At 39.1% G+C, this 288,358-nt stretch overlaps 10 protein-coding genes and 2 non-coding genes across 15 annotated transcripts; 6 read left to right on the top strand and 6 right to left on the bottom strand.

Moving 5' to 3' along the window:
• Positions 1 to 5,827: 5,827 nt before the first annotated feature.
• On the bottom strand, positions 5,828 to 18,567 carry LOC137943508 (putative F-box/LRR-repeat protein At5g54820). The gene is made up of 3 exons (XM_068789004.1): positions 17,632 to 18,567; positions 6,219 to 6,395; positions 5,828 to 6,133 (listed from the first exon to the last, which is right to left on the bottom strand). Exons 1-3 carry the CDS (start codon positions 18,565 to 18,567, stop codon positions 5,828 to 5,830), a joined length of 1,419 nt encoding a protein of 472 aa, XP_068645105.1.
• Positions 18,568 to 30,802: 12,235 nt separating this feature from the next.
• LOC137943507 (putative F-box/LRR-repeat protein At5g54820) lies at positions 30,803 to 31,960 on the bottom strand. Its single transcript, XM_068789003.1, has 2 exons — positions 31,010 to 31,960; positions 30,803 to 30,868 (listed from the first exon to the last, which is right to left on the bottom strand). The coding sequence occupies exons 1-2, from the start codon at positions 31,958 to 31,960 to the stop codon at positions 30,803 to 30,805; spliced, it is 1,017 nt and encodes a 338-aa protein (XP_068645104.1).
• Positions 31,961 to 52,928: 20,968 nt separating this feature from the next.
• On the top strand, positions 52,929 to 53,035 carry LOC137945107 (small nucleolar RNA R71). The gene has a single exon (XR_011110924.1). It is a non-coding gene; the product is annotated as a small nucleolar RNA R71 (small nucleolar RNA).
• A 16,346-nt stretch (positions 53,036 to 69,381) lies between these two features.
• On the top strand, positions 69,382 to 75,637 carry LOC137944187 (ABC transporter B family member 1). The gene is made up of 10 exons (XM_068789763.1): positions 69,382 to 70,198; positions 70,289 to 70,343; positions 70,410 to 70,585; positions 70,672 to 70,872; positions 70,949 to 71,208; positions 71,306 to 71,622; positions 71,790 to 72,013; positions 72,924 to 73,297; positions 73,403 to 74,108; positions 74,202 to 75,637. The coding sequence occupies exons 1-10, from the start codon at positions 69,734 to 69,736 to the stop codon at positions 75,468 to 75,470; spliced, it is 4,047 nt and encodes a 1,348-aa protein (XP_068645864.1). The 5' UTR covers positions 69,382 to 69,733; the 3' UTR covers positions 75,471 to 75,637.
• A 12,192-nt stretch (positions 75,638 to 87,829) lies between these two features.
• LOC137944125 (glycerol-3-phosphate dehydrogenase SDP6, mitochondrial) lies at positions 87,830 to 108,720 on the bottom strand. Its single transcript, XM_068789660.1, has 7 exons — positions 108,125 to 108,720; positions 95,132 to 95,605; positions 94,278 to 94,609; positions 89,666 to 89,826; positions 89,304 to 89,562; positions 88,184 to 88,485; positions 87,830 to 88,102 (listed from the first exon to the last, which is right to left on the bottom strand). Exons 1-7 carry the CDS (start codon positions 108,477 to 108,479, stop codon positions 88,090 to 88,092), a joined length of 1,896 nt encoding a protein of 631 aa, XP_068645761.1. The 5' UTR covers positions 108,480 to 108,720; the 3' UTR covers positions 87,830 to 88,089.
• A 795-nt stretch (positions 108,721 to 109,515) lies between these two features.
• Positions 109,516 to 109,633, top strand: LOC137945081 (U5 spliceosomal RNA). The gene has a single exon (XR_011110901.1). It is a non-coding gene; the product is annotated as a U5 spliceosomal RNA (small nuclear RNA).
• Positions 109,634 to 111,815: 2,182 nt separating this feature from the next.
• Positions 111,816 to 114,588, bottom strand: LOC137944679 (ferredoxin C 2, chloroplastic). Its single transcript, XM_068790393.1, has 7 exons — positions 114,464 to 114,588; positions 113,818 to 114,094; positions 113,642 to 113,705; positions 112,913 to 113,001; positions 112,437 to 112,505; positions 112,224 to 112,268; positions 111,816 to 112,096 (listed from the first exon to the last, which is right to left on the bottom strand). The coding sequence occupies exons 2-7, from the start codon at positions 114,076 to 114,078 to the stop codon at positions 112,052 to 112,054; spliced, it is 573 nt and encodes a 190-aa protein (XP_068646494.1). The 5' UTR covers positions 114,079 to 114,094; positions 114,464 to 114,588; the 3' UTR covers positions 111,816 to 112,051.
• Positions 114,589 to 122,656: 8,068 nt separating this feature from the next.
• LOC137944211 (uncharacterized protein C630.12) lies at positions 122,657 to 154,277 on the bottom strand. 3 transcript variants are annotated; one of them, XM_068789793.1, is made up of 14 exons: positions 153,920 to 154,277; positions 153,433 to 153,495; positions 152,785 to 152,963; positions 151,489 to 151,624; positions 149,812 to 149,908; positions 146,393 to 146,452; positions 146,206 to 146,306; positions 136,894 to 136,928; positions 132,153 to 132,210; positions 131,701 to 131,775; positions 123,773 to 123,803; positions 123,643 to 123,697; positions 123,229 to 123,495; positions 122,657 to 123,080 (listed from the first exon to the last, which is right to left on the bottom strand). In XM_068789793.1, exons 1-14 carry the CDS (start codon positions 154,052 to 154,054, stop codon positions 122,822 to 122,824), a joined length of 1,551 nt encoding a protein of 516 aa, XP_068645894.1. In that variant the 5' UTR covers positions 154,055 to 154,277; the 3' UTR covers positions 122,657 to 122,821. The 3 variants fall into 3 exon arrangements, with proteins under 3 accessions (XP_068645894.1, XP_068645893.1, XP_068645895.1); XM_068789792.1 differs by having other exon boundaries at positions 122,658 to 123,080; positions 123,643 to 123,803; XM_068789794.1 differs by having other exon boundaries at positions 122,658 to 123,080; positions 123,643 to 123,803; positions 152,878 to 152,963.
• A 1,549-nt stretch (positions 154,278 to 155,826) lies between these two features.
• On the top strand, positions 155,827 to 232,254 carry LOC137944182 (uncharacterized). Of its 2 annotated transcripts, none has more exons than XM_068789754.1 (26): positions 155,827 to 156,223; positions 158,950 to 159,117; positions 176,767 to 176,841; positions 177,547 to 177,625; positions 177,919 to 177,983; positions 178,092 to 178,181; positions 181,941 to 182,030; positions 182,157 to 182,243; positions 182,479 to 182,562; positions 192,998 to 193,117; positions 193,334 to 193,365; positions 197,088 to 197,220; positions 204,887 to 204,980; positions 205,767 to 206,092; positions 212,298 to 212,848; positions 212,954 to 213,017; positions 213,365 to 213,467; positions 213,560 to 213,732; positions 214,036 to 214,161; positions 214,283 to 214,353; positions 215,789 to 215,851; positions 217,895 to 217,967; positions 224,638 to 224,757; positions 224,856 to 224,933; positions 231,676 to 231,726; positions 231,905 to 232,254. In XM_068789754.1, the coding sequence occupies exons 1-26, from the start codon at positions 156,029 to 156,031 to the stop codon at positions 232,016 to 232,018; spliced, it is 3,225 nt and encodes a 1,074-aa protein (XP_068645855.1). In that variant the 5' UTR covers positions 155,827 to 156,028; the 3' UTR covers positions 232,019 to 232,254. The 2 variants fall into 2 exon arrangements, with proteins under 2 accessions (XP_068645855.1, XP_068645854.1); XM_068789753.1 differs by having other exon boundaries at positions 204,872 to 204,980.
• Positions 232,255 to 234,678: 2,424 nt separating this feature from the next.
• LOC137944115 (serine carboxypeptidase-like 51) lies at positions 234,679 to 238,234 on the bottom strand. Its single transcript, XM_068789649.1, has 13 exons — positions 238,014 to 238,234; positions 237,527 to 237,621; positions 237,338 to 237,445; positions 236,999 to 237,239; positions 236,831 to 236,874; positions 236,675 to 236,742; positions 236,467 to 236,572; positions 236,189 to 236,379; positions 236,037 to 236,106; positions 235,804 to 235,854; positions 235,662 to 235,714; positions 235,441 to 235,573; positions 234,679 to 235,235 (listed from the first exon to the last, which is right to left on the bottom strand). Exons 1-13 carry the CDS (start codon positions 238,141 to 238,143, stop codon positions 235,137 to 235,139), a joined length of 1,389 nt encoding a protein of 462 aa, XP_068645750.1. The 5' UTR covers positions 238,144 to 238,234; the 3' UTR covers positions 234,679 to 235,136.
• A 14,929-nt stretch (positions 238,235 to 253,163) lies between these two features.
• On the top strand, positions 253,164 to 256,147 carry LOC137943506 (glucomannan 4-beta-mannosyltransferase 1-like). Its single transcript, XM_068789002.1, has 9 exons — positions 253,164 to 253,340; positions 254,184 to 254,282; positions 254,362 to 254,614; positions 254,701 to 254,811; positions 254,900 to 255,036; positions 255,130 to 255,243; positions 255,433 to 255,632; positions 255,708 to 255,902; positions 255,988 to 256,147. The coding sequence occupies exons 1-9, from the start codon at positions 253,164 to 253,166 to the stop codon at positions 256,145 to 256,147; spliced, it is 1,446 nt and encodes a 481-aa protein (XP_068645103.1).
• A 6,197-nt stretch (positions 256,148 to 262,344) lies between these two features.
• LOC137944172 (U-box domain-containing protein 14-like) lies at positions 262,345 to 287,864 on the top strand. The gene is made up of 4 exons (XM_068789739.1): positions 262,345 to 263,022; positions 284,965 to 285,081; positions 285,299 to 285,712; positions 286,383 to 287,864. Exons 1-4 carry the CDS (start codon positions 262,747 to 262,749, stop codon positions 287,454 to 287,456), a joined length of 1,881 nt encoding a protein of 626 aa, XP_068645840.1. The 5' UTR covers positions 262,345 to 262,746; the 3' UTR covers positions 287,457 to 287,864.
• Positions 287,865 to 288,358: the final 494 nt, after the last annotated feature.

The raw sequence follows: 288,358 nt of genomic DNA, 5'->3' as shown, positions 1-288,358 counted from the left end.
TCTTTCAAAGTGTTGGGCTTGCTACTACTGAAATTCTGTGGTAATTCATAGTTCATTGCCAAGTGATGTGGGACACTGGTGGTGAGTGTTTTTGACGAGAAGAGAGAAAATAGATGAACAAGAGGAAGAAGAAGAAGGGAAGTAGGGAACCAAGAGTAGGGAGGGAAAAAAGAAGAGGAGTGGGGGAGAAGTTTACAATTTTATTCAATCATCCCTGATTTCTCAACATGAAGGGTTTAAATAGAGACCCAAAATCCTAGGGATATTTCAAAATTACCAAAATACCCTTGATTACAAAAATGCTCCTAAAAAATAAAATTACTTCTAAGGATAATACAAAATATAAGTAAAAAAACAACAACTAATTTATCTTAAATGCCTCACTCCCCAACTACAACGTGGTGGGTCTTGTCGTAGTTCGATGTCTTCGAGTATAGGCTCGATAAATCGATGGTACACGAGTGGTGTCCTCACCAACTCTCCTAGTTTGGGGAAATCGATCCTGTCAAATAGGACTCCTGATGACTCTGATAGTACTCCAAAAAATCAGGATCTGGTTGTTCTTATGTGTCTTTAATAATCCATCACACTAGGAAACGTTGAACCAGGCCACTCTAGGAAAAATAAAATTGTTTGTTAGCATCAGTATGTTCTTTATCTGTTGTGCTATGGTTAATGGAACATGGTCCAAAAAGGTAAGAGATGAGGAAGGAAAAGTTGTATCGGGTGATGAGGCGGAGTCAAAAGGTGATAAAAAGGGGTCATCTAAAATAGAGGGGTAGTCCCTATAAGCCATCAAGTCTTCAATGTTAAAATTGGAGCTAATGCTTGAATCTAATGGCAAATCAACAACATAAGCATTCTGACCTACCATTTTTAGCACTTTAAAAGGTCCTGCACCACGAGCTTGCATTTTTTCGAGCAAATCTTGTAGGAAATCACTCGAGCCTAATCCTAATCATGATATAGTCACCCATATTTAATTTTTTATCACGTTTATGTACATCGGCCTAAAGTTTATGTTAGGCATTACTTGTATGGATTTGTATAGTGATTTCAACATGTAGCAAGAGAGGTTAGGAGTGATTTTACTCTCTCTTATATTATGCCAGATAGGTCACTTGGAAAAGGAACAAAAAAGACCACCAACTTGAGGGGGAGTGTTGGAAAATATGGTGTACTGCCATTTTTTATGAGAAAATCCTATACACCATTGGTAGCAAGCTAGGGGTTCATAATGTTATCTCACCCCTAGTTTGAGGGGCGGGGGGGGGGGGGGGGGGGGGGTTCACATGACCAAGGAAGACCCACACGTCCAAGTGTGTTAGAAGATGGGCTCAAGCCCATAAGAAAAGGAAGGTCCACACATCCAAGAGAGGTGGAAGATGGGTTCAAGCACACAAACCAAGGAGAAGGCCACAGACGGACAAGTAATGGCATGATGGTAAATAAATAGTCATCTCATAAAAATGGCATTGATGTAATTAATTTAAGTTTTAGGGGTATTATTGAAATATTATAATCTTATTCATCTATAAATTAAGCCTCAAGGGGAGGGTTATGATACAAGTCTATAACCCTTTTCTTCCTCCTATTTTCTCCCAACATGTCGTCTCCCTTTTTCTCCCTGAACTAAATCTAAGGAGTCCAAAAAATCAACAATAAGCATGTGAATGAAGGAGATTAGGGTTTAACTCTCATGTCCCCTCCATGTCATCTATCTAAATGAACTAAAAATGCATATGACAAGAATGCCCTTGATATTGTTGGAAGATGGGCCCAAGTCCACACGACCAAGGAACGCCAATACATCCAAGAGATGTAGAAGATGGGCTCAAGGCCCATAGATCAAGGAGAAGGCCCACATGCCCATACAATGATGACATAATGGTAAATAACGAGGCATCTCATAGAAAAGGCATTAATATAATTAAGTTAAAGTTCTAGGGTTAAAACCTTAAACCCTAAATCCTAGGTTTAGGGGTATTATTATAATAATGTAGTTTGATGAATCTATAAATTGAGCTTCAAGGGAAGAATTAGGATCATCAAGTCCATAACCTCTTCTTCCTCTGGTTTTCTCCCAATGATGTCTTTCTCTTTTTCTCCATGAGTTAAATCCATGAAGTCCTCAAAATCAACATGGTATCAGAGGTTTGATTTTCAGGATTTTGATTATGTTTTTTTTTTTTTCAAGTTGCTTTCTCCTTCGTTTTTTTTTTCTGTAGTTGCTGGAATTCGTTTTGATTTTGTTAGTCATTTTTTTTCTACTGCCCATTAAACTGCGAAGCATTCTGCTTCACCATCTGTTTGACAATGAGCTGATGTCGTCGTTGGTGGAGAGCTTTCTGTTGGTTCTTTTATTGATTGAAGCCCATTGCTGTTGTTCCTTCTGCTTTGTCGAAAGTTGATTTTTTATCTCTGGCCCTTGGTTCTTTGTTACAAGTATTTGTCATGTCGTTATGTTGAGATTGTGTTTCTGCTGAGGTTCTATTTTGTCAAAGATGATGTTGCTGTTGCTGGAGACGATGGCACCAAACTCTGCTGATTCTACCGCTGCCAAAGCTGTATATTCAAAACTCTGCAACTCTATCCTTGGGTTATTCTGATCCAGTTGAGTTCATCTCATCTTATTGTTGTTTCTGTAATCTTCCCTCTATTTATTTGTGGAAGTTATTTTGATACTTAATCGTCACTCAAAAAGTGTGAAATTATCCCACGTCTGGGTTGCTGTCATCATGGCATTACTATTGAATTGCCAAGAGATTATATAAGTTACTAGTTCATTGCTGTTTCCATCCCGGGTGCTGCCATCTATCTTCATAAACTAATCTTCTGGAGTTGATTTATTTCTGGAAGGAAGATCGTATTTCCAGTAGCCTTCAATCTCGTCCAATAAATTGCCTCGTATCTCTGCTACCTTCCGAAGATATCTCTGCTGGTATTTGCATCATTTTCATCAATCCAATATATCTCTGGAAAGCCGTTAGAAAATTTATTTCAGAAACTCTATTGGGTTGATTTTTCATTCAGAAAGTTCTCAGAAACTCTCTACTAGCCACTGTTGTTGAGATCTGAATTGGTTTATTACCGAGAGGTTTCTGTTTCTGGAAGATAAAGTCTCTGCTCACTGAATTATCTATCATCTTAGTTGCTATCTCATGACAATAATGCCAATTGGGTTGCCATTTTGGGGGGATGAAGATGATGACCTTTCCTTTGCTAGCTTAGACAAAAAATTGTCTGCCATCTCTGGTTCTATCATGCTCTCTTCGGCACCTAGAGGAAGAAGAAGGCCATATTGCCTTATTACAAGTCTTGGAAGATATGGAGGACTACGATGTAACATGAAACATGAAAATAAGGATACTGAACTCAAGACTCTATAATACGATTTAATCAAAATAAGAAAGCAAAAAAAAAAAAAAAATGCATGAGACTAAGAATTAAAACAAGATAAATTTTTTTTCTAACCGTACATGGAGAAGAATGAAACCTGAAAAAGCATAATCAGAATCCTGAAAATCAATGCGCTGATACCAAATCAAGTCTATAACCTCTTCTTCCCCTGGTTTTCTCCCAATGAGTCTCTCTCCCTTTTTTCTTCATGAGCTAAATTCATAAAGTCCTGAAAATCAACATCCAGTTTCCTAAGTTAGGAAACCTCTTTTAATCAATGTCAGGACGAGCGTGTTCTGACCGAGACCCAGACCGGGCCGAGTTAACACAGAAACCCAAGTGTTGCTCGCTTATGTTCTGCCGAGTTAACTCTGACCAACTCAAACCGAGTCAACCATATCTAGGTCACCTCAGTAAGTCAACTCAGACATGGCTCACTTATTCTTTTCCTCGGTATACATGTCCAGGACAAAAGGTATACATATTTATTCCACAACTCGAATCTATTGGTCTCCTATTTGATTCGACGTGACTCGGTATTTTTTCTCTGGTTGGAGTATTATTTTGAAATATTGACAACTTATTCCTTGGTCAGCATATGATTTGGTACATATACTTGCATTGGATTATTTCATGGGTCCTTTTACAAAGTTTATTATATGTGTTGGAATATGGTCGTGTTATATTCAGTTGTAGCTATTATATCTCTTTGAATGAGACATTATTATTGAAGGAGAGGTGGCTTCAGTATCCTTTCTCATACCATCATTTATTATACCCCATAAAAAATATCAACAATTGGGACATCATGATGGAGGAACTTAATGCCCCATAAAAAAATATCCATGGTTGGGACACCATGACGGAGGAACTTAATACCCCATGAAAAATATCAACGGTTGGGACACCATGACGGAGGAACTTAATACCCCATTAAAAATATCAACGGTTGGGACACCATGATGGAGGAATTTAAAAATATCAATGGTTGGGACATCGTGATAGAGGAACTTGATACCCTGTCAAAAATATCTACTAGTGAGAGTCGGTGATCTCATTGGGACACCGTGATGGATGAACTTATTAATACATCTAAGTTAGACACACACACCCCCCCCCCCCCCCCCGAATTGGCCAGCTGGGCATCATGGAAGAGAGCACTAGCATGAGGGGGAGTGTTGGAAGATGTGGAGGACTGCCATTTTATAGAAAATATTTTATACATCATTTGTAGCAAGCTAGGAGTTCATGATGTTATCTCACCCCCAGCTTGAGGGGGAGAGTTGGAAGATGGGCCCAAGCCCACACAACCAAGGAAGACCCACAAGTCCAAGTGTGTTAGAAGATGACTCAAACCCACAAGACCAAGGAAGACCCATGCATCCAAGAGATGTAGAAGACGGGCTCAAGGCCCATAGATCAAGGGGATTGCCCACAAGCCCATACAATGATGACAGGATGGTAAATAAAGAGTCATCTCATAGAGATGGCATTGATGTAATTAGGTTGAAGTTCTAGGGTTAAAACCCTAAACCCTAAGTTTAAAGGTATTATTATAATAATATAGTTTAATTAATCTATAAATTGAGCTTCAAGGGAAGGGTTATGATCATCAAGTCCATAACCTCTTCTTCCTCTGGTTTTCTCCCAATGGTGTCTTTCTCTTTTTCGACATGATCTAAATCCATGGAGTCCTCAAAATCAACAGATAAAGAGGATGGAAATAAAGTGTAAAATAAATCTACCTTTAGTAAGACATTACAACTAGAATTTACTTTAGGTTACTTCCAACAAATGGTTAACAATATGTGCATATGATTGGTCAATATCTATGATAGAAACTTTAAAACCTTAAGTGGCATTCGGTTTGGAATATTCATTTAGAACAATAACATTCATTGTGGGAGAATAAGGACCTATAACCCAAGTTTGATTATTGGCTAATGCTTCTACCTAAGCAACCATAGCAGCAGTGATCTGTTGTAATCTGTGAAGTGAGGACAGGTTGTGCATTTTGAGGGGAAGGTCAATAAAAGGGTAACCTTTTTGAGGTGTGGTAGTGGTGGTGGTGGTGGTGGTGGTGGTGGTGGGGGTGGCGGGCAGTTGGAGGGCGGAAAGGGGTGAACTAGTGTAATTACCATTGATAATGATGATAATTAAGAACTCATACAGATAGAAAACCAAAAATGTTCTGTCTATATTGTCCGACAGAAAAACCAGTTTAGAATAAATTTCCAGAAAATTGAGAGTTAGAAGCATGTATTCTCTACATACGAAGAGCTCTATAAATCAGAAATAAATCAGTCATCTATCAAGTTAATTTGAAATTTATCCATGTCTCAGAACTAAAAATATCATCCAAAAGTTACTCCTGAAACTAGAGGCCTTCGAATAAATTCCTGCAGTTCAGATATTTATCCGAAAAATACTACTCTATCACGACTTCTACCATATTAGACTTCTTCTCGAAGCTCTGAACTTCTTGGGCGGCAGCTGCATATACGTCAGATGTTCCAACGCTGGGTTGCACATTCTTTGCTGTCCGAAGTATGACTTTATGAAGTGACCTTGCTTCTTTCAGAAAATACCTCAGCAATTCAATTTCATTCTTGCTGCCTCTGAAGTTTTCTACCTTGACAACACGCAAGTATACCTGGAAACACATAAAAGGTAGTTCCTGTAATCCCCAAAAGTTTTTCCCATCTGCGACAGGCGCGTAAGGATATTGGTAGCCCTGTTCAAGCAATCAAGAAGAGAAACATTACTGTCTTTAACTCTTTCACAAAATCTGGACTTGAGATCAGTAAGAAGTAACTCACCGTCAGAGCATGGGTTGGCTGCATTACAAGAGTAATCGTGTTCAGCCTGGGATAACTCCTCACAAGATACGCAATGCCCGGAAGCTCATTACGGTGCAAGGCGGTCTTCAAAGTCAAGTATCTGAGATTGAGGGGCCGCTTCATGAGGTGAAATGGTTGGTAGATAGGAGGTAGAACCTTTGGATGCAAGAGAAGCAATAGAAAAAGAAGAAACTCGTGAAGGTAAGTAATGGAATAAAAACTATTTAGAATGATACAATGCAGTTAGTTAAATAAACACTTCCTAACTACCCATATGTAGGAGCTATAAAGACTGTCCACTCATTGGGGGTGTGGGGATGGAACCAGCTCGAAAGTATTAGAAATAGAAACTCCCAACAAGCTTGCACAAATATGTAGAAACTCATATAGCCAGCAAAGAAAAGTAGCTACATCAACCTCCTTTTGTTATCACAACCAGACATCAACCTTCACATAATCTCACTCTACCCATGTCCGACCAACAAATAGTTGCCTATGTAGTGACATCCCTCTCCTAACCATGACAAGAAGGATATAAAGAGGACACCAACTAGAGGGTAGAGTAGTAAAGGGAGTTGGAGGTTACCCATTTGGGTCTTCCAAAAAGACCCTATGTTGGATCCCCTATTTTAGTTCATTTCTCCTTTCATAGCACACCATCTCAACACCTCCAACCAAACAAAAGATGATAGAGAAAAGAAAAAAAAATAGTAAAGAGAATGACTCTGACAATCTTAACTAAAAGGTAAACACAAGAAAAGGGTAAAAATATATGGGAAATATAGTTAGCAAAAGTTTGGAATCATCAAAAACACGATATATGATTTAAAATAGAAAAGAGTGGTTAGTGTCACTGAATATTAAAACATGAATTAGATTGTGTGGGAAACATTACAACCACCGGGAAAAAAATCAACTACATAGTCTTTGAAGAAGATGAAACCCAAATAGGATCAATTAGAGCTCAAATGGAGTCAAAACCACCCAACAAAAGTAAAATCAAGTCACTCAAGGATGTCAATAAAAAATCCACTCAAGAACAATAGTAAGAAATCGTGCACTTTTTTGGGCAACAATAGGAAAGCACCTATTTTTAGGGGCATGAAGAAGGACATCAACAAAGATGAATCCACTCTGGCCATATTTTTAGGGAATCCTCTTTATAGTTTCATATGGAATAGATAGAAGAGAATATTCAAATATTACAAACTTTAAGGAAGGATTTCTATTGACAAATGTGCTTTCAACATGATTAATTCAAAATGCATAGCAATGTGAGATCTCCATGACCATCAAACAAGGTGGAAAGTTAACCACAAGTTTAATTAGAATAGGACCACAAAATCTACCATGAAATTTGACCAAAAAATTATCCGAAAATAACACAATGAGAAGAGCTATGCTAGATGGTAGTCATAGAGGGCCTAGAAAATCCACAACAAACTGTTTTCATTGGAGAAGATACTATTTCGACAACCTAAGGGCACCATCATTAGATTTTTGTCAAACTTCATAACTATCATTGTGATTGTTGGACTATGAGAGGAACAGTTTTCATCTCACCAATTGTCTTCTTAGATGCCAAGTGGGGACTAATATCAAGGACATTGTTGTCTTTCCATACGCAGGCTTCCAATGATTCATGGATGTCATTGCATAAGTTGGCATAACTCTTAAATCAATCCATAGAAGTCGCACACGCACAAAACTCCACTCAATAGAGTTTGTGATCTTTACTTCCTTTGATATATATGGCCCACGACTTGCTAACCAAGTTGCTCTTGAGATTGAGAATGTTTAAAGTTGCAAAAGACTATTAAATCATATAACAACACCATAGAGGAGACCAAATTTTTAGATTGCTTGAGGTTGAAGGGGATTTTTTCTTCTTTCAATGACTTTTGTTTCCACTTTCAATCTCATGCCCCTTCTCAAAGCATCAACTTCCTTCAACACATCAAATTCCATCCACTTCTTTTTCATCAATAGGAATGACAAATATTTTAGCATCAATAATGCAACATCCTTGATGGGAGATTTGAGAATGAAGTCCAAGCTCTAAGGTAGACGATATAGTGTTCGTTGTTGCAATAGAAATGAAAACAGAGGACAACAAACATTGAAGAGAGTTCTTATAGGGTTATAAGCATGAGTAGTTTCATTATAAGACTGAATTGGACTTAAGTTGTGTCTCACCTCTTGGAATGTAGTCCATGGCAGAAGAACAAGGGATGGCAAAGGCCTAGGATTTGATTGAACGATTGTTATATGTAATAAAAGAGCCATGACAAATATCATGCAATGATAGAATTCCATCCAACAACAGTCACTTTTGGCATCTTTTGAGAAAAAAATCACTTCTCATTTTAGCTAGAGAGATTGGTAATTGGTCTTACAAAAAGTGAATCAACAACATAGAAAACATCTTCCATAAGATGATTGGTTTTCTCTCTACCCTTTGGTGCAACAACGACTGACAAGTAAAACAATGAAAATGAAGATGATGTGGCACCTATACATCATGATGACAGCTGAGTTAAAAAATGGTGATAATCTTTCAAGTCATGTTGAATATGGAAACACATTTAGAAGATGTCGATTGGAAGAGAGGGAAGAAAAATTTCTCAAATTGGAAGTTGCTTCTCATTGTAATTTAGGTTGAGAAAATTAGAACCAAGAAATCTTTTGGAGTATTATATATGAAGGGAGGAAAAAACTAACAATTGAAAGAAAAACAAGGGAAAATCAAGAAATGGAGAGAGAGAAGCAAAAACTCAAGATATCACAATTCAAAAAAGGAATGAATGACAACTCCTATGTAACTGGGTCACCTCATAGACCGTAGATGATAACCTACTATAGTACCATGTCACAAAACCTAATAGGTACAAGAGTTTGAGGTTCACAAATCTCACTCACCTATTTATAAGTTAATCAGTAATAAAAATAATAATGATACCCATTTTCCTTTAAATCAATCTTCAAAAATAATTTAAATCTTGTTATCATGTTAATCATTTTATCAAGTTTGGGAAATGAGAATCTATTGTTGACAATAATTCTTTAATGGCCTGCCTATCAACACATATGTATCGACTTCCATCTTTCTTGGGAGTAAGAAGAGCAGCTACTACACAAGGACAAAGACTTTCCCTAGTTAAAGCCTTTGTGTAATAATCCATCTACCATTCTTTAACTTAGCATGATTCGTTGGAAGTGGAATATTGGGTAAGGATGATCAATACACAAGTTCAATGGCTTGTTATATGTTTCACATGGATGGCAACCCTTTAAGAAGGTCCTCTAGGGTCACATCAAAGTATCATGAGCATTTGGCTCACCTTTTCATGCATAAAATTTGTTACCATCATTTTAAGGCTCATAGAGCTTAATATGCTTGGTTTTGCAGTTTTTCAATCAAAATTCAAGGCCTCTAGATGTTTTCTTAGGTACTCAAGTTCTTCGAGCAACAAAAATATGTTTCTTCATCAAACTCAATACATGAAAGACATCTTACATAGAGCAGGTAAGGAATCATGCACACTTGTAACAACTATTGCAACAAACACAAAAAATGATTTTCAGAGTCCACCTTACTCTAACCCCCCTCACTATCAAAGTCTTATAGATAGCACTACAATATTTAACTCTTACAAGACCTAGAGTATCCTATCCATAAATCTCATAGTTCAATAAAGCACTCCCCAACTGATTTTCACTTCACGTTAGTAAATATTGTTGGAAGATGGGCCCAAGCCCACACGACTAAGAAAGGCCCATATATCCAAGTGTGTTAGAAAATGGGCCCAAACCCATAAGACCAAGGAAGACCCACATATCCAAGCGTGTTGAAAGATGGGCCCAAGCCCATAAGATATGGGACCCACCATGATCACGTGAGGTGGCATTATGAGTCTTACACAAGAAGAAATCTTACAGAGCCACAATTATTATGGAAGGAGGTCTCATAGAAGAGTTTCAGTTTAAAGGTGTTTTAGTCATGTTAGTCTTCTATTTATATTGGGTTATATAATTATGCCAGGACTTATCTTTAAGTGTTAGATTTTGGGTGTAATTGGGACGAAAGGTAGTTTAATTGTAATTGGACTCTACTACCTTCCTCTATTATAAATAGAAGTTCATGTACTCTGATTACAAAAGTCAATAAAGTATTTCACTTTTCCATAAATTCAACAAAAATAATTCTTCGATATCTTAAATGAACCCTTGACTAAGGCTTAGTCTTCTTCCAACCCTCACCTCTAGACATCCATGTTTTTTTTTCAATGCAGATTGGGGTGGTTGCCTACTGACCAGGAGATCAACCACTGGATATCCTATTTTTCTAGGACCTAACCCCATATCTTTGTTGCCCCAAAAACAACCCCCCATCTCCCGATAAACTACTAAAGTCAAATATAGAGCAATGACTTCTACTTGGGCAGAAATCACGTGGATCTAGTTCCTTCCTAAGGATTTACATATCTACTCAACCAAACCTTCATTGCTTTTATGTGATAATTTAAGTGCTACATTTGTCTCATAACACTGTTTTTTCGCATTCGTAGTAAATATATTGGCATAAAGTATCATTTTGTTTGTGAATAAGATGGGCTGCCTTCAAATTTGAAAAATTTCTAGTATCAATCGGCTTGTAGACTTTTTTATAAACCTCTCTCTTCCAACCAGATTCATCTTCTCAAAACCAAGCTAAATGTTCAGTCAACTTCCCAATTCAGCTTGAAGAAGAATGTTACAACACCTAAAGCTACACAAGGGAACATCAACATAAAAATCACACCAATATACAAGATGAGAAGACCACCTCACTCTTACAACGGATGACATGTCAACCTCTCCCATGCAAAGCTGACGTCCACATCTCCCATGCATGGATCTAGAGCCAACTCAAGCATCTTCTAGAAAGATTTCTCCTAAAAATACTCAAATGAGGGCCCCACTATAAACTTTCTAAGCTATTCAAGATTCTCCTACAAATCATGCTCACTAATCCAAATCAATCAAGGAAAATTATCCTCTCAAAACACTCAATCAAAGGGAGAGAATCAAGGCCAAATCAATAACTCATGAGGAGAGGATCAAGATCCAAAAAACATGGAAGAAGTGAAGGAACAACCCATTGATTTGTACCAAAATGTAAAGCCACCAAGATAACACCATGGCTACCAATATGTATAATTGTTTCTTAGCTTTTTTAGGTTTTTGAAAAACCTATATAAACCCTTGTAAACTCTTCAAATTCATTAATTCAATAAAATTGAGTTCTTGCTTGCTTCTCTCTTTGTGCTTATCTCTTAGTATTTTGCAACTTCTTCTTCTTGTCCATTGAAGCTTGTCTTCAACTCTTCCAAGGTGGCTTGATTTTTTTTCACTCATGAGATCCAAGAATTCAGCTTTGTCGTATTAGTTTTTGCTAAGTTCCTTAAATTGTTGTAGAAAGAACTTATTCTACCAGCTATGGGAGATATGGCCACACCATCGATTAGTGCTAGAAAAATCAATGGCAAGCCAGAATGGGCCATGACTAATCAAGCCTCTGCTAGAGATACAAAGGATGACAAGTCTTCCCAACCGACAGACAAAAAGATCCTTACCGATGATGAGTATGACTTATTAAAAAAATGAAAAAATTGATGGTTTCTCCTCAATTTCCTCCTCCACTGTTGATGCCACCACCACTTCAGGTATGCTCTCTGCCACTACCTCCTCTTCATCCTGAATAATTGACTCAGGGGCCTCTGAGCATCTCACAGGTAACAAAGGTCTACTCCACTCTGTCGGTCCTTGTCTTTTCAACAAATTTGTTATCATAGCTGATGGATCTCAAACTAAAGTTCTCGGCAAAAGATCCACCTCTGTTATGCCATCACTTTTGCTCACAAATATCATTTTTGTTCCTACCTTTCCCTTGGATCTTTTATCTGTTAATCAGCTTACTAAACATTTCAATTGCTGCATCACCTTTTCACCCATTTCATGTATGTTTCAGGGTCTTACAATGAAGCAACTGATTGGAGGAGACCGTGAACAAGGGGGGGATCTACTACTTGGACGTGCCTCAAATAAATTTTGTCTCAACCAAACACACCGAGGTGAGTCTCTATCACAATCGATTGAGACATCCATCCACACAATCTCTTCATCTTTTCTTTCTTATATTAGAAAATATGTCCAATTTAAGTTTTGAAGTGTGTCAACTGAGCAAACACCAGAAGACCACATACTCTCCTTAGTCTGAACTTAAAGGTATTGCACCCTTTTCTTTGATTCACATAGATGTATGGGGACCTTTGAGCATCTAAAATATTACCCAAGTTAAGTAATTAATTACCTTTGTAGATGATTTTACTTGTACCACATGGACATTTCTTTTTAAAGAGAAATCTGAAATTTCATCAATCTTTAAGTTCTTTCATGCTATGTTGGTCACTCAATTTGGTAAAAAAATAAAACCACTTTGTTCCAATAATGCCAAAGAATATCTCGTTAGTGACCTTGACTCCTTTTGTCAAGAAAATGACATTATCCATCAGACATTTTGTATCTACACCCCTCAACAAAATGGTGAGTAGAACGGAAGAACCACCGTCTACTAGAGGTAGCTTGTGGCATATTATATACCATAAAAGTACCATACTTCTACTGGCCATATGCCATACTTACTGTGTGCTTTCTTATAAATAAGTTACCCTCATCCATTTTTTGTCATAAATCCCCATATTCATTGTTGTTTTCACATGATGATCCTTTTTCGCTTCCATTAAAAGTCTTCGGTGTACATGTTTTCTTGTGTTACCTCACCACAACGAAGTAAACTTGATCCAAAATTTGGCAAGTGTATCTTCTTAGGATACTCTCACACGCAGAAGGGTTATGTTTGCTACAATCCTACTCTCCAAAGGTTAGGTGTATCTAGGGATGTGATATTTTTGAAACTCTTCATACTACTCTAAAAAATACCCCTCAAAGTTTGTCCTATGTACCATCTTCTCCTTGACCGTTTGTGCCCCGTGCTACAAAAACTATTCAACCCCATGATGCATTGGCCGACACCACACTTACGGAGTTTATGGATCCCATCGAGGCAAGTCCATCTCCTCCTATTACATTTGGACCTCAATATGATACTTATTAAGTTTTGGAGCTCAATTAATACCTTACGCCTTAAGCGGATCGCTGTGTCTTGGAAAGGTCCACAATATATTGATTGTTGTTTCATTAAGGCTGGTTTGGAGATTTTACTCTTGTATTGCAGTTGCCCTAGTTTTTTATTTAGATTTGGGGGCGCCACTATCAGGGTTTATCATTGAAGAGGATCATCAGTTGCGGCTAAGAGAGGTTAGAGAAAAACACGAGTGTGTACAATTTCTCTTGTAAACTATTTCATCTTAAGAGTGGATTACTATAGTGGCAGAAGATAAGACATAATCTCACTTTGACGCGAACCTTTAGAAATTTTGTGTTCTTTGTGCTTGTTTTTTTCTTATTTTGCGATTATTATTGCTCTCGTTAGTTTTGAATTAGGGAGTCTAATTCCTAACAATACTCGGCCTATCGCTTAAGGAAAGAACCTAGAACTTGCAGTAGGCCCTCTAATTCTCACCCTATATCTAACTTTGTGTCTCACCATTGTTTATCTTCTTCATTTTTTCAATTTATTGCATCTATCTCCTCTATCTCTGTCCCACACTCATATCTAGAGGTTCTAAGACATCCAGGGTGGAAGGCGGCAATGGAAGAAGAAATGCATGCACTATATGAAAATCAGACATGGGCTCTAGTTCCTCTTCATTCAGCCAAGAAATCCGTCAGTTATAAGTGGATATATATAAGTTTAAACATAATCTGGATGGGTCCGTTGCTCACTTGAAGGAACACCTTGTTGCCAAAGGTTATACTCAATGATATGGGATCGATTATGAAGAAACTTTTCTTTGATGGCCAAATTGAATTTGGTACATATCCTATTATCCCTTGCTGCAAATTCTTCCTAGCTGGCTTATCAGCTTGATGTGAAGAATGTTTTCCTCAATGGGAATATCAAAGAAGAAATCTATATGCAGAAACCACCTAGATTTGTGGTTGAGGGGGAGTCGGTAAGTCAATTGAAGACATCTCTCTATGGCCTGAAAATGTATCCTCACGCATGGTTGATAGCATTGATACTGGTTGGATTTCACTGATGTGTCATAGATCACTCTATGTTTCTTAAAGACACTCTTAAAGGGAAAGTACTTCTTGTAGTATATGTTGATGTTTATTGTCCTAACCGGCAGTGATTTCGAGGGCATTTAGAAAACCAAAGAAAATATATGTGAAGAGTTCAAGACAAAAGATCTTGGACTACTTAAATACTTTTTGGGTATTGATGTGTTACTGTCCAAGCATGGAACTATACAATCTCATATGAAGTATATCCCTTATCTATTGGAGGAGACATGCATGATGGGGTGTAGACTAGTAGAAACCCCCATGGATTCAAATAAAAATTATCTACAGGGACTAGAGAAGATGTGGATATTAAGAAATACCAAGGACTTATGGGAAAACTTATTTATCTCAGTGTAACAAGGCCGGATATCTTGTAGAAATAAGTGTGGTAAGTCAATATATGCACAAACCACAAATTACTCATTTGCAAGCATTCAAAAGAATATTGCGACACTTGAAAGGAGCTCTTGGAAAGGGCTTCTATATAAGAACCACAATCATTTCAAAATAGAAGGGTTCTTGGATGGAGACTGGGTCGGATCCCAGATGACACAAAATCTACTTCAGGGTACTATACAGTGGTTGATGGAAACTTGGTTACATGGAGAAGCAAGAATCAGAATGTAGTTACTAGGTCCAGTGCAAAAACAGAATACAGGGCCATGGCACACACAATCAATGAGCTTCTATGGATAAGGTTCTTTCTCACGGAACTGAGATTCTATAAAGGAGCTTCTATGTATCTATATTGTGATAATCAAGCGACAATTCATATCACCTCAAATACGGTCTTCTATAAAATAACAAAACATATTATGGTGGACTGCTACTTTATACGAGAAAAATTCTAAGCCGGCATATTATCCCTCTAGCATATCTACTCACAAGGACAAGTTGTAGACATCCTTACAAAGTCAATCACTCACAAAATCATGTCCACCATATGCGGCAAACTAGGCATTTATGATGTTTTCTCACCCCCAACTTGAGGGTAAGTGTTAGAAGATGGGCCCAAGCCAACACGATCATGGAGAAGGCCCACACGTCCAAGAGGGGTGGCATGATTGTAAATATTATGCTGACACAAGAGGGTAATTAGTCAAGTGAACATGTCTACTTATGTCGTTTCTCATGTAAACCTTGTAGCCCTACAAGCATTGTAGGCATTGTAAATTCCTCTTGAAAACTATAAATAGAGGCCCTTGGCTAGAAGTAGAGCATCAAGTTCTCTCCTCTTCTCACAATTCGTGGAAGACTATCTCTCTTAGCCTGTAGGCTTTCTTTCTCTTTTTTCACTTTTCTCTTCTCTACCTTAGTTCTCTCTTTACTCTCCTCTTTTCTTTTCTTCTCTTTTCCTTCTCTTCTCCCTCTCTTATTTTGCTCGAGGTTCTAAGCATAGGGTCCCAAATTCAACATTATGTAAGACTTCTGATTTCTCTTAATTCAAATTCTAATTGGCCTCTTCATCAACTCGATGTAAAAAATAACTTACTTAATGGTGATCTCCATGAAACAATTCTACATGTTTCAACCACCCAGTTATATGGTTGAGGGGGAGAAGGTGTGTAGACTTGAACAAATCACTTTATGGCCTTAAACAATCTCCTCGAGAATGGTTTGATAAATTTAATAAAGTGGTTTGCTGATTTGTCTTTAAGAGGTATGAAATGGAACATTTTATGATTGTTAGACATACTAACAATGGTGTTATGCTTTTGGCAATTTATGTGGATGATATCATTCTCACTAGGAGTGATCAAAGGCTCCCATTCACTAGGTAGAGAAAACTAGTCCAAGGTTTTACAAAATAATGATCTCGGGTTCTTGAAATATTTTCATGGAATTGAGGTGCTACAATCTCAACATGAAATTGTTTTATCTCAAAAAATGTGTTAGACTTACTTGAAGAAACAAGAATAGTTTTAGGATATTAAGATGTTCTTGGGTCATGTTGGAAAACCTATAAAACTAGGTTTATAGTTCACCCAACATGGAATTGATACTCACGAATAGTTTTTGCCATTGGTTCTAAGGACATGGTTTTGTGGTAATCTTAGCAACGATTGGGCATGTGGGAGTAAAGATAAAGATAAAAAAAAAGTATGGAAGGGTCTTAAATAATTCCCTAAGGGAAACTATGATACCAAAACTTATATAAAATAATAAAAACTTCAAGCTCTAGAGTTCTAATAGGGGCTGAAAGTAGGTTACAAGAAGGGTTTAAAAACAAATAAATGGACATGGGGTATTAGTCGTATGCTAATACCTTAGATAATTTATTTTAAACAATGAAAATATATTCAAATTACCCAAACATGCATGAAAAGCACTAGAGAAAGGACAAAATACTTTAGGGACGCAAGATTTTAACAAATTTGGGGGGCGGGGGGGGGGGGGGGGGGGTACATACGGGTGAAATTCCAAGTTGGGCTTAAATTGGACAATCCAAACGTAAAAAAAAAAAAATAAATAAACTTTTGATGAAAGAAAGAAAAAAACTTTTTTCCTCTGGTACTTCCGGATTTTGCTCATCTCACTTCTTCTCTTCGTTCATCTCACTCTCTCCTCCCCATCTACTCTATTTTGTTTCTATTTCAATCATAACCGAATGCTCTCACCATTGCTTATCATGTTGCTTGAGGAGACTACATTAGAAACCACTCTTAAGCTTGTTCTTCAAGAGAGTCTAGTCATGTCGCTTGAGGTTGAAGACAAGCAGATTCCTATCACTTCCAAAAAGGTCATTAAGGGTGTTGTTGTGCGGTGTCTATGTCTCTGAGGAAAATTCACTAGTAACATTTCAGATGGCGAGTTTCTTGGAAATGTACAACTATGAAACCATTATCTAAGTTAGTTAGCCTATTCTTAACAACTTGAAGTGTTTAAAAATACTAACAAATACCTCAATATATACATGCACTTGATTGTAACAGCTTCGACACATCAAAAAGCCTTAAAACTAAACCTAGGGTGTGATTCCTACTAAAAAACGAGAGTTTGAAGGCTAAAACTAAACCCTATTTTTGTACTAGCTGACAACAGAACATTGCTTTGTCACAGGTAACTGGAAACAGTAGGCTCATTTCTTCACCCCTCATTGATGCCCTAGCTGACGAAGCATACAGTGAGAAAAAAACTAGAAGCAGTAAACTGAATATACCTGTATAGTGTAGGTGCATAGTGTCAGCGCTCTCGCAGAATTCATGTTCATCAACATTTGAGACATATGATGGGCCACTGGTTGGAATTCATCCTCCAGTGTGAAGTCAAACTCAGCATCAAGCAACGCGGACAGACATTCCAAATTCATGATAGTCATCGATCCACAGAATTTGAACGACCGGAGAGTCGGCAAACTGATAGATAACGCATTGTCGAGAATGAAACAGTTTTCAAATGAGAGGCTACTGAGACCATTATTCTGAGCATAAAACTTGGTGGGCTGGAGACAAGTGCACTTCTCCATTGTAAAAGCATCAAGAGCCTTGCAGTTTTCGAACAAAATGTCAAGAAATTCCTGGGTTATCTGGATCAAGGAGATAGAAAGGCTTCTGAGGGAAGTGAAGTCTTTAAACGACCTCGGACGAAATACGGCTGCTGTCAACTTGAGTGACCGGATGTGTTTGTCTTGATAGATAAAAGGTGGCAGTTCGTAAGCAGCAACATCTCCAAGTTTACTCCCATCGAAGAAGCTTAGATCAAGGTCACGCACTTTTTTATCGACGGCAAACTTGATCCATTCATTGACGTCGTCGCGGTATTTAGTGAGACAATCGCTCATGCAAATCCGCAGGCTTTCGATCTCGTTGTTCGGATAGGAGGCCAGGAATTTCCTGCCAAACTCCACGAATCTCTTCTGTCCAGTAGACTTAATTCCTGATGCTAACCAGCCCATGTTAGCTTCAAGAAAATCCTGACGAGTTCGATTCTGGGTGAAGTAATTCTCGTCCAGGTCGATTCTGAAGATGGAAGTCCATAAGTAGTGCCATCTCTTCGATAGAATGGATGTCCTCACAGCGAGATCGAGAGGTAGGAAGCCTAAAATGAGATGTAAAGCCGAATCAGGTAGGCTGCTGAGACGATCAATGTCGGCCATTGTTGCAGAAAGCTCGAAAATGCGATGGAAGAGATATAAAACCCAATAGATGGCTTTTAAGGACGAAAACGGTTGAAATAACTTCATAGCAGGCTATGACTTGTCTTTCCATTCTGAGAGATTTATTTATTTATTGCAAAATCCAATAACGCCCACTCAGTCAAGTCGTTTGAGAAGCCGAGACGAGGAGTTGCATGCCTTGACACCACGATACAGAAGGAAAGAAGTCATTCTCTATCAAATTTGGAGCTTTCCTTATACACTTTTTGCCATAAAAAAGTTAAAGGAGATAAAGCACTTATTGACATTTATTTAATATGGGATAATTTTTAAAATGAAAATTCGTATTGTCTTAATTCCTCTTCTTCTTATTCACATCTTACTTGTAATATTCATCTTGTTCTCATCTTTTTGTCCCCCTTGGATATTTTGGTTACATAAAATTTAACTAAATTTGATAACCAAAATATGTGGAATTCCTCATTGTCAGTTACCTCTTTCTTGTACTTATTCTACTTCTCTCCCTTAAGCTACAAATTTTCTTGTTCTGTTCCACTAGAGCCAGCTTGTACAACCTGTTGTTAAAAAAAAAAAAAAAGTTCTAGCCCAATGATAACACTACAAACACCAGTCGGAAATGACCTCTCAAATTTAAAGGTGGTTTCACCCATTTTAGGGCAATGAAGACAGATTATTCACTTTTTAAGCATAGATGAAAAAGACCACTTAGGTATACCACTTGGGTGAAAAGAAGAAAGGAATTGAATTCAACTAGATATTAGGCGTAACTCCTGATCTTTGAAGGTAGTTAGTCTATAGGCATTATACCGAAGTGATTTGAAGAACCAATTTGAAGGAAGTACTTGGAGGAATTAAGGGTGTAAAAAAATGATAGTAGCTCGTATACTTCAACAAAAAGGAGGTGCACAATGTAACACTTCATATTGACCTAGAGTTGAGTCTCATCCTTATTTTGATGATAAAAAAACTTAATAGTGCTAAAAATTACAAATTTAGCATTACAGATGGTTTTCCTTCAAGAGACAAAAATTGAGATCTTTGGACAATAACTAGCATAAGCATCTCAAGACCTCAAGCTTTATCGATGTGTCAAGACATCTTGAAGAAACAGCCACAAGTGAAGAAATGAATAAAGCAAGTTTAGAGTCCTAGTCATATAGAATATCTCAATAACTCTAACTATGTAAGAGGGCTGCTCCAAATCTTCAATATTTAGGTACACATGAATCTTTTGCAGCTTTATGGCATATTGCATTCACAACATATTTTATTGATGCATATCAAAGTTTTAAACATGTTTGAATCACTCAAGATAGGTTTTATCAAGCATTAAAGCCTAGATTAGGAAGTTGGTTTTGGCATAATCATTCATTACCTGTTTTTAAATATAAAGCATGATTGATCAATCAAGGTGATGATCGATCAGACAGAACTTGGCCAAAGTGAGCCTTTACATTGATCGATCAAGCCTTTACATTGCTCGATCGTTGAGTTGTCAGTTTTTTTAAATGGCCAAATAATGTCTAGTTTAGCTTGAAAAAGTTATAATTACCTCAACAAACATAACTTAGAGCCTTTATTTGCAAATCTATTGCATTCAAAGCCATTCTAACTTGAAATCAATATCAAAACCACTTTTGAGAGAGAAAGATCTAGAAAACTTGCAAAAAGCAACATGTCTCAAAATTTCTCTTTCCATCACATTACATCAAGCTCCAAATACATGCTCATTCGTGCTTCAAAGTAGGAGGCTAGGAATTTCCAAAGGAAAAAGGCTCTCTCCACCAAACTCGAAGGTTGTAATTTTTTCTTCTTTTGTAAGTTTATCTTATATTTCAGAGGATGATCTATAACCTCTAATTCTAGATAGAAAACTTTGCTAGAGCTAGAACCTAGCTAACAAATCTCATGAGAAATTTTTTTAATCCTATATTTGAGTATACATGTGGCTTAAAAGAAAGTTGAAATCTCTTTTGTGTAAATTCCAACTAATAGAGAAAATCAATGGAATTTCCCAAGCAAGGGTTCTTGGGTGGTGAATACTAGGGGAATATCAATAACAAAACATCCTTGTGCTATCTCGTGGTTTCTATACTTTTACAAATCATATTTACTTCTATATTGGCTCATGAAAAACTAACTTCTCCCCCCTTGAGAAGCTACCTGGAGCAACACTTCATACTTCCAAATAAGAAGAAGGCACTTTTAGACCAATAAATGACTAAAATATGATTAGGTTTGACACAAAAGGGATATACAAAATACTCCTCTATGAACTTTTGTGATTGTGGAAACTTTAAAAAACTCAAATAAGGAAAGTATTTAGATAAAATGTAATAATAGAAACTTTCTAAACCTAGAATTCTCATTTAAAATAATTAATTTTTAATACAACTTGACCAATTTGGAAATAAAATCTAGGAGGGAAATTTAGGAAAAATATATTTAGAATTTAGAATTAGGAAGTAAGACTTTCTAATCTAGAAATTTCAAACTTTGTTGAAAAATCAAACTAAACCGATGTAGGGAAATACTTCTATTAAGGAAACATGTAATGTAAGATCAAACAAAGGAAACTCTTAAGGAAAGAAAGATACTCAAGTTATTATGTACATGAGTAGTGTTTTAAAACAAATAGGAACTTGCCAAACCAATAATAACGACTCAAAAAGAGAAGGGAAAAAATTAGCAAGAAAATTGGATTTCTACGTGCCACATGCTACCAACATGACCTTGAGTTCTTATAACATTAATTCTCTATCTAGAAACATCACATTAATAAAAGCATTTACTATGTTAGAAAATAGAATCATAGAGATTTATTTTGAGATGCATTTCTCTATATAAATTCTTTTTCTAGATGGTACAAAACTTCTAAAAAATAGTGTTTTGTTGCTCCTTGAATCCTTCATGCAACATGTTGTTGTTTCATATGACAATTCCTCTCTGTAAAAAACTTGAACCGGAAAAAATCTTTTTGATTTGGAAACCAACCAAACTCAAAGATCATCTTGTAAATATAAATTTACAATATAAAAACTAGAAAAATGGGTTATGATAATGCAAAATTCAAATTAAAAAATTGTTGGGTAAGAAGGACTAAAGGAAAAGAATAAAGAAAATTTTATTTGTCTCTTTTCGTAATTTTTTTCATGCTCTCTATCTTCCCTTTCTTCTCCATATTATTTTGCTTCTCCATTTCCATGTTAGGGTCATGCATGATTTCTTGCCATGTTGAATTTTAAAGAGCAAACATGGAAGGTAGAAGAGAAGAGAGGAGAAGAAAAGTGAGAGAGAAAAAAAAGGACAAAGAGAGGTATGTGTATATTAATTTGAGATAGTTATGAGAAAAATGTCTTCTCTTAATTCATCTCCTTTTATAATCGAATACAACTTGAATCCAAATAAAAATAAAATTTTTCGAAGTCCCCAATTACACCCAAGAATATCTCACTAAATCTAATCACAATAGGTTGTAATAAGGAAAGTTAAATTAAACGATTAAAAGAAAACCTTTCTCTTTTATTACAATTTTTTCCTTCGAGTTTGCTTTTCTTCTGAGACTTGTCTTGCATGAGATTCACCTTAGACCCCATAAAGTTTGTGAAATATTCTTTGTATGAGACTCCTCTAAACCTCCTTGATATGGCTTCTACAACACCTCAAGCTAGTGCTTTAGTTTGCAAATAATCTTGGTTAGGAAATTCTGATCTTGTATGGCTTGAAAACAAAATTTGGATTGCAAGTGAAATTGTAATTGCCTTGATTCATCTTCTTCTTGTTCACATATTACTTGTAATATCCATCTTGTTCTCCCCCTTACTTGGATATTATGGCCACATAAAATTTGACTAAATTTGATTACCACAATATATGGAATTCTTCATTGTTGGATTACACTTTCTTGTAATTCTTCTTCTACTTCTACTTTTCTAGCTAGGGATCTCTTTGTTCATTGCCAAGAAACCCAGCTTGTACATAATATTGGTGAGAGAAAAATCTCTCCTAGCCCCATGATCAAACTCCAAACAGCAGTTTGAAATGTCTTCTCCAATTTAAAGGCAATCTGGTCCATTTTATGGCAATGAAAAGATTCTACTCATTTTTAAGGATAGCTCAAAAATACCACTTGGGTGGAAAGAATTAAAGAATTCAATTAAACTGGATGTTGTTGCAATTCCAAATCTTTGAAGGTTGTGGGTCTATAGTGTTGATTTTTAGGGATAACACATAAACATGAGATCTCAAGGGAAGGAGAGAAGAGATGAACTCTAGCTCTTGGGAGAGAGGGGAGAAGAACCAAGGGAGAGGAGGAGTAAAAGAGAGGAGTATGGATGAATTTGAGTCAAAACAAAAAGGTTTGAATGTTCTACCCCATACTTTGAGGCTGTTTTATAGTTGTGTGAATGTGTTTACAATGACTACAATGCCCTTAGGGCTACATGCATCAAAAGAAAAAAAACATAAGAGGACATGCACTTGCTTTTACAATTCTATGTCATCTCTATGAAAGTTATCCTTATTTACCAGTCATGCCACACCTACACATATGGGTGTCTTTTAACACTCCTCCTCAAACTAGTGTTTGTAACTTTACTTGCAAATAATCTTGGTCAAAAAAATTTTTGCTTGAAAAAGAAATTTGTATTGCCTTGCTTTGATTCATCTTCTTCTTGTTCACATCTTTCTTGCAGTCTTCATCTTGTTCTGATCTTGTCTCCCCTTACTTGGATATTCAAGTCACATAAAATTTGCTTACCACAACATGTGGAATTCTTCTTCATTGTTACTTACCTCTTTCTTATATTTCTTCTTCTACTTGTCCCCCTCAAGCTTGAGATATCTTTGTTCTTTACCAAGAGACCCAACTAGCACAACATAGTGGTGAGAAAAGAAAAATCACTCCTAGCCATACAACAAAGCTCCATGACCAGTCAAAATGGTCATAGTCTGAAACATACTCCACTCGACTTCAATGGAGGAAAAATAACTCAACTATAGGGCACAACAAAGAGACTACTCACTTTTTAAGGGTAGCTCAAACACAAACCACATCTATTAAGTTGTGGAGCCTAATCTACGTCTTACACTGAGTCGGTACGCGGATCCACAATATATTGACTATTGTTTAATTAAAGACAATTTGGGGATTTCACTCTTGTATTGAGTTTGCCCTAGTTTTCTCTTTATAATTGGTGGGGTCTATTAGGGTTTAGGGTTTTATTATCATTGTGAAGAATCATCTGTTGTGACTCGAAAGAGGTTAGAGAAAAATACTTGTAAGTGTGTGTGATTTCTCTTGTAAACTATTCATCTTCATAATGGATTACTTCAGCGGTGGAAAATAAGACGTAGTCTCACTTTGAGGCGAACCTGTATAAATCCTGTTATAATTTTGTGCTTGTTTTTTCTTCCTCTGTGATTGTTATTATTGGTCTCATTAGTTTGGAATTAGGGCATCTAATTCCTAACAACCTCTTGGGTAAAACATAAAAGACTTGACTCAAACTGGATGTTAGGCACACTCCTATACTTTTTTGGTAGTGGGTCTATAGGCATTGCTTTGAAGAGATTTTAACAAAAATAAATTGAAGAAAATACTTTGAGGAATTAAGGGTGTGAATAAAAATATAGCAACTCTCATACTTCAAAAGGAGGGAGGTACACAATGCAGCTCTTTGTACTTCCATGTAAGAACGAGGCACTTTTAGACCAATAGATGGATAAAAAGTGACCAGGTTTGACACAAGAGGGAGAAAAAAAATAATTCATCTATAAATATGATGATTAAGGAAACTTAAAAAACCCAATAAGAAAGTTTTGAGATGGAATATAATTACGGATACTTTCTAAAAATAGACTCTTCATAGAAGGCAATTACTATTTAACACAACTTGACCAATTTTGAAACAAAATATTCCAGAGATAATTTCTGAAATAAGGGGGATTTAGAACACTATTATTTGGAATCTAGAATAGGAAACAAGACTTTCTAATTCAAAATTTTCAGATTTTGTCAAAAAGGAATCTAAACTCATAATGGGAAAGACTTCTTTTAAGGAAACTAAATTGTAAGGAAGGAAAGATATTCAAGTAGGTAAATTTTTTACTAGATTTCTAAAACAAATAAGAAACTCAACCAACATTAGAAATTCAAAAGGTGAAGCAAATATTTTGGCTTAATTTCATATCTTCGCATGCAGTAGGATACCAGCATGACCTTTAATTCTTTCAATATGGATATCTTTCTCTAGAAAGATCAGATTGAGAAATAGTATATTGAGATAGAAATTAGACTCACATAGGTTTCTATTGGGATAAACTTTCTACTGCTACATGAAACTTTTCTATTGCTTGACCTTTTGTTATTTCAGATGTCAATTTCTCTTTCTAGAAAAAATCTGATTTCAATGATTCTTTTTGAGATGAAAACTAGACTCAAATATCTTTACAGTGGTATATAATCCTCCTTCTTTTAATAAAGAAAATATAAGTTACAAAAATGGCTGAAAGAATACACTTTGGTAATCATTTGGTTGATCAATAGTATGGAAGAATATGTGGCAAATGATGTGGTTCATCTTGAAATCACCAAGTCATATGAGATACTTGTCCCAAAATTTATTTTCACACTAATAGTTTGTAAAGATTTTATGATGTACTTTAGACTATGTATATCATGAAGCATTCAAACAACTTGAAAGAGTATTTTGCACGAGGATTCTTGCAAGAGTGGAAGTTAGCTCAGTCATATTCCAAAGACATTTTTATTCAAGAGAGGCAACATGAAGAACTAATTGGAGCTATTTGTCTTACCAACCTGGAGGCTTATCTTTATGTTGTCAAAATAAAGATTGTGAGTTCTATTGCAAATTCCACCTTTTGATGATATATGTGCCAACATGCTCTGAATTCTCCTTCGGTCATATGAACCAAAAAAAGACATTGTAGAGTCTTCTAGCTATGATTTCTCAAAGTAGACGACATTTCACTCCAGGGATAGGTCAAGGAAAAAATTATGGCAGAGGAAGAGGTAGAGGTCAAAGTTTTGGAGAAGTCACCAGAGATACATCTATTCCTTGGATTTGTTCCTATTGTGGATTGAACAATCATTTGGTCAAGTGGTGTTGGAAGCTGAATGGAAAGCCGAGTCACATGAATCAACCATTTTTTTAATCGAAAACAAAGAAGTTGGCTCATCATCCCAACCAACCACCAAAAATCTCACAAAAGAGGATTATGATGTGCTTCAAAAGATTTTGTAGTTGTTGGTCTCAATCTCAAATCCTCCTCCTACCACTATTGCTACTACAGGTATGTCATTTTCTTTTTCATGTTCCAATATTGCATTTTAGATTATTGATTTAGGTGCCTCTAAACATCTTATTGAAAAACTAGGTCATTCATCCACCTTATCTCTTTCTCCTACCGATTGGTTTATTTCAATTGTTGATGGCTCTCATACCAAGGTTCAAGAACATGGTTTTTCATCATCATCCCCATCCTTGCCCTTGTCTAATATTTTGTTTGTTCTTACATTTCCTTTGAGTCTTAGGTCTAACTATCAAATCACAAAACTTAATTGTTTTATCACCTTTTGTCTTTCTTGTTGTATTCTTAATGACAACCAAACAAGTAGGAGGTGATTAGTGACTTTACTTTGGATAATGACATCATTTCAACAATGACCACTACACCTCCATATACGATTCCACAAGTTGTTCAATGACACAATTGTTTCTGAATTCCCTCTTTGAGCAAATTATTTTCTTGTTTTCTTTCATTGATTTTTTTCTTCAAAATTAACATGTGATCCATGTAAGTTAGGCAAACACCATAGGTTAGTTCTAGTCAATTTTATTTGGTACATATAGATGTTTGGGGATCTGTTCTCGCTTCTAATATAACTTAATCAAATTATTTTGTTATCTTTGTGGTTGATTGTACTTGTGTAACTTGAAGTGATTCATTTAGATAATGCCAAATAATATATATTATCTCATTTACACTCTTTTAACAACAACATAGGGATCATCCACCAAACATCATGCACATAACACATCAACAAAATGGTGTGGCTAAAAGAAAAATAGACACCTCCTAGAAGTTACTTGAGCCCTACTATTTTGAATGTTCCACAGTTTTACTGGTCATGTGCTTTTTTTAACTGCTTGCTATCATATTAATCGTATGGCTTCTAGTATTCTTGGCTAGAAACACCTTTTTTCACCACTTCTACCTAACGAACAAAACTTTCAACTTCCTACTAAAGTATTTGGTTGTTTTTTTTTTTGTTCATAATCTTTTACCTAATAGAAATAAACTTGAATGCAAATACTTTAAGTGTATTTTTTGGGACACTTCAAGTAGTGTGCTTTAATCCTTCCTTTCAAAAAACCTTTGTTTCTATTGATATCACCTTCTTTGATGAACAACCCTTTTACTCCAAAGGTCCCTCTCCATTAGGTTTTGAAGTTTATATAGGTATGCCCAGACTGGTTGAACCGTTGGATGAGCCCATTCAATAGCGACATGATCAGCCAATATACCAGTCAGTATAAGATCCTTCCTCTCCATTGGCCAACCAATCACCTTCCCCATCGACTGATTCAAAGGTTAGTGACTTACCTTCTTCTCTTACTATATTTTAGCCACCTTTTGATACTCGTCCTATAACTATCTGTAAAGAACCGCATGCTTGTGCTCCTCAAAGAGCTTGTACATCTCATCCTATTTCTCATGTTACATCTACTCACCAGATCTCCTCGAATTATTGCTCTTTTCTTTCTTACTTGTCCTCTATGTTTGTTCCCAAGTATCATATTAAGGCTCTTAAAAATCCAGGATGGAAAGCTATCAAGGACAAAATGGTTGCCGTATATAGTAATCATACATGGGATTTGATTTCATTACCATTTAGAAAAAATTGTGGGTTGTTAAAGCTTGGCTGGTTGCTAATGGGTTTACACAAACATATGATAGTGATTATGAAGAAATATTTTCTCCAATTGCCAAACTCAATTATGAAAGACTTTTGGTTTCTCTTACTACAAATTCTAATTGGTCTCTTCATCAACTCGGTGTAAAAAATTACTTCCTTAATGGTGATCTCCATGAAAAAATTCTACTTACTTCAACCACCTAGTTTAGTGGTTGAAGGGGAGAAGGTGCTTGACTTGAACAAATCACTTTATGGGCTCATAAAATCTCCTCGAGAATGGTTTGACAAATTTAATAAAGTGGTTTGTGGATTTGTCTTTAAGAGGTGTGAAATGGAACATTTTGTGTTTGTTAGACATACTAACAATGGTGTTATGCTTTTGGCAATTTATGTAGGTGATATCATTTTCACTGGGAGTGATCAAAGGGGCCCATATACTCGGTAAAGAAAACTTGTCCATAGGTTTTCAAAATAAAGATCTCGTGTTCTTGAAATATTTTATTGGAATTGAAGTGTTACAATCTCAACATGGAATTGTTTTATCTTAACAAGTGTATGTGTTGGACTTACTTGAATAAACAAGAATGCATGGTTGTAGGCGTCCTATGGACCCAAATATTAAATTGTGTGCAGAATTTGGAAATGAGATTGGAGTAGGCATGTTTCAAACGATAGTTGGTAATCCTTTTTTTTTTTTTACTATTACTATACCAAATATTTCTTTTGTTGTAAGTGTTATCAGCCAGTTTATGCATAAGCCTCAACTTTCTCATTGAAAAGCTATTGAAAAGATATTGAGGTATTTGAGGAAGTTTTTGTTCAATGGTTAGTGGCAACCTAGTGACTTAGTGCAGTAAGAAACAAGTTGTTGTAGCTCGATCTAGGGTAGAGGTCAAATACAGGGCTACGACTTTAATCCTTACTTACAGAGTTTGGCCTTCTAGTGGAGACCTCCATGAAACTTCATAGTGATAATCAAACAACCATTCATATTGCTACAAATCCAGTATCTCATGAAAGGACAAAACATATTGAGATTTATTGTCATTTTATTGTGAAAAAACCTAAGACTAAAGTTATTAGTATGCACTGCATTTCTACCAAGAATCAGCTGGCAAACATCTTCACCAAAGCAGTTGTAGTAGGTAAACTTCAATATTCAATGATATCTTTGCACCACAAGCTTAAGGGGAAGTGTTAAGAGAATATGATGCAAGGTGGCAAGTCTATGTTTATTTTTTTTGCTCTTTCACAACTCAAGGAGCACTCTTGTAATTTTACTAAGGCTTATTAATATAAATTAAAGTGAGAGGAGATACTCTTATAAAAACCCTAAGGAGGTAGCTTTCTCTCCAATCCCTCTTCTCTCTATCTCCCTCTCAACTCGACTACACTCCTTCCCCTTTTTTTCTCTTATTCTTCTTCTCCTTCTCTCTTCCTCTCTTACCACTAACCTCTATAATTAATTAAGCTCTAGAACCTAACAAAACCAAACACCTCAAGTTGATTGGAATCTGTTGTTTAGTTGACTTAAGCCTTTTTGTTAGAATGTGGTATGGTTTAGGTTCCAAACCTAATTTTTCAATGCCATTTTTGGGGATAACATATTTGAAACTACCTATATCAAAGATGTTTTTATCACCACAATGTTTGTGTGGACATATTCCCCTCCAATCATCTTCAATCTTGGTTTGAGTGACCAAATTCTCCACAACATTCATGAGAATCATTTCATCTCTTGGCTCAACTCCATCCTTATTAGTCACTACTTTGGGCTCATGAACAATATATCCATGCCCTCCCCTACTATAATCTACTTGTTTGGTGTTTCCCTCATAACGCTTAGCTGTAAATCTCTGTCCTTTCTTGTCTTTACTTGTGGTTGGGCTTGATTTCTATTTTTAAAATTGTTAACAATGGAGTGGTAATTACTAGAGAACTCTCCATCTTAATTAGGAAGTAGAAATTTTGGTGGTAGGTTTTGTAGCATGATTTTCCAACTCAAGGGCTATTTTGATACTCACAGAGTCCACAATATTTGGGATCATTTCATATCTAATTTTAAACATTAAACCTTTTTTTTAGAGGAGCGTGGCGCGATTCGAACTCGCGACCTGACGCACCTGATGTAAAGAGAATACCACTAGACCAAACGGCCTTAGGTAAAAAACATTAAACCTATGGAAAATTGAAAATGTATCAACTTAGGGTCTTTTTGAATTTTACAATAGAATATCAGTTCATCAAATTTCCTCATATACTTAAAAACCATCATGTTATTTTGTTAGCTTTAACTTTCTTAGTAATATCATTCCTCCATTCATTCTAGTTGGAACCACATTGAGGTCCATGAATTTCCAACTTATCTTTGAAGTTCCTACAATGGAGGGTATGGATGTTGACCTAGTCCTTTAGGGAAATTTCTTGAGTTGGATCCTTTGTAACCTATGTAACAACTACACCAATATAACATTACTCAGTGGTATTTGGGCGTCAATTTTCTAGATCGTTTTGCCCCTATCCGATATAATGGGATGGTTTGCAGCCTCTAGGATCTTAAGATATTTTTGGGTCTTGTTGGAAAACCTATCAAACTAGGTTTACAGTTCAGCCAACTTGGGATTGATAGTCACTAAAAGTTTTTGCTATATATTCTAAGGACGTGGTTTTGTGGTAATCTAAGCAACAAGAGGGGATGTGAGAGTAAAGATAAAAATAAATAAAAACTAAAAATAAAAAAAAAGTATGGAAATTATTCCCCAAGCGAGACTCATATACCAAAACTTTATATAAGACGACAAAAACTTCAAACTCTAGAGTTCTAATATGACTGAAATCAGGTTCCAAGAGGAGTTCACAAACAAATAAATGGACATGGAGTATTAGTTGTATGCTAATACCGTAGATAATTTAGTTTAAAAAATAAAAATATATTTAAATTGGCCCAAACATGCATGAAAAGTACTAGAGAAAGGACAAAATACCTTAGGGATGCAAGATTTTAACAAATTTGGGGAGGAAAAGAAACTAAGTTTCAACTTGGATTAAAATAGGTCAGGGAAACATACAGGTGAAAAAACCAATATGACTATGTAGAAGCTAATGGCAATCATTGAGATTGAATAGGGAAGTGCAGAAATTGTAAAAAAAAAAAAAAAGTGTTAATATTTAAAAGACAATATCAAAATTGAAAAAGGATGACTAAAGTTTGGAAATAAGATTATAAGATGATAAGCTCATAGGTCCAAGTGTTTGTCCTTGACATGCTTGACCCTAGTAAGCTTGAGCCTTTCTAGGGTCATTTACAACTATGAAACCATTATCTAGAAATACTGGTTTCTGCAAAGACACTCATAGGTCCAAGTGTTTGTCCTTGACATGCAGTAAAAGCTCAAGCTTGGAGTATTGATACCCCTCATTGATGCCCTAGCTGATGATGCATACAGTGAGAAAAAACCAGAAGCAGTAAACTGAATATACCTGTATAGTGTACGTGCATAGTGTCAGCGCATTCGCAGAATCCAGGGTCATCAACATTTCACCCATATGATGGGCCACATGTTGGAATTCATCCTCCAGTGTGAAGTCAAGTTCAGCATCAACCAACTTGAACAGATATTCGAAATTCAAGAAAGTCATCGATCCATAGAATTTGAAAGACCGGCGAAGCGGCAAACTGATAGATAATTCATTGTCGACAATCAAACAGTCTTCAAATGATAGGCTACTGAGACGATTATTCTGAGCAGGAAACTTGGTGGACTGGAGACAAGTGCACTTCTCCATTGTAAAAGCATCAAGGGCCTTGCAGTTTTCGAACAAAATGTTAAGTAATTCCTGGGTTATCTTGATCCAGGAGACAGAAAGGCTTCTGAGGGAAGTGAAGTCTGTAAACGACCTCGGACGAAATACGGTTGCAATCAACTTGAGTGACCGGATGTGTTTGTGTTGATAGATAAAAGGTGGCAGTTCGTAAGCAGCAATATCTTGGTATCGCATATCTCCAAGTTTACTCCCATCGAAGAAGGTTAGATCAAGGTCACGCACTTTTTTATCGACGGCAAACTTGATCCATTCATTGACGTCGTTGCGGTATTTAGTGAGACAATCGCTCATGCAAATCCGCAGGCTTTCGATCTCGTTGTTCGGATAGGAGGCCAGGAATTTCCTGCCAAACTCCACGAATCTCTTCTGCCCGGTAGATTTGATTCCTGATGCTAACCACGCCATGTTAGCTTCAACAAAATCCTGACGAGTTCGATTCTGGGTGAAGTAATTCTCGTCCAGGTCGATTCTGAAGATGGAAGTCCATAAGTGGAGCCATCTCTTCGATAGAATGGATGTCCTCACAGCGACATCGAGAGGTAAACAGCATAAGATGAGATGTAAGATCTCATCGGGAAAGCTACTGAGACGATCAATGTCGGCCATTGTTACAGAAAGCTCGAAAATTCGAGGGCGGAGAGATAAAACCCTATAGATTATCACGCAAACGGTTGAAATAACTTCCTCGCATACTATGACTTGTCTGAGAAATTTATTTCTTTATTGTAAAATCCAATAACGCCCTCTCAGACAAGTCGTTTGAGAAGCCGAGACGAGGAGTTGCATGCCTTGACACCAGGATTAAAAAGACACGCTTGAAAGTAAGACCTATAACAATAGAAATAATAGAAACATAGTATAAACTGAAAAAAAATTGTTGGATCCGAATCTTTTTACTGATTTTAGGAGATGAGATACAACAAATAAAGTTACATGATTTCAAGTGATGCGAGGTATTATCTTTGAGGAGTCCTTCGATCTGATATCCATGTACAAAGTTAATTAGTCTTACTTAATCAGATGGATGCACTAGAATTCCCTTGGTTGACTAGCCTCAATTTTACTAGTCTACACTTAGTACTTGATGAGAAGATTTGATCTTGCATTGTGTGTGAAAAATCCAAGAATAGTGATGAAATACTGACAAAGTTGATTGTTTGTTGCTATTTTTACTCCAAAAATTTGAAGAACTTTAGGCTAACTTAAAATTTAAGGCATTAGGAAGGTACTAGAGTTTCTCCTTTCTAACAAGCAGAGTTCCACTATACCAAATTTAAGAGATATCCTCCAACAATTTTTTCTCTTCCCAAAAGTTTTTCTCCCCACGAGAGCATGACACCTCACCTCATCTATTTTAAATGGTGTCACTTCTTTTCTTTAGGTGGAGTTTTCCTATTATGTAATGTGTTGTTAAATGTGTCACCTCCTTCATTTAGGTGGCATTCTCTTACGACTCTATATGTCACCATGTACCACCTCGTTAGCTATGGTACTGCTTAGGGGGGATTCTCATATAATATAATTTTGACTGTAGCCCTGTAACATCCACATTATCATAACCTTTGATTAAGCCACCTCTTTTGTTTGACAAAATCTTTATGCTTCTATCTTCAGGACTTTTTTACCTTGACCAATGGTGAATTGGCGACCAAGTTCCTTCAATCTTATCGATTTCCAGAAAGGAAACATGGAAGATATAAGATAAGAGAGGGCAAGAAGAAGAGAGAGAAAAACAGAAGACAAAGAGAAGCATGTGTATATTAATTTGAGAGAATTATGAAAGAGATGTTTCATTTCTTACATCATGTCCTTTTATAGTGGAATACAACTTGAATCCTACCAAAGCTAAATTTTTCCAAAGGCTCCTATTACACCCAAGAATGTCTCACTAAATCTAATCACAATAAATTGTACTAAGGGAACTAAAATTAAGAGACTAAGACGTAATATTCCTCTTTTATTCCAGCGTTTTCATTTGACCTTCTCTTGTGAGACTAGTCTAGCATCAGATTCACCATTGACTCCATGAAGCTTGTGAGATATGCTTTGTATGAGACTTATCTTAGATTCCTTGATATGGCTTCTACAACACTCCCTTCAAGGTTGAGTTTGTAGCTTCATCTTGCAAACAATCTTAGTTAAAAATTTCTAGTCTCATATGACCTAAAAAGAAGCTCAAAATTGAAAAAGAAATGCGTATTGTCTTAATTCATCTTCTTCTTATTCACGTCTTACTTGTAATATTCATCTTGTTCTCATCTTATTCATTCCCCCCCTTTACTTGGATATTCTGGTTACCTAAAATTTGACTAAATTTGATTACCAAAATACGTGAAATTCTTCATCGTCAGTGACCACTTTCTTGTACTAATTATACTTCTCTCCCTCAAGGTAGGGATCTTTTTGTTCTTTGCCAAGAGAGCCAGCATGCACAAAATACTGTTTAGAGAAAAAATTAGTCCTAACCCAATGATAAAACTACAAACACCAGTCTGAAATGACCTCTCAAATTTAAAGGTGATTTGGCCCGTTTTAGGGCAATGGAAAAATAGTACTCACTTTTTTAGCATAGCCGAAAAATACCGCTTAGGTATACCACTTGGGTGAAAAGAAGAAATAAATTGAATTAAGTTGGATGTGGGAGCAACTCCTAATATTTGAAGGTAGTGGGTCTACTGAAGTGATTTGAAGAAACAAATTGAAGGAAATACTTGGAGAAATTAAGGATGTGAGTAAAATGATGGCAGCTCGTATACTTCGAACAGAAGGAGGTGCACAATGTAATACTTCATATTGACCTAGAGTTGAGTCTCATCCCAATTTTGATGATAACAAAATTTAATAGCGCTAACAATTAAAAATTTAGCATTTCATATGCTTTTCCTTTAAGAATCACAAAATTCAAGATCTTTGGAAAAGAACCAGCATAGGTATCTCAAGACCTCAAGCTTTATCGATGTGTCAAGTCATCTTGAATAAGTAACCATAAGTTAAGAAATGAATAATGGACGTTTAGAGTCCTAGTTGTATGGAATATCTCAAAAACTCTAACTATGTAAGAGGCCAGCTCCAAATATTCAATATTGAGGTACAAATGAATATTTATGAGTTTTATGGCATATTGCATCCACAACATGTTTTATCGATGCATATCAAAATTTTAGGCATGCTTTAAATCCTAGATTAGAAAACTAGCTTTGGCATGATCGATCATGACCTGCCAATGATCGATCATCTAGAACGCAATCTAGTTGTAAATATAAAGCATGATCAATCAATCAAGGTGATTGATCGATCAGACAGAACTTGGCCAAAATGAGCCTTTACATTGATCAATCATGCCTTTATATTACTCGATCATTGAGTAGTCAGTTTTTTTAAATGGCTAAATAATGTCTAATTTAGCTTGTAAAAGTTATAAATACCCCATCAAACATACCTTAGAGCATTTATGTACAAATCTGCTGCATTCAAAGCCATCTAAGTTGAAATCAAATTCAAAATCACTCTTGAGAGAAAAAAGAGCTAAAAAACTTACAAAAACCCACGTCTCTCAAAATTTCTCCTTGCATCACATTACATCAAACTCCAAATACATGTTCATTCCTGCTTTAAAGTTGGACGCTTGGAAATTCCAAAGAAGAAGGCTATCTCTCCACCAAACTCGAAGGGTGTAAACACTTTTTCTTTTGTAAGTTTCTTTTATTTTAAAGGTTGATCCAGAACCTCTAATTCTAGATAGAAAAGTTTGTTGGAGCTAGAATCTAACTGACAAATCTCATGAGAGATTGTAATCGTGTATTTGAGTATACATGTGGCTTAAAAGAGAGTTGAAATCTCTTCATGTAAATTCTAGTTAATAGAACTAATCACTGAAATTTTCCAAACAAGGATTCTTGGGCGATGAATATCACTAAGGGAATAACAATAACAAAACATCATTGTGTTATCTTGAAGTTTCTATATCTTTATATTTGATATTTACTTCTAAATTGGGTCACTAACTTCTTTGCACCAATGATGGATCATCTAGAACGCAACCTGGTTGTAAATATAAAGCATGATCAATCAATCAAGGTGATTGATTGATCAAACAGAACTTGGCCAAAATGAGCCTTTACATTGCTCGATCATTGAGTTGTCAGTTTTTTAAATGGCCAAATAATGTCTGATTTAGTTTGGAAAAGTCATAAATACCCCCATCAAACGTACCTTAAAGCATTTATTTGCAAACCTACTGCATTCAAAGTCATTCTAACTTGAAATCAATTTCAAAACCACTTTTGAGAGAAAAAGAGATAGAAAACTTGCAAAATCTCACATCTCTCAAAATTTCTCCTTGCATCACATTACATCCAACTCCAAATACATCCTCATTCGTGCTTTAAAGTTGGAGGCTCGGAAATTCTAAAGGAGAAGACTATCTCTCCACCAAACTCAAAGGGTGTAAACGCTTTTTCTTTTGTAAGTTTCTTTTATCTCAAAGGTTGATTTAGAACCTCTAATTTTAGATAGAAAAGTTTGCTAGAGCTAGAATCTAACTGACCAATGTCATGAGAGATTGTTGTAATCATATAATTGAGTATACATGTGGCTTAAAAGAGAGCTAAAATCTCTTTATGTAAATTCCAGCTAACAGATCTAATCATTGGAATTTCCAAAACAAGGGTTCTTGGGCGGTGAATATCACTAGGGGAACGATAACAAAATATCCTTGTGTTTTCTTGTTGTTTCTGTATCTTTACATTTCATTTTTACTTCTAAATTGGCTTAGTAAGTTCTCTGCACGCCCCCCTCCCTCCCTTTGAGAAGCTACCTGGACCAACACTTCATACTTCCAAATAAGACGAAGGTGATTTTAGACCAATAAATGGATAAGGGAAATTTAGGAGATAAAATCTAGGATAAGGGAAATATACGGGAAATATATTTAAAATTTAGAATTATGAATTAAGACTTTCTAATATGGAAATTTTAAACCGTGTTGAAAAAGCAAACTAAACCAATGAAGGGAAATACTTCTATTAAGGAAACATGCGATGTAAGATCAAACAAAGGAAACTCTTAAGGAAAGAATGATACTCAGGTTAGTCAGTACTAGATTAGAGTTTTAAAAAAAATAGGAACTTGGTCAAACCAATAATAATAACCCAAAAAAATAAAAAATAAATTGGCTTAAAATTCCGATTTCTGCGTGCAACATGTTAATAACATAACCTTTGGTTCTTATAATATTAATTTCTCTATATGGAAATATCAGATTGATAAACATTTGACCTTGTTAGAAAAATTAATCAGAAAGATTTCTTTTGAGATGCAATTATCTATATAAAATAGTTTTCTAGATGGTATAAAAGTTCTAAAAAATAATGTTTTTCGTTGGTCCTTGAATCCTTCCTGCAACTTGTTGCCGCTTCAGATGACAACTCCTCTATGTAAAAAACTTCAACAAGAAAAATTATTTTTGAGTTGGAAGCCAAACTCAAATATCTTCTTGTAAATATATAATTTACAAAATAAAAACTAGAAACATGGATTATGATAATGCAAAATCCAAATAAAAAAATGTTGGGTAAGAAGAAAGACTAACGGGAAAGGATAAAAAAAACTTCTCTTTTTCTTTTTTTCCTTAGTTTTTTCTTGCTCTCCTTCTTCCTTTTCTTCTCCATATTATTTTGTTTCTCCTTTTCCATGTCAGGGTCATGCATGAATTGTTACCATGTTGATTTTTAAAGAGGAAGCATGGAAGGAAGAAGAGAAGAGAGGTGAAGAAAAATGAAAGAGAAAAAATAGGACAAAGACAGGTATGTGTATATTAATTTGATATAATTAAGAGAAATATGTCTTCTCTTAAATCATGTCCTTTTATAATTGAATACAACTTGAATTCTAATAAAAATAAAATTTTCCAAAGTTCTCAATTACGCCCAAGAATATCTCACTAAATCTACTCATAATAAGTTGTAATAAGGAAACTTAAATTAATAGATTAAGAGAAAATCTTTCTCTATTATTACAGCCTTTTCATTCGAGGTTGCTTCTCTTGTGAGACTTGTCTTGCATTAGTTTCACCTTAGACTCCATAAAGATTGTGATATATGCTTTGTATGAGACTCATCTTAAACTCCTCGATATGGCTTCTACAACACTACTTCTCAAGCTAGAGTTTGTCACTTTAGCTTGCAAATAATCTTGGTTAGGAAATTCTGATCTTGTGTTGCTTGAAAACAAAATTTGTATTGCAAGTGAAATTTTGATTGTCTTGGTTCATCTTCTTCTTGTTCTCATCTTACTTGTAATATCCATCTTGTTCTCCCCCTTGGATATCTTGGCCACATAAAATTTGATTAAATTTGATTATCAAAATACGTGAAATTCTTCATTCCATGTTTACTCCTTTTTGTACTTCTTCTACTTTTACCTCTCTAGTTAGGGATCTCTTTGTTCTTTGCCAAGAAACCCAACTTATACAAAAATTGGTGAGAGAAAAATCTCTCCTAGTCCCATGATAAAATTCCAAACACCGGTCTGAAATGACATCTCTAATTTAAAGGCAAACTAGTCCACTTTATGGCAATGAAAAGAGTCTACTCACTTTCTAAGGATATGTCAAAAATACCGCTACGATATACCACTTTGGTGAAAATAATAAAAGAATTTAATTAAACTAGATTGTGGTCTATAGGCATTTTTTTGGAGTGATTTTAGAAAAACCAAAGTGAAAGAAGTACTTGGAGGAAATAATGGTGTGAATAAAAATATAGAAGCTTTCATGGTTGAAACAAAATGAGGTGCACAATGAGCACTTCATGCTTCCAAATAAGGAGTTTTTAGACCAAAATATGACCAAGTTTGACTCAAAAGGGAGATTAAAAAAATTCCTATATGAACATGTGTGATTGAGGAAACTTAAGGAAAAAAAAATCCAATATAGAAAGTCTTAAGATAGAAACATAATAATAGAAACTTTATAAAACCAAAATTCTCATATAAGATAATTACTTTTCAACACAACTTGACCAATTTGGAAAAAAATATTCAAGAAATAAATTCTAGGATAAGCGAGCTTTAGGATAAATAAATTTGTAATTTACAATTATGAAGTAAGACTTCCCAATCTAGAGATTTCAAACTATGTCAAAAAAGAAAATTAAACTGATGTAGGGAAATACTCTCTTAAGGACACATATAATGTGAGATTAAATAAAGGAAACTCTCAAGGAAGGAAAGATACTCAAGTTGGTAAATACTTGAGTAATTTTTTATTTAAATGAGACTTGGTTAAACCAATAATAGCAACTATAAGAGAAGGAAAAAAATCTGCTTAATATTTTCGCATGCAACAGGCTACAAGTATGACCTTTGATTCTTCTAATATTAATTTATCTCTCTAGAAACATTTGATTAAGAAAAGGTTTGTTGTGTTAGAAAATAGATGCACAGAACTTTCCTTAGAGATATAATTTTCTATATAAATTATTTTTCAAGATGGGACGAAACTTCTCAAAAAATAAAGTTTTATGTTGCTCCTCGAATCCTTCCTGCTAACTGACCTTTGTTGCTTTAGATGACCATTTCTCTTTGTAGAAAACTTTGATTGGAAAAAAAAAATTGAGTTTGAAATATATAATTTACAATATGAAATTTGTGTGATGGCAAACTCCAAAAACAAAAATAGATGTTGGGTAAGAAGAAAGACTAAAGGAAAGGATAAAGAAAACTTATATTTTTATCTTTTACTTATGTTTCTTTTTCTTCTTCTTTTATTTCTTCTCCAACTTCTTTTCCTTCTCCTTTTCCATGTCAGGATCATGCATGTTTTGAAACCATTTTAATTTTCAGAGAGGAAGCAAGGAAGATAGAAGATTTTGAAAGACATAGACAAACTTAAGTGTCATTATTGTAAATATCTTAAGTTTTGTGTCTCTTCTTCACTCTCTCTAGGGTGAAGGGTATAGTTGTAATTTATGTATTATTGACATCTATAAATAAAGGCTAAGGGGGAGGGTTCGGATATCTTCCATAACCCTTATTATCCCCTCTTCTCTCTTCAATGTAACCATCTCTCTCACTCTCTCTTTCTCTCTCATCTTTCCTTACCTCTCTCTTCCTTCACTTCACGTCACTTCTTCTCTTATCCTTCATCCTACTTCTCTCTTACAATCTAAGTTGAAGATCTTAATAGTATGGAATCCTGAAATCAACATGGTGTCAGAGCAATAATTTCAGGATTCCAATTTCTTTTTACTCAAATCATGATTCATGAAGGAACTATTTGCCATGGAAGAGTTGAATGACAAAGATAATTTTTTTCTCTTCTTCTTAGATCTGAAGTAGTTGATACCTCGTGTTTTCCTTCAATATTATAACTATTTTATGCTGCTAATCTGCTGGTATGATTGATACTTTGCTCGGTATACTTGTTGGTATCTTAAATTGCTTTGCTAGCTCGTAACCCAAATCCGTTTGCTGCCATAATCCTGGTTCATAACCCTTGCTGGTATCCTAGAATTTTTTAATAATCTGCTGGATACGTTGATAACAACAACAGAGTATGCTTGGGAAAATCATGTTCTATATCTTGGCATTTGCCTGGGATGCAAATTTCAGAGATCGGGTTTGCTAGATCTAGTGTTGCATGCATTTTAGTTCCTGGTGGTTTCTCCCAAGATCATATACTTAGCTGAATTTTTTTTCCTCTTTAAGTTTCTGGATAGAATCTCTGAAAACCATCACTACTACTTTGTTGCAAGAGACCTTGCTTCAATACCTTGGAGAAACTGATCCGTTTGTGTTTCTTTGATCAGTCAAAGCTTAAGGCTCATGAAGATACATGAAAACCATTTCAGTCTCAAAGACCATTTAACTAAATGAAAGTTGAAGATTGGTACAATGATGTCTGTTTCACATTGAGAGAAACACATGTTGTCTATCTCTGTTGATCCTTACTCTGCTATTGTCTTCAACATAGCTCACTCAAGCTCCCTGCAGTTTTCGCTTTGCATTCATCATGGTGATCATGGCTCTGTATTTTGAGCAAGAGGACTGATTACAAACCTGATCAAAGGAAGCTCGCATGTAGCTTGGTATTTGGCCCAGTTGACATATCGAACCTCTCATGTAGCTAGATATTCGGCCGGCTATTTTACTGGAAGTTTCCAAGAAAATGATGGGCATATCACATGTAGCTTGGTACTCGTCCGGTTGGCATATACAGCATCATACAACTACCAATATCCCATCATAATTTTGTCACTCCAGCACCATACAACAAGGATTTTTTTTATAGAAGATTTCAGTTGTTTTTACGAAGAAAATTTGCTTCGTTTGCGTCTAATTTCTTTTGGGAAGATTTTTTTTACTTCCTTCAATCAAGGATCTTGTTGTTTTCATTGTTGTATATACTAGTGCCGTTGTTGTTTCTCTGTGGGGAGGATTGCCTTCAATATACCAGAAAAAATTAATTCTTGTATACGGATGTTTTTTCGGATTGGTACCTTCATTGGTTGGCATCTTCATTCAGAAGTATTCCTGGTTGGCATCTTCATTCGAAAGTTTATCATGGTTGACATCTTCATTCGAAAGTTTATCATGGTTGACATTTTCATTGATTGGCAAAAGATTTCAATCTCGCAACTATCTCCTGAGCCATTATTCTATTATTTCTAAAAGATCTCAGCTATCTTCCTTAAGTCTCGCATATTGAATCAGCATAACTCTATAATTTGGATGTCTTCAGATGTTAGTTTATTTGGTTTCCATCCGAAGTTTGAAACCAATTCAGAAGTTGTCTCAAGACTTACATGGATCTCATTATCCTCTACTCGTCGAAAACTAGAGAAATTTGACACGTAGTCACAAGATCCAACTGCAAAAATATCCTTGCTCTGAAAAAAGAGTCACTCTGCTTAGATTGACTCGGTATCACGACTCAACCTGACTCGGCCATCTCAACTTTGTCTCTTGACTTGGCATGATTTGGTCTTTTGACTCGACTTAACTCAGGATCTTAACTCGACTTTACTCACACACTATTGAAGTTATTATCTGCATTGAGTCTAATTATTTGTGTTGATGAAGAAAATCCTCGGCTTAACTACCTTGGATTATTACTCATTGCGATGACTCTTAAGAACACCAGAGGCCAGAAGACTGTTGCTGCCACTGAGATTGCATTACTTCAGAAGATCAAGAATTTGCCATCTCCAAAGAGATTTCTCCTATTGCTACTACTTCTATAACAAGTATAGTTTCAGGTACTTATGCATCTTGGATCATTGACTCCGGGGCCTCTAAGCACTTGACAAGTAATGGTACCCTCCTGAATTCCATATCTCCTTGTTTACATGGCAAGTTTGTTTCAATAGTGGATGGATCCCATACCAAGGTACTTGGGGTGGGGTCCACATCAAAAGTCTTACCTCTTTTTAAGTCTTTTTGTGCCATGGTGTCTATAGTTCAAAACTAACTTAAAGATTCTTCGGTCTAATGATGCCAAGGAACATCTGTCTAAAAACTTCCAAAGTCTTTTCTAGGACGAAGGCATCATTCACCAAACCTCTTGTGTTTACACACCACAACAAAATGGTGTGGCTGAAAGAAAAAATAGACACCTTCTTGTGGTTGCATGTGCTCTACTCCATCATATGTATGTGTGTCATTTCTACTGTCCCCATGCCCTTCTCACAACTTGTTATCTTATTAACAAGTTACCTTCTTCAATGTTTGGTAACTAGACACCATATTCTTATCTTTTTCCTAGTGATAAGTTGTTCTCTCTTCCTTTGAGAGTTTTTTTGTTGTACCTATTTTTTCATGATACTTCCCCACATACTACTAAATTGGATCCTAGGGCAATTAAATGTATCTATTTGGGGTACTCTTGTACTAAAAAATGATATGTTTGTTACAATTCGTTTCATTAAAAATGGTTTATATCTAGTGATGTCACATCTTTGTGAACCAACCTTTTTATCCATCCATCGGTGCCCCCACCTGGTTTTTCTGCAGCCAATGAGTTTCCTAAACCTAATGTGACAATTGATGACTCCGCAACTCATGGCTGTATTGGCGAACACTGCATTTGTGGAGTCTCCAGATTCCTCTAAGGTAAGCTCTCCTTCTGCTCCCCCTATTTTTGGTCCTTCATTTGATACCTGGCTCATTGCTCTTCAAAAAGAATCTAGGTCGTGCACCAACCTTCTACATCTAACCCCATTCCTCATTTTTTATCCACTCATTGATTATCACCAACTTGTTGTCAGTTTTTTGCCTCTATTTATTTTGTTTCTATTGCTCAATCATATCAGGAGGCCCTACAGAATCCAGGATATAAAGCAACCATAGATGAAAAAATGACAACTCTTTACGAGAATCAAATGTGGCACCTTGTTTCCCTACCATCTGACAAAAAGGCAGTGGGCTTTAAATGGATCTCCACTGTAAAAAAACATCCAAATGGCATAGTGGCCCACCTTAAAGCCCGCCATATGGCTAAAGGTTATACCCAATGTTATGGGATTGATTATGAGGAAAATATTTTCTCCAATCGCAAAGCTCAACTCTATGCGTTTCTTAGTATCTCTAGCTGTTAATTCTTGATGGCTTGTCTTTCCCTTCCTCAATGTCAATATTGAGGAAATTTATATGCAACAACCACCTGGATATGTGGTTGAAGGGGAGTTGGTGTGCCGCCTTAAAAAATCATTATATAGTTTAACGCAATCTTTGTGGGCCAGGCTTGTGAACTGTGGACCATTCTATATTTTTCAAGCATATTGAGAAAGGAGTCATACTACTTATTATATACGTGGATGATATCATTTTGATGGGTAGTGATACCAATAGCGTCAGTAAAGGAAAAAATAAGATATGCAATGAATTCAAGATGAAATACTTGGGACTTTCTTAAGTATTTTCTCGGTATTGAGGTTCTTTAGCCCAAGCATAGTATTATCTTATCATAGGGGAAAAATATTCTTGACTGGCTTTAAGAAAAAGGAATGATGCGATATCGCCCTGCTGACACCCCTATGGACACAAATACAAAACTTTATACTGACTCGGGAGAAGAAGTTGAGTACCAGAGGGTAGTTGGCAAGCTTATCTATCTCACTATGACTACACCAAATATTTCTTTTTTAGTCAATGTGGTCAGTTAGTATTTGCAAAAACCTCAAATGCCTTATGGTCAAGCATTAGAGAGGATTCTTAGGTACTTGAAAAAGGCATCAGGACAATGGATCTTATATAAGATTCATGGTCATCTACCACTTGTTAGGAATTAAACGCCGTAATTCCAAACTAATGAGAGCAATAATAATAATAATAATAATAATAATAATAGAATAAAAGAAAAGCAAGCACAAAAAAATACAACAAGATTTATACAGGTTTGCCTCAAGGTGATATTACGTCCTGTCTTCTGTCACAACAATAATCTACTATAAAGATGAAACAGGAGAAATCGCACACACTTACAGGTATTTTTCTCTAACCTATCTCAGGCCCCAACAAATGATTCTCCACAATGATGATAAGACCCTAACAATGGTTCCCCAAAATATAAAGAGAAAATTAGGGTAACCAGATTACAAGTGTAAAATCCCCAAACTACCCTTAATGAAACAACAATCAATATATCGTGGATTTGGCAGGGGCACCGCCCCCGGGAGGGGGGGTTCCTTTTAGGAATTATACATCCTAATTCCTAACTAACAAGAGAAATAATAATAATCGCAAAAGAAAAGAAAAGCAAGCACGAGAACAAACAAGAAGATTTATAAAGGTTGGCCTCAAGGTAAGACTACGTCTTGTCTTCAACCACTGTAGTAATCTACTATGAATACGAAATAGTTTACAAGAGAAATCACAAATACTTACAGGTGTTTTCTTCTAACCTCTCCTCGGGGTACAATTCAAGATTCTCTTCAACGATAATGATAAAACCCTAACAACAGCGCCCCCAAATATAAAAAAAAAATTAGGGCATCCGGTTTACAAGTGTGAAATCCTCAAACTACCCTTAATGAAACAACTGTCAATATATCGTGGATCTAGCAGGGGATCCACCCCCACTCCCCCAGGAAGAAGGCTCCCCCCCCCCCCCCCCCCCCCTCCCCCCACTTCCAACCCCCACGGTGACCTTACAGCAAAGGTCGACCCGCGTATCGACTCAATGTAAGGCGTTAATTAGGCTCCACAACTTAAAAATCTCCCACTTGGAGACTAATCTATCATCAATTTCTCCTCTACAATAACAACAACTTCTCAATCCTCAAAGATAAGTCCAACTAAAGTTGCACACAACTTCATTTTTTCGATCGTAATAGTCTTCATCAACATATCAGCCGGATTCTGACTCCCTTGAATCCTCTCAAGTGCCAAGACTCTGTCCTCCAAAGCCAATCTAATGAAGTGATAACTCACCTGTATGTGCTTTGTTCTGGTATGATAAATAGGATTTTTTGCTAAATGAATAGCACTTGGATAGTCACAATACAACACATTTTTCCCATACTTGAGACCTAATTCTTCCCAAAAAGACTGCAGTCATACCATCTCTTTGTTGGATTCGGTCACAACAACATATTCTGCCTCAGTAGTGGAAAAAGAAATTGTCTTCTACAACTATGTGAAATTTAATTATGTCGGCTTTTATACCTCACAAGCGTACGAATCGTTCATGTAATCTAGTAGGAAGCGAGGGTCATATCCACAGGGAGGACTGAATTTTGTGTATTCTTCAGTCAACTAGCCTAACCAAATATGATGAATTAATTTGAACTAAACACTGATTATATCCTTAATTATCAAGCAATGATCTAATTAACTACTTGCACAACAAGAAATATCAACTCTGGATTTTACCGTGATTTGTGCCTCTCAAGTGCCACGTAACCACGAATCCGGATTCTCAATCCTTGCGTCCAGCCCCTCTTGGGCGCCTAGAGTTAAAGAAGAGATCGGAATATAATACCAGAATCCAACTTAAATTATAATCCTGCCCTAACTAGCTAATTACTCAAAAAAAATGGAAAACAAATATTCGATAAATATTAATTCTCAAATCAAATTTAATAAACATTCAAACCTAAGTTCAAACTATAGGAAACTAATTAAATTAAAAAATGACGGATTACTCCCCATCTTCTTCCTCTCGCTCAGGCAGCAATTTCTATAAATTAAAGGCTTCAGGTTGCAGGAGCGAGCGGCCGGAAGTGGAGGCGACGCCGGCGAAGAGGAATCAAAATCGGCGTCGAAGGAGGTGGTGCGACGGAAGACGAGATGGAAGCGAAATCCTCTAACTGGCTCTGTCGAGTCTCGGTCGAAGTCGAACTAGGCTCGGGAAGTGGTAAAAAATGTGTAATCGACGCCGGAGGATGGTCGGAATGCGGAATCGGCGCCGGAGGAGCCCTCTCGAGTCACCTCTCAGCCTGGCGAGCAGAAAATGGCAGTGTCGAACTCTCGCAACGGAAACTCTCTCGAGTTCTCTTCGGGTCTGTTCTCTGTTGGCAGACGGCGATGGACAACGATGGAGCAAGGCGAACGACGGCTGGAAGAGAAATCCTCTCGGGTCTCTCTTCTTTCGGTCGGTCGTTGCCTCACTTTCTCACCCCGGAGCTCCTCTTTCTATTGATTGATTTTGCCCTAAACATTTCTTTCTTTCACTAATGGCATTTTTGTTAATATCTCCTTGGCCACCAAAATTCTCCTGAAATTCCATAATTGAATCCATCAAAATCATTTTAGGAAGAAATAAATACTAAAATCAATGAAATATAATTCAAGAGAGAAAAATATGCAATATAAGTAGTGATTAATGCCAAATTCAATAAATGCATGTTTCATTTAAAAACCGATAAATAACCACCTATAACACAATTATAAGGGTTATTCTATTACAATTAACCTAATTTGCATGTCAGAATCTGGCATCTATCACACCCCCAACCCTAAATTATTGCTAGTCCCTAGCAAAACAACAACTGAACCAAAATTAAGCCTAGGAAAATAAAGTGCCACTTTCGTAGGGAACACGATTGCATTTAGCGTATGCAACAAGCCGTTAAAACCCTACTTTATCGTAGTAGACGAGTTGTGTCTCGTGAGGGTTTGCATGGAATTTACCCACAAAATTCATCTAAATCAACAATATAAAAAGAAAATAGAAGAAAATCTACTCCTCATTAGCATATGACTAACACTTTGTATCATAAAATGTCTAAAAATAATTTGAAACCCTGCTCAATTTGAAAACCTGTGTAAAATATAAAACATTATCAATCCAAATACACTCACGGGGGTACTCCACCTGAACCAATGTGACCCATAAACAATTACTTCAACAGAAAAAAGAGGCAAATAACAATAAAATCCTGGTCATATCACAATTAAGAGAAAATAGTAGAGTAAGCCTGTTGTCTAACAATCTCACAAATGAAGTATACATATTTCAATCTTGACCTGCAACTTCTTTCAACTTACAATTCATCATCAAAGTTAAGGAAACTCATTGCTTCCATATTTAAACCCATTTTCGCTATTACCAGCATAATAATTGTTTTTCACTGAATATTTTTGGTATTACTACCATTTTGTATTCGTCCTCACTGTACATGCACTTATTTAAGTAACCGATTGTTCCAGTGCATGTCCCTGGGTTTGCCCAGGCTGTTTCTGAGGTTATCTGTCTTTTGCAACCAAGAGCATTTCCGTTTGGATTCATACATTACAACAAAGAATTTCACTGAGATATTAAAAGGAATAAGATCAAATAGGCATACAAGACTATTCATACTAACATAGATCAACACTAGATTTACATGTTCTCTTTTGCAACTAAGTTCCAAGACTAATGCAATAGTAAGTTATCCCACTGAATTCTCATGGATCACAACAAATGATATCAGATTTCTAATATGCATATTCTACACAGTTTTCCACATACTAAGAACCACATTTGAGCAACTTATTTTAACTCTACTAAAGTTAACCAAATACTAAGAGGAGTAATTTGAAAACAACAAAAAAAAAAAAAAATCAAAAGAAAATCATTGCTAAGACTCGAAAGAGTCGTTCCGCCCCCCCCCCCCCCCCCAACCGAACCTAAATCTGACGTTGTCCTCAATGGGGAAAAGTTAAAACAAACAAACCAACTAACAATCACTAAAATATTTGATTATACTCCAGTTGACTCACAGCTTAGCTGGTTATACTCCAATAGAGTAAGGGTTAAGCTCCCTCAGGGCTCCTAAATCCATAGGTAGGACCATATGTGTTTGGTCATCAACAATAATACCGAAGAGTCAATAAAGACCCCCAGGAATGATACATAGTCTTCCTCGAAGAAGGTTTACTCGTATCAGCCATACCCGTAGGTAATCATCCGTAGATGAAACCGCTATCCCACATCACACTTTGAAGAATCTCCATGTGACTGGCCATTGAAGGCAGTAGGAATCACGCACTGAACACAAGTCCTTGAGTTACTCAACATAAGGTTTTCATTCAATACTTCAATATCGAACTAGTCAATCCCAGAACGGTTGTTTGAGTACAGACCTCTCAAACTAGGGACTAAAAGTCTGGTCATCGACTACAAGAACCATTTACGCTCTCAGCCGGCAAGAGAGTACCCCGAGTCCATGACGGGGCCGGCATCGCGGGGGGACCTCCAATCAATCAAGACCAGAGTACACCAAAGGTTATCCCAATAAGAATGAATAAACCAAAAATAAAAATTGTAATGTACAAAGGGATAGAAACCTGGGGATTGCCCATATTGTGCAAAGTTTATAGTAATAAGCAAGACTCTGACACAGTCAAGATGAATGGACAGGTTCCTCCAAGAAAATCGCCATCACCTCCTCCGGTGTGGGGACATTCTCAAGATATGGTTTGAGCCTCTGACCGTTAACTTTGAAGACCGACTTGTCTCCGTGATTGCGGATATCAATAGCGCCATGAGGAAACACCTGTGTAACCTCAAATGGACCTGACCACCTGGATCTCAGCTTCCCTGGAAACAAATGCAATCGTGAGTTTTAAAGTAAAACATTCTACCCAACAGTAAAGGACTTGCGAAAAATAGATTTATCATGTAAAAGCTTTGTTCGCTCCATATATAGTTTGGCATTCTCATAAGCATCATGACGAACCTCCTCCAACTAATTCAATTGCAATTTCCTCTCCTCACCCGCTTGAGCCAAATCAAAATTCAAAGCCTTAATGGCCCAATAAGCTCTATGCTCAAGCTCAACAGGTAGATGATTTGCTTTGCAGAACACTAAGCGAAATGAAGACATCCCAATAGGAGTCTTATAAGCGGTTCGATAGGCCCATAAAACATCGTCCAATCGTGTGGACCAATCTTTCCTATCAAAGTGAACCGACTTCTCCAAAATCCGTTTGATCTCCCTATTAGAGATTTCCACTTGCCCACAAGTTTGCGGGTGGTACGGAGTGGACACCCGATGAGTGATGGAGTATTTATTCAACAAGGTCTCAAATGCTCTGTTACAAAAATGAGATCCCCCATCACTGATGATCGCTCTTGGGGTAGCAAACCTATTAAAGATGTTTTCTTTTAAAAACTTTACCACCACTTTGTGATCATTTGCCTTACATGCAATAGCTCCAATCCATCTAGAGACATATTCAATAGCAACAAGGATGTATTGATAGCCGAACGAGACAGGAAAAGGACCCATGAAATCAATACTCCACACATCAAACAATTCAACAATAAGAATGGGGTTAAGAGGCATCATGTTCTTCTAAGACAAACAACCAGTCCGTTGGCATCTATCACACACATGAGAAAACTCATGGGCATCTCTAAATAATGAAGGCCAATAGAAACCACATTGCAAGACTTTAGCCACGGTCTTTCTAGCACCAAAATGCCCACCACATGCATGAGAATGACAAAATTCAAGAATGTTGGCAAAGTCTTGCTTAGGTACACAACGTCTAATGACTTGGTTAGGACACACCTTGAACAAATAAGGGTCATCCCAAAAAATATGTTTGACTTGGGAAAAGAATTTCAACCAATCTTGTTTACTCCAATAATCAGGAATCTTACGAGTTACAAGATAGTTGATTGTGTCAGCAAACCAAGGCAACTGAGATACTTGGAGAAGTTGTTCATCAGGGAAGGAATCATTTAAAGGAAGGGATCCTTTCTGAGGTGCTACACAGATCCTAGATAAATGATCAGCAACAACATTCTCACAACCTTTCTTATCTCGAATCTCAAGGTCAAATTCTTGCAATTGCAAGATCCATCTAATCAAGCGAGGTTTAGTGTCCTTGATAGATAATAAGTACTTCAAAGCAGAATGATCAGTGAACACTATAACCTTTAACCCTAACAGATATGATCTGAATTTTTTCAAGGAAAACACAATAGCTAGCAACTCCTTCTCAATTGTAGTGTAATTCAATTGAGCATCATGAAGAATGCGGCAAGCATACTTAATGACATAGGGAATTTTATCCGCCTTTTGCCCCAAAACAGCCCCCAATGCAAAATCAAAGGCATCACACATCAACTCAAAAGGCAAAGAAGTAGGGGGTTGGACAATGGGTGCAGTGGACAAACATTTCTTCTGTGTCTCAAAAGCATGAATATAGGCATCATCAAAGGCAAAAGCAACATCTTGAGCAAGCAAATTCGTCAAAGGACGAGAAATTTTGCTAAAGTCCGTAATGAAGCGCCTATAGAACCCAGCATGGCCAAGGAAAGAACGCACCCCCTTCACAGAAGTAGGTGGTGGTAGATTGGCAATTAGGTCAACCTTGGCTTTGTCCACTTCTATACCCCGCTCAGACACTACATGTCCTAATTCCTTCTTTTACCATGAAGTGGCATTTCTCCCAATTCAAGACTAAATTGGACTTAATGCAACAGGACAATACGAGTGAAAGATTGTGCAGACATGTCTCAAAGTTAAAGCCAAACACAGAAAAGTCATCCATAAAGACCACTAAAAAGTCACCAATCATGTCAGAAAAGATACTCATCATGCACCGTTGGAAAGTGGCGGACGCATTGTATAAACCAAAAGGCATGTGTCTGTAAGCAAAGGTGCCAAACGGACACGTGAATGTGGTCTTTTCCTGGTCTTCTGGAGCAATGGGAATTTGATTGTAACCGGAGTATCCATCTAAGAAGAAATAAAAACTATGGCTGGCCAATCGCTCTAGCATCTGATCAATGAAAGGTAGTGGGAAGTGATCCTTCCTAGTGGCGAAATTAAGTTTTTTATAGTCAATGCAGACACGCCACTTGATGGTAGTTCTTTTGGGAATCGATTCACCACTCTCATTTTTCATTATCATTATCCCCCCTTTCTTAGGGACAACTTAAATTGGACTCACCCAGGTGCTATCAAAAATAGGGTAAATGATGCCTGACACAAGCAACCTGATGACTTCTTCTCACACAACCTCCTGCATATGGGAATTTAACCTATGTTCCATCTCACGTGAGGCTTTAGTCCCCTCCTCCAAATGAATATGATGCATGCATATGGAGGGGTTGATCCCTTTTAAGGCATCAAGAGTCCACCCCAATGCCTCTCTGTGTGCTTGTAACACTTCAGTCAATTGTTCCTCTGCTCAGTACTCAAATCAAAGACAATAATGACTGGCAATGAGTTCATGGGCCCCAAGAACGCATACTTCAACGTGGGTGGAAATGGCTTAAGATCTAGCTTGGAAGTTTCAAGAGGTTTGTCCAAGTCAAAATGAAGATCATGTGGATGATCAGTTGTGACAACCTCATAAGCTTCCTCCAACGAGAGGTACAGAACTAAGTAAAGAGTCAACCTCTCATAAATATGTTTCCTCATCAAAGTAGTCCATGTCTAAAGATGTTATGTAAGACAAGAATGTTTCAAGTATGGATTCGTCATCAAGCATAACAGTCTCCATCTTAAATGCAGGACTCAGATCATCAGACTCAAGTGGATGGTGCCCGGCATTAAACACATTCAACGAGACCTTAAATTTTCCAAAAGACAACTCCAAATCACCACTTTTACAATGAATGACAGCATTAGATGTGGCTAAGAAGGGACATCCTAGGATGACAGGAATTTGGTTGGTCACATTGACTACTGGTTCTGTATCAAGAACAATGAAATCAACCGGGAACATAAATTTGTCAACTTTTATCAAAACATCTTCAAATATTCCTCGTGGTATCTTGACAGAACGGTCAGCTAGTTGAAGTGTGATGGGGGTAGGCTTCAATTCCCCCAAACCTAATTGCTGGTACACAAAGAAAGGAAGCAAATTCACAATTGCCCCTGAGTCAAGAAGAGCTCTCTGGATGGTATGTTCACTAATGACACATGAAATTGTGGGGCATCCAGGATCTTTAACTTTAGGAGGAGTGTTGTGCTTCATAATTTAGCTTAAATTCTCAGTAAGAAAGACCTTTTTGTTAACATGTTGTTTTCTCTTCTGTGTACAAAGGTCTTTCAAAAATCGGGCATAGGCAGGGACTTGCCTAATAGCATCAAGAAGTGGAATGTTAATGTGAACCTTACTAAATAGTTCCAACGTTTCATGCATGCTATCTCATTTCCTAGGTGGGCCCGATAACCTCTACAGATAAGGAGCTGGTGGGACTTGGTTAGGGATCTGCCTGGCTGTTGGTGGAAAACTTGGAGGTTCATCACTCAATGATGTGTCCCCATTGTCATCCTTTGACTCCTTAGACTTAGTGGTCCATGCCCCATTGTTCAACTCATGACCACTCCTAAGGGTGGTTATGGCTTTGGCTTGTTCGTGGTGGGGATTGGAACTCGACCCACTCTCATGTGTGCTTTTGGGGTTAAGAATGGTTTGACTCGGGAATCTATTTTGTGCCTATTCACTCATGTGGCTGGCCAAATGACTCACTTGCATTTCAAGTTTAGCAGTGGAGGGTTGTGTATTCTGCATGAATAGTTGAAGTGTATCATCAAGTGAAGGTTTTTGTGGAAACAATGGTTGTTGAGTGAAGTGTTGGTGCGGAGCTTGGGGTTGAGTAAACCCTGGAGGACCCCCAACCTGTGGGCCCTTGGACCATGAGAAATTTGGGTGCCTAGCCCAACCCGGATTTTATGTTTCCGAAAAAGGATCGTTCTGATTTGGTCTATGAAAATTTTGTACTGCATTCAAGTCCTCAATGAACTCCGGGTAGGATGAACTAGATGGACACATTTGTGTGGGATGAGATCAACTAGAGCATATGGCACAGACAGTAGAAGGGTTAGGAGCAGGTGAACTCTTGGACACCATAAGGGCATAAATTTTTCTAATCAACCCCTCAATCTTGGCCATGAGCATGGGTGTTTCACTAACCTCGTAGAGACCCCCTCTTTTGGCTTTGTGGGATCTCCTATCAACATTAAATGACGAACCCCATTGTTGAGATTGATCACTCAACGTTTCAAAGAAGTCCTACGCCTCACTAGCACTCTTACCCATCAAACTCCCACCACTCGTTGCAACTACCATGGATCTAACCTGGGGGGTAAGACCTTGATAAAAGTATTGCACTACAGGCCATTTCTCAAACCCATGATGCGGACACCTAAGGATCAAATCCTTCCATTTCTCCCAAGCCTCATAAAAGTGCTCACCCTCCTGCTGCATAAAGTTGGAGATTTCTCTCTTGAGAGCTATAGTTCTCTGAATGGGAAAGTACTTACACAAAAATTTCGTGACTAATGTGTCCCATGAAGTAATGTTGCCCACCTCTAAGGAATTAAGCCAAGACTTGGCCTTATCCTTAAGTGAAAATGGAAAAAGTCTTAACCAGATAGAGTCATCTAAGAAATTCTGGAATTTGAAAATCGCACAGATATCTAAGAATTCCTTGATGTGGTAATAAGGGTCCTCCTTCTCCAACCCATAGAATGTAGGGAAGAGTTGGATCACACCCGGTTTCAACTCATAATTGGCAGCAGTAGTGGGTGGCAATATAATGCAAGAAGGTGATGTGAAGTTGGATGGGATAGAATAATCCCTCAGGGCTCTACGGTCACCTGCTGGAGGTAACTGTAATGGTTCACCCTGATTGGCCATGGTAGCTCCTAACTTGACTTCTGCTGTTTTCCTACAAATATGTTCTACCTCTTCAACAAAGAGAGCTAATGGTTCACCTAAGGAGCGGCGCCCGTGCATAAAGACACAAAAAGAAACACAACTAACTATCAAATTATGCTAACAAACTAACTACTGAAAATACGAACTAACTAGAAGAAATAAAAATAACTCCATACAAAATCATCAAGATAAAAAAAAAACATAAAATTATGAAAGCAGAAAAATAAATCTAACCTAAGACCATGGAGAACAAAGAAATACACTTAATACGTGCCTCCCCGGCAACGGCGCTAAAAACTTGATGTGAAATTTAATTACATCGGCTTTTATACCTCGCAAGTGTACGAATCGTTCATGTAATCTAGCGGGAAGCGAGGGTCATATCCACAGGGAGGAGTGAATTTTGTGTATTCTTCAGTCAACTAGCCTAACCAAATATGATGAATTAATCTGAACTAAAAACTGATTATATCCTAAATTATCAAGCAATGATTTAATTAACTACTTGCACAACAGGAAACGTCAACTCTGGATTTTATCGTGATTCATGCCTCTCTCAAGTGCCACATAACCACGAATTCGGATTCTCAATCATTGCATCAAGCCCATCTCGGGCGCCTAGAGTTAAAGAAAAAGATCGGATTATAATACCAGAATCCAACCTAAATTATAATCCTGCCCTAACTAGCTAATTACTCAAAAAATTCGGAAAACAAATATTCGATAAACATTAATTCTCAAATCAAATTTAATAAACATTCAAACCTTAGTTCAAACTATAGGAAACTAATTAAATTAAAAAATGATGGATTACTCCCCTTCTTCTTCCTCTCGCTCAGGCAGCAATTCCGTTCTCACGGTTGCTGCAATTTCCAGAAATTAAAGGCTTCATGTTGCAGGAGCGAACGGTCGGAAGTGGAGGTGACGCTGTCGAAGAGGAATCGAACTCGGCGCCGGAGGAGGTGGTGCGACGGAAGACGAGAAGGAAGCGAAATCCTCTGACCAGCTCTTTCGAGTCTTGGTCGGAGTCGGACTAGGCTAGAGAAGTGGTCGAAAATGCGTAATCGACGCCGGAGGATGGTTGGAATGCGGAATCGGAGTCGGAGGAGCCCTCTCGAGTCACCTCTCAGCCTGGCGAGCAGAAAATGGTAGTGTCGAACTCGCCGCGACGGAGACTCTCTCGAGCACTCCTCAGGTCTGTTCTCTGTTGCCGAATGGCGGTGGACGACGGTGGCGCGCGACGAATGATAGCTGGAAACGAAATCCTCTCAGGTCTCTCTTCTTTCGGTCGACGTCTGCCTCACTTCCCCCCCCCCCCCCCCCCTCGAGCTCCTCTTTCTATTGATCGATTTTTCCCTAAAAATCTCTCTCTTTCACTAATGGCATTTTTGTAAATATATCCTTCTCCACCAAAATTCTCCTGAAATTCCATAATTGAATCTATAAAAATCATTTCAGGAAGAAATAAACCCTAAAATCAATGAAATATAATTCAGGAGAGAAAAATGCAATATAAGCAGTGATTAATGCCAAATAAAATAAATGCATCTTTCATTTGAAAACCGATAAATAACCACCTATAACACAATTATAAGGGTTATTCTATTACAATTAACCTAGTTCTCATGTCAGAATCTGGCATCTATCACAACTTAGAGACCCAATTAACTGTTATACCACCCAATGTGTATACATATCCAGTGGTACTCTTCCTGTCATTAATGTCTCCAGCTCAACATCTACATAAACCTGTAATCCCAAGTCTAATTTTTTGAAACATAAGGGTGAGTCTACAATGCCTCTCAAATACCTGAGAGTCCACTTCATTGCTTCCCAATGTTGTTTCCCCTGATTACTCATATATGTGCTCACAACTCCCACTGCATGAACTATGTCTGGCCTAGTGCACACCATGGCATACATGAGGCTGCCAAAAGCATAAGCATAAGCATAAAGCATGTTACAATGTGGGACCCACCATGGCTCCACAAGCTGGTGGGATCCACCATGAGCTCGAGAGGTGTCAACAAAAGTCCTCATACAAAGTGGCTCTAGCTAAGAGATAAGGAACATGTGCTGGAATTAAATAGAAGATTTGAACATCAAGTGGGACCCACAAAGATACCATGAGCTAGTATCTCTATCAACAAGAGCTGGAAGATCATGTGGGACCCACAAGATAAGACCAAGAGCTGGCTCTCTAGCTTAATTCACATCCTTAAAGAAGGTGTTTGTAGTTAAGTTAAATCAGTCTCTTAAATAGATAATGTAATTTTATCATGTTAGGTTTATCTTGGAGAGTTTTAGTTGAAATGTAATTAGGAGTCCTAAAATTACTTGTACATGGACTCTATCACCTCCTCAACTATAAATAGAGGTAATTGTAAATCAGAATTCATCAAGAAAGTTTCTTATTTTTTTTAATCTTCTCTCGCGTGTGAAGTGTTCTCTCTATACTCTCTTTTATTTTCCTTCTTTTCTCTCTCTACCTGAGTGCTCTTCTCTTTTTCCGTTTTTTTTCTTTCTCTCTCCCCCTACTCAAGGTATTATTCATGGGATCCTAAACTCAACAAATCACATAGGCCATGTGGGCTCACTCTTGCTCTGTAGAAGGTGACTGCTCCTTAGATAGCATAAAGTGACTAGCCAAAGGACTACTCACTGGTTTTGCATCATTTATGTTGAATCTGCTCAGCACCTTCTTCACATATTCTTCTTGTGACAGTTTCAAGACATCACTATCCCTAGTAATTTGTATCCCAAGGATTTGTTTTGTAGTACCCAAATCCTTATTGCAAAATTTTTGGACAACTCCCATTTCAACTTACCTATTTCCTGTTTACAAGCACTTGCTATCAACATGTCATCAACATAAAGTAGTAGAATGATGTATGAGTTATCAAGCTTCTTCACATAAAAGCAATGATTTGCCTGGCACCTCAAGAAACCATTACTACTCATAAAGGTGTCAAACTTCTTATACCATTGTCTTGAAGCCTGTTTAAGACCATACAAGCTCTTTTGAAATTTGCACACCATTTTCTCCTTTCCCTGGGCCTTTGAAACCTTGTGGTTGCATCATGTAAATTTCTTCCTCAAATCACCACAAATAAAGGTTGTCTTTACATCCAACTTCTCTAAGTGCAAATCTTCATTTTCACTAGTCCAAGCATTGTTCTAATAGAAGTCAATTTCACTATTGGAGAGAAAATGTCAATGTAGTCAATGCCTTTTTTTTGTTGAAAGCCCTTTACCACTAGTCTTACCTTGTACCACTTGTTGCCTTCATGTTCGTCTTTTATTCGGTACACCCATTTGTTCTGCAAGGCCTTCTTCCCTTTGGTAACACGGTCAACTTTCATGTCTTATTGGATAACATAGAGTCTATCTCATCCCTCATGGACAACTCTCACTTGGTTGATTCATCAACTTCCATGGCTTCCTCATAACTCTCTGGTTCACCTATATCAGTCAACAAAATATAGTTTAGTGCAAGGGAGTACCTCTATGGTGGTCTGCTAGTTCTGGCAGATCTCCTGAGTTCAGTCACTGGAATGTTCTGATTTACTTATGGGTTATGTTTTCTTGGTCTTCCTAAGCAATATTCTCCATCTCAATAACTGGAAGATCTTTTAACTTAATCACTTCAAACGTCTTGGCTTCATTACCTGTGCTCTCAGACTTTGTTCTCAACTTGTCTTTATACAAGGCACCTTCATTGAAGATCATGTCCTTGCTCCTGATAACTTTACGACTTTGGTCATCCCAGAAGCGATAACCAAACTCAGTACCACTATAGCCAATAGATAAATGTCTTAGATTAATCATCAAGTTTACTTCTAATAGTATAATCAATATAAATATAAGAAACACAACCAAAACCTTTGAAGAAAGAAAAGTTTACCTCTGTGCCGCTCCATACCTCTTCTAGTATTTTGCAATTCAATGGTATTGAATAGGTACAGTGTTAATAACCTAAGACTAGAACATCTTTGGAATCCCGCATGTAATCTCATGCTCCTAGCACGTTCGTTCAAATTTTTCTTCATCCTCTCAGCCACACCATTCTGTTGAGGTTTTCTAGGAATGGTCTTCTTCATTTTGATTCCATTATTAGCATAGTACCAATTGAAATCATCATCTATGTATTTTTTTCTCCCATTATCTTATTGCAAACACCTCACCTTTAAATTTGTCTCATTCTCAACCATTGCTCTCCATCTCTTAAATGTATCAAAGACATTAGATTTCTTTTTCAGGAAATAAACTCATACCTTTCTGGTTGCATCATCAATAAATATCACACAGTAGTTACAACCACCAAGGGAATTAACAGTTGAAGGCCCCCACATATCTGCGTGAACCAACTGTAATTTTGTTGGCTTTTGCTTTTTCCACCCTTTGAAAAGCTAACCCTTTTCTACTTGCAGAAAAATACAGCCTTCACACAAACTGTTATTTACAATTTTCAACCTTGGTAGCTTCCCTTTGGAATGAAGCATTTTCATTCTCTTATCTGTCATGTGACCGAGCCTATAATGCCACAAATCAGAATCAGTAACAAAATCAGAAACTGCAACAGTGTCTCTGCAATTGGAAGTGAAGTGAAGAGTTCCAGTTTTAACTCCTCGTGCAACAACAATGGCATCCTTATTGACTTTCCAAGTAACACCATTCAAAGTCACATTATGACCCACATCATCAAGATACCCTACTGAGATCATATTATGTACCAGTTTTGGTACATGTATCACCTTGTGAATTTTCCATGCTAACCCATTTGACTTCCTCAAACTGACATTAGCAATATTGATAATATCCAATTGTTCTTCATCAGTGAGATACACCTTCTCGTGATCTCCAGCAACATAATTCTCCATGATCTGACGGTGCACAGTGGTGTGAAAAGAAGCTCCTGAATCTAACACCCAAGAGTCAATAGGGCTATCAACCGACAAGAGTAAAGCATCTTATACTTCTTTAGTCACGGCATTTGCAACATCATTTTTCTTTTCATCCTTCTTTGGTACTCTACAGTTCTTATTTATGTGACTTGACTTGCCACAATTCCAACACTCCACATTTCTTCCGAATTTAGATTTGCTTCTTCCATTCCTTGACTTCCTTCTACCATTGCCCTAGTTAGAATTCCTCTCGAAGTTCCTGCCCCTAGTATCGACACATAGGGCAGAATTAGATGTCCACGATTCTTCGAAGTCCTTTCTAAAAAGTTCCTCCGCAAAAATGGTATCCCGACCATTATTAAAAATCAACTTCCCATTGCCTACCGAGTTGCCAACCACAACTCTCATAGACTCCTGTTGGAAGACAGGGCCCAAGCCCACATGACCAAGGAAGGCCTACACATCCAAGTGTACTAGAAGATGGGCCCAAGCCCATAAGACCATGGAAGACCCATGCAACAAAGAGATGTAGAAAATGGGCTCAAGGCCCACATATCAAAGAGAAGGCCCATAGGCCCACATACATTGATGGTAGGACGGTAAATAAAGGGTCATCTCATAGAGATGGCATTGATGTAATTAAGTTATAAAGTTCCAGGGTGAAAACCCTAAACCATAAACCCTAAGTTCAGGGGTATTATTATAATATAGTAGTTTCATAAATCTATAAATAGAGCTTCAGGGGAGGGTAAGGAAGAATCAATTTCATAACCCTTCTTCTTCCTGTTTTCTCCCAATGGGTTTCTTTCCCTTTTTCTCTATGAGCTAAATTCATGGAGTCCTGAAAATCAACATGGTATCAGAGCTTTGATTTTTCAGGACTCCGACTATGGTTTCTCAGGTTCATTCGCCGTTATGTTCCTTTTTTTAGTTGATATTTGTTTTTTATGTTTAATTTCTTTTTCTTTTTCTGCTGCTATTCTCTCCGTGAACAAGTGCTAGTTCCTTAATATATTTTTTCCTTCTTGCTCATTATTATTGTTGTCTTCAGTCCTTGAAAACTTGTTTGAATTACTCTACGGCCATGGCTTCCGCCTTGGTGTAGATGCCCGCGCCTTTCCAGTACGCCACACAATTCTCTGTAACTTTTTCGGAGTACTATTAACCGGTGAGAGGCAGGATCATTGTCACTCTCATAAATTTCTCGAATGGCTCAGTAACGATGTCTCAGAAGAAGTCATCGCTGAAGTTGAGGTCGTCCGCCGTCTTCTTTTTCTTCTCCTTTGGCCATTTTCATCTGCATATTCTCTCTGCTTCTGCTTTTGGCCAAAGACTTCGGCATCGACGTACTATTAGAAGAAATGTTGGAGGATATATGAGACGCACTCCTGCACCGTCTCCTTGGCATCCTTGGATATCTTTGCGTTCGCCAGCAGCATCGTCTTCATGATCCAACTCACATTAGCGATTGGAAGGAACTTGTCCTGCTCCCTCGGCAAGAACTCTCTGTTACCGTTGCTACTATTCTGTCCCCCCGATTCGTTGTCTAAGTTTGCCATTCGAAAACATTATGGCAGAAGAGTCTCTATTGGATTTTCCAAGCCGCCTCTGCTGTAGTTGTGATCCCGTGTTGTTCGAGAGCCATTGTTGCGGGGAAGATAATATCTCTGTAAGGTCTATTCTGGAGTGAAGTTTTTTTCAGAAAGTTTTCTCTATCCGAACATCAAAAAGTTTCCTCCTGAGCCAAGCTTTGTTGCCACCGAGCTTCCCGAGCGCTAGCTATGCGTTGCTGTTTTTGGAAGCTATTGTTGTCGATGTTCGGCTTAAGTCCCGGTGATGTCTCTTATTTTGGAAAGGTTTCATTTTGATTTCGTTGTCGAGATTTCTTTACGAGATCCTCCATCCGAACGCTACTGCTATTCAGAAAGGAAAGTTTCCTTGTTTCGACCCATTCGCGGGAGGAAGAAGATGATTAAATATTTCCTATGTTAAGAAATACTATTTCACCGCCTAAGTTCGGAAAGGTTAATTGAGAGCAATCCTGACTCGCCCGAGTCAACTCAGGGTGACCGAGCTGTAGTTGTGATCCCGTGTTGTTCAGGAGCCAGTGTTGCGGGGAAGATAATATCTCTGGAACGTCTATTCTGGAGTGAAGTTTTTTTCAGAAAGTTTTCTCTATCCAAACATCGAAAAGTTTCCTCCTGAGCTGAGCTTTGTTGCCACCGAGCTTCCCGAGCGCTAGCTATGCGTTGCTGTTTTGAAGCTAGTGTTGTCGATTTTCAGCTTAAGTCCCGGTGATGTCTCTTATTTTGGAAAGGTTTCGTTTCGATTTCGTTGTCGAGATTTTTCTGCGGGATCCTCCGTCCGAATGCTATTGCTATTCAGAAAGGAAAGTTTCCTTGTTTCGAGCCATGCGCAGGAGGAAGAAGATGATTAAATATTTCCTATGTTAAGAAATATTATTTCACCGCCTAAGTTCGGAAAGGTTAATTGAGAGCAATCCTGACTCGCCCGAGTCAACTCAGGGTGACCGAGTCAAGCCAGCGCTAAGTTAACCCGGCCAACCACTCTTCTGTTCCAGACCGAGTCAAGTCGGACCAACCCGTACCTGGTCAACTCGGGTCCGGGTCAACCTGACGTTGGCCCCTTAATTTTTTGTCTTGATATGCGTGCCCAAAATTTTGGTGCGACTCAATAAAAAATTTTCCCTAGCTGGATTATTATTTTTGAAGAATTGACAGATGATTCCTTGGTCAGCATATTATTTGGTCTACAAGGATTATTTTGGGTTGTGTTAAGTAGGCCTAAGCCAAGCCCATTTAAGCTACTGCTATTGTGTCTCTTTTGATGAGACAATATTATTGAAGAAGAGGTAGCCTCATACCATTATTTATTGTCAACCCCGTCAAAAATATCAAATTATTTTTTGTTGGGAGTCCATGACGGCGGAACTTCATCCCCGTCAAAAATATCAAATTTATTTGTGGTTGGGAGTCCATGACGGAGGAACTTATTTTTATATTTATTGTCAACCTCATCAAAAATATCAAAAAAAAAAATTTGGTTGAGAATCCATGACAGAGGAACTTATTTTTATATTTATTGTCAACCCCGTAAAAAAATATCAATTTTTTTTGTGGTTGGAAGTCCATGACGGAGAAACTTCATCTCCGTCAAAAATATTAAATTTATTTATGGTTGGGAGTTCATGATGGAGGAACTTCATCCCCATCAAAAATATCAAAATTTTTGTAGTTGGAAATCCATGACGAAGAAACTTATTGTTATATTTATGTTACCACCCCCCATTAATATCATATATTACTTTACCACTTGAGAGTCACTCTTCCTGTGGAGGGACACAGAGGAGGTAGACACTTCAAAACCATTGTCTTAGCGGCTATGAGTGATTTTTCTCTCACTGATATTATACCAGATGGGCCTCATGAACGAGAGCACCAGTGTGAGGGGGAGTGTTGGAAGATGAAGGCATATTATACAAGAACAATTTTATACATCATTCGCAGCAAGCTGGGATTTCATGTTATTCTCTCATCCCCAGCTTGAGGGGGAGTGTTGGAAGACAGAACCCAAGCCCACACGACCAAGGAAGGCCTACACATCCAAGTGTATTAAAAGATGGGCCCAGGTCCATAAGACCAAGGAAGACCCATGCAACAAAGAGATATAGAAGAAGGGCTCAAGGCCCACATATCAAAGAGAAGGCCCATAGGCCCACATACATTGATGGTAGGACGGTAAATAAAGGGTCATCTCATAGAGATGGCATTGACGTAATTAAGTTAAAGTTTTCGGGTTAAAACCCTAAGTTCAGGGGTATTATTATAATATAATAGTTTCATAAATCTATAAATAGCTCTTCAGGGGAAGGGTAAGGAATTATCAATTTCATAACCCTTCTTCCTCCTGTTTTTTCCCAATGGGTTTCTTTCCCATTTTCTCCATGAGTTAAATTCATGTAGTCCTGAAAATCAACAACTCCCAAGAATTTGGCAAAGATGCCAAAAGAATTAAAGCACGAACCTCATCATCAAATTTAATATAAACGGAGGTCAATTGATTGACAATCATGCTAAACTCATTCAAATGCATTGCCTCTAGTGTATTTTCTTTCATCTTTAAATTGAAGATTTTTAATCATGAAATGTACCTTGTTATTTGCGGAAGGCTTCTCATACATGTCAGGTAGAATCGTCATCATCCCCATTGTGGTTTTCTCTGATGCCATGTTGTGAGTTACATTTTTCGATAGCGTTAACCGGACTACACCCAACACATGTCTATCAGGGATATTTCACTTATCATCTTTTATACCTCCTAGTTTCATATCTAGAAGTGGTGAGTGTAGCTTTTTACTGTATAGGTAATCTTCAATCTGCATCCTCCATAACGCAAAATCCATACCATCAAACTTGTTGATTCCAAGTGTTGATCCTTCTTCACCAGTCATTGCTCTCAATCACAAATTAAAGCTCTGATACCACTTGTTAGGAATTAGATGCCCTAATTCAAAACTAATAAGAGAAATAATAATAATCACAGAAGAAAAGAAAAGCAAGCACGGGAACAAACGACAAGATTTATACAGGTTCACCTCAAGATGAGACTACGTCCTATCTTCCGCCACTGCAGTAATCCATTATGAAGATGAAATAGTTTACAAGAGAAATTGCACACACTTACAGGTTATTTTCTCTAACCTCTCCTCGAGCCACAACTCAAGATTATCCTCAACGATGATGATCAAAACCTAACAAAGGTGCCCCAAAATATAAAGAGAAAATTAGGATAACCGGATTACAAGTGTAAAATCCCCAAACTACCCTTAATGAAATAGTAGTCAATATATCGTAGATCTGACGGGGGCTCCGCCCCCTTTCCAACCCCCATAGCAACCTTACCACAAAAGTCAAACCACGCACCCACTCAACGTAAGGCATTAATTAGGCTCCACAACTTCACATAACAAACAATATTAGTAAGAGATAGTTTATTTAAATGGATTTCTACATTTGTATTTGTTTGTCTCTCTCAATGTTCAATAAGAGATGGAGTATAAACTACTTCGCAATCTTGTCGCTTGACTTAGTTCGAAGAAGATTGAGAACAGGAGGTTACCAATGCTAGTGACCATGTCATGAACCAGTCAAGCATACAGTCTCCAAGTGTGATTCCTCTTTTATGCCTCTACTCTTCCTTTTATTTGAAAAAATGTCGTGGTCTCATCTTACAACCCCTCTTTCATTTGCTCTCCTATTACACCCATCTTAACTTTGTAATCACTTGACTTTGTGAGATTTTGATGCAATAGCTTCCATGTAACCCTTTTCTTGCATATCACCAACGTCTATTTCACATCTTCATTTTTCTTCCAAAAAAAATGTTATAGATAATCTTACAAAAGGAATTTGTGTTTGTGCAAGAGTGAGAGCTTCTTGTCTAGTCTTGGTGATTAGTACATCAAAGTATCCAAATTTCATTAATAAAGGCTTCACTTCCTTAGTGAAATATTTTCTGTCAACATCACTTTACTTTTTCATAACTCTTCTTTAAATCCTTCATAAACACAAAGTTTGAAGCAAGTGGTTCTTCTTGAACATCAATAATGTTGCACCCCACCTTTTTTTCTTCTTCTCCCCTTAACTAGGTACACATGCAAGGGGAGAAGAACACTTGGCAAGACCTTTTCTTTTTCCTATGAGAGCATGACACCTCATCTTATCTATTTGAAATAGTGCCACCTTTTCCCTTTAGGTGAAGCTTAATATCCTACAATGCTATGTGTTGTCTCTTTTGTTTGGGTGGAACTCTCTTATGATGCCACGTGTCACCAATGTGACACCTTCTTTACTTATGTGGCACTTAAGTAGTTTTCTTCTCTAATCTGATTTTGGTAGTGATCCTGCTACAATCCACTCTATCTTAACTATCGATTAAGCTATGATCTTAATAATTGAGTAGATCTTGACAGAAGCTTTGGTTTTGACAATTGACTAACTATTTGACTAAACCTCCATACTCTGATCCTTTAGAGCTTTGACTAACTTTTTTTCTCCTTCTCCCCTTGACTAGGTACACATGCAAGGGGAGAAGAACACTTGGCAAGACCTTTTCTTTTTCCTATGAGAGCATGACACCTCATCTTATCTATTTAAAATAGTGCCACCTTTTCCCTTTAGGTGGAGCTTAATATCCTACAACGCTATGTGTTGTCTCTTTTGTTTGGGTGGAACTCTCTTATGATGCTACGTGTCACCAATGTGACACCTTCTTTACTTATGTGGCACTTAAGTAGTTTTCTTCTCTAATCTGATTTTGGTAGTGATCCTGCTACAATCCATTTTATATCGTTCTAAAAATGTTAATATATTTTAAGTAGGTTGACCCAAAAATCTTTAAGTTTGGGCCTACAAGTATGACTCGATTAATAACCAACTGATCCATTGCCAGTGCCCCTAGGTTCTTGATTGTGTTACACATATGTAGCCACTTTTTATATATCCATAATGTTTTTTGTTTAAGAAATTATATCCTTCTAATATAGGATAAATTCTAAATATGCTCCTCTTAATTGGCATAATTTCAAATACAACCATCTACATGTTGTATTTATTTATATAGCCAAATTTAAGGGGAAAAAAACTATCACTCCTCTCGTCTTTCCAACCACCCCCAGCCTTGGTATGAACAAAGGAGGGGAGGGGTCACCTCCTCTTCACCCTTTTCCTATGCAAAGGAGTCCTTCCTCTGCCACACCAAAGGTAAAGCCGACCATGTGATAGCGGGGAAACTAGTAGAGGTCCTTGCTTTTGCACTTCTTAACGTTGATGGGAGCTCTATCATGTAAATAATTGAGGGGGGAGGGCCCTCTCTTTACACTACGAAAATAGGAAGAGATAAATTAGTTTGTTCTAGATATGGAGGCTAAGACGATTCTAGAATTGACATGAGAGAGGGAACCATGGCTTGTTGCTGAGTGGGTTGTCGTCGCTTTTTTGTCGTAATTGACTATGGTTGATTAGGAACATCTTCCACAGGAGCAACTACAACATCTATGAAGGATGGATTAAACACTACATTGGAAGTAGAGAAGAAAAAAACATCTTTTAAAAAATGTCACATCAACAGACACAAACATTTTCTAGTGGATAGGCAAAAACATTTGTATCCCTCCTGTGTCTAAGAGTACCCCAGAAAGACACACTTGGTTGCACATAAGGACATTTTATCTAAAGAAGAACCAAATACCTGGGCAAAACAGAGACACCGAAAAATGCAAGGAGATAAAGGAATCAAAGTAGCTAATGAAGTCCATACTTGAGGGGAATTTTGCCTCAAAAGTACTTACTGAAGAGGGCATGTTGTTTATAAGAATTCCCTTTTTATTTTACATTAAAATTAATTAAATATTTTACAACAAAAAATAGTTTTTTTGTAGTGGTATTAAATTTATTTCAAATTAAAATGTTGTATTTGAAATGCACATTCTAACTCATTTTATTTTGAAATGCAACATCAAATAATGTTGTATTTTCCAAAGACGAGCATATCATGCTAGGAGCAAGTGCTCCATGCTTTTCCGAGTACGTAATATGGCAAGCCTCCGAATGGAACAAGAAGAAAGGGGAAAAGGCAAGGAGATGCTTCCAAAATGGCCTAAACCAGAGGCTGGGAGGGGCTGGTGCGAGCACCATCTTCCCCCCTCTCTGACGCCGAGCCCCACCGCAAAGCAGATTGCAAAAGCATCTCATCCCTTTCCCCGTACTCTGCAGGTGGGCTGCCCGGAGATGCTCGACAAAATGCCCCAGCGAAGTAAACTCAGAGAGAGAGACAGAAGAAAGCGAAACCTAACAAAGGATCTCGCACATATACACATGGAAACCAACTCCACTACTGAATAATAATCCCTCATCATTATAACACAACACGAAGCTTTTTGTCACTTGCCAATACAGTCAACTCCCATCATACTCGTCTTTCCATCAACTCAATACTTTAAAACCTACCCATTTAAACCAAAAGAAAACAAAACGTTTGTAGATCTTCAATCCCTTTGGAACCCATCTCAGGTTAGCAAATAATCCCTTTTTTGTTTTTTTTGTTTTTGAAGAAATTCTACTTTAGGGGAAACGGAAGGGTTTCAAAACTGGAAGGCGGGAGAAAAAAAGCTTTCTTTAATGTCCTCAAATGATGGAAACTGCTTCCAGTCTTTCTTCCTGGAGTAGTCGAAATAAATAAACTAGGAGCAGCCTTACACTCACATGGCTTGTTATTTAGTTTAAACTGTAAATCACCAGCTAAGTAACGCATGTGCCAATGTGACTGTTATTGTGATTCGTGGATTTTATTTTCTTCTCGGAAGAGAAACGGAATGAATTTGTTTAAGGTTATTACTTCACTTTCGGTGAGAGAGGACAAGATAATTCCCTGTTCCACTGATGAGCCTTTTGATTTCATGCCGACGGATTCTTTATATTCTTTCAGTCATTAATCTCTGAAATGGACGGTTTTGTTGTGGAGATTATCGATGAATGTTGATACATATTTCAGGGAGCTCCACCCTTTTCCTACAGTTCCGAGTCTGATAACTCCGTTAAAACTCCATTTTTGGGTCTTTTTTTATTATTAAGGGGTGGAAAGTGGAGGAAGATGATGCCAGTGGCCAACCTTATGTAGTTGAGACATCAACAACTACTTCATCATAAAAAATTGTAGTCTAAACTAGTCTACTGATTTTCATCAATTTTCACCTTCTCTGATCCTTCCATTCCACTCAAACTTGATGAATACTGTGTTTCCCTCTCAATCAACAACCATGGAGTTTAACCTGCAAGCAACTGCTACACTCATATATTGGATTTCAGGTCTCGATAGATGATACCCAGTACCTAGAAGTGTACCAGATAGATACCTTGAATGCATGAAACTAATAACTTTCAACTCACTAGAGGTATCTTTAATAGGAACACTGTTGAGGTGGGTCTTCTGGTAGGTAAGCTCTGCTCAAGAGAAAGAAGAAAAAGGAAAAAAGGGAAAAACGTCAAAAGAGGACGTAATGGAGCATTCAACTGGGTGAATGGCGATGAAAAACTTGATCAGGAACTGCGATGGACCACAGAGGATAATGAAAGCTTCTTCTTCATCTCTATCAGACAGACAACAAAGGACATGTGGCTACTAGCCACTGGAAGTTGCTTTCAGTCCATGTAAAGTGAAAGTTGATTATGTATGTTCATTGTTCATTGTTCATTGTTCATTACTACTGGAGATGAAAAGAGTATATATGTGGGCTGACCTCTCTAATTGCTAATTGCATCACCCATATAAAGGTTTAAATTTAATGGTTTCGAGTGTTCTGACCACCCTCATGAGGGTTGTTCCCTTACTGTCAAGGAAACTTCTCTTACATTTCTTACAGATGAATCTGCTCCTCTCATGGCTTACCTGGCAAGCTAAATCCTAACCAGAGAAGGATTTCTGGGTCCATGCCAAACTCCTTATGATCCAGCCATGCCCCACCATATCTTTGGTCTCAAAGGAAATTAAATGTTCACATGTAGAGCCCTCATTACTTTACTGTGTATGAAGATTTGTTTATAGAAGGAGGAGGAAAAGCATCTGGAAGAGAAAGACAACGCAAGGGCATAATGAAAGTCACATGGAAGGAGGGTCTTTGAGAGTTCTTGAGTGAGAATTGAGTGTATTTTTTCTTTGATTTAATTAAGAAGGAGAAGAAAGGAGAAGAGAGAGAAAGACAAAGGAGAGATAGTATCCTATTGTTTTGAATAATGAGCCAGCTCTGAAAGTAAGTGCCATGAGAAAGAGAGAGAGAGGGAGAAAGGAGAGGGAAGGAGGATCTTTGATCTTTCCCTTTTTGACTCTTCCCAAATCCCTATTTTTTTCCCCTTTTCTTTCTGTGTTTTTAGGTGGCCTAGCTGCTTTTGCTTCCCCCAATTTTTGGCAGATTACCTGCCAAATAAACAACTATTATATCATAATCAGTGAGAAATAGTGATCAGCCTTATACTCTCTTTACAACTAATTGAATTCCTAAACAGCTAAACCTCCCTCAACCACACCTTCCTACCTTCTGAGCTAACAAAAACAATCCCTTCATTATGTGTTAGCTTCTGCTATCCATGAAAGCAAATCCAGAACTCCCATGTCCTATTCTGAACAAGTTATTACTTGTTAGTGGAAACTTGGTTGTTTCCACTACTGCAAGCATGGGAGCGATACTGCATAGAATCTGCACTGAACATCTGCTTCTTTTTCTTTGTTCTTAAAAATTCTCAGCTCAATTTTTAATGCCGTCATTACATCTTCTTCACTCTGGCAGAGAAAAGAATCACAGCCTTCTTTTCTCTTTCTGAGCGTTTTTTATGTAAGCTGACGCAAAAGGATTTTCAGTAACATTACAAGCTTTTTGTTGCGTTTAGGTGAGCTTCCGATTAACCACTCCAAAACTGTATATGGGTTTCAGCCTTCAGGGTCGTGCAGACTCGAGAGGGTCAATCAAACCCCCATTAACCACCAACCAACCATAATGCAGAAGAGTCAGAACACTTGGCACTGCCTGTCATGAAAAAGAATGCCCGTCTTTCTTTGGCAAAAAGTCTTCTTCCTCTCGATTTTACCGCTGGTTCAATTTTTTCAGGGGACAGATTGGACCAATCCCATCAGTCACCGACCAGAGCATGGACACTATAATCTACAACAAGGTCGCGTCTCCGGTATGGTGAATTCGTGACATCATCCTCTCACATCACTTACGGTGCCAAACTATGGTTAGATTTCTTGATCCTTTTTTAGGTTTAGTATGGCGTGATGATGATGACGAAGGGAGAGCAACTGTGGTAGTAGTAGTTGAAACTGAACTTCGTCTTTACCCGTTTAACTTGCAGAGGAAGAGAAGGAGTGAATGAAGTGATTAATGGGGACTGGAGAGCAGAGGCAATTTGCTTTTTCTGTCTTTCTGTTTTTTTTTTTTTCTGAATTTCTGAAATGGATCAAAACTGGTCAAAAACCCTCTCTCAAGTTTTCACACGACCTCTTGTCGGCTTAGTGCTTGTCTGCTTTTTTTTTTTGTTCCTTCTGGGCTCGGCTGTTTCTCTCTCTAAACTGTAAAATGCTCCATTTCCCCTAATGTTCGATCCTGTACTTTCCTCTTTCCACTTGATTCAAACACCCCGCGTGCAGACACTCAGCCTCAGTAAAAATCCAAAAGCCACAAAGGGTGGAAGTGTGATGGAGAAAGTAGCTGGTTGGTGTTTTTGTAAAGGTAAGGAGGACCGACGATAGGCTAGAGAGAGAAAGAGAGAGAGGAGGAGAGGGGGGGAATTTTGCAATGTCACAAGATTCTCTAGAGATAAAGACGGTGGAGCAGTGGAAATGGTCTGAAATGCAGGGGCTCGAACTCGTTTCTGAAGATTCCTCCCCCCAACAGCAGAGATTTAATCCAAATCGAACTGATACAAGTCATACCCAAGAAGGAGGAGCGTCCCAATTACCAGTTATGGATTCTTCCCCAAACAACAGCAGCAGCAACAACAACACCACATCTTCTTCTTCCTCTGCTGATGCGTCAAACGGTAAAGACGATAAGCCGGGGCCGCCGCTTCCCTCCGCCCCGATTACACATATCTTCAGATTCGCTGATAAACTAGACTATATCTTGATGGGTATTGGCTCAGCTGGAGCCATCGTCCATGGCTGCTCTCTCCCGGTCTTCCTCCGATTCTTTGCCGATCTAGTCAACTCGTTCGGTTCAAATGCTGGAAACCCAGATAAAATGATGCAGGAAGTACTCAAGGTATGACGGAATCAAACCCAAATTTTCACAGTTCTTTCTACGAGTTTCCGAAATGGAAGATTAACCCACTTACGGTTTTCTAATTCGCAGTACGCATTTTACTTTCTTGTGGTGGGTGCTGCAATCTGGGCTTCTTCATGGGCAGGTAGTTCAGAATTATTTCTATTGTGTTTCCTTTTTAATTGTTCTGAGCTCTGCAAGCAAATTGCAGAAATTTCATGTTGGATGTGGACTGGAGAGCGGCAATCCACCAAGATGAGGATCAAATACCTCGAATCTGCGCTAAACCAGGATGTCCAGTACTTCGACACCGAGGTCCGAACCTCTGATATTGTGTTCGCAATCAACGCAGATGCTGTTCTAGTCCAAGATGCCATCAGCGAGAAGGTTATCTTACTGTAGATTTCTTCGCTGGTTTTTCTTCGGCTGAAGCAAAATCCTTATCTTCTGAGCCTCTTTCCTTTTACTGACAGCTGGGCAATTTCATCCATTACATGGCAACCTTCGTCTCGGGCTTTATCGTAGGATTTACAGCGGTTTGGCAATTAGCTCTCGTCACTCTTGCCGTGGTGCCTCTCATTGCTCTAATCGGAGGAATTCACACCACTACATTGGCTAAACTCTCTTCGAGAAGCCAACAAGCTCTTTCTGAGGCCGGAAATATTGCAGAACAGGTAGGAGAAATGGCAGAGATTTGTGCGTTCCATTTGTTTTCACAGCTTCGTCTTGATTTCTTGAGGTAAATGACAGACCATAGTACAAATTCGGACAGTCCTGTCATTCGTGGGCGAAGCTCGGGCGCTTCAAGCATACTCTTCTGCCTTGCGGGTTTCTCAGAGGATCGGCTACAAGAGTGGTCTGGCTAAAGGGATTGGATTGGGAGCAACCTACTTCACAGTTTTTTGCTGCTATGCTCTTCTGCTATGGTATGGTGGATACCTGGTGAGACACCATTATACAAATGGAGGACTCGCCATTTCTACCATGTTCTCTGTCATGATCGGTGGATTGTAAGTCCGTCGTTCTAATCTTTCCAATACCCAAAATGATTTCTGTGTCTGAATTAATCTTTTTGCCATTAACACGAACTGTTTCGGTGCCGAACAGGGCTTTAGGACAGTCTGCACCAAGTATGACCGCATTCGCCAAGGCGAAAGTAGCTGCGGCAAAAATATTCCGGACAATTGATCATAAACCTGGGATTGATCGGAATGCAGAGTCGGGTTTGGAACTAGGGTCTGTTACGGGCCATCTGGAGATTAAAAATGTAGAATTCTCATATCCATCCAGGCCAGAGATCCGGATCCTTAACAATTTCTCTCTCAATGTGCCTGCCGGGAAGACCATTGCTCTGGTTGGGAGCAGTGGTTCTGGTAAGAGCACAGTCGTTTCCCTGATTGAAAGATTCTACGACCCCTTTTCAGGTAATAATTTCCAGTCCCCCCTTCGTAGAAATCCTTCAGGATTCTTGTGTTCAAAGTTTTGTTGTCCTTCTCCCTTCTGGGTCTTTGTAAATTTTCATTTTTGATTTCACAGAAATCTGAATCTTTTACAGAAAGAGTAGCCATTAAACAGATTTATGTGATCTCAGGACAAGTTCTGCTCGATGGGCACGACATAAAGACATTGAAGCTGAGATGGCTGAGGCAACAGATAGGCCTTGTGAGCCAGGAACCTGCTCTGTTTGCCACAACCATTAAAGAAAACCTGCTGTTGGGAAGGGCAGATGCAACTCAGGTTGAGGTTGAAGAAGCTGCAAGAGTGGCAAATGCTCATTCCTTCGTTGTCAAACTTCCCGAGGGTTATGATACTCAGGTATGTTTAACCACAAATTTTGCAGAAAATTTCTTCTTCACGGATCTAATCTATGGCCGGATGCTATGACCCATTTTGTCAAATCGATTAAAATTTTCCCAAACTTCCCCTTCTCTCTTCTTTCTTTTTTAATGGCGACTGATTGAAGGAAAAAGACTGGTTTGAAAATCAACAATGAGATACTACTTTAGTTGTTGGATTACTCTGGTCTTCCTCAAGGATTAGGTAGAGTCCTAGTGAGAGAAAGTGGGTTCCTTTTGTCTTGATTTGAAGGAAAAAGACCCACATTTGCTGCACATTAAACCAATTTGAAAATCGATTTCTATAACATTTCCTGGGTTGTTTGGTCAACCAACAGCAACTTACCTTTTTGGAATCACCTCAATTCTAGGCGCTCATGCACACTCTCAACCGACAACAATGTTCAGTCAAGATTGGTTTAATTAAGAGTTATGTTATAGTTGTTTTGATTATTTCTTTAAATAATCCGTTGAAGTCCGTTTCATCCCAAAAAAAAATCCTCCATGTCTGTGTTCTTGGAACAATCTAGTCCACGATTCCTTTTAAGTAATGCTAAGCAAAGTCGCCGTTTCCATTGGTGATGATGGAAGCTTTTTCAAATTCCTGTAAATTTTGTGAAACCCAGAAGCTCTTGCTTCAAAATCGTGAATCTCCCTCGAGTCCCGTAGTCACTGCGAAAGGTTTGCAATTTATCTGAGATTTCGATTTCACCTTAAAAACTAAAGAGGAAGAAATCATTCTGGTGAACAAAACGCCTAATTCCTCTCCTATAAACAGTGTCACTGTGTTAGAATCAAGAACGCCGTTGAGACTCTCGATTTGGAAATTGGAACTGGAATGCTTGATCGAGAATTGGTCTTAATGAACGACGCATTAATTTGCTGTGCAGGTAGGGGAGAGAGGGTTGCAACTGTCTGGAGGACAGAAGCAGAGGATTGCCATCGCAAGGGCGATGCTGAAGAACCCAGCAATCCTCCTCCTGGATGAGGCCACCAGTGCGCTCGACTCTGAATCTGAGAAGCTGGTGCAGGAAGCTCTGGACCGGTTCATGATTGGGAGAACGACTCTCGTCATTGCCCATCGCCTCTCCACCATCCGGAAGGCAGATCTTGTAGCCGTCCTGCAACAAGGCAGTGTATCTGAGTTAGGAACCCATGACGAGCTCCTTGCCAAAGGTGATAATGGCGTCTATGCTAAGCTCATCCGCATGCAAGAGATGGCCCATGAGGCTGCTTTAAACAATGCCCGGAAGAGCAGTGCCAGGTAAATCTACACATCCGTTTAACACGATTTCAGCGATTGATCTCTTCTTTCTTTTTTAATCAAACATTTGCAAGATCAATCGTCAATACTTGATTGCTATGTCAGGCCTTCCAGTGCCCGGAACTCAGTTAGCTCGCCGATAATCGCGCGGAACTCCTCTTACGGGCGATCACCATACTCACGCCGCCTCTCAGACTTCTCCACCTCCGATTTCAGCCTCTCGATCGACCCCAACTACCGCCTCGAGAAGCTGGCGTTCAAGGACCAAGCAAGCTCCTTCTGGCGCCTAGCCAAAATGAACTCGCCGGAGTGGTCGTACGCCCTCGTCGGTTCGGTGGGATCCATCATATGCGGCTCCATCAGCGCCTTCTTTGCCTACGTCCTCAGCGCCGTTATGAGTGTCTACTACAGCATCGACTACCATCACATGCAACGCGAAATTGCAAAGTACTGTTTTCTACTGATAGGCGTCTCCTCGGCGGCTCTGTTATTCAACACGTTACAGCACTTCTTCTGGGACGTGGTGGGAGAGAACCTCACGAAGAGGGTGAGGGAGAAGATGTTGGCGGCAGTGCTCAGGAACGAAGTCGCGTGGTTTGATCAGGAAGAGAACGAGAGTGCAAGGGTTGCAGCCAGGTTGGCCCTTGATGCTAACAATGTAAGGTCCGCTATCGGCGATCGAATCTCCGTCATAATGCAGAACTCTGCCCTCATGCTGGTGGCTTGCACTGCTGGGTTCGTTCTGCAGTGGCGTCTCGCCTTGGTCCTTATTGCAGTTTTCCCTGTTGTCGTTGCTGCAACGGTTTTGCAGGTAGGTTGAGACTCGAAAAGTCGAATTTACAGAATAGATCAGTGATTTTCCGTTAGACTACTCAAAATGAAACTCTTGTTTTTTTTTTTACAGAAAATGTTCATGCAAGGATTTTCCGGTGATCTAGAGGCTACTCACGCAAAGGCCACGCAACTCGCAGGCGAAGCAGTGGCGAATGTTCGAACAGTCGCCGCATTCAACTCGGAGGCCAAAATTGTAACCCTCTTTGCTGCGAATTTGCAAACCCCACTCCGGCGGTGCTTCTGGAAGGGTCAAATCGCCGGTAGCGGATTTGGGGTCGCGCAGTTCCTTCTCTACGCCTCCTACGCGCTGGGTCTATGGTACGCCTCCTACCTCGTGAAACACGGCATCTCCGACTTCTCAAAGACGATCCGAGTGTTCATGGTGCTTATGGTCTCCGCCAACGGCGCCGCCGAGACTCTAACCCTCGCTCCAGATTTCATCAAGGGAGGCCGCGCCATGCGCTCCGTCTTCGACCTCCTCGACCGCAAAACGGAAATCGAGCCAGACGACCCCGACGCCACCCCTGCTCCGGACCGCCTACGGGGTGAGGTCGAATTCAAGCATGTCGACTTCACCTACCCGAGCCGCCCGGACGTCCAGATCTTTCACGACCTGTGTCTCCGCGTGCGCGCCGGAAAAACCCTCGCCCTCGTAGGTCCTAGCGGATGCGGCAAGAGCTCCGTGATCGCCCTTATCCAAAGGTTCTACGAGCCCTCCTCCGGCCGGATCCTGATCGACGGGAAAGACGTAAGGAGATACAACCTGAAATCCCTACGGAAACATATAGCCTTCGTCCCACAAGAGCCCTGCCTATTCGCAGCGAGCATCCATGAAAACATAGCGTACGGCTGCGAAACGGCAACAGAGGCGGAGGTGGTGGAGGCGGCGACGCTAGCGAGCGCGCACAAGTTCATCTCGGGCCTGCCGGAAGGGTACCGGACGTTCGTGGGAGAGCGGGGGGTGCAGCTATCAGGCGGACAGCGGCAGAGGATCGCGATCGCCAGGGCGTTCATAAAGAAGGCTTCGATCTTGCTCCTGGACGAGGCGACGAGCGCGCTGGACGCGGAGTCGGAACGGTGCGTGAAGGAGGCACTGGAGAAAGCCTCATCGGGAAGGACGACGATCGTCGTGGCCCACAGGCTGTCGACGGTGAGGAACGCGCACGTGATCGCGGTGATCGAGGAAGGGAAGGTGGCGGAGCAAGGATCCCACTCCCATCTACTCAGCCATCATCCTGACGGTTGCTACGCGCGGATGATCCAATTGCAGCGGTTCTCGCACGTGCCGGTCGTGTCGGGCGCCGGCGGTTCGTCCACGACGGCGAGAGAGAGTGAGTAGTGGGGGCAAATCGGGGAGCAAAAAAACTTGTTGCTTGCCTCCCATTGTTTGGTAATACAAGATATGTAATATAGTTTTTGTATGCATTCAAGAAGAAGATAATTTTGAATTTAAATGCTGGATTGAGTCCGGTGTTTTCTTAAATTAATTACCCATTATTTGTTTAATCTTATCTTATAATTTTATATTTTTTTTTTTTTTTTTTTTTTTGAAGTGTACGGACGAATTTGAGTCATGAGCAAGCGGTTTGAATACTCTCTCGTGCATTGAGGTTGTATTTATAGTTGTGTGAACAAAAGAGGACATATACCAACCAGAGTACAAACGGAAACAATATATAACTGGAAATGAATAAGCAGGGGTGGCATCAAGCCAAATCGGTTCGCAAATCATTCGAGCTTAACTCGAGTTCAAACTTGAAATAAGACTTCTTAAGTTTAACAAGTCTTGTTAGCTCGTGAATCGACTCATTAGTATATATATTTTTGTTTTCTTATTTACCTCAAACATTAAAATGATCAATCATTCAACATCTAATATTGTTGTTTGTCTATGGAATAAACACTATTGATCGATCACTTGTCGTTCAATGGTACTAAGTTCATCAGAATATTTTTTTTTATTTTTTTAATATTTTTCTTTTTTTTGTAGTTTTAAATGGAGTTTGGAGCATAAATATAGATAATAGAATACATATTAATGATACTTTTAAGTGTTGTTATTAGCAACTTATGTGCATGATAAAAACAAATTGTGTAAGACTTTTTCCATCTAAAATAAGATACTCATATTTATAGAGAGGAAAGGGTCTCATTTAAGTTCTCATTTAGTAGCCAATGTGAAATGAAAGAAATTGATGAGAGGGACATAAAAAAGTCTACACTCTCCATCACAAGCGATGTTAAATTTCAATTTCAAAAGCGACTTATGAGCTACCCAAAGCTATCAAAAAGTGGTCCACACCTTGCGTGATCCAGACTGCAACCCCTCACGAACCCACTGAGCCATCAGTTGTCTCCTCCTGCCTCCCTTTTCTCTTCTCACAAAACCCTCCAACAATGACTTGACCTTGGGATTCATCCAGGTCCGTATTAATTATTTTTTGTGCCTCATCTTTCTAGCCTTCTTCAGTCGTTATCGAATGATTTGGACCATACCGTCTGGTTCAGCTTGGTTGGTCCTAGTGACTAGGAATCTGCGGGCAGCCAACAAGACTGAACCCAACTGGAATTGAAAAGGTAGCATCCACCATGATTTACTAGAGAGCAAACTTTGGTTTGCGTCTGTCTGATTATCTGGGTTTTTTTTCATTGAGAAAATTTGATAGTAGAAAAAAAAACACAAAATTTCATTGATTTCAATTGCAGGTACATAATTAAGCTATTAGAGGAAAGATTTCTATACCAGATACTGGAAAATTGCTTCCTCCTGATGGCCGATGGAATGGAAGATCCTTTGATTCTCTCTTTTAAGATGCTTTGTTTGATTTTGACTTGCATAAGAGCAGCAGTGGAAGTTCTTTTCTTCCTCTTTCTGATATGATCCCCCCTCTCCCATGCTCACTAAAAACTGGACTTTATACCCATGAAATGATGAAAACATTGCAATGTTATATAGACAACGTAGAGTGCTATTAAAATCACCAGCCTAGCTTGATACTTTACCACAAGTCCTTACAAAACCTGTAGCTTGCCCTGCCAAATCTACTAAGTCAAGACCTCAGGATTATTTGGGGCACCTTCAGGACATGCTTTGCTCCATCAGGAGAGCCCATTCCAGCAGCTGATTCGGTATCAAGTTGAGTATGCGGTGCAGGTCCGTCCATTAGTTTTACTCTACACAAATTCCAACGGGTGAGTCTGCTGGGGGATTAATACACAGTATCTTACATTGGAAGATCTTCCCTTTGTTGAAGTGAAAAGATAATCATTTCAATTCTCCATTTTAAAAAACGTACAAACCAAACTAAGCAACATTTCCAACAATTTAGTCTTCAAGAAAATTACAGACCATCTACAGAAACTCAAATTCCATCATTGTTATAGATATAAACAGTGAGCTTCTTAAAATCCCTATTGGTTAAAAGGAACAACACATGTCTTTATTTATGCTACAGATGACTTGCAAATTATACACCTCTGAAAGCAACTCTTGGTTTGCTAAACTGATATGGATATCCAAGAAAACCAGATACAGTTAAGACAGGTATGGTCACTCCAAGACTCAAAATCTGGATTTATTGGCTAAATAGAACTCATATCAGATACTTGAAAATCCAACACAAACGCCCAATGTGTTATGCGTTGGCCACTGCAAAACACAAAAACTTGGCTTGGCTATGGTGGGTCTGGAGGAGGTTAAGCATACATGACTTAAGTGAAAATAATGCATAAGCTGGTGCTCTTTCTCTTATGTTTATGAGTCTATAATAAATTACTGAAAACAAAAAATAGTTAAAACATGAGTTCAACGAGTATCATAAAACCATGCAATCTAACCTTTTCATATTCACGTGTTTTAACATAAAATAAATGCTGCATCTATTCATAATAAGTTATGACACAAGAAGTTTGAACAAACCAAACGGAAAAAAAAAAATGACATGTAAGATGGGCAACTATAACATAAAAATAAAAATTTACATGTAACAAAACTCTCAACTTGCTCAGCAAGTCCATTAAAAATGAACCTGGTTTTCAATAATTACTCAGTTTCCTACTGATCCTGGCCAACTCGGGTGAGTAAGAGCAATTCAAGCCCAATTTTAAAACAATGGAGATAAAAAATTTCTTCTAAGATTAATGATAAGCGTGTTCAGACCTACAAGATAAATAGGATATGCCATTTCTTTGTTTGACCAAAATGCTACATCAGCTACAATGGAAAATGTAGAAAAAAACCCATAATGGAAAGGAAATATAGCACCAGGCATTTTTATTTTTTTCAGCACATTTCACAAAAAGCCTGAAGGTTAACAGAAAATAGTTTAAGATAGAGAGCCCCTTAATATGAAAATTAGAGTATGTTAGTAAGTCTGAAGGACTCTACAGTATCTCATAAAACCATCATATAGTAGGTTGTGAATTGGCTTAGGCTTATCTAAAACTTAGTCAAGCAATTTTTTTTTTTATATTTTATTTTATGAATGTCTTTCATAGTTGAGTCAGAAAAGTCAATTTGGAAATGTAGTACAACAACAAAATTTCAAGGAAGAAAAGGGCAAGCAAGTGTATTCATATAAATCACTGTGACTCTTAAACAATACCTTCATCATATAACTGCACAATGCAAAATATAGAAACAACTTGAGAGACTTTCAAAACGCAAACAGGATTCATATTCATTACGCTTTCAAGTTCAACAAATTCCATGGTCATTGGAATCACAAAATTTCATGTTCTACATATCTGACATTTACCACGAGTAAGCTCCTCAGATGTCTCTTCAGTTCCACATTCAGCCACTAAGGCGTTCAGAAATTGGAACGACATGTCAAACAAGGCATATTAAAACAGTAGCATCATCACTGGAGCATCTATTCGTGAAATTTCTGTAAGAAGAAGCATGCATCAATTTATGCGAGTTTCTGTTAAGCAAGACAAAGATGCAAACCTTTGCCCACACCATGGTCTTCCTTTACAAAAGGAAAGTCAAAACTGCTTTATGCAATAAATTGCCATCTAGACCGATCCAATCATAGATAAATACAAACAGTTATGAAGTGCATTTCTATACGCGAATCAGAAAAATCACATTGGATACAAACTAAATACCAATAAGAAGGAATACAGGGAAAGTAACTCATGGAAAAAGCAATATCCTTGACGTCATTATTTGAATATTAATTTCGGGGCATCGATTACACAAACACCCAACACGACTGCAAAATAGGGCCATCGGGCACTTGGTGGTACAGAAGTCATTAGAAGTTCAAAAAGAAACTCAGATACCCCTAGGCTGGTATCCATTATCCATAAAATATAGACAGAACCGTAAGCATAAGAAACAAAGCAAACAGTGAGAAAAAAGGATTTAGACAAAGGAAGTGCTGACAGATACCCAACAAGATTCAGCAAAGTTCTCCCCACCGTTTCTTGTGTCGCTTCGACCGGAAATGATCATCTCTAACGGAAACATTCGAGAAGTACCGACTGAAGAGAAGCCAGAAAGCGCACAAACATTAACCAGAAAACAAAACGGAAACCACAGGAAATGAGTCAGAATAAGTGAAAATAAAAGAGTACTCTATGAGGTGGAAAAGGTTCTCACTCGCAGTGCAGACAGTTGCACTGACCCATTCCTGGGAGGCCTTCGTCCAAAGGTAATGGATTGGATTCATCAGTCTTGCGAAGCTCCGAATAAATCATGTCATCGCGTGATCCGTCATAGGTCAAGAGAAGAACAAAATTGAAACAGAACGATTCCTGAATCCAAAACCTTAAAAAAAAAAAATGAAGGAATAAATGTCAGAAAAGGATATCCTTCTGAAGGAATTTCCCACAGCGTGCGGATTTGTGCGACAGTCTTCGTTTCTTTACTCTCCGATGTGAGCATTTACCACCCACGATTGACTTATATGTCTCCACTCTGTTCAACGGTTTAACAAAAACCCTAGGTAGAAGAGAGTAAAGGACTCGCCAGCCGAAACCCGGGTCTTGATCGCGTGGAAAGCAAGGTTTCTATATAAAAAGGCGAACGGGAAGGGTTTGGATATCTTCAACAACCCTAATTCTCTTTTACTTCTCTCTTCTACTTATCTCTCGTTTTTAGGTTTTTTCTCTCACCTTCTCTTCACTCATCCTTTTTTATCTATCTTGTCTTCTTTCTCTTTTCCTTTCTTCTCTCCAACATTGTAGTTAAGTTTTTTCTCTCACCTTCTCTTCTCTCCTTTTTTATCTATTCTTTTCTTTTTTCTTTCTCCTTCTTCTCTCCGACATTCTAGTTAAAGATCTTAATAGTATTGAATCTTGAAGTCAACATGGTATCAAAACAATGATTTCAGGATTCCAGATTTTTTTTATTCGGATCATGGTTCATGAAGGAATTATTCAGCATGGAGGAGCTGCATGAGAAAGATAAGTTTTTTTTCTAGTTCTTCGATCGGAAACAATCATACCCCATACTTCCCTTCAGTCTTATAACTATTTGTTGTTGTTAATCTGAATCCTTTAATGCATTTTCCTGTTGCTCATTCATACATTGGTATGCTTGATAATTTGCTCAGTATACTTGTTAGTATCATACACTGTTATGCTAATTTCACAACCCTGAATTTGTTTGTTGCCATAATCCTAGTATATGTTGATAATGTGATGAGATAAGTAATTGAAGAGCAATAGTCATTGAGATCTTATGTTGATAATAAAGGATAAACTACAAAATTGCCATCTTCAACCATTAGCCTACCTGTTGGAGTACTCTTTGGAGCTCATCGCTTAACCTTTGCAACAATACTAGTGTTTGTATGGGCCCATTCATTCCGGTTTGAAAACAAGGATTATGCTGCCAACCATTGCCGAGTGTGAAAGCAAAAGTAACTGAAAAACATAGAGCTGACAATTTGCAAACTAAGTATTCCACATACTTTACCTTCAAGAGACATGTATTTCAAAATCTAAAACTTCAAAACGAATCAAGCCTACTCAAGAACTCAAGCATCATAGAAAGTTTACTCTTAAAGAAGCACCATTGAAGAAGAAGATAAAGTAAAGACTAGAGTTTAGGACTCATTGATATATGTCCAAACTCGGTCCATGTATAAGAAAGTTGTCCAAACTCCTTTGATTTGAGATACAATGTTAAACATGGAGCTTTAGGACACACATTGTATTCATACATATTTCAAAACATCCTATACATCTTTCAAACATATTAGACCACTTAGGATCATTCATTCCCACGTTTTTTTCAGTTAATTAAATGAACTGACACTGGAATGATCGATCAACCTCTACCAATGATTGATTATCCAGAAGCGCATAGGCCAAGAGTATAAAGCATGATCAATCATTGAGAACATGGTCATATCATATTATAAAGTATGATTGATCATCCCACTTGGACTGATCTATCAATATTATCCAAACAAGTAATTTTTACATTGAATTATCGATCATCCCACATGACTGATCGATCAATATTGTCCAAACAAGTAATTTTTACATTAAATGATCGATCACCCCACATGACTGATTGATCGGACAAAATTTTGCCAATCAGGGACATAAAGCATGATCGAACATAAGAAGTTCACCAATCAATCATACTTGTATTACACTGCCAAAGGAAATTTCGATTGATAGATTACACCCTAGTAATGATCGATCAACTTAACATGTTAAGCCCAACAGGAAGATATTGATCAATCATACCATCGATCAATAAATAACATCCTGAGAGAAAAATAGTTGTTAAACATGATTGATTGATCAATCATTTTTCAATGATTAATCATTTTTCAATGATTAATCATTCCAAACATTGACATATGCAAACAAGAAAAAAATGACTAGTTTGGCTTGGGGAAGTTATAAATACTCCACCAAACTTTACATAGAAAAAATTATGAGCATTTATTGGCAAATCTTCAAGCATTTATTCTCAAAGTCTTACAAAGTCTCAAAGTCATCTTGTAAAATCTCCTACTCTTTCCTCCACCTTTCCTTGCATTTAATTTAGACAAGCTCCCATATTCACATTATAGTGCAAAGATTGGATGATTTGATCTCTCAAGGAGAAGGTACTCTCCAAGTGAAAGGGTGTAAGTATTTTTTTTTTATTTCTCTTTTGTGAAAGGTTCATCAAGAACCTATTTTAATCTAGATAGAAATGGTCAACTAGAGCTAGAATCTAACCAATTTCCTAGGCAGATTGTATTTGTAGAAGCATGTATTTGAGCTACACTTGGCTTAAAGAGAACTGAAATCTTTTTTATATAATTCCAGCTATTAGAGCTTAAATAATGAAAATTTTCAAGCACTAGTTCTAGGATAGTGAATATCAATTGGGGAACATCATTAACAAAAATCCTTATGTCTCCCTATGGTGTGTGATTGAATTTTTACTTTGAAATTCTTTTATTGCATACTTTATATTCCACGCCTAAGTTAAATTTTTAACTTATATTCCCCATCTTGAGAAGCCACCTGGGCCAACACAAAGCTCCTTCACTCAACCAACTCCTTGAGTAGAAGAATCGGAGGCATCATCCATTTGATCAAGAGGAGTAAGTTTAGTATAGTTATGATAATAAGTCTTTCCTTGTAATAATCAAATGGTGTATCCATAATCCATCAATTCTAAATCGGTGATTCTTATAATTATTTCTTTTCAAAGTACTTTTCTATAAGTTAGTTTCATAAGGGTATTGAATCATACATCAACCACAATTTTCCACAAACAATATCTTGATTGAAAGTAAAATCTGAAGAGAATCAAATGAAGAATAACTAATAGAAAGTTGCCCCAATGCATTGTTTTATGGGACGAAGAATCCCCATTAAGATTCAAGCTTCCATTATTTTCCTCTTCTCTACTAGTTGTGGTAACAAAGTTATTACATGTAATAAGATCAACCTCTACAAAAAGAGTATACAATCAACGAAATTTGAATAATTCAGGCAAGAACCTAACCCGTCTCTAAGATGGTTTAGAGAAGTGATAGAAGTTGAAAAAAATAGTTGGAATTATCATATGGAAGAAGAATAGGACTTCAATTTTGGGAAACAAAATTGGAAAGCAATATGATAAATGAAGCAATTGCTCCCCTTCCCCTGCCATGTGTTAGGTCCCTATGGAATAAATGCAGAGACAGGTGAATAAGTGTATAATTAGGAATAATATATGATATACATTAAATATGCCTTATAGCGGAAGAAAAAAACTTGTAATTTTTTTGTTAAAATAGTGAAAGACTGTCTCATCGACCCATACAAAAGGGAAGCAAGTATTCATGCCAAAAAACAAACCAACTAAATCACCTACTAGCATTGTTTGACCAAACAAGAGATAGTAAACTCATTAGAAGCAACTATCTTGGGAACCATCCAACCTGGTGAATGCTTAGCACAATAAGCAAGGCAAACCCATTCAACTGAAAGGAAAAGAAGTCAACTATCCAACCAAAAAGAGAGAGAGAGAGAGAGAGAGAGAACTCCCTTCCAAGAGATCATTCTCATAGGTGACCAAATGGCAACCTAGAAGAGGCAAGAAGAGGAAATGAAGAAATATAGCCCTGAAAAAGAAGGTCATGCAATCAAATAGTCACCATCCAATCGAAGATGAAAGAGAAAAGCTTTTAGAAATATTTGTTCAACAATCTGTCTAGACACCTAATCTAATGATGCTTAACACCTGGGTAAGAAGAATGAAGCATCTAACAAAGATCATCTAAATTATGCATTCCAAAACAATTATAGAACGAGATTGAAGGCTTTGATGCAACAATGATAGATCTCCAAAATTTGTAAGTGACTTTTTTATGATCAATAGCTAAAAAATTTAAGTATTTTTTATATTTTTAGTTGAAATTTTTCGAGATTTGGAAAATGACAAAAAATCCCTTTTTAAGTTCAACAACTATTTTTAAACATTATGAACTCATCTATTTAAGATGATTCATCCCCAAAATTTATTACTCTCTTGACTCCAAAGGAAAAAAAAAACTCAGTTCTAAGTGCTCTCATATATTGAAATCTACTTTGGAGATTGAAATTGAGTTTCAGAAAGGTAGCCAGAATAAAACAAAAGTACGTTTTGGGCTCATATTTTGAAATCTTTATTTACTTAGCATTTTTTTTGTTAGAGTTTGTACTCTTATATTTTGAAATCATTATATTCTAGCATATTAATTTGTTAGGCCATCTAAAAAGGGCGTTTACATAAGATTAAAATTAGGGTCAGCTTTATAAAATTCCAAGTCTCAACGTGCTTCTACTATAGAATGCTTTGTTGGAATTTGGAAGAATACATTGAACTTGTGCATTATAACTTTAAGATCATTTGTCAAAGTTCAGATTATTGCTCGTTGGCTCATAACATGAAATCATTATTTGCATTGAATTGTTTCATGTGATTTTTCCCTATTTGAAAAGTCAATCCAATTTTATGAAGATTATATTTTGAAATCTAGTCATGTAAGGACTCGTTGAGTTACGATTACATTGATTAATTACTTGAAATAGGTGAAACTAATCTCATTATATTTGAAATCTTCCTATTGAGAAGTTTTTATATTGGGTTGAAATTGTAAGCAACTAACCTTGCAAGCATTGGTCAGGTGTTGGGTACACAAGACCATTCTTTATCTCAATTTGATTGAGAGAAGCCTGTGTCTAAGAATTTGTTGTTGAAAGATCCTTCGTATATCAAAGTTACTTCTTAGTTGGGTATTACATTTCTCAAAATGAAGGCCAAGAAGCCTTACTACTGCTACTGGACAAGTATTGCTAAAAATCCCTATGTGTCTAGCTTGGTATGGCTAGTGTATTGATACAAATACATGTGTCAGTCTAGGCTCGTGTAGCATAGTTGTTGACTAAAATATCTCTTTGTGGGTCTAAGTTGTGTGTCTAGTTTGTTGTTGTAAATTTATGTAAAATTGAGTTTGTGTAAGTCAGTGGTTGTAGTCAATTGAGTTGTATACAGCGCTATATATAAGTAACGTTAAAATTGGCCTTTGAAGTAATTTGTTGTAAATGCAACTTGACAACCCAAACCTAGTAGAACACCTAGAAGAGGATTTATAATCCAAGATAAGATTGTAAACCACTATTAATTCTATGTATTTATTGTGTAATTGTTCATGTGTGTATAAATCCTTTATTTTGAAATCATTTTGGTACCGAATTAATCAAATAGTGAACGCACATAAAGGTCAAATTAAAATGAGTTTGAACTTGACAACACAATTAGACAAACTTATTCACCATCACTACCCAACATATAGTTTCCTAATTAGAATAAGATTTTTTGAATTTAGTTGGTTTCTTATGTTGGAAATTGGCAATCTCAGAGTTTGATTAGAGTAGGTTCCTAGTTTGGCTAAAAGAGTCGGTTTCCTTACTTATGTTGTATAACTTTGTAAAAACAAGAGTTGGACGTTCTATAGGGGGTATCATATTCCCATTCAATGTGTGTTTTATTTTTCTCTTTTTGTCATCCCCAGTAGTCAAAAGTAAACTAGCCAAAGCTAATCAATATCTTTCTCTTGCCTTTTTCTTCCGCCACCTTCCTTAGACTAGTTACCCTCTATTGAATCTGTTGATGTAGGTGAGCCCTCTATTGAGTTTCTTGAGGTAGACATATAACTGTATTTATTATTTTACTACAAATAATTAATATAGAAATCAAGTAGTCATAACATATTATTGGAGAATGAAACTATTTATGTCAAATTTATAGCAAATTTGACATAAAAAGTTGCATTTTTAATCTGTTATGATTGCTTGATTTGCTTCATTATGTAGTATGGCCCTATCGACTCCAATGAGAATATCTCCTCACACTTAGATCAGATTGACATAAAAATTGCTCCTTATGAAACTAGACTTTGAAATCTTTCATTTAAGGTTAATATTTTTTCATGAAATATACTTCTATTGAGATAAATAATCTGATAAATTTTGGACTCCACAATCTAATCGAACTGACTATTCTTTCTTCTTTAACCAACATGCCCATTAATTTTTCCTTTCGGCCACACCGTTTTGTTGAGGGGTGTAGGCACATGATGTTTTATGGATAATGCCTTGATCCTGACAAAAAGATTGAAATTCACCAAAGATGTACTCTTTGGCTTTATCGGAGCAAAAAACTTGTTTGTTTTTACCAAGTTAAGTTTTTATCATGGCATAAAAGGGCTTAAAGAATGAAAAAATCTCTGACCTTTCTTTAAACAAAAACATACATCTCATTGAGGTCAATCCGTGACTTGCTCTATTCTATGAATGTGCCCTATTTTTACTACCGGCGTCCGATGTTGAGCTCTTCGTTGCCGACGGGAATTCTCATGTGAACTCGCATAAAATCTGTCACATCTATACCAAATTCTGCAGGCAGGTTGGGGCTGCAATTGCCGTCTCTATTCTCTGCAATTGCCGTCTCTATTCTCATCATGCTCGTCTTTATCATAGTTAACCAGCTGTCTGTGTGGAATCTCCGGCGCAGGTCTCGTTGATGATAAGACTGGATTCGGTGGTTCTTGGCATCTGTGGCGTGGAAAGCATGAAGCCTGAAACTGTGTTTGATGTGAGACTAGTCAACTTTTGTTTCTACACCTTTCATTCTAGCTAAATTCCAGTCTGCTTGGGGTCTTTTTCAGGTTGAGTGAAAAATCAAATTTTTATCACCTTATCTCTTCATTACCCAGTTTATATTTAATTAAATAAATACAAATTTATAGTTGATTAAATAGAACAAAATACCCATTTACCCGATTGAAGGTGAGAGTAATTTGGTTATGTTATATTGTTTATAGCCAACAGTGATTCTCTATGATCGGATTTACATTAGATGCCAAAAAAGGTAGAGACCCTTCTATATGATTTCGAATTCTATGGGTCTATTAGAGTCGTCCTAGTCAATTTTTACCCGATTGAAGGTGGGAGTAATTTGGTTATGTTATATTGTTTATAGCCAACATGTGTGATTCTCTATTATCGGATTCGAATCTGGTACATTAGATGCCAAAAAAGGTAGAGACCCTTCTATATGATTTCGAATTCTATGGGTCTATTAGAGTCGTCCTAGTCAATTTTTACCCGATTGAAGGTGAGAGTAATTTGGTTATGTTATATTGTTTATAGCCCACAGGTGTGATTCTCTATGATCGGATTCTAATCTTGTACATTAGATGCCAAAAAAGGTAGAGACCATTTCGCTATTTGTATACAACTCACCCAACTTCATCATATTCTTTATCTATTTCAAGTGCTCCCTCTCCTTCCCAAACAAATCCTCTCTAACCCGTCGGTCATCTTTTTTTATATCGATGTTTTTGAGTAACAAACATTATACTCTTTAGTGATTATTATCACTATTTTATTCGAAATCTTTTAAGGCTGGTTTCGACTTCTACTTTATCACCCATGTTTTAGAGTCTATGTAAGAGTTCTTGTTAGTATTAGAAGAATTAGTAAATCAAGGAAATACCAATGGAAGAGAGGATAAAAACATTCATAGTTGGAGTGATAGCGGTATTTTGAGTTTCAGTCATGTTGATCATTTATTCACAAAAATAGTTAGTAAAAACGAGAATTTGATCATGATCTTATTTTTGCTAACTATTTTTAAAAATAATAATAATCAAATTCTCATTTGTTTTTCTTTTCTAAGGGTTCCAAAAATCAGACGAGATCAAATTGAAGAAAATAAGAAAAGAGAATTATTATATAAAATATGGAAATGTTTCACAGACCTGCTCATCGCACAACGTCGAATGCTGGCTCTCCAGAAAAGAGATCATGTAGCAGGATACCATTAAACAATTGATCATCTGAGAGGTAAGAGAAATATATGTTGCTTACAAGTTGCATCACCTTCCAAGCACCAAAATCTCAGTCCATTGAAGAAAAGCCTGTGCATGCACGGGCTCCATTATTGTAGTCTTGACCTTCACACTCTATTTCACATCCCTGCGAGAAGAAGATACTTTGTGACGATTGGAGAAGAGAACTGAAAAGCATGTAACGAAAAGAAACAGAATCACCACTCACATTACTGTATGCTTCCCATCATGGAATTGAGCATTGTGGGAGGACTTAAATGTTTGCAAGAATAGTTTTGCTTGCTCCAATTCTTGTTTCTGCCGTATCCGGTCCCATTTGTGCTCAGCTGCCAATATTTGAATTACACGAGGGACAGCCCGACTGGCTGCATCGGTATCGAGAAAAGCAAGGCGAGACCTCCTTGCTATAAAATCAACCACAGATTCACAGTATTCATGGCGAGCACAGTATGCAACTTCAGCTTCCAGGAAAGGGTACCCATGCGCAAGCCTTTTCCCCAGATTTTCATTCTGCAATGATGTAAACGAAAAGAATGACATTTGGCAATACCATATGCTTGAAGCTATGATTTTTTGTTGCTTTAGGGTCTGTTTGGAACCCATAGAAAAGAAAAGAAAATGAGAATCCGACCATTATTATTCCAAAAAATAGTTAGTGAAAAAGGAGAATATAACTATTATCTTATTTTCACTAACTATTTTTGGGAATAATAATGGTCAAATTTTCATTTTTTTTTCTTTTCTAGGGGTTCCAAATGACCCTTACTGACAGGTGAATGGAAGTTTAGAAAACAAAAAGATTCTATGGCAAAAGAATTTCATCATAACATGGTTGTAGCGAGAATTTAGATAGACCAGTTACCTACCTTATAATCATATGCAAGTGCACTCACTATCAAAATGATCAAGTAGTCTTCTTTTAAAAAATTCACACTGAAAAATGAGGATAAACACTTTTTCCCTCAAGCACCTTGTTTTTATTGAATCTTCTTTTCTCATTGTTATAAAAAAAAAATAGCCCTGAATGACTGACGAAAATCATCAATACTTCCATTTAAAGAAAAATCATTAATACTTTTATCCTCTTCCCAATCACCAAGGGAATTGGGCAGCTTTTTGCAAAAATCAGAACACTGAAAACCTGCTTCAGTGCACTACTTTGAAGAGTGGAGTAACCCTTGCTGGGCTTTCACGCCCAAAACTAAGAGGCTTTTAGATTACTTTAAACAACGACCTATTTGTTTGGATTGTAATCCAAAAATATCTTATTTATGGTAAGTAGCCAATGGATTAATCCCAAAGACAACACCAAGATAAAGAGGTCAAACCTGAGCTATTGCAGCAACTCTTTCAGCCAAAGTACCATAAGCATGGGCTAAATGCCTGGCTGCAGCACTGTCCATTACACCAGGGACAACTTTCCCAGCATGAGTCTTCTTCATGCGTATATATTGCTGTGCTAACACTGTGAAGGATGCCGGATCCCATCCATCCCCACCAACAATACAGAGGTGACTTGTCACACAACCGTTTGAGGGAGTAAGTTTTCCAGACTTTATAGATGCATCAACTGCATCTTCCGCCATGCTGAAAATTGTAATAGTAAGAGAGCCTAATAATCACTGACAATTATTCTTCGAAAAATATCTCTCTGACAACAACCAAGACTAAACAAAGAGTCTATATTTACCTTCGGTAAGTGGTCCACTTCCCACCAGTAATAGTGATCAAGCCTGGGTAATCTTCACATAGAACATGGTCTCTAGAGATGCTCTCGGTATTTTTGGCTGACGGGTCTATTGCCAATGGACGGATACCACTCCAAGCAGCAAGAACATCCGAACGTCGCACCTGTATTTATCATAAGCAATTAAGCACCCACAATATAATTAAAAGATAATGAAAATAATTTGTGGTTTGGTCGTCCATTTCAAAAAACAACATTCAAAGTCTGACATGATATCAGTCACTGGATCTTTTAAAGAAACCCTGATAAAAAAAACTTTGTTTGAGAGATACACTTTCTTTCCCCTCCTTTAAATAACTGACCGAGACACAAATCTATCAAGCAACAGAAACATTTCATCATGCACAAGTACAGACCATCAGCAAGGCCAGAATCACCAGGTAGATCTGACTCAAGAAAACAGGTCAAAGCTCCTCTTCTCAAGAGCTGCGGCATAACTGGAGCAGTGTCTATGGACTGCAATAGATTCAATCTAGGTCTACTAAACCTGGTTGTGTTTATCTCTTATATCATATGTCAATTTTATATCATTACTTTACCAGAACTAGCATACATAAGATAAAAAGTAAATATTCCTGTTAAGGAAAATAGCATAAAATATGAAAGCTAACCTGTGACTCATGCAGACAAACCTGGAGATTGCATAAACTTGAGCCTTCACTTGAATAATAGTAATGTGCACCCAGAAATACCATAAACACTTCACAGAATATTCTCACAAGATTTCAACCAATTAATATCACAAGAAATAGGGTGATGCAGGCAGTAATAGGATAAGGGACAGCAACAGGAAGTAGAACCCTCTCAAAAAAACTCTCAGATCATACAGAGGGCAGGCAGTTACTTAAACCATCACCCAACACAGGAAGGCAGGCACTTAGACCATTTACCCTAGGGCAATGATCAGAAATCAGGTGAAAAAAAGGTTCCCCTTCTTGCTGCAGGTGAGAGAGAGAAAGAAAGAGAGAATGGAAGAGGAAAAGAGATTAGAGAACACTTGACCTGATTAACAAGGTTCTGATACCATGTAAAATTGAAATATTTTGAGTACTGGAGACAAGGTAAGCAAGGAAGAGAGAAGCGAGGCTGTCATTAATTTAGAAATCAGGAGATAAGGGCACTAATAGACCCCTCTATTTATTACAATTTACAACTAAAAGGAACCAAATACCCATATGTTCTAGTAACTAATAAGTCACTTTAGGTCAAGGGACTACAATGCCCCTGAATCAGCATCAACTAGGATCTCACACATATTATAAAACTGCCCTTTTACTTGCATCACTACACAATAACCAACCACATCAGATGTCTACGAGGCTTAAAATGCAAACCTTTTTCTAGGAGACCCCTTGAGATATTTCAAAACCCTGACTACTACATAATAATAAACTCATCATATTATGAAACTGCCCTAAAATCAGCATCAACTAGGATCTCACACATATTATAAAACTGCCCTTTTTTTTTAGAACAGCTACTAAGGGAATCCTCCCCTTACAACAAGAGATTGCAGGGAAGCTCTTAATTTAGCACAAAAGTGAGCAACAGAGTTTGCTGAACTAGGAACATGAAACCAATTACATGAAATGGAAGATACAATATCAGAAATCTCAAAAAAACATCCCAATGTCGCCAAGGGGGGTCTGACGGGGAGGAGCACCATCCAATCATTACTTTTGAGTTGACTTATGTTCTATCTCCCATTTCTATCCTTCGAAAGTTTGTGCACAATTTCGTACTTATCCTTGGGACACCGTGATGGAGGAGATTATTACTATGTCTATGTTATTTGTTTCAAGTTGGGATCACTGCCATTACCTCCCAGCTTGATGGGGAGTGTTGGAAGATATGAATATGTTGGAGTGTCATTGATGTAATTAGTTTACGTTTGTCTCTTCTTCACTTTTATTGGGGTGAAGGGTATAAATGTAATATTGTTACTTTTAGCATGTATAAATAGAGCTTAAGGGGGAGGGTTTGGACTAAGTCCATAACCTTATTCTTCTCTCCTCTTCTCCTCTCTTCTTTACCCAAGATGTAATTTATGGAGTCCTGAAAATCAACTTCCGGATTAGCAGCCATTGCCCGAAAGAATTTGTTGGCGAACAAGGTTTCTAGTCGCAGATGGTAGCAACGGTAAAGTCTCAGTTGGGTGATAGCTTGGTGGCGAGATCTAAATTGGATGAACCATTCGCAAGGTCCCAGAAACGAGCTCGAAGGATTGTAGTCCAAGCCAAGTTGTTGGGAGAACCATAGAAAGACGTCAGTTCCATCACAACATGGTTTACTCACTTCAGCATTGACAGCAAGGGTGAGTATCTCCTAACCATTACGAAGCAAATGGGAGGGGAGTGTGGATGGGGAAGCGAGTGTCGATTTATGGTTTTGAGCTACAATTGCAGGTGTTGATGGAAGAGAGAGGAATGCAGCAGCATTGGGAGGTGGAATGTGGGGGCTGGGGAATGAGAAAGCTTCACAGGCAATGGGCAAAACGGCGTCATCCAAAATTCGAAGTGGTGATTTTAGGAATGTAAAAAATGTGCCATGATGGTGCAACCTCGGCTTTGCACGATTTTGCATTCTATGTTGTTGCAGGTCCCGAAAGCCATGAATGTGGAAGCCAGCATCCCGATCAGAGTTCCTTCGTCATCGCAGTACCAAAGTGACAATCAATGGTAGCCACCTCGAATTGTGGGATAAACGTCGCACAGGTAGCTGTTGGCGGAAATGAAGGATCGTTTATTCCTCACAGTCATCCGGATGTAGGTGGTGGAGCGGAAAATCTCTGCTAGAAATGGTAAGGAATGTGCTGCCATATTCGATGCGAAAGTCATCAAGAGTCAAACTGGTTGAGACTGCACAATTCCTAGGCCAAGTTGATCTTTTGTGGACAGTAACCCAATTTCCGACCTCGTTGTCTTCGGTGGTTCTTGGATTGACGCACGGAACGCCATTCTGAACTTCTCTCTTCTCGCAATCTGTTGTGTGTTGCCGATTCGAAATGTGAGAGCTAGGTCCCCCTAGTCTCCAAATCTCCGCCATCTGGGTCCCTCTCTGATTCTGAGACAAGCTCCTGGTTATCAACTCCGAGCTTCTCTCTCTCGTTATCGTTGCTACTCCTCCGACACACTCTCGCTGCTTCTTCTGCTATCGTGTTTCATTCTTCACTCTATCCTTCTCCCTTGCTCTTTGTGTCAACCATTTCCATGGTGACAATCCTGGATTCCAGTTCTTCTTTGATCCTTAGGATCACTACCATCGTGATCACGGAGCTCTCGCAATCTCTCCCCTTCATTTAAAACTGCCCTTTTACTCACATCTCTCCACAATAACCAACCACATCGGATGTCTATGAGGCTTCAAATTCAAACCTTTTTCTAGGAGACCCCTTGAGATATTTCCAAACCATGAGCACTGCATCTAATAAACTCATCTAGGTCTTCCAGAAACTGACTAACAACTCCCACAGCAAATGAGATGTCTGCCATGTAAGTCAGGGTCTTCCATAAACTGACTAAAAAATCCCATAGCAAATGAGATGTTTGGGCATATAACCATGGCATAGAGTAATTACAAAGCATCGAAACTGAGTTTTGTCCTTGAACTTTGGACTTGCATCATCATGTAAATCCAAGTTCAATTCCATAGGGGTATCAATTGGCTTGACCCCTACAGCTCTGCACTTCTATACCAAGAAACTATCTCGAACTTACCCAAATCCTTAGTCTGGAACACTTCCTTGATACTGTTTTTATGTCTTCAATTCCAACAGAACCACTGCTAGAAAGGACAATCACCCACATACACTATCAAGACAACAATACCTGCCTTAAATTTTCTAACAAATACAGAATGATCAGACTGAAACCCCAAATATTTCTAAGATGGAAAAGGGTAGATGACGTAAAAGAAAATCAACTTACCGATAGAAGTAATGATAAAGCAAAATCGAGGAGCTTTCGTGTAGCCTGTGCTAACAAAGTTGCAACACGGCCCTTTTGATAATAATGATGGCCAGTATTAAATATAAGGGGTTGAGTATTCCTGTTCAGAGAAAACTCCCACCGGATAGTTTTAGAAGAGCTTACAAGTTATGAATCTGGATGCATTAGTAGAGGCAGCACATTGCACAAGTACGTACAACTGTTTTAAAGGTTACCAGCACATATCACTTAAAGGATCTCACTGAATTAAGGCATGCTACACCATCTAAAATTACCACACTATACAACTGCATCTAACTCTTTTCCATTTTCACAAGTTCAATATCAGCGAGGAACTTTTTATACCTAACCTCCCCTTCAGGATTAATCTGAGAGCTCAAATCAGTTGGGGAGATTCTAATTATTGCATATCCACGTTGGCACCAATCAGATGATAAGTCATGGTTGCCAACACAAGAACACAACAAGCAATTGGATGACTTTGTTGGTACTGCAAATACAGTACCACCCCAGCAATGAGTTGCAATTATGAATCTGCAGAGAGAATTTAATACAGCCAAGGATATCTACTCGAACAAGGTGAACAAGTAACAGTAATGATAACAAACCTTCACATTAAGATAATCGCATATGGCATCCAAAATAAATTGTATCTCGTCTTCATGAGGCTCTGGAAGCATTGTTATTGTAGTGTTGGAATCTGTAGTTCCTGCAACTGTTCTGCCTAACCAAGGGAGCATGAATACCACACGACCATCCTTAGTTTTGGGAACAATTAAACCCATTCCTTCAGGTGAATAGTAATCAGGAAGAACTATGTGTACTCCACTGCTAGGAGAAATAATAGGTTGTTTGTCTTTGTCAGCCATCTTCCTCACCGAGTCTGAAAACGGGCCTGCCGCATTCACAGTGACCTTTGCATATGTGTCAAACTCTTTGCCTGATGCACTTCAAGATAATATGAATCATAAGTGCTCAAGATGGTCTAACCATGGAGAATAGTAGGATAGTAATTGCAGTACCTAGACAAAATTTAAAAGAATAAAAATACATCAACTAGTTTGCATGCTTTGCAGCACCAGAAAAGCAAACCCAACATTTATAACCTCAGGAGCATAAAATAAATCATGGTGACAAAAAAATTTATTCCACATGCATGAATACATTCATATAGCTACTAACCTATAGCTCGTCCTATATCTTAAATATTGAATTTGAACATCTTGTCTTCATACTAAAGATGACATAAAATCAGAAACAAAATAAAGAGAGGATTATTTGAGAATGACAATAAAAATCTTTTCCACAATAACATGCAAAAGTACCTCAACAAGAATAATGTGTTCCATTTACCAAAATAGTCCTATAAAGAAGTCACTCATGTCAAGGAATTAAGTTAAAAAGGACTTCCAGACTAAGTTGTTCCCCACAGAGAGAATTATGAAAATGTGATCAGTAATACCTGTTAAATTGTCTCGAATATGAGCACCAATTACTCGTTCACCAGTGTCATCCTTAATAAAAGAAATAACTTCAGCATGGTTAAGCACTGCAGCCCCAGCTAATGCAGCTGTGCAAGCTAAACCAACATTAAGTCTGGAGTCATTCATCTGTCCATCATAATAGACCACAGTACCCTTCAAGTTTCTACCACGACCATTCCTTGCAAGAGTTGGGAAAAGTTCCACAGACTCATCCAAAGAATAATATCTGGACAGATGTAACATTCTAGGGCCAGCAACCAAATCATATAGTTTTAATCCCAACCAATAGTACACTACCTCAAACCAATCAAAGCATGGAGTCATGCATGGTAAAGCATTACATAGATGCGGTGCATTCTTAATCACTTGTTTGCGCTCCTCTAGTGCATGGAACACCAGTTTAAGTTGACCATAGTCAAGGTTGAAAACAGCTTTCTCAAGGTAGCGAACCCCTGGCAAAAACAGCAAGAACAAAGAAGGATCAGAAATTTGTAAAGTTCTCGTTCACTGTAAAGATTGCAGATATATGAAGGGTCCATGCCGGCAAGACCTGGTACTTGAAAGTTTAGTGGGAAATGAGAAAGAACCAATCAAGACAGCAGACTGTGAAACATAACAGAGAATAAACCAACAAGTTCTGGCAACTGAACTCTTTCTCAGAAAATTATACACATGGCTACAACCTTTATTCAAATACTATAAAAGGAAATAGAGTGTTGGAGTAGACTGAGCAAAAGTAACTTCGTGCGTTATCACAATTGCCTACTACTTCCCAGCAGTCCATGAATAACCACCTTAGATGTATAAAGAAGTTCGCAAAGTGACTACTCCATGACTTCTACTCGGGGTACCGAAAAAGGCAAAAATAACAAAAACATGAAAATAGAAAAGGAGGATAGATTGCATTTTGAAGGTATTGGAAAGAATTACAGAAAAAAGATTAGTCCATGCAAATCAACAGGTAAAACCTGGCCACAGGCCCACATCCCCCTAGTTCGAGTGGTCCAACACATGAAAAAATTAGGCACATAAAAGAAGTACAAAATGAACAAACACTAAATGAATTTGACAGGTTAAACCCAGTAATAGAAAGGAATCTCACTCTGCTACGAGTTGCCTGACCCATGACATAAGACTCCAAAAGCCCTTTACGATGGAAAGTGGTCATAGACTGAGTCCAAATTGTCTGGTAAAAATAAGAAGGACAAAGCCCTAGAGCTAAGGGGATCCAGCCTTGATTTGGTTCTAATTGCCTAGCCGAGTTAGCTTTATGAATATTTTTAGTAGGTTTCTACATCTGATACCATGAAAAAAGTGTTTTTCGTTTTGTCATGGTAGGGCACAATGGTAATTGGACATTGATTATGGAGGATCATTTGAAGTGAAAATCTTTAAAGCAAGCAAAACAGTGACAACTTACATAAATTCAGTTGAGGCATTAGATAGCTTGATGATAGTGTTTCTGAGAGCTGCAAACATGGATGATAGGGGTTGTCTGACAATCACTATGGACAAGAGAGCACTTTTCTAATTAGCGTGTAGAATCATTGGCTGACTCGATGATATGCAGAATACTTTGATCCCGTGGAAGAACAAAGATTACATCTCTAAGCATACCAGCACATCTGACAGATGATTTGGCAGGGTGAATTTTGTCAGAGTGATGAAGTCCATATACTACAAAGTTCTATGGGAGGAGAGACTGAACAAGAAAAGACTCAATCAAACTTCTCCAGTTACACCAAGACGAGCCGTTGTGAATGAGGCACAACAATTACAATTGACAGAGATGCATGCAAATTCCAATATGCATCAATCGCTATTCACTGCCATAGCTCTATTAGAGTATTTGTCCTTTAGGTGATTGCCATAAAAGAACACTAATTTTTTTTAGAGAAAGAAAAGAACACTAGTTAATTGCTCTCAACCAATAGTCCAACTGTAATTTTTTTACAAGAAACTAAGCTTCAAGCTATCAATCCTTCACTATTGCAAGAAATTTGGTCTAGCCATGATGCTCAATGGCTGGAACTGGAAGCTGCTTGTCATAAAGGCAGCACACTGAATGAACGTTGCCGCACTACAGCTCCCAGATAGCCAAACTAACCAGCTCATAGATGGAGTGTCCCTTGAACTGAGGTAGTTACTAAGGGACAAGTATATAGTAAGAATGCACTGACAATGGGCATGCCCTACAGATTCCTGTCTTATTAGAGTAGTTGTGTCTTGTGGGTAAGTACCCCTGCAGTTTAGGAGAGTCAAATGAGGTGTACAATCATATGAAGCAGACAGCCTCATTTACATGGGAAGCCACTTGTACTTGCAGCCATTTTCTTTATTTAGTATTGTAGAGAGAGTGTTCTAGAACTAATTTATTTTCTAATCTCTTTCCTTCACATTCTGCTGTGTGGTGTGGTAGTTAAGTGCAAGTACCCAAAGGGAAGACTGGCTTGTGTGAATCAAGTGGCCAGCCATCGTCATTTCTTGCACAAGTGCCGCATGAGAGCAATCCACTCCATGGCACACTGCTTCTTCAAATTGCTTTCTTACTACATGGGCAGACATAATCAAATTTGTTCAGTTTTAAGCAAAATTCAGAAACAGCAAATGGAAAACATTTGTAGTCTGCAACATATATGGCCCTACCAAGGGGTGCAAATAGAAGGCATTTCTGGGAGAGAAATTGGAGGACCAATGTCCCATGCATGTGGGTGATTATTTAATACAGTAAAGATTAATCACCGAAAAAAAGAATGCATCTAATACAGTTGTTGGATTCTATTTTTCTGAAAGGTTATGACGCTGATATTCCTATATGGAGTTTGGATTCTTCAGGTAAGATTACATCAGCATCCTATTATAATTTCTTCACTGCCACATCTCAGCTTTGTGGTTGGTGATTGGTTTCTCATGTTTGGTGGTTATCTGTCCTCCAAAGGTACTTTGCTTCAATTGGGTTGCAGCTCATGGGAGAATTTCGACTTGTGATGAACTAGCCAAACAAGAGCAGGTGGTTAATAGTTTATGCAAGTTCTGTCATGGAGGAATATGCTAATCATATTCTTCTTCATTGCACTTTTAGCCAGATGGGTCTGGGATGACTTTCTAGAAAAATTTGAGGTTTCCACTTGTTTTTCCCAAATGGTGGAGTTCACTTCTCAGCATTCTTCTGGGCCTTTCTTGAGGATGGTAAAAACTTTTGTCATATTTCTGTAGCTGCAGTATTGTGGAGTCTTTGGAAGGAAAGAAATTTGAGACATTCAATGGTGTGTAAGATTCTGAAGGGGGACGTAGTTGACCATGTTGTCCACTCAATTCTTTTAAGGGTTCATTCCTTTGGGGTCCCCTCATCCTATCCAAGTTCTGTCATTAAAAGGAATTGGTCCATTTTGCTAAGTTTTGCTCTTATTTTCCTCCACGTATGCTTTCCTGGGAGACCCCACCTTCTACATTTTCTCAAGTTTAATTTTGATGGGAGCTCATTTGGTAATCCTAGGCCTGCTAGTATAGGAGGGTTGGGAAGGATTCTATGGGTGTCATGAAAGCTTCTTTCCCTGGCTCAAGTGGTGTGTGCAATGCGATGGAAATAAAATTTAAGGCACATCTTGCAGGGTTACAGCTTTATGTTCAGCATTTAACATGTCCTCCTATGATTGAAGGCAACGGTTCTATAGTCATTTCTTCATGTTCAGAGGATCCCCCTCCTGCTTGGAGTTTCAACCTATGATGACATAATGCAGTTGTGTTTGGGCTTAACTGTTTCTTGGCATCATGTTTTAAGATAAGCAAATCATGTTGCTGATGGCTTAGCCAGTTGAGGTGTAATGAGAACTAGTTTATAAGTTGGAGAATCCTTCTCCGATGGGGATTGTGGGCTTTCCTCTCCCTCTCCTTGTAATCTCCTTTTTATTTAAAAAATCACCATATTCAAAAAAAAAAATGCATCTAGCTACATCACTTCTTTTTTTGTTTTGAAATGGTGAGAAGTTTATTAATCAACTGAGCAATAGAATTATAACATAGGGTACAACATAAAGTAGAATTGTATGGCTCGAAGCTGTTTCAGACCAGAGTTGCTTTAATATTCCTCTGTTTCAATTTGCAGACGACACTATTTGCTTCGGTGATGGCACGCTAGATCAAGTTCAGGTCCTCCTCGACCTATTTAGGATCACTTCAGATCAGAAGGTCAACTGGGGAAAGATGACCATCATGGGTTACCATATTGACCCTCCCCTCCTTCAGCTCATGGCAGACACTTTGGGATGCTCGATTGCGTCTACCCCTTCCCCCTAGCTTGGCCTTCCTCTTATTGACTGTAGGCCCTGGATGGGATTATGGACCCGGTCATTAAGAGGCTTGAGTGCCAACTTTCCACTTGGAAGGGTAGGAAGCTCTCCAAAGCTGGCAGACTGACTCTCCTCAACTCGTGCCTAGCAGTATACCCAATTACTTCCTCTCGTTCCTGCCTAGCCCAACCTCTATCTGTCGACTCATCGATATGATGAAGAGACGATTCCTAAGGTGTGGCACCGATAATGAGTTTCATTATCATTAAAGGGGACTCGAAGGTTGTTATTGATTGGTGTGCAAACGGAATTTGCCCTCCCTGGAGACATTGGGACATTTATTTAGAAATTTGTAACATAATTTGTAATCTAAATAGTATATGGACTCACACCCCTTAGATCTGCCAATCATTGGCAGACTGACACGCTAAACGGGGATGTTCCCTCCAACACCTTGCTGTGGAAGTTGGCCCTCCCCAGTAGGTTGTATATTTTTCTCTATTTTTATTGAATTTTCAGACATTTTCCCTCAAAAAAATGAGTTTCATTATCATCTTGTCAGCTAGGATGATGTTAATATGCCGAAATCTTTGGGTGGTCTGGGGATCAGACACACCAAGGAGATGGGATATACCTATTAAGTTGGGTCCAAGGCCCATCCCAAAATGACTAGCCACCTTAGGAAGCCTCTTTCTCAACTAATAAACTCAAGATATTTGTACTCACTAATCCATGTGGGACTATTCCGTAACACTCCCCTTCACGTGTAGACCCTCTTTTTGTGGCTCTACAAGTGGATAATTTAGGAGTAGGCAGTTTAGGTGTAGGCCCTCTTTTGTGGCTCTACAAGTAGATAGTTTAGGTGTAGGCCCTCTTTTGTGGCTCTACAAGTAAATAGTTTAGGTGCAGGCCCACATATGAGTACCTGCTTTGATACCATGTTAAGTTGGGTCCAAGGTCCATCCCAAAATGACTAGCCACCTTAGGAAGCCTCTTTCTCAACTAATAAACTCAAGATATTTGTACTCACTAATCCATGTGGGACTATTCCTTAACAATACCCTTTTGTTAAAGTGGTTCTGGAAGCTCAACTCCACCTTGGGGACTTCTTGGAAACCAATGGTGGCCTCCAAGATGCAGTGTCTTGGGGATAGATGGATTACGGATGGCAGCAGTCGTCACCTCTCCCCCATTTGGAAAGCCATGTTCCATCTGCTCTCCACATCCCGCGTTGTCATTCGCTATTTTTTTGGTGACGGTTCTAACCTATGTTTTTGGACTAACTGGTGGTCGAGTGATGGCCCTCTTGCCACATCCTACCCGTGGCTTCTTCAGCTCACCACTTGACATGATCTCTCTGTCTCTGATGCTTGGGGAAACGGCTTCTGGAATCTTCGTCTGAGACGTGGCCTCAGTGATTAGGAGGCCTTAATTGAAGAGCTTGGCAGTATTAAGATTCATCCTCAAGTGGCTAACCGAATAATCTGGCTTCCTGATGATAGCAGGTGTTTCTCGATTTCTTCGGCTTATCGTCATCTTATGGGTTGGACCAAACTCCCGCCCCTCACTCAACTTCCATTGCTGGCGTCACTTGGCTCCTCCCAAAGAGAAATTTTTTCTCTAGAGCACTTGCCACAACAAGATTCTCACTGCTGACAATCTCATTCGGTGTGGCAATACTGCTCTTGATCCCCTCTACACCTTCCATGGGCTAGAGACCGAGAGTATTAGTCCCCTCCTCCTTCACTGTGCTTTCCCCTGGTAGGTTTGGACCTCCCTGATTGACAGCATGGGCCTCAATTTTTGCATCCCTCCTGACCTGAGCACCATGTGCCGCTACCCCTTTAGGGCTCGCCTTCCCAATCTTGGCAAGCTTCATTTATTTGCTTGTATTGCTTGCATCCCCTGTGCCTCTGGAAGGAGAGGAATTCCCAGAGTTTTGATTGTGCTTTCCGTTCAACTGTTGAGGTGGTTTGTATTGCCATGGGCCTAATCTCCACCTGGATTCACACTCGGAAAGAATTTGCATGCCTCTCATGCGCTCCTATCCGCACCAACTGGAAGGTTATTGCTTAAATGTTTGTCTTTTCTACCCCCCACCAGTTACTTTAAGCTTAACTTTGATGGTAGTGCTCTTGGGAATCCGAGATTGGCTGGCTTTGGTAGGGTGATCTTTGATCTACGAGGCTCAGAAATTATCTCATATTTTGGTCCACTCGGCATTGCAGACTTAACTACGGCTGAGCTCTCGAACCTCCTTCACGGCCTCTGCATATTTCAGGATCACTTCAGTGGTTCGCTTATTGAGGAAGGAGACTCGAAAGTTATCATTGGATGGTGCTCCACCGCCTCCTTCCCTCCTTGGTGTCATTGGCAACATTTTCTAGACATCATGGATATTATCTCCTCTATTACTTGTACTTGGTCTCTCATGCACTTAGATTAGCCAATACGGCTGCTGACTCTTGTGCTAAATTGGGTCCCTCCCTTCAATTGTTAGGGAAGGCCTCACTTGATGTATTTTCTTGCTTTCTTTTGAAATAAAATCATCACCGTGTCGAAAAAAGGGTACAACATAAAAGTACAAGAAGCTCAAGGAGCTAAAGCCCAAGCAAGGGCCTGAAGGCCAAACTATATCTGGATGCACCTTCTTTGGCTAACTTATCAACTGTTGAGTTAGCTGATCTAGGAATCCCTTTCAATGCTTTCATCATTCAACTGTTATGTACCTGATCACATCAAATAGGTTCTTTAGCTTCCATGGGGCAGCTGCTGGTTTGCTCCCTAGCCACTGACTAGAGTTGAGGCCCCTTCCATTATTAGTGAATTGCCAAAGTGCAACTTGTATAACTTGATACCCGCATACAATATGCTGGCTTCGACCTCATTTGAATTCAAATTCCTGCTGTGCCTGAGTAGGCCAGCAGTCTCACCCAGTTAGAGTCTCTAATTATGCCACCCACAAGCTGGGCCAAAGTTTCTGCGGGATGACCCATCAAAATTTAGCTTTAGCCACTGTAACAGGGGCTCTAGGAGGTTGGGGGTTGTGCTGGTGTTTCTAGTTATTATGGAGTGACCAGACCTCTTTCATGAGTCTAATGCTCAAGGACTTCCTAGACTGGTGTCTAACAACTGGCCCAGTTCATTTGATTGTGGTTCTCTCCATTGGAGCACTTCCCCTCCAGTTTGAGATATCTTGAATAGAGGTTAAGGGTTTTATGAATTGATAAAGTTTAGGTGAGTAATCATGTTCTGTCCTATCCCTCCTCTCTATAGACCTGCAACCCCTATTCTAGAGATTTCATCAATTTTACCTATTTAAGTGAGTACAGGTTCAATATTTCCTCTTCTTTTTTGCCATAACCACTTGGTTGATGGTTTGTGTTGTCTTTTGAGTAGTTCCTATGCTTGATTGTAACCCCAAGAAAGGTCTTGACCTGAATATGGGTTGGGCTATACCTATGCAAACTTGCACAGTTTGTGGCCTATATGCGTAGTTGCATAAATTGTGGATTTGGCTTAGAGTTGGTGCCTAATTGATTTTGAGTGAAGGGTGCCGGTTTGATGTACTAGAGATTGCCCTAATTCAATATTCAATTTTGTGTGTGTGTCGGGCGGGGGGGGGGGCACTCGCATCTAATTAAGTTAATCTAGACGTTTCTGTGTTGCTCCTGTTGTGCCTTGTGGATTGTAATTTGTGGTGCCTTGTGTGTGGTAATTTATGGATTGTAATTTTTCTGGGTTATTCTCGATATCAAAAAGGGTATAAGTGCTTTAATCCTCTTATGAGGAACACTTATATATATATATATATATATATATATATATATATATATATATATATTGATGTCACATTTTTTTAGAATATACCCTATTTTTCATCATCAAATGTGTCCTCATTACCTTTGGGTCCTATTAATGATAATCTAGTTGTTGACAATCCAATTCTTATAGTTGTTATGGATGAATCCAGTGCAAGTACACTTCAACCTACTTCTCACCACTATCTTCACCCTTAAAGCCACTCCATGTATATCAATGCAGCCGCATACAACAACAAGAGCCTCCTTCTCAAGTTCAACCATCGGATTCTTCATCTACAGATTGTAATTTATGGATTGTAATTTTTCTGGGTTATTCTCGATATCAAAAAGGGTATAAGTGCTTTAATCCTCTTATGAGGAACACTTATATATATATATATATATATTGATGTCACATTTTTTTAGAATATACCCTATTTTTCATCATCAAATGTGTCCTCATTACCTTTGGGTCCTATTAATGATAATCTAGTTGTTGACAATCCAATTCTTATAGTTGTTATGGATGAATCCAGTGCAAGTACACTTCAACCTACTTCTCACCACTATCTTCACCCTTAAAGCCACTCCATGTATATCAATGCAGCCGCATACAACAACAAGAGCCTCCTTCTCAAGTTCAACCATCGGATTCTTCATCTACAGATTCTGAACCTTCTGATTTCGCTCTTCCCATTGCACTCTAGAAAGAAAAAAGATCATGTACTTATCACCCTATCTCTAAATATGTGTCGCTCGATTTCTTGTCTTCTTCCTATAAAACCTTTGCCCTGTCCTTGTCTACTTCTATTTTTAAACAGTGCAGGAGGTTGTAGTGTTGCCAAAGTAGAAACAAGCTATGATGTAGAAATGAAGGCCTTGATTTCTTAGGGTACACAGACACTTTATCAACCACCTAAAGGAACAGCCATTGTTGGATGTCGATGGGTCTGTACCATCAAGTATCTAGTTGATGGCAATATTGAGAGGTACAAAGCTCGATTAGTGGCAAAGAAATACACCCAAACTTATGGAATTAATGTATTCAAGACATTTTCTCATATAGCTCGTCTTACTTTTGTCTAAATTCTAGTGTCTATGGCAGTGAATAAGGGATAACCCCCTCATCAATTAGACATTAAGAATGTCTTTCTCTATCCCACACATCAATTAGATATTAAGAATGTCTTTCTCTAAGGTGATTCATAGGAAGAGATGTATATGGAGCAACCTCTTAAATATGTTACTCAGGAGGAGACAGAAAAAGTATACAAGTTGCAAAAGGCAATTTATAGTCTAAAGTAGAGCCTAGGGCTTGGCTTGAAAAGTTTAAGTATTGTTGTTTGTGACCATTCCATGTTAGTACTGAAAAGACAGTCAAGAATCGTGATTCTTATTATGTATGTCGACGATATTGTGTTTGACGAAAAGTTATTTGAAAAGAATTTGTGATGTTAAAGAGTATCTAGCACAACAATTTCAGATGAAAGATTTAGGACAGTTAAAATATTTTCTTATTATTGAGGTAGCAAAAAATAACAAGGAATTGTTCCCTCTCAGTGGAAGTATGTCCTAGACATGTTATATGAGTTGGTCTTTTGGGTGCACATCCAATGGATACCCCTATGGAAGCCATTGTTAGTCTTCACAATGATCAAGGGTCTGAGCTTAAAGATAAAATTCAGTATAGACTCTTAGTAGGTAAACCAATTTATGCCACCCTCACGAGGCTAGATATATCCTTTGCAGTGGGTGTTATAAGCCAATTTATGGAGCATCCTCGCAATGTACACTTGGAGGTGAGGTGCTCCAGGAAAAGGTTTGCTACACCTCTCATGAGAAAATTAATGTGCTAGGCTATTCTAATGCGAATTATGTGAGGTGGAAGATAGATAGGAGATCCACAATAGGTTATTGTTGCTTTATTGGAGGTAATCCGGTTAGTTGGAGTCAGAACCAAAATGAAGTGGCCAAACGCAGCGGTCAAGCCGAGTATAGAGCAATATCTCATACAATGAATGAACTCAATGTGGAACATCTTTGTACTCAACTAACAAGCTTAAGCAGCTAAAAGTTGGAGATTAAATCATGGTGTATAGAGTCCTCTGGGAGCATTTAAAACAAACAAAAGGATCCTCTTAGAATGATTGAGGAGGTTGATTTGCATTTTACAATTACAGAGCACATGCAAATCACAAGAAGGATTTGAAAATTGGCTTCAACAATGAAAGAATCTACAGGAAGCTACAAGCTTGTTTCATATGGCTTTAGGAGGGAGGACGCAACAAGATCTTTCCATACAGTTGCTTCGGTTCATAGAAGAAAAATATTGTGAATATTTTTAGAGCTAATGAAGTTCTCATGTTCACAAAAGGTCCTATAGAAATCATATTTCAAATGCCCTAATTGATTTTTTTTTTTCAAAGTTTTATGTTGACGACCTACTAGAAAGGTTGCATACACACAATCCCATTTCTCGCACTCAAGAACAGATGCAAATTAGAATGTAGAAGGAAAAAGTGGTACCCATATCATCCATGCTAATAGATAGGTGCTCAAGTCCATATGCTTTTTTTTTTTGGATTTGCAAATGGTTTTTTTTTTTGGAATTCCATAAAAAGTTAGTAGTTTTCACTATCGTTCTCTCATTGTGTTTTATGATTATGGCATTAACAAAAAGGCATTCAGCACATTGTTTATGGCCCTCATTTCAAGAAAATAGGTGCAAAGAGTTCAAGTGATTTTAGGCTCATTAGTTTGTAGTGTCTATAAGAAGATGGCTTGACTTCTACCAAGGTTAGGAAAAGTTCTTCCCTCAATTTTTAGCTTTAACCAAAGTATATTCATACAAGGTAGACAATATCTAAATTTGGCTTTTCAGCTTAAGAATTGGTGCACCCTTTCCTCAATATGGAAAGGGATGACTTGATATTTAGAAAAGGCGCTTGAGTATTAATTAAAATTGATATGGAAAAAAAAAATCCTTGATCAAGTCATGGAAAAGATGGGAGGAGAGTCATTCAGGATAACTCAAGTCAAATTGTTTGGGTTTACTTTGCCTCCTTTGGGCAGTGCAACTCTTCAAAGGTGGAACTTCATGTCCTTCTTTGTGGCCTCTAGGTGTTCAGCAGAGTTTTTCGTGCCCTTTAGTAGGGGATCCTATGGTTATCACATCATGGTTTACTTCATGAAAGACCCCATGCTGTTTCCTTCACATCTTTGATGAGGTTTTGAGATATGCATCAAGTTCTTTTGGGTTCATATTATTTGTGGCACAAATTCTATGGTTGGCTCAACAAGATGTTAATTTATATGATTTTATTGTGGGAATCATTTTTATTTAATGTTCATTGATTTTTCTTTGATTTTCTTTTTGTAATTATGGTGGGACAAGCCTCCCATAGGACTGTTTTCTTTGTTTTTTGGCCCTTTCTTTCAATAAAATTTTTATCATTTCAAAAAAAAAAAAAAAAAAAACGCCATAGAAACGTTGGGATTTGTATTAGACCTCCTAGAGAATGGAGCAATGAAAGGCTTCTTCAAAAGCACAAAACAGATTGGGCAAGGGTGTCCTCTATGTCCCATGTTGTCTAACATAGAAAGGGATGATTTGGCTGTCATTTTCAACCAAGAGCATCATTTAGGTTCATTAGAGCATATCCAAGCTCTTAGGTACCTTCCAATACGGCATTACTACAGTTTACTTATGACATATGGTGTTTAAAATAGTGGCAATTAGACCAAGTTCTTACAGTTAAGGCCCTATTATTCATTTTGAGAGTTCATTTCTAGGCATGGAGTTATCGGGTCCTAGTCATCCCTTACAGAAATCAATCTGCCAGATAGTGGTTAGTCCAATTTTGCTAAAGTTTTAGGCAAAAGAAATGCATATTTGTCTACACCATATTTGGGGTTTCTTGGGCATTTAGCTACATTTGCTACGACTGTTTGAGCCTTATGGACAGAAAGTAACAATAGAATAATTGAGAATCATACTTGTTTTATTGTAGGTGTGATTGAACATTGATCCATTACAAGCATTTTTTTTATTTTTTTTAGGCTAGCAAATATCTTTCCTTTCATCTTTTCCTAATTTGATAGCTCAGACTTGAAACATGTAATTGTCCAAGCACAAGAAGATTTTATAGACTGCCTTTATTGCAAGTGTTTGGACCTTATGAAAAGAAAGGAATGCCAACATTTCAGAATCATACCTGTCCTATTGTTGGGTGATTGAATGTTATTCAATTATACACATTATTAGCAATTATATAGAGCAGCTACCATTAAAAAATAAATTAAAAAGATTCTTTTTTTCTAGACAATGTATGTGATCCTACACATCAAAATCAACTTATCAACTTCATCACAACTAATAAAAATAACATAAATTCTATCTGGGCCCCAATTAAATCCATAACAAGTCCCAAATGAGTACAATAAATCAAGCACAACGACTAGATAGTCAACCGGTAATAAACCATTAAATATGATTCTACCAACAAATCCCACAAATATAGAAGTCGGCATCCTTCCTAGGATCAGTCTCGTAAAAATTCCCCTTCTATGACCAATAAGAATAATTGATTATTCGAGTGTAGATGCTCCTCAATTCATGCATTTTAAGGTGGTTCGTCTTAAAAAATAATGCTTGCCATCTCCAACCACTACCAATACAGAGTGCAAGTCTTTTCAGTCTAAAGTTAACATAGATGAACCCAGCTTCCTGCCGCAATACAGATTCTAAATCAAATCACAATAACAGTAGAAATTACCAAAGCGACACATGTAATAGAAATAAAAACCGAAATCATAGAAACAAGTGCGTTCTAATCCGTCAGAAAGGATTATAAAGTAGCTCGAAAGAGAAAACACATACCACCGTGAATCAATTTGGTAGACCTGGACGACGTTCCCGACGAGAAATCGTCTCTCTCAACAAGCCCAACCCGGAGACCACGCGTCACAGCATCCAGCGCCACCCCGCAACCCGTTGCTCCCCCACCAACAACAAGAACGTCGAAAGGACTGCTAATACTGCTTCCTATTAGAGCCGACTTCTGGACTTCCCTCGTTGGAACGACAGCATTTGGGTCGCTGATTTTCTGCCTTGTGCTTTCAGAATCGCCTCTGTCATTGGCAGAGACATCTGGATTTCGAAGATTGAGAGCCGCGTAAGCTCCCGACGCAGCAACCACGGCTACAACGCCCTTCAGTCGAGAAGTGGTCGCCATGGGTGACGCTCTCGTTCTCCGCCGCCGTTGAATCAAATAGCGGCGTGATGCCGTTCCCTTCCTAACCGTGAGACAGTGGAACCTTTCTCCGACAACTTCCTCAGCGAACACCGTACCAAAACGAAGGGTATAATGACCTCGAATAGAATTTATTTATGTATGTGGTAGCGTTTTTTTTACAGAAACAACACATACCATGTTCAACTTCCAACATGGAAAATTTCACGGACGCCTCATAGCCTCAGTTCACGGTTTCTGAAAAATTCGGGTTCCTTTGTCAGAGATAGCGTTGACAGGCGTGTGCAGTGAACTCCATGCCTGCTACTACCGAAACGGACCGTTTGCCACTTTACTGAATTAATAATTAATTAAAAAAGTTAAATTAAATTTATTTATTTATTTAGTTAAATATATAAAAAATACTTAATCAAAGTTTTACTTTGTATTATCTAAATTTTCACTTTTAAAATATTAATTAAATAAAATATTAAAAATAAAAAAATTATGTTAATAAAAAAGAGGGTATTTTATTATAAAAAGTATTTTTATAATTTTATTTAACTAAACTAAAATATTTTTACTTTGTTAAAAATTAATAAATAACTAAAATAAATTAAGATTATTTATATAATTAAATATATAAAGATAAAATTATTAAAAAATTACTTTAATTATATTAAAATGCATAATCAAATTGTTATTTTTATTATCTAAATTCTCACTCTTAAAATATTAATTAGATATAATATTAAAAATAAAAAATTATGTTAATAAAAAAAGGTATTTTATTATAAAAAAATTAAAATATTTAAACTATTTTTAAATTAATAAAAAAATTACATATTATCAAATTTTAATTATAACAAAAGGGAGTTCAACCAAAATTGGCTGGAGTTAAAAGGTCATTGAACCTCGGCATTTGTAAAAAGATTAATCTGGGCCTTACCTTCCTTTAGTCCCACATAGATTAACCTCGGTACCAGCTCCAGCGACAAACTTACAAATAGGAGATTTCTGTATCCAGTTGACCTCACGGAGCTGCGTGGTGAGCACATAGCGAACTATTCTTTCGCCTTTTACTAAAGAATACCGTGTGCACGCCACAAATAAGTAGCATACGCCTATTTTTGGAGGGTTTTTCTTATAGAAAGACTCTTACCAACAATAAGAAAAAATTTCAGTGATTTGGCAAATGCAAGAATATTCAAGGATGCACCCTCTCCGTTTCAAAATTTCAAGAATGAAAGTGAATTTTCTGTAGGTTAAGTGATTGGGATTCTTACCCCTTTTTGGTAATTTTGGCTCCAATAATGAAATTATTTCAAACTATTATCTGATTTTTGGGTTGTAATATTAATGAAGTAAAATAATTCTGATTGATAAAACCAATTGAGTTTGCATCCAAATTTTCTAAGGATAAAACTCAATTAGGGAGATTTTTGGGTAATTTGAATTAGGTTGCAAATTGTTATCCCAATCTTGCTCAATTTATGAAAGATTATAGAAGAATCCTATACCTTGAACCATAATCAACTCTAAAGCAAGAAATTCTTGTTATTGTTAAATGCATTGGTAAATTTCAAGACGATTTAATTAATCAATAATTCCTTTAAAGTAGGTTGTTCTGTAGCTAAACAAATTCTTAAAAAATTTATGAAATTTTTTGCATCTAAACAAATATTTGCCCGATGGTAAACAAAATTAAGCACCTTTGATTTTGTATATCAAGGGAGAAAATAACTTTCTACCTGATTTTCTCACACGTAGTCAACTTATGTCACATCTTTTCGGCAAGGGAAATTCTCTCTCTGTCTCGGGAAGAAGACGTCGAGGCATGTCAAACCCTAATAAAAAATGGATGAATAAAGGAAAACAATAAAGTTTTCGAAATATCTTCATCAACATCAACGAATGATGTGGTTATGGTTGAACCCAATTTTACAACTCTTCCAATTACAAAAAAAAAAAATTTAATCATCAATCACGAGGATATGCTCATGACTGTTGATCCTTGGAAAACATGTAATCTTTCTTTCCTATGACCAATCACAAATCGTGGTTTGATTATGAGGCAATTCTGGCTCATACTCAATCTATGACTAATCACCACACTTCGTCCAATATTAACAAAATGGACAATCTAATTTCTTAGGGTAGTTGCACAATAACCAAATTCATCTCTCCAAGTATAGAGAGGGGAGAGAAGGGGGTGCAACCCTCCCCCTTCCTAAGCATCGAAAGAAGCAGCATCCTCTCCTCTTTTAGCATGAATAAATGAAAGAAAGAAAAAAAAGGAAGAGAAGAAGAAAACTAGAGGAAGAGGAGAAAAAGCATAGAGAAGACGAAAACATGAGGAAGAAAGAAGAGGGAAGAAGCATAGGAAAAAGGGAAGGGAGAGAACCTGTTCACAGTAGAATGAATGCCTTTTTCATAAATTTTCACGTATTTAGGCATAGACTTTGGGTAAGGACTAGAGGAGTTCCAAAGCAGTGAAGGGCAAAATGGTCCTTAATTTGTAATTAGCACATTAGGATTGAGATGGAACTTGTCCCTTCTGTAGTATCCTAATTGGACGAGTCTAGTTTCCTTAATCAGCTATAAAAGAAGGATCAAAGATGAGTAAAAGTGTCTTTGCTCAAAGGGTTTCTTTTTCTCTTACTCCTGATCAAAGATGAGAGCAAAGACACAAAATCCTGCCCACCTACTCCCGATCATAGAAAAAGGAAAAAGGAAAAAGGAAAGAAAAGGAAGAAGAAACAGGACAGAAGAAGAAGAAATAAGAAATGGAGATGAAATAGAGAAAAAGAAGATAACCAACTGGGCATTTATGATCTGCGAACTCATATAAAATGGCACATCACATATCCAACTCCATGTTCAGATAGAAGTGGAGCTAGCATTTTAATCTATTTCCCTATGGTAATACGATAAACAAACAGAAATCCTCCCTACCAACACCCAGTCATGGAAAAAATTGGACTAAAAATGGGGCTCGGTATGCAACACAAGAACTAATGCTAGAACTAATGCTAGATTGCTGGAAGTTGATATTTGGCATTGCTTTCAAGTTTAAAGCAAAAAATCCTCCCTACCAACACCCAGTCATGGAAAAAATTGGACTAAAAATGGGGCTCGGTATGCAACACAAGAACTAATTCTAGATTGCTGCAAGTTGATATTTGACATTGATTTCAAGTTTAAAGCAAGATACAGCCAATAACAGAAAATATATATATGCAAGAGATGAGAACGTTGACTACAGGTATAACAGAATTTCTCCCACCCTTCCCTCTCATGGAATTGCACTAATGACTAAACCATGAAAAATGGTACATGTATCCCGCTTAAAAAGATTTTACATTCTCTTGTTTTCAGCCAGTACAAACCCCCTATCAAAATATAAAAATACATATCACATGTATCGAGCTTAAACTTATTTTACCAGCTCCAGTCACTAAGAGCACATTATGTACAACTTTCCAAGTGCTAATTCGAATAATATAAGAAAGAAAAAAACAAGGAAATGAATAAATTGCAAGCAGGTAAGTTTTTGAATATGAATTCCAGAGAACTCACTCATCACCCATTGCCAGCTCAAGTGCATAATCATCCCGTTCCTACAATTTTTTCAAAAATACAAGCAGTTACTGAGTGGAGAAAAAAAATATGCATGCCTAAAATTTTATGTATCTTTATTTTCATATTAGCCCATTCATATGGAAATACTAGGCTGTGGAGACTTACAATTGGCCCACGTGCAAAATATCGCCCAAATTGAAGCCAATAAACCTGCATAGTGGACATTTTCCGAAGAACAATAGACATAAGTGTGTTACTGAGTTCAAAGTTGGTAAAAATATGTCAAGTTCAATGGACATATAATGGGTCCAATTTCAATATCCAAAAAATTAAAAAAATAAAATATTACAAGTGAGGACCTCAAGGTTATTATGTTACCTCATCTTCATCTTGTGTTTCGACTTCAACATCAGAAGATGGGAAACCCACACAAAGGAGGGCATATCCCTGACGAGGCAAATGCAAGATAAGTCAACTGATTGATTTAACAGAAACAAAAGATGTAAAAGTCTAAGTGCCTGATGACTTTCACATGCAATGAGATCCAAATCACCCAATCCAACTGATTTTTTTAAATGTTAGCCCTATTCATGTCCAGCAGCTAGATGATTCACCCAACTTTGTAAAAGAAACTGCTTAGACCTACTTTGACATCAATGATGACAGTACGCCCAAAACTTTGTAAGGAGAAATATGATTTAGACAAAGTATACAGAAAAAGGCCTAGTTTCTACAAAGTTGACAACATGCTATCTATCTTCTCTAGCTTAAATACAATCTTTTTGTTTTTTTAATAGCCTAAGTCTTGTAAATGGTGAAAAATAATCTATCGACTATAAAAGGTAAACTCGAACCTTAGATTTTAGTTCAGCAGATATTCCCAGAGCTTCAGGCTGCCTTATTTGGCCAGATTTTACTCGGACAGCACAGCTTGTACAACAACCTAACAAGTGCAATGCTTCTGTTATAATGTGCAGTCAAATTAATTGGAAAGAATTATGCAAATGACTTAGATGATAGAAGCTGACAAAAAAGAAACTTGAGTAGAAAACTAAAAGAGGATTTTGTTTAAACCTCGCAATATTAAGAAATCTACACTTCTGAAATCTTAAAAGACTACAAATTAAACACATAAAAAGCTTCATTTCCATAAGTACAGAACCAGCTAAGACACTTATTCTATCCTGGAGAGAGACACTTTTTCACTGAAAGAAAGAAAGGGAATCAAGTTTATCTATAAAGCACGGACAGAGTTTCTCTGGAATATGCTTGCAGTATGTGGAAAGAAGATTAAAACACAAAAGTAACACTTTATGTCATTCATATTGGAGTATTAGGCATGAATATCAATGTAAGTTGCAGACAGAAAAATAACTGTTATGGTAGTAAAAAAAAGTTAATATAAGAGAATTCTGCATATAGATAACACAAATTTGTCAATTCATATGAATTGACGAACTCAACAAATCAAATATAGCTTATAGGTAACTATGAAAATACACCCTCCACCGCTACCACCCTTTTGATTGGATGTTTAATTTTTAAAGAAAGCATTAGTCGCAAAAATAAGCAGAAGGCAGTACCATGCCTGCAAGCAAATGGCAGAGTGATGTTCTGTGATTCTGCGGTATGTAAGATATATTGATCCTGTTTAAACAAGTCAAATGTTAAAATGAATATAAGCAGCAGCAGGATTATACACTTTTTTTTTATTTTTTTAAAGGAATAAGACAGACTTCGCAGGTGAAGGTTAGACTACCTCCGGAACAAGGAACTCGTGGGTGACTCCCCGCTGGCGGTCGTGAACAGTAACTTTGTGGATAGCGGTTTGTGAAGTTGAAGGAGACAACGTGGTGGTCGACCCAGATGTGGCTCGGAGCTCTGATTTTGTGGTACCGAGTTCCAACCTGTTGAAAAGAGTTTGCCGGGTGCTTTTGGGCCGCATAACATGAGGAGAAAAGATGGGTCTTGGGCAAACATAAGAGCTGAACGCGAACTTGCAGTGCATTTGGATATTCATTTCAGGTAAACGGTATCTAAAAATCGGAAAAGAGTTTCATCAACACCACTATACTCCGACTCTTAACACTATTTTCCATTCACAAAAAAAAAACACTTGAAACTAAAAAGAACCCAGAATCAGAGGCGTAAAACTAAGCAACGCTCCTTCAATCGAAAGCGCCATAGTGGGTTTCAATAGTAGTCTAAGGTTACGTCTTGGCGGTTCCGCGAGGAGAGCGACCACTCTCCTAAATCAAGCTCGGGGCAGGGTTAACCCCGAATACACCATGAGAAAAGGAAAGCCACAAAATGGAAGCACCCGCAGAGCCTCGCGAGTAACGTAGGAAAATGGCAAAATAAGAGAAAGCAACTGAATTGAGGGAGAGAAAAAGATGGAGAGTTACCGGCAATGCGAGAAGGTGACCAGAGCCGAGGCGTTGATCGGAGAATCAGAGTGGGAGGCAGAAGTTGCAACCTGAAGGAGGACTCGAGGCGGAAGGGATAAGAGTGCGTCCACGCAGCCACTAGTAGGCTCTCACGGAGCCGGCGAGATCAGGAAGCAATGCGGGACCGCTTCAGTATATAAACGGTACAAACCAAAAAAAAACGTTTATTTAGATATTTTTATGCATTATTGGTGCGAAATATATAAAATGGTTATCTCAACCGTCCCATTATGATCCAACGGCTGAGATACTTGTTGATCAGACGGTTGAGATAGTCATTGATCGAACAACTGAGATAACCATTGATCATTATCGAATGGTAGAAAAGATAATCAGATAAATTATAGAATAACAATTAAAAGGACTTTAAAATTTATAAACCAAAGTACAAAAAAATCATATTATTGTATAAATAGAAGAATAAAAATAATTTCATTCTAATATATAATAAAATGCTTAAAATAATATTAAAAAATTCTTAGAAAAAGATCTTGAATCATGTTTTATCTCAAACATACCTTCTCTTACATAAAAATTCATCAAATTATTCTTATATATAATCAAGTAATTAGTATTAAGGTGTGGAATAACCTTTATTTATTTTATTTAATAAATAGTAAATAATTTATTGGGTAAAACTACCCCAATGCCTAATCAGATAGAAAAAAATTATTAGGATTGTAGAAAAGTGGAAAAACACAATTTGTCTTCTATTTGACCTTCAGTATGACGTTCAGTATTTGTTGTCAAATGGTTTGATGTCAAGCCCAGGCATGTAATTAAATAAATTTAGTATAATTTTCGCTTTCAAAGAGATCACAGAAGAGGAGAAAACGAAAGAAAGAAAGGAGAGAAGAGAGGGAACCAAGGAGAAGCATGTGTATATATGAAGAGGAAATTATGAGAGTGATGTAATAATATAATAAATGAGTTATGATAAAAATAAACTTTCACAAAGTTTCCATTACTCTCAGTAATGTTGAATTTATGATCCCTTTTCCAATATTCCGAGCAAGAGAAGAGAGAAAGAAGAAGAAGAAAAGGGGAAAAAAGTTCTCGAGTAGAGAAAAGAGAAGAAGAGAAAAAAGGTGTGCGCCAAGCAAAGAGAGAGATATTTACTCAGGAAAGAATTGTAGAATTTGATTAATTCCGAATTACAACACCTCTATTTATAGTAGAGGAAGTGCCAGAGTCCTTATACAATTAACTTTTAAGTCTCCTAATTACATTCCAACTCTAACTCTCTCTATCACGAAAAGATAACACAATCTACTAGAGGTTTAATATAACTTGAACTCTAACTTTTCTTCAGTCATGTGGACATAAGAGAGGAGGATGGCTCGTGGTCTTATCTTTGTAGGTCCCACATGATCTTCCAACTCATATGATAAGATTACTGGCTCATGGTATCTTTATGGGTCTCACTTGATCTTCAAGTCTACTAACTTATTCCAGCTTGTGCCTCTTATCTCTTAACTCGTGCTAGCTTGGATGAGGACTCTTTTTGGCATCCCATGTCCTCATGGTGGATCCCACCAACTCGTGAACTATGGTGAGTCCCACATTATAACTCCCTCCCTCAAGCTGAGGGTGAGAAAACATCGTAGATGCCCAGTTTGTTGCAAATGGTAGACATAATCTTGTGAGTGACCGGCTAGGTGAGAATATCTCCAACTTGACTTTGTGATGATATATGTTTTAGAGATAAAAAAAACCGCTTGGAACTTTTCTCATATAAAATGGCAGTCCACTTCAATATGCTTTGCTCTTTCATGGAAGACTCGATTCGATATAATGTGTATTGTTGTTTGATTATCACAATATAGATCCATCAGAGCTTCTTTGTAGAATCCCAATTCAGTGAGAAGAGATCTTATACATAGAAGTTCACTAACAGTGTGTGTCATGGCTCTGTATTATACTTTTGCACTAGACCGTGCTACTACAGTTTGCTTTTTGCTTCTCCATGTAACCAAATTCCCTCCAACCATCGTACAAAATCCCCAAGTAGATTTCTTGTCGTCCGGGGATCCTGCCCAGTCTGCATCTGAGAACCCTTTGATGTTGAAGTTACCATGATTTTTATAGAGACACCCTCTTCATAGAGCTCCTTTTAGATATCATAATATCCTTTCAAGTGTTTGTTAATGACTAAGTTGTGGTTTGTGCATGTATTGACTCACCACACTTACTACATATGATATATCCGGCCCTGTTACTCACAGGTAAATAAGTTTTCCCACTAGTCTCTGATATTTTTCAATATCTACATCTTCTCCAATACCTACACATAATTTTGTATTTGAGTCCATATGAGTGTCTACTGGTTTGCATCCCGTCATTTATGTCTCCTCCAGTTGATCAAGGGCATATTTCCTTTGGGATAGCACAATCCCATGTTTGGATTGTAATACTTCAATACCCAGAAAATATTAGTTCAAGATCCTTTGTTTTGAATTCAACACATATTTTTTCTTTTGTTTCCTGGATACTCTCCGATTCACTACCAGTTAAAATGATATCATCAACATATACTGCCAGAATTACCATACACGAGGGGACTATTTTTAACAAAAAATTGAGTGATATCTAGAGCATCTGTAAAATCCTACCCGTATGAGGGTTTGACTAAATTTCTCAAACCATACACGAGGGGACTATTTTAGACCATACAAAGATTTTTTTTATCGACATACTGACTCCCCCTCAACCATGTACCTAGGTGGTTGTTGCATATAAATTTCTTCTTTGACGTCCCCATTTAGAAAGGTATTTTTTACATCAAGTTAATATACCTGCCAGAAAGAGTTAGCTGCCAAAGATAATAACACACATACCGAGTTCATTTTTGCCACTGGAGAGAAGGTTTCCTCATAATCAATTTCATAACATTGTGCATAACCTTTAGCCACGAGGCGAGTCTTCAGCTGAACAGAGCCATTCGGATTGTATTTCACAGTAAGCACCCATTTGCAACAGATGGGTTTCTTATTTGATGGAAATAGGACAAGAGCCCATGTCTGATTTTTATAAATTGCCTACACTTCTTCATCCATTGTTGCCTTCCACCCTGGATGTTTGAGAGCCTCCTGATAGGACTATGGTACAGATATGGAAGAAATAGCAGAGAGAAATTGACAACATGCAGGGGACAAATGATGATGAGACACAAAATTTGATATGGGATGAGATGTAGCGGGTATGGTGCATGATTTAGGTTCTTTTCTTCATGCAATAGGACGAGTATCATATTGTGGGCCAAAAACAACTGGAGAAGATGGACTTACCTCGGTGGGATCCGTAAACTCAGCATGTGTGGTGTCAACCAGTGTTTCTGGGGGCTGAGAAGTTTAAGTAGCACGGGGCACAACCGGTTAAGGAGAACCTGGTATTGAAGATAAACCCGGAAGAGCATTATCAGAATAGTGTGGAGAGTCTTCAAAAAATGTCACATCCCTGGACACAAGTAAATGTTGAAGAGTAGAATTATAGCAAACATAACCCTTTTGTGTATGTGATTATCCTAGAAAGATACACTTGAGAGATTTAGGATCAAGTTTACACTGTTTTGGGGAAAAAATATGGACAAAACATTGACACTCGAAGACTTTCAAGGGCAGTGAAAATGGATCATCAGTTAGTAACAATATAGAGTAAGGAGATTTATTACCAAGAATAGAAGATGGTAGACGATTTATAAGAAAGTATGTGGTAAGGACAGCATGAGGCCAATAAAAGTATGAAACTTTCATGGTATATAGTAAACCTCGAGCTACCTCAAGAATATGACGATTTTGTCGTTCAACTACACCATTTGTTGAGGAGTTTAGGCACATGATGTTTGATGGATAATGTCATTTTCGTGAAAAAAAGTCAAGGTCTTCGGAAATATATTCTTTGGCATTATCAGACCGAAGTATTTTTATTTTCTGACCAAACTGACCAACTCGTTATGCCATAGCCTTGTCTCATTTTCACTGGTGGAAACAGTATTTATTTCTGGCACATCCAAGTAGTATAGCCCCCTTATTCACAGCCTCCACCAATCACCCGCCTCGTTATAAGATTCTGAAACACACACAAAGTGGGTGAGAAGGTGATAGAGCAATTAAAATACTTTGTCAGTTGACTACCAGAGAAAAAATTCAAATGGAAGATAGAAACAAATAGAATATCGGTGAACGAAAGTGATGGTGTAACGAAAGTGGATCATTTCCCTTGAACCATGGTTTGAGAACCATCAGTTATGGTAATGTGAAAGACACGGAGATACAGAATGTAATAAATGTCTGTTACCTGTAAGATGCTCGAAGGCTCCTGAGTCAATTATCCAGGATGAAGATGAGGCAAATACCATACCTGAAGCAGTAGTGGCAGTGATATTTAATGAGGAACTTGGAGAAGAACCCATCATTTTCTGAAACAACTCATATTCTCCATCAGTAAAATTTTGTTTTTTAGTTGATTTTGTGGGCTGATTACTAAGGCCTGATTAGGATTTGTCAAGTCTGAGTTGTCGTTGGCATTATAACATATTTCTCCATTGTGACCATTTGTTCCATAGTAACTTCCTTCCTTGTAATAGCATGTATTGATAGTGTGGCTATATCTCCCACAATGAGTGCATTCTTTCCACAATTTTTCCATGTTTTTTATTAGCCAACTAATCACAATGGTATCATTTTTTAACCATTTGTTATACAAAATGTCTTCTTCATCAATAGGTGGTCCACGGTTGGTGAGATGACCAAGGAGGTCCTTTGTTATAAGAAACCTTTGAACCGATGTAGACCAATTCATAAAATTTGATACCCCTCGTAAGGGTATTATGGTAATTCTGAGTATACCACCTTTGCTACTCAAATTATCTTTACCCATAATAGGCACTTCCAAGAAAATAATTCTCCAAAAAAATTCTAATCAAAATATCCAAGCAATATTTTTCAAACAACTTGGTGCATGGAGAACCTTAGCATTTACGCTAAATCATTATTCTGATTTTTTTCTTAATAAATACCACTCATAAGAGACTCAATATCAATCTTCGACATCAGGGGACTCTTGTTCCCACGAAGAAAAAAAAATTCAACAATCTGATCATGGACTGATCTCGGTTAACAAAAATTCCAAACTGACTAAACTGTTTTGATAGCTTCTTCTAGATCGAGAGGCATTCATATCCACAATCTTATAAGATAAAAAAAAATTCACATAGTCATCTTTAAATCATCTTTTAAATTAGGAAACTAGTAATATGAAGTAATAAAAAATTAAAAACTTATCTCATGGTTTGTGATCTTTCCTCTCAAAGAGCCTTCTATGACTTTTGTTGATCATATCTTCTTAGAGCATTCTTTTTGACGTGGGGATCCTAAATTTAATGCTCTGATACCATGTTGAATTTAGGACCCCTTTTCCAATATTTCGACAAGAGAAGAGAGAAAGAAGAAGAAGAAGAAAAGGGGAAGAAAACTCTCGAGCAGAGAGAAGAAAGGTGTGCACCAAGCAAAGAGAAAGATTTACTCAAGAAAGAATTGTATAACTTGATTAATTCTGAATTACAAAATATCTATTTATAGTAGAGGAAGTGATAGAGTCCTTATACAATTAACCTTTAAGTCTCCTAATTACATTCCAACTCTAACTATCTAAGATAAGTCTATTGTGAAAAAATAACACAATCTACTAGAGGTCTAATATAACTTGAACTCTAACTCTTCTTCAGTCACGTGGACATAAGAGAGGAGGTTGGCTCGTGGTCTTATCTTTGTGGGTCCCACATAATCTTCTAGTTCATATTGATAAGATTATCAGCTTGTGGTATCTTTGTGGGTCACACTTGATCTTCAAGTCTACTAACTTATTCCAATTTGTGCCTCTTATCTCTTAACTCATGCTAACTTGGGTGAAGACTCTTCTTGGTATCCCACGTTCTCATGGTGGGTCCCACCAGCTTGTGAACCATGGTGGGTCCCACATTGTAACAAGTAATATCTCATTAATTCTAGTAATCAACAAGCCATAATAAGAAAACTAATCTTAGAAAATAAGAGAGAATCATACTCTTATTTTTATACATGTGCACGATGTGGAGTATACTTGCCTTTTTTCTTTGATTTTGCTTCAACAATGAGATCTCCTTTGCATGAGACTCACCTTAAAATATTTATTATTAGCATTTTCAACACTCTCCCTCAAGTTGAGGATTTTAACAAACAATCTCGGACATAAAACTTTTGATCTTGTGTGACTTAAAAAAGAATTTTTAATTGTCTTAATTTATCTTGTTCATGTTCACATCTTGCTTGTAATTTTCATCTCATTCGTCCTCTTACTTAGATATTCTGGTTACATAAAATTTGATTATTGTAACTTGTGGAATTCATCATTACGTACCTCATATTTAAACCTTTCAAAAGGGATCGAGTTTGACTCAAAAGGGAGATAAAAAAATAATTTCTCTATGAACATGTATAATTGAAGAAACTTTAAAAAACTCCAATAAGGAAAGTTTTAAGATGGAATATAATGATAGAAACTTTCTATAAAAAAAAAGAATTCTCATGTAAAGAAATAGGCTTTTAACATAACTTGACCAATTTTGTAAGAAAAAAATTTAATAAAAAATGGAATAAAGGATATTTAGGAAGATATATTTGGAATTTAGAATGACGAAATATGACTTTCTAATAAAAAAATTCACTCTATCAAAAAAGGAAACTAAAGTCATGTAAGTAGAAGAGGGAAAATCATGTAATATGAGATATAAAAATGAACGTTTAAGGAAGAAAAGATGCTTACATTGGTCAAAAAACTTGATTAGAGTTTGAAAACAAATAGGAAACTTTAATAAAACCAAGAATAGCAACTCAAAAAGATAAATAAAAAATTCGCCTTGTAACTCGGATTTCAGCATCCAACATGTTTTTAACATGACTTTTTGTTCTTCCAATGTTGATATCTCTATCTAAAAATATTGGATTGAGAAACGGTTTATTACTTTAGAAAATAGACTCATATAGCTTTCTTTTGAGATGTAATTCTCTATATAAACTTTCTTTCTTGATGACACTAAATATCTCGAGAAATTAAGTATTCTACTACTACTCGAAGGTTTCCTATTGCGTGACCTTCACTAATTAAGATGTCGATTTTTCTTTGTAGAAAATTCTTATTAATATAATTATTTTTAAGTTAGAAACTAGACTAATATATATATATATATATATACAAAAAACTATTTGGTGTAAAACACTATCTCAATCATTCGATTATGATCATCGTCTATCTCAACTGTTCAATCTATCTCAACCGTCCAATCATGATCGAACGGCTAAAATAGTCGTTTTACATGTTTTACACCAAATAACTTTTCATATTGGATAAACCCTATATGTGTATATATATATATATAGATAGATATATATATATCGAGGATACAAGAAACAAAATCTCCACTTCTTTCCACTTTCAGAGTAACAAGAATCCAATATACCTACTGATTCAGTTAAGGTTCACTAATTGATCAATTAGACAGATCCATAACCATCAATACCTACGTTTGTGAACTCTCCATACTCAAAATCCTTTCATAGTCTAAGGTATCTGAAATTTCAAAATGTAAATCATGCATGCAAATCAAAATTTTCACCCAATCCAAAAGCAACTCATGTAGAATAGACAAAGGATATAAATTTCCATACTTGTCACCTCTATTTAACATAAAAAATCAGACCCCTCATTACGAGGTTCTACTAAAAAATCTGACCGTTGAATGAAAACACAACGCACTCACGCTTCAAAATCATAACATACAACAATCATCCCATTTCGTCTAAAAAGAATGAAAAGAAAAACCCCTCAATCATGGGAGATACTAGACCCAACTGGGTAAAACGAAAACGCACTACGTAAAACCTCTTGTTTTGGGAACCAAGGGGAAGACGTGAAATCAGAGAAAAAACAAGAAAAAAATAAAAATGATTCAGGTAACGACTTGCCCCTCTTCCCCTCTTCTTTCTTCCTCCTCTTCGCTCAGTCTTAAGACATTATAGAAATCCTTGGGATGAACACAGTTGAACTTTTTTTTCCCTAGTAGCATTCCCCTGAATAGTGAAGAAACAATCTTGTGATTTCTAATTCTCATGATTAGAAATTTTCTATTGTTTAGTATCTATTTTCCAAAATTTTGTGAAACGTTTTGTTTTTTACTTAAAATGTTGTATACTTTGATAGTCTACAAGTTCTCACTGATGGATTCTCTTTCCTGCCATTTGCAGCGACACAGTTGCACTATATGCAATTCCATCAACTAACTCATAGGTCCAGCCAATCCTTAAACAACAGCATCATATATAGAGGAACATTAAGAGCAGCAATCACCATCAGCAGTCTAAGCATCCTGATTAATCGTTGCAGTATCCGTCTGCTGCATGATTTATTAGTCACTCGTGGTGCTGAAACTCTTCCTGAATCAACATCCAACTTCAAGTCTGAATTCATATCGACTGTCAGGGAAGGACCTGAGTCTTGACTGGCATGTTTCTTTGCCGCTGGCCGCACCACAGCACTACCTCTGCAATTAACCACAGAATACAATTATCACCAAGAAAAAATGAGAGTAAATAATGAATCTTGAAAGGTAGATTGTTGTTTCAAAGAAAGTAGCATAAGATGCAAATGGGAAGCTTAGTTCTCCAACCAATATCAATGACCATATGTACCTCCCAGTAGGTCCTGAAATGCTCGAATTTGTAATCGGGACCTTCGTTACGGCTTTCTTGACCAGATGCATTGCCCCTTCTGCATCCCAAATCATTTCATAGTCACAGTTATCATCCTCATCTTTTTCTTTGGAAGCGCTTCCAAAGCTGCCTCTAATTGCTCTCTCGAGGAATCCAACAAAATGGTTATAATCAACCCAGGCTCCCAGGCCATTTGTTGGCCAAGAAAGTAAGAGAAGTATGGTCACTGCAAACAGGAAAAGGTACCTGGTAGACAATATTTAAATTCCAGAATCTAACAAGTCAAAAAGAATGATCATAATAGCATTGAATAGGTACGGATTTGGAATAAGTCCACCACAAAGTCAGTTGAGAAACATCCCAATTGTCATTCTTATGATGTCAATGACTTACCAAATGTATATGTGTGTTTGCCACGGAAGAAAACATAACTGAACAGATACTGCATCTTCTGTAGTGATACTTCCGTTTGAAGATGTCAACGCAGTCGTAGATAGTAACATGAAGGATGGATAAAAGTTACCTTGTTGCCAACTCAAAGTCCCTAGTGTATGCTGCATAACAAGGTATAACAATAATATATGCATCAATAGTCCCTTATAATAAATAACATGGGTGAGAAATGAAGCTAGTAAAAATATACACAAACAGCGTATCAAGGAATTAATAAAATAGGAACAAAAGCATGAGAAAAATATACATGTAAACTATGGTTGGTATTTATAGGTTTACAAGTGCAGGTAGAGTAGCTAAGGATTTGATTTGGTATAGATTGGGGGAAAAGATTGTTAGAAGTCGTAGTTTTCTAAGTGTATTTTGTTTTTCTTTAGTACGAAAGTGTTTTATTTTAGAAACTAGATTCCTAGGGTTCAAGGAGAGTAGAGACACTATTGAACTTTTTGCTATTGATTGAGTTATAAATAGGGGAGAGGGTTCTCTTAACCCTAATTTCTCTCACACTTCAGTTTTACAAATGTCAAATGGTTCCAAAGCAGCAACAGTTCTGATGGAGAAGGAAAAGAAGAAGAAAGATAGATGTAGCTTTCTCAATTTCTTCTCTAATGCCATACTGCACTATGCTTCCTGTTCCCCTTGGCTTTAGTATTTTTGGTTTGTGTTTATTTTTAGGATTAGATGAGTCTTCTTCTCTCTCATTGGCTGTTCTGCTTATAGCTCATGTCCTATTCTAACTCCTGAAACCAGTAAGAAACCAGCAATTTGGGTTTGCTATTGCTGTTAGGTGGTTTTGGCTTTGTTTGAACTCTAATTGACCCAATTTGGTTTGTCTCTGCTTGAAAGACCATAAGTGGTTGAAATTTTTCCTACAGTCTGATTCAAATTCTTAATTCAGTGATTATTATCACTATTTTCTTTTTCTTTTTTTGAAATGGGGCGATTTTATTGCAAAGGAAAAGTAAAACAACAACCTTTTTTTTGTTGTTGTTGAAATAGATCAAACAACAACCTTAGGGGTTCACACCTTTTATAAAAAGAGATTGGAGGGAGACCCCTCGCTTTGCAAGTTTGTAAGCAAAAGAATTTGCTGATCTAGCAACATGGGACCAAAAGCAAGTGATTACAGAAGTGATATAAAAAACAAAACAATTCATTCCAATGTCTCCTAGGGCAACACTAAGGCAGAGCACCAACCAATAACAACTTCAAAATCACCCTTAATAAGCAAAGGGCCATAAGGTGATTCTGAAAGATAATAAGCCCTTGGAGAAGGGCAAAAACTTTCGTTGAGGTAGAATCAGCAATTCCCAAGGGTCCCGAGTAAGTGATAAGGGGAGAGGCACTAGAGTCCGGAAAATGCCACCAAAGCCCACAACACTGGGGCTGCCGAGGGCGCTGCCGTCAAAATTGACTTTGATAATACCAGAAGGAGGAGACTTCATTCTATCATGGTGGGAGATCTGGAAGAGGCGGGCATTTGGGCTACAACACGCCAATTAATCCCAAGAGGGACACCCGAGAGGGAAGCAATTTCCTTCCTGGTATGAAGCCAAGAAGAAATGAACCCAATGATGTTGCTGATTGTGTCATCCACACTTCCAAATTTACTATTGAATCTTCGGTTATTTCGCTCAAGCCCAAGGCACCACAAGTTGTGGGCGAGGCACGCGGAAAGGAGGAGCTTGCCAATTTTGGAGATAGTAATCGTCAAGAGGAGCAGACAAGTCCTGATAAGGTCATTGTGAAGACAAACCTGAAGACCAATGCGCTGAAGAATGACCATCCACACTCGCCAGGAATATGGGCAATGAAGGAGGTGGCTAACATTCTCATCTTCAACGTTGCAGAGAGGCCAAAGTTCGCATGGGCTAAGAGAGCCACTCCTATAAAGGTTATCCACAGTGATGATCTTGTTCAGACAAGCGGTCCATATGAAGAATCTGATTTTATGAGGGGCCGAAAGCTTCCATGTAATAGCGGCTTCATGTTCGGTGCTGCTAGAGGTCCATACCCCAATGTGAGCATAAGCCAATCATATGCCATATCTGCTGAGAGCCAAGTCATCTTGTCAGGGATGTGGTTTCTGATTTTGATGGAGTCAAAGTCAAAAAGGAGGTGGCAAACATCCGAGGCTTCAATTCATTAAGACCACACCTAAAATGGGGATTCCAGGCACTGGAGTCTCAACTATCAGCAATGGATATGTCTTGGCGTAAAGTGATCGGAAGTAGTGTGCTGTATTGTTCCTTGATGGGCCCAGATCCACACCACCAATCGTTCCAAAGCTCGATTCTGCACACATTTCCCACAAAGAAACACGCTGCTGCTTCAAATATAGGAAGGAGGGAGGAGAAAGATCTCCATAGTGTGGACATACAGAGGTGCTTTCCCCCACCCAAATCCACTAATCTCCATGCCACTGAAGTTTCAAGGCGATCATGGGCCTTCACAAGCTACTTGTGCAATTGTTGAACTTCCAAAACCATTTAAGTAGCAAAGCATGATTCATATCCTTGGTAAGGCCAATGTTGAGGCCACCCAAGGATCTAGGCATGCATACCTCCTTCCAATTAACAAGGTAATATCTGAAAGTGTCATCAGAACCCCTCCAGAGGAACTGTCTCTTAATGACTTCAATATGATTGCAAATTGAGCGAGATACAACATGAAGAATAAGTAGTAGTTTGGGAGCCTTGTGACGCATGAATTGAGTAAAGTGAGTCTTCCAGCATTAGAGAGAAGCTTTCCTCGCCAAGTGGCAAGCCACTGCTCGAGCCTTTCCACCATTGGTTCCATAGATTTTTCTGAGGTCCGCTATCAAATAGGGGAAGCCTAAGATAGGTGAAAGGGGAAGAGGCCAAAGAGCAGACAAAGGTAATCAGTTATAGAGCGTAGATCCACAGAGTTGATGTGATAGCCAAGGAGAGCAGTCTTGTGCCAATTGATTCGTTCCCCCGAGGAGAGTTCGAAGAGACCAAGTAATGCTTTAATTTTTCGAATTTGACCCATGGTGCCTTCTCCAAAACAAATTGTGTCACCAGCAAATTGAAGGATGGGGATATCGAATTCAACTTGAGTGGCAATAGGGCAGATCCAACCAGCATCTTTTGTCGAATACATCATTGAGGATAGGTATTCAACAACAACGTTAAAGAACATGTGGGAGAGAGGATCACCTTGCTTGATACCATGGGAACCCTTGTAGCCACGAATTGTACCATTGAGAAGGGAGTAGGATGCCAAGGATATACAGTTGTTGATCCAAAACCTCCATTTTTGCCCAAATCCCATATGCCCAAGTAAATCATCAAGTAGACTCCAATTGACTCTGTCAAAAGCCTTTTTCTAATTCAAGTTTGAGAGTAAATTATGGCAAGTCGGATCTCTTAAAGAAGTCAATGATCTCGAGAATTTTCCTCCCCTTAATGAAGGCACATTGATCGAGATGGATTACCAATGGGAGGACTGCCTTTAGGTGATGAGCCAAAAGACAGTCAATGATCTTGTTTTTGCTAGTGACCAGATTGATAGGTTGGAAATCCACCGACCCCTCCACGTTTGTCTTCTTGGGATGGGTGCAATGAAGGAAGTGCCCATGCTCTAATATGATATGCCTCTGCGGTGAAAGTCATGAGCTATAGTAATAATATCCTCTCTTATGATTGGCCAACTCAACTTGTAGAACTCGTCGTTGGAGCCAAGGGGCATGGTCACAAGGTAAGCCTAGTCTAGCATTCCCCACTTCCATGTAGAGAAGGGGAGCTCAAGGAAAAGAGGCAACAACAAGGGAGATCCTGGAAAGCGGATGTGCTGAACTCTAGGTCAGCTTGTGCAATCTTCCAAGTATAGTAATGAAAAGAAACTCACTAAAGCATTGGTTATGGAGGTTCTATCCAACATTACTTCATTTTAATGCATAATGAGGTAATTTGGTTAGCCCTCCCCGCCGAAGCAACAACATGGAAAAACTGAGTTTGCATTACCCTCAAACAATCATTTTAAAATGAGCACGTTGTTTCCAATGTGTCCTTTCATTGTAGGCCAGAGTTTGACATTAGTTTTGAAGAGAAATACTGTTAAAGAATTCAATGGAAGAAAGGCACCTTTGCTCTTTAATCGCAACCAGGTCAACAATCTGAGTTAGGAGGGAAACCCTTTAAGCAGTTTTGGCAGAGCAACGTTCTAAGGACCAGTGCTTCAATTTAATCTTTTAACATCTTCAGCTTTAAGGGAAGGATCTATCCGCCAGGGCCAATCACATTTAAGTTGTGCCACCAATCAGAAATAACAATATCAAATCCCTCGTCTTTCAACCAAGAGTTCTCAAATTTGAAAGGGGATGGCCCCCACTACCACCACCCAAACTGAGAATCAAGTAAAATTGGCCAGTGATCAGAAGCAGCATGATCAAGCATTCTCGCAATTGCATTTCAATAAAGTCTTAGCCAATCACTGTTGGCAAGGAACCTATCCAGTTTTGATAGGATAAGGGGATACTGTCCAATTGACCAGGTAAAAGATTTACTGGAGAGAATAATTTCCTCCAAATCACACCTACCGATGAAGTTGATGTATCCCTGCATTGAGGAAGTGATACAGCTGGCTGGGGGCAACTTTTCATTGCAGAATCTAATGGAGTTGAAGTCACCAACATGGAGCCAAGGTAGCTGTCAACCATGAAGAAGGCTGAGAAGTTCATCACAGAAACATCTTGTCTTGATATCTGGTAGGACCATAAATCCCTTCCAGACACCAAATACCGCCAGAACATTTATCATGGACTCTCAGGCCAACACGAGGAGGCCCGAGATGGAGTCAAGGACATCAATGGTGATGGTATTCCAGAGGATCAAAGGGCCACCAAAGTGTCTGATGGCATCAATGGCTTTCTACTCCAAATTGTTGCAATGCCATAGGTCCCCAGCAATAGAATCATTCATGCTCTACGCTTTTGTTTCTTGGAGGATGCAACAGAGGGCTCGGAGTGGTGAAGAGACATCTGATTGACACTCACTTCCTTGACATCCCAATTCCAAGAATATTCCACAACACTATGATCATTTCTGATTTGGTTTTTCCACTGAAGGGCCCTCGTCGTGGGGGAGATTACTAGTATAGACAACACCCATTAACTTGGCCAATTCCATCATTTGCTGCTACGTTTCATCATCATACTTGTGTCTTTCAGTTTGAAGCTCGACAATGAATCTAAAAGAACAATCTCCAGAAGGAGGGAAGATCAATCTTCCAGAGCTTGGGTCAGTGGGGTAATGGGTTTGAGTACTGGACTCAGCGTACAGAAGCTTTCTGGGTTGCCCTTTCCTTCGTTTCTGGTATGTAGCAGGCAAAGGTCGGGGGGGGGGGGTGGTTGATGAATCTGGGTGGTCTGGTTGGGCGCAGGAGGTTGGTGTCAGCAGCTGATTTGATGTTGAAGGGATAGTTTGAAGTGCTTAAGGGGTGTGTCCATTCGTGGGACAGGCAATTGGGGTGGTCATGGTAGTGTTTTGTCTATAAATAGGGGTGGGAGGGCCTGGTAGCAATGAAGGAGTTATGTTGTCTTGAAGGGAGGGGAACCAGATGTTCAGCGAGGACGCTGCTAAGAGATGCCCAGTGTCCAGATAATGCTCTTCATCATGACAGGTATGAGGGGGTTCTGTTAATCTGGTGGGCGGCGGTTGGGAAGTTGGTGGGGGGATAATTGAGGGGAGTTTGATTAGTGTTGGGCTGGCAAACAGGAGGGAGAAAGATGTTGTCAGCAGGGGTAGTTGCATCTTCATAGTGCAGGGAAGGCAGGTTTGAGTTTCGAACTATGGGAGACTCATGGGTTACACAGACCTGGTTTAGTTGGGTTGTCAAGCCAATCAGAATATTGTCAGCTTTGTTGGGACCGTTGGGGGTGGTAGGTGGTTGGTTCAGAGGGGTGAGTTTGAATTTTTCCGGGGAAAGGGAACCATGGAGACAGGTTACAGTGTTCCATACCAGAGATAGCGGCTAAGTAGGCTGCAAGGGTGGCATGACTTGGTTATGACACAGTGAGTCATAGCACCAACCTCTGAGTTTAGAAGGATTGCAGCTCCCGTTTGAGCGTCGGAGGTCACCGAGGTCATCAAACATGATTTTGATCCAGAACCAAGCCTAATCGACAGTTATCTTGTGAAAAGAATGCCCCGGCTAGTGTCTGCTCGGGTTGATGAGGAGCTTGACAAAATCCACTTGATGCCGCTGGGCTGTTGTGTTGTCAAGCTTCATCAATATGCCGAAAATAGCAGTGCTAAAAACATTGTCCAAAAGTACTAGTAGGAGGCATTGTTGACCATTCTTTGATACCGGAGATGCCAATGTAGCCACAGGGAGAGAGTTTAAGGGCCATGGATTTATCGTTGGGCGAACAGAAATGGACGAGCCATTCAAAGGGGCCCAAGAAAGAAAGGCAGGGTCGATATTCGAGTCACAGCTGGGAGGTGAACCAGTTCGCCATTGGGGTCCATCACAACTGCGGTTAACAATTACACTCAGAGATAGAGACAGTTCGGCTTGCCCAGTGCAGAGGGATTGAGGGGGTAGGTTAATGTTGGGGTGATGTGGTAAGTCCTCATCTTGGGGAGTGGCAAGAACTGGTTGGGTGGGCCTGGGGGGACAGGAGGTAAATGCAGCAAAGGCGGAGGTGGAAGTGATGGTGAGTTGCTCTGAGTATCACTAATGGGGGGGGGGGGGGGAGGGGGGGGGAATTGGGTGTTTGGTAAGGGGAGAGATCCCGCAGATAGTTGAGGAAGACATCCCAACCGAAGTGAGATGCAATATTTTCAGGGATGTAAAGACGTGCCATGATTACATCTCCACGACACTGAATCATTTTGCATTCCCTCTTGCCACGATATCGGTTACAGAGAGGTAGAAGATGTAGCAGCCTATCCAGACCTCCTTCGAGCATCTGCATGACTCTGAGCCAGAGGTTACACGCTCAAACAGTGGGGAAGGATGATAATGCCGCTCCAGAGGCAGAGATGAAGGAGCTCTTGTCTCTGTTCCTTACCGTAATTCGGATGATTGGTCCAGTTTCCCATTCCAATGCAGCCATAGTGAGCGTGGTGCTTCCGTAGGAGATCTGGAAGCTACTTGGATTAGTGACAGGTTCCTTTTCTGTCGAATAGTTGTCCAATCACCTTTGGTCCTTAAAACATCGCTCCGACAGGAACTCGTGTCCAGCTCAGGCAAGCTGCCTCAAGTGTTACCGTCTGAGCAAAGATGTTCAGAGTCCACTGTTTCCCCTTTGCCGCAGTCCCTGCCACTCGCTCCAATTCCATTCTGCTGGTTCTCATGTCTCGCAGGTCACTGATCATTTTCTCTTGTCTTCCCTCACTCTTCCACAACTGCTCTTCGTCCCTCTCGTTCCATTTTTTTATGAGATCTCTAAAGGCAGTCTAGGACCAGGTGGAGTTGGTTTACCAAAAATCATGAGGGTGCCCCTCTTCTTACATTTTCAGGTTCGATTGGTGAAATGGATTCTACAATGGCAGAAGTAATAGCTACCCTTAAGGACATTCGTTTATATCGGGTTTGTATCGGTGATACCATGTTTGTAATATCCTGGGGAAAGGGGACAGTTGAACCTCCTTGACGATTCAATAGGCAATTCATCTAAATTGGCAGCACATACTTGTTCAGGAAATACAAAGGCAGATTCCCTAGTTGTGGGTAGGATCTCCCTTGAACAGCTTGTTGTGAGTTTCCCTACCTAGCTGTAAATCTATTGTATTTCGTTTTTTACACTTTTGTTATTTTGTTTTAATTGTCTTCATGTGGGTCTTATGCCCATATTCTTGTACACTTGGTTCTCCATCATTAAAAAAGACAATCAAGCATGATAGAGCAGAATGGAGGAGTACGCATGCAGATAATACCTATATTGTTGGGCTAAGGCTCCAACGATGATCATCAAGATGGAATACATAAAATAGATGTGTCAAATGCAAATCAATTAAGTGCACTTTTTACCTCTGTCACCACCCCAAAAGGCATCTCGTGTGTAACTGTGCACTGATCATGATCATGGCCTGATAAGACAAGTACCTGTAAAAGCAATTATTATATTGAACAAATGCAGTTGATTGACAACCTTTTATTTTTATTTTTTATGAAAGACTCCGTTCAAGAGAAAGCAAGAACAAAGGACAGCCTAAGCAAGAAAATCTCCTGTAACAACAAGGGATTGAAGGGAAACTCCTTGTTTGGCTAATGAGTCAGCTAGAGAATTAGCTCCTTCCAATTTGTTTTCCATAAGGTAGCAGAAGAATCCACCATATTTTCCACCTCAGTTCACTTATAAAACTAGTTTTTTGGTGGTCAAATATTTTTAAAATATTAGTTGAGTGCAGTTCACCAACAACCAGAACCCAACCCCCCCACCCCCAACACCCAATGGAAAATGAAAAAAGGAGGTCACATACCGGTTTTATCGAATCAAGTAAACGCTGGGAAGTTTCATCACTGAGATAATTTTGGTACCTACAAATATCAATAAAAGTTTAAAAAAATAATAATAATAAAGGTTTGCAGTATTCATGTTTGAAATAATTCTTCTTATTTTCTTGTTGATCGGTTTTTGAATGAACTCCTTATCTGCCTTCAACAAGTTATGCCCTTGTGAAGATTTCTTAGTGACTCTTCCCAGCCACAACAACACACAAACTAAAGAGTCCAATTCCAACTAACCAAATTAATCACCCATATCAACATTGAACCCTTTTCTTATAACTATATTAAACCATTAGAAGCCCAAATCGGAAGGCTGACACCTTGGGAGAGCAACACTTATGGACTTGGCCATTGATACTGGTTGATAGAGTTTGTTTTTTTTCTTTTCTTTCAATTTTTTCATCGTTGCTGGCCTTTGATGTCTGGTTGTTATTTGTACTGTTGCTGGCCCTGTTTAGTTTTGGCTCGATTTGTTTTAGCAACTTTTGTTATCCTCATCCTTGTAATTTCAATTTAAAAAAAACTGAACCATGAGAAGGTAAGTTATTGATGGACAGAAATATTCAATAAGGGCATTAGGGCCAAAAGATGTTAACACAAAATAAAACAGAATAAAAAACACAGGTTATAACACTCTAAAACAGGATAAAGAAAACAATTGGGTGTTCTTTTGTTCTTGATGCTATCCATGTGAAGCTTCCTTTTTCTATAGATAGAAACAACCCAAACTTGCTCTCTAAGTAAGATAGGCCAGGGAAGTGGACACAAACTGTATATGAGAATGTAGAAAATGGCACTTATACCATTTATACCATTTTTAAAGGTACCTTAATCATTTCCTTTTTTTGTTATTAAAGTTGGGTACAAGTCCATCCCAAAATGACTAGCTAAAGTTAGAAGGCCTCTTCCCAAGTAATAAACTTAGGTTCTTTTGAATCTTAAATCCATGTGGGATACCAATACTCTCCCTCACATGTGATCCTCTTCATTGCTCCTATATGTGGACAAGTTTGGGTGGAAGCCCACGTACAAATACCCGCTGTAATACCATGTTAGAGGTGGGTCCAGGTCCATCACAAAATGACTAAGCAAAGTAGGTCTCTTCCCAAGTACTATGCACAGGATTTTCTAATCCTAGATCCATGTAGACTACTCTTAAAAAGCCTAGATCCATGTAGAACTATTTTTATATGTCTAATATAGTGAAGTCATATAAGCATATTAGGATGAATTTATCCGTTTTTTTTTTCCTGATACTAATATAATTGATTTAGTTATCTTACTACCACCAATGTACTTGGCTTTGTTAACTTAATCTCATTCATGACTTTGGTTCAGTTCTCTTAACTGTTACCCATGCACCTTAATTCAGTTATTTGAGATGCCCTTGCCTTTTATATACATAGATCTGTTCATGGAATAAGACAAGCTTCCTTGTTTTGGATTTCAAACAGCACTTTTGAGCCCCTCTATTTTTGTCCTACGGCATTGATAGCAGCAAAGATTCTGTTAAATGTATTACAAGGAGTCCCTGCATCCATTAGAAGTTACCATTTTATTCTCTCTAGAGAGATATGGCATGATCATAATTGTTTTAGTTTTCCTCTTTATTATGTTTTGTGTCACTTAAGGGTACTTTTGACACTTTACATGATGCGACTTATTTCATTATGGGTGTGTCTGCTAGTTTTGATCCAAACAATCCTGTCTATTTCAACCAAATCTGTAATATATTTCCGTTGGGACATCACTACACCTTTACTCTAGGCCACTTAAATGCCCAAAAAATACTTCCGTTGTCCCATGTCCTTTGTTTGAAAACCTCTTCAAGTATGATTTGTTTTCCTAAATCTCTATCCTATCACTTCCAGATATAACTATGTCATCCACATAGACAATCAGGATTACAACTTCCGTAGACAATTTGTGTAAAAATAGTGAATGATCTGAATGGCTTCTCTTAAAACCAAATCCCATCACAATTGTTGTAAATTTGTCAAACTGAGCATACAGACTCTGTTTTAAAGCATTAATGTCCTTCTCCAATTCAAAACCTTATTCTCCTCCCCTTGAGCAAGAAATCCAAGATGATGCTCCATATATACTTCTTCAGTCATATCCCGACAGAGAAAAGCAGTTTTAATGTTTAATTGATACAACATCTAAACTTGATTAACAACAATGGATACTAAGATTCTAATGGAACTGAATCAAGCAACAAGGGAAATGGTATAATTAAAATTTATTTAGTTTAATTTTTTTTTTGAGGAAAGTCAATTCCTAAGAAAGTTGTTTCCTAGGGTTTAAGAGAGATCAAGGACATGAATGTAAATTTTCAAGTTGTTGACATTATAAATAGCGAAGAAGGGTCTATAACCCTAATCTCTCTCATCTCCATTCTTCTTGAAAATTCCAACATAGTATCAGAGCATGTGCGGTTTAGGTCTACGGTGACCTATTCACTCACAGAGTTAATGTCATTTCTTCAATATTGTTTGAATCCCTTCTATTTTGATTTATGTTTATGTTAGTCTTGCTTTTTTTGTTAGTTTTGTCCCTTCTCTATTTGATTAGTATGTAAATTTTCTCTAACCAATTTAGCCTTCTTCCTCGTATTCCTTGTTCTTCCAAAATCTGCAAAACAGATCACTGCATAATTACCTTTGTTAGTACAAATTTCTTATGATATTGGATATCGCAATCCAGGGTGGCCTAAGGATTTTATAAGACCTCTCTATATTTTTCAATTTTACCGCCAATTCATCTTCGCGCTGGATTAAAGCACTTCTCGTAAAAACAGTGATGCCAGTCTAAAATAAGCATTATAGCTTCAATCGCAAACTAAATATATACTCCCTCTAAGAACTGTGACCCTCGAATTCTTCTGACACTGTAAATCATCACCTGTTTTATGTTAGTTAGCTGATCCCCTATTCAGTTCTCTGTTTTCTTGCTGTGGAGAAAGATTGTTGAAGGCGGCTGAAGAATGATTGTATCCATCTGAAAAATCAGGCTTTGAACAAAGCCAACTCTTACTGATTGTGCAGCAGTGAACAGCCCATTAATTCCCTTAAAAGAGTGTTAAGATTATTGGTGCTCAAGTGACTAGAAGAAAACCAACAGTTGCTGGTGCCTCCTCCCATTGTTACAATAGCTCAGAAGTCTTCTTAAAGCTCCCAATGCTCAAAGGATTGCTCCCACTGAAAATTTTCATGTCTGTTCTAAGTGCTGTCGAACTATCTCAGAAAATCCAAGTGCCCATCATTAGATATCTCTGCTGCATTTGGCTCCTCCTTCAGAAATTCTGATTTTCTACACTAGTCACTGTGGCTTCTTGGCTATCTACATTTCTCTTGACTACTCTTTGCTGTTTGTTGTGACTGAGGGATGCTGGAAGAGAACATGCTGAGCATGGCTGTCCTCTAGAGCGATGAACATCAAACCTAAATCAAGGTGCTGAAGATGTTCAGACTAAGAATGAGAACACTCATGTAAAAGTCAAATGTTGAAGATCAGAAAAGAGATTGCACAGGTCTTCTTCGTAAAGAGGATCTTTTAGGAAAACAGGGAGAATGGAGATGATAAGCGAAGTGGAGGCAATGATTAATTTTCCAATTTCAGATACAGTTTTTCTTGCCACTCTGAGGAGTCATGATTTTTCACCCAAAGCTATCAACAAATTCCAACAGAATGCAACGTAACGCTGCAAAACAAGCCTCTTTGCATAGAACAAGGTCCTGTGGCTGTTCTATCTCTGCCGCTTTACCCTGAAGGAGACACCCAAATTGATACGCATGCCAGGTCTTTCCTTTATCATTAAATTGATTTACTTGATGCTTTCTGCTTCACAGGAATGTGCGGACAGAGCAGAAGACTATTGAAAGGTTGTGTGGAATGAGGAAAGCAACGGTATGGAACTAGAAAGATTACTTACACAATCCAATGCCTTATTCATATGTACGACCTTGACCCTGCTACAGAGGCAGCTGCAGTGTCTTTTGCAGCAGCTATTGTCATGGCATATAAGTTAGGACAGACTCTGGACATAAATTACTGTCACATGCATAATCGACTGATCAGGGAAAAAACGATTTTCTCTACATAACTTCTTACTATTTGCACTCAATAGTCAGCCCCGTTGTCCTCACCGCCGAAACTCCTCCCCAGCACAAAGGTTCCCCTCCCATTAATCAACCTTAGCATTCAATTTTTAGTGGTTGATTTTGTGGTCAGTTCCGATACTAAGGTATAACGATCTCTTTTATGGTCTTAGTTTTCTTGTCTAATCTGGTTGATTGGTTAGTCTAACTCATGGTCAAACTTTTTGAGCTGTTTTGATGGTTATTATTTCAATAATTATATTGTTCTTTTTTCTTATGGATAGCATTTATATCAATATATCCCCCATAAGTTTTTTGTATTATTTGCAAGTATTACTCCACCTGTATCCCATGTCATCTTGTATTGTGTAGGCTCTCTTATAAAATAAGACCAATTCCTTATAGATTCAGAGAAAATTATTGAGCTCAAGAAAGAAGATAGAGGTGTTTCACAGAAATAGAAAAAACATGTGATCTGTGCTCTGTGTGTGTGGGTGTGGGTGTATGTCTCCACGCATTAAGAGAGAGAGCAAGCAAGTAAGAGAGATTTCTCAAAAAAGCAAGCAATAGAAAGAGAGAGAAAGAGAGAGAGCATGTGATTGAAGAAACTTACACTATTCCTTGACCAGCACGATCCCAAGAAATCCTCTAATTGAACAACAAAGTTGTTAGCAATTTAATGACTGAAAATGATAACAAAATTTGAAAAATAATTTGCAGTGGCAGTAGTAATCAAAGTAATAGTTGTTGTAATTATACTAGTTTGATGAGAACTACCCCTCACCATAGAATCTTGCATTTTAAATCGTCTTAACAGAAAGAATAAAAACATAATGTCAGTAACTCAACCTCATTTGTCCTCACTTAGTGGATTTATGGGCTTTTATGCTTAGTTTCTTTTGGGTTTAATTTCATTTTCAGTAGTTGATAACTCAAAATCCACTTAGCAGCCTCTTGTATCTGGCCTTTCTTGATATAGTATCATTTCAATTTGGTTTTCCAAATAACTAAATACATCAGTGGTAAATAACAAGACAAAATTACCCTTGAGATGTAAACACATTTTTTATGACATCGGAACCAATGAATTCATTTACCAAATCCTCACACAACCATAAGTGTAAACCTTATATAAGAAAAGTAAATGGATTACATCAACAATAGCTTTCTCAATCGATGAGGCTCTGGTATAGTTGATCTCTCACTCCCTCTCAGTTCTTTCAAAGGCATGACAGCTATCAACTGAATTTTCAAAATCCAAGCAACTCAGAAGATATGTAGTAAACCTCAGCCAAAGACTTACCATTGATCCCAACATCTAGAATAATTTGTGGAATAGCCATCTCTAAAATGAATTTTGAAATTGTTAGTGAAAATAGTCCTATATAGATAAGTATTAAGAAATGTTATATGGTTATTAGTTGGGAAACTGTCCCCTAACTTTGACCAATCATTTCGACATGGTCTTTGACCCAACTTTAACATGGTATCAAAGCAAAATGTTGCCTAAAGCCTAGTTTGTGATCCACTTAATTTGTACCCATTTTATGTTGTCCACATCTCAAGCTTGTTATCCATTTGTCCAAGCTTGGATGTGGAGAGGAGTGTTACACATTCCTAGGTCAGCTAACCATTTAGCTAACACTCAAGCTAAATTAGGTGTTTCACTCCAACATCTTGTTGTGGAAGAAGGCATTTTTTAGCTAGGTATTGTATTTTTCCTCTTTTAATAGTTTATACATCTTCATTCAAAAAAAAAAGTAGGGAAGGACCTCCTGATTTCAGCTATTTATTTTGGGATGGACCTAGACCCAACTTTAACAAAAACCATGGAGGGGACCAGATTTAAGTAATTAGATGGCTTTCACAAGTTTGAATCTATCCGATAAAAGATACATTTGTTGGGCTAGGTCATGAAAGGTATTTGTGGCTTCTATGTGGTCTTCAGCTTTTGAGATTGCACATGAAAAAGGACTCTTGGACTAAACTTCATTAAGACTCTCTCTCTCTCTCTCTCTCTCTCTCTCTCTCTCTCTCTCTCTCTCTCTTATAAAATCACCCATATATACCAAAATATGAAGACTGGCCTAAGGAACTTGGTACTGAGAAATTGATACACTCGAAGCACAAGAAAAAAATTCAAAACAAAAATAATTCCCAAAGCACAAGAAAAAAATTTTCTGGCACAGTTTGAACCACACACAGTATTAAAAGTTTGAACAAAAAACAAGAGTTTCAACACAGAACATAAGGAATTGAACTTACCAAATACTAGAGACTTCTTCATATCAAGATAAAATGAGAGAATCACATACCTAAACCCTTGGTATGAGCCTAACAGGGAAAGGAAAAGAGAAATGATTGGATGGAGACCAGAACTAAAGTTCAAGATTGTCATGCATTTCAAATTTTCATCTGGTGGCTGAGATTTGCCTGCTGCAATCTATGGGACAGCTATTGGCTTCACTACTGATCATAATCCTACATAAAGGCACAATGAAGAGTAGACCAAGAAAGTTCCGAACAAACAAAGTGTTTTGACATTGACATTTTCCCTTGTGACTTATACTCCTGTTTCCTTTGTTATCTCTTGCTAATAGGATTCTTCTACTGAACTGAAATCATAGAAGTCTATGTCCTAACAAATCTGTTGAATTTCTGGAAAAGAGAAACACTTTACTAACTTGTTGTAATTTTAGTACATGAGCCTCTATTTATAAAAGAGGACACAAGTAGAATCCAATTACAATTAAACTACCCTTGTCCAAGTTACACCCAAAATTAAACACTAACAGATAAGTCCTAAAATAATTGAACAACTGAACACAAATAGAAGAGATACATAACTAAAATACTTTTAATTGAGACTCTTCTATGAGACCTCCTTCCATTAGACTCTTCTTAGACCCCCACCATATTAATTCTGGTGTTGTGAGATTTCTTACTGTGTGAGTCATGTAAGACTCTTCCAAACCTGCTCTTCAACACTCCCCCTCAAACTGGAGTTTATAACTTCAACTTGCAATGCAAAGGATTCTTGGTCTTCGATTTTCTTTTGTTGAAAAAAAACATTCATAGATACAAAAACATCATCTTTTGTGATCCCACTTTCTTGAATATTTTGGTCACATAAAAATTACCACAACATGTGGAACAAAATACCTCTTTCTTGTAATTCTTCTTCTACTTCTCCCCTTCAAGCTAGGGGATGTTGGGCACACTCTTACACTTTTTAAGTAGTGGGTCTATGCATTACTCTAAAGTGATGAAAACATAAGACCCTCAACAACATAGTTTTTCAAGATCATACTCACGACAAGCTGATTTGGAAACCAAATGCTAATGGCCTCTTCTTGGTGAGCATTGCATATAACCACATTAGAGAATGGGAGTCCAACTCCTCGGTGCACATTACCTCGGCTGCTTGAAAATTCTCCGCCCCCAACAAAATAAAAAATTTCATATGGACAGCCATCCGGGAGCAAATCCTTACACCGGACAACCTTCAAAGGCGCGGCTTCGCCACTCCAAACAGGATCTGCCCCCTCTGCAGCACTTGTGAGGAGACGGTTCAGCATGTTCTCCTTCACTGCAACTACTCTTGGGGAATGTGGATGGCCATGTCCCATAAAATTGGAATCCAACTAAGGCTCCACATGGATCTCATTGGTACTATTTGAATGGTCTTGGGGACCACTATCCCTAAAATTGGCAAATTGCTCCTCTCAACTTGCCTGGCGCATGTACCATGGTGTTTATGGCTGGAACGCAATAACTGGCGCTTCAACCTCAAATTCAACAGTATAGACAGCACCATCATTTCCTCTGTGAGCCTCGTCTCTAGTTGGCTCCACAATAGAAAAGAGTTTGCCCCCCAAGCGGGTATATCTCTTCAATTGAATTGTCACCTCCTTGCACATATGCCATCCCCAAAAATTTCCAACCATGGTCAAGTGGACCCCTTCCCCTAGTGACAATATTAAAATGAACTTTGACGGTAGTGCCTTGGGGTGCCTAGGACCAACAGACTTTTGCAGTGTCTTTAGAAATTGTCGGGGTGAAACTATTCTCTCCTATGCTAATCCGATTGGTGTTGCTGATTCAACCACTGCTAAGTGTTGTCATCAATTGGTGCTCGGGATTTGCCTCACCCCCCCACCCCATGGCGTCATTGGCCCATTCTATCTTCCATTTCAGACATTGTATCCAATATTTCCTGTTCGTGGCATCATGTACCTAGATCGGCCAACTCTTCGGCTAATAGATTAGCTAAACTTGGAACCTCCCTCCAATCTCTCATTGTTTGGGATGGTCCTCCAAATCTGTAATGTAGCTCTCTTGTATCTTTCTCTTTTTTTTATTAAAATTCAGCATTACTTCAAAAAAGAAGTATGTCATTTGATTATTTATCTCCTTCCTATGTCAAGTTTTTGTGTCAATGTTATCTTCTTATGTTGTTCCAAAAAATACACCAAGAAGCTTAAAAAAGGATACAAAATGTGTGTGGATTGCAAGAGAAGATGGATGCTCAACACCACAAATAGACTTGGAAGTTATGTGAACCTTTGCCAGGTATGACTCTTGTACGATGTCAATGGGTCTTAACTATTAAATACCATGTTGCTAGGTTGGATATGTAACTTGCATTACCAGAACGCAAAGAAGATGGGTCATGCCCAAAGACGAGAGCTTCGTCCTCCAGCCAGCAACGGGAGAACCACCGTAGACGGTATAACATCGATGACCTCTGCCATGGTGACTACCGTCAGGCGCCCGTCAGGCGCCCGTCAAACCCTGTCCATCAACCTCATTCCCAGCTCGCCTCCGGGGCGCCTTCCAGATCGACGACGTTGCTCGAGGACATGATCACCTCCACCACCACCAGCACAGCTACAACTAGAGGACCGCCACTGCTAAAGATGACACCAGGAAAACCACCGCAACAACAGAAGATGAGTGACAAACAGTGCACAGCCGGGCATCCTGCAGAAGAAAATGACTTGAAGCCCTCTTAACACCTCACCAAGCAATCTCAACCAACAACACCATTTTAGGCAAACCTCCATCACCAACAATAAGGGATCTTTCATCAACATCTCAACTATCGCCTATGCCTCCTTCATATAGCTTTTTGACTTGGTAACCAATGATACTCTCGGAAACCACCCCACCAAAGAACTTTGGACCGGTGACCTGGCCTTCCACCTAAAACCCCTGTCCCACAACGGCTCCCCTGTGTGCATAATCACCCAGCATCATTCGGGAACAACCATGGCAATCTTCTACATTCCTAAACATACCAATTCCAACTTTGTCTGGGAAACCTTTCACTCCACCCTGCTCTACTTCTTGCACCAACCACCACAACCCTATTGACTGTTAAGTTGTGGAGCCTAATTAACGCCTTACGCTGAGTTGGTCGCGGATCGACTTTCGCGGTAAGGTCGTTGTGGGGGCTCCGCCCCCCTCCGGGGGTGCGGGGGCCGTCCGATCCACGATATATTGATTGTTGTTTCATTAAGGGTAGTTTAGGAATTTCACTCTTGTAATGTGTTTGCCCTAGCTTTCTCTTTAAATTGGGGGGCGCCGCTATTAGGGTTTTATGATCTTAATCCGAGGAGCATCTCGAGTTGCAGCCCAAGAGTTTAGAGAGAAACACCTATCAGTGTGCAATTTCTCTTGTAAACTATTTCATCTTCATAGTGGATTACTGTAGCGACGGAAGACAGGACAGTCTCACCTTGAGGCAAACCTATATAAATCTTGTTGTGCTTTTTCGTGTTTGTTTTTCCCTTCTTCCGCGTTTATTATTATTGCTCTCGTTAGTTTGGAATTAGGGCGTCTAATTCCTAACATTGACCACCCCACCACAGCACCCATTCCCTCGCCTTCCAACCACTGGTCAAACAATCAACCTACCTTCCCCCAATCCTTCCCCACTTCAAACCCCACTGAATGCTCTGCCTCTCCACCCCAAACCAACACGCCCCAACCACATCCTCTTCCCCCTCCACAGATTGAAAAACATACAAACTTCACCGCCATCACCCTCCCTGCCCAAGCACTGACGATCAACAAGGTGAGACTTGCTTTTACTCTTCTTGTTTACGCTTCTCTAGACACCTTGGATGGCCCCCTTATCTCACACTGGTTCACAAACCGTCTAAGATTAAAATACACCCCACACATCTCCCACATCCAACACCACACCTGGCTTCTCACTCTCCAAAACCCAGCTAACAAAAATGCCGCAAAAGAAGCCATCTCACACTCAGCCTCCCCCATCCACGTTGTTGATGACAGGAAACCATCTTACACGGACTTCTCCTTTGGACAGTGGATTACTGTCAAGGGTTTGCCAGTCGAGCTCTGGTGTAACCACACTCTAGAGTGCATTGCTAGCGCCTTCATAGTGCTTCCGCACTGACGTTGCACATCAAGAGCAACACTGAAGTGTGTCAGACTCTTTATCCTTCTTGATTTCCCCCAATCTGAAATGATGTTGCTCAAGATCATCATCAGGGACACCTCCTTTTGGATCCAGCGACCTTTGACAGCTTCAATCCAATGGGCGACAGCTCCCGCACCACCACCAACTCGCAACTCAGCCAACTCTGTGAGCCCAACCCGACCACTCACCCAGTCCCCTCAGGAATCGCCTCCATTGTGCCTAACCAGGCCACCGACCACTCCCTTCCATCAACACTTTTTTCAAATTCAAATTTCAAACCCACGACCCTAACACCTCACCTTGAACCCCTGACAGCACCCCTGGCAGCTTCGATAGCTTTTTAGAGATTCCCTAGCCCCTCAACCCCTCCTCGACAGCTCAGGCCCAACACTCGATACATCACCCTGACCCTTCCTCGCCACAACAAGTCAAATACCATCCTCTGACCGTATATCCCCCCGAGACACCTAACAACCTTGACAACCACGTTGAACCCAACCCAGGTCAACCTAAGAATATGGCCCTCATCCCCACAACAATTTCCCAACTAAACATCCCATTAAAACTTCAAATTATGTGGCATCCCCTCCCCACCCCCAACACACAACAGCGTCCCCAACAACACTGACGGTATATCCACCACCTGGAAAGAAACCACAACTCTCCAGCCACGTCGTTCCCCTCCCCTTCCTGTTTCTTTCCCTCTGATGCTTCTTTCGCACCCCACCCCTCGCTCAATCATGAACCCTCGTTCCCCCCTCCTCTGCTCCATCACCAACTAGCCACTCAAACTCCAAATCTTCTGTCTCCACTCACATCACCCCACACACTCCTGGCCCTCTTCTGGCCCAGGACTGTGTTGGACTGGCCTCCCTCCCCTCCGGCCACGTACGGCAGAAAAGGAAAAGGCCGGTTGTGCTAGCCTTCGGGGAAGCAAGCAGCCTCCAACAACTCCCCCTCGGCCAAACCTCGAGCCGCATCTCCTTCCTCCCCTCTGGTGAACAATCCAAACAATTCATTGCTGGTCTCCAATCCGAAAAACACAAGTATGACGAGACTACTTGAAACCAAATGATGGAATTGACCTACAAATTTGGGGTTGTTTACTCAAAACAATTCCCTAGTGTAGACGAGCCAGCTGGAATCCCCAAATCTCGTTCCATATGATAATTATCTTTGGAACGTTCGGGGAATTGGTTCACGGTGTAAGTGAGCTACTATCAAAAATATCCTTTCCCAAAACCGCCCTCCATCATAATCCTCCAAGAATCTAAATGCCAATCGCTGGCAATTGCCACTGTGAGGGACCTTTGGTACTGCTCTGAGCTGGATTGGGCTACCATTAACGCTATCGACCACTCGGGGGGACCTCCTCCTCCTCTGGAATCCTAACTCTATTGAGATTCTTGACACCAAGTTCGACACCCATACAATTGGACTCCAAGATCAGCACATAGGGCACACCTGAAGCCTCATTGGTGTCTATTGCCCCACTCGGTACCGTGTTGGTGCCACTTACTGGGAAGAACTTCATGACCTGCTTCTGGGCTGGACCACCCCCTTGGCTCCTTGTTGGGGATTTCAATGCAATTCGGTTCTGCTGTGAGAAGGCCCCGCCAGCTACTAGGATTACATCAACTATGAGGGCATTTGATGACCTCATTGGCAGTTGCGAACTTGAAGAAATCACCCTCTCCGGGAAAGATTTCACTTGGTCAAATGGGCAGCGCCAACCTATCCTCTCAAAGCTCGATCATTTCCTCGCCAACAACAGCTGGCTTCAGCTCTATGGAGATGCCTCTGGAAAGGTCCTCAGCTGTGTTAGCTCTAACCATAGGCCAATCCTCCTATGGCTGCTGGGGAAATGCACCTTTTAGATTCGACAACACCTGGCTGAATTCAGCTCTTACCTAGAAGATTGGTGGCAGAACGTCCACCCCAGCACAAACCCGGGGTGGGCCTTCCCACTCAAGCTCAAGCTCCTCAAAGCCAAACTCTGAAATTGGTCCTCTAGTCGCCGTGCTACTGCTGTTGCTGCTGCCAGGAAATGATCTGCCCTCAACAACCTCACTGATCTAGACCGCACCGAGGAGCATAGGTCACTCTCTCCCTCTGAATTTTTCCAATGTTAACAGTCTAAATCAGAAATATCAATCTATTTCTTTCAACGAAAATATCATCTAGAAACAACGAGCCCGGTTTCGGTAGCTCAATGATGGAGATGGAAACACAAAATTCTTCCACTCCATCTCTGCCAGACAAAGGTCTGCATTTGAGTAGCATGGCCTGCCCCATATCCTTGGTATGACGAACACCAAGGCCTCCAAACATCTTGGGCATACAGACATCTTTCCATCCCACTAAGTGATACTTGAATTCATTGTTGGCTCCTCTCCATAAGAAACGCTTCTTGATGGTATTGATGCAGCGACAAATGGAGGTAGAGAAAGGCAGGAAAGAGAGGAAGTAGTTTGGCAAACCCGCAATGAAAGAGTTAGGAAGGATGAGTCTCCCCACCTTCCATAGAAGCCCTTCTCCACTAGGTGGACAGTCATCTTTCGAGTCGCCCAATAATAGGAGCCCAGAGCTCCTTCCGTGGTTTACTGTCAATCAAAGGAAGCCCAGGGTAGGTAGTGGGAAGATTAGAAATAGAGCATCCCAAAGTGTCCACCATAGTATGAAGTAAATCCGGGTCAATATGATATCCAAGAATGATGGTTTTGCTCCAATTTATTTTCTGCCTCAAAGTGAGCTCAAAGAGGCCAAGTAGAACCTTGAGCCGCAAGACTTACTCCTGCCACGCCAAAACATATGGTGTCATCAGCAAATTGCAATATTGGTATGTCAATTCCTCATGGTTGGCATTCTCACTAATCCACCCCATTCTTTTTGTTGAATAGACCAGAGAAGAAAGTACTCAGCAATGAAGTTGAAGAAAAGGAGGGAAAGCGGATCACCCTAGTTGTTTTCACACTTTGACTAGCAATATTGCTCATTCTCCACACCAAGCTTCCAATACGATTTAGCTAGCCAGCATGGTTCATAAACCTCACATACCCAATGCCCTAGTTGTTTTCACACTTTGGCCTACAAACCTGCTCCTAATACTCAAGTTGATGTTTAACTTTTTTAGATACCCTTCTTCAAAAAAACTCTTTTTTAATAATCTTGATACAATTAGAGATACTAGCAATAAAAGGTGAATAAGATAAAAAGTACTCTGTTTCTGCCAATAAAATCTCATCCATATTTACAAAAAAAAAAAAAAAAAACTTATAGATCTAAGAGAGTGGGAGCAGAACCATCTTCTGGATAAAGATAAAGACTCATAACTGATTTGTTGATCTTGATGAATGCATATACCATGCATCTCTTCTATCTTTACCACTTTTGTACCTTGAACAGCACACGATTCTTACAACAGGGTAAATCAAATTCCAATAGCACAAAAGATGAAAACACAAAAGCATTTACCTGATTGATGACGGGAGAAGTACGGTAAGGACCACATGCAGTGTTATCAGATCGAAAAAGCGGAATATGTGTTAATAAAACCCTTGGATTGAGTGAAACATCTATTGAATCAATAGAACAAAAGAAAAGTCAAATTCAACAGCCATAGTATGTAGTCAAATATTTTGGACAGCCAGAATCTGCATACCCATGGACACATTTTTTATAAAATCCCAAGCAGTGGATGTCAGATTTCCTTCAGGAGGGCCTGTATACACAAACATTACAGTGACAAAATTTAATAACACCAAACAAAAGGTAGAGATAGACAAAATTCAAAAGATGAAAAGACTGAGTAAATATACAACAAATCTACTCTTTTCCCTTGTATCCACAGAAGTGCATATACTTCTTGTTTATTCCCTGTTTATGTTAGATCGTTACATATGCATTGTAACTCTTGCTCATCTATGATGTGCATTGGTAATATTTATTTTGAGAAGGAATAGAATCCCATTAAACAAAGCAGAAGAATACAAAAGGAGAAGGCTAAAGAGAACCCATAGCATTTCACTAGGGAAAGATATTAAGTTTTATTTTAAATAGTGGTAATTCATCAAAGAAAATGGCTCAAACCCGAAGAGAAGAGAGTTCCCTAATACAAGATCATATCTCAGAACCCCAGCTTTAGCTAAATCATCAGCAATAGAATTTACGGATCTTACAACATTTTTATGAGTGAAGTGAAAATTTATTGAAAAAGCAAGAAGTAAATACAAGAAAGGTGCACTCCTTTTTTTTCTAGAGAGAAATGAAAAAAAATTATTCAGAAATCCAAAGAATTACAGAGCTAGCTAGAGGGACACTCTCTCAATAACAAGAGATTGAAAGGAGGCACCCTGCTTAGCTAAAGAGTATATCAAAGGGTTGGCTGAACGGGGAACATGAGACCAAGTACAGTGGTATAAAGATATAATGTCAGAAATCTGGTAATAGACGGACTAGTGTTTGCAAGGCGACTCGATGAAAGAAGAGCACCAGTTGTTCAAGATCTGAGAGTCAACCTCAATGAGAAAGTAACCACAGAGGTGGTCCTGAAAATTGATGAGCCCTTGGAGGAGGCTATAGAGTTCAGCAGAAGTGGAATCAGCAATACCCATCAGACCAGGATAAGAGATGATAGTAGCCCCACTTGAATCACAAAAGGCTTCTCCAAATCCAGCAATTCCTGGATTGCCACTAGCGTTACCATCGAAATTGAGTTTGATTAAACCTGGCCAAGTGGGTTTCTAGGCCATGTTGATAGAAGGGCAAGAAGGGGTAGACATGTTGGCCAATATGCACCAGTTATTGCAGAGAGAGGTGCCCATGAACCTAGAGAACTCCTTGGTGTGAATCCAGAAGGAAATATGCGCAACTATAATGGAGGAAAACTCATCAGCATTTCTGAATTTACAATTAAATCTTCCGTTGTTGCGCTCTTTCCAGAGAGCCCAAGAAATGTGGGCAAGACAAGCCGAGATCAGAATCTTTCCCATCTTAGGCAACATGGTGCCTATGATGATTCGGCTGGTGCTGAGAAGGTCACACTGGAGGTAGAGCTAAAGGCCCACTTTACAAAAGATGTCTCCAAACAATCTAGGAGTAATGGCAGTGAAGCAGAAGATGAATAACAGTTTCTTCATCAGAGATGCAAAAAGGGCAGTGGCAACAAACAGTAGAATTGCCTTGTCTTCTCAGGTAATCAATATTCAAGATTCTGTTTTGGACAGCACACCAAAAGAAGGATTTAATTCTGGGAGGAGCTCCCTGCTCAAAAGTGTGGAGCAAAGGGAAGGAGCGACATGGGGGGAGAGCAACTAAAGTTTAGCAGCAATCATCGGTCACCAAATTGCTTTGGAAGTAAAGTCAAAGTTCCAAAACCATTTAAGAAGAAAGGCTGATTCGTGTCTTTTGTGAGTCGTATGCCCAAGCCCCCACGATCCTTTAGCCAGTAAACATCCTTCCAATTGACTAAATGATATTTAAAGGCTTCATTGGTTTCCCTCCACAGGAATCGGCGCTTAAGAGCGCCAATATGGATGCAAACCAAAGCAATGCAGTGCTTGAAGGAGAGGTAGTAGTTGGGATGCCAGCAATGCAGGACTTTAGCAAGGTATTCTTCCGGCTTTCTGTAAGAGGCACCCTTTCCAAGTTGCTAAGCGCCTTTCAAGCCTCTAAATAACCAGATTCCAAAGCTGTTTGTTGGGGTGGCAGTCAAAGAGAGGAAAGCCAAGGTGAGCTGTGGGCAAAGTGCTGATCCTGCAGCCCAGGCAAAACGTCATACTTTCCAGCAACCCGATTAATGTGGTAGCCAATGATTGATATTTTCTTCCAGTTCACTTTCTGGTTCTTAGTAGGTCATAAATCTCTCTAACGCCAATGCTGGAAAATTTTCTCTCCTCTTAAGCATGGCTCTCTTAGCAGCTCCCAACATCTGAACAATTTTGGGTCAAGGCCCAACTGTTACTGGAGTCCCATCAAATTGTAAGGAATTAGACGCCCTAATTCCAAACTAGCAAGAGCAATAATAAAAATATTTGCTGAAAAAAGGAAAAGCGAGCATGAGAACAAACAACAAGATTTATACAGGTTCGCCTCAAAGTGAAACTACATCCTGTTTTCCGCCATTGCAATAATCCACTATGAAGATGAAATAGTTTACAAGAGAAATTGCACACACTTACTGGTGTTTTTCTCTAACCTCTTCTCGACCGCAACTTATGATGCACCTAAGATAATCAAAACCCTAATAGCGGCAAATATAAAGAGGAAACTAGGGTAACCACGATACAAGAGTAAAAATCCCAAACTGCCTTAAATAAAATAGCAGTTAATATATCGTGACCTGGCGGGGGCTCCTCCCCCATACCCCCGAGAGGGGGCACAGAGACCTTACCGAAAAGGTCGATCCGCGTACCGACTCAATGTAGGGTGTTGATTAGGTTCCACAACTTAACACAAACATACTCCTATGCCACAAAGAAAGTCATCCAACTCAAAAGCTCAAGCATGGAGTGGATATCCCCAATCCTAATTCTTAGACAAGATATAAATCACTCTATTTCCGGTTAGGAACTTCACCCATCACTCTTGTTAAATTGGGTCCAAGGCCCTATCCCAAAATGACTAGTCAACTTAGGAAATCTCTTTCCCAACTAATAAATTTAAGATCTTTGTACTCACTAATCCATGTGGGACTATGCCTTAACACTCCCCCTCGTGTAGACTTTTGTGGCTCTACAAGTGGATAATTTAGGAGTAGGCAGTTTAGGTGTAGGCCCTCTGTTGTGGTTCTACAAGTGGATAGTTTTAGGTGTAGGACTCTCAATTGATGGATCTAAGCATTAACAAGCTTTGGCATTTTTCAAAAGTCAAGGTTTTAAGCCAATCCAACCCAACCAAGATGTCAAATACAGTTCAATTAATCAGTTCAGATTTCAGAACATTGTTTGGAATTATATGAATATTCTCTTCTATCTTGAGACTAATTGTTCATCAAATAATGAAAAGAAAAAGGAGGGTTTTGGGCCAACAAGGTGACAGAGCAGGAAATGTGATAATAAATACATTCTATTCATTACTAACCATCAAGAGTTTGAGCATCAACAACAATAAAATCCACCTTCCCCACTGCAAACCGGTAGTTTCGCAGCCCAAACTCTTCCTCGTAACGATTGATAACCTGCATGACAAAATATCTCAGCCAACTTTTCTTTTTCTTGGCATGGTGGGAACTCCGTTAAAAATTAAAGAATAAACAAAATGTACATCAACTCCTGCAGACTTCAGACCCATCAGTCTGATTGCTAGCCACTATAAACTACTTCTTAAGGTCATTTTAGTAAGATTAAGTAAAGCTCTTCCAAGCATAAAATGGTGATTATGAAGCACAATAAAAATCTTAGTGTAATGGATGTGTATTTGAGCATATTTTTAGAAAGCCATAAGTTTAGATAAACCTATGCCTCCTTCCCCCTCTAAATTTATCCTAGCAAAAACCTTTTTAAGAGGCAAATATTTGTTCACCAAAGTCTTAGGACAACAGCATCAGGCCAAAAGATTTTATGGTTTCTGAGAGAAGTTCAAATGGCCACGAGAATCTAAAGTCATAAACGTCAAGTACCTAAGAGGAAGGAACATATAACTGAAAAAACAAAAGCAGAAACTTAAGACCCATCCATTTCTTCTTCTTCTTCTTCTTCTTCTGACCCTTCTAATTTTTATTTCCTTGTTTTGTTGAAATAACAGCACATCCATTTCAAAAAAAAAGAAAAAAAAAAGATCAATCTATTTTCAGCTTGTTAAAGTTGTAGGAAATTTCTTTTCGGGTCTAGGCGGTTGCACCTAATGTTGTTGACGCAAGTCCCAGTGTGTTTTGGGCAGGTGCTGTAAAATGGAACCAAGTTGGCTCATTGTTGTAGGTGTCATCAGATATACCATAGTGAAATCTTCAACTCAGCAAGAGATCCCCGGGAGTGTAGTAGCAATCTAAAATAGTGATTATGAAGCACAATAAAAATATTTAGTGTAATGGATGTGTATTTGAGCATATTTTTTTAGCATATTTTTAGAAAGGCATAGGTTTAGATAAGCCTATGCCTCCTCTAAATTTTTCCTTGCAAAAACCTTTTTCAGAGGCAGATATTTGTTCACCAATCTTCTTCTTCATCTTTGTCTTCTTCTTAATCTTCTTCTTCTATTCAAAAACTCCCCTTAAATCCTAGGTATTAATTTCAACAGGAAAATGCTCTCCTATAAACTTGTAAAAAACAACTTTACAACTTCTTTTTGAAATATCAGTGTCCATGTAAACTTTACAACTTCTCATTTACAACTTTACAACTCCTAACACCTTTAACTTATAATTTTCACCAATTGAGACATCTATCAGTGTCCATGTCAATTAGATCAACAAACAACGTGATCTTGTTAATTGGAATATTCTTCTTCAATAGTCCCTATTCCCTTTTTTTTATGAATAGTCCCTACTCCCTTTAAACCCTAGAAATCTAGTCTCGGCAGGAAAATGCTTTCCAAGAAAAATTTAAAAAAATAAATAAATAACTCAAAATTACAACTTCTAACACCTTTAATTTATACACCTATCAATGTTCATTTCAGTTAGATCAACAGAGAACCTGATCTTGTTAGCTGGAATATCACATCATTTTTGCAACCTGTGCATGGGCAAACAAAACAAAGCAAAACAGCCAAAAGGTGACTTTCCAGCCTAGTTCCAAATGCCACAGATTATTGGCATACCTTTGGATGACGAGAATGGAAACCTGCATAGCCAATATCATGATTTCCTGAAAGGTAGTGCACTATCGCGTTTGAAGTTTGTCTGTATTGGTTCAGATCAAATATATGCTTAAAACGGTTTAAAGACTCCTGCCACCTGTCAAAAGAATTATAAAAATTGAGAGTAATAAAGTATCTGAGAAGAAAGATCAAAAACTGATACTCACCAAATCACACAATATTTGGAAAAGCATAAAAGTTGTTTCAAGCTCAGGTTAATAAATTGGAGAAGATTGATGGATGTTTAAAAGACTTAACTGCACAGTGAATGTAGCTTATTGACTCAATCTACCAGCTCACTCTCTCATGCATTCGGTCTTCCAAGATTCATTACTCAAGAAGAAATTAGGAAGTGACCAAAACTGCCATTGCATCAACACCGACTTTTGACACTACAGAAGCCTTGCAACCACAGCCCAAAGCCATTAAGGGAGAAGTGATGGGTGCTCCAAAGTACTTGTCAAGTGGACCACCTCTAAAAGACACCATTAGGAGGTAGAGGATGAACTACAACTTCGTTTTCCATATTTCCAAGTATTGAACCTAGAGGATAAAATTTTTTAGGGGACATTTTTTTGCAGTTTCAATGCATAGATGCATTTTGGTAAAAAAAATAAAAAATCAATATGTAAGAAGGACAAACATGATAACCCAAAAATTGTATATTAGTAGAAAAGTGAACATATAGGGCTAGCTTTCAAATTTTTAATGTATAAAGGTATTTTAGGCATTTTGGACGAAATATATAATGGGTCAATCCAGAACTTAAGTTCGACAGTTTACTGGAGAATCTCAAAGTCTCATTGGTAAGTGACCCTAGTATTGAGAAACTAAGCGTCCAACAAAGACCTGGAATAAGCCAACCATTGCAAGAAGCCTGATAGTTGCCTGACCCGGTCTAACCCTACCCAAACAAGAGAATCAAGGGCTACGGAACCTAAAAATCAAATTAGTGATTTTCTTTTTCCGTTTAAACTCTTTTCCAGAATTGTTCACCCTAATGTAAAAGATTGCATCACATCAAATTTCATCCTAAACATGAACTTTGGTAGAGTATGCCCATACTCAACGTGCCAGTACTAAATTAGGCAAGAAGAGAAATTCAATATAGAGAAACTCCCAAAAAAATGCTCAACCAAATGGACCGATCCAAACAAAGTGTAACCTACATGGTAAAGCACATTTGTGTTTCTAAAAATAGTAAAGCAAATCTTCGGATCAAAAGAAAAAAGATAAGCAAATCTCTTCATGCCTTACTCTTCATCTGTCAATAATGGTCCCCCATCAAATTGGTCGCCCAGAAATACAACTAAATCAGGGTCGAAAGGCAATACTGATGAATGAAATGACCTTCTCATATATAAGTCTGTATAGAATTGAGCAGTCTCTAAGGCAATTGATTTTGGAGCAAGTTGATGAGAAGTCCGATCCATAAGCTGTCATCGATGAATTCAGTTAGGTTTAGCAATTTTAACATAAACTAAAAACATCGTCAAAAATCATTAAAAGATTAAAGAAATACAAGTCTGAGTAACTGTCCAGGGCAAGGGCTACCACAAAGACTCTCAAAAGAAGTTCTCCTCCCAACTCTCAAGAGAAATACAATTTCTCTACTAATAGAAGAAAGGGAATTTGGTAGGCACAGTAAGCAGAAATGAGAATTCTAAGCCAGCTCTAATTTTTTTAGGAAAACCTCCCCCATCTAGGGGGACAAGTCCCCTTGAAGTGTATTAGTTATCCCACCATCACCACCACCACCATCATCCACAGCAAGTCCACCACTCATTTCTAACATTTTCACCCAAATATAGCCAAAACCAGTGTAAAAGAAGAATATATGAGTTTAGTACAAAGAAAACATTCTTAAATTTTTACCACACAGTCTGCACTCAAAATATATTTTACCTGTGGATCAGCAAGAATAACAACTTTCACCAGATCACGATGATTTGTATTGCTTCCGACCATCTGCATAAGCGATTCAACAATAGCAGCGAATTAGTGGAACACAATTTAACCAACATTATGGAAATTATATATATATAGCTTTAGTTTTTTTTTTTTAAATTAAACAGTCAGATAATAAGTCCTGTACAACGAACCTAATGTGACAAATATTAATCAATGCACGTAGAGGAAACGGAAATCCCAAGAGAATAGCAATCCTGAATAAAATGTAGAAAGCCTGCTGCATAAAACTGATAGATAACCAAGAAAAATGTAAGACGGATCCCCCAAAGCAAGGCGTCAAACCATGAAAAAAAAAACAGTCTAAGCAATTATGCAGCGAAGAAAAAACGTAAAAAGGTTCAATCGCAGAGGGTTAAGAAGTGGATCATTCACAAATGATAAAGAGGAAAAGGAGACAAACGATCCACTTTTAATAGAGTACCTGGGGTGAAGACTTTGGTAGTTGAGGCCAGGAGCATGTCCAAAAAGGCAGCCAAAATGCAACCATCTCGCCATATAGGAGACTAGCGGCCCAAATGCAGCTGAGGAAAATCGTAAGCTTCCAAAGACTCTGCATTTTCTTCCTCGGATCAGTCCTCGAATCCTGAACTGCAGAGAGTTCACTTTTCTCTCTTCTGCAAAGATTGATCGAGCTGGCAACGAACAGAGATCGTAACTGAGTTCACCATGCCAATGATTTTCTTCAGAATTTAGAGGGAGATGCTGTCAGAGGCGAGTACCGAGTCCTCAACTAGTGACCAGAGTTACCGATTATCATATAGTTTTTCTATTTTTAAGGAACTTCCACCGACTCGGACATTGTTTATGAAACCACTACACCTATATTATGGCCTTATGGGTAAGAGAAAACAAATTGAAAAGAAAAAGGACTTATTAGAGTCATTCAACAAATCAAACCCAAAACAAGAGAAACCATAGTTCCTAGATAGTAAATGCTACGCAAAACAATTCTATGTTGAGATTGTAATACTTGAATTATATCAAAAATGTTTCAAGAGTCCAAAATCTTTAGTTTGAAAACTTTGGACAAGTTTTTCTTTACTTGGTTAATGTCCTTTCGATCACACCCCATGAGAATGCTATCATCCACATAAACAGCCAAAAGAATAAGACCATTGTTAGTATGTCTAATAAGGACCAAGTTATTCATTTCACACCACTTAAAACCAAACCTACAAACAATTTTACTACAATTGTTTGAGGTCATAGAGTGATTTATTAAGTCTACACACTTTCTCCCCTTCAACCACCAAACTATGTTGAAACATGTAGAGTTCTTCAAGGAGATCATTGTTAAGTGAGACATTTTTACATCTAGTTGAGGAAATAAGAAGTTTTAAATAATTTAGTTTGGCAACCGGAAAAAATGATTCTTCATAATCAACATCATATGTCTAAGTAAATTCTTTAGCAACCAGCGAGTCGAGCAACAGAGTAAATCCTTTAACATACCTTTTCTCCATAAAAGAAGAAAAAACCAATTTAACTACCATGTTGGTAGCAAAATGCCAACATTTCTAGCTGAGTGGTGAGGTATAGTTTGTAATATCATTTTTGACATATTTTTAGAAAGTGGCATTGTGTTAAAGATGATTTAATCTTTGTGTCGAATCTTGTTTTATGATTTACGACTAATTCATATAGGATGGGGATGGGTTTTCACATTCACGCCCCGAACTTGTTTGTCAGATTTACTCAAATATTATGTTTGAAAATGATCTATAAGGTTAATAAGAATTTTGTTGTTTGATGTCAATTTAAATGATATATATATGGATTGTTATAATATATTATTATATATTTGTGTAATTTTAAATTTATTATTTTCCATCTCGATCTTGTGAACTTAAACATGAAATTCGTCTTTACGAAAACATGTCATGAGATAGGAAGGAGATTGAATTTCTAAATCTTTGACGAGTATTCGTTCTAACCAATGCCTCCTCTATTTACTTGTTAGGTTAGTCTTAATTTATATAAATAAATTTTTATTTTTATTTGAAGATATATATAAGTTTGTCATTAAAGGCTAAAAATAATTAATTATGGATGGTGAACATTAGTAGGTTTTGCATAAAAGATTAATTAATACAGGTTAGAAAGAAGCCAAAGAGGAGCAACCGTAACTCACAAGTGTCTCCAAATAGAAACCTGTATCATGGCTCGCTTGGAGGCGTTTGCAATAATGATCATTGAGGAAAGTGGACCCAGAACCGACGGCTTAGATCATCATCTGGCAAATGGATGGGACTACACGTAGCTGCTGGAGGGAGTTCACGCTGACCTGATTGTGGAGGCAGAGCTGACCTCGCGGTGCCAGACCTCCGCTCCCTTATTATATAGATCAACCACCTTTGGTCCCCTCCGACTCTCTTCAGTCTCGGACTCCCATCAACGACTCGTCGCCTTCTAACAACACAGGTTATTTCCAGAAAGAATTATTTACAGGAAGAATAGGGGGCCAAATTCGTTCTCGGATCACAAACAAAGTGAGAAGCTGGGAATGTGGTAGGCAAAATGGGAAGCTGAAATGCAGCCGGATTCATGGACGCCTTTCTCTGTCGACGACGGTGTAATTCAGAGCCCTAAGGTTTTCCTTTTCCTGTCTTTTCTTTTCCATCAGCAAGGCGCGATGGATTTGTCCAAGGTTGGGGAGAAGCTACTCAGCTCTGTCCGATCTGCCAGATCTCTTCCGTTTCTTCCCCCGGCGTCAGATCGCCCGGAGGTAATACCCGATGCTACACCTTTTTTTTTGTTCAATATTTGTGGAGACTGACGTAATTTATGCCAATTATGATTTGATGTCAAAACTTGTCGAATTATTTTTAGTTTCTGCTGGTTGTCACCAACAAGTGTACTTTGAGTGAGTTAATTCATGCGGACCGTCCTGTGGGTGTCGATTGGATGGTGTTAACGGTAGTTCATTTGCATTTGATTGCGCACTCTTTGAAGTGCTTGCTTTTAGCGTAACTCGACTAGAAAGTCTTACTTGGATAAGTAGAGTACATGATCCATAATTGAAGAGACTCCTTGATCGAACAACCATAATGGAATAAGTCATGTGAAATACTCAAAAGGCAAAACTAAGTACTCTTATTAGGATTCCATTGTAGTTAAAGGTAACTGGCGTGAAAAGATTCCTGGAGCTTGGTTGGGCAACTGTATTTGGATTTTTAGCTGACACTCAAGTTAAAGGGCTCATTGATGATAAGAAAGGAACATCCTGGGCCTTGGGTTGAGCACCATTCATTCATTTGTACACTGTCTTAGACCATCACAAATGGATATGGACTAAAGACACAAAAATGGGAATTTTAATCGAGGTAAACCATTAATTCTCTTATTCACGGGCTGTGAAAATTTTGAAACTTAAATTGTAGAAGATGTTTGGAAAATTATACAAGCGTTAATGATACAAGAGTGACAAGGAATATAGACTATCTTTAGTCTTTCTTTATAATCCCTTTGTTGAAGAATAAAATCTTTTAACTTGCTAAAAAAGTCTAGGAAAGAGTTTTTTCCCAATTCCCAACTGTTGACAATGACTGAATTGATCAGAGTGGTATCTGGATTCCCTGTTAGAGCGATTTCAACTCTGCTTTAGTGGTCTCAAAGTAAGGAAGACATAGGATATACCAAACAGGATATGATCCTCATTACCTCAAATAATACCTTGTGCTGGTTTTTGTCAAGAGTGTGGATCAAGCAATTCAGTAGTGGCCCTGATGAGTGCCTAATCTTGGAGTATAAGTACTTTCCGGGAGTGCTTTGGACAAGATTACAATCGGGTCATTGTTGTCAGTCAACATGTTTCCGAGTGTCAGGAATTGTAGTATAAACATCCTCCATGATTGCTAAAAATATATGTGGATGTATCTGACATTAGATAAGCATTTGGTTCTGGTTGATGGAATAGATTCTGAGGGGATCATGGTTAAAGCAATTGATATCTATGATGAAAGTAATGAAACTGGTGTATCATGTTGGTTAAGAGTTGTGATGGGGGTACAGATAAGATATCTGTTCAAAGGTAGTCAAAATTGAGAAGTTTGGACAATTCATGATAAAAAGCTGCAAGTAATGAAACGGGGAAGTACAGTGTAACCTTGAGGCTTGAGAATAGCAGTAAGAAATTGGAGGACATTGGAGGATCAAACCACTAGTATCCAGAAGCTTGTACAAATTGGTGGAGGCAAGTAGATCATGCAGTAAAAGTAAATTTTGTGTAGGTTTGGGCCTTTGGTTCAGTGGTCTCATTGGGGTTTTCTAGTGTGAGGTCTTGGGTTTAAGTTTCACCAGGGTAAGGGTTTCATCTTTTTTTTTTTTTTTTAATGAGATGATGAATTAAATTAGGAACCAGATTACAAGCTAAAGGAAAACTCCCTTTGCAACAAGTGATTGAAGGGAGACTCCTTGTTTAGCCAAAGAATCAGCAACATCGTTTGTTGGTCTAGGCACATGAGACTAAGTACAATTAAAGTAAGAAACAATATTAAGAATCTGATGAAAAGCTGTCCAATACCTCCAAGGGGGATTGGTAGCATCTGAACACTAACCACTGATAATCTTGGAAATCATCAAACAATTCCTTGATATCTGATTTGAAAAAAATTCCTCCTTTCTATAGAATTCAGTGCTGTACTTGTGTGGGCTCGGGGCCTTGAGAGCTTCTTCTATTTCTTCTTTGCGAAAGGTTTCTCCATTAATGCTTTCTTAATAAAAGCTTCTCGCCATTTAAAAAAAAAAGAAAAAAAAAACGACATTAGGCCAGGGGGAAGTCCTGGACCCTGGGGTTGTGGTGGAGTATTCTGTGATGAGAATGGTGGGGGTTCTTGTAACCTTCTTTGGTCCCTTAGGCTTGTTAGAATCTAAAGAAGCTGACCACAGATCTTTCTTACGAGCCTTACATTCTTCAATCACCATTTCATCGACTGAAACTTGGTGGTTGAGGGTGATTCTTTTTGCTCTTGTTATTGGATGGTGCTCTTCTCAACTTGTCCTTGGTGGTTTCTCTCATTTATTAGATCAAATCTCAATAATCTTTAATGGTCTTCCTATCAGCTGGAATCATGTGCACAGGTCAGCTAAAGCCCTTCTTTTTCAAAAAAAAAAGTTTTTGTCCATTTCGAAGAAAAACGTTTTGCCATTTGGTAGACTTCTTTTTTTTTTTTTTTTTTGAAACGATGCGTATAAGCCACTTGGTAGACTTGATGGACAAAAAAAAAAGAGTTCTGCATCTTGGTAGACTGTGATTTTGTTTCTGCTAAGTTTCATGTGATGTTTTTTGTTATATGAGGCAAAGCAACTAAATTTGTGGATTAATCTTTTGGAACCTTGATGTGGATGTGCTCTTCATGTGTCATAAGTGATAAGGTCAGATAGATCAGCGATTTTTTATTTCTTCTTTTGAAAAAGAGCAAATTTATTTATTAGTTCGTCTTTTTTTTTCAGGTTCCACCTCGGGCAGTTGCGGCAGCAGTTGTTGCTCGTGCACTTGCTGGACTTCCTCCTCATCAAAGGCTTAGCCTTCCGTCTAATTCTGAAGAACTTGTTTCAATTTATGGACAAAGACCTCGTGGCCAAGTAATAGAGGAACTGGAGGAAGAATTTTATGAAGAGGTTTTGCTGTTCCACACCTAGTGCTTTCCTGAAGTTTTGGTCTTCTTGCTTGCTTAAAAAAAACCTTTTTTTTTTAAAACTTATTGAATGATGCAAACTCGAATTCAGGAAGAACGAATTTTTCAAAAGAACATAAAATGTATAAAATGCATTATAAAAAAAAAAAGTTTTAAATGCGGTATCCAGATGGTTGTATTGGCAACATTTGGAGATTTAGAATCTGAACCTTGTGTTAGACATTTTGAGACCTCATTGTGTGCTTTATTATAACTACATCAATTACTTGCTGTAATCATAAAATTGAAGTTTGAGAAGGAGAAGAATGAGAGAAAAGAAAGAGGAAAGAGAGAGGGAAGTAGCAAGAAGGCTGCATTGAGTTGAGGGCTCAGAATTCAAGCCCTCCTCTTTTAATTACTTCACTTAAGTAAAAATAGTACAATATGACAACATTGCCCCTCATTTATCCCACTTAACTTCCTAAATACAACTCAAAATTAAATGAAGATTGAAAGGTAAGACTTATACTATGAAGCCTAACTTACTCCAATCCTTTTGAGAAACTTACATTTAAAAGGAAATGGCCAAACTATCCCTATACATGAATTTTAACACTCCCCCTCAAGTTGGGGGGTAAATATGAAGCTGACCTAGCTGTCATAAAAAGCCAAATTTCATGTTTTCCAAGGGGTTAATAAATACATCACCAAGTTGTTTGGATGACTTCACATACGGTATAATGACTTCCCCTTGTATGACAATATTTTTAATGAAATGGCTGCCTACCTCAAATGTGTTTTGTCCTTTCATGGAAAACGGGATTATTGATTAAAATGATTGTTGCCTGATTGTCATGCTTCACAACCATTAGCTTTGTCATGTGAAACTCGAGCTCATCAAGGACAAATTTCACCCACATAAATTCGCTCATTGTGTGAGCTATTTCCTTATACTCTGTTTCAGCACTGGATTGGGCCACTATTAATTTCTTACTCTTCCAGCTCACAAGATTACCTCCTAAAAAGCAACAATATGTGGTGGTGGACCAAACCTCCTATCCATTTTGCATCTTGCATCTTGCATAATCTACATCAGAGTATTCCAATATATCAATCTCCCATGAGGAGTGCACAATAGACCTATTTAAATAGCACCTTTGAAATACTTTAGAATTCTTTGGGTGGCTTCTAAGTGTATTTTTCTTGGGTTTTCTATGAATTGATTAACCACACTCACTGTAAATGATATATCTGGTCTTGTAATTGTAGCATAGATTAACTTTCCCACTACGACTTTGAGGATCATGAAGACTAGTAGTAACTTCCATGGGAGTATCCATTGGGCGTGCACCCCAAAGACTTGTAGCATATCTAAAATGTATTTTCTTTAAGGCAAAGCAATACCTTGCTTACTCCGAGCTAGCTTGATACCCAAAAAAATATTTCGGTTGTCCTAAGTACTTTGTCTGAAAATGTGTTGCCAAATAGTTTTTGACTTGCTCGTTTTCTTCAGAGTTACTTCTTGACAACACAACATCATTCCTATATACCATTAGTGGGCAAGTTAATCATTGAAGGCGACTCGAAGACGGTTATTAGTTGGTGTTCCAAAGACAACCTCCCCCCTTGGCACTAATATTTCTTACATTGTATCTTCTTTGCATTGTAATTGGAATCTCATTCCTAGATCAGCCAACTCTTTGGCTGATAAATTGGCTAAATTCGGAACTTCCCAGCAATCTCTCATTGTATGGGAAGGATCCCCTCCTTTGTTATTTGCTCTTTTGAGCTTTTGTCTTAATAAAAATCAGCATCATTTTAAAAAAAAAAAAACAATCCCATATTGTGTTTTCAACAAAAACATAGAAAGATGACAATGACTCTTTCAAAATCCAAATTTCATAACCACATTGTGAAATTTTGCAGACCATGCTCTAGGACTTTGTTTAAGTCTATAAGATTGCCTTCCTCAAACTAATTTTTTTTCCCGTTTCCCTTTGAGCAACATACCTAGGAGGTCGCTCTATATAAACTTCCTCTTCAAATCACCATTTTTTTTGAAAAATATGTGAATATATTATGGAAAGAAAAAAATTACAAACCTTACTAAATAGGACCTTCCTCCACAACAAGATGTTGGAGAAAAACACCTGATGTAGCCCGACTATCCGCCAAGTGATTTGCGGATCTAGGAATATAATTCCACATACATTGCAATTGGGAAATTAAAGTACATATATCATAAAAAAGATCCCAATGACGCCATGGAGGTTTATATGTCTTCTTACACCAACTGATGACAACTTGAGAATCGCCTTCGATATATAAAGGTCCTACCATTCTCTGATGAAACAACTTCAGGCCATTAAACAACCCAGATAACTCGGTTGTAGTTGAGTCTAATATGCTGATAGGCCCGGAAAAAGAAAGGAGAAAAGTTCCTTCATCGTCGTGAATGACCCCACCATATCCAGCAGGCCCCGGACAACCTAACGCACTTCCATCAAAGTTTAGTTTAAAAAATCCAGCTGGAGGAGGGGACCAAGTCTCCATAGTTGGAGGATGGGGGAGATGAGACATTTTTGCAACAAGATCCCAATTCTCTCGAAAGTTGATCCCTTCAAGACTTTTGAATTCTTTTCTCATATGAATCCAAGAAGTGACTTACCACCCAACTATCTGATTGCTAAGAATATAGTTTGGAAGGTATTTTTTATTAAACCTTTTGTTATTCCGTTCTTTCCAGAGGCCCCAGATAATGTGACTGACGTAGCAGGAGATTAATAACTTTCCAATTTTAGGGAGATTAACCTTTGTAATCGTGTGGATCGTAGAAACGAGATTTTGGGAGGAGCAATATTGCAAGCCAATTTTGCTGATGAGTTTTGGCCATACCGAGTGCGCATAATTACAATACAATAATATATGATCCGTAGTTTCAGTGGAGGACAGGCAGAACGGGCAAAGAGGGTCCACAACATGCGTTCCCCGGCGTAGTAGCAAATCTGATGTTAGGATTTTGTTTTGACATGCTGTCCAAATAAAGAATTTTGCTCTCGGGGGTACGTGTAGGGACCACGCAATGTCTGATGGGTGACAGATTGAGCAAGGGAGGGGGAGAGAAGAGCTTTATAGGCAGATGAAGTAGAAAACGTACCTTTGGGACAAAATGTCCATATCAGGGTGTCAGGGCCTTTTTTGACACGGGTCGAAGAAAGTCTCGTAATGAGTTCGGCGGCTTCAATAGTTTTTCCTTCTGTCAGCGCTCTAAGGAGATTTAGATTTCAATCACAAGAATTCCGCCCGACAATAGAAATATTAGCTTCCTTGTTTCTGGCAAGAGAGTAGATTTGACCATAACAAGAGTTTAGACTAGCCTGTCCTATCCACCAATTTGTCCAAAAACTTGTCCTATTGCCAAATCCAATATAACACTTGACAGCGTTTTTGAAGATAGGCAACAACTTAGCTATTTTTTTCCAAACAGGAGATAATCTGTTATACCTTCCTCCTTCAGTCCACCATCCCAAGAACTTATCTGCTTTACTCACCACAATGTTTAGCCAAACCAGAGACGGGGCCATATTGAATTTCCAGATCCACTTCAAAAGCAGAGCCAAGTTTGTTGCTGCAGTGTTGCGAATTCCAAGGCCACCCTCAGCAAAAGGTTTACATACGTCAACCCATTTTACAAGACAATATTTTTTTTCACCATTTTGCCCACCCCATAAAAATCTTCTTTTTAAAAACTCTAATTCTCTTTCTTACAGAGGCAGGGCAGCGGTACAAGGATAAAAAGTAAGACGGAATACCATGTAAACATGACTTAATCAGAGTGAGTTTACCAGCTTTGGACAAAAACTTCCCTCTCCAGGAAGTGAGTCTACCTTCGAGTCGCTCAATGACTGGGTGCCAAGCAGATTTTGAGGCTAATGCAGGAGATAGAGGGAGACCCAAATATGTGCCCAGAGAGGAGGCAACTTTACAACCCAAGTAGTTTGCCATGGAATTAAGAACTGAGGGATCAATATTGAAACCTAAGATGGAAGATTTAGCCCAACTTACCTTCTGCCCAGAAGACAACTCAAAGAGGTTTAACAGAGCTTTCAAGTGGGAGATTTGAGAAAGGGTACCTTCTCCAAAAAAATAGTATCACCAGCATATTGCAATAGAGGAATGTCCTGGTCAGAATCAATTGAGATAGGATTAAGCCAGCCAGTTCGTTTTGCAAATCCGACCATCGTAGCAAGATGTTCCCCCAAGAGAGTGAAAAGAAATGGGGACAGTGGGTCGCCTTGTCTTATTCCTCTCGTAGCCGCAAGGGATCCTGTTTACTAGGACCGAAAAATATGGGGAAGAGATACAACTTCTCATCCAAAATTTCCACCGAGTCCCAAAACCCATTCTATCTAAAAGATAATCAGTTAGCTTCCAATTTACTCGGTCAAAGGTTTTTTCAAAATAATTTTTTAGGACGAATCTTGGCTGTTTTGATTTTTTGAAGGTGTCTAGGAGTTCGTGGGCAGCCATAGCAGAATCTAGAATATTTCTGTCTCGGATAAAAGCACTTTGACAGGGGCTTATAATTTTAGGGAGGTGGGTCCGAAGGCAGTTAGCCAGCAGACAGGCTATGATTTTATAGTAGCTTGCTTGTGGTGAGACTGATGGGTCTAAAATCTTGAGGAAGATTGGTAGGGGATTTTTTAGGGATTAGGGCAATAAAAGAAGCACATACTGCCTTATGGGTGATGCTGACTTGGTGGAAATTTTGGACGTGGAAATTTTGGACAAACGCATAAACATTCGATTTAATGGTATCCCAATACTTATGATAAAATTCACCATTAAACCCATCCGGACCAGGCGCTTTATCCTTTGGAAGCCCCATTGCAGCCAGTTCAATTTCTTCTTTGCTGAAGGGCTTTTCCAAGTCTGCTGCTTCAGACAAGGAGATTCTTTGGTTATCGAGTGAGGCAATTTCGGCCGATTGAAACGTTCTTCAGTGTATAGTTCTGAGAAAAACTTCACAAAGAGATTACAGATAGAGGGCCTATCCGTTATCACTTAGTCTCCATGACAGATGGAAGTGATACGGTTAACCCTCCTTTTGGCCGAGGCAATAGCATGGAAAAACTTCGTATTTCCATCCCCCTCGGCCATCCAACGAAATCTTGCTCGCTGTTTCCAGCGAACAGTTTCACAGCAAAGCAGAGTAGAAAGCTCAGAATTTAATGGAGATCTAAGGATTAAATCAGAGGAAGAAATGGACCTTTGCTCTTCGAGTAAGTCGAGCTCCGAGATGCGTCGACGAACCAAATCCTTCTGAGAAGCAGCAGTAGCACGATGGGAAACAGACCACGAACGAATCTTCAATTTAAGAGCTTTTAATTTCAAGGCGAGATTCCAGCCAGGGTTAGGATGATGAGTCAATTCTTGCCACTAGACCGGAATGGAAGAGTTGAAAACTTCCAACAGAGTCCAAGAATTTTCAAAGCGGAAAGGACAGCGCCCCCAGGATGGGGGGAGAGTGTTAATTTGAATAGGCCAATGATCAGAACCGACTTTGTTGAGAACTTGGCCAAAAGCATTTGGAAAGAGATCTAGCCAATCATTGTTAACAAAAAAACGGTCCAGTTTTGAAAGGATTGGAGGGGATTGGCCATTTGTCCATGTGTATTTTTTTCCGGATAGAAAGATTTCAGAAAGTCCAAGACTACAAATGAGGTCGGAGAAGGCTCTCATGGCAGATGTAGTTTTGGTCACGGGAGGGCTTTTTTCAGAGCAAAGTAAAATGGAGTTAAAATCACCGGCTAGAAGCCAAGGCAGATCCCATAAGTGGACTAGTTGATATAATTCTTCCCTGAAAGAGGGTCGATTAGTTGGCCTAGTCGGACCATACACACCAGCTAGAGCCCAAGACGTGCCCAAAATATAGTCGTGGAAGTGGATACCAATAGAGTATTGTCCCAGTTGGCAGAGATTTGCGTCCACCGCTTTTGGGTCCCAGATGACAAGAATGCCACCCTAGTGCCCAATAGCATCGACTGTTGCCCATGCAGGGTCCGATCCATACCATAACTCGCGAGTGATAGAGTAGTCAAAAGTTTGTAGTTTTGTTTCAACTAGAACTACAATTTTTGGCTTACATTCCAAAAGGGCTGCTTTGATAATGGCACGTTTAGAGTGTGAACCAATTCCTCTGACATTCCAAGACATGATGATCATTTGGAAACTGGTAGGTTGATATCCTTCTCCGGTTGGCGAGAAGCCTCGTGATAGTGAGAGCTGAAGATCCACGCAAATTCGGCTAGTTCGTCGTATTCTTCTAGTGGTAGATCGACTTCTTGTTCTTCTAGAAATAGGAGGAGGTCATCCTCCGGTAGAGGCTGGTGCTGGGACTGGGGCAAAAGCTGGATACCCGGGAGGTAAGGAAGCAGAAAGTCTGCTGTTGGGTGAGTGGCGTCATATTCAGACAGGGATTGAGGCAGGGGTTGCGATTGGTGAGCCATGTAGTAAGCAGACAAAAAGTCTGTTGGAGGCAGTGGGGGGGTGGGGACGGGGAGGGGGGGAGTATTGACTTTTTGGGGGGAGGTAATTTTTGCTTTTTCTTTTTTCTGTTTTCTGGAGTAGGTAAAAGTGTAGGGGGTGACAAGAGATTTTTTTTATGTTTCGGAAGAGAGGGCGAAGGGGGTTGTGGTTGTGGGGCTTGAAGTTTCCATGTTGGGATTTGGGTTGAAGATTTGTAGTGGAACGGGGGACAGATAATAGCTGGGGGTGATATTTATATAGGTTGGGGGGTATTTGGAAGAGGAGAACCTGAATCCCTGACGCTGTTTGCTTTGGGAGAGTTGACGGATTGACAGACGTCAGTCCGAATGGATGACTTTTGGATGGGAGGTGTACCTTTCTACACAATCGTGTACGGGTAGGTTTCCCATCCCATCCCGAATTGTAGCAAGTGGGGGCATTCGAAGAGAGCTTTGTGCCAGGTTTGGGAAAAGAGAAGGATTTTTTTGGGTTGGGCATGATGTTGTGCGGGGCTCGAAGGAAATGTGGAGATTTACGGAAGTTTGGGTACGAAGACTGGTCATTTCTGCCAGGCGTGGGTACCCGTGCCAAAAAATCAGTTGATGAGGGGGAGATTTCTGGGAGGCTCGAGGGAAGATAATGGGGTGGCGAACGTTGCTTTTTCTTGAGGACGGCGGAGGCAGAAAGGCGGCTTGGGGGTTATATGAGGTTGGACCTCGGGAGGCGGGGTGGGGGAAGCTGGGGAATCGGCAGGGTGCAAGAGTAAGTTTCGGGTCGCGGGCCTGGGACAGAGATTTTGAATTTGAAGTGATTGGAGAGATGGTGGGAGGTGATATCAAAGCAGGGTGTATGATGGGTCGGGCCTCGAGGTGCGGACAGGTCAGCCGGGGATCTTCAGTATCGGTTTGTGTCCCGTATGGAGGCGGCGATGGGATCATGTGGGCTAGAGATGTGACGGGTGGTTGAAAGGTTTGGATTTCCAGAGGTATGGGTGTAGGACGTGGCGGGGGCGTGGGAAATTCGAGGGAAATTAATGATGGTGAGGTGGCGTGGATTTTGGATTGTGAGTGTTTGGGGTTTCGGGATTTTGACATGGGAGAGGGGTTGGGGGGTTATCGAGAGGCGTCAGAGAGATGGTTGGAAGAAGTTGGAGATTGGACGTGTCGGGAGGCGCCTCGGCCGGTGGTAAAGGGGTTGTGTGGGGCGGCGATGTGATGGGTGGTAATTTGATGGGCGGCGGTAGAGGGGTTGTGTGGCGTGACGATGTGACGGGCGGGTGTGTGTTTTGATTTTTTGGAAGTGTAGGTTTAGGACGTGACGGGGGGGGGGGGGGGGGGGGTGGGGGGATAGGGAGATTGAGAGTAAGTAGTGACGATTTTTTTTGGGGCGGGGTGGCGTGGATTTTCTGGATGTTTGGAGTTTCGAGGGAGGGATTTTCTCGCTGAGTGGATCTTTGTACGGGTCCTTGGCTGATTGACATGGCTTTCCCCTGAGTTACCGCTGAGTAAAGCTCAGGATGAGCTCGAAACTGGTTCGACTCAGTACTCGGCGTTTCCGAGTGACTGCTTTGGGTCAACTCGTAATCTTTCGAGTCAGGGTTCATGGAGGGGAGACAGGTCATCTCCCTGAACTCCAGAGTAATCCAAGCAGAAAGATTTCCGGATCGAAGTTCAATGAGTTGCGAGCCACTTACCGGGGTCTTTGGCTTAATGAGAAATTTTGTCGAGAGCAGTTCTGTAGCTTTTTCTTCTGCCCAAGCAAGCTCCCCATAGATGCTGGCCAAGCTTTCCAGAGTATGTCGGCATTGGAGCTCCAGTGGAATGCCTTGGGCAATAACCCATTGGCCGTTCAGGGTGAGGCCAGTGGTCCACCATGCCATACTCACAAATGGGGATGCAGTCTCGTTTTTTAAGCGGAACAACTCATCTTTGTCCTCTTGTGTTTTGGAAATCAACAACTAGGATTGAGCTTGAATGTGCAAGATGTCCAGGGTCTTTCAAAGCTTTTCTTTTATCCATTCCTCAATCTGATTTGCATTGTTGGACTCCGGGCGCACAGTGGTGGTTACCGCCATTAAGAGGCGTTTCTTTCCATCTTTCAGGGCTTGGTCCGGGAGATACAAGGAGATGTGGTTTTTTTGGTGTTTGAATTTTGAGGGGGGGAGAGGCGGAAGCTTTTTATTTGTTTCTAGGTTTTTTAAATTAGGCGGCAGTTCGCTTTCCTGTGAAGTTTCTTGGGAAGGAATGAGGGAAGTTGAGGCAGTAGGTTTTTTCTGGTAGGTGACGGATTTTTGGGGGAGAGTAGAGAGTTTGCTTATTTCCTTTTTTTTTTGGAATAATTGGAAGATCACATTGTAGAAATTCTTCCAACCCATCCCGGATGGGGAGATTGAGAGTAAGTAGTGACGATTTTTTTTGGGGCGGGGTGGCGTGGATTTTCTGGATGTTTGGAGTTTCGAGGGAGGGATTTTCTCGCTGAGTGGATCTTTGTACGGGTCCTTGGCTGATTGACATGGCTTTCCCCTGAGTTACCGCTGAGTAAAGCTCAGGATGAGCTCGAAACTGGTTCGACTCAGTACTCGGCGTTTCCGAGTGACTGCTTTGGGTCAACTCGTAATCTTTCGAGTCAGGGTTCATGGAGGGGAGACAGGTCATCTCCCTGAACTCCAGAGTAATCCAAGCAGAAAGATTTCCGGATCGAAGTTCAATGAGTTGCGAGCCACTTACCGGGGTCTTTGGCTTAATGAGAAATTTTGTCGAGAGCAGTTCTGTAGCTTTTTCTTCTGCCCAAGCAAGCTCCCCATAGATGCTGGCCAAGCTTTCCAGAGTATGTCGGCATTGGAGCTCCAGTGGAATGCCTTGGGCAATAACCCATTGGCCGTTCAGGGTGAGGCCAGTGGTCCACCATGCCATACTCACAAATGGGGATGCAGTCTCGTTTTTTAAGCGGAACAACTCATCTTTGTCCTCTTGTGTTTTGGAAATCAACAACTAGGATTGAGCTTGAATGTGCAAGATGTCCAGGGTCTTTCAAAGCTTTTCTTTTATCCATTCCTCAATCTGATTTGCATTGTTGGACTCCGGGCGCACAGTGGTGGTTACCGCCATTAAGAGGCGTTTCTTTCCATCTTTCAGGGCTTGGTCCGGGAGATACAAGGAGATGTGGTTTTTTTGGTGTTTGAATTTTGAGGGGGGGAGAGGCGGAAGCTTTTTATTTGTTTCTAGGTTTTTTAAATTAGGCGGCAGTTCGCTTTCCTGTGAAGTTTCTTGGGAAGGAATGAGGGAAGTTGAGGCAGTAGGTTTTTTCTGGTAGGTGACGGATTTTTGGGGGAGAGTAGAGAGTTTGCTTATTTCCTTTTTTTTTTGGAATAATTGGAAGATCACATTGTAGAAATTCTTCCAACCCATCCCGGATTGGGAGCTTTGGGGAAGGAAGATCATTCCCATGATTTTATTTCCTCTTCTCTGCGCGATGGAGCATTCAAGCTTGCCTCCATGATATTGCGTGTGCATCTGGAATTCCAACTCTTTGGTGAAGAGAGATCTCCCATGGTTTCGTCCCGTCTTTCCGCTGCATACGTTAATCAGTATTGTGCCGAACGCTTCCAGTGCCTGGCTGGGTATGGAAATGAAGGATTTTTTTGCTCCTGAGCTGGAGGTGATGCGAAAAAAGGTTTCGTTTTTTATCTTGGACTTCTGGATGGAGATGGATCCTTTTCCATTTTTGAATTGCATCTCCTCCGGATTTGCCATCCAGATTCTTCTTCTTGATGTTCTGCTGACAACCGTCTGCCATTCCGACTTTTCGGGGTCCCAGGAGGTGGGTCTCACTACAGGCCATTCTAACAGTCTCTACCTCTACCTCGCCCCTGTTTTCTCTATGGTGAATGACGGGAACTGTCAGACAACCCTTTTCAAATCACCATACATGAAGACATTTTTAATGTCTAGTTGAAATTGGGGCTAGCTTTTGTTCGCTGCTATAGAAAACAAAATGCCAATGGAGGTAAGTCTTGCAATTAGAGAAAATGTGTCTAACACATCAACACCAAAATTTTGGGTATAACCCTTGGCCGCCAAACTGAGTCTTGTATATTTTAATAGTACCATTAGCTTTATATTTAATGGTATATACCCAATGACATCCTACAACAACGACTCTCGTAAAATCACACAGACTCCATGTGCCTCTAGATACCAAATGATTCATCTCTTCATCCATAGCTCGTTTCCACTAAGGTGAAGCCATAGCAACCTGCAGTTCTAGGTATAGAAGATTGAGACAATGACAAGACAAATAATCTATAGGAAGGTGACAAAGAGTCAAAAGACATATTTAGATAATGGGATGAGAAATACATGATTGTTTACCTTTTCGGAGACCAATCGACAAATCTAAATTAGAGTGAAGTAGATCAACAGGCAAAGAGGAAGATGGTAAATCTAGAGAACGGTCACAAACTGGAGTGTCATTAATGAGTGGAGCTTTTGACAGTTGGTGAGATTGTCTGCTATACACTTGTAGTTGTTTGGGGGAACCTGCAATTGGGGCATCCATAACAGTTATAGGCATGGATTATCTACAAAGGAATCAAACACTGTCTGAGATTGATCAAAAGACACAATATGAAGTATTTTTAAAAAAAATGTCATATTTGTAGAAATGTATGTCTTGTTCTTAATAGGATCATAACATTTATAGCTTTTTTGAGTACGTGAATAACCCTTAAAGGGACGCATTTACAGAACGAGGGGTTAATTTATCAATAGATGTGCCAAATAGATGAACAAAGCATGTAGATTTGAAGATGCGAGGATAAACATCAAAGAGTTTACAATTTGGTTTTTGTACATGTATAAAAATCTTTTTGTGTAGAATAGATGATGGCATACGATTGATAAAAAAACATGAAGTTAAAACTGCATCACCCTAACAAGATTTTGGAACATTCATTTAGAATAGCAAGGTATGAGCAACTTCAAGCAAGTGCTTGTTTTTCTTTTCAACAACTCTAAAGTGGTCATAATTTATTGCTCTAATTCAACCTCTTCCCCGTGGCGGCATTGGCCAATTACTTCATTTATTGCAGATATTGTATCTTCCATTTCTTGTACTTAGAATCATTTCCTAGGTCAACCAATTCTGTGGCTGATAGGCTAGCTAAATTTGGAACTTCCCAACAATCTCTCATTATTTGGGATGTTTCCCCCTCCTTGTAATTTTGTTCTTTTGAGCCTTTTAATATAACTCAGCACTATTTTTTTAAAAAAACAACTCCATTTTGTTGAGGGGTATATATACAGAAAGTTTTATAAGTAATACAATGAGAAACACAAAATGATGTAAACTTGTGATTGAGAAATTCAAGTCCATTATTTGTATGAAAATATGAATATTGGTACCAAACTGATTTCTTATTTCATTGAAAAATTTCAGGGATACATCAAAGACTTTTGGCTTCTCCCAAAGGAGATACATCCATAATAACTGTATTTTTTTTTTGAGAGGATGTGTGAATGTATTTAAAAAGAAAAATTACATACCTAGAAGCTAAAAAGACATTTCCTCCACAACAAGAATCCATAATAACTGTATTAAAATCATCTATAAAAGAAACAAAGTTTTGAAACCCAAAAAACTAGGGACTTGACAAGGTCCCCATACATCAAAGTGGACTAATGCAAAAACCTGGGAACTATGACTAGTACTAGATGAGAAACTTGCTTGACGATGTTTCCCAAGTTTTTTTTTTGAAATGACGCGTATAAACTATTAAAAAGAAGAGGATAGTACAAACAAACCTAGGAAAGAGGGCCTTCCTCCACAACAAGGTGTTGGAGTGAAATGCCTGCCTTAGCCTGAATGTTTGCCAAATGATTGACAGAACGAGGAATGCGCTTCCAATTACAATTGAAAGGTGAAATTAAATTACAAATTTCTAAGTATATGTGCCAGTGACACCATGGAGGTCTGATGGAATTTGCACACCAATTATTAATGACAATCTTTGAGTCTCCTTCGATGCAGAGTGGGCCCATGAGCTGGCTACAGAAAACTTGAATTCCGTTCAGCAAACCCAAGAGTTTTGCTGTTGTGGAGTTGGAGATTCCAAGTAGGCCCGTGAAGGAGAAGAGGAGATGACCGTTTGCATCATGGATAACTCCTCCATATCTCGTAGGACCAGGGCAACCAAGAGCGGTTCCATCAGAGTTAAGCTTGAAATGGCCCGATGGTGGGGGGGTAGAGTTTGAGCTGCTGAAGTTTCTTAATTCTTTCCGGTTAAGAAGCCAGATATTATCAATCAGAATTTCAGTGAGGGAATATTTGAATTTGAATTTCCTCCTATTTCTTTCTTTCCATAGTCCCCATAGGATATGCCCAATGCAACATGAGAGAATCATCTTTCCTAACTTTGGGAGGCTAGTATCAATGAGTGAGAGAATTGTGGATGACATATTTCGTGCAGCGCAGTACTGGAGCCTGATTTTGTTTAAAAGGGTGGTCCAGATAGAATGAGTATAATGGCAGGATAGGAGAAAGTGATTGGTTGTTTTTGGAGCATTTTAACAGAAAGGTCAAGTGGGGTCTGGGACGGGAGTTCCCCGCTGAATTAAAGAGTCAGAGGTGAGGATTTTATTCTTGCATGCGGTCCAGATGAAATTTTTTGCTCAAGGTGGGGCAAGGAGGTTCCAAGCAGTGGCCGTAGGGTGATTTGATTGATCTGAGCTGGAATTATAGAGGAAGTTGTATGCCGAAGCAGTAGAGAAGCTACCTTTTGTACAAGGTGTCCAGATCAAAGTATCTTGGCTGTTTCTGGGTTTGGCTGTGGATAGGCTCGATAGGAGATTAGAAGCTAGAATGACTTCAGAATCCGAGAGATCTCTTCTGAGGTACAAATTCCATCCCCCAGTTTCAGACCAAATTTCTGAGATAGAAGCACCAGTATTTCTGCCAAGGATTGAGATAGACTCATAGCTGATGTTTCCCAAGTTGACATGATTATCATTCAAAAGTAAGATTAGTTGGTAAGGAAGGAAAAAAATGGCAAAGTTTAGCTGGTGATGGATGTCCTAAATGGAGGTGCCAAAGGTATGGAGAGTCTTTAGTTGTAAGAGCCACTATCTTTTGAGTAGACACATCATCCAGAAAGTAGAGTCCACCGTTCTTATGTCTTGAATGAATTGTTCTCTTTGTCTGCAAATCTTGAAAGATGGAAAGTGAAGGAGAAAAGGTTAGTGAACAATTGAGAGATTTTGTTATAGTACTAACAGACAAAAATGTGGAATGAAAAGGACTGAGCTGAAGGACATACGGGGAGTGGTATGAATAGTACCCTCCCTTTGAATGGGGAGGTGGACCCATCTCCCAAAGTAACAATTTGATATGATAGATAGTTATAGATTTTTATTTTTTGAAATGATGCTGAATTTTATTAAGACAAAAGCTCTGGAGAGCAAATTACAAAGGGGGGAAGCCTTCCCAAATAATGAGAGATTGCTGGGAAGTTCCGAATTTAGCCAATTTATCAACCAAAGAGTTGGCTGATCTAGGAATGAGATTCCAATTACAATGAATAGATGACACAATGTCAGCAATATAATCGGTGATAGGCCAGTGGCGTGAAGGAGGGGAGCTATCTTTTGAACACCAACTGATGATAGTCTTCGAGTCTCCTTCAATAGTTAGCTTGCCATGGAGACGTTCCTTGAAGATTCGTAGGCCGAATAGAAGAACACTTACTTTAGCAGTATTTGAATCAGGAATGCCCACCGGCCCAACATAAGAAAGAATAAGGTCTCCATTGTTGCCTCTGAAGACACCACCTGCTCCAGTCTGTCCAGGACAACCAATAGCACTACCATCAAAATTGAGTTTGATGTAGTCGCAAGGGGGAGGATCCCAGATGGCCATAACTGGAGTCCTGCAAGCGCTTGTCATATGAGCGATCAAACTCTAGTTTTCCCGAAGGGAAACACCCGGTAGAGTGACTAAATTTATAGATTGAAACAATGATGACATACCAGACATGTGTGTAGATGATCTTGAATCAATAATCCAGAAGGGAGAATGAGATACATTCTACGCTTAGATACTTGTGCTTGCCATTGTGGCACTTGCTGCGGAGGGGGAATCTGGTTCTTTAGATGTAGCGATGGTAGGTGTAGAAGTCAATTGAGCCAACCTCATAAGTAATTGTTGATTTTTTTTCTTGTGGTCAGCATATGGAGTACTATCCCTTTCTCTCGTGGTAGAATTTGCCCATGTTGGCTTCCCAAACTTTTCCCAACACTTGTAAGAAAAGTAATTTGTTTTTTTAAATGAAAAAGTAAAAGTAATTTGTTTTGCCACAATGAATACACTTTTTGTCTCCTCTATCATTGCGTCCACGTCCTGTTGCAGAGGAATCTCTACCATGACCTCTACTTTTTTTTGTTTTATGTTGTTGATAATTTTATTTCAAAGAAAGAAAAGATACATCAAGGGAGACCTCCCCTAACAACAAGTGATTGAAGAGATGCCCTAATTCCAAACTAACGAGAGCAATAATAATAAATACAGAAGAAGGGAAAAACAAACACGAAAAAGTACAACAAGATTTATATAGGTTCGCCTCAAGGTGAGACTACGTCTTGTCTTTCACTGCTGCAATAATCCTCTATGAAGATGAAATATTTTACACGAGAAATTGCACATTTACAAGTGTTTCTCTTTAACCTCTCAGGCTGCAATTCGAGATACTCCTTGGATTAAGATCATAAAACCCTAATAGCGGTGACCCCCAATTTAAAGAGAAAGCTAGGGAAACCGTATTACAATAGTGAAATTCCCAAACTGCCCTTAATGAAACAACAGTCAATATATTGTGTATCAGGGCTTCCCGCCCCCTTTCCAACTCCCATGACGACCCTACCGCGAAAAAAAATCTTGCCACCTCAATTTGATTTTTCTCCTTACAGATATCATCTATATTTGTAGTAAAGAGATGGAAAGTATTAATTTCCTGCAAAATACCTCACATCTTTGTATAATAATTAGTAACTGATTTATCCCCTCCCATTTTTTTTTTTTTTTTTTTGAGAAAAATGATTATATTAACAGAGGAGCCAAAACCAAAATACAAAAATCAGAGGTGCAGACCCCTAACAACAAGGATTTATCCCCCCTTTGCATATTAAAATATCTTAACATACAACTCATGGATTGGATAGATTATTCTCTTGAAGCAAAATAGAAGCAAGTGTAATCCACGTCACTTTGGAAGTTCCACAACTCAAAATCTGGTCACTGAACCTGGATCCCATGCTATTGACCAACCCGGTCATCACTTGATTATCCTTTACTTCCTAATCATTAGTTATCGGTTTGGGAGGATCGTTCTTAATGTACTTGGCATTTCTCTTTGCCTTAAGAACATAAGGACTGATCTCGAACAATTCACATAATTTTGCTCATTCAACTTTACAAAAGTAATCTGAATATAATGAGAGACCCTACCATCTGAACTCTCAAAGGGCCTAATGGGAGCCATAGTTTTGTTCTAGTCAACATCTAATTCTTTGACTATCTCAAAATATACCATGACTAATGACATAATGATATGCTTGATCCAAAATTAACAAAGGCGTAAAGTATCAACCTATGCATGTAATGTGGGCCCCAGACTTCTCAAATTGGCAAACAAAATTACTCAAAGCTGAGCAATATCACTAACAACCTCCAAATCCACCAATTTCTTTTTTTTTAAGTAGTGCTGAAAATTTAGCAATTATAACAAATCAACCACAAATATCAGCAATTAGGGCTAATGCAGGCATAGAATTAGGATGATGCTGGCACAAAGAAGGTGACGCAGGAATGGATTCTGCTTAACATCAGTAAAGAACCCTTTATGAGCGTTGTAGACAGTAAACTGTATAATTAGGAGCCTGGGTCATCAATGACACGGTTATGGTAGAAAAGGAGAGGGAAAAATTGGATTTTTACCCAATCAGTAGACTAGCTTCCTGGAAAAATCTCTTGAAGGGATCAAGAACTTGTAAAGAAATAGAAAACTTGTAGAAGCACCTCCCAAGATCACAATCTAATGCTCTGATATCATGTAAAATTGTAAGCTTGAAGTTTGAGAAGGAGAAGAATGACTGAAAAGAAAGAGGACAGAGGGAGGGAAAGCAGCAAGAAGGCTGCATTGAGTTGAGGGCCCAGAATTCGAGCCCTTCTCTTTTTATTACTTCAGTTACGTGAAAATAATACAAAATGACAACATTGCCCCTCATTAATACCTCATAACTTCCTACATACAACTCAAAATCAAATGAAAATTGAAAACATATATGAAGCCTAACTTACTCCAAACCTTATGAGAAACTTAAATTTACAGGTAATGACCAAACTACCCCTATACATGAATTTTAATTCTTGCAAAGACCAGATGGGAGAGGACAAATATATATGAGGAAAGCACTATGGTCAATGCAGTTGATGATGTTGGTACAGATGTTGATGGATTGCTTCTTTGTGAAGAAAAAATTGAAGAAATCTACTGAATCTATTAATTGCATACTTGAAAAGAAAGATTTGTTCCAAATAGCTTCAAACCAAATCACCATTTTACCTAGAAAAGTAAGACATATTCTTCTTCTTATTATGTTACGAAAACAATGAGATTTTTTTTTCCTTTTTTTGAAAAAGTGATAATTCATTAAAAAGGAACTGTGACAAGTGAGTGGAAAGCTTCGAACTCGAGGGGAAGAGAATCCCCAATTACAAGATCAGATCCGAAAGCCCTGGCCTTAGCTAACCCACCAATAGAATGATTTGCTGATCTTACACCATGAACCCAACTAATGAAAAACCCTGTACAAAGATCTAATCAAAATATTGTTTTAGATACCAGGGAGACACTAAAGAGCCCTTGCACCACGAAATAGCAGTGGAAGACTCTCCTTCAACTATTAGAGGGCTATAAGAGTACTAATGGCCCTCAAGAGTCTAGGAAGAACAACATGAAAGTCGAAAGGAATTTTTTTCAATGAAGAATACCATAAAAAAGCTCTTCTATAATTTCATCTGCAGAAATACATTGAATTTTATTCCAAAAATGTCATATATTTGTTTTTTCTTGTAGGATTTTGATCCAGTTAGGTATGTTCTCGAGCATATTCCATCTGAGGAAGATGATCTAACTTTTTTCGAAAAAAAGGTAACACTGCATTGTACTTGGTCTATGTGAGAAACTTGAATTTGATTGTCTTTGTCTGTCTGGAGATAGTTGTTCACTTATTATCATCTCTATTTTTAGCTTGGCGATTTAGATGATTAGCAGGGCTTTTGTTTTGGAAAATAACTTTTCTCTAGGAAAATAATTTGTGTGGATAATTGTATGGCATTTTTGTGAGAGTGATAGATTTCATGGTTAAGATTCCATTCTTGTTATCACCTGTTTTACTAGTTAAAAGGGGAAGCTTGCACCAAAGGAAAAAAACAGTAAGTGGAAGTTCTTTCTATCCTTGTGAAAATGGTCAATATTTTATCCTTGAGCTCATGTTAGTGTTTTGGCTCTCACTTACGAGAAGGTTTTAAACCTAGATTGGTTGTCGGCATATCTTTGCCTCTAGGCTTTCATTTTTCAGATCCAAATCAGACCTTTTGCACCTTTGTTTGGCTGTGTTCTCTTTTCCTGTTCATTCTAAGAGGTTTCCCATGTGGGAGCAAACAAGCTGCTGACTAGATTGTCTTGAATATGACTTACTTTTTTATTTTTTATTATTATTATTATTATTTTTAACCCAGAAGATAGTTTTTATTTTTTTACCAAATTTCTACATTATTTTTATATAATGGATTACCATGGTCTACCAAATCTGCTATCTGATGTCACTTCTGTTTTGCATGGAACCTTCTCCAGGCAACCGTTAGATTAACACAACTGGATGCAATAGCTGAAAGATTATCACGCCATGTTATGGAGCATCATGAGGAAATGGGTATGTTTAATATACAATGATATTTTCAAGTTTCAGTAAGGAAATCCAACTGGCAATCTAATGATCTTCCTGTGGGTCTGTGTGTGCATGTGTGTGTGTGTGTGTGTGTGTGTCTTTTTGCTCACAGTCTGTGTTAGTACTTATTTTCCTTTTGTTGCAAAACAATATTTTCTTTTCAGTTCTTACTGAACACCGTGAACTTTAATCTTTCTTTAACTTGCATTGATCTGTCGTATCAAAATTTCAGAAAGAAAAATAAAGAGTTTTTTTCTTATCATACATACATTGGTCAGTGAAGGGGATGCAGCTGGTTATGGAAGTGGAACAAGATTTGAGAGTTGCAAATGTAATTTGTATGGTGAGCACAAGTTACTTGTGTAGCTATCTGAGAACTTGACTGAAGTGTTTTTTTTTTTTTTTTGATTCCTCATGAAATCATATTTTACAGCATTTTTAATGTATACAGAATGGTCGAAGACACCTAGCTTCTGCTACGCATGAGGTGTCAAGGGATCTTGTTGTCACTTCAAGTGCAAAGAAGAAACAAGCTCTTCTGGTAATAATCTTCAGAGTCATGAAATATTTCTATTTCAGTTTATTTGTAGCTTTTTACCCATAACATTATCTTATGTTTCACCACAATTTTTGTTAAATATCATATTTTTAATTATGAGTAAATAGGTGATCATCATATGAAATTATGGGTGAAAGTGGCTGGCAGATGGAAGCCTTGTCAAAAGTGGCAGCACATAACAGCCTTTAAGAAGGGGTGCATAGGAGGACTTGAGAGGAATAGGAGATGCAACTTTATTTTTTTGAACTGAAGATTGAATTTTTTTATTTCAAATGAAATCAATACAAAGGCATGTCATGAACTTAGTCATCATTTCAAGGTCCAAAAGCTCCCCAGATTCATCCTCAAGCTTGACTTCGAAAAGACATTTGACAGAGTTAACTGGAAGTTTCTGGACACCCTCCTAGGGAAGATGGGATTCGGAGAAAAATGACGCTTCTAGATCCAAAGCTGCATCTCTTCTGCAAGCTACTCTGCCCTTCTCAATGGAACAATTTGTGGATACTTTAAGGGAACCAGGGGAATCAGATAGGGAGACCCCTCTCCCCCTTGCTTTTCAATGTGGTGGCAGAATACCTATCCTCCTTGATCTACTCGGCCAATAACATGGGATGGCTCCTACCCACGACTGAATGCACAACCTTTGATATTCCGATTCTCCAGTTTGCAGATGATACTATTTGCTTGGGGGTTGGTACAATGGATCAGATCAGAAAATTGCGTGCCGTGCTGGGATTATTTGAATTGGCTTCTAGTCAGAACATAAACTGGGGAAAAACCGCTCTCCTTGGCTATCACATTGATCCGGCTGGGCTTCGGAATATGGTGGACTATTTGGGTCTGTGGGAAATATGCCAGCTACATATCTTGGACTCCCACTTTTTGATTCTTGGCTTTCGCCGTTTCTATGGTCCCCCCTCATTGAGAAATTTGAAAAGATGCTAGCCACTTGGAGGGGTAAACTCTTATCAACAGCGGGGCGTCTCACTCTCCTCAAGTCTTGTCTGGCACGGCTGCCAAATTATCTGTTTTCATTCATGCACTGTCCGACCTCCGTTTGCTCCAAAATTGATGCCATCTATCGAGGATTTCTATGGAGGGGTTCAGAAGATACCTTCAGATACCATCTGGTCAGTTGGAAGGATATCTGCATGCCTCATAATAGGGGAGGATTGGGCATCTGGCCTACAAGGGAAATGAACAAAGCTCTTATGCTCAAACGAATTTGGAATTTCAACAACAAGCATAACAGTTTATGGAAGAATATGGTGAAATTCTACCTCAGTTTTCGGGTGCATGGTGGAGAGAGGCTGGCGCTGCTCGCCTCCTATCCTGATATGGAAATTAGTTTTCAAGCTCCTTCCAGTATTCGGAGATGCTACAACATTTCACATTGGCAATGGAAGGACCCTTCTCTTCTAGTCGGACGAATGGTATGGCCCCCGATCTCTCTCAGAGGACTTCCCGGGCTTGCATAGGGTGGCAAGTGACATCTCTTGCTCTGTGGCTGATTCATGGAGTGATCACTCGTGGAGTTTTCCGTTCCGTCGGGGATTGAATGATGAGGAATCGTTGGCTTTTTGCTCTCTCCTTACTAAACTCAGTAGTACTATTATCCGGGAGCATTCAGTTGATAAGCTAATTTGGAAGCCCAGTAATAATGGCCAATTCACTGTCACTTCGGCTTACTCTCATATCAGAAAGCAAGACTACAGTCCTCATGAGCACAAGGCAAATTTGGCTTGGAAACTCTCAGCACCAAGCAAAATCAAATTCTTCTTGTGGTCAGCCATCAGAGAACAAATTCTTACTTCATACAACCTTCATAGAAGAGGCTTCACTGCCCCCGATCTTTCTTGTCCCCTTTGCGGTGAGTGTGAAGAGACAGTTCAACATGTCCTCTTACACTGTGGATTTTCGTGGCAAGTTTGAATGAGGATCTTTCAGAAAATCGGTCTCCAACTGGGGCTACATCAGGACCTCTTTGGCACCTTTGAGATGGTTCGAGGGATTCTCCTTCCTCGACTGGGCAAGTTAATTCTTTCGGCCTGTCTTGCGCATGTTCCATGGTGCATTTGGCTTGAGTGGAACAACCGGCGATTCAACTCCAAAGCTAGCAACCCAGACAACACGGCTTCTCATGCCGTCGGCCTCATCTCGAGCTAGCTTCATACAAAGAAGGATTTTGCCACTCTATCGGGGGTTTCCCTTTGGGAAAATTGGAATTTGATCGCTCACATGTCTGGCCCTAGCAGAGCTCCTAGAATGACTTTCTGGGATCCTCCCCCTTGCGGCTGCATAAAACTGAATTTTGATGGTAGTGCTATTGGATGTCTTGGTTCAGCAGGAGCAAGTGGTGTATTCAAAGGGCACAATGGAGACCCCATTCTTTCTTATGCTGGTCCGGTGGGCATTGCCGATTCTAATGCTGCTGAAGTTAGTGCTCTCCTGTTCGGCCTCCAAATCTTCAGGGATCGTCTCCATGACAAGTTAATCATTGAAGGCGACTCAAATACGGTTATTAGTTGGTGTTCCAAAGACAACCTTCCCCCTTGGCGCCACTGGCCCATCACTGATAGTATTGCATTGTATCTTCTACGCATTGTAATTGGAATCTCATTTCTAGATCAGCCTAACTCTTTGGCTGATAAATTGGCAAAATTCGGAACTTCCCAACAATCTCTCATTGTATGGGAAAGATTCCCTCCTTTGTAATTTGCTCTTTTGAGCTTTTGTCTTAATAAAAATTAGCATCATTTTAAAATAAAAATAAAAAATACAAAGGCGAGGGAGAGGAAGATGTTCAAGCCTCGAGGAGGAAGGGGATGTTCTTTGGCCAGACTATCTGAAAAACTATTGGCAGATCTTGGGGCGTGATGCTAACATGAACTAATACTTAGGATTTCATAGAAAAGGTGACAAAGTCTCCAAGGGGGAGGAGATTCTTTGGACAAACATCCAATAAGAAGGGAGGAGTCACCATCATTGATCACTGGAGAATGAAAGTGCTGAGAGTAGAATCTGATGCAGTGTGAAGAGTGAAGATCTCTGCTTGGCAGTGTTACAAAAGTCAGTTGGGCCTAAGAAAACTAACTCGATACTCCCCTCATGATATTCACCTTTGTAGTTGAGTGTTGTTGTCCAGCTTGTGAAATTTTTCGAACTTATATTGCTATGCTTTGAAAAACCTCATCTGATCACAGTTCAATGGTTAGACCATTGGTCCTGAGCCAAATCTAAATGTAAGTTGGATTTTGGGTAAGACGCACCCTCCTTGGTGGCTTAGGCATTTTTTTGGTAGTTATTCAATTTTGTAGTCCTTTACAGGTAACATGGAGCTATATTACTTGAGAGGCCAATGCAATGTCTGATGATTTAGCAAAAATAGGTGTTTCGAGATCATGTTTTGTAGAGGCGACATCTTTGCCTCTTGGGGGTTGAAGGGTTTCTTCTCCCCTTCTTTGTAATCACGATTCTTTTTGACACACTTTAAAATATCACCAACAGTTCGTGAAAAAAAGAAAAAAAGATTGTCTACAGATTGTTGTGATGATAAGCTCGGTGAAGCTGTAAACATTGCCAACATTTAACAACGTTCCAAAGCAGAAAAAAAAACTAATGTGTGGTGTCGTTTCGTGATTTTGAAAATATGTTCTATGCATATTTGTTGGCATGTCATGAATTCATCTCCTTACTAAGTTTTACCTTCTGTATTTAGCTTTTCCCTTTGCCAACTTGTAGGACATGCTACCAATTTTGACTGAAATTCGTCATGCTATTGACATGAGAATGGCACTTGAATTGCTTGTTGAGGATGGAAACTACTTTAAGGTGTTTTTCTCATCTCTCTCTCTCTCTCTCTCTCTCTCTCTCTTATATTTCAGATATTGGTATGTGTTTGCCAAATAAATCAGCTAATACGTTCTCACGACTTTTCTCTTCTGTAATATTTGATAGGCATTTCGAGTATTATCAGAGTATTTACAGGTTCTGGAAACCTATTCAGAGCTTTCTGCAGTACAAGAAATGAGTCGTGGTGTAGAGGTTAGTTTCTTTGTTCAGGAATTTTAATTATCCTTTGTGCTACAATTATTTTATCTATTATTGAGTGGGAATAGTCCCACATTGATAAGTGTTGGAATGTGTTATTAGTTTATAAGGTTGAGCAATAAGCCTCCTAATTGGCTATTCATTTTCAGAAGGAACACTGCTCAGTCCAGCATATGTAATTAATTATTGATATTGGTTTATCTAAAAGATGAAACTGGTTTTGTTACAGGTTTGGTTGGCAAAAGCACTTCAAAAGCTAGATTCACTTCTGTTAAGTGTTTGCCAAGAGTTCAGACCAGATAGCTACATCACTGTTAGTATTTGCTTCCTTTTCTTCTGAACTAGCTGTTTTGTTGTTTGTCTGGTAGTGAACATGAGATATTTGCGTTCCTATTTTTGTAATGCTTTTTTTGCATGTAAATAATTGTTCAGTGTTCTTTGGTTTAATTTTAGTATGGAATGGAAGACAGATGTAATGACAATGAAAAATAAAAATATAATGAAACACATTTAAAATAATTGTTACAACTTCTATGTTAATGTAAATTGTTCAGGCCTATTTTCTGAATATTGAAATGATGAGTTTTTGGGTTTTTTTCAATTTAGTTGATAATACTTTGTAAAGTCAATCCTATCTCCTTGGCGGCATTGGGATATGTATTATGATATTTGTAATTTAATTTCTTTTATAAACTATAATTGGAAGCACATTCCTCGATCCGCCAATCATTTGGCAGGTATTCAGGGTAAGTTGGGTATTTCACACCAACACCTTGTTGTGGAGGAAGGCCCGCCTAGCTAGGTTTGTTTGTACTTTTCTTCCTTTTTTAATAGTTATACATCCTATTTCAAAAAAAAAAGTTGATAATACTTTAGTTCTTTCAGTAGTAATAATGATTTTAGATGGGGGATTCAGCAGTTGTTATTTGTTTTTTTGAAAAAGTTTGAATATATTAAAACAAACAAAAGAAGAGAAGATACAGCCTAAGAAGGGGGGACTCCCAACACATCAAGAGACTGGAGGAATGTGTCCCGTCTAACTTGATAATCTGCAAGGAGGTTGGCTGATCTGGATACATGTGCCCAGGTACAGTCAAGGGAAGAGGCAATATTACATATGTCAAGGAAAACATCCTAATGTATCCATAGGGGAGCTTTGGATTTAGTGCACCAATCAATGACCACCTTTGAATCCCCCTTGATGATGAGGGGACTAAAGAAGCGATCCCGAAAAATGGTTAAGCCATGGAAGAGACCAATAACTTCTGCCAAGGTAGAGTTTGATATGCCAAGGGGGGCAACGAATGAGAGAAGGAGGTTGCCATCACCGGAATGAATGAACCCTTCGTAACTGGCAGGACCAAGGCAACCAATGAGGAGCTTCCAATTTAAACGATCGAACGCCTTCTCGAAATCGAGTTTGAGGGCAAATCTGGCCAAATTGGAGCATTTGAAATTGTCCAGAAGCTCGTGCACGTCCAAAGTTGAGTCGAGTATATTTTGGCCCCGAATGAAGGCGCTCTAACATGGGTGAATAATCTGAGGGAGCACTTCAAAGACAGTTAGCTAGCAGTCAGGCAATGATTTCATAGGTGCTAGTAGTGAGGCTAATTGGCCTAAAGTCCCAAGGGTGTTCAGTGTTGATCTACCAAGGCTAAAACAAGCTCCTAAGGCTCAATAAATAATGCCACATTGGTGGAAGTTGTTGATGAGGGCGTACACATCATTACAAATTATTTGCTAGCAATGGCGGTAAAGTTCCCCATTGAAGCCATCTGCCCCTAGGGCCTGATCAATAGGCATCCCGAGGGCAGCAGAGTCGATCTTGGTAAGGAAAATGGGGAGCTTGAGCTTGGTGGCGGCTTAGTTGCTGATACGTTGGTATCGAAGATGATGGAAAGTAGGCCAATCAAAACGTTCCTTAGTGTATAATTCTGCAAAAAACTTCACGATGACATTAGTAATTGAGAGTCTATCCGAACTCACCTGATCCTCTTGGCTGAGACGATGGAGTGGAAAAATTCTGTGTTCCTGTCTCCGTTAGTCAGTCAAAGGAATCTGGCCTGTTGCTTCTAGTGAATGGTTTCATTATGGGATTTTTTTTTGAAATAGTGACGATTTTATTTCAAGAGAGCAAAATATTATATCAAGGGAGGATTCCCTTACAACAAGAGATTGAAGGGAGGGACCCAATTTAGCACAATAGTTTGCAACTGAATTGGCTGATCTAAGAACATGGGACTAGGAGCATGGGATAGAGGAAACAAGATCCATAATATCAAGAAATAGCTTCCAATGACGACATAGAAGGAATGAGGTGAAGGAATACCAACCAATGACCACTCGAGAGTCCCTTACCACAACAATGAGTAGACCACTGAAATGATTCTGAAAGATACAAAGGCCATGGAGGACACCCGAGAGCTCCGCCGTGGTCGAGTGGTACGAAGTAGGAGATAATAGTTGAGCCACTGGGGTCAAGATCATCTTGCCCAAACCTGCCATCCAAGGATTCCTGAGAGCCCTGTCATCAAAGTTGAGCCTAAAGTGACCACCGGAGGGATGGAGTGGACATCTGAGCAATCGCCTTCCAGTTGGTCTGGAGAGGGGCACATGAAAGACACTCAAATTTCTTTCTAGTGCAAATCCAGGTAGAGATGAGCTTCGTAGCAGTACAAGTGACTTCAGCAGTTGAGTGGGAGACACAATTAAAGCGCCGAGAATTCCTCTCCTTCCAAAGGCACCAAGGGATGTGGGCAGCACATGTAGATAAGGGGAGCTTGCTCAGGTTGGGTTGACGGACCCCAGAGGGGCAGCGATACTTGGTGCTCAAGTCGCGAGGGATGTAAAACTTGAGACCAATGCTACTAAGTAGTGAAATCCAAATCTGCTAGGTGAAGGAGCAATGCAGAAGAATGTGAGGAGCAGTTTCTTCCTCTAATCCCAAAAAAGGGCAAAGGGGGTTAGGAGAGGAATTGCTGCACCGGATGAGATTGTCAACAGCGAGGACACTATCGTAGCATACACTCCACAGGAAGAATCTCACTTGAGGGGGTACCATGAGACGCCATCAATGATCCTCTCCATCACAAATACTTGTCTCCCAAAACTTGGACAAATGCTCATCTCCATTTGTGTGGGCCACATCCCTTGGGCCCTTTGGAAAGAAAGGAACAATCAAAAATTCCAATGCAAAGCTTCTCCCATTGAGGTGATTCTAGATAACATTGCTGGTCTGGTTTCTATTTGGTTATTGACCCGGAAGGAACTTATTCACCTCAACAACACTGATTTTAGAGGAAATTGGCGGCTGATCGCCGAGATAACAGATTCCCCCATGTCCCCTAATCATGAAATATGGTCCCCTCCTCCACTGGGCCACTTCAAACTGAACTTCGATGGTAGTGCCATTGGCTACCTGGGTTCAATTGGCTTTAGAGCAATTATTCATGATGATAATAGTTGTCTTCTCTACACCTTTGTGGGGCCCTCTAGGTATCTCTAACTCTACTACCGTATAACTCAACGGATTTCTACAAGGGCTTATTGTCTTCCCAAACCGCTTCGATGGACCCCTCATCATTGAAGGGGACTCTAAGGTTGTCATCGATGGGTGTGCAAAGGAAGTTCGCCCCCTGGAGGTATTGGGATATTAATTTCGAAATTTGTAACATTACTTCTTGTCTAAGTTGTACATGAACCCACACCCCAAGATTTGCCAATCATTTGGCAGACTTTCACGCTAAATGAGGACCTTCCCTCCAACACCTTGTTGTGGAGGATGACCCACCTTGCTAGGTTGTATTTCTCTCTTTTTTTTTTTTTTTTTTTTTTTTTTTTTTTTTTTAATATTCATACGCTTTCCTTAAAAAAAAAGAGATGCCAAGCAATGACTGTCGTATGAGTGACGAGGGCCCATCAGAAGTTTATAGGTAGAAGAAACTGAGAAGCGTCCACTGTCGTTAGGGAACCAAATCATCTGGTTAGCCACTTGAGCACGAAGCTTAATACCACCAAGTCCATCATCAGGTCATAGATAGTAGTGGCTTCCTCATCAATAAGGCCACGTCTCAGACGAAGGTCCCAGAAGCCATTCCCCCAAGCATCGGCAATAGAGAGATCACGACATGTGGTAAGTTGGAGAAGCGGGGGGAATGAGGAGGCACGGGGACCATCACACGACCACCAATCAGTCCAAAGCCAAAGGCTGGACCCATCGTCAACAAAGTAACGGATAGCAAATCGGAAGAATGAGAATAGATGGAACATGACTTTCCAAATAGGAGAGAGATGACACCTACTGTTCGTGATCCATCTAGCCCCAAGACGCTGGAGCTTGGAGGACACTGTCGAGCTAGAGTTAAGTTTTCGGAACCACTTGAGTAGGAGGGTAGATCCCATCTCCTTGGTACGTTTGATCCCCAGATCGCCCAAGGACTTTGGCATACAAACATCATCCCAGCTGACGAGGTGATAATGAAAATCATTACTGGTACCACGCCACTAAAAACTTTTCTTGATCATGTCAATGCGCCGACAAATAGAGGTGTGGCAAGGCAAGAATGAGGAGAAATAGTTGGGTATACCAACCAGACAAGAGTTGAGGAGAGTTAATCTACCAGCTTTGGAGAGAAGCCTACCCTTCCAAGTAGATAGCCGTCGCTCAATCATTTCAATTATCGGGGCCCAGAGCCCCATCCAAGGCTTGCAATCAATAAGAGGGAGGCCGAGGTAGGAGGATGGGAGTGATGCGATCAAGCAACCGAGTGTGTCAGCCATAAACTGGAGAAGAGGGGGTTCGATATGGATACCCTTAATTGTCGTCTTCCTCCAGTTAATCTTCTGACCAAAAGTGATCTCAAATATGCCATGTAGGGATTTAATATTGAAGATTTGATCAAGCGTGTCGGTACCGAAGCAAATAGTGTCGTCAGCAAATTGCTGGAGTGGAATATCGAAGTAACTTTGGTCCAAGATGGCATTAAGCCACCCAAGGGTATGGCTAGAGTAAAGCATAGAGGACAAGTACTCGACAATAATATTGAAGTGCAGCAGGGATAGGAGGTCTCCTTGCCGGATGTCATGGGAACCATGGAAGAAGCCACAAACGGTGCCATTGAGAAATAGAGAGTATGAGGCCGATGATATGTAACTACGAATCCAAAATCTCCATCGGTCACCAAACCACATGCGTTGTAAAGATATCATCCAGGAGGGACCAATTCATGTGGTCAAAAGCCTTTTCGAGGTCAAGTTTGAGGACAAAACGAGGGAGGGCTAGCTTGACAAAGTGATCAATAATCTCATGAGTGGCCATGGCGTAGTCAAGAATGTCTCGACCACGGATAAAAACACTTTGGCCACAGTATGATGGTAGGAAAAACAACCTTTAGATGACGAGTAAAGATGCGAGCAATGATCTTGTACGACCTAGAGACAAGACTAATCAGCTTGAAGTTGCGCGGATACTCGACGTTGGCTTTCTTAAGCACCAGTGCAATAAGGGAGGCACCGATACTTTTAAAAGTGATGCCACTATCTTAGAAGTTGCGAACCATGGAGATAATGTCCGTTCTCAAGGTAGGCCAACAGTGTTTGAAGAAATCACCATTATATTCGTCAATGCCCAGGGCCCTATCTCAAGGGAGACCTATAACAACGTCCTCAACTTCAAGGACCAAGAAAGGGAGCTCAATACAGGTTGCCAAGATGCGGACCCCTCTATCCAGTCCTTCTGGGAGAGGATGGTCGTGGCTAGCCTGAGCGGGTGGACTTTCCCAGCCAAGCTCAAGATGCTGAAGCCATTGCTGCGATCCTGGGCCTCTGCGTGAAAGGCCTCTTCCTCAGCCGAGAGAGCCTCCGTCTTTTCTCAGATTGCCACTCTTGATTTTGAGGAGGAATCTATAAGCCTCTCCTCCTCGGAAGTAACCTAGAGATATGCTCTCCAAGGGCAAATTCAGTCCTTCACTCATAGTGTGCTTGTGCACTGGAAGCAGCGTGCAAGATTTAAGTGGCTCGCTGATGGGGATGCCAATACTAAATTCTTCCATGCAGTTGCTTCTGCACGGAGAAGAGCCAACCGCATTACCATGCTCAGCGTCAATGGTGAGATTACCTCGGATCGATCCCTTATTTCAGACTCACGGGTGAACTTTTTTGCAGATTTATATTCTTATTGCCAGCTAGTCCGCCATTTCTTCGAAAGAGTTCATTTCCAGGTTATTCCTTTGGTTGCAGCTAGTCTCATCGAGCTCCCTTTCTCTAGTAAGGAAATTGAAAAAGTAGCACTAGGTTTTCCTTTGGATCACGCTCCGGGCCCAGATGGTTTCAACGGGGAATTCCATCACTGATGTTGGCCCTTCATCATAGACGAAATTGCCTGAATGGTCCACTCGTTCTATCAGCATGACATCATATTTAGGAGCATAGGAGCTTCATTTATTGCCCTTATCCCTAAAAAAGAAGGGGCAAAACTTCCATCTGACTTCTGGCCGATCAGTCTCACCACCAGTGCCTACAAGGTGCTTGTGTGCTTCCTTGCCAATCGCCTCAAGGCAGTTTTTTCTATTGCCATTCTTCATGGCCAAAGTGCTTTTATCAAGGGAAGGAATATATTAGATTCGGCCATGGCATGTCACGAGCTCATCCACCATTTTAAGGCTTTAAAGCTCCCCAGATTCATCCTAAAGCTTGATTTCGAGAAAACCTTTGACAAAGCTAATTGGAAGCTTCTGACACTCTCCTGGGGAAGATGACATTTAGGGAAAAATGGTGCTTCTGGATTCAAAGGTGTATCTCCTCTACAAGCTACTTCATTCTTCTCAACGCAACGACTTGCGGGTATATGAAGGGATCCAGGGGAATCAAGCAAGGAGACACCCTTTGCTCTTTGCTCTTCAATGTGGTAGCGGAATATCTATCCTCTTTGATCTATTTGGCTAAGAACTTGGGTTGGCTCCTCCCCACGACGGACTGTGCAGCCTTTGATGTGCCGATCCTTCAGTTTGCAGATGATACCATTTGTTTTGGGGTTGGTACTATGGATCAGATTCGAAAACTGTGTGTTGTATTGGGACTATTTGAATTGGCTTCTGGTCAGAACATTAATTGGAAGAAAACCTCCCTCCTAGGCTATCATATCGACTCATTTGTGCTTTAGGGTATGGCTGACTATTTGGGATGCTCAGTGGAAAATTTGCCAGTTACATATCTTGGACTCCCACACTTTGACTCATAGCCTTTGGTGACTATTGAGAGATTTGAAAAGAGACTGGCTACTTGGAGGAGCAAGCTTTTATCTACTGCAGGGCGACTCACTCTCCTCAAGTCTTGTTTGATAGGATTGCCAAACTATTTATTATCCTTCATACACTGTTCGGCCTCCGTTTGCTACAGGATTGACGCCATCCATCGGCGTTTTCTCTGGAGAGGATCAGAGGACACCTTCAGATATCATTTCGTGAGTTGGAAGGATTTTTGCATGCCTCGCAATCGGGGTGGTTTAAGCATCCGGCCTATGAAGGAGATGAACAATGCCCTTATGCTCAAATGGATCTGAAACTTCAACATCAAGCATAATAGTCTATGGGGAGATATGGTCAGGTTCTATCTTCAACCTTCGGGTGCTTGGTGGAGGAAGGATGGTGCTACTCGCCTCCTGTCCCCGATATGGAAATCAATTCAAAAGCTCCTCCCAATATTAAGAGATGCAACTTCCTTTCACACAGGCAATGGAAGGGCCCTCCTCTTTTGGTCGGATGAATGGTGCGACCCCTCCCCCTCTCTGAGGATTTCCCGGGGCTTTCTAGGGTGGTGAGGGACCTCTCTTGCTCAGTGGCCAATTCTTGGAGAGATCGCTCATGGAGTCTCACGTTTCGTCGGGGATTAAATGATGAGGAAACTTCGAATTTTTGCTCTCTCCTCTCTAGATTCAGCAACATTACTATTCGTGAGCATGCAGTTGATAAACAGACATGGAAGCCCAACGTTAATGACCAATTTACAGTTGCATCCAACCACTCTCATATTAGAAAGCAAGATTACAACATGCATGAGCACAAGGCAAACCTGGCATGGAAGCTCTCAGTACCTAGTAAAATCAAGTTCTTCGTGTGGACGGCCATCAGGGAACTGATCCTCACCTCTGACAACCTCCATAAAAGAGGCTACACAATGCCCGATCGTACTTGTCCCCTTTGTGGTGTGTGCGACGAGCCAGTCCAACATGTTATCTTACATTGTGATTTTTCTTGGCAAGTCTGGATGAAGATATTTCAAAAGATTGGACTCCAAATGGGGCTACATCTGGACCTTTTTGGCACCTATGAGATGGTTATGGGGATCCGCCTTCCTAAGTTGGGCAAGATAATTCTCTTGGCATGCTTTGCGCATGTCCCATGGTGCCTATGGCTCGAGCGAAATAACCGGAGATTCAACTCCAAGGCTAGCACCCCAGATAATACAGCTTCTCAGGTAGTGGGCCTTATCTCGAGTTGGTTACATACTAGGAAGGAGTTTGCCTCTCTATCGGCGCGCATATGGCGGGCCCCTGCAGGAATCCGGTTATGGCCACCTGGGATCCTCCCCCTTGGGACTACATCAAACTCAATTTTGATGGCAGTGCTTTAGGCTGTCCTGGGCCGGTTGGAGCTGGTGGTGTTTTCAGAGACTGTAGTGGAGACCCTATTCTATCCTATGCTGGGCCAGTGGGTATTGCGGATTCAAATACTGCTGAAGTGAGTGCTCTTCTATTCGGCCTTCAAATCTTCAAAGAGCGTCTCTATGGCAAGCTGCTTATCGAAGGAGACTCAAAAACTCTCATCAGCTCGTGTTCAAAAGATAGCTCCCCCCCCCCTGGCGCCACTGGCCAATCACTGATTGTATTGCTGACATTGTGTCATCCATTCATTGTAATTGGAACCTCATTCTTAGATCAGCCAATTCTTTGGTTGATAAATTGGCAAAATTCGGAACCTCCCAGTAATCTCTCATTGTTTGGGAAGGCTTCCCTCTTGTAATCTGCTTGTTTGAGCTCTCTTAATAAAATTCAGCATCATTAAAAAAAAGAATAGTTTATTTGGGAGAGAAATGCGATTAGAGAATTCAGCATAAGTAAGACACCTTTGCTCCTCAATCAGGTCAAGGCCAACAATCTGGATTGGAGCGAGGACTTATTAGTAGTTGCAGAGCGGTGACGTTTCGAGGAACAAGACTTGAGTTTATCTTTAAGTCGCTTTAGCTTGCGGGGGAAGGTCCAACCATCATAATTAGAGTCCCCATTAACCCACCACCATGAGGTAATATGGTCAGTTAAGTGTTTATTCATCAGCCAAGTGTTGTCAAATCGAAAGGGGGTAGGGCCCCATTTGTCGAATTTGGTGTCAATCTGTATGGGCCAATGATCCGAGTCAGCTCAGTTTAAAACAAAGCTACTGACAATCTCATGGAGCCCGAGCCAATCACCAGTGGCGAAGAAGCGGTCCAACTTGGAAATGATGGGTGGTCTTTGCCCATTAGAGCAGGTGATGGTCTTGCTGGAGAGGCAAATCTCCTCCAATTCAAAGCTTCCAATGAAGTCGGCGAAGTGACGCATAGTAGAAAAAATTCTGGTTGCAGGGGGAGACTTGTTACTGCAGAAACAGTTTGCATTGAAATCCCTAGCATGGAGCCAAGGGATGGGCGAGCGGGGGAGAAGAACAGAGAGTTCCTCCCAAAAGGAGTGGCAATCCTGGTAACGAGTGGGCTCGTAGATTCTAGCGAGGCCCCAAATAAAACCAGTGTAACTGTCCCGTAATTTGATTTTAATAGAAAAGGAACCAATAATGTGATCCGAGATTTGAACCACATATGAGTTCCAAACGAGGAGAATTCCCCTGGAAAATTCAATAGCATTACTAGCTAGCCACTCCAGATTGCTACAATCCCATAAATCATGAACAGTGGAATTAGAAGGATTTCGACATTTAAATTCTTGCAAGATTACATTTGATGGGGGGCTCTTTGCAAGGAGATTGCGCACAGTGGTGCGCATCCTAGGAGAGCCAATGCTGCGGACATTCCATGAAGTTACAATCATTTTCTTCCTTTGCGGTTAAGTCCTGAAGTGGGCTTGTCTCCTGGTAAGTAGCCCTTATATCACTCCCATTTTCTTTGCAAGTTTCATTATGTAGCTCCAAGTTTCCTCATCAAATTTACCACGTTCAGATTGTAGAGCCTGGAAGAATTGCTGAGTTCTGTAAAGAGTAGGAGATGAGGGATATCCCTTGTGAAGTCTCACCTAGGAAGAAAGTGTCTGTGTGCTCATGTAATCAACATTCAAAAGAAAAGTAAAGAGTACCTAACTTGGTGACAAAGTGCATGCCATATTCAACTGCTCTATTTGGTTAAAATACTGATTTAATTTAATGAGTTATTTTATTTTTATTTCTATTTTCTTGAGAAGCTAAGAGTTGAACCCAAAATCATTTGCAGCTCTTTGGTTCCTTGCACTAAATTGGAATAATTTTTTGTTTTCCTGACTTTCCAAGGGAATTCAACCTTTAGGGCATTCCTAGCTCAGTAGACCTCCTATTATTGCATTGAAGCCCAAATTCTGTAGTCTTCGATTGTTTCATAGTTGTCATCTTGTTTTCTGTAGCATTACAGAAATAAGTGCAGTTTTTTATTCCTTAATAAGCTATTTTGGCTTTTCATTTTAGATTTGATGGCAGTTTTGTACAAATGGAAAAATTTATTCAGATGGTTTGCAGGTGGTGGATGCATATGCTTTAATAGGGGATATTAGTGGTCTAGCAGAAAAAATACAAAGTTTCTTCATGCAGGAAGTGCTTTCCAAAACGCATTCTGTACTGAAGGATATCATAGAAAAGGTGTGTAACATTTCCATGTTAGTCATGATTGTGGGTTGAGTTTTCTGAAGTATACTGATCAATCATGTTTTTAAAATTTTGAATCCAATGTTTCTATTTTCTGCATGTATTTTCTTGACTTGAAACTGCATTACAAACAGAAGTGGGTTTTGTTACTTCTTAACTGACCTGGCTGTGTTATGATGGGAGTACTAATGTTGCATTGAACTATGGCAGGATGCAGGGCCTCATATTATTCAAAGGAGTAGGTCCGTATTATTCTCAATCTATGAGTGCAAATTCTTCTCATGCATTGATTTAATCTTATCCAAAATCTTATCGTACTTCTTTATCTGTTTTGCTTGCTTTTGCTAATTCTAGTGCCATATTTTTTATGCTGTAGGATGGTTCTTTCTTTTTTTTTATTTTATTTTTTGTTTTGTGAAATTGTGAATTTTTTTCATTAAAAAATAAAAAAGAATATGAAAACAAGTGGATAGAAGGATCCATTCTCCAAACAAGAGGACGCTAACTCAAAGCTCTAGGTTGAGAGGAAAAGCATTTCCTACTACAAGATGCAGACAATTTACACCATCTTTGGTTAAGGAATCTGGGATTGGATGAATATATTATCCAATTGCCATGATTGAGGAGGTTTCTTTGACATCCAGGAGATAACTATGGCTCTGTCACACTTTGTGACAGCTGGCCAGTAGAAATTTTGCTCATATGACTTAACCCCATGGTGGGAGCTTTTACCTCTGCCTCGATTGAGTGACAATCAACAGTTTGGGCCTGAGTAAGTCAGCAGTATGGAGCCTAATCAATCCCTGATTACTCGTGCTCCTTTTAATCCGCTCTCTCCAAAAGAGTTTTGCATTGAAGATTAACATTGTCATCCTGCTGGTGGTGGAAGCCAAGCAAAAGGAGGTAAGAACATAGTCTTTGAAGTTTGATACCAGCTGCCTGTGCCTTCTAATTATGGAACTCGGGAATGTTGGGAGGGCTTTTAAGGAGTGTGGTCATGCAAGAATTGGGTGAATTTCCCTCTATTACACCCCAACTGAACTTGCTGAACTATTGAATGTTCTCTTGTTTCTTTATTCCCATAGTGCCCATAAGATTGCTGCTAATGCTAGCTTCTAAATGGATTTGCCAAAATTTTGGAAGGGATTGTTTTGACATTTAATGAGAAAGTCTTGGGCATTAGCTGGAAGGCTTGAGGCCAAATTGTTGAGAATTGCACCCTTAATGTGCAACTGAATTTGCAGTATTATCCAAAAAGCAAAAACCGAATTTGCAGTAGAGAAGAAATTGATTTGCTGTATCCTCAACTTCTCACGGAGTTTGCAGAGAGAGTTTACCACCTGGAACCCCCTTTTTTGCAAATTTATGACATGTAAGTATTTTTCCATGAAAAACTATCCAAACTGAATAAATCAACCATTGCTGCCCTAGGAGGCTTTGACGACATCTTCAGATATCATTTGGTCAGTTGGAAGGAGGTTTGTCTACCTCAGGTTAGGGGTGGTCTAGGCATCCGTCCTACAAAAGACATGAATTGTGCCCTCCTCCTTAAGTGGATCTGGAATCTCAATTCCAAGCATAGGCTTTGTCGAGGAATATGGTGATATTCTCTCTTCAGCTCTCGGGCCATTGGTGGAGAGAGGGAGGCGCTCCTCGCTGTCTCCCCTCTTTCAAGGCCTCGACTTCCCCTTCTATCCCGGGAATGGGAGAACTCTTCTCTTCTGGACTGATGAGTGGTGTGGCCCCCGCCCCCTTATCGAGGATTATCCAGGCCTATCTAGGATCGCTATGGACTTGTCCTGCTCGGTGGCTGAATTGTGGAACAATCAGTTTTGGAGCCTTCTCTTTTGTCGGGGTTTGAATGATGAAGAAGCCGTGGGCCTTCTGCTCACTTCTATCCAGCCTCAGCAGTGTCATCATTCGGGACCGGGTGCACAATAAGCTGATTTGGAAGTCAAGTATCTACGATATCTTCTTGGTTGCCTCAACTTATTCCCTCATCAGGGAGGATGACCGCAATATGCCAGAGCACAAGGCCAATCTTGCCTAGAGACTCTCTACTCCAAATAAGATAAAATTCTTTTTATGGACAGCCATTAAGGGGCAAATCCTCACTGTAGACCACCTCCACAAGCAGGGCTTTACTGTCCCAGATAGCACCTGCCCTCTCTACAACGTTTGTGAGGAGTCCGTTCAGCATGTTCTCCTTCATTGTTGTTACTCTTGTAGAGTTTGGATGACAATCTTTCAAAAAATTGGCATCCAGTTGGTCCATCATCAGGATTTTTTTAGCACTATCCAGTTTGGGTTTGGGGATTCAACTGCCTAGAATCAGCATATTGCTTCTCTCTACTTGCCTTGCCCATATTCCGTGGTGTCTTTGGCTTGGGCGAAATAACCGGTGATTCAACCTCAAATTCAGCATCTTGGGAAGCATTGTCAATTGTGCCGTGGGTACGATTTCTAGTTGGCTGCACACTCGGAAGGAGTTTGCCCCCTAGGTAGGTATATTCCTTTGCTGGAATTGGTGTCTACTGGCTCATATGGCGGGTCCCCAAAAGGTGCCTACCAAGGCAGAATGGGAGCCTCCTCCTAGTGATTACATCAAACTGAATTTGACGAGAGTGCCAGGGCCAGCGGGTGCGGGAGGAGTTTTCAGAAACCACAGAGGAGAGGTTCTTTCCTATGTAGAGTTGGTTGGTATTGCAGATTCTAACATCGTTGAAGTGATTGGCTTTCTCCTTGGGTTAAAATTTTTCAAGGACCACCTTCATGGAAAGTTGCTCATTGAAGGGGATTTTAGAGTTGTTATTAGTTGGTGCTCTAGCATGGCCTCCCCTCCTGGCATCATTGGCCCACCATTTCTTCTATCTCTGACATTGTATTTACCATTTCATGTACTTGAAATCATATTTCTAGGTCAGCCAATTCCTCGGCTGATAGATTAGCTAAACTTGTAACATCCCTGCAGTCTCTCATTGTATGGGACGGTTACCCCACCTTGTAATTTTGCTCTATGCAGTTTTTTTAATATAACTCAGCATTATTTTAAAAAAAAAAAATGGAGTTAAGAGTCGACTTTTGACCCCTAAAGACGGCTGCTTCTCTAACGGAGCTCTTTCTCAATCTTCCTCTCTTCCTCTTTCCTTTTCCTCTCTCTTCCATTCAGTAATCCCTAAAGTCTACACATGTAATGAATACTTTTCTCTAAAAGCCCACCACCTGAAGATTTCTACCTACCGATAAACGTTTGATTGTTTCTTTATTTTTCCTTTTAGCCCAAATAGCTTCTGCAAAGCAGTTTGTGATAAATTGTTTCCTTGGGAGACAAAGATCCCTTTCAAAATTGAACCATAAGTCAGAAAAAAAACATTGGGAAGCACAGAGAAAAACCAAACTTAATAAAGCACCTCAATAAAACACCCCAAACCAAAAAGACAGACGGACAGTGACTGAAAATGTGGGTATTGCGCTCCTGCATTGCATTGCAAAATTTACAATTTAAATTATCAATCTGGCCTCTCCTAAGTAGCTGATCTGTAGTTAAAATTTTACCTTTGGAAGCAGACCAAAGAAATTGCTTAACTGTAGGAGGGACTGGGAATTTCCATGCAATAGCTGAAGCATCATGATAAGAAGAATAAAACATTACTATTTAAAAAAAGAAGAAGAATAAAACATTAAAAATCCATAAAAAGATGAAACTGTAAATACACCAGAAGGGGCTGACCCTTCAAACTAACTCATCATCACCTGACACTGTAAAGTGTGTCCTTATTACTAATAGGTGTTGTTGTCTTTATCAGTATTGACACGTGTCTTTATTATTTGTTTTCTATTTCTCTTATTTTTTGGTGTTCTACTGTTCTGCACATGAACTTTTATTAACTAGACTGTCCATATCTCACTTATTATGTGAATATTCCATCCATTACTTGATTTACTCTTATATCTTCTTTTCCAGACTTACCTATAGCGATCTCTGCCTTCAGATACCAGAATCCAAGTTTAGGCAGTGTTTGCTAACGACACTGGATATCTTGTTTAAGTTGATGTTTTCATATTATGAGGTCCTGAGCTTTCAGCCCGAGAAAAAGGTAACCAAATAACTTTTTTACCATTTCATTTTCCTAAAACTAATTTATCTTGGTAAAGTTTCTATGCATGTTGTTGATCAATTAGCTTTATTGGAAGCTGTTCAACCTTAAATTTTGTACTAATGTCCATCTTTAATTTGAGATAATAAGTTATTGCTTTTTGTTGGTTGACTTGCTAGGTTAGTATTTTTTTTTTAATTTCTTATTTTTCTTTACATTTCTATTAAGAAGCAATCAACCACCTGCTTATGTTTGTCTTGTCTTTTTTTTTTCTTTATTGCTTTTGAGATCAAATGTACAAGCAGGTAAACAGCCTTCAAATTACAGTATGAGAGAGTTTCCAACTACTAACAGAACTCTGGGAAACTCCCTCCTTAGCCAATTTGTCAGATACATGATTTGCAACTCTGATGGTGTGCTGTCAAGTTACAATGAATGAGGAACACAAGTCTTTGATTTTTTCGAAGAATATGGGTGGAGAAAGTTTTTTCGAGATGCCTTCGAGATTCTCGAGCGACGCCTCAAGCCTCCTGAGCGGAGCGTGCCCTATTGCACCCCCTCGGGATTGACACACCTCCATTCAAGAGCATGTCGTCATCATCCCCACCTCGCCTTTGCTGGCGAGACTTGACACAGAAACCGACGGCGAAAGACTTTGCCAGTAGAAGCAGCATGACACGTGAACGACGACTGCTTCCCAAGACGACCCATGAGCGATCCAGAGACGCCGAACCCTCCGCCCCCCCTCGAACCCCGGCCAACCTGATCACACGCCCCCACCTCCGCCCCCTCCACTGGTTCAACATTCCGTAGACTTCACATCCCTCACCCTCCTTGTCCAGGCCCTCTCTGACGGAACTAGCCTCCTTTCCAACGCCGCAGTGGTTACCACCCAGCCCTCTTGCTCCTCTAAGCCTCATATTTCGTTCTGGCTCAGCTCCTGATTTCTGCTTCCAGAAAAGCTGACTATCTCCCATATCAGTGGCCGTCACTGGCTGATCCTCTTCAGGACAGCAAAAGATAGGCGCTTGGCGAAGGCTGCCTTTGATGAAATCGATTCCCCTCTCGAGTGGCTGCTGGATTGGTCCCTAGACCTTATGTGCTTCCCGATGGGACAAAGGGTAACAGCCCAAGGAATCCCTGTTGAACTCCGGTGCTGACATACCACTGAATGCATTGCCGACATCTATGTGACATCCTTTGTCATGATGATCGTCCAACAGACAAAGTTTTACCTCCGTCTAAACCGACCAATAAGTGGCCATCAAAAACTCAAACTCATTTCTAGCACATTTGCTTTCTGTGTTCATCTTGTGTTTGGAAACTTGGAAACCCTATCCCCCATGATCCCCAACTCAGTTTCGCTTGCCATGACTTTGGCCCGGCTTGTGCTGAGTCAATTCGAGCTCTCGCCCCAACCCCCAACCCCCAACCCCCTTGACCCGGCACCAACTCTGGCCGAGTTCATTCACCCCCCTGTCAGTTGTCAAAATTCAAAAGTCAAATCTTCTCCCCCCGTTCCCTCGGGTGGCCTGCCCCTCCTGAGTCTGACAACCCCCTCTGCCGGATCTAACCTCCCATTCGATCATGGACACTTGGAACTGCTATTGGGGGTTCATCTTAGCTTTTCGGGATACTGCAATCTGTAGGTCAAATCCCATCGACCTGTCACCGAAACCGAAGCCTCCAGCCCTATCTTCTGGAGGCTTCCCATACTCTAGAAAAGATCCCTTTGACATCGCCTGCCTCTTCGAGTCGTGCGCTCCCCAACCCCCCCAAAAATCTCCCCCATGCCGATACGTGGCAGCCCCCTTGCTTCCACTTAATTCCTCGTTCACTGAGCCTCTCCCACCCCTTTCACATCCTAGTCAGTCAGCCTCTTGGGAAATCGACAAAAAATTACTTCCCTTTAGCCTTATGTCAAATCCTTAAGGACTGACTCAGCGATCAAGGCAACCCTTTGTCAAGTTTCCTGGATAAGGCTGACCAGGCACTTGATGACCGACATCACGACATTGATTCACATCTTCAGTGGAATATCGAGGCGCCAGACTCTTCACATCAACCCCCTCTTCCTGATATGTGGCTTCCGCTTCATTTCCCTTCCATCAGTCAGCCACCCACTACTATATCTATCCGAACCCCCCATTCTATGTCCCACCCCGCTCGCCATCATGAAGCCAAGTGCACACCTCCAACCCGAACTCTCTGATGCTGAATCCTCCAACCTGTCCACCACTACTCCGAACAAGCATACTTTTGTTGGCAAAATAAAATTCGGGCCCAAAATGCCCTGACCAAATCCTACGAATCCACTAATCTCCCAAATTGGGCCTGCCCCCGGGTGCCCAACGCTGTACACCAGCTAGCACTCCTGGTGATTCATGGAGGCTCTCTAGCCTCATGAATGGGAGAAGGTGGTGGAACTCGTCGTGAAATTTGGTGAAATCTACAACGGCAGGCTGAACAATGAGCCTGAACCAATCCCCCTAGTCCCCCTAAATTGATCATCCTCTCTTGGAATATTAGGGGAATCGGGTCGCGCTCCAAGCGAGCCACTTTCAAAGCTATCCTCCTCGAATTTAAACCATCGGTTGTAATCTTTCAGGAAACTGAGCTTCAATCTCTTAATAATTCTCTAATTCGTGAGCTTTGGTACTCCTTGGACCCGGAGTGGGCTGCTGTTAATGCCGTTGGCCATGCTGACGATATCCTCTTAATTTGGAACCCCAATAGCATTGAAGCCATTCTTACTACCTAGGCCATGTACTCCATTGGAATCCAGTTTCGGGACCGTTCGTTGGAACATTCTTGGGCCCTTGGGGTCATATATGGCCCCACTAGCCATAACGACTGCGCCAAATTCTGGGATGAATTCCTACACTTTGTCCAACTTTGGAACCTTCCCTAACTCCTCACGGGGGACTTCAATGCCATCCACCTTTGTTGTGAAAAATCCCATCTATCTAAAAAAAATCACCTCCACCATGCGGGCTTTCGCTGACCTCATCGGTCGCCTCGATCTTTTACAAATCCCTCTATCTGGAAAAGAGTTCACTTGGTCAAACGGGCAGACCCCCTCGGTTCTCTCCAAACTTGACAAATTCCTTGCAAATCTTGACTTGCTCCACTTGTATGGGAATACCTCTGGGCAAGTCCTCAACCGAGCTTGGTCGGACCACTGGCCGATTCAAATAAACACTCACTCCCCCTCCTGTGGCCGCTCTCCCTTCCGTCTTGAGAACTCTTGGTTGCTTAATCGTTGCTTTGCTACTAATCTCACCAGCTGGTGGCAAGCACTCCCAAATAACCCCAACCCTGGCTGGTCTCTCTCGCTAATGTTGAAAACTTTGAAAGCGAAGATTCGCCATTGGTCTAGCAACCGCCGTGCTGCTGTTGCTCATCGGAAAGACTGTTTGTAGCCGGATTTCGGAGCTCGATCTGTTGGAGGAGCGAAGGTCCTTTTCTACCCCTGAGCTAATTCTTTGAAATCAATTAAATCCTGACTTTCATGACATAATGTACACTGAAACCATTCTTTGGAAGTAGCGGGCCAGATTCAGTTGGCTGACTGATGGAGATGGAAACACTAAGTTTTTCCACTCCATCACCTCGGCTAGAAGGAGAGCTAACCGTATCACCTCCCTCAGCAGTGGAGATCAGGTGATCACGGATAACCCCTCTATCTGTAATGCTCCTGTTAAGTTTTTCTCAGACCTCTACACCAAGGAAACTTTCAACCGGCCTGGCCTGTCCTGCATCAACTTCAGCATCGTCGCATTGCTAGCCAGGATTCTGATCGTCTGGAGCGCATTCACCTCCACAGAAATCGACTGGGTCACTCTCGGGATGCCGAAAGACTGTGCCCCGGGGCCAGATGGCTTCAATGGGGAGTTCTACCGCCACCATTGGGAGACCATCCGAGAGGTTGTTTATGCTTTCGTCAACAACTTCCACCTCTGCGGAATCACACATCTTGCCATTGGTGCCTCCTCCATAGCCTTGATACCCAAGAAGATCAACACTGTACACCCTAACTACTTCAGGTTTATCAACATACAAGATCATTGGCCAAATCCTTGCCAATCGTCTTCATGAGGTCCTCCCGCAAGTCATCCACCCCTGCCAAAGCGCTTTAATAAGGATGCAACATTTTGGGTTCTACAATGGCGACAAATGGCATGGGTCACATTGTTTGGGGTCTATGGAAAGAGAGAAACAACAAAAAATTTAATAGAAAATCTCTTCCCAGAAATATTTTGTGCAATAGAATCATTGGCCAAGTGTCCTCCTGGGTACTCATGCGGAAGGAATTCCAGAACTTACAAGGATCAAATTTGTGTGGTAATTGGCGACTCATCGCGCCCTCCAGTAATGGAAGTTTGGTCTCCACTTCCAATAGGACACTTCAAATTAAACTTTGACAGAAGTGTGTTTGGTTGCCCCGGGCCGGCTGGATTTGGAGGAGTCATTCATGACGAGAAAGGGGATCTGCTTTTATCATATGCTGGACCAATTGGTATATCTGATTCAACCACTGTTGAGCTCTTCGGGCTGTATAATGGTTTAAAACTCTTCAGGCAAAAGCTGGTGGGCCCTCTCTGTGTTGAAGGAGATTCAAAAGTTGTTATCAATTGGTGTATGAATTCTTCAAAACCTCTTTGCCGGCATTGGGAATTATTTGAGGATATGTGTACTTTAATTTCCCAAATGTTTTGTAAATGGAAATTTATTCCTTAATCTGCTAATCACTTAGCAGATAATCAAGCTAAAGTAAGCGTTTCCCTCCAACAACTTGTTGTGGAGGAAGGCCTTCTTTAGTCAGGTATGTGTTCTTTCTTCTGCTTGCAATATATTCACACCTTATTTAAAAAAAAAAACAATGGCAGCACATGAGCTCCTTAACTCCTTCAAGTGAGCCAACCTTCCAAGAATTATCATTAAGCTCGATTTTGAAAAGGCGTTTAATCGTGTCAATTGGAAGCTGCTTGACCACTTCTTTGGCCAACTAGGATTTGGTACTCGTTGGCGCTTCTGGATGCGCAACTTCATCTCCAACGTTTCCTTCTCCCTTATGGTAAACAGTAAATCTTACGGGCACTTCAGCAGATCTGGGGGGATTAGACAGGGTGACCCACTGCCCCCTTTTCTCCTCAGCCTCATTGCTGAATACCTTTTTGCTACGTCAGGCATGCAAAATGCATCGGGTGGCTCAACCCCATCTCCGTTGACCCAAACCTGGATATTGCCATCCTCCAATATGCTGACAACACTATCCTTTTTGGCAAAGGCACGATGGACCAAGTAACCCACCTAAAAGCCTTGCTTAACCTATTTGAGCTCTCCTCCAGACTAAAAGTGAGTTGGGCCTAGTCATCCATCTATGGTTTCAACATTGACTAGTGTGTCCTTGAGGAAATGGCTGCTTACTTAGGATGTAAAATTGCTAATACCCTCTGCTCCTACCTTGGCTTGCCGTTGACTCATGGCACTCCCATATGGTGAGCATAGGTGATGGAACGCCTAGAGGGCGCTTGGCCACCTGGCAGGGTAAATTTCTCTCCAAGGCTGACAAACTCACCATTATCAAATCCTGTCTCCACGGTATTCCTAGCTATTTCCTCTCCCTATCTCACTGCTCCGCATTTGTCAGAAACCGATTAGAAGGCTTCAAGCGGTCTCTGGTGTGGCCCCATCGGGGAAATGAAATACCATCTCGTTAAATGGTCCGACGTGTCTAGCCAATGCATCTCGGAGGGTATAAAAGACATCGCAAAAATCAACTCTGCATACCTCATCAAATGGATTTGGCGATTCAACTCGTCTCCTGATCTGATATGGAGAGCTTTGGTTGTTGCTAAGGCAAACAAGATGAATGGTTGGTGGACTGATGGTGGCCGCCGTTATTTGCTGTCACCTATCTAGAGGAAAATCTCCTTCCTACTCCCCACTTTCTCGGAGGAGCTTAAGTGCTACCCGGGTAATGGGCACCTCACTAAATTCTAGATGGATTGGTGCTTGGGAGACAAACCCTTGGATAAAAGCTACGACTCCATCTCGTGCCTCTCTAGACTTCCGAATGCTTCCATCACGGACCTATGGTTCTGTTATGGCGGATGGAACCTCAATCTTCGCAAAGCTCTCACGGATTCTGAAGCTTTGCTGACCTCCAACCTTCTCTCATGCCTTGCAAATGTTAAATCCGTGACTACATTCCGGACATCCTTATTTGGACCCCTTGTACTAAAGGGTCATTGACTGTGGCTTCTACTTACAATCTTCTGTATGGCCCCAACTTCTATCAGCCTTGCCACCCTGCTGCCCTAGCCACCTACTCACCCCTTCTCGTACCAACTTTTTTACTTGGTATGCATGCGGAAACAAAATTCTCACCTCCGATGCTCTCATCAGGTGAGGAACTCATGTGCCTGCCGGCTCCAACATGTCCACTTTGCCACAACTCCTCAGAATCCACCAACCATATCCTTCTCCATTGCAATTTTTTCCAAGCCAACTGTGCCAACCTCCTCAACAGAATTGGAATACAATCCTGTGTTCCTCACAACTTGCCATCTATGATCCACTCCATCACATACTCCTGGCTCCCGAAGCTCGGAAAATTGCTTATCTCCAATTGCGTGGGGCACATCCCTTGGGCTCTTTGGACAAAGAGAAATAATGAGAAATTCCAGTTCAAATCCTCCCCAATCAAAGTGCTTGTTGAGAACTTTGCTGGCCAGGTTTCCACCTAGCTCCTCACGAAGAAGGAATTCCTTCATCTAAGTAGCTCGAATTTCTGAGGAAATTGGCACCGGATTGCTGCCATGGCCGGGCCCTCTCATGCCACTAACATGACAATGTGGTCTCCTCCCTCCCTAACCACTTCAAACTTAATTTTGATGGCAATGCTTTTGGCTGCTTGGGGCCAGCAGGGTTTGGTGGAGTAATCCACGATGAAAATAGCTGCCTTCGCTACTCTTTTGCTGGTCTTTTGAGCGTCTCCGACTCCAAGGCCGTCGAGTTTAATGGGCTGCTCCAGGGCCTCAAGATCTTCCGAGATCATCTCTCTGAACCCCTCATCATTGAAGGGGACTCAAAGGTGATCACTAACTGGTGTGCTAAGCGATCCCCTTCCCCCCCCCCGGCGGCATTGAGATACTTTTTTTAAAATTTGACTACCATGCTAAAAGGGGTTCATCCCTCCAAAACCTCATTGTGGAGGATGACCCCTCTCTATAGGTTGTATTTCTTCCTCTTTTTATAAATATCACACATTGCATAAAAAATATAAAAAATAGGATTGAATATTTATATGGTAGCTGCAGCTCCTGATTTGAGGTGTCACTGGGCTGTTCCTTCTGCCCATAACTTTATATCTCTTCTGTATCCTTGCAAACTGTCTCAGAAGTGAAATAATTTATTAAAATAGTTGTTGAATTTATAAATTATAGAAGCCGTACGTAGTAAATGAGAAATTAGTGCTCTATGACAACCAAATTTTTAGCAATTAATATTTTCTTTGATTTTTTATCTCATCAGTCAACAGTTTCTGTGATCTACTCTTACTGTTGTTGTTCATTTATTTCTTGACATTGGATATGGCTGCCTTCAGTAGTTTCTTTTCTTCTTGGAGTATGACATCCTTATTCAGGAATCAGATGTTCAGGTGTCAAAAGATAAGCAAAAGCAAAATGATACTTCTAACAATTCAACTTCTGGGGAGGGCATGGTGATGGAAGCTACGTGCTCAAGTGATCATGGTTAGTAAATATGGTTTCTGTTTGGTCCTGCTCTCAACTGATTCAACCTTTTCTTTCCTTTTTTCTTTATTAAATTTTTCTTTGTATTATACCTATGCTCTTCCTGATAAGACCCTTTCGATGAGATTAGATAAAATAGTAGGAACAAAAACAATTATGTGGCCTAAAAGGTTAAATGAGGAATCTTTTATTAATCTCTTTGTGATGATGGAAGTTTCATCAAATGGGAGAAGGAGAAGATAGGGTGCCCTTAGGATGAGCAAACTTATCTGTCACACTGCCCCTCTTCCCCAATGTTAGACCTTGACCAGTTCGTTGACCTGGACTAGGTCCAGTTTTCTAGGTTTTAATTCTCAAAACCTGGGAGCTTAAAAAACCAGGTGGTCTGGCCAAGTTTTGCATTACATAATCAGACAGGTTGAAGAAAAAGGAAGATGCTTCTTCTTCTTGTGGGAGGGATTCACCTACTTGACTTTCTTACTGATGGGAGAGCATGGGGGGGGGGGGGGGGGGGCTCTTCCTTTATGCAGAAAGGCAGGGTGGTGCTCCCCTTCCTCTCTATTTTGTTGTGAAATAAAGAGGAGGGTACTGGCATGCTCTGACCCTATCTTTCGGCATGAAGAGCAGATCTCCCTTCCCCTCTACATGCTGAAAGTGGAGAATGGGGTATTCTCCCCATTCCCCCATCTTTGTGTTTGTAGAAAGTAGGTCCTTATATGTTTTTTGCAGCATCATGTAACTCTTACCTTACCTTTATATCATGCTAATGAAGCATTTTGTGTGCAGCTGATGAACTTTCTGACAGTGAAACATCCACTAGCTATTCTCCCTTTGATGTGCTGAGAAATGATGCCATAGCATTTGTAGCACAAACTCTACAAAGAGGGCGGAAGAATCTTTGGCAACTTACAACAAGTCGTGTATCAGTATTACTTTCATCTTCAGCAGTTTGCTCGACAAGCACACACCATTTTTTGAGAAATTATGAAGATTTAAATGTGTTCATACTGGGTGGGGAAGCCTTCTGTGGAGTAGAAGCTATTGAGTTTAGACAAAAGCTTAAAGCTGTCTGTGAAAGTTATTTTACAGCTTTCCACCGGCAAAATATTTATGTATGTCAACTTTTCTTCTTCATTGGCTTTTAACTGTTTTCTTTAATAAAAAATTTCAAGCCAATATTTGCAATATTATTTTGTCTAGATATAATTTTTCTACAATTTTTGGTGTTATTACAATAGGCTTTTGTTATATGGATCATACTTAATTATGTTTTCCTATTTTTTTTTTTTTAATAACAGGCTTTTGTTATATGGATCATACTTAGTTATGTTTATGTGGTTTTGTTTTTTTGATGATGAAACATTTGTGAAGGGAAGAAGCAAGTAGAAATCTTCCTCAAATGTGAAAAACAAAAGCAAATGTGCAAAAATGAATGTTGTAAACCAAACAAAGAAAGAGGACTAATTAAAAATAATAAATAAACAATATACTACAGCTGAAATACATGCTTACATCATATTATAAGTCATTCAAACACACATAAATGTTTGTGTGTGTGTGTATGCACACATATATTAGAATAATTTCACTTAGTTCCACGATTAAAAGGATTTTGAGCTTATGATTTGGGAATGAGTAGTCATCAAATTCAATAGAGGAAAAAGGAAATAGGATGGCGAGAGAGGATGAGAGTAGATAACCCGATCGAGGACAACATCAAATCCATGAAGATCATAGGAATGATGCTTCTCTGCATTAGCAACTGGCGGGCGGAAGGATTGATGGTTTTGATTTAGTAGCTGAAAATGATGGGGAGAATGGATGGCATGTGAGGGTGAAAAGAAGACAAAATTATAGTGGAAGAAATTTGTTAAGGAAGAAAGAGAAAAGGTTTCACTATGAGCGAATAGTGTTGAAGATGGAAGAATTGGGTAGGGAGCATTGACATCACTTAAATATCTCTGTTACAAATGGTGAAAAACAATCATTCATTCAAATTTCATTTACAATTGGTCATTCCTTCATTCTACAATTCGAGGCTATCACATAAGATAATGCTAATTGAGTTTCAAGCAAAGAGATCTGGATGGATAATTCTCAATTTGTCCTTTTGGTTTTTCAATATAAAGGTCTATTGGAATGCATGATTATTCTTATTTGAGATTCACTTGTGTTAGCTAGGATTTATATTCTTCAATGTTCTGCTGATGATTTGGTTGGTTTAAGTTTTATAATGCTTTGAGATCTGTTATTCAACAACAAATTCTACCTGATGAGCCTTCAATGACAAAAACAACTTCACTTGATCCAAAATGTTGGCCAAATCAACAAATTTATGCAGAAGATGTTACCATTCTTTTTCCAACTTGTCTTTTATTGGAAGTGTTGGATTTTTTTGGTGAAACCTGGTTCCATCCCAAAATGACTTGCTATTTAGGAAGTTTATTGCTCAACCCTACAATCCATTAACTTGTCAATTTTTCAATGTTGATTTTTTTCTCACTCAACACTCCCCTTCACGTCCAGGCTTATTCATAATGGGTATGAGACGTGGGCACAAACCCTCTAATGGGGCACATAGACTCCTTCATGGAGCCCACAACACACACTCCTACCTCATGGAGGCTATAATAGATACTCTTACCTCATGGAACCATCAACACAGATAACTTGGTGAAGACAAACTGGGCCTGGCTTTGGTCCAAAACACACAACTTGCTCTGACACTAAGTTGGATTTTTTGGGTTGAGCTCGGTTCCATCCCAAAATTATTAGCCACCTAGGAGGCCTATTTCTCAACATTATAACCCACTTAGAAGGAAAACTTATGGAATTCTGTTTTGGCAACAGTGAAGTGGAAGCTGAAAAAATGTAATGTAACTGAATCTCACATCACTGAGATTTTTGTATTCACCGCAAATATTTTTTTTTGAGGAAAAATAGGTGGCCCATTCGGTTATCATGTGCGGAAATTGTAGTGCACTTTTATCTTCCTTCAATACTACTAAAATTCCATGTAAAATTCCATGTGACTCGAACTATGCTTGGAGCAATTCCATCCCATTTGGTCCATATTGTATCTGGCTTTGTATCATTGGTCTACCAATTGAACTGCGATCTGAGGAGGTTTTTCAGTAAATTGCAGAACGGTTTGGTGTTTATCAATAGATGGAAGAAAATACCTAGCAATATAGAAGAATGGATTATGCTTGAATTCAGATTCTTCCAACAAGACAACCTTTGTAAAAAATGAAACTAAACCTATCATTGGGAGAGGAAACATTCGTCATCTCTGTTCAATCGGAGGATGAAGATCAATCTTCCATTTTTTTTTTTTTTGAAATGTCAATCTTCCATTTTGAAATCTAGACGACTCAAACATGAATGAGTTACTCATACTCAGCAACAAAAAACTTGTTCAATCTGATGAGACACTGAATGAGTTATCTCTTCCTTCGCTGGCTCATTTTTTTAAGGAACATAACAGGTCGGAAATTCAAAATTTGAATTCTGATTCTAAAAAAGGTTCCAGGAATCTGCCCCAAAATTGAATGAGATGCTTCAATTTTGGATCTTCCCAAGAATGGAGTTACATTTCAAGCTGGCATTATTGACCAAATCTCAGCTGAAATCCCTATGGATATCCCCCAACTTCTATCAGTCATAAATAACCCAATCAATTCTCCATCAAACCTTCTGCCAAATCACCTACAGAAGTCCAACAAATTCTCGAGATAGAAGACTTTGCCCTAGGTGGTATCTTAATTGGCAAAAAAATAGTCCTATATGTATCAATAAGTAAAAAGATCTTGGGTATTTTAGTATGGAAAGAGGGTTTTTAACTTGGCTAGTCATTTTGGGATTGCTAGACCCAACTTTATCATTGTACTAGAGTGAGGTTGGTGGAGGCCGAAGCAAGAGAACTTTCATACAATGTTTAAATTGGGTCCAGGTCCATCCCAGGATGACTGACCAAGTTAAAACACCACTTTCACAACTAATAAATGTAAGATCTTTGTATTCATCGATCTATGTGGGGAATATTCTTTATCATTAATCGAATTTGATGTCTGGAGTCTAACTCTCATATCAGAGCATCAAGGATTTGATTCATATTAATGATATTGTGGTGGATCTCTAGTGCACAAAAGTCATTATTGCTGTCGGTGGCCAGGTTGGTGAGGTCTTCGATTGGGAGGAAGACACCAAGATGGGATGGGGTGACTTGATAAGGCTGTGCTCAAATTCTTCTTCACAGATCTCTCGTGGCCAATACTTGAGGTACTATTGTTTTGGCTGGGCACCATTACACAATCTCTCAAGTAGGTGCTGGTGAGAATACTTGCTTTTTGGTGATGCAAGAGAGAAATTTCACTCAGGCTCTAGCATGCTGGCCTTCTTCCAGTCAGAGGGCTTATCAGGCATTTGCCTCAGCAATCCAGGAAATGAAAAGATTGATTCTGGTGTTTAATTCAAATTATTTTCCCATATTACCTTACACATCTCCCTAGATGTAGACCCAAGCACCAACTCATTCTCCCCCTATCAGATCCCTTCCCTTGTTAGACCCCCTAATGATCCTTGACACTTCTCACCTTATCTACTCCCCATCAGAGACTTTCCAACTCTCTGGATAGCCCCTTCAGCTCCCTACCAACCACCTACAAGATCCATTATACCCCTTTGGCCCACCAAGATAAACCTGCTGTCACACGCTTATCTGCCAATAGTCAACTTCCCATCCTTTCCTGTCCTCACTCCCCCTTAACTGAATAGGCAAACATTCCTATCTCAGACCTTCATAGCTGGGCCCATGAAAAATGACCTCATCCCAGATCAGAAATAAACCACCAAATCCAAACCATCTATACCATGCCTCCACCTTTTCCCAAAATGCTGCAGCCAACACAAATTACCACCCCCACCCCCACCCCCAAACTAATGTCAACTTTTGCCCGATTACTTTGGTCTTTAGTGCTTATAAAATTATCAACAAAGTCCTTGCCAATTGCCTCATGAAAGTTCTCCACAAGGTTGACTAGAACCAATGTGTTTTTATCTGTAGAAGACATACTTAATGCAGTGGTCACATCCGAGATAATTGACTATTTTAAAAAGAATAATTCAAGCCGAGTTGTGATTAAGTTAGACCTTGAAAAAACCCTTGATAGTGTGAACTAGAACCTTTTTTTTTGTTTTTTGAATAGGTGAGAAATTTCATTGAAGATAGAAATTAAATAAATATAAAAGAAGGGCAAGAAATGGCCCATAAGCAAACCTCATCCCATATCTAGAGGGAATGAGTCACCCACAACTATATCATGCAAATGAACCCCAAATTGAGCTAAAGAATCTCCATTATAGTTTGCACATTGCGACTTTTCATGGCAAGTCTGGATGAAGATATTTCAGAAGATTGGTCTCCAAATGGGGCTACATCAGGACCTTGTTGGCACCTTTGAGATGGTTATGGGGATGCACCTTCTTAAGCTGGGCAAGATAATTCTCTTGGCATGCCTTGCGCATGTCCCATGGTGTATATGGCTAGAGAGAAACAACCAGAGATTCAATTCCAAGGCTAGCAACCCGGATAATATAGCGTCTCAGGCAGTGGGCCTTATTTCGAGCTGGCTCCATTCTAGGAAGGAGTTTGCTTCTCTATCGGGGGTCTCCCTTCGAGAAAATTGGGGTTTGATAGCACACATGGCGGGCCCTCGTAGGAATCCGGTTATGGCCACCTGGGATCCTCCCCCTTACGACTGCATCAAACTCAATTTTGATGGCAGGGCTTTAGGCTATCCTGGGCTGGCTGGAGCTGGTGGTGTTTTCAAAGATAGCAGTGGAGACCCTATTTTATCCTATGCAGGACCGGTGGATATCGCTGATTCAAATACTACTGAAGTGAGTGCTCTTCTGTTCGGCCTCCAAATCTTTAAAGAGTGGCTCCATGACAAACTGATTATTGAAGGCGATTCAAAGACTGTCATCAGCTGGTGTTCAAAAGAAAGCTCCCCTCCTTGGCGCCACTGGCCAATCATTGATTGTATTGCTGACATTGTGTCATCCATTTATTGTAATTGGAACCTCGTTCCTAGATCAACCAATTATTAAAGCTGATAAATTGGCAAAATTGGGAACCTCCCAGCAATCTTTCATTGTTTGGGAAGGCTTCCCCTCGTGTAATTAGCTCGTTTGAGCTCTCATAATAAAATTCAACATCATTTAAAAAAAAAAACATACGTCAAACCTATACAAATTGAATGAATCTCGTCATAGACACCACCATGGAGGATCACCTTGGCTGTGAGCCAACTAATAACCAACATAGAATCTCTTTCAATAACGAAGGGAGCAGTGAAGAATTGCTTATAGAGCCTTAAATCATGGAGGAGAGCATGGAATTTGCCTCTGTGGAGTCACAAATACCTAGGGGAACGAAGAAAACATGTAGGACGACACCTGAATGATCTCTAAAGAGATTTCTTTTCCTACGGGACCCGGAATGCCTTTAGAACTTTCATCAAATTTTGTTTAATCTAACCCTTTTGAGGAGAGGACCTTTCTAGAACTGAAGCATGCCTTGGGGAGAAGATAACCATGTCCTTCCAATGCTCCCTAGGACAGCGCTATGGAGATGACTAATAGCAGTAAATTTACTTGTATATTGAATTGCATGCTCAATAGCACCTCTTATAGACCAGGAAGTGATTTCAATGGTCTGACTATTCTCCTCTTCCCAAAGAGCCCAGAATACAGCACCAAAGGCTGCTTGCCATAACAATTTGCCCGGATTTGGAAGAGGCCCTTTAATGATTATGGGTTTTGGCAAAAAATGGAAGGTGTGAATGAAGAGTGTTGTATCCTCTGCTTCCTTCTCATTAGAATAAATGGTGGTGCCTATGGCTACTTCAAGGGTTCAAGGGGGACTCTATCAGAACGACCCAATGTCCCCTATGCTTTTCAACTTGATGGGTGAAGCTCTACTTAACCTTTCCTCATGGCCAAAAGGAATTCTTGGCTGCAACCACGATGACAGTTGGCAAGATCCTTCATGGTGTTTTTATCTTTCTACCAGGATATTTGTAATAAATATGGTTCTCTTTAGATCCAATGTTGTAATAGTTTGTGCAGTACAAGTAGTATGGCAGTGTCTTAGGTGCATGCTGGTTTTCATTTGCATTCTCTTATTGAGGGAGGATTCTTTTCTGCTTCAGATTGCTATTTCTCATGTTTTTTGGTTTAATTCTATATTTTTTTTGGCTTAAATAGATTTTCCTGAATGATATGATCTCCTAAGATGAACATGCTTTATTTCAGGCATTCAAGATGGTCTTGGAGAAGGAAACTTGGCTCAAAATATCTCCTGAAACAATACAAGTGATTGGCCTAGCAGGCCTCCTTGGTGATGGAGCCCCAATTATTGCTCCGTCAAATGGGACTGACACTAAGATTTCAGTGCTTCCTTCCAGGAAATTATCTGATGCAGGAGAAATGTGCAGCCAGAAGAATGGCTTTGCTCAATGGTTAAAACTTGGGAACCCCTTTTCTTCAAATTTGACATATGCATCTAATGAATCTCCCGATCATCCTCTACTCATTAATGGGACCATGGGCTCTTGTGTGATTGATGGAAAACAGACTGATGTACCCCTTAACAACTGCCATTCTATTAAAACTGTTGTTGGAAGTCATATGAATGGAAATTCTCCTGTAGATGATGAAAATGAAGATCTGCATGCTGACTTCATTGATGAAGATAGTCAGCTTCCAAGTCGCATTTCCAGGCCTCAAAATGCTAGAAATCAATCTATACATTCTAATAATGCGGACATTACAGCTTATACAGGATCTTCACTTTGTCTCCTCAGGTGAGCTTGTGCTTTAGATTCAAGAACTCATTTTATCTATAATTGTTGTTGATTTATTCTCCATGAAATTAACATAATTTTAGTTTAAACACTTATTTGGACAAGGTTGATGGACAAGTATGCGAGGCTCATGCAGAAACTTGAAATAGTTAATGTTGAGTTCTTCAAGGTATGTCCATATGCTTTTAAAAAGAAAAATAGTATGTCCATATGCTTTTAAAAAAAATTATATGTCCATATTGAGTTGCTTATGTATAGGATGAATTTTAAGTGCTTAACTTAATGAACTTGTCTTTTCTGGAGTTCTTAATATTTCCTGACTAGACATTCTAAACAGTGTCTTAGTCATATACTTAACATTGGTCATTGGTCTGTTATGTTTAAATTAACATGGTTAGTACTTATATATAGGTTGTGAATGCTGGGCCAACATGACATATTAAGCACTGACAACATTTATATCTTTGTCTTTATGCTTCAGTTTCTCTACTTTTCTCAATTATTTGGTTGTTGCAGGGTATCTGCCAGTTATTTGAGCTCTTTTTTCATTTTATATATGAAACATTTGGTCAACGGGAGACATGCCTTAGTGTACAAGGGCCACAAGATTCTTTGACAGGTATGATCTTTTGTCTATTGACTTGTGTTCCCAGGCCCAAAAAATTGAAAAGAACATCAAATTATAATAATATTTTATTCTGTGATATACAGTTCGGCTAAAAACAGCCTTATCAAGAATAACACAAGATTGTGATCAGTGGATAAAGCCTCAAACAGTATCAAACACTGGGTCTTCTCCTACTTCTTCGAGCACATCCTTTACACATATGGATGTAACACCTACAAGTCCTAGTCTCGCACCAAATACTTCATTTGGACTCAAGGTATTTCTGATCCACTCTTGTGGCATTGGAATGTCTTTTTTGAAATTTCTGATATTGTAACATCTATTCAATGTACTTGGTCTCATGTTCCTAGATTAACAAATTCCTTTGCTGATTTGCTTGCTAAGTGAGGAGCCTCCCTCCATTCTCTTGTTGTTTCAGGGGTGCTCCTTTGATCTTATTGTTCATTCAACCTAACACCCAAAATTCTTATCATTTAGGGGCAAGAAACTAATGTTACTTCATCCAATGTATGTTTGTATGCAAGTTATTTGTGTATCTAATTATATTGCTTTCATGCAGGAAAGATGCGCTGGTGCTGAGACATTATCTCTTGTTGCTCAAATGCTCCAGAGATCTAAGACTCATATTTTGTCAATGCTTCTACAGAGTAACACTGCTATGGTTGAAGATTTTTATACTACTATGGTTTGTTCTTTTTCCTGATGATCGCGGTCCTTGTCACAGTAATAATTTTTAGATATTCTTATCATAATTCATTGTAACGTGTATGTTTGGAGTAAGGCAAACTGTTTTCCTACTGTTTCAGGTGGACACTGTACCTGATCTTGTAGAGCACATTCATAGGACAACTGCAAAAATACTTCTCCATATCAATGGGTAGGTTATCGTCCATCAGTTCAATTCCTGGTTTCAATTAATTAAAAAAAAAATTACACCTGCCACAGTTGATCTACAATCTAAACCAAATAGAGGTTATGTTTTCTGTGATCTTTTTTTTTTTTTTTTTTGAAATGATGCTGAATTTTATTAAGAGAGCTCAAACGAGCAGATTATAAGAGGGGAATCCTTCCCAAACAATGAGAGATTGTTAGGAGGTTCCGAATTTTGCCAATTTATCAGCCAAAGAATTGGCTGATCTAGGAACGAGGTTCCAATTACAATGAAGGGATGACACAATGTCAGCAATACAATCAGTGATTGGCCAGTGGCGCCAAGGGGGGGAGCTATCTTTTGAACACCAGCTGATGACAATCTTTGAGTCTCTTTCGTTAAGCAGCTTGCCATGAAGCCTCTCTTTAAAGATTTGGAGGCCGAATAGAAGAACACTTACTTTAACAGTATTTGAATCAGCAATACCCACCGGCCCAACATAGGATAGAATAGGGTCTCCACTACTGTCTCTGAAAATACCACTAGCTCTAGTCGGCCCAGGACAGCCTAAAGCACTGCCATCAAAATTGAGTTTGATGCAGTCGTAAGGGGGAGGATCCTAGGTGGCCATAACCAAATTCCTACAGGGCCCCGCCATATGCGCGATGAAACCCCAATTTTTCTGAAGGGAAGTACCTGATAGAGAAGCAAACTCCTTCCTAGAATGTAACCAACTCGATTGCCTGAGAAGTTGTATTATCCGAGGTGCTAGCCTTAGAGTTGAATCTCCTGTTATTTTGCTCGAGCCATAGGCACCATGGGACATGCACAAGGCATGGTAAGAGAATTATCTTGCCCAACCTAGGAAGGCGGATCCCCATAACCATCACATAGGTGCCGAAAAAGTTCTGACGTAGCCCCATTTGGAGACCAATCTTCTGAAATATCTTCATCCAGACTTGCCAAGAAAAATCACAATGTAAGAGAACATGCTGGACTGTCTCGTCGCATACACCACAAAGGGGACAAGTACGATCGGGGGCTGTGTGACCTCTTTTATGGAATTTTTTTGACTCATGTTTTGCAGTCAACCAACAGTCGTACTGATAGTTTAGTTACAGATCCTGTCCCCGTTTCCTTGTTGGTGTGTGAACTTCTCTCTCTACCCTAACTACTTCCTTCTAGTTTCTCTCAGTTTTCTCTCATCCCAGCCCTAAAGCTGCAATTTTGGTAACCATGTAACATCTTCTTGGAAGCTCCCTCCTGGAGTCTCCCTAGATCTCTCTCAGACTGCTCTATTTTCTCTGCACATTTTTATTACATTTCTCTTCTCTTGTCCATTTACTGCCCTCCACAAACCCTTAAGTGCATTTTTTTTCATTCATCAAATAATTCAAAACAATGAATCTCATGCTGTATCAAACTTGGTAAATTATTTCAGGTATGTGGACAGAATAGCGAATGCTAAGTGGGAGCTGAAAGACCTTGGACTAGAGCATAATGGGTTGGTATTCTGATTTTTCTTGTCTTTCTCGTGTTAATGTTTTTTTGTCTTATGCTATTCTACCATTCTCTTTTTCTTCCTTCGGAATTTGATTTTATAGTATTTGATAGTTGTTGTTGTTTAACATGTTCATGATGGCTCTATACAATTTTAAAGCCCATGGAGTTCTCACTGATTCAGTTTCGTAATTAGTCACTTTCCTTTTAATGAAATCTTTTACTATTGCTTCACAAAATGAATGTGCATCTTAAATAAATTGTTTAAAACTAGGCAGTAATTGTTATATTCATATAACACTTGTTTGAGGTTTCCCGGTTCGAGTTCTTGAAAATGCCACCGAAACCTGAAAATACAACCTTTGCTGGTCTGGCTGCACATACTGATTCAACCATTGCTGAACTTCTTACTGTCCTCAATGGGCTAAAAATTTTCCATAATAATTTTCATGGTCTGTTACATGTTGAGGGCGACTATAGCATTGTCATGCGCTGGTGTTCAGGGAAGAAGATACCTCCTTGGCATTACTGGCACACCGTCCTAGAAATTAAGGACCTTAGCCAAAACCATGTTGTACTTAGTCTTGTATTCAGTGCTTAGGGGTTTCCTCCAATGCCTTGTCATAAGGGGTCCACCTCCTGATTGTTTTCTTTTGCCTTTGGGCTTTGGAGTGAAAGTGTCTTCTCTCTCTCTCTCTCTCTCTCTCTCTCTCTCTCTCTCTCTCTATATATATATATATATATATATATATATATATGTATATATATAACACTTATTTGTATGTTGAACTTTATATCCTGGTGGCACTTGAGCCCAATACTTCACACTAGATACCCGTCCATGTGGTCACTGAACCAAAGATATAACATGCGATATAAAGTTCAGACTTGTTCATACTATTGAATGTTTATTTGGAGTGGAGTGTTCAATCCAGAAGCAGTGACTGAAACAAGAAATACTTTCTCTATCTCTAATCGTTTTACAATTAGAAGTTTGTGCAGTCAAGTCCTCTCTTTTCTCCCTTGATAATTTTTTTTGTTGCTTTTCTTGAAGAAACATCCTTGGCACATCACAGATGATCCATGTGCCTCAAACTTTATGGATCTTATGGATTATCAGTTCAACGAGTGGCTAATGACTAATTATGTGAAATTTCATAATTTCTATTACCAGCATTAAGTAGATTAGCTATTGTTTTCATGGCAAACAGTTATTGAGTATGTGCAGGAAAACTCTATTGTTTCACTTGATCCAAAAAAAAATCTAGTTCATGTAAACTAAAAATGGAAGATACTTAGGTATTCAATTGAGGCCTTGCAACTCCAGGTTTTCACCATTCAAAAATAAAAAAGAAGCCAGCTTCTTGGTGCATGTACTCTTTTATACTTTCTCTACTTCTCTGAATGAAACTTTCATAATCTGAAAAACAAAAGTTGGTCAAAAAAGATAATTAATATTGTTAAGGAATAGTTCCACATGGATTAGTGAATACAAAGATCTTGAGTTTATTAGTTGAGAAAGAGGTTTTCTAAGTTAGCTAGTCATTTTGGGACGGGCCTTGGACCCACCTTAACATGGTATTAGAACAGGTACTCTCATATGTGGGCTTACACCTAAACTATCCACTTGTAGAGCCACAAAAGAGGGTCTACACCTAAATTATCCACTTGTAGAGCTACAAAAGAGGGCCTACACATATCTTGAGTTTATTAGTTGAGAAAGAGATTTCCTAAGTTGGCTAGTCATTTTGGGATGGACCTTGGACTCAACTTAACAAATATCTATTTAATAGACTAGTTTGTTCGGCACTAAGGTCCATGTAGTAACCTTGATATGATTTTTCCACTGGGTACCTTTTTTGCAACTGGAATATATTAACCATATATCTCAATCTATCAATATGTTTGCTAGCAATTACATCTGAGATTTTGATACGATGCATATATTATTGATATCACTTGCATACTCTGTCACGAGGTAAAATTGTTATTTTTGTGTAGCTGTATGTAACATTTCTAGCCATTTTAATATTCTTATGTTAAACAGGTATGTTGATTTGTTGTTGGGAGAGTTTAAGCACTACAAAACAAGGCTAGCTCATAGTGGGATACAGAAGGAGGTAATATTAATTAAACTACTCTCTTCTAATAACGTCTCACCATTCAATGAAAAAGAGAGTTTGCTGGTGCAGTCTTTTAAGGAATTTCAACTTGCACAAGCATATACTTTACCCTTCTCTTTTGTCTAAGATCGTTTTGCCAATAAAATTTACTCTGTTTAAACCATCATTATAGTCCACTCATCTAGAGGCCATTCCTTGCACATACTCGAACTGAAAGGATCAGTATTCATTTAAAACAAAAGAACCTATCATTGTCAGAAGGGTTTGGGGCACTTTAACAATTGAAAGTCTGTTGTACCTATTTGAAGAAGCTTTATTCTGTTTTGAGGTTTTTCATAAAGAAATCATCTTTAAAAAATCATTTAAAGCAATCATCATTAAAAAAATAAACTGAAATCATTTTTAAAAAAAAATCTTGTGTAATATCATTAGGAAATTTTATTACTTAGGCCCTATTAGTGCCTTTTCCAGAAAATGATAGAAAATCATTTCTAACAAAAAAATCTGTTTCTAGGGGCATTAATGACCCTCTATTTTCTGGAAAAGGCTACCTGCCTAGAAATTTTATATAAAAAACGAGTTATTTTCCTAGGAGAGATTACCAGGCAGGAAAGATCGGAAAACACTTTCCTTGGAAAAGCATGGTCCGCTCCCGTGTTCCCCATCTTCTTCTTTTTCCTTATCCCCCTATCCCAGTCCTCACCTCTTCCACTGTTTTTTGTGCCCCACTTGTCAGTTGACACACCCCTTCCCTCATCACTCACCATGACAAATGAAAAAAGAGGGGGGGTTGTGGGTGAGTGGGTGGCGCCGGCCTTCTCTCCACTTCTTCCTCTGTGGTAGGGGCTTCAATGTCTTTTTTAAAAATAAAGAAAATATAAATATATAACATAAAAAAATATATTGTTAAGTTATAATTTATATGAATTTTAAATTATTTTAATTGTTAAAATACAACTTAAATTAGTTATGAATGTTTTATATTTATTATTTTTTGTTATGCATAGTGTTATAAGACCTGGACCAAATCGATTGGTTGGACTGACTTGAATTAGAACCAATCCCTTTATCTGGGTTATGGGTTTGTAAGACCTGGCGAGAGGGAAAAACCTGACTGACATAGCTAGGTTTGTGGGTTAAACCAATGTCCCATGTAACCCACATGACGTGAAAGGGGGGAGGGGACTTGTTGATCGAGGGAATTTTCTTCGCTTGATTTTTATTTTTTAAAAGTCTGTTGACATCATTAAGGCATCAGCATCAATTGGTCACCACACTGGGTCAAGTTTTATATATTTTATATTTTACTGCTATTTATTGTATTATTCAAGCAGGAATGGGGTGGTAGGATGGGAGTTGGATTTTCTAAAACCCAACCCCGACCTGACCTAACTTGTTAACATCACTATATTGGGACCCTAAATATCCGAAACTCTTTCCGTTTCATAACTTGAAACAAGACATGGTCTATCTAATTCAAGTTGATTTTTTCCAAGATAAAGGGTCTAATTAATTTTATGGCATAACCTTTATTACCCGACTCCAAAGTTAAGTGGATCAGTGATACAAGATACACAACATTATTTTTCTAGTATACCAATAACTACAAAGGAAATCTTTATCAAAAAAAAAAAAAAATACAAAGGAAATCTTAAAATTTTTTTTTAGGTAATTACCTAATAAGGTACTAATAAGATTTTATATTATAAATTTATTGAAAGTTGTTGAAGAAACATCAGGCAAAGAAGACTTTTAGTATTAAACTTCTATTTATAGTGGAGTTGTTTAATTGTTCCAAGATTTATCTTTTTAGAGTTGTACTTTGCGTGTAACTAGGATATGGGTAGTTAAATTTTACTCAAATTTGAGGATATTTTGGCTATTCCTTTGGCAGCCGCTAACCTCATTGAGCTCCCCTTTTCTAGTCGAGAAATTGAGAAAGCAGCTTTGGACCGTGCTCCGTGCCTGGGTGGATTTAATGAAAAATTCTACCAGCACTGTTGGCCCTTCATTGGTGAAGACATTGCTCACATGGTCTACTCATTCTACCATCATGGCATCACTTACAAGACTATTAGAGCTTCCTTCATTGCCCTTATTCCCAAGAAAGATGGGGCAAAGCTTCCTTCGGATTTCCGGCCTATCAATCTCATCACCAACACCTATAAGGTGATAGCTCGACTCCTCGCTAACCACCTCGGAGCCGTTCTTTTGGTGGCCATACATCAGGGGCAGAGTGCTTTCCTCAAAGGGAGGAATATTTTGGACTCGACAATGGCTTGTCACGAGCTCCTCCACCATTTCAAAGCATTGAAGCTCCCCAAGTTTATTCTCAAGCTAGACTTTGAGAAGGCTTTTGACAGAGTTAATTGGAAGCTGTTGGATATTCTCCTAGGGAGGATGGGATTCGGCGAAAAGTGGTGGTTCTGGATTCAAAGTTGCATCTCTTCAGCCAGTTACTCAGTTCTTCTTAATTTTTTTTTTTGAAAAAATGTATATATTAACAGAGAAAATTAAAAAGGAGATAGGAGCAAATCCTTAACAACAAGAGATTGAATGGTTGCTACCGTCTTGGGAAGTACATCTACTGCTGCATTTGCTGATCTCGGAATGTGAGACCAAAAACAAGAAAATTGAGAAACAATTTCAAGAATCTCCCTAAAAGAGTTCCAATGGCGCCACGGGGGAGATGATGCATACTCGCACCAACCAATTACCACCTTTGAGTCTCCTTTAATGTGAAGAGGGCCCCTACAATTGTCTCTGAAAACGCAAAGCCCAATGAGGAGGCCTTGGAGCTCAGCCGACGTTGAATCAGCAATGCCTAACAGGCCAGCATATGAGAAGCGCTGGGTTTCAGAGGGATCCGAGATAACTCCCCCAAAGCTAGCTATCTCGGGATTGCCAAGAGAGAAATTGTCAAAATTCAACTTTAGGAAACCATGCTCTGGGGGGGTCCATTCTTGCATAACTGGGGCCCTAGATGCAAACCTTATTTTTGCCATTGTGCTCCAGTTGTCGCAGATAGAGAAACCCACATAGGAGGAAATGCATGGGGGTCGTGAGGGAAGAGACCTTTTCGGGTTTCCTTTAACCTCTGGAGTTGCCGTTTCAAAGCCCTCGGCTGGAGAAACCCCCACCAACACTCAAAAGGGAAGTGCCACTCTCGGTGTCTACCCCTAAACCCATCCAATCCAGATCCTTTGCCGGTGAGCTGCCACGGCTCTACTTCAAAGGCACGACGACGACAACTTTTCTCTAGTGAAGGATGACAATGGGCCTTGGATGAAGGCAAGAAGCAGAAATTCGGAGAAAAAAGGAAAAAGGAAGGTTTTGGAATCATCGTGGATATGCGATGATTCAGAGATATCGCAGGAACTAAAGCCAGACCAAATCGAAAAGGTATTTCGTCTAACCCTCAAAAATGGGATGAAAAGATCCTTCATCTTGGTTCCAATGGTGGCGGCTTCGGATTTCCTCCGATGTCTCAAGGAGGGTGAAACGACTACAACTCTAAGACTCCGTGAAATATGGGTTAGAGATATCTCTTTCTCCCTCTTTGTTTTCAGTAAGAAGGGGATATTGGAGATAAAAATCATCCAGAGGGGAATGCGTGTAATCGTCACTGGGGAGGATTTTGTTTGGATTGAGGCTTCCTTCGGGGAGCTTAGTATTTTGTGTCCGCCGGAGAACCGCCGACGCCGGAAGGGATGCTCCTTTTCCGAGTTCAAGGACTAGTCTCCATACTATGTCAACACACAGTCAACTCAGCAAGGTGACTCAAACTCGGACGAGTCAACTTCATTACCGAGTTCTGACTTGGAATCTGCTTCAAATTCAAATTCGAATTCACATGCGAGTTTTCAAGGTACGCCCCTTCTGTCCCAGACCCGACTATCGAGACTATGCCCTCGGTAGTTTCAAATTCAAATTTAAACACCAATTTTTAGAGGGATAAAGCAAGAGCCATGTCAGACCTCCCATCCACCCCTCCCTTCCTGAACCCCAATGTTGAAGATACACATTTATCCACAACATTTTTTCAAAGCTCGTAAAAAAACTTTCCTTTTCATGTACCCCTCCGTCAGAATTCCTCTCCCATTGTGCCTTACTGAACTCCAATGTGGCTTCATCCTCTACTTCCTTTCCCCTTTTTTCAAATTTTCAGATCAGCCCTCTCACAAATCTTCTATCATACTCAGTTCTTCTTAATGGGACAGTATGTGGGTATTTTGGGGATCCCTTGGTATCCATCAGGGAGACCCCCTATCCCCCTTGTTCTTCAATGTGGTAGCAAAGTACCTTTCCTCCTTGATTTACTCGGCCAAAGATTTAGGGTGACTCCTCCCTACGATTGATTCCGAGGCTATTGATATTCCGATCCTCCAGTTTGCAGATGACACCATTTGCTTTGGTGTGGGCACCATGGATCAGATTAAAAAGTTGAGTCCTTGGCTTATTCCAGTTGATTTCTTGGCAGAGTATTAATTGGAAGAAAACCACCCTTCTTGGATACCACGTAGATGGCACAATGCTTTGAGGTATGGCTGGTTACTTGGGGTGTGTGATAGAGAACATGCCAGCTACATATTTGGGTCTTCCCCCCTTTGACTCTCAGCCTACGGGGGTGCTTTGGTCCCTCCCCTCATTGAGAAGTTCGAGAAGAGGTTGGTCGCTTAGTGGGGCACACTTCTATCCTCAGCGGGTCGACTTACCTTGCTAAAGTCATGCTTGGCGGTGCTGGCCAAATTACCTCTTATCCTTCATGCAGTGTCCGGCTTCGGTTTGCTCCAAGATTGATGCCATTCACCGGCGCTTTCTCTGGAGAGGCTCCGAAGACACTTTCAGATATCATCTGGTTAGTTGGAAGGAGATTTGTCTACCTCAGACCAGGGGTGGTTTAGGCATCCGGCTTACGAAGGATATGAATAATGCCCTCCTGCTTAAGTGGATTTGGAATCTCAATTCCAAGCACAACAATTTGTGGAGGAATATGGTGAGGTTCTATCTTCAGTTTCCCGACCACTGGTGGAGAGAGGGCGGAGCTCCTTGCCACTTATCTCCGATTTGGAAATCCGTATACAAGCTGCTTCCCACCTTCAAGGCTGCGACCTCCTTTTATCTAGGGAATGGGAGGATTCTCCTCTTTTGGTTAGATGAGTGGTTCAGCCCCCGCCCCCTCTCGGAGGACTACCCGGGGCTATCCAGGATCACTATGGACGTTACTTGCTCGGTGTTTGACACATGGAGCAATTAGTCATGAAGTCTTCTATTCCTTCGGGGATTGAATGATGAGGAAACTCTAGATTTTTGCTCTCTTCTATCCAGTCTCAACAACATCACTATCCAAGAGCATATGCCTGATAAATTGATATGGAAGCCTAGAACCAACAATATCAGTGGCCTCAGCTTATTCTCACATCAGAGAGGATGATCCCGGCCTGCCTGAGCACAAGGCAAATCTTTCTTGGAAGCTCTATGTGCCTAGCATGATAAAATTCTTCATATGGACAACCATTAGAGAGCAGATCCTCACTACAAACAACCTCCATAAGAGAGGCTTTACAACTCCTAATCGCACTTGCCTTCTCTGTGGCATGTTCAACATGTTCTTCTTCACTGCGGTTTCTCTTGGCAAGTCTAGATGGTGATCTTCCAGAAAGTTGGTATTCAAGTGGGGCTTCATCAGGACTTATTCGACACTTGCCAGATGGTGCTGAGAACTCACCTGCCTAGAATTGGCAAGTTGCTCCTCTCAGCTTGCCTAGCTCACATTCTGTGGTGCCTGTGGCTTGAGCGCAACAACCGGAGATTCAACTCCAAATCCAGCACCGCCTCTTGCGCAGTGGGTATGATTTCTAGTTGGTTGCACACTAGGAAGGAATTTTTCTCTCTGGCAGGTATGTCTCTTCGTGGGAATTGTAGTCTGCTGGCTCATATGGCGGGTCCCAGAAGATGCCAGCCATGGCAGTTTGGGAACCTCCCCCTAGCGACTGCATCAAGGTAAATTTCAATGAAAGTGCTTTGGAATGTCTCGGGCCGGCGGGTGCGCGAGGAGTCTTCAGGGATTGCAGTGGAGAGATCTTTCTCTCATATGCAGGGCCAGTTGGTATCGCCGACTCCAACATTGTTGAAGTGAGTGCCCTCCACTATGGGCTGAAATTTTCAAAGACCGACTCCACGGGAAACTGCTAATTGAAGGGCATTCCAAAGTCGTCATCAGTTGGTCCTCCAGCTCAAGCTCTCCACTTGGCGCCAATGACCATCATTTCTTGTATTGCTGACATTGTGTCCACAATTTATTGTACATGGAATCACATTCTTAGATCAGCCAACTCCTTGGCTGATAGGTTAGCTAAATTTGGAACGTCCCAGCAATCTCTTAATGTTTGGGACAGTTTCCCCTCCTTGTAATCTTGCTCTTCCGAGCCTATTAATATAACTCTAACATCATTTCAAAAAAAAAAAAACTCAGATTCTATGTATTCTGTCTTATTATAAATAGAAACTAGTGTATTCAATTATAACAATTAATGAATTATCTTCTTCTCCAGAAATTCAACAAAAGTAATAACATGGAAAGTTTTTCTAGCTTACCTAGAATATACATTTCCAACCAGGGCACTAATGGGGTTTTATAATGGCTATTTTTCCTTTGTCCAATTAGGTACAAGACCTCCTCATAGAATATGGACTCGAAAATGTTGCAGAAGTTCTGGTCGAAGGCTTGTCACGTGTGAAGAGGTGCACAGATGAGGGACGAGCTCTGATGTCCCTAGATCTTCAGGTTCTCTTTGAAAAATAGCTAACAACTTGCTACTGTTAAGTATATGTTTCTAGCATTTTGGACCTCTGTAAGAAAAATCTTATCTGCATTTCTATCAGGTCTTAATTAATGGACTACAGCATTTTGTTTCAATAAATGTGAAGCCAAAGATGCAAGTAGTGGACACTTTTGTCAAGGTAAATGACTTTTAGCTGTAACTTCTCTGGCATGGGCATCTTTGATAGTTAAAGGTTTTATCTACACTATTATCACTTCTCAGAGTGTTTTTGATTGATTTTGTGAGCTAGCATGGGAAAAATGTTATCTTGCTGTACTATTAACTAGCACTAAATTTGACATGCAATTCTGTATTTTTGTGTGTGTTTAGTTTGCCACTCTTTGCTACTCTTCCTTTATGTAGAGTTGTACCTGACAATCCCTATCTGATATGTCATGTGAGGTTTATGCAAAAACTTTGAATGAAATATTTGTTACTATTTGAAAAATTTGTGATTTGGGGAGAAAATAGAAGAGGAAAATGAGTTATGGAGGAGGAGCAGCTTTGTTGCCTTGAAATCCAAGCCAGAAAGGCCTTCCAGCTTCTTTATAGTCTAGGGTTTAAGTGAAAATTTACAAAAGAACAAAAATGCCCCTCAATACTCAAAATTACATATCTCCTAAAATACATGTCTAAATTGAATGAAAATTTAACAAGAGATAAAATAAGACATTCTCTATCTAATAGCCATACTAAGAGAAAAAATGTAATGTGGAAATATGAGAAATGACCAAAATACCCCTGGATTTGTATTTTAACACTCCCCCTCAAGCTGGAGAGTAGATATCAAACAATCCCAACTTGTCACTAATGGATACATATTAACATCTTGTTTGGTAAATATATCTCCCAACTGATTTGAAGGCTTTACATAATGAGTTACCACCTTCCCTTGCATAACTGTGTTTCTAATAAAGTGGCAGTCAACCTCTATATGTTTCGTTCTTTCATGGAATACAGGGTTGCTGGCAATAAAAATGGTTGACTGGTTATCAAAATTCATAACCATATGGTCAAGTAACGTAAAACCAAACTCAAGAAGCATAGACTTAATAATAAGCTCACTACCTGTATGAGCTATTGCTCGATACTCGGCCTCTGCTTTGGATGTAGCCACAATTGTCTGTTTCTTATTTTTCCAGCTTACCAGGTTACCTCCAACAAAACAACAGTAGCTTGACTTTGAACGTCTATCTATCTTACACCCAACATAATTGGCATCAGGATACCCAAGTACATCAACTTTTTCATTCTGAGTATACAGAAGACCTTTTCCAGGTGCACCTTTCTGAGGGTTTTCTGAGGGTTTTCCATGAATTGGCTCACGACTCCCACAACAAATGAGATATCCGGCCTAGTAATTGTAGCATAGATCAATTAACCTACTAACCTTCAGTTTTGAGTTTTATCCTCGAGTGTAGGACCCTAGGTGTCATATAGATTATGATTAACTTCCATGTGGCTGTCTATGGGTTTATCACCTAATAAACCATACTTCTGTAACATATCCAATATATATTTTCTCTTGAGAAAAAACAATATCTCGTTTGCTATGAGCAACTTCAATGCCAAGGAAATACTTGAGAAAGCTCAAATCCTTTGTCTGAAAATGTGTGGCCAAATATTGTTTAACTTTTGTAATACCATCAAGATCATCTCCAAATAACACAATATCATCTACATAGACAACCAAAACCACCATACCAGTCTTCCTTTTAAGTAGGAACATAGAATGACCACAATGGCTCCTATAGAACCCAAACTGTAGTACCACATCACTAAACTTTTCAAACCAGGCATGTGGACTCTGTTTAAGTTCATAAATAGCTTTCTGCAACTTACACACCTTTCTTGTCGCCCCCTAAGCAACATACCCTGGAGGTTGCTCCATAAACACTTCCTCATGTAGATCACCATATAGAAAGACATTCTTCACATCGAGCTGAAAGAGAGGCCAACCCTTATTAACAACCACAAATATTAAGATATGTACCGAAGTAAGTCAGGCCAAAGGAAAAAATATTTAAAAGACATCAACTCCAAAAGTTGGCGTATACCCCTTCGCTACCAGCCGAGCTTTGTACCTTTCAATATAGCCATCAACATTATATTTAATAGTATAAACCTAACGACACCCACAATAGTTGCTCCTGCAGGTGGATCACATAAACGCCATGTTCCCTGAGACACCAAAGCACTCACTCATCATCCATAGCTTGTTTCCATTCTAGAGAGCACAAGGCTTCTTGCATTGAACGAGGTATATGGGAAGTAGACAATGACATAACAAAGGACTTGAAGGATGGGGACAAAAAATGAAGAAGACATATTTGGATAACAGATGAGAAGTACAAGATCGTTTACCTTTTCATAAACTAATAGGCAGGTCCAAACTTTCTCTCCCAATTCAAGCCATCTATGATTATCTTCCAAGAAACAAAATGTCAAGAGATGACAGATGTCATTGCCAAGGAGATCTGGTCGTGCCCCTCAATTAAGTGGGTGGTGGTAAATGCTATTGACCACTCTGGAGGGATCTTTGTAGCTTTGGACATGGCGAAATTCAATTCTCTTAATGTCATTGATGGTCGTTTCTCCTTGGGTATCCAAATTAAAGATCTCTCCTTCGGCAGAATCTGGTGTGTAGGCGGCGTGTATGGTCTGAACAGGTATAGGGAGCGAAGCCTATTTTGGGATGAGCTCAGTGCGCTTCAACAGAATTGGACCCTCCCATGGATATTTGTGGGGAATTTCAATGCAATCAGATACTATCATGAGAAAAAGCCTCCATCAACCAGAATTTCTGCCTCAATGCGAGGCTTATCGGACTTCATTAGCGGATGTGGTTTGGAAGAGATTCCTCTCTCTGGAAAGAACTACACTTGGACAAACGGCCAGTAGCAACTTATCCTATCAAAATTGGATCGTTTCCTGGCATGTCATGATTGGATGCTGCTGTTTGGGAATTTGGGAATGTTACTGGATGAGTTCTCAATAAGGTAGGGTCTGATCATTGGCCTATCATGTTGACCACAGTTTTTGAAAAATGGGAGCACTCTCCTTTTCGTTTCGAAAACTCATGGTTGATGAAGGATAATTTTGAAGCTCTTATTGATGGTTGGTGGGCTGAAGGGTCTAGCATTGGTAGAAGGGTGTGGGCCTTCCCCCTAAGGCTGAGATTCATAAAAGGAAAAATAAAGGAGTGGGCTTCTAGTCATCATGCTTCTTTGGGTAACGAGAAGGCCTCCCTACTCTCTTAGATCGTGGCCCTGGACCTGGTGAAGGAACAAAGGTACCTAACTTCTGTCGAGTTTTCTTCCAGAATTTCTCTAAATTCTAAGCTCAATACCATTTTGCATCAAGAAAAGATCCGTTGGAAGCAAAGAGCCAGATTCAAATGGCTGAAGGAGGGGGATGCAAACATTAAATTTTTTCACACTGTTGCCTCGGCAAAGAGGAGATCCAACCGAATTACCTCATTATGCATCAATAATGTGGTAACGTCATGTCAGACCTCGATTACTAATGAGTTGATTAAGTTCTTTACAGATCTATATTCGGAGGAGTGCCCTAATTGACCGAAGTTTCAACACATAAACTTCTCTCGAATCTCTCTAGCAGCCGCTTCACTGATTGAGTCCCCCTTCTCTTATGAAGAAATTGAGCGGGCAGTTTTTTGGAATCGGAACTATAGATGGAGCCAGAAAGATCAAAGTAGTTTTGGGTCTTTTTGAATTAACATCTGGGCAGAAAATTAATTGGGGAAAAACCTCCCTCATCGGATTCAATGTTGGCCCTGAGCTTCTTGCAGATATGGCAAATTTATTTGGTTGTTCAACTACTAGTCTCCCAGTAGCGTACCTTGGCCTCCCTCTCTTCAATGGGCGTATATCCCAAAGTCTATGGTACCCGGTGGTCGAAAAAATGGAGTCCCGTTTAGCAACTTGGAAGGGGCGTCTCCTCAGTAAAGTTGGTAGGCTAATCTTCCTTAAATCTTGTATTGCGGGCATCCCAAACTATGCTTTGTCCTTTATGCCTTGCCCCTCTTCTGTATGTAAAGCCATGGATAAGATGAAAAGAAGGTTTCTTTGGAGGGGATCAAGTAATACTTTTAAATATCACCTGGTCAGATGGGATGAAGTTTGTCTACCAAAGAGATTGGGTATTCGGAAAACAAAAGAAACGAACCCAAGCTTTGCTCTTTAAACGTTTATGGAAGTTCAACACTAATTCTTCTAATCTATGGAAGGATATGCTTTGTCCTTTATGCCTTGCCCCTCTTTTGTATGTAAAGCCATGGATAAGATGAAAAGAAGGTTTCTTTGGAGGGGATCAAGTAATACTTTTAAATATCACCTGGTCAGATGGGATGAAGTTTGTCTACCAAAGAGATTGGGTATTCGGAAAACAAAAGAAACGAACCAAGCTTTGCTCTTTAAACGTTTATGGAAGTTCAACACTAATTCTTCTAATCTATGGAAGGATATGGTTCGTGCCAAGCTAGGTTGGAGCTCTCCATGGTGGATGTCTGGTGGAAATCAGAGAGGACTGCCCTCAATATGGAGATCACTGTTCCCATTGCTCCAGAAATTTTCCTTAGCAATTCGATTCTATGTCGGAAATGGTCGGTCGCTTAAATTTTGGGATGATTTGTGGACAGGGCAAGAGCCATTGCCGAATTCCTTCAAGAATCTATTCTTTTCTACACAGAAGGATGTCAGTTGCTGATGCTTTTGAGGGGGGGGCTGAACCTACACCCTCAAAGGGGCCTGTCAGACTCAGAGGCCTTGGAAGCGAGTAGTTTATTGGACTCTTTGAATTCTGTCAGAATGAGACCTTTCGACGCAGACAAGCTTATTTGGTGGCTTGACAAAAGCGGCAAATTTTCAATTTCATCTGCATACAGTTACATTAATGGCCGGGATTTGACGCAAAGGGAGCATGATATTCACTTTGTATGGCGTCTTTGCGCACCTCCAAAGATAAAATTCTTCATGTGGAGCGCTTGCCTAAGTAAGATTCTCACGAGTGATGTGCTTAGTAGAAGGGGCCACCCAGCTATCGACCCCCTCTGTCCTCTTTGCAGCACTGAAGTAGAAACTGTCAGTCATATTCTTCTACATTGCTCCTTTGCATGGTATGTGTGGACCTCTGTTCTAGGCAAGATGGGGTTGCAATTCTGTATATCAGCTGATTTGATCTCCTTCAGCAAGTCGATCGTTGGCCTCCCCCTCCCTAGTCTCGGAAAAGTGATGATATCCACCTGTGCCAGTTTCATACCATGGGGGCTATGGAATGAACACAACCGAAGGCGGTTCGATGCTAAAAGTGAATCGGAAGTAAGAGTGGCGGATAAGGTGTTGGGGAAAATACCCTCTTGGCTTATAACTAAGAAGGTTTTTTCCTCCTTCAAAGGAACCTCTATCCGTGAAAATTGGAATATTTTGGCAAAGATGCACTTTGGGATCAAGGCTCTAGCAATGCAAAAGTGGACCCCCCGGAAGCTCGATACCTCAAGTTGAATTTTGATGGCTCTTCTCTCGGCAATCCAGGGATTGCTGGTTTTGGGGGAGTTATTTCGGATCCATCTGGCAATCAATGTTTCTCTTATGCCGGTTTGTTAGACATTTTTTATTCTACATCGGCTGAGCTCTATGGCCTACTCAATGGGCTTCGCATTTTCAGAGGCAACTGCAGTGGTCCCATTCACATTGAAGGAGACTCGAAGGTTGTCATTGGATGGTGTGAACGTGCTTCTCCTTCACCGTGGCGCCATTGGGACATCTTTCGGGAGATTTTAGATATTACCTCATTTCACTCTTGTATTTCGTCTCACATTTTGAGATCTGCAAATTCGGCTGCAGATGTGTTAGCCAAGTAGGGAGCGTCCCTGTAATCTCTGGTTGTGAGGGATCTGCTTCCTCTTGCTTTGTAATTTTTCTTGTTTATATATATAAATACATCTTTATCAAAAAAAAAAAAAAAGGCTATAAATCCCAATAGGCATTCGGTTAAGAGTAGTGTCCATTAACCAATAAGTTATGGCAGGCAAAAAAAGGAAAAATTGAGTTTTTATCCTACCAGTCTAAATTTCTTGGAAGAACATTCAATGCAGTTGCTGAAGAAGTAGAAAGAAGCCACAAAATTGAAGACATCTGCTCAAGATTGACATTACTGCTCTGATACTGTGTGAAAGAAGTGATTTGAGGAAGAAAAAAGAGAGGGAGAAGTGGAAAAAGAGAAGAGAAAGGAAGCAACCTTGGCAGCGTTGGAGTTTCATGCCAGAAAAGCACGAGCTCCTCTCTTTTATTTGGGGTTTAAGTGAATAATTACATAAAAGACAAAAATGCCCTTATTTACAAACACTGACATAACTCCTATAATACACCTATGTTTTTAATGAAATTTGAAACATAAGAATATGAAGATATTACCTAGCTAACAGACATAAGCTAAGATAAAACATAATATAAAAAATAACCAAAATACCCCTGAACTGGTATTTTAACAGTTTGTATATAAACGTTTCCTTTTAATTTTATTGCATTTAGATGGATGCATGGCAGAAGTACAATTCACAATTAGACGTGAACACAATAAAAGAGCATTAGTAGTTGCATCCATGGATTTGAAGTTAAGAGAGAGCCGTATAAAATGGTCTGAGCATATTCTAATGGCCCTATTTGTAGTTCACTGTCGAAGAGAGTTGTGGGGAGGTAGTACTGCCAACTAATGGAGCATCGATGAAGATCTTGTTACCTAAACTATTCATGGATCACTACCAACTTTCTCCGAATATGCCCTAAGAAGTTTAGTATGATATATTGTCCTGTAATTTAAAGATACAAACCTGAATGCCTTCCTTTTTTTGCTTGTATCAGGCATACTATCTTCCAGAAACAGAGTACGTGTATTGGGCGCGCTCTCACCCGGTAAGAAAAATAATCTGCTTCACAGCTACTGTGTTTTTGTAAAAACAGTAGTACAGGGAGGATATTAGCTGTCCACTTTTGGTTTTGGATGAGCATGATGCTCTTTTCTTTTAAGTTCTACTTCTAGGTGGCATGTAATCTGGAGTACTACTGAGCTCCCAATAACATCTCTCTGCAGGAATATACCAAAAATCAAATAATTGGGCTGGTTAATCTTGTTGCTGCAATGAAAAGTTGGAAAAGAAAGACAAGGTTGGAAGTGCTGGAAAGGATTGAAACTGGCAACATGTAAAAGTATACTGTTCGTGGGTCAGTATTTCGTGATAAAAATGCATCCAGCTTTTCTTATTCTAAAGATAAACTTTCCCCTAATTAGTTGTATAGTAGACAGCAGAAAAATAAAAGTTGTATATCGGTTATTATTTTCATTGGCATCATTTCCGGCTGTATTTGTTTTTTTCTGCTGTAAATGATATTTTACGCAGGGCACATTTGTGTATATCAAGATCACAGTAATTTACTAAACGAGTGTGCAACAATGCTGATCTTCCTTTAACCTCTTAACTGTGTTTCCTGCGAATTTTTTTATTTGGAACGTTGACCTCCCAAGCTTTTTATTTTTATTTTTTATATCATGGACTGAGGATCAGAGCACTTAAGAAGAAGATCACTTGGAAAAAGGGGAAGGAAGAGTGAATTTGAATTCTAAAGTGATCTACTTTCTTTAGAAAATATACAAACATATTCTGGGTCGACTGTTGGTTTCATATAGCAAATCAGCAGTCATTATGTTTTGTGGCTAGGGGTGTCAATGATTTTGATTATCTAAGTCTTAAATCAAAATCAAATCCTTATTTGCCTTATTAAATATCTAATAAGCATCCAATAAGCTATTGGATCTTTTAGAGGATTTGTATTCGATATCTATTACACTTGATGATTGTTATTGGATATCCAATGAGGACCTGATATGGAAACCATTAAATTTTAACAATGTAAATTATAAGAGTGATTATATATAATTTAAATTTAAATAAATTATCATGAAAAATTGGGTAACAAAAAGAAGCAAGTGAAATCATATATAAGTTACTGAAACTTACTCTCCCCACATTAGTGGAAGAGTGGAATTATACAATAGTACACTGGCATAAAGCATGGTCGATCAATATATATAGGCCTAGTAAATCATCTATGTAGAACTTAAAAAGCATGATCGATCATCATCTGTAGTATGATCAATTTTACAAAATACTATGTAACCAGTTTCATAAAGCATGATCGATCAATTTAAATGGGCCAATCTACCAATAAGTTTTTTGAAAGGTTGCAAACTCATTGATTGATGCTTGATCAATCAACAAGCTTGGAGAACCTAAAAAATATAGTTGTTATATATGGTTAATCAATCATTATCTTTTTGTTGATCGATTAATACTTTTTGCAATTTTTTTGAAACGGGTAGAAAATGGCTAGTTTGGCTGGGAAAAATAAGCCCCCAAACTCGTAGAGAAAAATAAAGTGAGCTTATATTGGCATACAAACCCCCGAAGCATTTTTTTGTGTTTCAAATTCTGATTTTCATATTCAAATAAGAGAAAAACTCCAGATTATCCAAATATTCCAATCTCTCTTCACATTATTTGCATTCATAGTTCCACCAAACTCCATACACTTCATTTTATGTGCTTAAAGATTTGAAAGATTGGATTCACTAAGAGAATAGCTATCTCTCCAAAAGAAAGTTGTAAGTTTGATTTTATTTTATTAAAGGTTATCTAGTTCCTTAAAGCTAGAAAAACTTGTTATTCTAGAGCCTAGAATCTAGAAAGGGAGGGTCTTATTAGAGTCAAAACCTAGTTTGTATTGAACCCTTAGGGAGAGATTAAATTGTGTTATTGGGTATTACATTTGGCTTTAAGAGAGCCAAAATCTCTTTTTATATTTCAACTAATATAGCATATTAGTGAAATTTTCTTGAGCAAGGGTTCTTTGGTTGTGATTACCATTGGGGGAACTTCGATAACAAAAAATATTTGCCTCTTTGTGGTTGAATGCATGTGCTTCCATTTTGTTTATCTATTTGCTTTTGATATCAATAGAAGAACTTAACTTTTATTTTGTATCTAAATTCACCCACTTCTTGAGATGTCACCTAGGGCAACATTGAATAGATTTATCAATATTTGAAACAACTCTAAAAAATTTCAACAGCACATCCTCTAGACTTGAATTCTTATAGTGGTTCACAATCACTATTTTGAATTGTTAGTCCACTCCTAAGGAGTCCTTGCCTTGGAATTCAAACTTCTACTATTAATTGTCAAATGACATTTCCAACTTTGACCCAAAAAGGTTCAATTACAACACTTACCCAAATACCTTGGGACTTATGGTCAACAGCTTTAGGTACAAACACCTAGACCTAAAAGGAATTTACATTACAACTCAATCCATCTAGCCCAATTAACTTATGAGTAAGGGTTACTTGTTTTAACAACAAAACTCACAAATGATTTTTTTCCAAGAGATTCGTGGCTCTCTCAACTAAAAATTTCTCCTTGGTTCAATTATTTTGTTTAATTACACCCTTGCCACCTTTATGAGAAAACCATTAAATTACATCATTTGCCACCTCCTTGACGTGGGTAAGGTATTAACCTTAATGTCACTTTGAGATGTCTTCCAACAACATTGATTGGGGTTTTTTAGTTGGTTTCCCAAATCTTTCAGATTTTTTTACTGGTAGAAAATCATATGGAAATTGCAAATTGAAATAGTTTCATTTGACTAAAATTCTCTCCTTGGTTCAGAAATTTTTATATAAAAACTTCCAGGAGATATGTCTTTCTAGTTTCCAAGAAAAGGAGAGAACACTAATACTCACTGAAAATAGATCTCCACATGTAAAACCTAGCATATCTTTAAAAGGACACTAACAAACCCTTAATTTCTTCACTTTTTTATACATTTTGCGATTTGCTTGTGGCTTTTCTTTATTTGCACCTTCAGCCACATTTTTCCTCACCTGACATCGAATGGGAATTTTTTTTATCCTCTATCAGATACAACTAGTTCGACCTTTCCCAACTATTTTCCATTCTTTCTCAACTCGATAGACTTGTCTCAGATAAAAACTACTGAAAAAATATAAAATCAAACTCTTTCTATATGACATCAGCACTTTCAAAATCAAGACAGATTTCTCGATACTCATTAGAACTTAGGAAGTATCATCCACAGAGAGACATCCATCTAAACCTTGTCATCATCTTGCCTCTTCTGGACATTCAAATTTGATTATCCAATAATGAACCAAAAGAATCAAATAAATTATAAATCTAATACATTTATTTATCTCTTTAACTTATTATATCAGTAGAATGCCGTATCCAAATCTGGTCAAACCTTCACATCCTGTATTTACTTCCTCTGCGGCTGGAATGAGCAGGAGATTGGGTGATTTCACCCACCATCTTTAAAGCCACGCAAGGCTGATCCACAGGAACCTGATCATGAAGTTAATGTTAGGAATTTTTGGGTACTTTTTGTTCATGTTCACTTCTTATGCCATATTTATGAGATACGACAATGACAAGAAACCAGCTGCTATCAACACACTGGCTTTTTGGCAATCCTAAATGTAGTCTTAAAGTCATTGAATGCCCGACTTGCCAGCTTTAATGCGACAGTAGCAGTAGAAAAATTACTTACAAAATGCCCTGCACCGAGAATCCAGTAGAAATTAAGGTTTCTGTAAGACTTCCTGAAAGCTTTTGTTTCTCCTCTACTCTCACAAAAGAGAGGTGTGCGACTGGAGTCTGTAAATTTTTGTAGCCCTTCCCACCTAAAGAAAAAGAAGAGGGCTTGTAAATTGAAGTACATAGTTAAAAGTTTGTTGCTAATGGCATGTAAAATTATGAACAGAACTTTACTTGAGCTTTTCCATCCATGCTTCAGTTCCCTTAGTTGCACATATGACATCAACCTGTAAATAGCCAAATAAATGACGTTTTCTGTATCAGATAAAATAGATAAATGACTCTCGCAGGATCCAAAAAGAATCCAATTTTTTACCTGTCCATTGTATATAGTCACATTTACTCCTTTTGATAAGAGCTCATCAACCTGCACATACATAGAACAGACACAGCAACCTTCTCAGGAAATAATGAATCAGAAGCCTTACGAAACCACTTTGCAAAGGAAACAATGGTCAGTAACCTCTCATGTTTTTTAAAGATGGAACAGGGCTTCTCCTCAGCAGAGAGTTTTTTTTTTTTTTTTCTCTATTAAAATAGTAGGTTTACCTCTTTAATTCTTGGTTTCATGAAATCATTTTCTAAGCCAGTGAAAACAAGATCCGTTTGCCCTCCCCATCTGTGCGTTGTAATCAATCACAAACTTCAGAAGATTGAATCTTTAAGTGGTCAATTATCTTGCACAGAGAAAACAGACACACCTTACATCCTTTGGGATAATCTCTAACTTCTCCCTAATTACGCCATTCATGATACTGCCCAGGTCGCCAGCTGAGGAAACCTTTGAACTCAGATACCTTGAGTACTTCCTCATTACAACTAAATTTGACACCTCCATGGCAGTGGAAGAAAGTGGGTCACGTTCTGAATCCAACAAAAAATTATAAAAATCCTGCAGCATAAAAAACAAGTATATTCTCTCAGGACCGCACTACCATCAAATTCAAAAAAAACTAAAATGAAGTACAGGGGTCTCTACCACAAAGTTACTACTGCCCAAAATCACATCCTCGAGGTCACTCCATGTATCTGTTGCCTCTCCATACTGGCCATTTTTGAGTTGCTGCCTGATCTTCAAAGCCAAACTGCTCAATGAAATAGATATGTTGTAAACCCTAGAATGAATAATCCAAAGAAAAAGTATTGTTTTACTAAAAAAATTAATTGGAAATAGAACAGCCTCAGACCTGTTTGATTTTTCAAGTCCATTGCTATCGAGTCGGGATACATCTCTGAGGAGAGGCCCCCAGGAGAACTGCATTCCGAAGTAGTACTCTTAGGTAAACTCATCTTAGAAACTAGGTACATGAATTGAAACATTTTGGACTACAAAAAACCATTACCACAAAATCCTCTGGTGAAATCCAACTATCTCCCAGCGCAATCCCTATCATTATAGAAAACCAGATCATTACTCAAAACTCCCCTTCTATCAAATTTTTAGCTCATATTATAAACAGCACTGATTCAGAATTTAACATGTAATTTCTGTATCCAAAAAGCTAAAATACCTCCAAGTTTCAGCTTCAATTTTCCGTCCTCAACAGCTTTTAGAACCGATAAACCAGTTGTCACAGCATATTTCCCTCCGTACGACTCAGCTATTAGGAACAAACGCCTGTTCTGAAGGCTCTCTTTATTATTGAAGAGCTCAGTCAGCAACGTAGTCAAATCAGTTGCTGCTTCTTCATCAGTTTTCACCACCAAGCTTTCATCCTCCACATAACTAAATCCTGTTCCCACCGGATTATCCTACATTAAGAGTACATTCCAGCTTTCTCATCATTTACCCTAGTTAACGAATGTAAAATCAAGAAATAGAGCAAAAACAGAGAAGAAATCAAATTTACCACAAACAACAGATCAGCTTTCTGCAACCATGTCGAATTTCGGGGCTTCAAATCCGTGTCCAATGGTCCTATTTCTTGAAAATTCCCAATCCCCACTCCTGAACCTCCCTACATTATTTCCAGATTATTCGATTCCACAAAATAAAAAATAAAAAAAATATAACTGATCGACAGGCTTAGGAATCTTACTGGGCCTCCTTGCAGCCAGAGTACTACGGGCCATTCGCTCGCTGGTAAGCCTTCTCTTTGTGGGCTCCGATACAACCACCAGAACATGTGGGCCTCTACATTTCAGATACAACAGAAACATCAGATCTATTCGGATCTTTCTAGACACCAACCGTATCCGTTAAGAAACCCGTTTACTGGCGGCTCGGTCAGTTAAAAAATATCGGAACCCGACTCTAACCAGCGGTTCAGTATCATAAACTTATCATCACAAAAACCCAGCGATGGCGACCAGCGAACCCGTTGGTTCGCGACACTCGGCTACCGCCTATTCAGATACTGGAAAAAAATCAGTCCCGTCTTAGGAGAGAAGTCAAGACACGCCAACGTCTCTCCAAAGCATTCCGCGATCGAAAATGCAGCAGCAGACATGATCGAAATCCCGGTAATCAACACGCCGCAGATATTCGAAAGTGATAAAAGGAAACGAAAATTAATCCAGGCTTACTCGGTCGAACTTCAACGTATCCCCACTCTTCCGATCCGTCTGCAGTTCCGGCAGCCGCAGCGAACTCCGTTTCCCTGACACAGAGAACCGCCAGCACGACGAAAACCCACAGCAGAGACGACCTCTCCATCGGAAATGAAGAGGGTAGAGAGAGACTCAGAAGTCCGGGTTATAATTCTGTGGCGTTATTGGAAGCTCCGCCCTTAATCCGTCCGCATCCGCAAAACAGAAAGAGAAAGGCTACGAACAGAAAGAGAAAAAAACGGAAAGGATGACGAAACTGAGAAAGACGAAACTATCTAAATAGGGCGTGACTGGAACTGACGGAGAGGATTCGTGGAGAGGAAGGAGTTTAAAAGGGGAATGAGAGAAAAAGGACTCTTTTGCCTGTGAATCTTCTGGGGTTTGGTGGACGTATTTATTTGTATAATATTCTTTCCCGCAGAGTTTACGTGGGGGAGGATGGCTCAAGAATTAACTATGTTCCAAGGATTTATTGTTTCAGTAACAGGAGAAAGGAAGGTTGCGTGCGGCGATGGGCACGGAGTGGCCGAAGAACAAAAGGACATGGCTTTGGAAAGTCCTCTTATTAATTTTTCGAATATCTACTGCCTGCTATCTGCAGGCGAAGCGGATGAACTACAAGGAACAGAGACCAATCACAGACGAACGGGTCACTTTGGGTAAGTCTTCTCCGTCGGCAAATTAATTGGTTGTTTTTTTTGGAATTATGATTTTAAATATATTATTTATAAAATAAAATTACCATGATATTAGAGGCGTGGACCCATTTCTAGATGTTTTGTCATTGGATATTCAGTACAGAGAATAATGGCCAGCATATCCCCGGTAGAGGTAGATTAATTGAGTGTATTGACTTAATGGACACATCCCTTAAGAATAAGGAGATGTATCTATCTTGAGGGGATGTATCTCTCCTTAGAGGACGTATCTCTTCTAAAGAGATGTATCCCTATGAATAGTCATTAGTGCCCACACCCTTTGGAAATCTATAAATTCCTCCATGGTCTTACAAATGAGGCTAAGGCTAATTGCATACCCAGTCTCGCTGAACGGGAGCAAGTTTATCACTTGTAAACGAATTATCAAAATTTATCTTGTGCACTTCAAATTTCTTGTATATTCTTCAAAATGAAATGTATGCTCTCTTTATTTTTATTATTTCAAATCTATGACATATGTATGGAGAATTTAATATTTATTTCTATAATGTTTATTTTATTATTATTAGACATCAAGTCTAACAGTTTTGGATTCCAAATCATGGTTTCTGGTTGGAGTTCGCCTTGTTGAAGCGACTTATAGATAGATAGATAGATAGAGACGGCTTATCCAATAGGAAAAGTCATTTGGTGTAAAACATGCGAAACGGTTATCTGAACAGTAAATATATGTTCAATGAATGGATGCTAATTGAATAAAATTTACTTTTATATTAGATAAGATCGATATAGATAATTATTTGATTAAGAATATATAAACATAATTTGAATTAGATTAAATATTTATGTTCAAGTGGACACAATAAATTTATAAAACATTTTAGGAAAAAGAATTGAGAGTTTATGTTGAAGTATCATTACAACCTATCGGATTTTTAACAACAAAAGTTGTCATTGTTAATAATCTTAAATTTGTATAAGAAGTCTTTCCCTATAGGATCATTCCTTGTAAAATTTATGTCAGAGTTCTTAGTGATCAATTGAAAATTTAATGAAACCAAAGTTCATTGTAAAAACTAGTTTTGAACAATATCTTGGTTTAAAACATATTAATAATAAATAGTTTTGTTGATAAAAGTTTTATTTAATTTTAAAATAGATTCATTATTAAAAATAAAGTGTCATACGGGATATTTATAACGAATATTTTTATCACTAAACATCTTTTTAAAAACCAATTTTTGTCATAACTAAAACATTCTTCTTTGAGTTTTTAGCAACAAAAACATTTTGTTGGTTAAAATATGTTATGCATTAACCATCTGTCAACGTACAATCAACTAAACGACATGATTGTAAGTACAAAGATAAGAAAAATTATAAGATTGATTTCAAGTGATGTAAGGTCGATTTTTTTTGAAATTTTTGATTCATTCTGCATGCATGAACTTGAAATTCAATTTCCACGCACAAACTTGTGATTCAATGTCTACACACAAATTTTACTCAAACCCTGCTTAATTTGAAGGAAGTATTGGAACTCCCTTGGTTGACTAGCTTCAATTTTGTTGGTAACCTCCACTTGGTGATTGACAAAAAGATTTGATCCTATATTGCGTGCAGCGTCTTGAAAGGATAGTAACAAAGTAACAGCAAATAGAGTTTCAACACACTGAAATTTTAAAACAATCTTCAATGATTTACATATGTTTATAGAGTGGTGTGGGTGGTTCAACCATCCCACCATTTTCTCTCTCTTATCTTCTCATCTCCTCCTGAGTAGGGGAGAAAGATCTTAGATTTGACTAGTTTTGTCAGTATCTCTACCACTTGAGATGAAATATATTTGAGAGATATAATACTTGTTTGAAATTTTTCCTGCATAAAGTGGCAGTTTACCTCAATATGTTTTATTCTCTTGTGGAAGACCAGATTTGAAGCAATATGGATGGTTGCCTAGTTGACGTTCCATAGGGGTTTCTGTGTGGAACCCTAATTCAATAACGAGGGATTTGATTTATAGAGGCTCACTGACTACATGGGCCCTAGTTTTGTATTCTGCTTTGGCACTGGATATCACAATAACATACTACTTTTTACTCCTCCATGTAACCAGGTTTCCTCCAACTAAAGTACATTACCTAGAAGTGGACTTCCTGTCATTAGGTGATCCAGCCCAATCTGCATTGGCAAATCCTTCAATGTTGAAGTGACCATGATTTTTATATAGAAGTCCCTTCCCTAGAGCTCCTTTTAAATACTTAAGGATCTTCTCTAGAGTTTGCCAATGGATAAGTTATGATTTATGCATATACTGACTAACCACACTTATTGCATATAATATATCCGGTTTGGTCACTGTGAAACATTTACCTTTATCAACATCTTCACCAGAGCTTACCCATAACTTTGTATTAGCATCTGTATAAGTATTTGTTGGTCGACATCCCATCATCCATGTGTCCTCAAGTAGATCAAGAACGTACTTCCTCTTAGATAAGACGATCCCATGCTTTGACCCAAAAACTTCAATACCCAAGAAATATAGAAGTCCAAGATCTTTTATTTTAAATTCCTTGAATATCTTCTCTTTGACTTCTTTTATATTGTTTGCATCACTGTCAGTCAAAACAATATCATCCACATAAATCGCAAGTAATACACTTCCGCTTAAGGTATTTTTGACAAAGAAAAAATCATCTACTATGCACCTATTGAATCCAAACTGCAACATTATATGGCTAAATTTGTCAAACCAGGCCCGGAGAGTTGTTTTAAGCCATAAAAAGATTTCTTCAATTTGCATACCGACTCCCCATCAACCACAAAGCTAGGTAGTTGATGCATATAGATTTCTTCCTTAGTATCACCATTTAAAAAGACATTCTTCACATCTTATTGATATACCAACTAAGAGGAATTTGTAACGAGTGATAATTAGATTTTTACCGAATTTAACCTGGCCACTGGGGAGAAAGTTTCCTCATAATCAACTCCATAACACTGAGTATACCCCTTAGCAACTCGACGGGCATTGAGTCGAGCCATGAAACCATATAGAAGACTCAAAGCCTCTTGATACGACTGTAGGATGGATACAGAAGAGATATATGAAAGAAATTGACAATAAGAACAAGGCAAATGATGGCGAGAAACAAAATTTTCTATAGGATGAGTAGTAGAGGGTCTAGGACAAGTCCTAAGTTCCTTTCGAAGAACTATGGGCCTAGTATCAATGATGGACCAAATATAAGAGGGGAAGATGGACTTACCTCAGAAGGATTCATATACTCTACAGGTGTGGTATCGACTGATGCTTTAGGGGTCTGAATAGAGAGATCTGCATCAAGTGGCACAACATGCTTTGGAACTGTAGGAACATATGAAAGACTTGGAGGGACATCCTTCCAAAAATAAAAGAGTTTATCTTCAAAAATTGTTACATCCCTGGAGATAATTAACTTCTGAAGAGAATGTTATAGCAAACATATCCTTTTTGGATACGAGAGTAACCAAAAAAATACAATTATTAGTTTTTGTGTCCAACTTAGTTTTCTATGAGGATGTGATATGAAAAAAATATGTGCAACCAAAGACCTTCAAAGGAAGGAAGAAAAGGTCCTCATCTAGAAATAACAAGGAATATGGGGACTTATGACCAAGAATTGAAGATGGTAGCCTATTAATGAGGAAATAGGCTATAAGAATCGTATGAGGCCAATAAAAATAGGGCACATTCATGGAGTAAAGAAGTTCATGGGCCTTTAACCTTTTGTTATGTGCCTTAGGACCCAGTGAGTTCAATAGGGTTTCCACAAGTAAGATCGCTAAGAATATTTGGGAAAAAAATATAGGTCATACATGAGGGAACCACTAGAGACAAAGGACTCCATAATTAGCCTATGGATAACTCAATATGATGACTTTAAAATGAAGATGGACGAATCAATAGCTGAGACGCAATCTTGGTTTACTCATATAATAAATGAGTTGAATATCATAGGAGAAGAGATCTCCTTATATAGGGAAAATGACAAGCTTCTTAAGGCACTTCTAAAGTCATGGGACATGAGGAAGACCGTTATTCATAAGAATACGAATTTTAGAACAATGACCTTGAAAGAGCTACTAGGAATCCTTCTCGCATACGAAATGGAACCTCAAGAAGTTGAGAAAGAGCAATCCAAAAAACAATATGATTTCTCTTAAGGTCAAAATGAGCGTTGTAAGTATCACTAGTGAGAAAATATCTGATGAGGTAAGTTCCATCACTAGACACATTCAAAGAATGTATAGGAAACAGAAAAAAAATTTGAAAAGGGCAACACAAAACTCAGAATGATAAATAATTCAAGAAACGTGATGTTTGTTTTGAGTTTTGAAAACCAGGGTATAGAAAAAACAAATGCTCATATCTTGAAGGAAGAAATCGTCCACAAGCAAAGATCTGAAGAAAAATAAGAAAAAGGTCTTGGTCTTAGCTTGGAATCCAATGGAAGATGAGTATAGCCACTCGAAAGAAGAAGGGAGCAATGTTGGACTCATGGCAATTGAAGATGATGAGTGTACTACTTTCGAAGATGTTTGTCTCTTAGCCAAGGCACCAAAAAACTTTGGATTTTGTCCAAATGTCTTCCCACCTCTTCTTCTTATGATAAGAGGGTCATCTATATGCAATGGTGGCTGAGTTATATGTTCAACAAGGTCTCTAGTAATCAAGAACTGTTTCACACATTGGGACTAAGACAAATAATTACTCGACCCTTTTATTGGAATTGTAGTAATTTGCATGGGATCTCCATTGTTGAAATTAGCATATGTAGAGGAGGAAAAGAAGAGTTTGAAACTTCAAACATGATGACTCAAATTTTTTTTTTCTGGAAATACAACCCTAGGGTTTAATCCATAGGAACTAGATTTGATAAGAATGTTAAAAGACACTCACGTGTGAAGGGGTGGCATGGCTAGTAAATAACGAGAACTTCCATAGAGATGGTATAAAATTATAATTATGTAAATTGGTGTATGTTCACTTATGTTTTTTTTAAGCATGTATCCCTAAAGGCATGGTAGTCATTGTAAACACCTTTACACAATTATAAATACAACCCCTGTGCACGGGGTCAGGCATTCAAGCCTCTTTCTCTCGGCTCAAATTCATCCATACACCCCTCTGTCTTTTCCTCTTCCTTCTTGCCCTTGATCTATTATCTCATCTCTCCCAACAGCTAGAATTCCTCTCTTCTCTCCTTCCCTTGAGATCTCTTGTGTTGAAATCTTTTCCCTAGAAATCAACAAAGAAGAAGAAGAAGGAAGAGAGAAGATGAAGATGAAGAGAAGATAACTTGTAGGAGGCACGAGTTGGAGTGAAGATTAGGGTTTAGAGAAGAGCTCAATGACCCTCCTCCTCCTCACTATATTACTTATATAGGTAGGCTTGAATGCCCTAGTGGATAAGCAAGTAAAAAAATAACTCTCAACTTATAACTAATTACAATCTATGGCACTCACTCTCTTAATTACATGATATACCACTTGAATGTCTTCAACACTCAAAACAAACATCAATTTTCTTAAAATATTTTTTTCATTTTGAGTTCTAAATTGGCCATTCCTAAAGTTTTTCTCATTTCTATACATTATTTAAAGATGCCTAGTGATGAAATTTACCTCATCAGAGTTCTCTTCACTAGAGTCATTTCCACACTAGATTTGGCCTTAAGAGCAAGTGTTTTTCTTTTAGGTTATTCTTCCTCTACTTCTTGAGGTTCCATCTTATAAGGAGAATTCCTAGAAGCTCTTCTGAGTTTGTTGTTCTAAAGTTAGCTTTCTCATGAATGGTGGTCTTCCTCATGTCCCATGACTTTGGAAGTGTCCTGAGAAGTTTGTTATTTTTCCTATAAAAGGAAATCTCCTCTTTTAGAATGTTCAATTCATTTATTATATGAGTAAACCAAGAGTTCACCTTAGCTAAATGGTTGTATTCATCATGTCCCATAACTTTGGAAGTGTCCAGAGAAGCTTGTTAATTTTCCTATAAACGGAAATCTCCTCTTCTAGAATGTTCAATTCATTTATGAAATGAGTAAACCAAGAGTTCATCTCAGCTATTAATTTGCCCAATTTCATTTTAAATTTATCATATCGGGCAATCAATAACTAATCATAGAGTCCTTGACTCTAGTGGTCCTTTCATGTGTAACTTCTAATTTATCCCATATTTCATTTGCGGTCTTACATGTGAAGATCCGATTAAACTCATTTGGTCGTAAGGCACACACTAATAAGATGATAGCCTTGGAGTTTGTTTTGAGTTGCTCTTGTCTTCCCTAGTCAGCTCATTAAACTCCTTTTGTGATGAAGATGTCATTCTCTAATTTTTTAGCCTCAAATGGGTCATTCATTATCACATGCCAAATGTCCCAATCCATGGATTGGAGGAAGAGTTTCATTGTTACCTTCCAATTCCCATAGTTTACACCATTGGATAGAGGGGGATAGTTGGTAGATTGTCTTGCGAGAAGAAGCAATTTATCTAGAGATGTCATCTTAATTGAATTTCAAAATCAAGTTTTGGCCTACTCTAATACCAGATGGGTGGGGGGGTTGTTGGAGGTTTGAGAATTTCAAGTTTAAAAAACTTAAGGTGTGCAAGAATAAATCAAGCAAATATGAAAATAAATTAGGAAAAAATTCACATACCACAAGTTGAACACCAAATATTTTATTATCGATGTTCCCCTATTGGTATTCAATACCCAAAAGCACATGCTTAAAAAATTTCACTAATAAAAGCCCTATTAGCTTGGAATTACACAAAAGAGAGTTATGCTCTCTTTTAAGCCTCATGTATGCTCAAACACATGATTTGTAATTTAATCTCCCCAAGAGATTAGCTAGATTCTAGCTCAAGAAGACCCTTTCTATCTAGATTTATCAAGGTTCTAGATGAACCTATTAGTAAATGAAAATTATAAAGAAAGGTAAAAACTTACACCCTTGTAATTTGAGATACCCTTCTCCATTGAGAGTTCCAAGCTTCCAGCCTTTGATGCACAATGGGGAATGTAGGAGTTTGACTAGTATCTATGCAAAGAGATAGAATGAGAAAGAATGGTAAGAAATTTTGCAAAGGTATAACTCTTTTTTCTCAAAATTTCACTTAGGAAGGATTTTCAAAGGATTAAGAATAAATGCAAGTAGGTATGCCAATAAAATCTCATTAACTTCTCAATGGGAGTCTTAATGGGGTATTTATAAGTTCCCCAATCCAAACTAGCATTTTTCCCCATTTTCAAAAGGTTGAGTTTACATTGAACAATCAATCGTGTGTAATTGATATTTTTCTGTCAAAATGTGATTTATTGATAGATGAATATCTTCCCATTGGGTTTGACAATACAAGTCGATCGGTCAATGTATATGGTATGATTGATCAACGAAAATTCACATTGGCAGTGCATAAAAAGTATGATCAGTCAATGACTTTGCTATGATCGATCATGCTTTATGTCCTAGATTGACAAAGTTTTGTAAGATCAACCAGTTACTGAGGTTGATCGATCAATTAGCAAGAATTTGCATTGCTTGGATAGGATTGATCAATTAATCCAAATGGGTTGATTGGTCATACTTTATAACACAGTTTGACCATGTTGTGGATGATCGATCAATTGACCTTGGTTGATTGAACATGCTTTATGTTTTTGGTCTATGCACTTCTGGTTCATCGATCATTAGCAGATGTGGATCGATCATTCCAATGCCAGTTCACTATATGGATTTTTAAAGTGTGAGAATTTGTGATCCTAAGTGATTCTAACATGTATAAAATGTGTGTATGCATTTTGTAAAAACATGGTTGAATTCAAAGCATGTCCTAAAGTTTCAAAATTTGCATTATACCTCAAGCTTTGGAAGAATTGGGATGCTCTCTTACAATAGACTGCGTTGTTTTGACTTAACTCAGTAATTCCTAAACTCTAGTCTTCAATTTTTCTTCTTCTTCTGTGGGTGCTTCTTCAAGAGTGATTTGACATTCCATGGAACTCGAGATCTTTTAGAAGCTTGTGCCGATTCAATGTTTTAGACCTTGAAATACTAGATTTATAATTATTAACTCAATTAAGTTTTTATCATTAAAATCAAGAAGGGAGTCAATGCTTGGTCAACATATGCGACACTATAAAATAAGAAATTTGAAAAATATACTAAATGGTAAGCAAATTGATATTTACTATGGGTGGAATACAAAAAAACAAAACAAAACATTGCATGTAGAATGTGGGTTTGAATTTCAAATGATATTATGACTGAGCTGAATTAATTGCATAACCACTCTTTTAGAGCCTTTCAAGATTCAGATTAGATGTCAAAAAATGTGAGAGATGCTAACTTATGAAATAGGATTGAGAAAACTTACTCTACATGCAAGAATAAGAAGTTTCAATGGTTGTAATTTTATCAAACTCTCATTAGGATTTAAATCCAAAAATAATAATGGAACTCCCAAAAAAATAGGAGAGAAAAAATGCCATCAAAGAGAAATTTAAGAAAAACAATATTTGCCACGTGAGCCTACTTATGGAGCTTGATTTGATGAAGTACACTAGGAAAACCAAACATTTCTCTTTTGGAGTCCTTGGTTCATGCATGTGTATTGAGAAAAACCATATTATAAGGCCAAAACAAATAAAAAAGGAGGTACAATCAACCTTATGTTTAATGCCTTAGAAATGAAACATACTTGAATTCGATAGGAATTTATTGGACCAATTTAGAGAATTTGATGGTAGTAGCTTGCATGTCTTTGATTGTGCATTCCTTGAGTTTCAATTTGAAATTTTGGGAAGCTCTTAATGAAACCCTAAAATCCCTACTCTAATACTATTTTAGATTTTAGGGTTTCATATATGAAATTGTCTAAAGTAAGAGGAGGTGAAAATGATTAGAAGAGTGAAGGAAGAAGAACAGAGAAGAACTCCCCTCTTCTCTCTCAAATTTGTCCTTACACTTCTCTCTCTCTCTCTCTCTCTCTCTCTCTCTCTCTCTCTCTCTCTACATGTCCCTATCATGGCAAAAAATAAGTGTTAAAATAGAAAAAAAACTACTCTAGGATGTCTAATCGGACTGCCCCCATTTGACAAGACATGAGAGAAATGGTATTTTAAGTTCCCATTCACCAAACCAAATGACTGAGTTGAAGAAAAGAGAAGAGAGAAATTTATGAAGGTATATTGACTAGATAGAGATTGGCCACATGAAGAAGAAAAATGAATGGCCAATTAAGATAAGCCAAATGTCTAGAAGAGAAAAAAGAGGTATCCAATGAAGACCGTTTGATCGGTCCATAGCCCTATGAATGTCACATGCTAGAGATGTTGCAGAATGGGATTGAAGACTTTGATTCGACTATGATAGGTCTCCAAAATCTGTAAATGACCTACTTATGTGATTAACATCTCATTACTAAATTGTTAAGCACTTCCTTATGATTTTAATCAAGGTCATTATGGGTTTTGAAAAGGACAAAATTTCCTTTTTTTAGCTCAACAATTCAGTTTCTAAACGTTGACAACTCAGTTATTGAAGTGGATTTCAGCCCAAGATTTTTCTCTTTGATTTCTACTTCTAAGGCTTCCATGACCACTCTAAAGCACACTCATACTTTGAAATCGAATTTGGAGATTTAATTGAGTTTATGAAGTGCAAGTTCGCCAAAAAAGCTAAGTATTTTTAGGTTGATACTAGAAACTCAGCTCTCATACTTTGAAATCATATTATATATTCTAGGGTATTGGTTTGTCGGGCTATTTGAAGATGATTTTAAATAGCAACGAAATTTGGGCGCTGCATTACATAAATCCAAGTCTCAAGTTGACTTTATTTTGAAAAGCTTTGACTAAACTTGTACCTCTACACTTTGAGATCATCTATAAAAATTCAAAAATGCCAATCATGAGCTAAAATTTTGAATTTTTTCATCATATTGAGCTACTTATATGATTTTAGTTCAATATGAAAAACCAATATAATCTTTCAAATTTCTAACTTTGAAATCCGATCAAAATTAGGACCTATTAAGTTGCTATTATATTAAATAGGTACTTAGTATTGGTGTGCATATCTGACTATGCTTGAACTATGAAATCTATTTAGTTGAGAGGCTATTGTATAAGATTCAGTTGAAAGCAAGTATGTGAGCCCTATGTCCTTGTGTCAGATGTCAATGATGAAATCCCAATTTTGTTAAAAATCCCTTTGTATGTCTAAATTGTGTTCCAATTTGTTGTAAATGTATGTAAGAGAACTTATGAAGCTGGTTATTGTGGTTAATTAACTGGTATAAGTCCTTGTGTTGGCAACAATGTAGTACCCTATAGGTAATTTACTTGTTATTTTGCAAGTCTACCATAATTGTTGAACTCTAATTAAGATGCAAAACACCTTGGAAGTGGATTTAGATTTATAAAGTTTTCAATATGTTCTTTGTGTGCTTGAATGCTTGTGCATCTAACTTTTATTGTGAAATTATGCATGCGCATTTAATTTTAATCGAAGATTATAACCTCACATTAGTTTAAAATTAACATACAAATGGTGTCAAAATTACCGCCACATCTAATAAATCTATTCACTCCCCTCTAAGTTTATTCCTCAACCGACCTAATAAGCGATATCAGAGTAAGTGTACTATGAAAACCTAGTTCTTGAGAAGATGATATGCCCTTGTGCACACCAATCGTGAATGAGATAGCAGTTGTCCAGAACAAGATCGAACTCGACGTGCCGTAATATAACAGGGACGACCTCTCATTATCTAGTGATCTCCTTCATTAATGGTGAGCTCCCTCAATCATTTCAGGGTCATGTAGAACAGTTTCTTCAGGTAACTACTTGAAATGACTGAAAGCCTGTGGAGACTCGCTGAAGTGACTCGAAATCGAGGAAAGTGAGGTTGCTTTCCGTGTGAAAGTCCCAAAGTATCTTTACCATCGTCCCAACTTCTTGCAAGCTCTGGAGCGTTTTCTTCGATAATCGTATTTTTGCATTGGTTTTCGAATATGACGACTGATATTACGTCCACTCCAGGTTTCGTGACAAACAATTAAAGCTTCATAGCTAGTATCGTTTTCCTATTGGAGAAGTGTTCTACGTTCCAGAAGAATCTTTCTTGTCTCTTCATCCAGTCGAACGGCTGCAGATACGGATATCCTTCAGTTCAGAACACTAATAAAGCTTCACGTCATCAAACATTTTTGCTGGAACGAGGTCTCTTGTCCGAATACTTCTTTCATGCCAATCAAGGCAGACACTTCTTGTCCCTCAAACTGGTTTTTTTGTCTCAGTGTGACCACCCTTGCCTCTCTAGGGCCAAAGAATCTGCAAGTAACTTCTGTAAAGTCACTGGGTTTTGCTGGATAATTCTTAAAGAAGCTCAGCTAACCGTGAACATTGCCAACTTCTGAATCGCTCAATCACCCTGAAACCATCTATCTATCTATCTATATCTATCTATCTATATCTATCTATCTATCTATCTATCTATCTATCTATCTATCTATCTATCTATCTATCTATCTATCTATATATCTATCTATCTATATATCTATCTATCTATCTATCTATATATATATATATATATATATATATATATATATTCTTAGCCTGTAAACAGGCTAGTCTATTATTGATACATGGCTGCAACCCTCGATTATGTACATAGATCTCTCTCAAATTTCTATCTGCGAGTGCAAGCTATAGGTTGAACCACATTATTTTTTCTTCAATATGTTCATTTCATTTTTTAAAGTTTTTTTCAAGGTCACTGACATCTTTGAACATGAATGGCATGTGCATAACTAGAGAATTTGTACCAATTTCAGCATTTATTAGCCATATTGCTTCTCTTAGACACACATTGTTTATCACATCTATACCTATTTATCTCTTAACATATGCTCCACATCTTTGGTACCTTTTTTGTTGATTTGTCACATGTTAGCTAAAACTTATCCTTCCTTCACGTTTTTTGAAAAGTTCATGTATTACTTAACAACTTGTGACTTCCCTTACATGTAAAGCATTCGACTTGTCGGAAATCTTGCCTTCAAAGGATGACTTAGAATGCTATATCTTTATTTAACAAGAAATTCTATCTTTCTGTCAACAACTCACATAACATAGAAAGAAATGCATCTCAAGTTTTTTTTTTTTCTTGAGTGGCCTCCACATTTGATGACATAAGTTTTTGCATCCATGCATATATAGCTCAGAAAACATAATAATCATCCTTCCCTTTCTCCCTCAAAAGTCAAACATAGAAGGAGATAAACAACAATGACATCAAGGGAGTTGTATAAGGTTTTTGTTATTTATGATATGAAAATTTATAGTCTTTCTTAAATTGGCATGAAGTACAAAAACCCTTTGTTTTGACTTTAGCTTCCATCCGTTGAACAAATCATTGTGCTAGCTTCCGCTGCATTTTCATTATCATATAATTGTTATTTTTTTCTTGAGTATGGAACTTTCATGTATTGCAATAGGTTTTCCAAAGTCATTAAAGTGATATAGATTGAATTGGATGGAAATTGCCAAAATCACTAGGATCTTTTCTTCCTTATAAATGAATCATGCATAATGAGACCCATTTTGGCGACGATTTCTATGACTGTAAGTGTTGTTGTTATCCTTGGACACTCGTCATTCGTCATCTTTATATCTTTTGTCTTGTGACATTTGTTTCAAAGTTTCTATAGTTATTGTTTTACTATTTTTGTTGTTTTGTGGTGTGATCGGTAACCCCCATTCTACCTTTACCTTTTCGGAGAAAAACAAGCATCAGGTGACAGAGTAAAAGGTATAATCCAATTTCCTGCGATATGTTGTGCTTCAATAAGACGGGGAGAATTTACCTGGAGAGCAGAGTGGTAAATAAAAGGAAATTTCACAATATCTATATATAGTTCTATTACTAGCTTAATAAACCAACTAAGAAAAAAATCATGAAGCTAAAAAAAGAAAACATGTTTTAATGCAAATGTCTGGTATGAATTGAAGTCACTAGCAATGTACATTGTCACCTTATTGTTTTGATAGAGAAGGCATTCTTTGACTAATAACTTTTCATTGCCATGATTAAGGTAAAAAGACAAGTGCAACATTGTGTGAAGTTCACTAGGAATACCATTCTATGTGATATGAAAACCCCTAAGCTAGTAGAAATAGTATTTAGATGATGTCCATATTTTCATATATAATTCTTCTAAAAATATTATTTAAAAAATGTAGAGATATATGTACCCAAAAATTTGAGCAACAGAGTAGGAAATTAAATAACAAATTTTTTTTTGAGAAATTTGAAGAAACTTTTTTGTTGAAGATCATGTCTCCTTTTCTCTCAACATATACGTTTCTTTAGTCTGCTATCCATCTTTTCTTCTTTATCGGTGGTACACATAGAATATGTGATATAAATCGAATCTATGTTTGGATTAATCTAACTTTTTTGGTGGTTTCTACCTTCTAAATCAGATAAAATCACATCTAGCAAGAAAATTGACTTTTTTCTACAAACAATTGTTGGTAGCCTAACATTTAAACCCCTTCTTTGATATTTTATTAGTAAATATTGAAGTCCACATACCTATTATTACAATTTTTAAATGGCTTACTTGTAACAAGAACAACGATAGTCCAAAAATAGTTTTAAGTTGAAGGAGAGCACCAAAGGAAACAAATATTTGTGTTTCTCATGTAGTGAACATTCTTTAATTGATAGAAAAATAGAGTTCCAAAAAGCTATAAAAGAGTAAAATATATTTCTCTTCTCCATTTTCTCGCCATTCTTCTTCTCATATCATCTCCATCCACTCTAAGCCATAAAGCATAATACAGAAGAATCCACAAGTTCAGCTGTACAGCATTAGGAAAACCGAAAAAGAGACAAAGCGATGCCAACCAGATAATTGAAACGTTTCAGCTCGTTTGTACTTTCTACCTAAACCCCATCTCGATGAAAGAGAGCAAAAACGATTGAATGAGAAGGAGAATTCTTGAAATGGATGAAGAAGCTAGAGCAGCATTTGTCGGTGAAGAAAGAGAAGAAGACTTTTAAAATTTTTACATCTTTCATAAATACATTGTCCCCTTTCCGTGCATGTGAACCGGGTGTCTTTCGAAATCTAGAGCCTAGTGTTTTCACCATGTCCACATCTCCTCAACCTATTTTTCGAGGCCTTATTAAAGGGAGAGCGCAGTTTCGCAGGTACTCCTGCACAAGGTCTTGCTACTGCAATTGCTCTTTGTCTTGCTTACTTCCAGCATGAAAGATCTTGGAGTTAGTGATTCCTTCGCCGGAGAAGGGACCCAGGTGTGGTCAGAATGTTTATCCCTGTTATGGCAGAAAATTAAGGGTCCTGTGGTGGTTCCTATCGTCCAACTAATGGTCCTACTGTGTGTTTCCATGTCGTTGATGTTGTTCTTGGAGAGGGTGTACATGGCCATTGTCATCGTGTTTGTGAAATTGTTGAGGAGGAAGAGGTACACCAAGTACAAATTGGACAATATCAAGGAGGAGGTTGAGCTTCATAATAGCCATCCCTCCATTCTCGTCCAGATCCCCATGTTCAATGAGAAGGAGGTAATTACCTAGTGAAAATGGACAATTGATCTCTCTCCTCTTTAATTTGATAAGCTACAACTATATCTTTACACTAGTTTTACAATTGTTTTTGTCACAAAGATCACATGCAAGAAATAGAAGTTTTTATCAAGGAAATTTTGCTGAAATATTTGCAAGGTCACTGCACCTGCTCACTTACTCGCCAACTTTCTTACTAAAACATGTGTTTCATCTATTTGGCTATTTCATTGGATTTTTTCACCATCTTATCTGTACCATGATCAAGCTTTTTATGTCAAGGTTTAGCATTTACCTCCCAAAATGGATGCTAAAATCTTCTTGTCACTTATGTCTGGATTTTTCACCTTTTTCACCATCTTCTTCTTTCTCTCTTCTGTGAAGTATAAAATCTTAATGGCTTTTTCTATTAATTAATTTTCTGTCATTTCTTTTCTCTTTCTACAAGAAGGCCTTTCGTGGGAGCAGAAAAACAGAGCTTCTATAGTCCCTGCAACATAGAATTTCAAGAAGAACTTTGTCATGATACCAGTCACCTAACCATATGCAATTTGGGTTTGGTAGCACTCTTCATGCTTAGATGAGACAAGCAGACGGAGGGATTAAAACCACACATTTGTCTTCTTCTTGATGACATGCATGTGTTGGACTGTCCTTTGTACAGTTTTCCATTTCTGCATCTCCTTGCATGTCACATGAAGCACCTTTACTTTAATTTGAACTTTTCTCCTTTTCCTTTTTACCAGAGACCCTCTCGGTTTCCTGTTTTGTTTTGATTCATTTCAAAGGATCCTTCTTTGGTGATTCAGAGAAAGAGTAATCTATCTTTATCTCATTTTTCAGGTTTACCGTCTCTCAATCGGAGCTGCATGTTCCATGGATTGGCCGCTCGACAAACTAATAGTCCAAGTTCTCGATGATTCTACCAAATCTACGATTAGGGTACGGACCAGACAAACCTGTCCTTACATCCATTTCGTCTATGAATCTGATCGTCTTTTTTGTCCATCTTGAATCTCAGGATCTGGTGGAGCTGGAGTGCCAGAGGTGGAAAATCAAGGGACTGAACATCAAGTATGAGACAAGGAACAACAGGAATGGATACAAAGCTGGGGCTCTTCGTGACGGACTCACAAAGCAGTATGTTAAAGACTGCGAGTACGTGGTGATATTTGACGCTGATTTCCAACCTGAGAAGGATTTCTTGTGGCGAACGGTTCCGTTTCTGATTTCCAATCCGGAGCTAGGGTTGGTTCAGGCCAGATGGAAATTCGGTAAGTGGTTAGAAATCTCATGCACAGCCATTACGGCTGTCTCTCACCTCTCTTACTTGCTTTAACAAACGATGAATTTCTTGTAGTGAATGCCGATGAATGCATGATGACGAGACTGCAAGAGATGTCGCTGGATTACCACTTCAGTGTGGAACAGGAAGTTGGCTCTTCGACGTACTCGTTCTTCGGGTTCAATGGTAAGTTTTACAAGCGTTCGATAGTGATCTCCTGGAACGTTTCTGTTTCATCACAAGCGTCTGCATGCCAATCCGTTTCCATTTACAGGCACCGCTGGAGTTTGGCGCATCAAGGCACTTCACGATGCTGGTGGGTGGAAAGATCGAACTACTGTTGAAGATATGGATTTGGCTGTGAGGGCTAGTCTCAAGGGCTGGAAGTTCGTCTTCGTGGGAGATTTAGCAGTAAAAAATTTTTCTTTTCGTACTTGTTTCCTTTGAGGCTTCCATTGATTTTCCAATGACAAATGCCGTGCTCTCTAATGAATCACACTGCAGGTCAAAAACGAACTTCCAAGCACTTTCAAAGCCTATCGCTATCAGCAGCATAGGTGGTCATGCGGCCCTGCAAATCTGTTGCGCAAAATGACGAAAGAGATACTATGCTGTGAGGTAGGATTTTAATCTTTTTCTTTTTTTTAATTCAATTCTGTGTAATGAAGGATAATTTTTAAACCTGTAAGAAATTACTGATCATTTCCTTCCTGAAAGCCTGAAGTTGTGGACAACCCTTCCAGGGGCTTCTGTTTCTTCTTTGTCACAGTCAGATTCTCATGAGGATTGATCTGTTTGATCATGCAGAAGGTGTCGCTGTGGAAGAAACTTCATGTCCTCTACGCGTTCTTCTTCGTGAGGAAGATAATAGCCCATTGGGTCACTTTCTTCTTTTACTGTGTCATAATTCCCATCACTTGTCTGGTCCCTGATATCCATCTTCCCAAACTGATTGCAATATATGTTCCTTCAGCCATCACTATTCTGAACGCCATTTGCACTCCAAGGTTAGTACCAAGAATAATCACTAGCTCGAAGGTGTTTTTATGGAATTCACGGAAACGATAAGCTGGTTTTCTCAGGTCATTCCATCTGCTCATCTTCTGGATCCTGTTTGAGAATGTGATGTCCCTGCACCGAACCAAGGCTGCCATCATCGGACTCCTGGAGGCCGATCGCGTGAATGAATGGGTTGTCACTGAGAAGCTTGGAAACACACTGAAGACCAGAATGTTCGCTAGGTCACACAGGAAACCCAGACCAAAAATTATTGAAAGGTAAACGTGTTGCTTATACTGCTTTAACCAGCAATTACAGCTTTAATTCACTCGACTAACCACCACTCCCATTCATGATAACCAGCGTTAATGTCCTGGAGGTGTTGGTGGGTCTCTTTCTCCTCTACTGCGCCTTCTACAATCTTATGTTTGGCACCAACCACCTCTTCATCTATCTCTTCTTCCAATCTGGAGCCTTCTTTGTGACTGGGTTCGGATACATGGGCACTGTCGTTCCGCCTTAGATGATATATAGAGAGGAGCTCACACTTATAAGCAGTAGCAGAGATTGCCAATACATCAGGTGGCAACTGCTAATAGATATCCTAAGTGTTAATACTTAGCACAGTATATAGATACAGTATGTGAGCAGTGTGAGCTTGTGAAAGTCAAGTAGAGTGTGAATTCTATCCTATATAAGTATATGTGTGTGGTAAGTCATGTCAAGTAATTGTTTGTTGAAGTTCTATGGTGATACTCTCTGGCAACAAACAGTTACTAGAACCATATGTATTACCTACTGCAAATGGTTTAATAAAATAGTAGAGTCTAGTTCTATGTATCATGGTTATGTTCAAGTGGTTTGTGAGATAAAGGATCTATGGATTCCTTAAAAGCTGCTAAGGGAATGGGGAGGAACTTGAACACAATCTATCATTTTATACATGAAAATTGTTCCCTATGGGGTTCTTCATTGTATACATACAATTTTATAAATAATAACTCATAAAAATACATAAGAACAGAAAAGATATATCGTATAAAAATATAGATGCCTCTTGTTTACGCGAAGTGGTGACCATGAATTAGTTACTGACCATTTGGTTTATATGTGTAGTTGGGTTATTGGGTAAGCAGCTAACTAGGAGACAAATATCGATACTTAGGCCGGAGTTTGAATAATAAATGGTATTCAAAAAGTCAAAATCTTTAATTGCCTATGAAGGAAACAAAATCAAAACAGGATTTTGTCTCGAAAAGGAAACAATTTTGGTCATCTAAGGGCCTGTTAGTGCATTGTGTAAGTGAAAGTGAATTCACTTTCATTGGATAAAGTTGCCCCAAAAGCGTTAGTGCGTTTTGTGTAAGTGGGGAGTGAAAGTGAATTACCTGCATAATTCACTTTCACTTGTTCAAGTGAAAAAAAAGTGAAAATTAATTCACTCCATGAGATCATTGAATTCACTTTCACTCGTCGTTTCACTCGATGCTTGACAGTTTCACAAGTGTTTTCAGAGTTTTAGTCCTCCTTGTTCCTGTTCATTTTTGTTGAACATAAGGAAAACAAAGCTCCATTCATGGCCTTAGCTTTTCACCTCTTCTCCCGATCTAAGCAGGTACTTTTCTTTCATCGCCAAAGAATAGTCAATTTCACCATGACTACCATGGCATGTATTAGACTCTAACCAAGGAGATCTGGGAGGCTTCGGTTTAAGGCCTTCAAGGGGCTTCTATATTTGGACTCTATGATGCAATCAAGGGGTGTCATGTTTTGACAAATGCAACTGTGCTTTTCAGTCCTGATTTAGGATTTAAGTATGCGAGAGTCTTAACTTGTCTAATATTCAAGGTCGTGATTACTGCAATACTTATCATATTTTTCGGTTTTATTCATTATTTTCTTTATCTTTTGCTTAATTTTTACACATTTTATGAAAGTCAGAGGTTTTCGAGGCTTATCAATTAGAGAGAGGGAACAATGTCCACAATTTCTTTTTTTTTTGTTGTCCATATTTTTTTATAGGGTTTCTGTAAAGTTTCTTTTGGGTTTTTCCCTGATGAACCTTATTTTATAAGCATTGATGCCTATGACATGTATAACCTAACTCTTGGTGTTTGCAGTTTTACTCTAGCGACATTGTTCTCCAACATGAGCTTGGAGTCCCCACTCGCCTTTTTTTTCTAAAGAAGCTGCCCCTCCAGCCCTCAAGGGAGATAGTGAGTTGCCTAATGTTATTTTTAGTTGTTGGATGCTGGCTTTGTCTACTATTACCAATTAATGATTTGAACTTGTGTTTCCATCAATTTAGTAAGTTTTATAATCAGTAATTCCATCACTGAATATTGGTCTATTTTGTCTTGACATTGTACTATTTACCGATTTAGTTGGAGAGAAGTGCTGCATATTGTTCCACATTTGATGATTTATGGGTTTTATATTGTTTTGTGTTTGTTTCATGTCAATAGACCCTATTCTTAGTTTCCCTTCTCTACCTTGCTTCTCCCCTGCAAATCTTTTATTTCCTCTTCATAGTATCCTTCCTGCAATTTCAGTTGAAAATTAAGGCCAAGTGACTAAGTGTACAAGTGGTGGGCAAAAATATCATGTTGAAACAAATGTTATTGCTCCTCAAATGGAAAATAAAATAATTCTCTAGATTTTTTTTCCTTTCAAATTGCAGGTAAGCTACTTGCCTTATCTGTTATTATTACTTCTTTTGAGAAGGAGAAGGTTAAAAATCCCCTAGAAGGATTTGGAGTTCTTGCTCCTTCCAAAGAGCAAGGAAATATTTTGAACTCTCTTGGTATGCTTTTGCCATGAATGAATTAGTATTGTGTAGATATTCTAATGATTTGTACCTCTTTGTTTTCCTTTTTATGTTGAGATTGAAAACTATATTTTTTATGTTTTGTGACTTCTATTAGGCCTTTTTCACAAAAATGTCTTGGAGTTCATTTTCCTGTGAATGCAAAGCAGGTACTCTCTTTTCTTCCATGGTGTTTCCTGATCGAGCACCTAAGGACCACTATCTTTTCAAGACATTCATTAGAGGAAGTCAAAACAGGGATCTAACAAGAGCTCCATTGTATGGGAGCTTCCCACACTTGTCTTTGTGCCTTTTTTTGCTTATTAATTTTGTTATGCTTTTTATTTTCTTTTGCTCTTGTCTTTATATCAAAGTACTTCTAATCATAAATGTCTCTAGGGATGAGCTAGCGCCGGTTGTGACATCTAACCTTAGGAAGTTGTTGGGTGTAGAGGGACAACCAATATTTGTGAAGTAAGAAATTCACCTTTTCGGTTGTTTACCTAATTTTTATAGTTTTACCATATGTGTCATTATTAAACATTCATGCTAGTCATTTTTCCTTTCTTTTTCATCATTTTTAACTCAAACATTTTGGATACCTAACCCCAATATAGTGTGGACAAGGCTCTTATGACAATAATGAAATTTTGATTATTCAACATTCCATTAACCATGACTCATTTTTTACATCCTTTCCATCATTTGACTTGATGTGGTTTAGATCTTAGTCATTTACTTATCACTCTGAGAGGGATCTATGTGCTCTTATCCACATTCAATTGCATACATGTCTATTGGAGTGATGTTTTCCCATTGTATGATCATGATTATGGTTTGGACTTGGAAGCTATAGACAAGATGGAGGAACAACTTCCTCGATTCTTTTATGCAAGTAGAGTCCTTAAAATTTATGATTGAACTTGTTGATGGTACAATTGATATGCCATAGTTGCCCAAGAACAAAATTGTTTACTTATTGTACCAATCATACAGATGATTACAAATTTATGAGTTCACACTCTGTCCCAATTGATATTACAAATTTATTGCCATAGTTGCCACACTAATGGCAACATATGACTGTAGGGATGTCATGTCACTACACATCTATCCATATTCGACGATATTTTTTCTTTAAATTAGTGTGAAATATGTTGCCAGTGGTCTGTTTTTGTGTACAATAGTGTTATTCATTGATATTGGATCCAAGTTTGAAAATGACAAAATATCTTTTGTGTTTTTTTCATCTACATGATGTGAATATATAAATTCTTCCTTAGTAATTTACAGAAGATGGCAAGAAGTTAATATTTCAATAGTTGGGATTATCTTAGACTTTAGGAATTTAACCTAAATATATGTACATCCTCTGAATCTTACTAGTGTTATTTGTGGATGCAGCTTCATGAGGCTATCATGTAGGAAGAGTCTACCCACTATGAAGAGGGTGGTATAACTGAAGAATATCGCAAGGCTTTAAAACTAAGGGACCAGCTACTGGACGCCTCAATGGTGAAGGTGTAAGTTGGCCCTGGCCCTACAAAGTCTGCTGAAGAAACAAGTCCATCGGCTGATTTGGATAGCGGCACTGAGGAAGTTTCATCAAATAACGGTGTTGAGTGAGGGTTTTGTCAATCATGTTAGGATGTTTCTTAAGCCATATATTCAATTTTGTAACTGCATTTTGGTCTGGTAATTCTAATGCAACTTGAATAGCAATTTTTTTTCTTCGGGCCTTTGTTACCCATCATGAGAAAATGTCCCTTGTAGCTTATGTTTGAGCGCTTTGAGATCAGATGAAAAATGTAACTGCAACTTTTGACATTTTCTATTTTGCATTGATGACTTGATAGGTTGATGCTGCATTCCTTTTGTTTGATAGAAAAGAAAGGAAATATTTCATTTGAGTATTTATCTGTCCTCAGATTTTCCAAACTCTTCCTTCATTTAATTTTTGGTTTCTGCTTAAGAGGGGACTTTTTTGTTTGCATCTCCTTTTGTTTAATTATTTTATTATAATATATTTAATTAATTAAAAAATAATTAAGTCCTAGAATAATTAAACAATTGAACATAGATAGAAGATTACAATAACTAAAACACATTTTTAACTGAAATACTCTTATGAGACTCCCTCCTATGAGACTCCTTGTTGTGACAGTCATGTAAGACTCTTCCATATCTACTCTTCAATAATATCAACATTGGAAAAATCAATGGTCATGTTGGTAACATGTTCCATGCAAAAATTTGAATTTTAAAGTAATTTTTTCCTTCTCTTTTTTGAGCTACTAATCTTGGTTTGATAGAATTTCCTATTTATTTTAAAACTCAAAGTGAGTAGTTTTCCTCCTTTAGGAGTTTCGATTTTTATGTTACATTACCTTATCAAGAAATATCCTTCTCTTTCATTCTTCTTCTACTTGCATATGTTTAATTTCCTTTTTTGAAAAAGTTTAAAATTTCTAGATTAGAAAGTAGTAATTATTTATTTTAAATTTCAAATACATTTTTCCTAAATCTTCCTTATCCCATAATTTCTTTCTTTAATATTTTCTTTCCAAATTGGTCAAGTTGCATTATCAAGTCATTTCTTATATGGTAATTTTGTTTTTAGAAAATTTCTATTATTAGCTCATTCTCAAAACTTTCCTTGTTGGACATTTTTTAAGTTTCCTAAGTCATACATGTTCATAAATGAATTATTTTTTCTCCCTTTTGAGTCAAACTCAGTCACTTTTTATCCATCTATTGGTCTAAAAGTACCTCATTATTTGTATTATGCGCCTTCTTCTGTTTTGAGTATGTGAGTGTTATTTTTTTATTCACATTCATAATTCCTTAAAATACTTTCTTCAATTTATTTTTTTTCTAAAATCACATCAGAGCAATGCATATAATAGACCTACTACCTACAAGTATGAGGAGTGTACCCAACATCTAGCTTAATTCAATTTTTTTATTCTTTTTACCCAAGTAGTATTTTTAACTACCCCCACAAAGTGAAAAAAAAAAAAAAAAACCCCTTTTCACTATCCTAAATGGGCTAGACCGCCTTTAAATTTGAGCAACCATTTCAGATTGAAATCAGAGTTTTGTCATTGGGCTAGGGTTAATGTTTCTTCTCTCACTATTATTTTGTGCTAGCTAATTCTCTTGACAAAGAACAAAATAAACCTTATGTTTGAGGGAGAGAAGTAGAAGCAAAAATATAGGAAAGAGGTAACCGACATGAAGAATTCCACACAATGTGGTAATCAAATTTTATGTGATAAGAATATCCAAGGGGGGAAACAAGATTAAAAAGCTATGAAAATTACAAGCAAGATGTGAATAAGAACAAGATGAATCAAGGTAGTTACAACTTCTACTGCAATCAAAGTTTATTTTTTAATCCACACAAGATCAGAACTTTTTGACTTTGATTTTTTGCAAGTTGAAGTTATAAACTCCAAATTAAGAGGGAGTGTTGAAGAAGCCATATCGAGTTTAAGATGAAACTTTTTACCTTAAATTCATGAGAGGGAGAAAAAATATAAGTGTAGAGATTTGATTCATTTTTTTTTTTTAGAATTTTAAAGAAAATTTAAGATTTTAAAATATTATTTATATTTTAAAAATGTTCAATTATAACATCATCTTATATAACCGATGGTAAAATCCAATTAATTCGGATTGAATCCGGTTGCTTACCGTTTAATTATTAGGTCAGATTTGATAACATGGCTTGGGAATTCATGGGAGAGGAAGTAAAAATTGAAGTTACTCAGCCGAGCTTTGAAGGCTGATCGACCCAATAAACGAACGTGCCGTCCAAGATGCTGACCAAACGAATAGTCAAATCCTGGAAGTGGATCGGCTAGCAGCAGTGGATTCCCGGATCAATTCCACCGTTGAATTTTCGGGGTCGTTGGGGATTCCAGTGTGTGGTGCACCTTGGACTTGGAAGGAGATGGGATCCGCTTTCCTTCTCTTCGGTCTTGGCCGCCTCGGACAAGTTTGAACGGGTCTTCATTTCGCCTTTTGACGTCTCAAACAACTATGGCTGTATCTTTTTCTATTGAATTCTTTGATTTAAAAAAGTCGTTAATTATTCCTAATCATTTCCTTGACTTTGGCTTTCCCCATCTACCATACCTAAAAATCTCTCCGTCCTTCCCTTGTTATAATTCTCTAGTTTTGTGTACCTTCCCACTAATCATCTGCTAGCTTCTGTTCTAATCTCTGGTTGGGATCTATAGTTGGGTTTCACTCTGTGTTTTAGCAAATTTTATTTGTTCTTTACTTCTTCAATTTCTTTATGAATTTGAGAGATGTCGCCGCCGGATGAATCCAGGGTGGTTTTGGATTCCCTCGTCGGAATCATTAAACAGATTTCCGAGTTGCCCGAGTGTCGGAGTTCGTCTAAGAGGCAGTACAGTAATTTGGTCAGAAGAGTCAAGCTGTTAAGCCCTCTTTTTGAAGAGCTTAGTTATGGCGATTCTGTGCTGGGAGAAGCTGAGGTTGGAGCGCTTGTTTCATTGAAGGCCGCGTTGGAGTCGGTTCAGTTGCTGCTTCGCGATGTTAACGAAGGAAGCAAACTTTATCAGGTAACATGTTTGGTCTTTTAAATTTATTCAAATGACACAATTCTCTTTGTTTGGAACTAAGAGGGACTTGTCTTCTTCAATCGAATTAAGTGGGTTCTATGCCGACAAGTAAATGACATTTTACATAGTTTTATTGCATTTTATACGTTTTTAGTGATATTTGAATTCTGATACGGATCAATGTTGAAGACTACATTTTTCAGTTTGAAGATTGCATAGCCTGATTTCTTTGAATGTTTTAAGGCAATTAAATGTAGTCGATTCAAATGTGTTGTAAGATAACATCAAAATTAGACTTCTTACCTCGTGTCTACCTTGTGTAAGTTTCAGCATTAATATTCTTCACTATCAGTTTACAGACGAAGTCGACTATCTGCTTTCAGAAAACATAAAATTTCAAAGTCCTCACCTACGTGACTACCTTGTTGTGTAAATTTCTGCATTGGTTGTTTTCATCGTATTCTACATTGAGTGTTAGTTTGCTTGGGGACTATCTGCATACATTTGAACTTTTTAAGCCCCTTTTTTCTCCTGTCAATTGTTTCAGTGTTTATCTTTAGTATATATTCTCTTGAAACAAGATTAACTTGAAATAGGCTGTTGGGTTTGTCCGGCATAAGATAAGGTGGATACCTTTTTTTCAAGAATTTTTTGCTGAATAAGTAGTACAAGGAGGATGCATGCAACCGCCTTGCAGTTATTGAAGAGTTCTTCTTTCAGGGGATTTGTGCTAAAAGCATTGGTGCTTCCTTCATAAAAAAGGAAAGGGTTGTGAACCACTGAGCTCTCATGATTCTCGTCCAATCAGCCTAGTGTCAATCCCATATAAGCTCGTACCATAGGTGCTGTCTAGAAGGTTAAAAGGAGCTCTGCTTTTCGTGATTAGTGACTCCCAGAGTGCTTTTCTGGATGGGAGACAAATTCTTGACTCTGCTTTCATTGCTTATGAATTGGTTGTCTCATACAAAAGAAGTGGCAAAGGTAGTGTCAACATCAAGATGGATATGGAGAAGGCATTTAATCAAGCCAACTGGAACTTTTTGGAGTTTAGGTGGAGAGGGGCTGGATAAAGTCATGTGAATCTTCCCCTTTGTTTTCCCTTCTTATAAATGGTACAATCAAAGGTTTCCTCAAGAGCTCAAGAGGATTGAGGCAGAGTGGATCCCCTCTTCCCCCTCCAGTTTATAGGGCTAAGCTCTTTAATCCAAATGATGCAACGAAATGATCAGATTTCTGGTTTTGGATTCTAAAATTCAGAATTGTGGGTTCCAGCTTAATTTTCTGATGACAGTGTGTTTTTTCAAAGATCCAATGGATCAGGTTCTCAATGTAAAGATTCTGTTATCCCTATCTGAATTGGTGTCTGGTAAAAAAGTTAATTGGAAAAAAATGGAGTTTTCGGTGTAAATATGGATGAGGAGAGAGTTCAGTCTTTTGCCTTAATGTTGGGCTGCAAAAAGGCTGATTTTCCTGTCATGTTACCTTGGGCTTCCCTTTTCCATGGCCATCCCAACGAGGTATTTTGGAATCCAATAACTGAGAGAATTGAAAGGAGTCTAGCCTCATGGAATGATAAACTTCTCTCATTGGTTGGTAGAGCTACATTATTAAAAGAACATTTTACCAAGCATTGATGAACCTGTGTCTATATTACCATTTCTTGATTTTGGTTTTGGAAATTGCCATCCATTGGTCTTCTAAAGAAAATGCCCTCATTTTGGTTCTTTACACACTCACAGCTTGAAAGTGGTAAAAAAACGCTGCAAACCGATCTAAGCCTGCGGTTAGTCACTTGTGTTAGATTTAGGATCCCATGATGAGTATAGTAAAAGAACTAGATTAATGGAGAAGAAGGTAACGAGAGTGATAGAGTGAGTGAGAGAGAAGAACGAGTGGAAGTGGAAGAAGAAGGAGAAAGACAGGAGAGGGTGTTCAGCTAAGAGAGTGAGAGAGAATTAGTTTAAGTGATGTACCTAATCCTCCCCCTGAATATATATTTATAATAATGGTCTCAATAATTACATCAAAACCTTTTACTCTAAGAAGGGAGGAAATGGGACAAAAAATCGAAGATAATTTACATCATGCCACTACACTTCGAGCTTATCTTCCAACACTCCCCCTCAAGCTAGGGGAGAGAAACCATCATAGATACCCAGCTTGCCGCATATAGTGGTCTGGATCTTGGATGTGATTGGTTTTGTAAGTATGTCTGCCACCTGTCCTTGAGACAAAACATGTCTAAGAGATATAGTACCGGCTTGATATTTTTCTCGTATGAAGTGGCAATCTATCTCAATATTTTTTGTTCTCTTGCGGAATTTCGGATTTGAAGTAATATGGATGGCTGCCTGGTTGCCACAATATAGTTCTATAGCGGTTTCTTTGTGGAACCATAATTCGATAAGGAGGGATTTGATCCATAGAAACTCATTGACTGCATGGGGCATAGCTTTGTATTCTGCTTCGGCGTTGGATCTAGCAATAACATTCTTCTTTTTACTCCTCCATGTAACCCTGTTTCCTCCTACTAAAGTACAATACCCAGAAGTGGGCTTCCTGTCATTAGGTGATCCAGCCCAATCTGCATCCCCAAATCCTTCAATGTTGAAGTGACCATGATTTTTGTATAGAAGTCCCTTCCGCGGAGTTCCTTTTAAATACTTAAGGATCTTCTCCAGAGCTTGCCAATAGGTAAGTTGTGGTTTATGCATATACTGGCTAACCATACTTATTGCATATGATTTATCCGATCCGGTCACTGAGAGGTAAATAAGTTTTCTCACAAGTCTCTAATATTTACCTATACCTTCTCTATTACTTCAGCTTACAACTTCCTCAACAACCCTTCTCCAAATCAGCCTAATCACCTTGCGGCCTCTGCTTGGATGCTTGGAACTTGCTTGCCCCGCCCCGTGCAAAAAAATTTATCTGGAGCGCCTGCAGAAATAAAATCCTCACCTCAGACTCTTTAATCCGACAGGGAACCACCATCCTTGATCCCTCTTGTCCCTTTTGCCAAAATGCTCCAAAAATTGCCAATCACATACTCTTATCCTGCCATTATGCCCATACTATTTGGACCTCCCTCTTAAATAAAATCGGGTTTCAGTACTGCGCTTCACAGGATCTAACATCAACTATCCTCACAATCATCAGTGCTAGTCTCATGTTGCATTGGGCATATCCTATGGGGGTTATGGAAGGAAAGAAACAGTAGAAAATTCAAATTTAAATCTTCCCCCTTTGAAGTATTGATGGATAACATTATGGGACAAGTAACGATCTGGCTACTGACCCGAAAAGAATTCAGAAATTTCAGCAGTTCCAATCTCAAAGGAAACTGGCAGCTAGTTGTTAGACTGTCTCAGCCTTCCCGCCCTCCGATCATGGCCATCTGCGCCCCCCCCTACCAACGGACCTCTTCAAGCTAAATTTCGATGGGAGAGCCCTTGGTTGCCCTGGACCTGCAGATTATGGAGGAGTTATCCACTATGCAAATGACCGTCTCCTCTTCTCCTTCACAGGGCCACTTGGAATCTCCGACTCCACAACTACAGAGCTCTCTGGACTACTTAACGGAATTCAAGTATTTACTAGCATGCTCACGGGGCCCTTCTACATCGAAGGGGATTCAAAGACGATCATTGACTAGTGTGCAAAATCCATCAAATCTCCATGGCTACATTGGGATATGTATTCCGAGATTTGTAGTTTTAATTTCTTCTTTAAGTTGTAATTGGAAGCGCATTCCTCGCTCTACAAATCATGTGGCAGACATTTAGGCTAAGAGGGGTATTTCACTCCAACACCTTTTTTGTGGAGGAAGACCCGCTTGTCTAGGTTTTTTTGTACTTACTCTTATCTTTTTTTTGTACTTACTCTATCTTTTAATAGTTTATACACCTCATTTCAAAAAAAAAAAAAAAAAAAAAAAGTCTTCAACTGAGTTTGCTCATAACTTTGTGTTAGCATCCATTGGAGTATCTACTAGTCGACATCCCATCATCCTTGTGTCCTCAAGTAGATCAAGAACATACTTCTTCTGAGATGAGATGATCCCATGCTTTGACTGGAAAATCTCAATACCGAAGAAATATTTTGGAAGTCCAAGATATTTCAATTTGAGTTCATTGCATATTTTCTCTTTGACATCTTTTATACTATTTGCATCACTACCAGTCAAGACAATCTCATCCACATAAACCGCCAGTAATACAGTTTCCTTTAAGGTATTATTGACAAAGACGAAATAATCTATTGAGCACCTGTTGAATCCAAACCGCAACATTGCTTGGCTAAATTTGTCAAACCAAGCCCAAGGAGATTGTTTTAAGCCATATAAATATTTTCTCAATCTGCATATCGACTCCCCCTCAACCACAAATCTGTTGTTGATGCATATAGATTTCTTCCAAAATATCACCATTTAAAAAAAAACATTTTTCACATCTAGTTGATATACCGGCAAAGAGAAATTTGCAGTGACTGATAATAAGATTCTTACTGAATTTAACTTGTCCATTGGGGAGAAAGTTTCCTCATAATCAACTCCATAGCACTGAGTGTAACCCATTGCAACTAGACGGACCTTGAGGCGAGCCATGGAACCATCTGGATTGTGCTTAATAGTAAAAACCCATTTATAGGCCACAGGTTTATTTCCGGGAGGAAGTGGAACTAAGGCCCAAGTCTTATTCTTATATAATGCATTCATTTCCTCTTCCATTGCCACCTTCCAACCTGGATGTCTCAGGTCCTCCTGATACGACAGTGGGACAAATACAGAAGAGATAAATGCAAGAAATTGACAACAAGAAAATGACAAAAGATGGTGAGAAACAGAATTTGATATAGGATGAGAAGTAGATGGCCTAATGCAAATCCTAGGTTCCTTTCAAAGAGCTATGGGCTTTGTATCAAATGGTGGACCAAATATAAGAGGGGAAGATGAACTTACCTTGGAAGGATCCGTAAACTCCACAGGTGTGGTATCGACCGATGCTTCAGGGGGCTGAATAGAGAGATCCGCATCAAGGAGCACAACAGGCTTCGGAGCCACATGAATAGATGAATGACCCGGTGGGACATCCTTTGAGGAATAAAAGGATGTATTTTCAAAAAATATTACATCCCTGGAGACAATTAACTTCCAAAGAGAAGGGTTATAACAAACTTATCTCTTTTTGGATACGAGAGTAACCCAAAAAAATGCACTTAATAGCTTTCGAGTCCAGCTTACTTTTCTGTGGGGATGTGATATGAATGAAACATGTGCAACCAAAGACCTTCAAAGGAAGAGAAAAAGGGTCCTCATCTAGAAATAACAAGGAATATGGGGACTTATGACTAAGTACCGAAGATGGTAGCCTATTAATGAGGAAACAGGTTGTAAGAATCGCATGAGGCCAATAAAAATAGTGCACATTCATAGAGTAAAGAAGGCCACGGCCTACCCTAAGGAGTCGATTTTTTTTTCGGCTATACCATTTTGTTGAGGGGTGTAAGTACATGAGGTCTGATGGATAATGCCATTATCATTGCAAAAAGATTGAGACTCTCCTGATAGGTATTTTCTGGCATTATCTTAATGAACTACCATTATCTTTTTACTGAATTGAGTGGAGACCATGGCAGGGAATGATTTAACAATAGAAAGGATTTCAGACCTATCTTTGAATAAAAATAGCATGCAACTCGAGTAAAATCATCAACAAATGTAACGAAATACTTAACTTGAGAGATATTCGAGATACTCAATGCTCCCTATACTTCCGAATGTAATCAATGAAAAGGGAGCAACACCTTTAAGTTTAGCTCGAGGAGAATATGTACTTCTCTGGTATTTTCTCAACTAACATAATTTATAATTCAGACTAGACAAAGATTTCGAAAAAAGAAACAAGTGCTGAAGTGATGATGTTGACGGATGCCTGAATTTGTTGTGCCATAATTGTGCCTTTGTGTCACGCGGTTAGATTTGGGCTAGGTCCGTCTAGCCAAGCGAAATATCTACCCCGTGCGGCCTAGCTCTTCCGAAGAACTAGTCAGCCTCCTTGAGCCTCGGATCTTCCCACCGATACTTCACACAAGAAGTTGCAAGCCAAATGGGACAATGAAAGCACCAAAGTATAGAAGAGAAAAGCCTACTTTGTATTGAGAATACAAGATTACAAAGGGTGGCCAAACACTCTTGAAGGCCAAGGCTAAAAACTCTCTCTATACACCAAAAGAGTAAAGAAGGCTAAGGATTTTTCGACCTCTTTTCCATGGGAGAGGCCTCTCTATTTATAGTCTCTCCCTAGGCCTTTTGAAATCTCTAAAAACGCTCAAAAACCCGTCAGATCCCAAAAATTCGGTTTCTGGCGTCAAGGGGCGCCCTGGTCAGGCTGGCGCCCGCCAGACCAGGGCGCCTGGCGACCTGGTCGCCAGGAAACCCCATTTCGCGCGGGGCGCCTGGCGCCTGGCGCCTGGCGGAAACCCCATTTCGCCCGTGGGTGCCTGGCGCCTGGCGCCTGTGCCTTGCCGCGCGCGCGCCTGCGCCTGGCGTCCTGAGGAAACCCCATTTCGCCCTGCCTGGAGTCCTGGTTGTGCGCCAGCAACCCCATTTCGCCCCGCCAGGATTTCTGGTTGCGCCCAACCCCATTTCGCCCCGCCAGAAGTGTCTGCTGGCGTGCTGCCTTGTGTCTGAGCTGGCTGTTGGGGTTGTTGTGCACCTTGTTGCTTGGCCATCCATTTGCCAAGCTCAAGTGTGTCTTTTTCCGTTGCAGCTGGTTCCGGGCCGGCCATATGCGTGCGCCCCTCTGGGCCGTGCCTTTGCACTTGGCCTTGGCCGCCGCTGCTATTGCCGTGCACTGGACTTGCACGGTCTTTGGCCTTGGTGTTTGGCTACACCATGGCTTCTTCCCCCATCTCATACTCCCACCGCCATAAGGCAGACGCCCTCGTCTGCATCCCCTGGCGATAGTGGGCCACCTCCTTCTCGAATTGCTAGAACTCGGCAGTGTCTTGCCAAGTTGCCTAACTTTTCGGTTGACCCCGCCGCTTTGCCAAGTATTGCGTCCTCCGGGGCTTGCCCCTTTTGCGCTCCTCTCGGTCTTTATAAGCTCCGTTTGGCCGTCAGTATGAGGATGTAAGCTAGTGGAAAATTTTTCAGTATTTTCCAATAGTTTAGTTAACTCGGTCCAGAATTTTCTTGTGAATCTGGGGTTACGATCACCGATGATCGTTGTGGGCACACCCCAGTGCTTCACCACTTGTGCCATGAAAGCTCGAGCAACCTCTTTTGCTGTACAATCACTTGGCACTGTTACGAATGTTCCGTGCTTCGTAACCTGGTCCACCACTACCATGATAGACTCAAGCCCTTCTTTCTTGCTCAAACCAGAAAGGAAGTCCATTGAAGTAGACTCCCACGGCCGTTTTGGAATGGGCAAAGGCTGTAACAAGCCTCCAGGCTTTCTTTGTTTTATCTTATCTTGTTGATAGATAAAACATGTGTACACAAACTCCTCCACATCGCTCTCCATGTTCAGCCAATAATACTGGCCAGAGAGCAAGGCCAACGTCCGTCTTTGGCCTGGTTGTCCTCCCCACAAGGAATCATGGCATTCCCTCAAGCGGTCATGCCGTTGGTAATCGTACTTAGGCACATAAAGTCGACTACCATTGGTCTTGAACAATCCGTCGTCAAGCCATATTCTTCTCCTCTCACCCATGGTTGCAGCTTGCACAATGCTGAAGGTCTGGGCGTCTTGGTGAAGTCTATTACGAATCCGGTCTAGCAACGAAGTACTAACATGTGTAATTGCTGCTACGACTCGTAATCGCCAAGTCGCATTTGCCGTTTCTGCGACAAAATGGTCCTGCATGTGCGTAGGCACGCTTTGCACAAAGCGCATGTCTCCAGCGTCTATGTGTGTGTCGTGCGCCACATCAGGTTCTGCTGCTACCGCACCGCACGTGGTGCGTGTGAAACAAGTGCTGACGCATGTGCTGCGCGTATATCCGTCTCGCGCAGCCGCTACCGCATCGCGCGTGATGCGCGTGAAGGGTTTGCCGCTTGCCGCATCACCCGTTGAGGTTACTGACTGCTGTTCGCATAGCGCCACATGCACTTCTGCCTCTGTTGCACTCCCAATTTCCGTTTCTGAGCGTGTTCCAGCAGTGTAATCTGGTGATGTGCGCTGTATATGCGCCAATACCCTTGTGCCCTTTTCTCCATCAAAAGGCATAGCAGAATTCATTTTTCTGCTTAAGGTATCTCCAACACCATAGGCTTTCCCCAACTTGTACCTCATCTCAAAGTCAAACTTGGCAAAGAACACTTGCCACCGAGCTTGCTTTGGGCTGAGCTTGCTAGCATGGAAGTATCCATTGTTGAGCCAGAATGTTTTCGTCTCATACTCCCACCGCCATAATGCAGACGTCCTCGTCTGCGCGCCATCACCATATGCCACCCACTCATGGTTGGCTTGCTGCTTCCGCCAGAAGTTTCTGGAACGCAGCACTGGATATGGCCACTTTCTGCTGTCTCTCCCAGCAGTACAGGAACTGGCACCTCCTTGCTGCCCTTCCCAGCAGTTTCTGGAAATCAGCACCGGATCTGGTGCCTTGCTGCTGCTTATCCCAGCAAACTCTGGAAAACAGCACTGGATCGGGCACCTTGCTGCAGTCTCACCCAGCAGCACAGGAACTGGCACCTCCTTGCTGTCTTTCTCAGCAGTTTCTGGAAAACAGCACTGGATCGGGCGCCTTGCTGCTGTCTCACCCAGCAGCACCGGAACTGGCACCTCCTTGCTGTCTTTCCCAGCAGTTTTTGGAAAACAGCACTGGATCGGGCGCCTTGCTGCTGTCTCACCCAACAGCACCGGAACTGGCACCTCCTTGCTGTCTTTCCCAGCAATTTCTGGAAAACAGCACTGGATTGGCGCCTCCCTGCTATCTCTACCAGCAGAACCGGAACTGGCGCCTCCTTGCTGCCTTTCCCAGCAGTTTCTGGAAATCAGCACAGGATCGGGCGCCTTGCTGCTGTCTCTCCCAGCAGCACAGGAATTGGCACCTCCTTGCTGCCTTTCCCAGCAGTTGCTGGAAATCAGCACTGGATCGGGCGCCTTGCTGCTGTCTCTCCCAGCAGCACAGGAATTGGCACCTCCTTGCTGCCTTTCCCAGCAGTTGCTGGAAACCAGCACTGGATCGGGCGCCTTTCTGCTGTCACTCCCAGCAGAACCGGTCTTGGCACCTCCTTGCGAACCTTCTCCATTCGCAAGAGCTCTCTCCCATAGGGTGAGTCTTGCTCCCACTCCTTTTTCTATGGTCTTAACATCTCCGTCCACTCTCTGGATTTCAGTTCGCATCACTGCCATGGCACTATCTATGTTGTCCAAAAACTTTTGGGAAAAGTTAGGGACAGGGTGTAGGCCATGCACAATGTCACGTACGAACTCCTCCAGTCTTGAAAGCTGATATTTCAAGCTAACAAGCCTGGACTTGAAATCACACAAACGTAAATCATTTTCAGAGAGTGTTTCCATACCTCTTGCTACAACTTCTCCACTTGTGGAAGTCATGGATGGAATGCTGCTCTGATACCAGTTGTCACGCGGTTAGATTTGGGCTAGGTCCGTCTAGCCAAGCGAAATATCTACCCCGTGCGGCCTAGCTCTTCCGAAGAACTAGTCAGCCTCCTTGAGCCTCGGATCTTCCCACCGATACTTCACACAAGAAGTTGCAAGCCAAATGGGACAATGAAAGCACCAAAGTATAGAAGAGAAAAGCCTACTTTGTATTGAGAATACAAGATTACAAAGGGTGGCCAAACACTCTTGAAGGCCAAGGCTAAAAACTCTCTCTATACACCAAAAGAGTAAAGAAGGCTAAGGATTTTTCGACCTCTTTTCCATGGGAGAGGCCTCTCTATTTATAGTCTCTCCCTAGGCCTTTTGAAATCTCTAAAAACGCTCAAAAACCCGTCAGATCCCAAAAATTCGGTTTCTGGCGTCAAGGGGCGCCCTGGTCAGGCTGGCGCCCGCCAGACCAGGGCGCCTGGCGACCTGGTCGCCAGGAAACCCCATTTCGCGCGGGGCGCCTGGCGCCTGGCGGAAACCCCATTTCGCCCGCGGGCGCCTGGCGCCTGGCGCCTCCGGAAACCCCATTTCGCGCGGGGCGCCTGGCGCCTGGCGGAAACCCCATTTCGCCCGCGGGCGCCTGGCGGAAACCCCATTTCGCCCGTGGGTGCCTGGCGCCTGGCGCCTGTGCCTTGCCGCGCGCGCGCCTGCGCCTGGCGTCCTGAGGAAACCCCATTTCGCCCTGCCTGGAGTCCTGGTTGTGCGCCAGCAACCCCATTTCGCCCCGCCAGGATTTCTGGTCGCGCCCAACCCCATTTCGCCCCGCCAGAAGTGTCTGCTGGCGTGCTGCCTTGTGTCTGAGCTGGCTGTTGGGGTTGTTGTGCACCTTGTTGCTTGGCCATCCATTTGCCAAGCTCAAGTGTGTCTTTTTCCGTTGCAGCTGGTTCCGGGCCGGCCATATGCGTGCGCCCCTCTGGGCCGTGCCTTTGCACTTGGCCTTGGCCGCCGCTGCTATTGCCGTGCACTGGACTTGCACGGTCTTTGGCCTTGGTGTTTGGCTACACCATGGCTTCTTCCCCCGTCTCACTTTGTCTGAGAAGTGGAAACTACAGTCATTGGAGGCAAGTCCAAGTAATAGGACCCCCTTATTCATGACCTCTACCAATCACCTGCTTTGTTGTTAGATCTTGGAAAACACAAGAAGAAGGTGAGAAGGTGATAGAACAATTTTTTATTTTTTTGTTAATTGACTGATATACAACAAATTTTACGTGAATTGAGGACCAAATAAGACATTAGTAAGCGGAAGTGTGGGTCTATCAAAGGAGAATCTCTTCCCAAGAACTTTGGTTTGAGATTTATCAGCTGTGGTAACAAACTTGTCTGGTAAGCACGGGGACATAGAATATAAAAGACTTTTATTACTTGTAAAATGCTCGGAGGCTCCTGAGTCATTGATCCAAGATGAAAAGAGGAAGTGGCAAGGATCATACCTGAGGTAGTGGTGGAAAAAGTAATCGTAGAGGATGTAGAAGTAGATAGAATCAAAGTCTTCATCCTCTGTAATAATTCAAAATTATCATCTGAAATAGTTTTCTTGCCTTTCTGCAACTCGATTTTTTTTTCATTCTTTTTAATGTTATTAAAGGCTTGATTAGCAGTAACCCAGTCTGGCTTGCCATGAAACTTCCAACAAGTGTCCACTAGGTGATTCAATCCACCACAGTGGATGCACACCCAGTTATCAGTCCTCGAAGAACCAGAACCAGTTCTACTACCTCTTCCTCTGCCTCCTCTATAATTTCTACCATGCCCTATGTTGGTAGAAGTTGTACCCCTGTTACCTGAGTACATAGCAGAGGATACCTGTCTGAGGAGTGGAAGAGGGGTCTAGTTTCCGAAGTAGTGTGATACTTATGTCATCAAAGGATGAAAGTGTTGAGGAGTTGAAAAGTTGTGATTTGGCCACCTCTAGATATGGCTTGATATTGGCCAAACAAATAACAGCTATTAAGGCCTTCCCCTCCCCCTGTTTTTCTTGAACTAAGATGTCAGTAGAGTAGGGTTGAGCAATTTTCCACTCCTGAATCAGCCTTCTAAACCGAGCCAAATACTCATGTAGATTAACCCCTTGTTTTGTATTAAACAAATTTTGAAACACATCATATAACTTCTGTAAATTCTCGGTACTAGAGTACAACTTGGCACAGGCGTCCATCTCTACTTTGCAGTCTCAAGGTCGACCACATTATTTGCCACATGCTCCTCCATGTTTTGTATTAACCAACTAATAACCAGTGTTATTCTTCAGCCATTTGATATAGGAGATGTCTTCCTTATCAACAAGTGGGGTTGGTTTGGTTAGATGTCCTAAGAGATCTTGAATAATAAGAAACCTCTTAACTGATTGAGATCAGCTTATGTAATTAGACAACCCTCTCAGGGGTATAGTGGTAATCTTAAGAAAATCACTTTTACTTGCCATGTAATCTTCAGTCATCAATCAACAAGTAAACAAATCACTTATATGCAATATGTCAACCAGACCAACCCAAGCCAAAAGCAAACCGATGCAAAAAAAATATAAGCCAACTCGAGAGAAGAAACACCAACCCGAGCTCGATTATCATTCATCATCAACCATGCATCAATAAAAATTCCACGTGCTCACTCATATAAAGTAGATCTCATACCTTTCTCACAAACGAATCTTAAAGAAGCACATCAGATTTCAAGAAGTCCAAAAAACATCTTATGCCGAGAGAGAGAGGGGGATGGAAAGTCAATCCCAATGCATCCAATATCCTCTTTTAATCATGCACTTAAACAGGTAGAGAATCATCTCACATCCTGGTCATGCCATTTAGAAAAGATTTCTAATCTTCCTCATCTAGGAAATAATCTTAGACCAAATCAAATCTTTAAGAGATCTTAAATCACAACAGAATTTCTTTAAAGAAGGAAACTTTCCTTCTATCTAAAATGCGTCAACTTTGTATGCCAAATCACCACTTTGACTTTCCTTTCCTTCTTGAATAATTGAGGTAAGAGAGTCTAGGAAATAACTCAATATAGAAGATTAGATTTGTTGCTAACTCTAGCAACTTCTTTCCTCAAAAAAAACATCAACTGTTAACACATCAAGGATAATAGAGCTCAGTCCAAATATAGTTTTCAAGCAAAGAATTCAAAGTTATATGCAAAGGAACTGTTGCTTAATCGATATTGCATGAGGGAGAGCAAACCAAAAAGATAAAATTACTCCAAAGCATAAGAGATCTTGCATGAAATGTAATACTTGTTCTTCTATCCAGATTGGATGAGAAAGATCAACTAGTAAGCATCTTTCCGACATCAAAAACACCATTAAAACCATCTCATGAAAGGTAGAAAAAAAAAAACTTATCTTCACGTAGCTCGAGCCTTTGTTTCACCAACACAATCCCATGTGAAGCTTGATAAAAAACCACTTAATCACCACCTTAACATGAGGATTCTAAATCCAATGCTCCGATACCATATTAGATTTTGGATCCCATGATGAGTATAGTAAAAGAACTAGATTAATGGAGAAGAAGGTAACGAGAGTGAAAGAGAGAGAAGAACGAGTCGAAGTGGAAGAAGAAAAAGGAGAAAGAGAGGAGAGCGTGTTTGGCTAAGAGAGTGAGAGAGAAGAAGGGAAGAAGGATTAGGTTAAGTGACGTACCTAATCCACCCCCTCAATATGTATTTATAATAATGAGAGTTTCAATGATTACATCAATACCCTTTACCCTAAGAAGGGAGGAAAAGGAACAAAAATCGAAGATAATTTACATCATGCCACTACACTTCGAACTTATCTTCCAACAACTTGAACCAAGAAAAAGTTTCTGGAAGAAAGCAGTCAACTGCTCTAGGAGAAAGTAGTGGATTGATCTGGGAGAAAGCAATGGATTGCTTACCATAACCTAGTGTTAGTGAAGTTTGTAATATAGTATTTGACTATGTTATAATGTATTTCATATCTATCATAATGTCAATGTCAGACTGTACATCCTTGTTGTCATTTATTACCAAATAAAAAAATTGCACTTTACAATGTAGCATACTGTTATGTACACCCACAACACACTAGTTTATAGCCTAGGTGATGTGCGAGTGGATGCGGCATGGCCAAAATTGGGTGCAGCAGCAGTTTTAAAGACAACTGTGCAGATGGAGCCCAAGCCCTAAGGTACACCCAGCGTAGAGGTGTATGTGGGTTAGGTGCACGGGTAACTGGCCTAGCAGCTGCAACAGGCTGGCTGGCTGGCTCGTTGGCGGGTTGGCAAGCGCGTTGGCGGTTTGCCTGGATTCAAATTCGAAATTTGAATAAGGATCAATTCAAATGGTTTTGAATTGGATCCATAGAGATTATTTAGGGTATGTGAGATAATGTCTAGTTTAAATTTGAATAAGGGGATTAACTATATCGCTTAGGTGGCGAATTTGTATTGGGTAGTTGTGGATAAAGGATAAGGGTTGGCTTATCCCTCTATGGCCTATAAATAGGCCTTCTAACATGGATGTAAACAATCTCGTTTTTGTGCAAAGGAGTTTCCTTTACCTCCCAGATCTTGTTTCTCTTCTATTTGCTTCTTTTCTTCTTGCACGGGAAAGCTGACTAGCCTACTTTTCATCCGGAGTAAGCTAGGCTGCATATTTAAGTTCTAGGAGTGATTTCTCACGATCTAGTAGTGTGACACTAGGACCAAAATGAAACATGCCAAGAACAATGTCATGGGTAGCCAATAACATAGTATTATAATATTTGAAAACTTTTTATGTTCCATTGGGTAAAACAATACATGTTTACCACTTAAGACAGTGCCGATGGTGTTATTTGTCCACCAACAAAAAAAAAAAAAAAATCTTTATAATATTGCCCATGGTTATAGTCTCCACAACACACTATCTCATTGTCAGAGGTGGTTCTAGTCCACCTCTCTTGATTAGTTTGGTTTTCCGCACTTAAACGACTAGTCTTTTAGGTTGTATTGGCCAACCTCTTGACATGGTATCAGAGTTAGGTCCGGCACGTCCGCCTTCGAATCCCGCAGGGAGCAGTAAGGGGCGCGGTGAGTGTCAAAGGTGGTTCCGGTCCACCTCTCTTGATTAGGTTGGTTTTCCGCACTTAAACGACTAGTCTTTTAGGTTGTATTGGTCAGCCTCTTGACACTCATAGCCTAGAAATATAATTGACCAAAGTGAAATATGCTCACAACATGGTGCCTTGGGCGGTCAATAACATAGTATTGGGGTTATTAACAGCATAGTTTGTTACCAATAGGTAAGATAGTTTTTTATTATTGCTGAACATAGTTTACTGCTTCTGTTCTAGCAATATATTACAAGTGAAGTAGTCGACTGTGCTGGACAGAAACAAAGATTACCTATTGTAACATGCTATATTGTTAGTAACCCCAATACATGAGATAGTTCTTTATTTCTACTTAACACAGTCGACTACTTCTGTTGTTAGCAATCGACTACAAGTGAAGTAGTCATATGTGTTAAACAGAAACAAAGCTTACCCATTAGTAATATACTATGTTCTTAGCAACCTAAATAGTATGTTATTGAATATTCACAATCCTTCCTTCAAAAAAAAAAAAAAAAAAAAATTGACTGCTCACAAGACTCTGTTGTTCGCATATTTCACTTTGGTTAATTATGTTTCTAGGCTATGAGATAGTGCGTTATGGAGATACATACCTTGTGCAACTTAGTAAAATAATTTTTTTTGTTGTAGATAAGTGGCACCATTAATATAGTGCTAAGTAGTAAACATGTACTATATTCACTGAAAATATACTATTTCATCAAATGTCCTAATACAACATTATTGGTTGCCCACGACATTGTTCTCGGCATGTTTCATTTTGGTTGATTATGGTTCTAGGTTGTAAACTAATGTGTTGTTGACACATATAATAATGCGCTTCATTTTAAAGTATATTTTTTTTTATTAGTGACAAATGACAATAGGGATGTATAGTCTTACATTGACATTATGATAAGTAGTCGACTGCATGCCTTAACTTAGTGTTATTGAAGTTTGTAACGTAGTATTCGACAATATCATTATGTATTTCATATCTATTGTTTATCATAATGTCAATGTCAAACTATACATTCTTGTTGTCATTCATCACCAACATAAAAATTAAATAGTCGACTACTTTCTTTCCCAGAAGAGTTGTTTTGGTTCAAATGACCAACCATGGGCCTAGGTTGGGTTGTACCATATTTTTACCACTTTCAAACCATTAATGGGTAGAGGAATGAAATGGGGGCATTTTCTTCAAAAGATCGATGGGTGGTAATTTCCAAAACCAAAATTGAAGAATAGTAATATAGGCTTTAAGTTCGTTGATATATGGTAAAAAATTCTTGAGAAAATGTAGTTTAGTTGGCATCCCAAACTTTTTCCTCTCTCTAATTCCATTGCCCCTCAAGTGTTATCAACAAGCTGGAAACAATAATACAAACAACATTTCTATGGTGGGTGCATATGACTCCTTCCGTTATCTATTGGTGGGATGAGAAGATAAGTAAGAGGAAAATTGACTTGGGGGGGGGCTGACTGACCAGCTTCCGTAGCTTTCCTTTCTTTCCTCATTGCCGCCTTACCTGCCTTCTTATGACCCTTGAGTCTATGCTTGTGACTCTATTTCCTTCCGAGCTCAACAAGGGGAATCAGTTGTCTAGCTGACATTAACACAATTTGTCGAAGGAACATCGGTTGCATAATTTTTGTGCAGTAATTTACTCCTATGAAAACGAATGAAAAAGTTAATGAATGAAGTGTTTCTTGTCAAGTGGCTTTGGAGATTTTTTTTTTAATTTTTTATAAAGATGTATTTATATTAACAAGAGAAAAATTACAAAGGAGGGAGCAGATCCCTAACAACAAGCGATTTCAGGGTTTCTCCTTGCTTGGCAAGCACATCTGCTGTCGAATATGCAGATCTCGGAATGTGAGACCAAATACAAGAAAATAAGGAGGCAATTTCTAGAATCTCCCAAAAGATGTCCCAATGGTGCCATGGGGGAGGGGATGCACACTCATACTAACCAATGACCACCTTCGAGTCCCCTTCAATGTGAAGGGGACCGCTGCACTTGTCTCTGCAAACATGGAACCCATTGAGGAGGCCATGTAGTTCTACTGACGTAGAATCGGAGATACCTAAAGGGCTGGCATACAAGAAATGTTGATTACGGGAAGAATATGAAATAACACCTCCGAAGCCAGCAATCCCAAGATTACCAAGAGAAGATCCATTCTTGCTCATTGTCAAGTTTCTCCTGTTTTCACGGATAGAGGTACCCACAAAGGAGGAGAAAGACTTCTTAGTCAGAAGCCAAGAGGAGATATGGCCTGCCACTCGTACCGCTGATTCACTTTTTGCATCGAAACGCCTTCGGTTGCGTTCATTCCAAAGCCCCCACGGGATGAAACTAGCACATGCGGAAATCATCATTTTTTCGAGACCAAGAAGGGGAGTACCAATGAGCGACTTGCTGAAAGAGATCAAATCAGCCGTCATACAAAATTGTAGCCCCAACATACAAAGAATAGAAGTCCACACCTTCCATGAGAAAGAGCATTGTAGCAGAATGTGATTATGGTTTCAGCCTCAGTGTTGCAAAAAGGGCACAAAGGGTCGATAGAGGGGTGACCTCTTCTTCTAAGCATGTCTGCCTTGAGAATCTTACTTTGACAAGCGCTCCACATGAAGAATTTTATCTTTAGAGGTGCACGCCATACAAAGTAGATCTCATGCTCTCTTTGAGTCGAAACCCAGGCATTGATGTATCCATATGCAGATGATACAGAGAAATTATCTCTTTTGTCCGACTACCAAATGAGGAGACAGCTTGTCCGCCTCTGAAGGTCTAATTTTGACCGAATTCAGATAATTCATCAAGCGGCTGGCTTCCAAAGCCTCTATGTCAGAAAGACCCCTTTCGAGGGGTAGGCTCATACCTCCCCCCTCAAAAGCATTAGCTATTGATATCTCTCTTTGTGCAGAGAGGATAAAAAGATTTCTAAAAGAGTTTTGTAGTGGTTCCTACCCCATCAACAAATCATCCCAAAACTTGAAGGATCTACTGTTTCCAACAAACAATCTACTGGCTGAGGAGAATTTTGGAAGAAGTATAGTGCTCTCCCTCCTGAAATCCACCAAGGAGAATCACAACCAAGTTTTACTAGTACCATTTCCTTCCAAGGATTGGAAGAAAGAGTTTCGAACTTCTATAACCATTTTAGGAGCAGCTCTTGGTTCATTTCCTTAGATTTCCAAATTCCCAAGCCACCCATATTCTTTGGCAAACAGACTTCATCCCATTTGACCAGATGATATTTAAAGGCATCGCTCGATCCCTTCCATAGAAATCTTCTTTTGAGTTTATCCATGGTTTTACATATGGACGTAGGACAAGGCATAAAAGATAGTGCATAGTTTGGGATGCCCGCGATGCAAGACTTGAGAGGAGGATGAGCCTCTCAGATTTACTGAGTAAACGCCCCTTCCAAGTTGCAAGTCGGGATTCAAACTTTTCAACCACCGGATTCCAAAGACTTTTGGATATGCGGCCATTGAATAAGGGAAGGCTGAGATAGGTTGCTGGGAGGCTAGTTGTTGTGCAGCCAAAAATACTTGCCATCTCTGCAGGGAGCTCAGGACTGACGTTAAAACCCATGAGAGAGGTTTTCCCCCAATTAACTTTCTGCCCAGATGCCAATTAAAAAAGCTCCAAGTCCGCTTTAATCCTTCTAGCTCCATCAATATTTCCGATTCCAAATATGATGGTATCATCCGTGTACTAGAAGATGGGGATATTAAAAGCCTGTTGGATACTAGTAGGAGGGAGCCATCCAAGATTAACAGCCGAGTAAAACATTGAGGAGAGGAATCCAAGCACCATGTTGAATAAGAGCGGTGATAGCGGATCACCCTGTCCAATCCCTCTAGTCCCTTTGAAATATCCACAGACCGAGTCATTGAGGATGAGAGTGTAAGAGGCCAAGCCTACACAATTGCTGATCCAAAATCTCCATTGTTTGCCGAAACCCATTTTTTTCCATTATCTCATCAAGCAAGATCCAGTTTACTTTGTGGAAAGCTTTTTCAATATCGAGCTTTAGGGCGATTCTTGGGTCCTTGTTACGACGGAAATGATCAATAAGCTCATGCGTTGCCATGGTGGAATCTAAGATTTTTCTCCCCTTGAGGAAAACACATTGCCCTCTGTGAATGACAATTGGGAGAAGAACCTTTAAGCGGTAAGCCAAAATTCTAGCAATGATCTTGTAGGCACTTGTAACAAGCCTGATTGGTCTGAAGTCTTTTGGTTTCTCTACACTAGCTTTCTTTGGAACCAAAGTAATAAAAGATGCGCCAATACTGTGAAAGGTGATGCCATTTCTGAAGAAGTCGTGGATCATTGCTATGATATCCTCCTTGAGCCGAGACCAAAACCTTTTTAGGAAATCTCCATTGAAGCCATCAGGGCTCGGGGTCTTATCACATTCCATGCCTAAGATGGCACACTCAATTTCTCCAATAGAGAAAGGAAGCTCTAATAAAGAGGCAGTTGTTGGAGAGAGACAAGAGAAACTGATGTGTTGAAAATTTGGGCGGTTTGGACATTCCTCCGAATATAGATTTGTGAAAAACTTGAGCAACACATTAGTAATCGAGGTCCGACTCGACGTGACCTCATTATTGATGCATAATAAGGTAATTCAGTTGGATCTCTGTTTTGTCGATGCTACGGCATGAAAGAATTTTGTATTTGCATCTCCCTATATAGGTTAATAGGTGTTCAAAGTATTTGGTTCCTAAGCTATTATTTATCAAATCTAATCCAGATCAAGTTGATGACATAAGTGAAAACTTATATGTGACATGCAAATATTCACTTGCTAATTTATGCCAATTTAAATAGCTATAAAAATAATAAAATACGTAACACAGAAATTAAAAGAGGTAACTATCAAAAGAATTGGAAGGGATGCTCATGGTGAATGGAGGTTTCAGTTCAGAAAGGACTTGAATGAAGAGGAAACCAATAATATTTCAGAACTGTTATCTAACTCCATCTAATTCAAGAACAATGGGCAGGATGAAATCATATGGACTTCAGCCTCTTCAGGGGGATTTCTCTACAGACTCTCTATACAGGCATCTATTTCTCTCTCATGGAAGCTGATCACCCCACCAAAAGTTAAAGCACTTCATTTGGTCAGTCTTCCATAAAAAAATCCTTGCGAAGAGTTGCAAAAATGTGGATGCCCTGTGGTAGAATCTTTGTTCAAATCCTGCAATTCAGAAGACGAGACTATTGCTCATGTGATGATTCACTGCCCTTTTATCACTCAGGTGTGGGTCTCGGTTCTAAACAAAATTGGGTTAAAGTGCTGCTTCCCAGGTTATTCCCCGATCTAATAGCCCTGAATTTTACTCAAAATTTTACCTCTCACTGGCCTAACTTTTGGCGAGCATCTCTGGCTGCTGTCCCTTGGCTATTGTGGAAACTTTCAACAGGATTGCAGGCTCTCTGGGCAGCATAATGAGAATTTCTTCCAGACTATTCTTCTCTGGTAAAACAACATACAAAGGTCTTCTCCCACCAATCCCCCTTTTCTTGATAAAAATGCACTGGTTCTTGGTTGCAACCTTCATTAATCATCAGTCTCTGTCTCTCATTCAATGGGTTCTTCCTTCCTCCGGGTGCCTCAAATTAAATTTCGATGGAAGCCCCTTGGGTTACCTAGGTTGGTCTGGGATTGGAGGAGTCATAAGAGATGAGGGGGGCCCAGCTTAGCTTGCATTTTCTAGCCGTATTAGTTGGAAATACTCAGCTGAAGCTGAAATCAGCACTCTAAAGCTAGATTGGAAGCTGTATTCTGAAAACTTTTTGGGCCTATTGATTGTTGAAGGGGACTCTTCTATTGTGATTACTTGGATGAATGACAGGTCCAAGCCCCCATGGCATTGTAGATATATTCATGAAGAGATCATGGATTTATGCAAGTCATCTGTTATTTAGTGGCAGCATACATTAAGGACTCCAAATTCTATGGTAGATATCTTAGCTAGAGAGGGTGTTTCTCGCTCACTCCTTGTGTCTGGGGACTCTTTTCCTTTATAGTCTGTCCAATTCCTTGTAGTTTCCTGTATTTTTCTCTCAAGCTCATTAGAAGCTTTTCACCATTTCAAAACAAAAAAAGGAGGATGCATATGCATACGTGGGTGGGTGGATGATAAATGAGCATTAGTGGAACAAAAGGCATCTTAAGCTGCAAAAAGATGCCAACAACAGCTGACATCAAACCCTTCAAAAAAAAAAATGGGTAAATGATGTAGTCTCCACCCCCTCCCCCTCTCTCTGAAAATTTGTCTTTCACATTTGATTTCTATTTTCCATGTATCGTCTGGGAAGTAATATGATTCCACGAGCTATTTTATCAGCTTCAAGCCCCTTTTATTATGAAATGATAAAACGAATATTCACAGCATTTTCTATTACTGATGACTTAATAACTGAAATTCTCAGCCACAAGATAGTAAACTTAAAATGCATGCCACAATGTTTACCACCACTTACTAAGTAACCTTTTCTTTAAGAAGGCATGTCATTATGTTTACCACCACTTGCTAAGTTTGTGGAGGATTTGGCTGTAAGATTTTCTCTTTGTTCAAAATCTATTATTGAATTTATTTTTCAGTTTATACAGTTTTCCTTCCAACCCTCTATCATAGTTCATATATTTTTGAATGTGATGCTTATACACAACTTGAGACTTATCATTGCTGGTACATTTATAAATCTATTGATGTTTTCTAGGTTGGAACATATTACACGCATCTTTTATTCCCAAGTGCTTTATAAATATATTGATGTTTTTTAGGTTGGAACATATAACACATCTTTTATTCTCCAAGTGATTTATAAATCTATTGATGTTTTCTAGGTTGGAACATATAACACGCATCTTTTATTTTCCAAGTGATTTATAAATCTTCTGATGTTTTCTAGGTTGGCACATATAACATGCAACTTTTATTCTCCAAGTGATTTATAAATCTATTCATGTTTTCTAGATTCTCCAAGTGATTTATAAATCTATTCATGTTTTCTAGGTTGTAACATATAACACGCATCTTTTATTCTCCAAGTGACTTAAAAATGAGCTTTGTATTAATTCTGAAGACATAGGGGTTATTTATATGTGGTGGATCAGGGTCTACTTGTTGCTAGATGAGAGGTCCAATCCTTTGATACCTTTATCTACCTCAAATTAGAATCTAAAAGCTATGACAATTGTTTTTATCTTCAGGCCCTAAAATGGGAAAAGATCGCTAACAGATTTCATGAAGTAACTGCACAGCTGGAGAAGGCATTAAGTGAACTACACTATCATAAGTTTGAGATATCCGAGGAAGTTCGAGAACAGGTATATGTAAATTTATTTTTAAGAAGTCTTCAAGATTAAGTGATCTATAGTTCTTCTGCCATTACCAAGTGTGAGTCACTTTTTCTTTCAATATGAATTGTATATTTTTTCTGGTTCAAGATAAATTTATGTTATGTTTTTCGATATGAAAGCTAGTTATTTATAGTCAGCTAAAATCTGACTTCTGTTTGACTTGTCAATATTCCACCACTATTAGGTTGAGCTGGTGCACAGTCAATTAAAAAGGGCAAAAATGAGGATGGACACTCCTGATTTGCAACTCTTTATGGATTTGTCCCTTGCAAAGGTTGGAAAAGAAACTGACTTGACTACCTTAAGAAGATTGTCAGAGAAGTTGCAGCTCAGGACTATTAACGATCTCAAGAGAGAGTCACTTGCCTTGAATGAAATGGTTATTTCAAGAGGTGGAGATCCAAGTGATTACATCGAGGACATGTCAGCATTGTTGAAGAAGCTTAAAAATTTTGTACTTACAGAGAACCCAGACAAAGTTATATCTGAAACTGAGCATAACATGGTGAGACATAAGTCTCCTGTGATTCCAGATGATTTTCGATGCCCAATCTCTCTTGAACTAATGAAAGACCCAGTTATTGTATCAACAGGACAGGTATTTTTTTTATTCCATTATCTGATTGTTTTTTCAGTTTGTGGATAAGTTGTGATTCAAAGATCGAAAATTTTTTGCGCCCCCACTGTCCCTCCTCCCCCGCCTCCGAATCTCTTTTCTAATAATGTTCAGAAAAAAAAAAGTTGGGACTGAAAGAATTTCACATGTCATACATTTGGGGTGGTATCCATTCGCTGAAACTACCAGTTGAAGGTCCAATCACAGGACCTTCACTAAACATACTCACAGAGTGGCCTCCTTACATGTCTTGCAGATGCTGTTTTGTCGCTTTCTCTGCCACTCAGGGTGTGATCACAGGGGCCCTGCTGATGGGCAAGATAGTTGACAACAGCATGTGAGGCACGTGGGAAAGTATGCTGACATGAATGTGAGGCAGCTGTTCACATATGAGTTGCTACCTGCAAGACACCCCTGTCAATGATGGCATGTGAATCAATTTGGCAGTAAGCTCCGGAGGAGGTGGAAAAAGCCCTTCCCTTTGGGGTGAAAAGGACTTTGCACCAGTGCAATCAAGCGCACTGCAAGCTTGCCAGTGCTGTCTCACCATTGATATTGATGCGGCAGATTTATTTGTTTGATTCTGTATGTTGCAAAATGCACTATTTTTATTAATCTAAATTTCTTTCTTTCTCTTTCTGTTGCGTTGCAGACATATGAGCGGTCCTGCATCCAGAAATGGCTTGATGCTGGTCACAAGACCTGTCCCAAGACACAGCAGACACTATCTCACACAGCTCTCACGCCTAACTATGTCCTAAAGAGCTTAATTGCTCAATGGTGTGAGAGCAATGGTGTGGAGCTGCCAAAGAAACAAGGAAACTATAGAAATAAACGGATTGGGTGCACTTCAGATTGTGATAGAAAAACTATTGAAGCCCTAAAGGAGAAATTGATGTATGGGACACAAGATGAGCAAAGGGCGGCAGCTGGTGAGATTCGATTACTAGCTAAAAGAAATGCAGATAATAGGATATGTATTGCAGAAGCAGGAGTCATTCCTCTGCTTATTGAAATGTTGGCATCACCAGATTCTAGAACACAAGAGCATGCAGTTACTGCTCTCCTCAACCTTTCTATTCATGAGGGTAACAAAGGTAGTATAGTCAATGCAGGTGCAATCCCGGATATAGTGGATGTGCTAAAAAATGGGAGCATGGAAGCAAGAGAAAATGCTGCTGCTACTCTCTTTAGTTTGTCTGTCATAGACGAGAACAAAATCTCTATTGGAGCAGCAGGTGCTATTACTGCTTTAATTGACCTGCTTTGTGAGGGGAGCCCGAGAGGAAAGAAGGATGCGGCCACAGCAATATTTAATCTTGCAATTTATCAAGGTAACAAAGTGAGAGCAGTTCGTGCAGGTATTGTGGGGCCATTGATGAGGCTTTTGGTGGACCCTGGTGGTGGGATGGTAGATGAAGCCCTTGCAATATTGGCTATTCTTGCAAGCCATCCAGAGGGAAAGTTAGCAATTGGCCAGTCAGGGCCCTTACCAGTTTTATTGGAGCTGATGAGAACTGGGTCACCACGCAACAGGGAGAATGCTGCAGCTGTTCTGTGCTCACTGTGCTCAGGTGATGCCGAACATTTGGCCATTGCGAAGGAGCTCGGTGCAGAAGGGGCTCTTAAGGATTTAATAGAAAATGGAACAGATCGGGCCAAGAGGAAAGCAGGGAATATTCTTGAGCTCATGAGCCAGTCAGTTGAAGAAGTTGCTGATGAATGAAGCATCTGTTGGCTTTCATGCTCATGGAGTCATAGACAGACCTTTTAGATTCATGAAGTGAGGACCAAGAATTCTGAAGCAATAGCATTGGGAATGTGTTGTGTCATATAGTGTAGATTTCTAAATTAGTAGAAATTGATATTGGAGTGATGAATCCAAGTAGACTGTGAAGGATCGTGCACATACCAAATTGCGAACAGTAGTTGATGATTTGGTCGTCAAGAGACTGCTACTACATTCATTTGGTGTACAGAAAACTCTTGAGATTCATTTTTCTTTTCTTGGGAAGGAATGTTATTGCCTAATTTTTAATTTATCCATTAAATTACTCAAAAATGGAAGACCCTTTTTACAAGGGCATCCAAACAAGAGAAAAGAAACCTATTTTCTTTTATTTTCTTTTCTATTTCTCTTTCTCTTTCGCATCTCTACCTTTTCTTTTCTCTCCACTTTTCGTGTTCTAAACACAACTTAAAGTTGATAGTGTTGATATTGATTTTTTTATGTTTAGATTTTTTTTAAAATAATATTTTTATTTTTTCCAAGGTGTTATAATTTTCTCTTTTTAAAGATATAATAACAACCATGTACTTTGTATAGTGAGTTTGTAGCCTATTGGAAAAAATATAACCAAAGAGACATAAATACCCAAGTCATTGCTTCTTTGTGCCAATTGTTGTATTCCACATCTTTACTTTTTGCTGGCATGAAGTTGTGACATAAATTACTTGAATCACAAATATCTTAGTCCGATATATAAAATTTTAAATATATACTTGTTAAATATCAAGGATTAGTAACTATGAGAAATTACACTACGAAAAATATTTCAGTTCAACGGTTGTTTTTATATGAATTACGTAAAAAAGAAAACTACAACTCTTGTCTTTGTGTATGATCCC

The sequence above is a fragment of the Aristolochia californica genome, unplaced genomic scaffold (genome assembly GCF_029961685.1).
Source record: "Aristolochia californica isolate CCGP_79_NKW_82.1479 unplaced genomic scaffold, dmAriCali1.0.hap1 SCAF_11, whole genome shotgun sequence".
NCBI lineage: Eukaryota > Viridiplantae > Streptophyta > Magnoliopsida > Piperales > Aristolochiaceae > Aristolochia > Aristolochia californica.
This window is presented reverse-complemented; position numbering and strand designations above follow the sequence as displayed.

Excerpts from the sequence above, each read along its gene's own strand:
- LOC137943506 (XM_068789002.1), top strand. The coding sequence starts at position 253,164 with ATGTCGTTGATGTTGTTCTTGGAGAGGGTGTACATGGCCATTGTCATC. Across the intron at positions 254,283-254,361 it reads CTACCAAATCTACGATTAGG|GATCTGGTGGAGCTGGAGTG; the intron begins GTACGGACCAGA and ends CTTGAATCTCAG. Across the intron at positions 255,903-255,987 it reads AGACCAAAAATTATTGAAAG|CGTTAATGTCCTGGAGGTGT; the intron begins GTAAACGTGTTG and ends CATGATAACCAG.
- LOC137944115 (XM_068789649.1), bottom strand. The coding sequence starts at position 238,143 with ATGGAGAGGTCGTCTCTGCTGTGGGTTTTCGTCGTGCTGGCGGTTCTC. Across the intron at positions 237,622-238,013 it reads ATACGTTGAAGTTCGACCGA|AGGCCCACATGTTCTGGTGG; the intron begins GTAAGCCTGGAT and ends TCTGAAATGTAG. Across the intron at positions 235,715-235,803 it reads TGACTATATACAATGGACAG|GTTGATGTCATATGTGCAAC; the intron begins GTAAAAAATTGG and ends GGCTATTTACAG.
- LOC137943508 (XM_068789004.1), bottom strand. The coding sequence starts at position 18,567 with ATGGCCGACATTGATCGTCTCAGCAGCCTACCTGATTCGGCTTTACAT. Across the intron at positions 6,396-17,631 it reads TATGCACCTACACTATACAG|GTTCTACCTCCTATCTACCA; the intron begins GTATATTCAGTT and ends TTGCATCCAAAG. Across the intron at positions 6,134-6,218 it reads AGCCAACCCATGCTCTGACG|GGCTACCAATATCCTTACGC; the intron begins GTGAGTTACTTC and ends TTGCTTGAACAG.
- LOC137943507 (XM_068789003.1), bottom strand. The coding sequence starts at position 31,960 with ATGGCCGACATTGATCGTCTCAGTAGCTTTCCCGATGAGATCTTACAT. Across the intron at positions 30,869-31,009 it reads TATGCACGTACACTATACAG|AAACCAGTATTTCTAGATAA; the intron begins GTATATTCAGTT and ends GTGTCTTTGCAG.
- LOC137944679 (XM_068790393.1), bottom strand. The coding sequence starts at position 114,078 with ATGAATATCCAAATGCACTGCAAGTTCGCGTTCAGCTCTTATGTTTGC. Across the intron at positions 113,002-113,641 it reads GCCATTTGCTTGCAGGCATG|GTTGTTGTACAAGCTGTGCT; the intron begins GTACTGCCTTCT and ends TGCACTTGTTAG. Across the intron at positions 112,097-112,223 it reads ATTTTGCACGTGGGCCAATT|GAACGGGATGATTATGCACT; the intron begins GTAAGTCTCCAC and ends AAAAAATTGTAG.
- LOC137944172 (XM_068789739.1), top strand. The coding sequence starts at position 262,747 with ATGTCGCCGCCGGATGAATCCAGGGTGGTTTTGGATTCCCTCGTCGGA. Across the intron at positions 263,023-284,964 it reads AAGGAAGCAAACTTTATCAG|GCCCTAAAATGGGAAAAGAT; the intron begins GTAACATGTTTG and ends TTTTATCTTCAG. Across the intron at positions 285,713-286,382 it reads TTATTGTATCAACAGGACAG|ACATATGAGCGGTCCTGCAT; the intron begins GTATTTTTTTTA and ends GTTGCGTTGCAG.
- LOC137944125 (XM_068789660.1), bottom strand. The coding sequence starts at position 108,479 with ATGGCGACCACTTCTCGACTGAAGGGCGTTGTAGCCGTGGTTGCTGCG. Across the intron at positions 95,606-108,124 it reads TACCAAATTGATTCACGGTG|GGGTTCGCTACCTTGAGAAA; the intron begins GTATGTGTTTTC and ends TGTTTTTGCCAG. Across the intron at positions 94,610-95,131 it reads TATTCGAGACAATTTAACAG|GCAAAGAGTTTGACACATAT; the intron begins GTATTACTGATC and ends GAAGTGCATCAG.
- LOC137944182 (XM_068789753.1), top strand. The coding sequence starts at position 156,029 with ATGCAGCCGGATTCATGGACGCCTTTCTCTGTCGACGACGGTGTAATT. Across the intron at positions 215,852-217,894 it reads CTTGGACTAGAGCATAATGG|GTATGTTGATTTGTTGTTGG; the intron begins GTTGGTATTCTG and ends TATGTTAAACAG. Across the intron at positions 231,727-231,904 it reads ATTGGGCGCGCTCTCACCCG|GAATATACCAAAAATCAAAT; the intron begins GTAAGAAAAATA and ends ATCTCTCTGCAG.
- LOC137944187 (XM_068789763.1), top strand. The coding sequence starts at position 69,734 with ATGTCACAAGATTCTCTAGAGATAAAGACGGTGGAGCAGTGGAAATGG. Across the intron at positions 70,199-70,288 it reads TGATGCAGGAAGTACTCAAG|TACGCATTTTACTTTCTTGT; the intron begins GTATGACGGAAT and ends TCTAATTCGCAG. Across the intron at positions 73,298-73,402 it reads GCCCGGAAGAGCAGTGCCAG|GCCTTCCAGTGCCCGGAACT; the intron begins GTAAATCTACAC and ends TTGCTATGTCAG.
- LOC137944211 (XM_068789792.1), bottom strand. The coding sequence starts at position 154,054 with ATGCAGAGTCTTTGGAAGCTTACGATTTTCCTCAGCTGCATTTGGGCC. Across the intron at positions 146,453-149,811 it reads TGATGCTCAAACTCTTGATG|GCCCTCCTGAAGGAAATCTG; the intron begins GTTAGTAATGAA and ends TTGTGTATACAG. Across the intron at positions 123,496-123,642 it reads CAAACACACATATACATTTG|GTACCTTTTCCTGTTTGCAG; the intron begins GTAAGTCATTGA and ends ATTGTCTACCAG.